Source organism: Elgaria multicarinata, chromosome 8 (assembly GCF_023053635.1).
Source record: "Elgaria multicarinata webbii isolate HBS135686 ecotype San Diego chromosome 8, rElgMul1.1.pri, whole genome shotgun sequence".
NCBI lineage: Eukaryota > Metazoa > Chordata > Lepidosauria > Squamata > Anguidae > Elgaria > Elgaria multicarinata.
In genome coordinates this window covers 52247409-52535766 of record NC_086178.1, presented here as the reverse complement: position 1 = coordinate 52535766, position 288358 = coordinate 52247409, and the positions used below count along the sequence as shown (strand labels likewise).

The 288358-nt window shown below is 43.3% G+C and overlaps 8 protein-coding genes across 28 annotated transcripts; 4 read left to right on the top strand and 4 right to left on the bottom strand.

Annotated features, from left to right (window-relative positions):
- Positions 1-2673: 2673 nt before the first annotated feature.
- AIRE (autoimmune regulator) lies at positions 2674-21591 on the bottom strand. Its single transcript, XM_063132378.1, has 13 exons — positions 21335-21591; positions 20067-20241; positions 18164-18316; positions 17705-17776; positions 15693-15826; positions 14199-14276; positions 9228-9343; positions 8230-8326; positions 7279-7434; positions 5381-5502; positions 4582-4678; positions 3983-4051; positions 2674-3250 (listed from the first exon to the last, which is right to left on the bottom strand). The coding sequence occupies exons 1-13, from the start codon at positions 21551-21553 to the stop codon at positions 3170-3172; spliced, it is 1569 nt and encodes a 522-aa protein (XP_062988448.1). The 5' UTR covers positions 21554-21591; the 3' UTR covers positions 2674-3169.
- A 6486-nt stretch (positions 21592-28077) lies between these two features.
- On the bottom strand, positions 28078-34997 carry LOC134402712 (uncharacterized). 5 transcript variants are annotated; one of them, XM_063132376.1, is made up of 2 exons: positions 34978-34997; positions 28078-32770 (listed from the first exon to the last, which is right to left on the bottom strand). In XM_063132376.1, the coding sequence occupies exon 2, from the start codon at positions 32739-32741 to the stop codon at positions 31863-31865; it is 879 nt and encodes a 292-aa protein (XP_062988446.1). In that variant the 5' UTR covers positions 32742-32770; positions 34978-34997; the 3' UTR covers positions 28078-31862. The 5 variants fall into 5 exon arrangements, with proteins under 5 accessions (XP_062988446.1, XP_062988442.1, XP_062988441.1 ...); XM_063132372.1 differs by lacking the exon at positions 34978-34997 and adding an exon at positions 34720-34773; XM_063132371.1 differs by lacking the exon at positions 34978-34997 and adding an exon at positions 34603-34681.
- SCLY (selenocysteine lyase) lies at positions 34924-71044 on the top strand. Of its 6 annotated transcripts, none has more exons than XM_063132369.1 (14): positions 34924-35012; positions 37094-37205; positions 37604-37716; positions 38800-38900; positions 39353-39536; positions 40482-40609; positions 41821-41985; positions 42931-43037; positions 43665-43701; positions 45048-45131; positions 45887-45989; positions 46790-46865; positions 51569-51713; positions 71021-71044. In XM_063132369.1, the coding sequence occupies exons 2-13, from the start codon at positions 37108-37110 to the stop codon at positions 51711-51713; spliced, it is 1341 nt and encodes a 446-aa protein (XP_062988439.1). In that variant the 5' UTR covers positions 34924-35012; positions 37094-37107; the 3' UTR covers positions 71021-71044. The 6 variants fall into 6 exon arrangements, with proteins under 6 accessions (XP_062988439.1, XP_062988438.1, XP_062988440.1 ...); XM_063132368.1 differs by lacking the exon at positions 71021-71044 and adding an exon at positions 60132-60217; XM_063132367.1 differs by lacking the exons at positions 34924-35012; positions 71021-71044 and adding an exon at positions 35258-35277 and having other exon boundaries at positions 51569-53820.
- On the top strand, positions 56801-99801 carry ESPNL (espin like). The gene is made up of 10 exons (XM_063132377.1): positions 56801-57138; positions 60132-60322; positions 71021-71207; positions 73800-73982; positions 75867-75998; positions 87902-88057; positions 88855-88945; positions 94475-94590; positions 94922-95119; positions 97487-99801. The coding sequence occupies exons 1-10, from the start codon at positions 56845-56847 to the stop codon at positions 99056-99058; spliced, it is 3120 nt and encodes a 1039-aa protein (XP_062988447.1). The 5' UTR covers positions 56801-56844; the 3' UTR covers positions 99059-99801.
- Positions 99802-106739: 6938 nt separating this feature from the next.
- Positions 106740-122828, top strand: KLHL30 (kelch like family member 30). Of its 2 annotated transcripts, none has more exons than XM_063132363.1 (8): positions 106740-106830; positions 108980-109775; positions 110241-110400; positions 113253-113339; positions 113748-113903; positions 114833-115021; positions 118312-118457; positions 122562-122828. In XM_063132363.1, exons 2-8 carry the CDS (start codon positions 109002-109004, stop codon positions 122808-122810), a joined length of 1761 nt encoding a protein of 586 aa, XP_062988433.1. In that variant the 5' UTR covers positions 106740-106830; positions 108980-109001; the 3' UTR covers positions 122811-122828. The 2 variants fall into 2 exon arrangements, with proteins under 2 accessions (XP_062988433.1, XP_062988434.1); XM_063132364.1 differs by having other exon boundaries at positions 118312-118461; positions 122562-122669.
- Positions 122829-126744: 3916 nt separating this feature from the next.
- On the top strand, positions 126745-144952 carry ERFE (erythroferrone). Its single transcript, XM_063133235.1, has 9 exons — positions 126745-126814; positions 133021-133226; positions 135361-135468; positions 137333-137453; positions 138358-138572; positions 140199-140307; positions 141029-141119; positions 141517-141595; positions 142025-144952. The coding sequence occupies exons 1-9, from the start codon at positions 126745-126747 to the stop codon at positions 142121-142123; spliced, it is 1098 nt and encodes a 365-aa protein (XP_062989305.1). The 3' UTR covers positions 142124-144952.
- A 1424-nt stretch (positions 144953-146376) lies between these two features.
- Positions 146377-158618, bottom strand: ILKAP (ILK associated serine/threonine phosphatase). Its single transcript, XM_063132362.1, has 12 exons — positions 158452-158618; positions 157625-157690; positions 156132-156188; positions 153783-153902; positions 152503-152629; positions 151330-151436; positions 150383-150476; positions 149857-149944; positions 149052-149173; positions 147648-147767; positions 147423-147504; positions 146377-146669 (listed from the first exon to the last, which is right to left on the bottom strand). The coding sequence occupies exons 1-12, from the start codon at positions 158504-158506 to the stop codon at positions 146529-146531; spliced, it is 1179 nt and encodes a 392-aa protein (XP_062988432.1). The 5' UTR covers positions 158507-158618; the 3' UTR covers positions 146377-146528.
- A 7612-nt stretch (positions 158619-166230) lies between these two features.
- KIF1A (kinesin family member 1A) lies at positions 166231-284181 on the bottom strand. 11 transcript variants are annotated; one of them, XM_063132379.1, is made up of 49 exons: positions 284025-284181; positions 258349-258425; positions 256101-256280; positions 254500-254565; positions 252991-253169; positions 251776-251887; positions 250370-250447; positions 249734-249799; positions 246514-246531; positions 245866-245941; positions 244699-244777; positions 242335-242477; positions 241051-241077; positions 236442-236653; positions 234573-234652; positions 233243-233318; positions 226076-226155; positions 224830-224936; positions 223745-223828; positions 223220-223400; positions 222454-222526; positions 221935-222028; positions 220085-220233; positions 218340-218518; positions 217291-217428; positions 215817-216041; positions 210939-211057; positions 207957-208042; positions 206143-206281; positions 204642-204810; positions 203645-203735; positions 202345-202463; positions 200791-200846; positions 199064-199172; positions 196364-196430; positions 195589-195673; positions 194301-194406; positions 188825-188851; positions 179998-180112; positions 179192-179325; positions 178745-178806; positions 178178-178323; positions 176689-176901; positions 175651-175728; positions 174253-174377; positions 174004-174150; positions 171890-172082; positions 170318-170436; positions 166231-170057 (listed from the first exon to the last, which is right to left on the bottom strand). In XM_063132379.1, exons 1-49 carry the CDS (start codon positions 284128-284130, stop codon positions 170015-170017), a joined length of 5433 nt encoding a protein of 1810 aa, XP_062988449.1. In that variant the 5' UTR covers positions 284131-284181; the 3' UTR covers positions 166231-170014. The 11 variants fall into 11 exon arrangements, with proteins under 11 accessions (XP_062988449.1, XP_062988451.1, XP_062988452.1 ...); XM_063132381.1 differs by lacking the exon at positions 215817-216041; XM_063132382.1 differs by lacking the exons at positions 188825-188851; positions 215817-216041 and adding an exon at positions 181899-181922.
- Positions 284182-288358: the final 4177 nt, after the last annotated feature.

The window sequence follows — 288358 nt, the reverse complement described above, 5'->3', positions numbered from 1 at the left end:
CTTCCCTCAAATATATTTTCTGACTATATCCTCACTTGTTGCAAGCTGCTGCTACTAATAGGGTTTGCTGCTGGCCGTCTGACTTTTTTATTTTTAAATGTCATTTTTTTAAAAAAAAACTAGTGTACAATTGTCACAAGTTTCTTTACTCTAACATTAGGATGGGTGTTGGTGGTGGACACTACTTTGCCCTTTCACACTTCTCACTTATATGTGTTAGCTTCTCAAGGCTTGTGCGTTGGCACCACTTTGCACATCCAGACTTTGAACTTCTACTTCCTGTACAACTCTGAGACCCTCTGAGGCCCACCATTGGGCTAAGTTACAACAGGTGTCTCTGTGTTGTCTGTGCAACCTCTTCTCTCTCTCTCTCTCTCTCTCTCTCTCTCTTAAGTCGTTGCCCCCAAACCAAAGCTTCCAGCCTCAAACAATCTCCCCCTCCCCCTTTCTCTCTGCCAAAGTCTCCCAATGGTCCAGCTGGGCTGTGCACTTGTGGCTGGGGATATTGCTTATTGCAGCTTATTGCTTGGTCATGTCATGACTCTTACTTAAAAAACCTCCACCATCAGCCACCTCCACATCCTCTCCTCCCGCACAACCGCTTGACTCTGATGCACTCTTAAACACTCTGTGTGGCAAGCCAGCCTCTCAGGGCCTGTCCGGGAAAGCTGCCAGTAGACCAGCTAATTAGACGGAGATACAGATGTGGGCAGCGTGCCTAGACAAACCCCAAGAATTCAGCCACAAACTCAGCAAACAAACAGTGGAGTTTGTCTTTATCTGTGCTATGAAATAACACAGTTAACTCTTTAATGTCAGAGTACAAGACATTTAAATAAGGCAGAGTCCAGTTCCGTTCCAAAAGTCAAAGGCTTATGAGAGGTAGAGAGAGTCCAAGAAACAGTCTAGAAGTCCAGGGATAGGACCAGGTCACGAATTCCAAGCCAGTCTGAAGTTCAACCAGGATACAAGGTCACCACAATCCGAAACAGGAATCAAGAGCTTTCGCCAGGATGCTCAGTTAATCTCTGGCAAAGTTCCTGTTGCTTCCCAGCTCTCTAAATACCCCTCCCTGGCAGCTACAGGTGTTCCCTATTGAGTTGGCGTCTAGCATAAATACACAGAGACCTGCGCTGGGCTTCCTTTTCCACCCTATGCTGCCTAAACAACTGTGCAGGTAAGTTTGTTGCTTCTCCCTCTGTGTCTTCTGAATTGGCCAAACTCCCTGCTGGTTTAATCACCGGCACGCTGGTACTTGGCTCAGCTTCCACTTCGTTCTCTGAGTTGGCCCCACTCCCAGCTGGCACCAGTTCAGCAGCCGTGACACTAGCCTCTGCCTGTAAAGGTTCTGCTTCCTCCTCCTCTGAGTCCATCCCCAGAAACTCTTCAGAGGGCCTAACAGGGCCAAGCTACAGGTGCATCTGGGTTGCCTTCAGCCTCTGTCTGCCTTATGCCAGCCAGCCAACATCTCCACCCTCAAACAATGAGTATATAAATTTATATACAAGATATTATGAGACTGCATGTTTTAATTTCAATCTCTTTCCTACTAAGCCCTACCATGGAATGTGCCATTTTCATTGCTGCCATTCTTTGAGTTAATGTTCCCATGATCCTAACAGCTCTTTCATGAGAGATAAGTGTATATGTGAAGCTAGAAAATTATGCCCCAGTATACAGTATTTTACATTTACTTACACTTGAATAGGCATGTCTAGGTTTCCTGACCAGAACAATGTTGGCTTGCCATGCCAATATTGACCACAAACTTCTCCAAAAACTAATTGTAATACTTTCTCTTCACTTATATTGTTTAATATGATCTTAGGGGAAAGCATTGTGGGTTTTTTTTACTGTAATTGTGCAGTTTCAGGCTGACGTACCATTGTTATTTGTGCAGAAATAAAATAAAAAATATAAAAAATTAATTGCAGGAGGAAGAACGTAGTGGGTGGGGCAGGAGATTTTGCCAGCATAGTAGTGATACAGGTGAAAAGATATACAAGCTGAAATAGTGCAACAACGCACAAACCTGGAAGTGCCCAGCACTCAACTCGCTAAGGAAACAGAGGGGGAAATTGTGGACTCAAATTGGGGGAAGGGGAAGTAAGTGTGATGGATTCCATTATAGTCCACCTTGAGCTGTGGAAAAGTGGCAGAATTTTTTTATTTATTTTTAAAAAAACCCTTTGCCAATTTGTTGCCCATTCATCAAGTTTGAAGAAAGCTTTTTGGAGTTCTTTGCAATCGTCATAGATTGTTGTACATACATTTCATTTTCTGCCTTCTCATCTTCAGATATATTTTAAGGCTATTCTCAGATATTATTTATTTATTTATTTATTTATTTATTTACATTTATATACCGCCCCACAGCTGAAACTCTCTGGGCTGTTCACAAAATCTAAAAAACAGTAAACATTAAAACGTATACAAGATACGTATAGATAGCTTTCCTAGAACTGAATAGATGTATCATAAAGTATTGTATCAGTCACTGGTCTGCTGATCCAAATTAGTAAACTGTTCTGGGGCAGTTACCAAGTTTGGTTTTTTGTGCACTTTTGCCATTTGAATTTGAGACGTGGTGTTCTCCAATCAATCTTAATGGCCACGAAGGAAAATAGAAGATAATCAGAATCAGTCAAGGGTTATTCACAAACACAGATAAGATCCCATGATATCAGCGACACTTTATTATCAATATATCAAATGTCACAAGAAGACTAAAAGGATCAGTACGGTGCAATTTCCCTATATAGTAATCCTAGATCTCAATAACTTCTCAGAATATCATACAGTCCTGACTACCGATATTTGGGTAGACTCATTTCTAGGGTGTACACAAAAGAGCAATATGGCTAAAAGAAACATTCAAGTCCCCATCAGACAATTCTGTGGAAATTCTTGATTGCTTTCCAATCAATTAATACTCCCATTGTGTAATTATTTGAGGGAGATTGGCCTGGTAAACTACTCAGGTGTAGACTGAAAAATAAATTAATTCTCTCAACTAGAAGTAAGAACAGAAGCATAAATTTAAGCAGAATTATCATAACAGTAATGCAGCAACTACATTAAGGCTAGTAATTTTGAGTGCCAGGGTTCCAGATGCAAAGAAATTAGAGCCTGTCTGATGTTGCAGCAAAACATTGTGAAATCCAGAGTCCTATGAGAAAAATCCTTGGGTTTCTGACAGTGGACGAGACATGCTCTGGAATGCCCAGTGCAAGATCCCATCAAAGGTATTCTGGAAGATAATAGAGAAAAGAAAGACAGTTAAGTTTGTTTACCTGGGGCTGTATATACACAGGGAAAGCCCCACGGTGGATGCAGACCTGAGCTGCGTCAGTTACGTGATGCAGGTACAGCTTTGCAGCCACCACGGGGCTTTCCTGTGAAGCTACGCATCGAAAAAGTTGGGGACTTACCCCAACTTTTTCAATCGGAGCAACGTTGTTCTGGGGCCAATCCAGGGGTAATGCCTGATGGAAGGTGATAGGCAATTGTTCACCTTCCACCAGGAAGAGGGTGGAACAGTGGCTCTGGTACCCAGATGGCTCCCCAGAAACCCTGTGCTCTTTCCTTGACGTCAGGGTTACCCAACACCACCCCAGGAGACAGAAACCACTGGGTTCCTGAGGGAGGTGGTGCCAACCCGGTGCTGTGAAGACAAGCCCCCTGGTTACAAGTATTTGAATACGAGTGGTGGCAATTCCAGCAAGCACAAATGCTGAACAGCACACAACTGCACAAAAACTGAATAACAGCCAGGACAGTGGGGTAAAAGGACTGATATCATGAGTGTGATACTAGATGCGTCGGAAGTGTACCAAGTTACAACTAGAGTGCCAAGTGTCAAAAATTATCAGGAGGGACTTGATTTCTGCTGAAGCCTGCAGTATTGTAATTCTGAATTCAAGAAACCACAGAACAGTCCAGTAATGCACATAAAAGTCACAATAATATTGGTTTCCATTACCTCCCCTAGGAGGGAATCCAGCTCATCTTTGTTCAGAACAGGTTCAGTCCCAGCAGATTCTTCCACCACCTAAGATTAAAAATAGTATCTTTCAATGCTGTCCTAGGCATAAATATTAACAACAACAATGAGAATCCCATGTGGTAGTGTGGTTAGAGTGTTAGACTAGCACTGGGGTGATCGGAGTTCAAATCTACACTCAGTCATAAAAACAAAACCTCGCTATTATTTCACAGGATCATTGTGAGGATAAAGTAAGCTAGAGGAAGAAGGGTGGTATCATCGTCATCATCATCATCATCATCATGGATGAGTTTATGCAAAAAGGGGGGAAGCCCAGATAGGAACTGCCAAGTTTCACCGGCTGTAAAATGGGGGATTGCACTAATGTGATGAGGCTTTTCAGACAAATTGCTAGTATCTGCCACAGAGGATCACATTGGCCATGCTGGCTGGGGATTATGGGAGCTGTAGTCTTCATACATATAGTAGGTATGTAGTTGGGAAATGCTGACAGATCATAATTGGACCTGCCAGAGTTCTCCATGTGTCTTTCAATTTTATCCAGTGGCTGAAAAAAAGATGATGGAAACCCTGACCTTCACTGCTCGTAGTGTTGGAGTATTTGGGTTTGCGGCTCCTTCCAAGCTGATGGTTGCAGGGCTGCCAGAGCAGGTCTTGCAGATCAAGATTCCACTGGAACACAACATAAGGAGGATCTCAAGTACACCATGAAGACATGAGCCTATCTTTCACATAAGGAGTTAAATTTGGACTGGACTGCTCAGACTACAGGTGGGAGACTCACACGGTTGAATGCTATTCAATACAAAAGCATTCTGTCCACAAGAAAACTAGATGTCAGGAAGCAGGCCAGGCTAGAACTCCTCTCTCTGACATAGTTTTTTTTTGTTTTTTTAATATGGAAGGCTTTTTTTAAAAAAAATAGAGGAAGAGCATTTAAGTGTGTGGGCTCCTACCTGCAGATTGAAGTGGTACAGTCCAGGCACAAGTTTAGATCCTCTGTTCTATGTCAGAAGTAGACCTAAGAGGGAATGGAGGCTAGGCCATAAAACTTAGGGCTGATTCATACAATTGACTGAGAAGTGGCTTTGGCTGCCTAGCTGTATGACGGAACCATCCAATGTTGCTGGCCATGACACCTTGTCTTGAGTAAAATACTAGAACACCTATATGGGAAGGATTTGTGGCAGCTCCAGACAGAGGTTTCAAGTTTTAGATGGACTGATTTAGCACATTTGGCACACCTGTGCAAAACCTGTGCCTGCCCCACGTTTCTGGCTTAGCACTATGACACTAAACTAACTGCATGAAGCCACCATCTGGGCAAGGCTTTTGGGAACTAGCGATGGCTTTATTCTTGGCTGTGATCGACACCTGATTTGATCTGCATGGGCAGGAAAATGGCAGGGCCAGTGGAAAGCCCTGAAGCATTTATTGCAGTAGATCATGTCTCCTCCTTTCCTGCACACACCGCACTTGTCGCCAATGGTCAGTTTCTGCAAACAAAATGAGACATGGAGTCAGTTTCTAGCAAGACTTGGTCCGCTCCCCACCCACCCCTCCAGAATTGTCCTGCAAGACCGAATTGCCATGTCTTTATTTCTACCTTATGCTTAAGTGCTCCAGTGAAATTCCTTAAGTTCTAACTTCCCCTATCCACAAGGCTTGGGGCACAAAGAACAATTTAAACTTAATTTAAAAAATTGTAAAGATTAAAAGCCCAATTTAAAATCACAAAAACTGAGTAGCAAGGGGTTCAGGGTGCTTTATCCACCCAAGTTGTAATCATGCAGGTAATGTTGGTGGCCTTAATGTGAGTTAATTAATACATGGGTGATGTTTTACAACTGACCTTCCATTCAAAAGTAGCAGCAAAAGATGCAGGGACTTCTGGCTTCAACCCCTAAACATCCTAGGGACAGGGTAATAGGGCACATACCATTTTCTCTGTCTCTACACTTCTGGCAAAATGTTCTCTTTCCTCTGCATCTCTTTGTATTTCCAATTTTGATCGGGAGCCAAAAAACCAAACCTGGCTCCAGGAGCTGCTTCACACATAATGCATTTCTTACATGGATAGCCAGTGTGGTGTAGTGGCTAGAGTGTCAGACTGGGAGTTGGGAGATCCGGGTTCTAGTCCCCACTCAGCCATGGAAACTCACTGGGTGACTTTGGGCCAGTCACAGACTCTCAGCCCAACCCACCTCACAAGGTGGTTGTTGTGAGGATAAAGTGGAGAAGAGGAGGATTATGTATGCTGCCATGGGTTCCTTGCAGGAAAAAAGCCGGGGTATAAATGCAATAAATAAAAATAAAATATGACTTCTATGTAGGAATCTGTATATTCTCTGTCCCTTCACTGACCTATCTGGACAACCATTCCTGTTATTACATGCATACCATCACGTGTAAACAAAACAGTTATTTTACTGTGTGCAAATGCTGCAGGAAGCCAGGGCTTCTCTTCCATGTGTACATAGTGAAATAGAGGCATGCACATTTGTCACATATGATGGAGAACATGCAGGGTATATGAAACTCCAATATGGAACTAAGGATGGTTATTCAGGGAGATAATTTAAAAGTTCTTTGCTGCTTTAGAGTCTTTTAGGGATGGGGTGGGAGGAATAATTGCCCTTGTGAGATTCTTCAGGGGACCAGGGAAAATGCAGAAAAGTGGTCTAAGCAGAGTATGGTTTTATTGCAACAACTTTAATCGCAAACAACTGCCAAAACCTTTCATGGCTGCCTGATCAGGTCCAGCTTCTGCAGAGGGAGAGCTTCTGTCCAAAATAAAACTGCTAGGAAAATATGAAGGGGACTTCAAGACATTATGTTTGGTATATGGAGGATCAGCATGAAATTGATGTACGGAGCATGTAGAGCAGAGGTAGAAAACATGTGGCCCTCCAGATGTTGATGTTAAGCTCAGAGAGCATAACCAAATGAGACAGATGATGGGAGTTGCGGCCCACCAACATCTGGAAGGCCCCATCTGTGATGTAGAGGATAAGAGTGAATGTCACCAACTGAGTCATCCATCTTTGTTATGCACCTGCGTAGTGTGCATAACAAGCAAACTACTTTTTCCTTCTTGTGATTCTGAGAATTCTGCTATATCCCTCTAAACATTTAATCTGCCATATACAGTCCCCCTGGCAGAAGGAGGAAAGTACCACCAAGGCAACAAAATCTCACGGTGACTTAAAGCATGTGAAATGGCGACATCCATTGAAACGTGTGAAAACCCCATAAGAAGGAGAGCTACCGACCAGCTGTTTCTCTGTTCCCACACTCTGTACTGTTGGTGGTACTGCCACGGGCACTGGGGGCAGGGAAGGCAGAGCCTGTCTGAAGGAGGCACACACAGGTTCTTTGATAAGAACTCTCCTGCCATCTTCTGTTGTCCTCTGGACATATACAGCACCCTAAGTAAGTATTAGAAATGAATATCACTCCAGTCTGTATTCAGTAGCAATCAAAACATCCACAAGGGGGCACTGTAGGACATTGCATATGTTTCCACAGTTTGACCATTGACAGCCATACAAAGATCTTTAAACGCCTTTCGAGAGACTATATGCCTCCCTCATTAAAGATGAATGCATTTCAAAGGTCTGGGTCATAGCTCTGAGCAAAATTCTGTTTCTTTACTCACAAAGGAAAATTGGACCGTCATACAGAGTCAGGGCTGGCCCCAGACAATTTGCTGCCTTAGACTAAGAACAAGATGGCAGCCTTCTTCCATTCCACATATAGAGGCTGACTGGACTTGGCCATTAAATCTTACATCAGCACTGGTGACAAAACAAGGTCCTCCACTGCAATTGAGGGCAGCAGGCTAGCTTAGGACAGGCCTCATGGTACGTACGGCTCTGCCTCCCAACATCTGGCTGTTGCTCCCTGCCACCAAGCATCTGCTGCCTCAGGCTGCCACCGCACTCTACCCAACGGCAGGGCCAGCCCTAAAGTGTTCCACCTCTGACCACAAAGAGCCATTTGAGGAGATCCATGAACAGAAAGGCAACCCTTTGGAGCTGCTACATGTTGGGACTTTTTCTGCATGGAGGAGAGAGGAGAACGAAGAGACAGGATGTTACTGGGCACTGGAAAATCAAGGATCCTAGTCCTATCGTATTTTATGGTTTTAATTGTTATGAACTGCCCAGAGAACTTCAGCTATTGGGTAATATAGAAATGTAATAAATAGATAGATGCAATACCTGAGCCTGAGAATGTGGCTCTCTGCTGTTTTCTTCTTCCTTACGCCTGTCTTGTTTCACCTTCCCGGGTGAGCAGGAATCACACCTCCATGTCCCACTTTCCAGTGTCCCAAATCGGAAAGGAAGGAGTGTGATCATGGAGAGTGGGAGCGGGAGGGAGAGAGAGAGAAGTAAACGAACAAGTCAGGCAAATGTAAAGAGAAACTGAAAAAGAGCATCTCAGCGTAATGACAAGCCTGACAAGCATCTCCTGCAGGGGGCCAATTTGGTGACAGGAAAGACCCTGTCGGACACTCTGCAGGATGCACATACTCTCCAGTGACGTGGGGCCACGCTATGGAGAAGGGGCTCCCATGCCACTGGGAGAGTGTGGGGGATGGGCAGCTGACGGACCTGAGCTGATCAATGTATATCAACAGGACAAAGGATGCAAATTATGTTCTGAGATTAACACCGTTCTACATTTCTACTTCGACTGAAATTAGTGGGGCTGTGAATATGTAAGTCGGGGCGGGGTGGTGGTGGGTTTGTCCGTTTTGAGCACAAGGGCTGAATTCCATTTCAGAGAAGCTGTCTGGGGCAGGACCAAAAGATCAGTATATTTTAGCTTAACGCTCTTACGGACTGTAACTATGTTACTAAGAAGGGGGAAAAACTGCACAAAAGCCAGAAAAGGGGGCAGGGCCAGGAAAAGGAGGCCCTCTGGGGAGTGGTCAGATTTGGCCCCTGGGCCTGAGATTCTACACTCCTGATGTAAGTATTTGCAGCAAGAGGGCCACTGGGTCACCAGATCTCACTTTTCTGACAGCCTTGGGCTTAGCAGAGATGTTAGTAGGACCATACTGTAAAACTACAAAAGCAAATTGAGGAAACGGTTGCAGTGACTACGGAGAATTGCAATCAATCAAGAAAAGAAGCCATCCTGCAGTTCAATACCTGGACCAAGGTGTGATCCCAGGTGGAAGACCCCTGTTCACTAGCAGAGCTGTCATTATTACCTGGGAATCTCTGTCAGCGGGGGTACAAGGCAGGCAAGATGAAAGGCCTTGGGGCATCCGTCACAGCAGATCAGCTCCCCACCATCCCTGCAGATGGCACATTCATCATCGTTCTTCTGGCCCGCCAAATTGTGGTTAGGATTAAAGCAGAAAGAAGACTCAGTTTTGAGCTAGCTTCTCTGGATATGGCTGGGGAGGGGTAGCATCAAAGCTGCCTTCACCCAGCTATCCAGGCCATCATCCCTTTCTGCTATTATTTATCATCATCATCATCATCATCATCATCATCATCATCATCATCATCATCATCATGCAGAGGCCACCAGTGAGGGAGGAAGCAGCAGCCAGGCACCTCTCCACCGTGCCTGGGTCCAGCTCCAGCTGAGAGCCCCCTCCTCCCTGCTGTCACCTGTAACAGCTGAACTTTGCAACTAAGATTGTAGCGCCTGAATTTGCTTTCCTTTCCCCCCTCCTCCTCCTCCCTCCCAATCCCCTTTCCTTTTGTGTCATGTCTTTTAGATTGTAAGCCTGTGGGCAGGGACTGTCAAGAAATACTTTTGTACGCCGCCGTGAGAGCCTTTTTTGGCTGAATGGCGGCATAAAAATCCTTAAATAAATAAATAAAATAAAAAATCATCATGTCAAGCACCTAAAATTCACTACATACTGTATGGAGATTAAAAAAAACAGGCCATCTCTGCGCACAGGCTCACACAATCTAATAGATATGACACAACGGGGAAGGGGAGGGAGGAGTGATGCGAGCAAGTCCAGGTAGCAGCTCCTCCAGATGATTTCAAGTACCCAGCAGCAGCCCTTAGAGTCTAAGGTCCAGCAGTGGCAGAGGCCAAAGGGGGCTTCCCCTCAGTTCTGCAGTCTCAGGGCAATTGCAGACAAGTTTCTTTCAGGCAGGGAAGAAGGAGGGAAGCAAACTCCCTGCAAGATGGGCAACTGAACTGAACCTCAGGGGCAACATGCAAGGAAGAGAAGATGGAGGCTTCCTTTGGCTTTCCCGTGGCTCTGTGCCATACACTGAGATGGAGAGTGCTCAAGAGGAGACAATTGACTCCAAGGTCTCCCCATAAAGTAGCCACCCAGGTAGCTTTCTTCCCAAGTTACCCATTTTCTGCTCAGAAAGCCAGCTGGGCAGACTGCCCAGCACTTGACAGGGCACAAGCATCTGGTTTCTGCCCCATGCACATATCAAGCATGGGCAGGCCAACTCTTCACATCAGAGGCAGGGAAGCTGTGGCCCTCCAGATGTTGTTGGAGTCTACCTTGCTCACTGGGACTGGTGGGAGTAAGAACAGCCTAAACACACACCCACACACCCCTTTCCTTGCTGGGCTCCAGCGTAAAGATGAGCTGAGAGAAAATTGCTTAAAGCAAAGGAGCATAGAAGGGCATGGGGAGAGGTCTCACTTCCCTTTCTCCTGCATTCCTTTTAGGGTTGGTGTGGGCAGCTTGTGGCTCTCCAGATGTTTTAGCCTAAAACTTCCATGATCCTCTATTGGCTATGCTGGCTAGCAATGATGGCAGTTGTAGGCCAAAACATCTGGAGGGCCACATGTGCCCCATCCGTTTTAGTGGGTAATACCAGCGCTAGTGATAATGATGTTGCACTAGCATAAATCAATACTTGCACAATGCATTTAGTACAACAGGATGCGTGGGTGATCTGCCACCAAATGTTGGTGACAAATTGTTGCTTTCCCCTGTTGTGCTAGTTAATGTCGTGCAGGAGTTGGTTTATGCTAGTGCAACATGATTAGTGCTAGTGATGGGACACTACTGGATACAACTCAGTGTGAAGAATAGAACCCCCACTTTTGCTTTATCCATGTATTGGACAAAAATGTGGATAAAATACTCATGGCTGTTCTATTTGGCCCAGAGGCTCCAGGCCCAGCAGTGAGGCAAACCAGCTGCCTGGCAGGTCAAGGAGAAGAAAAACCACAACAGTTCTAAGTCAAGCCTGCCAAAACAGCAGGGGAGCTGTCCAGCCGAGGTGCTGCACAAACAAGGCCTAAGCAGCTACTCATGGGATTTTATAGCTGGTCCTGCAGCTCCACCCTTCCTACAAGTGCACTAGTTATGCCTGATCCTGGTAATACTTAAGTCAATGATGCTTCCTCGGGAGCAGTGCTATGAAAAGGCTGCAAAGTGAGTATTGGCTTCCACATGGGCTCAGCAGAGCCTTTCTTCCTGGGGCATCCAGAGGGTGATCCTGAGGTATCTGGGACAATGAGAGAATAGCTGGTTCCCCAGATTCATCAGGTTCTAAGAGAGGGGAGTCCTCTGTGGCTGGTCCCCAGATGTTTCCACTCCTTCTGCCCTCTGCATAGACCTGGAGTCTACAATGGGGCTCTTCTCCACAGCTGAGACTCCGCAGTCCAAAACTGGATACAAAGTCATGGTGTATCCTCCTCCTCTTCCTCTAATGAAACCCACTCCTGGGAATGAGAATATTGCTGGTGAAGATGGGCAGAAGGGATAGAAAAAGTGGTAGAATGGCAACAGAACTTGTGATTCTTAAACACGTAAGACTTCAGAATGTTGACAATTCCAGCAACAGATTCTGCATGAGTGCTACATCCTGTATTGGGGTGGGCAACATGTGGCCTGCCTGCAGCACCCCCACCCCCCAGCCATTTTCTCAGGGGCCAAACTGTTGCTGCTGAATTTCTTGCCACCATGGTGGAGGTAGCAACAACCTCCCCACAACCCCCACAAAAATGTTCCTTGAAAACAAGGCACACAGGGAGCTTTTTTTTACAAGCAGAACTGTGCTACTGGAAGCCTAGAGTGTCTCAGTGGCAATGGCATTTTCTGTGACAGCAGGGGAGGGAGGCACCCCTGGAGTGTTCCGGAGTATGGGGGGATGCAGCCCTCTGACCTCTGGAAGTTATCTGACAGTAGGACTGATATGAAAACAAGGCATAAATTCTATACTTAGCGTGAGTCCTTTGTCCATGTAAATTTTTTACATACGTCTGGCAACCTTGATGGGATGTGCAGAAAGCACGCCATGGACATAATGACTGAGCTTTTGCAAGCTTTGCTAATTAGTTCCTATTCAGACATAAGGCCTGAAACCAAAACCCAATTGTGCAGGGGAAGGGGGCAATCAGAGACATCTTTGAGGTACATTGGAGTCAGGCTGTTAATTGTCGCGATTACTTTTAACTTTGAAATCTTTGGGGAATTCCATCTTGGCAGGAGCAGCGTAGGCTCCACCCAGGGGGAAAAACATTTCGCCTGGGCTAAAACATGCCCCAGTGGTGAATCTGGCACCAATTTAAGTAGCTGAGGAACCCTGGGACTTCCCAAGCAAAGCAACGCACAACTCTTGAAACACCAAACTATATGCTGCAGCTTGGTGGAGAGAAGAGAAAAGCTAATGAGCAGGACGGCAAGGCACCAGAAGCCCAACTCAAGGGGCAGCTCTCTGCAGGCCCCTTGGAGGCACACAGCCCTGGGGCTGCAAGAGTTGCAGTGATGCCTGGAACACATCTTCACTATGAGGAACCGGAGGTTTTCAGACCAAAACAGTGTCTGCCTAAGATGGATACTACAGTACCCATCTGCCTGCTCCCGCTGTTTTGGGCGTGATTAGTAACTGAATGCATTTTAAACAGCTTTGTGCAGTCCGTGTCTTTTCCCATGCCCAGTCTTAATCAGTGTCCAATGTCTGGAGTTTTTAAATGTGAAAAGGAGCATTTCACATTTTACCTGGCAGACACGTTTCCAGCTCCTACTGTAGGTCTCACAACAAACACCATCATGTTTGCCTGCAATCCCATGGAGCTGTGTGGCTGAAATCACAGGGGGGCAATGGGCTAGGGAGATGCTACTCGCCGTTCCCCCCTGCATGTTTTCAGATGTATTTTTCCCTTTCGAATGCTACGGTGCTCACCCTATCTACATGGGGTGGATACCTGGAAAATAAAGTCTGCAGCATTAAATGTGAATTGAAGTGGGGTACTACCCTCGTTGAAGTGGGTACTAACTTTTGCATAATCTCCCTTACACTTGATTCAATAGACAAACAGCCTGGCTGCTCGCCTTCCACAATGTCTGCTCCTTTTCTTTCTTTAAATTTTTAAAAACATAATACTGACTATACACATTCCCACCTCCTAACCTACCCCCCTTTCTCATCCCCAGTTCCTGACACTGCCCAGTCAGTGTGTTCTCAATCTGATGGAGATGTGCGAATTGAAACAATGTGATAGGAATTGAAAGAGTAGGGGATATAGTATGCTGGAGTTGGGCTGGGGAAACCCAGGTTAGGAACATAGGAGGCTGCCTTCTATTGAGTCAGACCAATGGGCCATCCAGCCCAGTACTCTTGACAGCATCTCTCCAGGGTTTGGTGCAAGATCCTTTCCTAGACCTGCCAGGTGATGCTGGGAATTGAACCTGGGCCCTTCTGCAGGCAAAGCAGGTGCCCTGCCCCTGAGCTCCATCCCGTCCCCCTTCAGCCATGCTGGATGACTCTGGGCCACTTGCTGCCTCTCGGCCTGCACAGGACTACTGTAAGGATAAAATGGGGCAAACCTATGTGTGCTATCTGAACTCCTTCCAGGAAGGCTGGAATACAAGCAAAATTCTTAAGGAAGTCAAATGTTATTGCCGAGTGTGAGAGTGAGCAACTTCCCATGCTATTAAGAATGAAACAAACTAACCAAAAATCCACAATAGGAGGAAATATATAAGCAATAGCCCAGGGACAACAGAAAAGAAAATACAAAGAGCACCAAGAGAGGGTTGCTGGCATATCCCTAAAGTAGGGGAAGAAGTAAGGGAGATAGAAAAACTAAGCATAAATTGGCTCCGTTCAGACAACATGTTAAACCATGCTGCCTAACCACAAAATGGTTAATGGAATGCATTAAGGTTAAGTGCTGAGATGATATATATATATATATATATATATATATATATATATATATATATATATATCATTACCTGATGGGGAGCTGGATCCGCAACGTGAGAGGGGATGGGGCAGCACCTCTCCTGCAAGTTTGCTTTTTGGTCTCTGTTCTGAAAGTGAAGAGAAAGATCAGGATGTACGTACATATGAATGTGCTGACTAAACCTGCAGTCCTAAAACACACTGAGCTGTAAGCTCCATTGAACGCGGTGGGACTAACTTCTGAGTAAATATCCATAGGGTTGCACTGAACTAGGTTTCCCCAATCTGGCGTCCTCTGGATGTGTTGGACCACAATTCCTAGCATTCCCTAGCCAGCCCTGTTGGGGGATGCTGGAAGCTGTAGTCCAACATACCTGGAGGGCACCAGGTTGGAGAAGGCTCCCCTGCCTAAGGGCCACCATGTGCTCGTTGCCCTTCAATATTTTTGCACCTTGAGTTAAAAGCCAAAATGACGCTCCTCTCCCACTCCTTTGGCCGCCATGGCATATGGGGACAGGAAAGCAGTGTCTCAAAGAGAACAGGCAGATATGGATCTCCCACTGCCTTGAAGCAAACTAGTCAATTAATGCCATATTCTCTGTCTAATGCTAGTTTTCTGCAGGAGCTCTGATTTTTTCTGTAAGCAGAGCTATCTGATGTGGATGCCTTGAGGCAATATCTTAAAGATCTGACCGTTGATAGCTGGTAACATCTCCACATTCTGGAGATGTGCTTCCCTGGGAGCTGGGATGATTCAAGAAGGGCGATGTGAATGGGCCGTGATGACTCATCTTTATTTCTCCCACTAGATAAAGGGAGGGGGCAAACGAGGAAGCCAGCCTCTGCTGGATCTGAAAAGGAGGCAGAAATCTAACTTTGCTCTCTACAGGAAATCCTAAGGCACAATGAGTACGAATCTGTTGGAGTGTTAATGCTGCAAACCCTCATCTTAAGCTATGTGTAAATAAACTTTATATCACAGAAACACAATAAGTCTCTGGGGAACTCTTTCTAAGGAAACGGAGTCCTGGAGGAATGCCACACAAAAGCCACTCAAGCTTCCCCAGAGGTGAAAGAACCAAGCTGAGCCATAAAGCAAGGAGGCCAAACTCATGTCTGAATGAAGTGTTCTGGCTTTTGGATGCAACAGCAGACTCCAGGCTGATTTACGCAGCTGCTTTTGCTGTTGTTCAGCCCCTGGAATTCCCTGAGCGTGGTGGCTGGGTCACGTGACTCATTTGCCACAGGCAACAGTTGCCAGGTTTGCATCTTATTATAGGCTGGCAGTTGCATGCAAAAGTATTGGTAAAGGACCTTGCTGCAGGTGCTATATATGTAATCACTGGCAGTGTCTACTCCTGGGAAATGAATCACACGACTCACCCAACTCTCACCAGGGACTGAGAAATTATGCAGCTACTACATGCTTGCCAGGAACTGGCCTTGCATGCAAACGGATAAGGCAGCCCAGCATGGGCTACTCTTCATTGTAAAAATTCGCCCTACAAAATGTGAAGAGGCTAGAAGCATAGTGTCTTACATACATATTCAGGGATCTGAGATTCTTTTGTTTTCACACTGGGTTTCACTTCACGAGCTTTATTCCTCTCTCCGAGCTCTTCCAATTTGCTTGATGCATAAAATTCACCACCAACTTTGATACATTTCTTCGCATCGCCTAGAAAAATGGAAGATTGCACTGGTTTTCTGTTTTCCAAACTGGGCCATAAAGTTGCCTATGTTCTAGCAGAGACTGATTCATTTTAACACCTTGAATAGCTCCTTTAGAGTTCTGACTGAAGCTCGGAGCGGATTCACTGGCCCACTGACGTCAGAGTCACTAGCCTGCACTGGTTGGCATGCAACTCCCATTATTCCTAATGGCCTCGTTGGCTGGAAATATTGAGAGTGAAACTCCAACACCCCTGGGGACAACCACGTTGGGGAAGGCTGGTGTGAATAGTTTCAAAAACTGTAATGTGACTATGAGGACACATCACATAAATTGGGCTTGAAGTCAAATTCATGGAGGATGCAAAGAATAGCGTGTAGCCCAGTATGAGACATCACTTTTGCCCTGGAAAGGAGGAGGAAGATTTGGCCCAGGGCCTTGTATTTCTCTGTCTACAGCGCAAAACCAGGAAATGTTACAAGATTCAATGCTTTTTGCCCACACCCTGAGGCCAGTACATTGCAGCTGATTTAGCCTGCAGCTGCTGTATAATGTCGATACTGCGAAAACAACAACACACACACACACAAAAGCAAACAAATGGGAATTAGCAAACAAATGGGAAAAAGCAAACAAATAATAATTAGACTAGGCAACTACTGGACATGACATCTGCACTGCTCCAGCTTCACCACTAATTTGCAAAGCAAACATTCTTCTCATGATCACAATTCAACCAGAAAGCATGAAGACCAAGTTAATGCGGACTTCAGGGGTGAGCAACTGGTGGCCCTCCAGAGTTGCTGGACTGCAACTTTCATCACCCCAAGCCAGCATAGCCAAATGGCAAGGGATAAATAATGGCGGCTGCAGTCCAAAAACATCTGACCAACCAGGCCCGCCGTACTTGATTATGACAAAAGCGATGTGTCAGCCAGATGTTTTGTTCTGACTTTTATACTGCTAGTTTTACCCTACCCTGTGCCTGTTTGGTGCATTCTCTTCCCCTCCTTATTGTTTTATTATGATTTTATTAGAATGTAAGCCTATGCGGCAGGGTCTTGCTATTTTATTGTTTTACTCTGTACAGCACCATGTACATTGATGGCGCTATATAAATAAATAAATAAATAAATAATAATCATAATAAATGGACATCTCTCTCTTTTCTTTTCTCCTCAGTGCCCATGTCCATTCTACCTGAAATGGAGTAACAAGCAAGTCAACTTTATCTTTCGTTAAGCAAGATGAAAATATATAACGGAATACAATTTCACAGAGTAAATCAGCTCATTCAAATACCTTAGGTATGGGTACCACTGCAATACAACAGAGAACCTACTGGGTTTGTATCTGGCAGAGCTGGATTTGCATCTCTACTCACTGACATAACTTGCTGGGTGTGGCCTTGGCAAGTTATTCTCTCCGAGCGCAATCTAAACCACACGGTCCACATTTGTACGCAGAAAGATGCTATAGTCCAGGGGTGGGCAACCTCAGGTCTGGGAGCAAAATCCACCCGCTTGGGGTTTTCATCTAGCCCCTTGGGGTTTCCCAGGCAGCCACACCCCTTTCCCCCAGCCACACCCCCTCACTTCCAACAGCCTATAGGCTTTTGTGCATTTTTTCCTCCATGCTAAAAGGTCAAGACGCCTCTCCCAAGGCTCAGTTACTGGCAGTTAGAGCTTAAAACTACTATGTTGGTATTTTTGGCCCCACCCACCACCAAAATGCAGCCCCTGAGAGCTTCTCTGACATTGAATTTGGCCCTCAGGTGGAAAGAGGTTCCCCACTCCTGCTAGACATTCTGGATAATAGGGAACAGATTCTGGTAATGTTTGAGTCAGGGGTCAGTCAAGGCAAAGTGTAAAGGGTAATGCTTACCATTTGGAAGTGGGTAATGCTGAATGTCAACATTCTCTGATTTCTTCACAGCTTTTGCCTTTGGAAGGGACCCTGTTGATTTATAGGACAGGTTACAACACTGAAAGCCAAAAGTATCTCCCCCTACCACACACACAAAATGACCAGCAGTTACATATCCCATGTGGATGACATGATGGGTCTGGTTCTGGGCTTTTGTCAGGTGCTCATATAATGTTGCACAGAAATGCTAATGAAAAGAAATGTTGAACTCCCACCCCGCGTTTCATTTAATGTATGAATACTGGTTAGAAAGAGAAAAATGCATTCCGTTAGCATTAAAAAGGAATTCTCTCTCTGGGGCTTTTAGTGCATGTGGGTATGTGCATGTGTGTGTCCTTTATTCTTTCCAGTTGTTCTTTTGCACATTTCGGATGAACTCTGGCATCTACAGCAAAGCCCCAGCAACTACTTCTGTACCAAGGTGCGAGTCGCCTTTTGCTGAAGGTTGAAGTAAGTGCGAAGAATCTTTTTCCTCTGCCGCCTTCCTCTTTCCTTGAGGCTTGTGCTGAGCCAGGATCTTAGGGCAGCTTGGGAGTTTCCTCGCCCTGCGGTGCCTGCCAAGATCCATCTCTGAAAAGATGGAAAATGTCGAGATTTGGTGGGATTCCTGCCCAAGTCTGTAGAAACCTTGCCTTCGAAATGGAAGACAATGCCTCCTTGTTGAGTAAGAAGACAGACAATATCACACAGAAAAACAGGCACGCTAACAGGTATGTCTTCTGTGAGCAAGGGTTACTTTAAAAACACACACACAATGCTGTTGGATATGGGCACTGCCATCATTACCCTCCTCCCCAGGAACCATTTTAAAGAAAAGGAAATACCCCCCTATCCCTGGTAGGTTCAGTGGGTTTTTTATGACTGCAGGCTTTAAAAAAAAGAAATGTGAAGATACATATATACATTGGGTCTAGACCAGTGGTTCCCAAACTTTTTCAGGTAACCGCCCCCTTGGTTCCACAAACTCATGCTCAGTGCTCCCTACTCTACCCTATAAAAATCATTATTCAGAATAGCGGTTTTCAACAACCCACTAAGGAAGATAACAACAATAAAATTCAAAACAGTAACAATTAATTGAATATTTATTCAAAATCCAATTACATTTTTTATAGTTTTTTCAATTAAACATAATTGATGAACTTGATCCAGTGATATCATCTTTTCAAAGTCCGATAGTCATTTAGCAAGAATATTCGATATCACATGGCCTTAGATGATGAGTGTAGTATATTTGGGTAGAGTCATGCCAGGAGAGGCGCTCCATTAGCCCGAGTTGTCCGGAGCCGTGTTGCCAACAAGACCCTCTTTAATCCACACATGTATTAATACTGTTTAAGAAGAGTCCTTTTAATGGTGAATTGAAATGTTTCAAAAGCACCAAAACACTAATAAAGAGACATACTCTGCTTGGTGTGCCCCGCCCCGCCAGCTGCAAACAGAGGCGTTCTCTCTCTTTTCCCTCCCTCCCTTGGCAAGCCTGGGACAGGTGCTTCTCATTTAAAGGGGCCATGCTCCTCTGAATCCTGCTGGTCTGGGTGCCCGGGCTGAGCAGCAGCGGTGGCGGCCGGGTGGAGGAGCTGAGCTGAGAATGAAAAAGGGGCTGTACTCCGTGCGGCCCCTTTAAATGGGAAGCACCCGCTGCAGGCTTGCCAAGGGAGGGAGGGAGGGAGGGAGGGAAAGAGAGCAAACGCAGCTTGACGGGGCAAACCAAGCAGGGTATGTCTCTTCATTACCGTTTTGGTGCTTTTGAAACATTTCAATTCACATTTAAAAGGACTCTTCTTAAACGGTATTAATACATGTGTGGATTCTTCCCCTATATATATGGTTTGGGATCAAACTACCTTCTCCCATAAAAATGTCCCTGGGTTTTAAGACCTTCTGGAGAGGCGCTTCTCGGAAAAGACCACCTCGAGCGCCCCCCTGCTGCTCCCTTGCCTCTTAACGACCCGCTATGCAATCCCACTGCCCCCAAGGGGGCAGTACCAACCACTTTCGGAACCACTGGTCTAGACTAAGGGCAAAATCCTATGCATGCTTAGACAGAAAAAGTTCTACAACTCCCAGGATTCCTATCTGGGGAATTTAAACATACATAAGATTATGCCCTAAGTTAGCTAAAACTTAGGTCCCACTGAAATCAAGGGGATGTTAATCATGATAAATCATGATTTTAATGGGAACTAAGTTAGTTTGGAACCAATCTATCATTCCCAGCTTCTAAAGCTGAGGGAGGTGTATCCCCCTGTCTCCACTTATAATTCACCCATGAGGGTAACTTCATTTTCTTCTGGGGTATGATGACCTCAGCTAATACCTTTAGGAAAGCTGCTTCGAATGGACTGGAGCTTAGAATACCTCTCCAGGTTATAATCCTTGAAGAGGACCCTCCAGAAGTCTTGGATGGAAGGTGAATCCTGACTCAGCAGCCATGTCAACATTGCATGAAAAGCCTTGTGGCAGCCGTCCTTCTCCATCCGATGGAGAGTGTCCTTCAAGGAAAAAGGCAAGGAAAAGTCAGTCTAATCCCCAAATAGATTTGAATAGTTAGCATAGACTTCAGTGTTGTTTAGCTTCTTCAGGAGAAGGGAGCTAACAGTCACAATGAGAGTTTCAACATTCTATGAAATGTGATAATGCTGAAAAAGGGGAAATCAAATAAAAAGAAAGGTACCATCACAGAAGTACTCAAAACTTCTAACCTTCTGATTTAAACACTTTTGAGTGTCTACAGGTGGTGGAATATTGGATTCTAATTCCCATCAGATCCAGCATGGACAATAGGCAGTGATGCCAACATCATCTAGAGGGCCTCATGTTCCCTGCCTAGTCTACAACATAATACAGTTTCACAGAACACATTTATGATTTCATAGCTATTTGCAAGGATTTTCAAAAGGCACCCATGAAATTTGTTATGTTAAATGTCTAGGGCATACTTTGAGATTCACCATGAAAAGCTGGTGCTACAGTATACCCAGCATCAACCTCTAATAAAAAGATTCCCTGCCCCCAAAACTGAACTCTGGTAAAGGCCTATGCAAGCAGAGTAAGAGAGATCCATAGCCCTGAAGAATGGTCACAATGACTCCAAAAACATGTCTGTTAAAATAGGTTGTAATCTGCTTTGTTGCTCTTTTTACCCTGAAAAGCAGGTTATAAAAATATCAAATAATAAATGATAATAAAAAGCAAAAATATCAAAACATAAAGACCCATAAATGCCAACAATATTTTTAAATTTCCTGTGTTCCCAGTGAGAATTAGTATCTACTTTTCAACCATACCTTGCCTGCTAGATGAATGTGAGCTTTAAAAAAAAAGCTATATGTTTATTCAAAGTTTTACACAGAATGAAAGAAAACACAGAAATGCAGAATAAATTCCCCCAACTGAAACTACAGAGATTAATCAAACAAAATTAATGCTGGACATGATTCATATGCTGTCTTGAATAACCTAAAAGCATAGGTATCTAACGTATCCCTGATTACACATTCTAGGCACATCATAAAATAATTTCAGAAATCCTAGTACTATAAACTGAAGAATAAGCAGGCTCAGAATTGTTCCTATTCCTCTCACCTTGAACATCTCTTCAGTGACAACTTCATGATCTGCAAGTCCATGAAGTAGTGGGAAGACATCATCCACTGCCATGGAAATCTCTGTGCGATAAAGCTTCAGTAATTTCCGCAGGTCCCCTTCTCCGAAGGGTCTATCAGAACTAAACATCCTGGGACAGAACAGCACGTATAGGTTAGGAGCATCCCTCCTCCAGGTCCATTTTTTGTCCCCTTGCATCCATTAACTCTTACTAAAAGACATCTTAACCTTTACATTGTTCTTGATGTACACTTCTTTTAGTAATGGCCAATGCAGGGAAAAACACACACGTGCATCTTTGGTGCAAGTGACCCTGAAAAATAATCTCAACTCCACTTCTGAAGTAAAACATGATCCTAGATCATTTTACAACTCTTACTGTCAACTCATCTGTCTCTAGAAATGCAGATTTGCAAGTATAACTTGCAAAAAGGTATTCATATTCCTGTTATTCTTTTTCTAGGATTCACTGTCTTTCATCTCCTCGACTCCTAAGCACCCAACTCTGATTTATTTTGCTTACTGTCCTTACTATCAAAGGAGGGAGACAGCACTATCGTCCTCACCTGTCATATGGCGGGCACAATATAGTATCTGTTTTCTGCAGTTGCTTGTGCCCTTTATACTGCTCAGTCTGTGGAGAGAGAATGAATGTGCCAGGAGGAGGGTATGTTTGTATGTGTGCGACATCAACATAAAAAAATACCTAATGAGGAAACCAGTAGTATTCTCCTAATAGTGACTCTCTGATGAATGTGGAAAATTAAAGCTATCTCCAATTAAACCCATTTGGCCTGCTTTATCTGAACATGTGTGAGAGCTTCACTCCACCCTGAACCATCTGCACCCTGTGCCTTACCTGATTGGAAAATGGAAGGGCTGTGCTGTGTCTAGGAAGTAGCATCTGCTGTTTCCACACTGGGTTGGATCCAACTGTTGCACAAGCAGAACTCCCCTTCTGCAATAGGAGCTCCACTCATGCAATGGGACTTCCCTGTCCTGCCCTCCCCTCCCCTCCGCAGCCTACCCCTCCCCTCAGTCTGCTCCAGAAGCTCCTACAACTCTCCTGAGCAGATTGAGGGGCTGCAGCAAAGAGGGAAAATCCATTCCGTTTGTGAATGGATACAGTTGGATCTAACCCAATGTATGCAGAGGTGGCTATAGTCAACCACATAATCATCTCAAGAAATAAGCCCATGTTATCCCAGAAGATATTATTACAGTTGATCACTTTTGATTTCAAAGTAGAGGCCCACCTGGGTGGGCCAGAAAGACAGAGCAAGGGCAGGCAAAGCCTAGGGAGAATCTCAGGTGATCAGGAACAGAGCTATGATATAATATACACCCTTTCCCAACCTGGTGCTCTCCAGATGTTTTGGTCTGCAACACCCAGCATCAGCCAGCCAGTTGTCAGAGTACAGGTGCAGTGCTGGCTCCAAGGTTTCTGAGGGCCTTCTGGCAAGGCGTCTACAATGGGCCCCCTCTCTCAGTGAGTCTACCTTCTCATCACCATTATCACCTGCTATTGTTCCTCATCCTCTTTCTCATCATTGCCATCTCTTGCTTGCTTGACAAATAGAGAATCACCACTACCATTGCCACCACCATCTGGGCCAGAGTGAGAGGCAGGTGAGCAAGCAGGCTGCAATGGTGATGAGCAGAGCGAGTCCAGGGAGCTCTTGTCAGTGGGCTCCTGCTGGGGGGAGTGGGTCCTCAGCAGGTGACCAACCATGCTGGCCCTGTTCAGGTGGATGTTGGCAAATTCTGGTGGGTTATTCGCAGAACGTGGAAGAATCTAGATTTTATTGTCTTTTTAGATCCTAAATCCTGGTTTGCTAATAGAACATGCTCTACTACACAGATAAGTTTATTATTGGCTAGTGGGCAAACCTAGATACTTTCTAACTTCAAGTCAAAAGGAATCCTTTAAGTTAGAATAGTGTGGAAAAAATTCTTATGTGCCCAAAGAACTCTTTTTCTATATCCTTTCTACACCATATCAAGTACCTCTAGGCTCCTAGTAAGATCTTCTAGTTGCCCCACCCTTCAAAACTTCAACAGACTTCCCAGAATTCTTTTAGAAACCCAACACTTTTCTCACTTGTTCTCCGATCTAATTCAAGGCGACTGTTGGCAGCTAATTAAAGGTTGTGGGTGGCTTTGCTGTTTACATGCTAATTCTGGCAGAACTAGTTCAGAGATTACAGCTCATGCAAAATAAATATACAAGTACACTAGTGGTTTCACAAGACCTCAAATTATTCTGATTGCGATGGGCAATCTCAGAATTTATGGGCTTTCCATGATACCCAGTCATTATCTCTAAATGCCTAGCTTACTTCCCACTGAAATGAAGCTAGCTAAAGACAAGGCTTATGGTCACCTAAACAGGGGCATAGAGCTCAAATAACTCTGAGGGCTACTTTTATGTTATTAAATTCAGTGAGGGCCGCATTGGTTTATTGAACAAATATTTTTTGTTTTATTTTCATTCTAACCCGTTCTCCAACTCCCCTTTTCTATTGATGTGCCATTCTTCTCTCTTTGCCTCACTACAGGTCTCTGTGAAACCTATTCCGTTAGGCCTCCCTCGTTTTCTCTCCATGTCAACATTAATTTGGACGCCTATTCTCCTCTCTGCACTGCATGTCACTCTCTCTTGTCTCTCTGCACCACTGAAAGTATTTTTGTACTCTTTGCTATTGCCCCTCCTCCACCCCATTTCTCCACTCCACAGGCAGCTTTCCGTACTCTCAGCTATCCCCCTTTCCTACCCGCCCTCTCATTTACCAATCCACAGGCCTCTGAAGTCACCAGCCTCCCACTCCCTTTTCTTTTCTTTCCACACACCAGGGGGGAATTATTATTATTATTATTATTTATTTATATAGCACCATCAATGTACATGGTGCTGTACAGAGTAAAACAGTAAATAGCAGCGCTTTAAAGCACTTCGAAAACGTTTTGAAAACTGTATATGCAGTGTGTCCTGGGCCCCAACAGTTGTCAAACCTGTTATAAAGCGCTTTAAAACAGTAGTGTAGATCCTGCCCAGTTCTCTCTGCACCCATCAGGCTCACCACCACGTCTTGCTGAATGCTGCTCGTTAGCTCTGCATCCATACAACACCTTTTCTCTTCATACCATCAGTTACTCCATTTTCTCTTCATGCACACGTCTCTTCTGCATTGTAGCCAACATTAGTCTTACTCAGAGTAGACCCATTGAAATAAATGGGTTTTACGTCAGACTAACGTTGACGAAAGCCCACTTCCCCCTTTAACCTGATCTTCCCCCCTTTCCATATCACCCAAGCCTGCACTCCGTCACCCCCATTTCTTCCTTTGTTCTTTCTGTACATATTCCTTCTTTCCTTCTTATCTCCACTTCTCATTTGAGCTCACTGACAAGTGCACATGGGGCTTTCATAATTCAAGCAATTCATGCACTGAGTGATGCGAGAGGATACACAGCATGGCTAGTTGGTTGCATATCCCAGCTATGGAAAATACGGTGCCGGCTCCAGCACATGGCCCTGCATCCAAGAACAATGCAGACATGGTGACATCAGCCCACACATGTGATTAGAGCACAAGTTTGCACACAGAAGGTCCCAGGTTCAATCCCTCACATCTGCAAAAAGGCCTGGGGAATTGTGGAAAATTCCTACCTAAAATCCTGGAGCTGCTGCCAGTCAGTGTGAAGACAATACCAATGTAGATGGACCAATAGCATGACTTGGTATAAAGCAGCCTCCTATAATGGGCTTGGGCAAAACTTAGATAAAGAGTGGGAACATGTGGCTCTCCAGATGCTGTTGGATTACAACCCGCATCAGACCTAGCCAGCAGTGAAGGATGATGGGAGTTGCAGTCCAACATCTGGAGGGCCACACATTACCCATCCCTGCCTGAAATGTTCCCACAAATGTGAGGAAAGGCTGCAAATGAATATCTGGATTTCAACCTGGAGGCTACAAATAGACAGGCACAGGGCCACAAACAGCTACAGGCTTCATCTAAATGCTTAACATTTCTAGTATACCCAGCTATTAATTTGTACACAGGAGGATGTTTCTGGCAAACCCCATTTAAAACACCTGTCCTTTAAATGTTTTGCCCATCCCTACCCATAAGGCTCATGGTGGCTAACAATAATCTAAAAAAATTTCTCCCCCCCCCTAAAAATGCTACCAAAACTAAACTAAATAACTGCAAACAAGTGCAATTTCGAGCACATTATGCTTAGCAAAAAACAGTTTTGCATTGTTTCTGGGAACTGCTTAGAGTCAGCATATGGTCAAAGAAGTAGCCCCCAATGAATATCTTTCTTGGCACCATTACCATAGTGCACAGATTATCAAGGTGGTATATTCAGAATTATAGGTAAACGGATGATGCACAGAGGAGGAAGTGTTCTCTCAGTTAGGTAGGGATCAAATTATTTAAATGTTTATTGGGTAATAGGAGTACACCACACCTGAAAGACTACAGGTAGCCTGCCACAGACATAGGTAAAACGTGTCTCCAGCTACCAGGGCGCATTTCGCAGATTCCGATTCATTGCTGCAGAGGAACAAGGACCTTAACATCATTACCTGGGCCTGGTGCAGCAACACATTTCTAGGGCGGGGGGGACGGACCGTGGGCCCCATGGCAGTACCACTACCAAAAGGGCTGGGGAAAGGACTCTGTAACCATTGGCCCAGCACTTCCAACAGCCTCATCCACCAAGAGTTTGAGGAGTGTGGAACTGCTGATACCATCTGGCCTCTGAGGCATAGAAGATGCAGGTGAAACTGTAGTGGAAGCTTAAGAGTAAGGCATTTTCGACTGTTTTAATAGTTGCCCTATTTTACTACACAAACCGCTCTGAGAGCTTCTTGTTGAAAAGTAGCGTGCATTCTAAATAAATAAAATTGCTGTTAGATGTGGATTTGAAAGAGATGCAGCTTCATCAACAGACTGATATGATGAAGTCTTGATGTTCAGGCAGAGCTAGGGGTTTGAAGCGGATATCCAGATACTACTGTCTATACAAGAACATCTGACAGACAATTCCAAGCAGAACACAAGGTGTAATTTTTTTTTGGTCAGCACTGACTTCAAGTGCTGTACATAAGAAGCATAAATAGCTCATGCTACCTCTTTTACTTCTAATTTATAAAATATGACTGGACCTTATACCTCAGTTGGAATGTTGTGTACAGTTCTGTTCACCACACTTAAATGATTAAGGGTCTGGAGCATCTCCCTTATGAGGGAACGTTACAACAGTGGGGATTATTTAGCTTGGAGAAAAGGTGACTAAGGGGAGACATGATAGAGGTGGATAGGGATAGGATAGAAGTGGATAGGGAGACATCTTTCTCGCTCTTTCATAATACCTAAACTGGGGTCATCTCATGAAGCTGATTGGTGGGAGATTCAGAAAAAATAAAAGGAATTACTTCACAGTGTATAGCTGGATTTAGTTACAAGATGTAGCGATGGCCACCAATTTGGATGGCTTTAAAAGGGTGTTAGTTAAATTCTTGGGAGGATAAGGCTATCAATGGGCCTGTTCAGACAACATGCTAGGCCATGGTTAAACTGCAGCAAATGGTTATAGTGAGCATGTTTAAACCATGGTTTTGTAGCCACAATGGTTTGGAATGGTTTACACGACATGCTAAGCCATGGTTAACTCAAAATACTTAACCACCGTGGCTTAGCATGTTGTCTGAACAGGGTCATTGGCTATTAGCCATGATGGCTATATGGCCCCTCCAGTATCAGAGGCAGTATACCTATGTTCACCTGTTGTTGGGGAACATGGGCTGGATGAGGATGCTGCACTCATTTCCTGCTTGTGGGTTTCCTGTAGGCCACTATGGTCTGGTTCAGACAACACTCTAAACCATGCTGCTTAACCACAAAGCGGTTAATGGACTGCATTAAGGTTAATGCGTTCCGTTAACCATTTTGTGGTTAAGCAGCCTGGTTTATCACCTATGTGAACAGAATGTTGATGGACATTTGGTCTGATCCAGCATGGCTCTTATGGACTGCAGAGAAAAGCAACTTTCCCCCCCAATTGCTATCAGCATAAGATTCCAAAAGCTTTTAACATTGGATCTGGTCATTCTTATTTTTATTTTCCTTTTAAGTATAACTAATTCAGCACTACGAGAAGGAAGTTGTGCCAATAACACAAAAGCTATCCACTTGCTACTCTTAAAAATGCACTTCCCCCCAATTAATTTTAGCATTAAATGAGCCTAACCAGTGGATGTAAACATGTCAAAAATAGTCCAAGCAGTGACTCCTTTTTTGCGATGTATTTACAGAGGAAGGCATTTGTATGTTATAAAACTGTTTCAAATTTGAGTCACTCTCCTTCTTAAAAGTAGAAGCATATTTGCTCCCTAAATGTACTGTGTGGTCTTGTGAATCCTAATTAAGCTCTGAGGTATTCATAGTAGCTGAACCTCGCTGTAGGAATGTACTTCATCCAGAGGTTCACCAAAATTGCAGACTGCAGCAAAGATCTTATGATCTGGGCAGGAACATTTAGTACTAGGAATAATGAGGGATAATGTTAGGCATATGGTTAGCTGATTCTGATTAGGAATATGAATAGAATTTCAAAATGACTATGACTGTTAAATGCAAACATTTGGAAGTATCCAAACAACTAGACAAATTCTAATGGAAGCATCAAGTACACACGATCATTGCCACTTTATAAAGTTTTGGTTCCACTTAATTTCCAGAGGAAACTGGGTATTTTTATTGCTTCAAAGATCAATGAATATTCTGCAAAGTAATAACTTCTTTAATACCTCGACAGCATTTTCTTCCTTGGACTGCCTGACAAATGATTTCCATAACATTAGAGCTGAAACAGTTGTCATGAAACAGCAGCAGAAGTAGGTGGATTAGACCCACATAAAGGAATCACAGCTAGAAATGCATGCAGAGCTGTTAGAAGTAATAGGAAGAGTAAGGAGTACATAGCCAAACATGGTCAAGTTTTGAGAAACATTGAGAGTAAATAACTTCCAGTTTCAGAGATACTACATACAACTTTCCAAAATAATTTGACTAATGCTTTTGAGCCATCTCCCCCTTAAATTTAGACAAGGCAAATGCTATTGATCCTGTTAATCTTTATGTGGCCTTCATGAATGTTTATCATGAAGTGTTTGTGATACAGCTGAAGTCCTGGCAAGCATTCAGAGAACTGATTTTGAGTGATTTATTTACATAACATGTTATTTCCAATACTTCAGCTCTGCCAGTGTCCTTTACTCCATATCTAATCTCCACATACTCAAGGCCTCCAAAATACAAAATGATCTCCCCCAAGTTCCCCTTCCTCGCCTCACTTACCTCTATTCCCCTTCTATTTTCTCCCTCTCTCATACTAGAACCTGTGGCCATCTAATAAAGTTGAATGGTGGGAGATACAGGACAGGCAAAAGTTAAATACTTCACACAGCACAAAGTTAAGTATGGGAATTTGCTTTCACAAGATAAGGTGATGACCTTCAACTTTAAAATAGGCTTAGACAAATTAATGGAGAATTAGGCTATCAATGACTATTAGTCATGATAGCTATATATTACTTCCAGTACCAGGAGCGTGCCAGTTGCTAGGGAACTATGGCAGGAGAGACACATTGCCCTCATGTCCTGCTTGTGGGCTTCTCAGAGGCACCTGGTTAGCTACAGTGGGAAGCAGGCCTTTGGTCTGATCTAGCAGAGCTCCTACGTTCCATTAAAATTTCCCTATTGAACTTGCCACTTTTCTTAGAATCCACAATATTCAGATTGAATAATAACATAAAAGCCATACTGGCTTAGCTTAATCATACTTTCTTGTAAATTTATGCCTGATATACAGCATACCCCTTATACCATATATTTGATTCCACCATATAAAGTAATAAATCTAGTATTTTGTATAGATCGTAAAATCCCTTGTGCACAAGTATAGAAGCAAATGCTTTGCCTTTAGAAGGTCCCAAATTTAATCTCCAGCATTTCCAGGTAGGGCTAGGAAAGAAGCTAGCCTGAAACCCTGGAGTGCTGCTGCCAGTCAGTGTTGGCAATACTGGGCTAAATGGACCAACGGTCTGACTCAGTATAAAGACAGCTTCCTATGTTCCTACTTATGTAAAAAGAGGTTGATGTTTTGCATTAAAGTGCCAATTATTTCTGAAGTAAAATGAACCTATGCCCAAACAATTTTGGTGGGGCCTACATGCTCACAACTGTCCCACTTGCAGCATTTTGTATCAGTATAACTTCCTGCACTACTGATGTAATTCGTTTTACAAATCTGTACATGTTTACCTATTTGTTTGACTCTCAGGAAGCTGGTATGGTCTGATATGGGCATGCTATTCCTAATCCAGCCAGATAATCTTAGTCAGATGAAAGAGTAGATAAAATAATTATTCCTTAGTTTAACATGAAATGCTAAATGCACAAAGTAAGATTTTTTGGTCCCCGTGTCTTTAAAGGCTATCGTCAAACTAAAGTATTTCTGGGGGAAGTATAACAAGACTAGTTAGTTTTGCTGTTAGGCTTTAGTGCTAACTTACTGTGTGAGAAAGCAAACTGTAGGAGGCAAAGAATTTGATGAAAGCTAAATTCAGCAGGCCAGTTCACATATCCACACTCAAAACTTGTTGCTTATAGCATCAAAGGAGGACACGTATGAAAAAACAATCACTGCAGATAAATTTTTATATCACTTAATGTTAACTCAAATACACTGCTTGTTAGAGTTCACATATTCAGCTAAGAACCACCAGGTGCATCTGTAAACCAGCCACAAGACTCCATGACCACCAACATGGAAGTACCATACACCCGATAGGGCAGTATACCCAGGAACATGCTTTCCACACACCGCAGCAGGAGGAGAAGGCTTATGGGCATGTATTCATTCCAGGTTTCTGGAACCTTTCCACCATTTTTTTGAGGTAGGATTACAGCAATTCCACGTATAGATGTCTGTATTTATGCCATGTGACCCAGAGGTCAAGTTGCTGGGGACTGTAAGTGCAGGCCATCAACACGAACAATATGGCTGAATTTGGACTATATGAAATAAACTAGAGTGTTGGGGGGGCACACAGGAATTTTGCTTAGCTTTGAACTGGAAAAAAAAAGTACTACGTATGACTCCTGTATGCAGACCTATAACTCCAAGGCTTTAAAAACCTGCTTCCAATCAGCTGATATTACTGCACTACTGCTAGGTCCTCCCACTGTTCCAAATATCATAACTTTCATAACTTTCTTAAACCCCTCTAAAATAACGCTTTATGTAGCTCCACCCCGTCATGTTCAGTGCATTATACATTTTTCAATTCTCAAATATTTTCAGTTACAAATTCTACTTTTCTACAGAATTTCTCACCACCAATGATATTTAATTGCTAAGAATGCAGAAAATATACAGATAGTTGTCACCACCACATTTACACCTAAAACCATTGCTTAAATTCCCTGACCTTTCTTTTCTTCACACACAAGCCAATGTTATATATCAAAGCTGGTTCTCAGATCTGTAGAGGTCTCTTAGCAACTTCACATCTGCTGGGCTTAGCCAAGCAATCCATTTTCCTTCCCTTGCAAACACCTAGTCTTGAAAGAAGCAGATTCCATTCCAAGTCTCAATGAATTAACTATAAGTTGCATATGCTCCACCTCTTAAGACCAGGAAAGTATTACTGAGGGGGTTTTGTTTTGTTTTATACAAGAAACTACAGCACTTTCTAAATCATTGCCATTGATGGGTGCTCTACTAGTAGTTAATAGTTAGTCAGCAGTCTGTTGTGAACCTCAAAAAAACCCTGCATTGGGACACATAACCTCAGGACCTCATTCTCCTTTTAGTAGCCAACTCATTAGTTGCTACTTTAAAAAAATTATACATGGTTTTCCGTGTCTTAGGAGATTGTGAGGTTGGAACGGGCAACAGGTTATTTAATGTGATTGTTTGCAGGAGAGACTGCATTTTCTCCTCATACTTCTGTCTCAGGCCTCTATAATATCTTTCAGCAAAAAAGGTTTATTTTTCATTTTTTTTAGGGGTGTCCAGCCCAATATGAAGGCTGTATGCGATGGAGAACGCACCTCCTTCCTAAGCAGTCTGTTTCAGAGTTTAAATTATTTTCATGTAATTTAACCTTCCATTTGCATATAGTTTGTTTTAAGTTCAAAACATTGGTTCCTTTGCCTGCCTTTGCTAAACTATAGCCTTTTAGTACCTAGTACATTCACCTTGTGAAGGTATCAATACAGGCCTAAGCAAATCACATCTTAACCCTTTCCAGTAAGCTAGAAGCCAGTTTCTACGGATGTCATTGCTTTGGTGTTGTTGCTGTACATTAATGGAGCCCAACATAATTATCTACATCAACTTCCAATTAATTCAGGGTATTTTAAGACCTCCCAAAACTCTGTAAACTTCAACAGAAACAATCTCCTCTAGAGATTTAAAAATTGGGCTAGCAATTTTCATATTTATCAAAAGTCTCATAGAAGCCTGGTCTGACTTTTCTGATACTCATACGTATATGCTGACATTCAGGAGCAACTGACTCGCTATAGCTAGTCGAAGTTGCTGTCCCAGTAATCCAACCAGAAGATAAGCGCTTTCTTTTTGCCTTATGTGAAAAGCCTCCAATTCCTTTGTTATGTTCAAGACAGGAGTCATCTTTATTCCTATTACTGACGTCTTCGACTGGCTGCTCATCTCGGTTGGGAGCCATTCCTTTACGCTTACAAGCTTCTCTCTCTTCTTCTGCAATCTTCCTGAAATGCTCCAGTGACTCTACCTTTCTTCGCCTTTCTATTGTTTCCATTTGTTTCTTGTCCATGAAGTCCTCAAAGTACATTTTTCTTTCACTCCTTTGATCTTCAAGAAATTTCCACTCAATGTCTGTCATCTTCACACCACTGTATTGTTCCAATTTCTCTCTTGTTACAGTGTCTGTACAAAATATATCAAAAAGCTGTTCTGAACTCCTGTTGAAGTCATCTGCTTTCTGTGTGAACAGTTCGTTTTTTCTTCGCTTCCTGGATTGATACAACTTTGAGAATTCCTCATACACTTTAAGAATATGCTTCTTTATGCTTTGCGTTGCTATAGTATACAAATTGCAAAACAACCAGTGTTCCTGCAAAAGTTCAGCAAGCAACTGGGCAGCATCTTCTTTGGATCGCTGGGCCTGCCCTGCCCTTTTGGGATGCAACAGATATAACATGTTTTGAATGACATCCTTCTTTGTAGGCAGAATTCCTTGCGCAAATTCTGATGACTCCACATAATCAACAGTTCCCAAAGTTTTTTTTGCTTTTACTTTAGTATCCAAAGCTGCCATCATTCCTTCTTAACGTCACTTTATATCAGAAGCTGAAATAAAGAGAGATGTTAGCTAAAACAGTAACAGGAACCAAAACAAAACTTGTAATTGAGAAGCTACCAAAATGATACGCCTGAGGGGGTGGGGAGAGAATTCAAGATTGTAAAAATGATCAGTAATGCAGCAACATAGATAATCAAATACTTTAGAGAAAGAAAGTTACTCAACCCCAGCTTTTGGACGAACTAAGCTCTTATCTCCAAAATAAATATTCCTATTGACCCTGAAATGTTAATAAGATATTTATTCTATTAGCTGTGTTTTGAATTTCCTCCACAATTTTTTTTGTTCACAGATAAGTATTTCATATCTTCCCAATACAATTCATATATCTTTACATTTATAAAGTAGTTTTTATACACTATAAATTGAAGAAGCGAATTTACAAAAAGCATTCTAGCAATAGTCTATGTCAGCCCTGCCCAAATCAACATCCCCACGAATGAACTAGACTACAATTTCCACCATCCATAATAACACATCAATGTTCATGTTACCTGGGGATGATGGGAGTTGTAATTTCACATATCTGGAGGGCACCAAATTAGGGAAAGCTGGTTTAGGTATTTCTCCATCCTATAACTGAACTGCAGTTCACCCTGACAAATAATCTAATGACATTCTATTGACTACAAACCAGAGTGTTGTACCTAGACCAATATTTCTTTTATTTATTATCATCATTTATATGCTTGTTTTGGCCTTCAACATACTGGACTGCAATAGTTTCAAGTAGCTGCCTTCTCTCAACATAGCTCTAAAAAGCAATCTGCTGCTAAAAGAATTCCAGCTCTGAGTATATTAATCTTGCTCTAAGCAACTAAATTTCAGTCATCCAAGTTCCTTATTATATGCAATGGAAATGCCTGACATCTTTGCAAAAGCTCAGGCTGCAAACTGAAATGTGTTAAAATATTATGGTAGCTGTAAGGTTCAGTGAAAATCTATTTTAAATCCCAGGAGCACTGCCAGGCATGCAGCAGAAATCTAAGTTGTATACTTATAACCAAGACCTACTGACTTCAACGGGATTTACTCCCAGATTAAGTGTGCATTGACTACTACTTAGATAGAATAAATTATTTTATAAAGTGAAAGAAAAACACTGATACTAGAATGGAAACAGACGGGTAAATACAAAGCACATCTGTCAGCATACACACAATAATGCTTCCAAGCTTTTGTATTCAGCTATACCTGAAAATTTTAAAATATGCAAAATTGAACATTCTCAAATGGGTGACAACTGCCCAACTGCCAACTCTGTCCGATGAATTGCCCAAAATTAACATTTTTAGGTATTTTAAGAAGCTGCACATTTGCAGAACAGGTGGCCAGAAAGGCAAAGAGGACAGAAGGCAGATGGGCCAGGAGAGAAGAGGATTCGCTCTCTACAAGATGTTTAGGCGAACCAACGCCTAAAACCTCGGGGGCTGTCAGGAAAACCCAGATGCACCTCAACATTCCTATGCACCTCCTGGCCCATCCGGCTGACGGGGATCGGGCACTGCGCTCCACAGAGGAGGGAAAGCAGCTCCTTGTTTGGCAGTTACCTGTCCCGATTCGCCGCCTTGGAAAGGGGCCGGGGGTGGGGAAATGGGACGCCAGGAATCCACCCAGGGAAGCGAAAACGGCCTCAGGCTCCGTGAGATGGATGGGGGAGGGGCGCAACCCTCCCTCTCAGCCCCAGCGGATTCCTCCCCACCTCCACAGGCCAGGCCGCCTGAGGCGCAGGCTGCACTTCCCCTGGTAGGCCGGCCCGAACGGATTAGCGCAGCCTAGCCAGCTCTAATCCCGCCTTCCCCTTCACCCCAAAACCTGCCTGAGATCAGAAGAAACAGGGAAAGCATCAGTTAAAAGCCCACGGCCCATCCGCCGCCATCTTGGCGAGTAAGGGAGAGAGGGCGCTACGCAGCGGGAAAAGGGAAAGCGACGCCACCTCCGCCATCTTGAAGAAGGGCACCGCTGGCTTCCCTTCCCGTGTCAGCTCCACTTATCACGGCGTCTCTATGGTCTGAACTGTCATTCACGAGCTGCTTTCAAAAATCAATCCATCAACAAGCTGGGCTTTGGAAACTACAGCCGAAACGACAGCTGGGCTTACTAAGGCTCCTCGTGGGAGAAAGGGCCGGACGGGTAACAACGACAACCAGGGGCAACAACGACAAAAAGCAACCACCACATAGCCACCAACTACCGTCTGGGGAGGAGCGCCAGTAAACGAAGCCGGAGGTAAACAGAAACAGGGGACTTGCTTCTCGCGGGGAGGGGAGGATCCTCAGGGGTGGGTAGTATCGCCCTTACGAAGGAACCAATTAGTTAGCTAACCCAACTGCCCAATAGGCGCTCGATGGAGGGGTACGCTGATTGGTCGTCGAGCGGGGGACCTCCTTGAGAGGCGATTAGTCTAACAGCGTCCCTTGAGAGGAAACTGAAGCTACATCAGTACCAGACTCGACCGTAGGCCAATCAGATCTTCCCGAATACTGTCGTCACGGTAACAACGAGGGTGGGAAGAGGGTACGCGCAGGGCCTTACCACTGCGCCTCTATTACACATCAAGCCGCCGTGCTAACCGCGCTACCTTGTGTTGTACGACTCTGATTTGTCCGCGGCGGTTGTATTAATTGGCAGAAGCAGCCAATAGCTACGGGGTGAGCTGTAGGGCGCGGATTGGTTCGCGTCTGAATTATTATGCCAAGGTAGCCAATGGCTGTGCCTGGATATTTGCATAAAGTGGTCTCTCCGAGGCTGCAGCGGGTCTCGTTCCGTAGTCTGTTTTTAGCAGAGGCCGGGGTAGGCGGGCCTGGAAATTCACCTGGGGGTGTGACAGCTGTCACTCCTATGAAGGGAGGTTCCATTTAGCTGCCCGAGGAAATCCCTGCTGGGATCGCTCTTCCATTTTGTTAGGCCCAAATTCAGCTGTAGTAATTACGGAGATAAATAAAATAAAATGGAAGGTGCCTATCTTTTCCCACTCATACGTGCATTCCAATTATTCATGTTGGCGCATGGCATTTGTATGAAAAATGGGGCGTCACGTCCCTTCCTCGACGGACTTTGGGAGATAACAGAAGGCGGGGAGAGAAATGGAGGCAGGGATAGACGGGGGAAAGGCACAATTGTTTTATTTACACCTACTTAGGCTTAATTATAGTAAGGTATTGGGGCTAGCCCAGCCTTCCCCAGTGTAGTGCCCTGCAAATGTGTTGGATTACAATTCTCATCACCACCAGCTGCTGGCTGGGGATGGTGGGAGCTGTAGTCCAACACATTGGGTTGGGGAAAGATGGACTAGGTGGTTGTGCCAAAAACTAAATGAAAAAGGTGGTATGTGAATCCAAATAATAATTTTGCACAAACCAGGGGATTAGCAAGTATGGGTGATGTAGGACTCTACACAAGACACTTGAGGCCCTTGTGTCCAGATTGCTAGGCTCCTGGGGATCTTTACTTCCACTGACTTTTGGCTTCACAGGTTGTGTAGCTACGTTCAATTTGGTAATGTATTGGAAATACGTCTGAAAGTTTACAGCAATGATATTTCAAGGTGTGGTTCAACTCCTTCCTGGCAACCGGATGCCCCTTTCCTTTATCCCACTGTGTTTGCAGAACTTTGGCCCTAAATTGTCTCTATGGCTTTGAGGAAATGAGAGAAGATGGGGCAGAAAGTGCAGTAGATAGACATCTCCTATCATCTTAGTTCAACCACCATCTTTGGTGTATCATAGTAAGAAATTGAGTTATGAACCAGGAAGTTCCAAGTTTGTATCTTGTCACTGCCATGAACTCACGCAAACCTCTTTCTCTCCACCTCAGTTCCCCTACTTTCAGTATGCAGAATAATAATACTGTCCTAACATACAGGTAATGCATTACCTAGTAGTATTCCTTACAACTCGGTAGTGCTTTGAATACCTGAAAACTATATAAAAATATTCAGTATTATCATCATCATCTCTGGGCAAAGGCCTAACAGTCCTCATCTATAGACACCAATGGCCATGCAAATTAGAAAAAACACTGGTGGCAGGAGATGGGAAAATAATCTTGCCTGGCAAGCCAACAATGCATGCTGATACGTTGTATGTAGGTGGGCACTGGCAGGCCTGATTTCAAGAAACCAGCCAGATCTTTGAATGTAGGCCTGTAGAATGATACATAAATATGGTGATACAATATTCTTGACGATTCAGTGATTAGCAATATCTTCATTCAGATTAATGGGCAAAGACAACTCAGGGTTACATAATATTTATTTGAAGTTTATTATATAATTGTACATACTGGTGTGTTGCTGTTTTTTTTAAAAGGGGGTTGATGGAGAATGGAAGAGATCCAACTGAAGAAAGTACTAGTAAATAAAGGAAAGGAGACCAGTGAGAAAATCAGCTGTGATGGAAAAGTGGCCATCGCCTCAGGAAGGTTTGTAGCTTGCCTAGACTTTAGAGATGGAGACCATTTATTCATAATCCAAGGTGCTGAGATTTTGCGATTTTGTCTAAGATTTACCTTGGGATAAGTCCTGTTGAACTCACTGGAACTTATTTCCAAGAAAATGTGTATAGGACTGGATTGCAAATGTCCTATAGCAAGTAAAATGTTCTAGGATTGAACTCTAGCAACAGTAAACCCCAAAAGTCCAATAGAAAGTTGTAACAGTGAAGAAAGCAAAAACACTTTAAAGATGAGCAGACCAAATATATAGTGGCATAAGCTTTCATGGGCTTGAGTCAAATGATGTAACCTTTGTGTGAAGAGTGATGGTGTTAATATATTTTATTCACCTTTCTATTGTAACAATTCTATTCCATTCCTTGCAGGAAGATTTACCTGGATTATAATGCAACCACCCCTCTGGCGCCAGAAGTGATTCAGACAGTTACAGAAGCCATGCATGAAGCATGGGGCAATCCCAGCAGCTCTTACACAGCAGGTCAGAGCAAGGTTGGACGGAAGTGTTTTGTGGAGACGTCCCTTTGTGTCTGCCGTTGAAGCACATTCCTATTCTTGAGCAGTTTGCAGGCAGCAAGGGTCTAGTGCTTATCTGAACAATCAGATTTTGGAGTAGCGAACGTGCACTAGAGCCCTCAATTCTCGCTAGTGTTGAGCTATGCAAGAACTGAGAATTATTTCAGGAGCTGATCTAGATCCAGATTTTCTCCCTCAAGCGAGAACAGGTACATTACGTCTGTACCCAAAACAATATTTGTGGGGAAATATTTTGTATGTTCTCCCTACCGCTTCCATTGCAGTGATGGATTGTGGCTGCATGAGTGACGTGATCATCAACTTCAGGGGTGGGGAGCCTCTTTCAGCCTGAGGGCTGAAATCAATTTCTGAGAAGTTGGGAGGGGAGGAACAAAGGGGAAAGGGGTGGGGCCAAAAACCACCTTCATATTTTAGCTTCAAACTATGACTGCCAGTAATTAAGCCTTAGGAGATGCATTTCAGCTTTTTATAATGGGGAAAATACTGTAGAAAAGCTGGGAAACCACCAAACGGGTGGTGGTTGGGGAAGGGGGCCCTGGGGAAAGGGGTCATGGCTTTCTGGGAGCCCCAGAGGCTGGAGGATCGCCATTCCTGACCTGCTGGATGTTGTCTGTTCCTTGAATCATTATGAACACACACACACATCCTTCCCCCACTCTGATCAATGCACACACTGTTTTATTTTTCAGGCGATATATTATTTATTAATTTCTCTGGAGAATTAGCATGCTCTGACTAAGACTGAAGAGTGGAATATTCACATAGACTTTTGCAAAACCATTAGCTTATGATAGTTAAGTGGAACATCACCTTCGTCTTTTGTTTATATACATGCTAGCTGAAACAGAATGCTACTGAAAGGACTCTGGGTCTGATCCAGCATAGCGTTTCTTCTGTTTTCAGCAAGACAATCTGCTTTTCCAGGCTATTCCCCACAACTCACCCTTTAATTAACCACACGACTTTTGGATTCCCCCCCCCCCCCCGCCTCAATAGTAAGGTAAATTGTTGTGCCTTGATCCCACAGGTCAAAGAGCTAAAGAGATAATAAATGAAGCTCGAGAAAGTTTGGCTAGAATGGTAGGAGGGCAGCTCCAAGACATCATCTTCACTTCTGGAGGGACAGAGGTGAGATATGGGATGCTGCTAACCCTGATCTGCTCTGGTTTTCATTTGAGAGAGCAGCTCATAACATGCTAACTGCCTTTTTCTCTATGCAGTTTGACTGAACTTGCATTTATGTTAGTGGCATCTCCTTCCTTAATTGTATCAGGTAAGTGTCAGCAAACACCAGTCAGATCAATAGTAGGTCTCTTTCTCTCTTCTGTAGAATGGCTTGGTCTTTGATTTAAAACATGTGAAGGACCATGCACTGCAATTTGATTACTTTACCTAGATGCAGTAGCTGCAAATCAGCCCCCTGCCTTTGATACCTCTGAGGCTGAAACACATGTCTCTTACTGAGTGAATTGTTAGGCAATTGCATTGCAGTTAGAAATTCAGAACCAGTCTTTCCAAACGACTGCATTGTCAAAACTGGATTTTCACGCATTCTGAACTTGCTCCCCTTTTTTCTGCAGGCGAACAACTTAGTGATCCACACTGCCGTGAGGGATTTTAGGGAAAGCCACAAGCAACGATCTTCTGGGGCAGGCGAAGACCGAAAGAAGACTTTGGGAACATGTCCGCATTTAATTACATCTTGCATTGAACATGACTCAGTCCGTCTCCCTGTGGAGTACCTAGTGGAAGAACGTGAGGCTGGTGAGCATGGGCCGCTGTAGAGGATGTTCAGAGATAGGCCCTACCCACATTCTCCCTGGACAACTTTACTTTTTCAGCAGTTTTAGTCTCTGAGTAACAGGTTTGAGTCATTTTTTTCCAGCATACCAGACTGAGTATGCATTTATTCTGAATGCAAGTTGGCAAAAGCTGGCTCAGCAGCACTTTCACTCAGATCATGCCAATGGTCCAGACTCAGTGGCAAGTCTGAAGCTTCTATTCCTGCTCACTTCTTTGAGCCCCTTTCCTCTTTTTTCCTATCCTTCTCACCTTTCAAAATGCCACAAAGGCAAGCTGCCTTTGAGAGTCAGCAAAGGCATTTCTAATCAAAGGGATAAATAGGCTCATCACTGCATTGGGAGGAATATGTGATTTGCATTCAGACAGTCCCTACTTTGATCTCTGATATCTCCAATTCTGAGGGTTTGTGGAAGATCTCAGTAGGAAGCTCAGGCTTTGGCAAAATGAAGGGAGTTAAACAGCATTCAGCTTCCTACCTCCATCCTCTCTGTTCAACTTCCAGGCACTCAGCTGAGTTCCAGGGGAAAACCTTTTGGCCCAGATTCTTCTACCTTCTGCCTCTAAGCCAGGGGTGAACTTGTGCCCCTCCCCCCACCTGGTGTTTTGGCCTCTAGCTCCCATCAGCCCTAGCTAGCATAGGGATGATGAAAGCTGTACGGCAAAACATCTGGAGGGCCACAAGTTGCCCACCCCTGCTCTAATCCAACCCCTGCTCCCTCTCAAATTCCCACAGGACTGCCATATCTTGCAAAAATAAGGAAGGTGTGTCTGTTGCTTAGTAATTGGGCTAGTGCCTCTCCAATAATCCCGGTAGCATCCTTCAGGTCTGCTGTGAGAAATACAGTCACTGCCGATAATTGCGCTGAGCTGTGGGATTCACTTTTTTTGTTGCATCCTGGTTTGCAGAAGCCACTTTTGTCCCAGTGTCCAAGGTGACTGGACGGGTGGAAGTGGATGATGTTATTGCAGCAATCCGTCCGACAACGTGCTTGGTTTCCATAATGCTGGCTAATAATGAGACTGGGGTTATCATGGTGAGTTATGCCATTGGTTCTTATTACTCATAGGTTTAGGGAAAGCGGGGTTCAGATCTGTAATGTATCCTTCGTAGGGATTTCTCCAAGGGATAGCAAAGAATAGCAGTTGTTCCCCCAAAATATTTCCCTCTTTACTAGCTTTTACTCAAAGTATTTTTATATTTAATTTGTATAGCAAAATCCTTGCTCCCCTAATAATGATTTTTGACACTTCATTGATCCTCCCCCTGCTAGTTTTTCTGTGCGTGGTATTTTAGTGGAAATTGTTATTTGCTGTTAAATATTTTGTATGTTTTAATCTTGTAATAAGTTGCCATGAGTCTTTTTTTTTAAAAAGGGGGAGATTATTAAGAAATCCAATAAATAGTAATAATTTCTGGAATTGCCCCAATCCTCTCTTTAATACTGTGGTCGAGCGTTTTGAGTTAAACATTATGGCTTAGTGTATATTGTGAGCCATGACTTAGTGTTGTGCGAACCATTCCTAGCCATGGTTGCTACATAACCACAGTTTAAACGTGCTCACTAATGATTTGCTGCTAAAGGGTTAGTGGTCTAACCATAGCTTAGCTTATTGCCTGAACAGGCCCTCTCTCTTCTTTTCATGTTATAGTTTTTGCTTTCCTCTCCTCTATTCCCATATTCTACAACAGTGGTTTTCTTTTTGTGTATTAGTTTTTTAGTTGTTAAAAATGTTTAATATGCATGCCAAATAAACCAAAATGGGGTGTAAAAATATAAAGTGGTAGTAAAAATACCAAGGGCAAAAATAAAAATTAAATTTCTAAGGGTGCAATCCTATGCATGTTTAGACAGAAAAAAGTCTATGATGTCTGGAAAATGCTGGGAGTCTTTTTTCTGCCTAAACATGCATAGGATTGCACCTTAAATACCTTCAGTTAATTCTAATCTTATTAGAGAGTGAAGCAAATGTTGCAATAGATTTTATGACCAGGAAGTGTTGGCGATGGTAGTGGTAGTAGTAGTAATAATTTATTACTCTGTTCTATTAAAATGATCCAGAATAACAAACAGCATAATAATAAACCATATAAAATCGTCAGTAAAAAATACACACATGACCACCTTTCTATTTAAGTAGTTCCACAAAGGCATCATATGCCAGCCTATAGGGCAGTAGCAGTAGAGAACTAGAGTCCCTGTTGAGAGAAGAACCCACAACCTCTGATAGTGCTCTTTTCTGCCAGCCCATCTCAGAACTCAGTCAGCAGATTCAAGCAGTCAATCAGAAGAGGATGGCATCTGGACTCCCACGGATTTTGGTACACACAGATGCAGCACAAATGATCGGGAAGGGGCGAGTGGACGTGCAGGATCTGGGAGTGGATTACCTCACTGTTGTGGGGCACAAGGTATCTGCTTTTGGTCTACATGCTGTGCATCTATATCAAGGATCCCCAACCTTTCTGAATCAGTGAGCACATTTGGCGTTTTTGAGAGAGTGTCATTGCTGTTCTCAAAAAAATGACTGCCAGAGTTCTTAATTTGGCTTTCATTTGCATCATGATCTCTTGGAGCATTTAATCAATAATCATACAGAGTGAACACAATTTCAGATGCATCCCTTAGGTTGACTATGAAGAATTCTCCACTAGATGGCACTCTGAGCATGTCCTGCTATTCTCAAGGTCATGTTTTGTTATAATACCCAGCTTTCCATTATTTTTTGGCAGTAGCCGCATAAGAATTCAGGTTAATCTCCACACGTAATTGGCTTAATAGTTGTGGCATGTGGGAATAGGTTTATCGTGGGTGTTTTCCCAAACAAAAAACTTTCAAATGTGCAGAAAAGATAGTCAACAGGTGAAAACACAGGAAGCTCTCTTCTGTTATGATATGTGTGAAGTAACTTATGCTTTCCTTTTACTGACAACCATGGTATATCCCAAGGATTAAGGTTTGCTTCTGTACTCCTACTGAAAACTATTTTGTGACCCATATCAGTTTCACTTCTATGTAGTCAAAATGCCTCAATTTCTGGTCAGATTCACCTTGTCTGGGGCACCAAGTTAGAATAATGGAATTGGAATTGACCTTGAAGGTTGTCTGGTTCTACCTCCTGTTCAATGCAGGATCTGCAGTGCAGAGTACAGCTACAGCATCCCTGACAGATGGTTGTCCTACATTTGCTTAAATAACTCTAGGGAAGTCCACCTCCTCCTGAGGCCATCTGTTCTATTGTCAAACAGTTCTTACTATGAGGAAGTTTCTCCTAATGTTTAGCCAAAATCTGCTTCCCTACAATTTCGCCCCATTGCTTAAAAAGTCCACTTTAGCTTTGTGATTTATCATTGCAGTTTTATGCCCCACGTATTGGAGCACTGTACGTGCGAGGGCCTGGGACCACCACTCCTCTCCATCCCATGCTGTTTGGAGGAGGGCAGGAACGGAACTTCCGCCCTGGGTAAGATGGCTGAGAGCACTGGGTGAGCCAATTGAGCTGTTGAGAGGCCAAGGAGACACATGGAGCTATGCTTGGGTCTGTGAGCAGCATGTGGGTTGCCATGCTCCCTTTTCTTCATGGGAGTGAGGACTTGAAGGAGAAGATACTAAACAGGGAAACATGATACTTTCCTGTGGACTAGAGATTTGTACCCTTAAAACAGAGGAAAGTAACAAAACTTAGGCTTTTAAAATCCCCCCCTTTGTCTTACTTTCCTCATTGGCCACCTTATACTAAGTTTGGCGAGTCTGAGGATATACTGTTGGGGAATCTGCTGATGGGTCTCAGTCAAATCACATTCAGAAAACAGTACCACCAGTTTAGTATGCATGTAGTCAAATTCTTTTGAGTTAGTGGCTGGGAGGAGGAGTTTGTGTCAGAGAGAGTTTCCATCTTATCTTGCTAGTGGCGGAGCGGTTTGGTTCAAGACAATCAGATCTTTGTTTTCCATTGAATACTTGGCAGCATCCTGCAGCATGCTCCCTTCAGTGTTTGCATTACGCTAGTTATCCAAATAGCTATAGCCCATTACATTAGTGCAGCCTTTGCTGTGGGACTAAACACACACTCTGTACTTCTCTGTTCTAGAACTGAAAATACACCAATGATTGCTGGCCTTGGCAAGGTAAGCTCTGATGTAATAAAAGTGTAAGTAAAACAGGTCTGGACTGGGATTGAACAGCTTGTGGGTTTTATTGTTTTCCTTAGCACAGATCAGTTCTGAGAGAGAGGCACATCTGCGATTAGCAAGGCTCAAATTGAAACTCAACATTGTTTTCACATGGATTTAAAGGCTGAAGTAACACAACAGAGTCCAGGTGATCTGGGTTGCTTAGCAGTGCCAATGCTCTTTCGTTTTCCAGATCTCATGCCAGACCTAGAGCAAACTTTGTTTGATATTATTTCCATGTTCACCTGTGGAGCCAGAGTTCTAAATCTGCCTTACTTTTAGAACTTAGTATGCAGAGTGGAACACCAATGGGAGATAATGATGCTAGCAAATGGTTTGTTGCAAACTTGGGAGGTTTCCCAGATTTTGAGGATGCAACGGTTGAAGGGGAAAAATAGAGGTTGGGATTTGAGCTGTTACTTCAGAACAAGTGGACAAACTTTATGGTATTTGCAGATGTGCACGTAGCTTGCCAGAACAAGATAAATAGATCACGTTGGCCTATAAATAGTTTTTTGGAGGGGCCAGGTGCTGTTTAGGGCCCCTTGCAGAATATGTTCAGATTTTTTTGCAGTATGTTTCTCTTTGGTTGCCACATGCATGAAACATATGGTTACTGGCTTTTGTTTTAGCTGATTTGGAGTTGGGTACATTGGGGGAAGCATGTAAGATTGTGCCATGTAGACTTTCCACAATCATCCACAGTCTTATGAATAGGCATAAAAGATCATTGCGGTGCTTCGTTCTGATTTGGCTGACAGTGTTTCCTTACCCATTTCAGTGCTAAATCTCATCTTTTGCTTTATTTTCATCTCTCTGGACTGGGGCATTTTCTAGGGAATTATGATTTGCCTCATGGTTCTGTTGGGTACTGTAACAGAGATTCTAGCAACAGAAGTCCAGCTCACAACCTCCCGCTCTGCACAGAGAGCCTTCCAGGAAAGAAAAATACTCACAGACACAAGAGTTCTTCAGCAAAGAGTTTTACTGAGGTTTTCAGCATAAATCATGTTCCAGTATAAAAATCTTCCAGCAATAAATTTCACGACAACGACAACCACATCCATCACCTCATCAAACATTTTATACAATTGTACAGCTTTATATACATTTTACACAGAGTATGATGACACAGTTCCATCACTCAATTATTCAAAACCTTGGCATTTACTGTCCAGCACTGATATGTAGCACCTGCCAAAGTCCAGTTTTTCTTTCTTCCAGGGCTTAACCCTCTGTGGTTAAATTTTCCAGCCGTGACAGGTTCTTGTTGGGGCCTACTGTTGTATCTTCTTTTGCAGGCAGCAGAGCTGGTGAACAAGCACTGTGAGGTTTACGAATCTCACATGAGGAAGGTTCGGGACTACCTGGAGGAGAGGCTTGAAGTGAGTTGACTAGCCTGCTGGTTTTCTGGGTGTGTCCTGCAACCTTTGTGTGGGGAGCATCTCTTCCATTTGCAGGAGCATCACCTTGGGAAAGCTACGTTTTACTGTGCCAGAAACACATGTTGACATCAGAAAGCATGGCTGTCCTGCCAGGGAGAAGTGAAGCACCTCAGATCAAATTGAGATAGGGAGACGGATCAAGTTTATAAGGTAGTGCAGAGAGGATAACAAGAGACCAAGGGAAAAGAAATGATTCAAAGAGTGGACAGCAGTTCCGCTGGGCCCATAGGTTCAAGGTTCTGGTGCATGTTAAATGTGCTGTGGCTGCGTTTGCCCCTTTGTCATTGAAATGGTGCAGCTCTGAGTGATGGGAAGCTACTGAGATAATCTCTTCAATATGTTGATTTCACCCTTTGGACTCCCCTCATCTGGGGCCTGTTGCTAAAGGTGAGTTGCTAGATAAACTGTCCGTACCTTGCTGTTGATCTTTTTTCACTGGTTGTTCTATTTTAGCCAGAGCAACTTGGCCATAATGCAGGATTATATTTTAGGCATTTTCCCCCACCTGCCAGAAAAGTGTCTGTATCTGAGCACCACTTCCTTAGACCCAATTCCTCAATATTTGTATCCCTGTTTGTATCTAGAGTTGTATGATGCTGCTTTCCCTTCTAGAATCCCTAAGCCTGGGGGACGGGGATGGGATGGGGAATTATGAATTGATATTTCTTGAAGGTGTTATTTTCACACTCTATTAGGCAGTGTTTGAAGAACAAGGAGTCCATTTTAACTGTCGGCTGAAAGGCTCTAAGCGACTGTGCAACACTTGTAATTTTTCCATAGTGGGCTCAAGACTACAAGGTAATCTCTCTGGGTTTGAACTTCCATAATTCTTACAGGGTTATTATCAGTCTGCAATAGATGTAGGTTTTTTTTACCCATGTCCCCTCAGTGACCAACGCAAAATCACATAGTAATTTTGCTTATAGAGCTCATGACTAGATTATTCTTAAGATTGGACTTTGTCTGTCTTGAAGCAGGTCACTGAGTTATTTAAAGTAGGCTTGGGCAGAAGGTAAATCTCCAGATGTTTGAACTCCCAGAAGCCCCTGCCAACATGGCCAATCATCAGGAACACTGGGAATTGGATATGTAGTTTCTGACCATCCTTGATCTAAAGAGTAGTGCAATGCAAAATAAATGCTGTTTGTGTGTTTAATGAAGTTGGCTCCGTAATTGCGTAAACCAACTACAGTGTATGAAATTGTGCAATAAGTAAAGAAAATGAGTTGCAAGCTTCAGACTGTTGATACCTTGGTATGAATTCCATGTTTTTGTCAGGAGGGATTCTAATTGTGAAACTCTGATTTTGTCTTAGAAATTTGGCATTTGCCTGTTGCAATCAACAATTTTATACATCTGACTCTGAATCTTCCCCTTGCTTTTGCTGTTGTTGTTAGTATTTATTAGTATTCATGAGAAACCAGTCCCCTAGCAAAGTATGAGAGTGGGACACTGTTGTTGTTGTTTTTAAAAAAGTTATATCTCGCTGATTAGCACAAAGGAGGAGGTTGAAAGCAAATTCTGTGGGTTTCTCCTACATCTGGGTCCTTATAAATGTCATCAGCTGAGATAAGGCCTTTGACTTGTCTTCCCTGCAGGTCGGCTGGTGCTGTCTCACTGCAGGTTTTTACTCGCCAGTGTTGGTGCTGCCTGCCACTCTGAGAAGGGTGATCGGTAAGGAGCCATGTTGTAGAACTCGGTGCTCTGTGGTTGCATTTCTCCATGAATTTTCAAAACGCTCCAAGAAACGTTTCCCATTTCCAGATCTGAAGCCCTCTTGCTCTCAGAATAGGCTACCAGAGTGCCACCTTCCATAATCCACCACTATATCCTAGACATGCATTTTGCCCTGGATCAGAATTCTGTGGGCCGACTAATCTTGCCTCTCCATTTAGCTACTACCACCTAAAGCATCTCTCTCTGCTCTCTCCTGGCTTTCGAGAGCCACTGGCCCTTTAAGGCGATATCAACCATCTTCAACTTGATGCCCACACAGATACGTTGGGCTACAACCAGCTGTGCTGACTGAAGGATGATGGGAGTTGTAGTCCAGTGCATCTGGAGGATGCTGAGCTGGGGAGGGCTGGACTAGGGGCAAAAAGGGGGACCATGCAGCTGCCTCAGTGCTGTTACTCCCCTCTTCCAGAGATGGGAAGAGCAGCTTGGGAAAGGATTGTTAGGAGTAGGGCAGGGGTCTCCAACAAGGTGCCCATGGACGCCTCTTTGGATACTCACCAAGCTCCCTGACCCTCCTGATTTTTATTTACTTAAGATTTTTAAAATTAATGTTTAAATTAGGAAGCTGGGATGCTGCAAAGTATTTCCCTCCAGCACCATATTTATTTGGATTCAAAAGAGTGGGTTTGTATTTTGGAGTTCATACCCCACTTTTGCCTTATACTTAGGTTCTTGGGCAAGTTACTTTTCTTTCAAGTTCACCAGTTTGCCTTCTGGAAAATGAGTATTCTGTGACTGGCCATGCTCACCATGAGAATTCCCATGGCAGCCATTTTGTGAAAGCACCCACAAGACTCTCACCAAATTCCCAATGGTGCCTATTGACCCCAAAAGGTAGAGGGTTATTGAGAGAGTGCTTCTGTTGCAGCTGTCCAGTTGCTGAGCCCATTGTGTGAAAGCTGATAAATCGACTAACTTTGTTTACCTCGTATTTCTGTGCAAACAGATGTTTTGTCCTCCCCACTCCCCTCCCAGAGCACATTCTTTTAGAATTCACAACTGATGTTTTGGCTGGACGGTGGCCTAGGTGATTAGCTAACTACCTAGGATCATACAGTGGTTTTGCTCTGAATAGACAGTGCAGTGTAGTGTGACAGATCAGGTGTCCAAGCAGCAACTTGCTCCCCTGCTGTTGTGTGCTGCATATTTCAGATAGTGCAGAGAGCAGTGGAAACATAAGCACCTTGCATTGTCCATTTTTCGTTTGAGTATTTCCCCAGAATGCTTAGAGTCTAATCTTGTGTTTGACTCAGAATTGTTTTTTGGAATGTTCCTAGGAACATATTGATATGGTGAGCTGGTAACCAAAGTAGTTAGCCCCATAACTCTGGAGCCCAATCTGTGAGCAGGACATGACTGGAATCTAGGCTTCTGCTCACATATCTGCTCCAGAAAAATTATGAGGATAATAAAATTCAACACATTTACCAGTCGCAACTGTAGGTCTTAGGCTGCATCTTACTCTGCAGAAACTTTTGTTTCATGTCTATTGGACACTCCCCAACTTAATAAGGGATTGTCTAATTCAGCTAATTGCTGGTGGTACAATATGGCTAATGCTTCTTTTAAGCATATCTTCTGGCTTCTTTTTGTAGGAAGGTTATTATAGAGATACATTTTGTACTGGAACAGTCCTCAATATTCATTGATATACACGCTCTATTAAATTATTTACCTTCTTCATGGAAATAGTCAGCATAAATGGATTGTCTGCACCCTTTTGGCAGCTAAAAGACTGATATTACAACATTGGAAGGATAAACACTCACCTCCAATAATGCAGTGGATTGAGGGCCTTACAATTCTTTCAGTATTTGAACAGGTAGCTTATAGGTGCCATCTTCAAATGGATACTTGTTTGGATATTTGGTCCACTTTTGTTGAAGCCCATGTATACTTGCTAGATAGTTGTATGCTTTCACTCAAATCCATGTACATATATTAAAAAGGGGGGAAATTAAAAAGAATTCTGGATGCCCTTGGGCACCACATTGTGGACACCTTACAGGCACCATTGGAGATGCCCAAGGGCGGCATGGCATTGGGACCCCTGGTTTAATTATTGACAGCTCACTTAGACCAAAGCGCCATCCAACTTGGTGTATTGGTCTACATGGTGCCTGCACTAGATGTTTCAGAGGCTGTACGATGGATAGAGCAATTGAAGGATGGTCAGTTGCCTGCCAGTCATAGAATAATAGTTCAAAGGATCAAAAAGGCCTCCTTCCCAAAACTCATCAGAAGATCCCTGCTGGATCACCCCAAAGGTCCATTTAGTCTAGCATCCTTCTTGCTACGATGGCCAACCAGGTGTCTCTAAGAAATTTACAAGAAGAGCCTGGAAGACAATAACCGGCATTCCATGGCATACTTCCTCTCAACAAGGAGGTTTCAGGTGCAACCTCTTATGGAAAGGAAGGACCTATCCATTCTCCACAGGCCAGCCACTGCAACTAGCAGAGGCCAGTTGACCACAGTGTGCCCTAACCCGTTTCTGGCAATCAGCAGTGAGGGCTATCTTGAAAAAGTGAGGATGCATGACCAGACATGCATAAGTGGGACCTGCAACAAAATGTTGCAGGATGGCGTGCCCAGGATTCCAGCCAGCCACGCTGTCTTCCAGCATACTCCATTCTGTCCTGTCTGGAGCCTCAGAGCTGATCAGAAGGGTGGGGGAAGGGTGCAGGAGAAGAGCCCCATTGCACTGGGAAAGTGGGTGGGAAGGAGGAATACGTTGAGGAAAGTTTTCCCCTCCTTTGCCCACCCTACTCTGGCAATCCAGTCTGACTAGGAATCTCAGTAGGGATATATTAGCTAGGATGGCTTTTAATGTTGATAACTGGGGAGGAAGATATGCTTTTGTCTGTGTAGGGAGAGGTTTGGGGCTGGGGAGTCTTATCATGAAAGCAAAGCATTACCATTTTTTTTTAAAAAAAAAAAACATTTAAAAGTTGGGAAAGCACTTGAGCCCCAAACAGTGTTCTTCTGTTTTGCCATGGCTAGGACATGTAGTTTTGTCAAGATATAGGATGTAGCCACTTGTTTTTTTACTACCTTGGGTTGGTTGTAGTTAAGTAAGATTCCCACCCCCTCCAGTGCTGAAAGCAAAGGGAAAGCTGTTCTGTCCTCTGCATCATTTCCATCTCATAGAAATAAAGCTTCCATCCACACTCTTTCTTTTGTAAAAGTCTGTAATCCAATGCTTGGGTGCAGGATCCTGCTCATTAAGAATGGAATACTTCTGTTGGTTTAGAACGCAATTCTAACGTTTTAGTGTTGGGCTAATAATGCATGCTTACTCAGAAGCAAGTCCTACCAATTTCAAAAAAACATAGTGTATCTAAGTGCCTCCCTCCTTCCCTGGCATGTGTGGAAAGGATGGGAGGGTACATCTGCTGTACTGTTTCCTTGCAGCCCCAGGAAAGCCAGGACTTACTCTGGGTAGACATAAGACCCTCAGCACACTTACTTGGGAGTAAGCCCCATTGACGACAGTGGGACTTACTTCTAAGATGCTCAGCACACTTACTTGGGAGTAAGGCCCACTGAAGACAATTTGACTTTTAAAGTTGTGATAATCAGCCCATTATATCCATCAGATCTGTTCATCCCTTGAACTTTAAGAAATTCCTAAAAATCAAGGCATGAACGGATCTGTTTCAAACTTATATCCCTGCTTACGAGCTACCATGGTGCCAAGTTTCATCCCTTTATTTTTAATTTCTAACCGGAGTAATTCCTGGCTTTTCCGGGGGCTGTTGTAGTTCAACACCTTTGGAGGGCACTAGGTTGGGGAAGGTCGGCTTTAAACAAAAGATAAGTAGGTGGCCCTAAGTTGTTCGTCATCAGTTTTCCACAACCCCACAGTCACCTCTGCATATCATATTCTCCACCCTGTCTTCATGGTTTATCTGCTTTGCGAGAATGACGATTTCACTGGCACTTTCTGCCTCCTTAGGGGGATGTGGGGTTAAGGCTTGTGAGCCAATTTCCCTGCTTTTTGGTGCTTGGTTGAAAACTGTAGAGCTTTAACGTTGTTTTGTAAACCATCTTTTTTTGTTTAATGATAGAATGATCCTCCACCAATTTGTCAATACCTTTAAAAACAACAACTCGTTGTCAGTTTCAATTTCAAACCTGTCATCTAGCCTGTAGGTCCTTGCTTTCAAGGAGCAGTAAATAACATACACACACACACACACACACACACACACACACACACACACTGCATTTTTAATTTATTTTATTCATTCATTTTATCCTAAGCAGTTCACATATAATTGAAGCAGTTTACATTCCCCCTTCCCCCCACACTTCTTGTCTTGTATATTCTTAACATTTGCTGCCTTAGGCTGCAATCCATGACACTGGAGGAAATCTGGAGTGGTCACCTGATTTTAATAGGAGGACTCGAGAACAATTGAATGGTGGGTTCACCTCCCTCTGAAGTTGTTGAAGGTTGTTGTCCTGAGCGTACATACTTGGTAAACTAATTTCTATTGGAATTAATGAAACTCAGAGATAAATGTCTTTAGTGTTAGAGTGACTCTTTATGTTTTTTGTTTCCTTCTCTGGCCATTTCTCAGAACCACTGTAGTAAAAAAGGCTTAAACTGTGCTTTCTCTGTGCTTGTTCTCCAGGCCATCCTCAATCCTGCTTAGATGCGGAATTCCTTACAGTGTGGCCCAGAATGCCTTGCGTCTTAGCGTGGGGCGCGACACCAGCAAGGAAGATGTGGACCTGATTGTAGAAGATTTGAAGCAGGCTGTGGCTCAGCTACAATAGGTCAGATTCTCACCGTCACCCAAAGAAACGTTTTTGCTCACCAGAATCCGGCAGTGAGCTTACTCCTGATTTCCCATTACATCTGGCAGGATGATAGCTAATTACAGCCCTATCTGTTCTTTGCCATTGGATACTTTCTGAACCACTAAAAATGATTCCCTAGCTCAGGGATGGGCAACTTCAGGCGGTCTGGGGCAAATCCCACCCTCCATGAGTTGTACTCTGCTGTGCCGGCAAAAAACAAGCTAAATTTATCCTTCGTAGTAGCAGTTTGCTGCCAAATCCCCCCCCCCCCCATTTTCTGGGTGTGATCGGCCTGCATCCAGCTCATGCATTGCCCACTTCTTTCCTAGTCTTTGAATGCAGCAGGTTGTCCTGTATAGTGATGGCAGCAGCTCTTGCTTTCAGAAATCAGAGCTCATGTGTGATATTTAGCAAGCGGGAACCTCCAGTTGGATGTTCAGGTCGGTGCTTTCAGTATTTAGGTGAATTCAGGGAACAGCTGTAAGCATCATGGTTTGAAAGTATACATATAGGAATGGACATTTGAATCCCAAAATATGGAACATTCAGTATTTGCCTTGGTAACTAGAAAAGGCCATTCTGTTTTTGATGGCACCCGTCTCATTTCCCACCAGTCTGAAGTGAAACAGAAGCAGTTGCTCCCCAGGTGGGCACTCGAGGAACAGGCAAAGAGCCTTTTGCAGCAGCAGACCATGTTTACATGGCTGAGTGGGTTTCGCATAGAGCTTTATAAGGGGGGGGGGCAAAATGTGCAATACGCTGTGTCTTAGAATGAAAGAGCAGAAGGGGTGGAGGGTGCAGCTTTCATTTCACATTGCTTTATTAGCACAGACATTAAGGGCACAATCCTATTCATGTTTAGATGGGGTGGGGGGAGTCTTCCAGCTCCCAGCATGCCCCAGCCACGCCTGGAGCATCAAAGCACTTGTCCACAAGCATTCCCTCAATGTTGTGCATTGGAAGCTATTAGTGGTAATCCCACAGGAAGAGGAGAGACATTACACAACCCAAGGAAATAGGAATTGTTGCATTTCCTTAGGCTGTCATCAAATAGAGGGAATTAGTATAAGGAACCTTGCTGCGCACCCTGTTTCCCTGTTGCTGGAGCCAAATGCTTCAGAGAATTTGTCACATCTATAGGAACAAATATTTTGTAGCTGGTCAGCTTCTTTCCTTGTGTTCGTTTCTTGGATTTGACATGCCAGTACCAGCTACCCACAGGCACCTGTGAATCAGCTGCCATAGGAAAATATCAGTCTTGTTATAGATGATGGTCTTCTGGCACTAATTAATGGACAAAGACTGAAAGAATGTTGCTGAACAGGGGCAGACTGTGTGGCATACATGCTGGGAAGGTGTGAATGCCACAAGATAGGAGATAATGTCCCTTTGGAATGTTATTTAAAATACATATTTTTTCTGGAAAGCTTTTGAGTTTCAGAACCATGGTTGAAGGGATCAGAAGAAGACAATGAAACAGGGCCTCAAGACGGCTGGCATTCATTTCAACTTCTTTACAGCTAGTCCTGTTGATGTTACTAAGAGTGCTGAGGTGATGGAATTGTGGTTGGTTTCCAGGTTCTGCTGTGCTGCTGTTTTAATGGAAAATTCTCCTTCATGAGGCACTTGCTAAAACTTTTTTGGGATGATAATATTTGTTTTAGTTCGCAGAGTGCCCTGTTCTAAAGGGTCATGGTGGGTACTATCGTAAAAGAGATACAAATTTAAAAATCTAAGACACAAAATTGGGCTAAGTTTTTTTCCTTTTCCTTTTATTGTGAATATTGTTAAAAAATAAGCCTGCATCAATGCCAACCCAAATTAAAACAAAACAAAAACCTTGCTTATGATATTAATTTATTATTCACAGAAATGCAGACTTTAGCAAGCAAAAGCAGCAGCCAACCAGTGGATCTGTACTTAAGTTTATCAACCAGTGGATCTATACTTAAGTTTATCATTCATTTGAAGAATTTATTCTCATGCACTACTCTGGATAACTTTCCCTTTGGGGGTTGACGATGGCCATTCTATTGTGGGTTCTTGAAGAAAGTCAGCTGAGGAGCTGACAGAAGTGCATTTGCGAGCGGTTCTAGGATCCGCTCGCAAATGCACTTCTAGGAGCTGCTTCTAGGATCTGACAGAAAGCTGATCTGTCAGAGATCCCTGAAATATTTCCTGTTCTCCTGGATTAATATGAAGCCATTCCCATTATTAGAAATGGCCACAGTTAGCGGGCAAGAGTTCAGTATTATAGCAAACCCTTCCTACACCCCTTATATAGACCTTTGAGCTTGATCCAGCCTCCAAAGCGATGTTATATGGCACCCTGATGAGCCCATCAAATTTCATTTGAATTGTGGTAAAGTTTCAAGTGAAAAGCCTGATCAATCATGACTGTGTGTCGAAATATACTTCTGGCCCCTGAAAAATAGAATAGCCCACAAAAAGATAGACCTTGGCTATTTAGTATGAATTCAAAGAGGGTGGAATTTTCCAGTTTCAGTCTGTTAGACTTCAAAATGTGTATCTGACATTGTGAAGTTTGCATTAAGTTTCGTGCAATTGCACATGTTCAGACACATACAGAATAAAAAAGAAGATGGCACCACTGCTACTTGCAATTATATAATTATGCTTTTGCCTGAGTTTGTTTTCAGTGGTAGAATCAATGCTTTACTTCAGGAGTAGGGAATATGTAGTCCTCCAGATGTTGGACTGCAACTCCCATTAAACCTAGCCAGCGTAATCAGTAGGTGAGGGATGATGGGAGTTTCAGTCCAACAGCACCTGGAGGGACATATGCCCCCTTCCCTGTTTTACATGGAGACAGCCCCTCATATAACCAGTGGCATCCCCACTAAACCAATTTGGAATGACAGGCCTAGAGCTGACATTGCCTGAGACCCTGGGAAGCTGCTGCTCTATAAGGTGGTTCCATGTGTTCATCACACATATTGGGTGGGGATCTATTTTGGGGGTGTTGTACACATTGCCCCCCGCCCCACATTGGCCAGATTATGTCAGCAGAAGGGAGCTTGCTCCCTGATGTCATATCCCCTGGTTCTGAGGGTCTGCATTACCCTGAGCCAGACACAGATTGAGACAGCTCACAGGTAACTCCATTTCATGGGGTGTCATCAGCACCTCCTTCTAGACCTGCTTGGCCAGAAAATATTGCTCTCCCATCTTCTGATTCTGAGGACCTCCCCTGCGGTTTCCCCTGTTCCTCAGCCATGCAGGAGCATGAGACTAAAGAAAGTGACATTGGGCTTTTAAGAACTTCAGTCAATATCTAGCACAGCTATAGACAGAAAGCAAATCAGCTTTCAATCAGTATTCTGTTCCCTCAAATAGTAATATATATTCTCCTTTACAAATAATAATATATATTCTCCTTTCGAAAAACTTGGGAGGTGATGGTTTCTCAGAACTCTTAGCGCTGATGCATTGACCCAGACTGGAAGACCCTGGGAAAATGTATCTGCGCTGTCCTGGCAGCAGCAAAAATATTCTATGTAATTATTTCTTAATGGGATTTACAGAGATTTATTATGAAAGATATTTATAGATGCTGTAAATCTTCCAGGGGTTGGGAACACAATATTTTAAATAGGTGGCTGATGATTGCACATTATCTGTGTTCATGCTTTGTAAGGAAAATGGGGTAAAATATAAGGTTGTCTTGACATCTTGGCTCTGTAACAGGCCTCTTCATAATTTCACAATGAGATGCAAGGATTTGCCTTCTTTGCCAGTGAAACACACTGGAATACCAATTACTTTGATGCTGGAGGATTGTTGCAATCCCAGTGTAGGGATGGATGAATCTGCCAGTTTTGCTTTCTCCCATTTTTTTTTTAAAAAAAATCTCAACTTCTTTCTGTCCTGTTTATGAAGGAACCAAACTAAACAAAATCATCAAATATTTGCCCTAGCCAAATTCAGTAGGTGCAGTTATTCCTAGAATGGAGTGGACTGTGTTGCACCTGCTTGCTGTGTAGATATTAAAGATGTGGAGCATGTCATAAAAAAAGGTGGCAATGCGAACTCAGCGCCACAAACATGGTTGTATCCACAAGGATTCAAACACAGACTTCTAGCAGACACTCAATGCGTGTTAGCTGGATGGACAAATCTGTTTCTTTTCCTTCCTCACACATTTGAACTTTTAAAATCTCATGTTCTTTCTGTCCCATTTATGAAGTCCTCAGGCAGTCTCCTATTACGCACTAGCACCAATGTAGATTATGTTGCACTAGTGTAAGCTTCTAGTGCAATGCCAACAGCATTTGGTTAAACCGGTCATGCCAGCAAATGCCATTGGTGTTGCATTAAAGGTAGCTTACGCTAGCACAACGTAATTTATGTTAGCACTGGTGCCAAATAGGATACTGTCCCTCATCCAAAAATAAACCAAATGATCACCCATCCCTATCCCAATGTGGCAAAAGTCTGAGGAACCAAGTTCTTTGATGTATCATCATCAGTATTTAACTACTGCATAGGAATTTTACTAGAAATCTATGTACCAGAAATATGTACATTAGTATTGGTGGTGGGGGAGTACCAGACCTTTTCTGTTCACAGCTGTTGTGGTTCTAAATGTTGCTCTTAAAATATAAGCTAAAATAAGTCATGAGGTGGTTGCTTGGGAAATACTTTAGACCAGGGGAGCACAATCTGTGGGCCACAGGTGATCCCCAAACCCTGTTGTGCAGCTCCCCAAGATCCCAGCCAAAAAAGCTGCCTCTTTTGATAGATGGTAATTGTGTCCTAAAGGTGTTGTATTGGAAAGTCTATCTTATATTTTATAAATTAGAGTGGAAAGTGTGCTTTAACTTTAATCACATGACCTTTTTAACAATTCAAGACTGGGTGCCACATAAGGAAGGAGAGCTCATAAAATCCACAACTCAGGAGCTTTTAGCTATTCTTTCTCGCCCGCCATGTGCCCCTTCTTTAACCCCCCCCCCTCCAGCAGAACATATGCTCCCTGCTGTACTTACCCGGTAACCAGAGACACACACCATCTGCCTGGTACATAAAACAAGAGACTCGGAGAAAGTAGGACCTTCCAGTAAAGACAACAGTAAGTCTCCCGGAGATGGGAGACCACAGGGCTATTTTAGCTGCCAAGGAAGGCGACTTGACCACCTTGGAGCAGCTTCATGTAGGTGGTAATCTGGGCCAGAACATCACTGACTGCTTAGGAGCAGGCTTGGTTCATCATGCGTCACGAGCAGGCAGGCTGGAGTGCCTCAAGTTTCTAGTCCTGCAAGCAAAGCTTCCCGGGAATCAGAGAGCAAACAATGGGGCAACTCCAGCACATGATGCGGCAGCCATGGGCAACTTGGCTGAATTGCAGTGGCTGATCAAAGATGGAGGGTACAGCATGCAGGTAAGGTGGCTGCCATAAACGTGGCTTCCTAGTCAGCAGCTAGAGGAAACAGGAGTGGGATGGAAGGTTGTTTACAGATAGACACTGTGTGGTTAGCAGAGAGAGTCAGCAACCCCCATGTACAAACAGCCCTTCAGGTTGGAGTGCCATCAGCATTTAACCTTCCTTGTCTAAGGATGCCTAGCAAGTTCCCCTCCATTAGGGTGGGTAATGTATTTAAAGGGGGACTTGTATTTTGCAAAGAGCTCAGGAGTGAATGCAGTGCTTGATCTCCATGGAGACATGCCATTGCATCTAATGCAGGCTCTCTGTCATCGAGGGCTGGGTTACTTGGTGTCAGCGGGGGGAGGACACATTTTGCCAGAACAGCATCTCCAAGTGCAGCCCTTTACTGATCCCCACAGGAGCGAATGGCAGCCCTTCACTCATAGGAGAGAAAATAAACAACTGTGCTTTGGACATGATCGGGGTGGGGCGTACGTTTGCTCCCTGCTCCGGGTGTCCCTGGCCATTGAGAATCAACCTCTGTTACTCCGTTCTCTGTTATTCTGGGATATGATGGGATTTTGAGAACTGGCTTTCAATTATGCAGCAAGAAACGGGCTTCATCTGCAGACTGCTGCATATGCTGGTTGAAGGAATAAGCATCTTCTAGAAATGCAATCTTGCAGAAAGCATCAGAGAATCTGATATTTGCCTTGCTACTAATACTGCTTCCAAATGTTGCCATATTGGAATGCTCTGTGAAATACCTTTTCACTCATTTGCAGTTGCATGGAGGGCCTTAGCAGGACTGTGCCCGCTCATTGCTTGCATCCATTCAACTGAATGCTCATAGGTCATGGGGGCAGCATCAGCTCTAGTTTTTGGGAGGGCCTTGAGCAAAGCCCGCATCCCTCAGCAAGTCTTACCTTCTTAGTGCCGTTGTCACCAGCTGCTAGTGCTCCTCACTCTCTTTTTCATCATTGCTACCTCTTGCTTGACAGACAAAGATCCAGTGAACAAACAGGCAGTGGCATCTGCTGCTGCTGCTGCTGCTCACCAGAGCGAGTGGCAGTTGAAGAAGCAGGTTGCAATGGTGAAAAGAGACGATGGGCCCCTCTTGACAATGGGCCCCTACTGGGGTGAGGGCCCTCAACAGGTGACCGACCATGCCCACCTTGGATGCTGGCCCTGGGACCGTAGCCTGTGGGCATGGTCCTGCTCCATCCCCATGGCTTAAAAATATTGGCTTGAATGGGTTAAGACTATTCTGGGTTCCTGGATCTTCTGATATGCCAGCGGAGACAGTTTTTGTTAGAATACAAAATTCCTGAGCATCTTCAGGAGGAGAATGCAACACAAGGATATAAAGACAAATCCCTAGTTGCTTTAATGGTTCTTGTTAGAGCTGGCTCATAAAAAGGCATTGCCCACATGTGGTCCCCTCTCTGCTTGTCATCTACCAAAGCTGGATCAAGAACAGAAGCCGATTGAAGTTGTGTTTCACTTTGCCCTACCTATGTGCTTATTTTAAAAACAAAACAGAAGCAGAAAACAAAAATAGAAGACTGCCATGTATTTGTACCATTGTCTCCCTCTTCCATAGGAACCCTTTATATCATCTAAGCCATGTTCACACAAACGCGTTTGTTAAACCCTCAGCACCCTTGAACTCCTATATTACAATGAAAGGCTGTTATTGTGTGCAGTAGTTCAGCATGTGGCTCATCCCATCATGTGGAGAAAAGACAAGCACCAGATCCCAATGCTGATGGACTCTGTACCCTTGTGCTACCAAGGCGCATCCCCCAGCACCAAAGCACAGCTCCCTGCCTGCTCAAGCCTCATGGCTACCCACTGCCAAGGCTCCCACCCAAGTCATCCATGCCCCTGAGACCATAGCTTTTTTTAAGCTTACGTTTGAGTAGTAGCTGTCTCGACCAATCAGATACTGCATTTGGTGGGGATAGCCAATATCTGATTGCTTCAGACTGCTGCTTCTCAAACATAAGGATATGGTTTACTTTGAAATGGAGCAGCATGCCCCCTCCCCCCTCAGATTGTCTGTCAGGCTGCCATGGCACTTCCTTTTGCCAGATGGGGCCAACTGCGTGATGATGAGGAGGACTGCAATATAAAGAAGAGAAGCCGTCCACAGCAGTCCAGCCCTGGGAGCAGTGTGGGCCTTTTTGAACCTCTGGGCCTTTGGTAGATGTCCGCCCATGCTGACCCTGACATTGGGCCTGCATGGAGAATTACTGTGCCCCTGTCAGAGATTGCTGGTGGGAGCGATGGCATTGAAAACTCTATGTGAAGGCTATTCCATGGAGCAAGCTCCTGTATATGTTATAGCTGCCACATGGAGCAGTCATCTAGGGGGAGTGTTCAATGACCTCCTTCCCACATTCATTGAACGCATGAAAAAGGGGTAGTGGAGGCCTAATTTGTAGGCCTAAACATCTGGAGGGCCACAACTCCCATCAGGTCTAGTCAGCATAGCCAATGGTGAGGGATCATGGGAGTTGTAGGCCAAAACATCTGGTGGGCCAGAAGGTGCCCACCCCTATTGTGCCTATAAGCCACGTGCTCCCACCTGACATGGGCCATGCATTTGGGCCCTGCGCCCTCCATGCACGTAGGCCTCCATTGTGAACTGGAATCATAGCCATTGAGCGTTCCTGTTCACATAGAGGAGGCATTTGCATGCATATCAGTATGCATGGAGCACCCTTTCTCACTCATGCCAAATGCACAGCTGACAAAGAACATGGCCAGTTGGCAAATTGGCAGTGGGAGGACATGGCTGGCAGATGCAATCCCGCTACCCTTCATGCATTTGGTAAATGGACCTGAAGACTTATTTGAATACATACTTCTCACTCCCCATCAGAAGTTGATTCATTAAGTGGCCTCTATGTCATAATTTTAGCTTGTAAACCAGTCCGGAGAGTGGAGCTAATGTGGGGACGAGTTGACCACCACTCCAGAATTGTGTTTCCTTCTCTTCATAGGAGCAAGATGCTTCAGGGGCTTCTCCCCTCCATTTGGCTGCTCGCTTTGGACAGCCAGAGGCTGTTGAGTGGCTGGTCCAGGCAGGCTTTAACACTGCCACGGAGACGCGGGAAGGAGCAGTGCCAGCTCATTACGCAGCAGCCAAGGGAGATCTGACATGCCTGAAAGTGCTGGTTGCTGCAGACCGCAGGTAGGCCGAAGCCCCGCATGTGGTTCTTCAGAGGACATCACAGTTGCAGCATGCCACAGAATGCACTGTTTCCCAATCCCCACCTGTACCTGACACTCAGGCAGTAGAAGCCGGCAGCTCTGATGTCAGTGGGGCAGTGAATCCCCTTGGGGTTTTCAGTGACAACCAAGCAGAACTCCAAAGGAGCTGAACCCAGAGCAGATTCAATGGCATACTGACATTGGCGCCACCAGTCTCTGTAGCCTATGATGCATGCAGCAAAATGAGGTGGAGTGTGCACTATATACCTCTTTACATTGCAGGTGGCAGTGGGTGGGAACACCCTTGACCATCTATACCCTGCTTTTGGACTGAAGTCCTTAAAGCAGTTCATAACATTAATAAACTGCAATGGATATATTACAAACTATACATTTTAAAACATAACTAGCCCAGCTGAGCAATGGCAGGCACAAACGTCTGGCCTTGTCTTTGCTTGTTTGCCTCTTCCCCAGATCATTTCCACAGGGCAGTTGGTGGTAGGTTGCCTCATGGGGTGGGGAACATCCAGCTTGGGCAGGAAGAGGCAAAACAAAATATCAGCAACTTTCTGTTGGGAGAACATTTCTAGCTCAACCTGCTTCCGATTTTTTTAATTACACAGTGAAACATTCAAACGTGTGATTGCCCCAGCAGCAGAAATGGGGTTGCCCCAATTACACGGGTGTATGTGCACCCCAAGACATACACCCAGTTTTTAAAATAATCTGTCATCAAAGTGTTGGACTGGGAGTCAGGAGATCCAGGTTCTAGTCCCAACTTGGCCATATATATATATATATATATATATATATATATATATATATATATATACACACACACACACACACACACACACACACACACACACACAGAGAGAGAGAGAGAGAGAAAGAGAGAGAATTGCATACCACTCAGAAATCCATCTGGAAGAAGGATGCTTTAGAAATGTTTAAAATAAAATAAATGCACTGAGGAAGTACTCTGTGAAGTGGGGGAATATGGGTACCCTTTTGCATGACTTCTGTAATCCCAACTGTACTTTCTGGTGCTTCTGTGATCTTGGGAGAGGCTACAAACGCTGTACTGTATTCATGCAATTACATACCTGTCCTGAGGTTAGTTTGTATGGAGAGAAAAAAGCAGCTGAAAATGACCGTATGTGAACATGCCCTCCGATCGCTGAAACCACATTGCAAAGTAGGCTAACAGAGTGGAGTTTTCCCTGGTGTTGTGTTTCCATGCCACAGCATTTCCAGATGCTTTGCATTTGTTTGTTGAGAGGACAGAAGGCAGGCGTGTGTGATCTTCACTGAAGAGGATTGTGTTTCCAACAACAATCACCACAACCATTTGCCCCAGTGCTCCTATCCTTTTCAGGGCTCCACTGTTGCCCAGGACCGCTCCATATCAGTTCCCCCCTACAAGGAATGCAAAAACTCTATACTATTTGGGGGCAGGATTGCCCCCTAACTGTGCAATCCTATTCTTATCCACTCAGCCAAAAATGTTATGGAGTTCAATGGGACTTAGTCCCAGCCAGGTAGGTAGGGGTGTGTGTGTGTGTGTGTGTAGGTGTAGGATTGCAACCAAAATCGGAGACATCGCTAGGACAATGTATATTCAGCAAAATGAGCTGTAAAACTGAGGAAGAGGTAGCTATGAGTTGGCCCAGGGTTAGGCTGGTTTGGAGGGTGAATGGCTTGGCTCGGCTCTAATTTTATCTGATTTTGCTATGCATAGAATAATAGAACAGTTGAGTTGGAAGGGGCCTATAAGGCCATTGAGTCCATCCCGAAAGCATAAGGATCTAAGCAGGACCAGATCCAGTGGGGCTCCTCTCACCTGAGTTGGCAGTCATGGCATACTGTATGCATGGGATGGACTAATCCAGCCACCTGGCCCCATGCTGCTGTTCCTCACCTCCATCCCTGTGAAGGTGTTGCAGCTGGGGCTGGCCGTTGTGGGGAAATCCAGCCCTCTTTTTGGGCTCACAGGATTTCCCTGGAGCCCTGGAGCCTGGCTTGAATTTGTGAGCTGAGCTGCGGGGCTTTTCCCCAAATTTGGGAACTTCTTGGGTTTATTTTTCTCTTAAAATTGCCATTTACAGAAATTTTGACCGTAATTTGCGCAAATTGTGCCCATAATGTACTTACTTTTGCCCAAACTGCAGTCACAATTGCGCAAATGAAGCATACTGTAGCTGTAACTTGCACAAAACACAGCCAAAATCTGCGTAAATTACACAAATTGCAGCTGAAATTTGCAGAAATTGTGATTTTAAGTGGGAAAAACACCCCCCAAAACTGTGAGCTGGTTCAATTCAATACAGAACAAGTTGGGCCAGTTTGCGGGTAAGCGAGCTGGAGTCGGGCGGGGGGGTGGGAGCATGAGCTGCTTAAAGCTCGGCAAACTCCCCCCCCCCCGACAGATTCCTCCAACATCCCTAGTTGCAGCAACATCTGTGTGGTGCACCTTTAGGTCCACCTCTTTGGTCCCTTCACCTCCCAGCCACACATATCTAGGTGATACTGTGCACACATTACACAGGTACCATCTGTCTTGGGCTCATCCCTCCTGACTAAACCCCTTGCTCACCAGTAGCACCCACCATCTTGGTGCACACTCACTGGTAGCCCCTTAAACTTGTTCACCTTTTCTTGTGTAAGGGAACTACCTGCTCACTGGGTCTCAGAAGCAGAACTAGCAGAAGTAGTAGGAAGGGTCAGCCAAGAACAGATGGGAAAGGTTGGCTACACAGGCCTTAGGAATGCAGGAAACTGCCCTGTACCATGTCAGACTATTTGTCTATCTAGTTTGGTACCATTTACTCTGTCTGACAATGGCTCTCCGGGCTCTCAAGCAGAGGTTTTTCCTATCACTGCGACCTGGTCCTTTTTCACTGGAGATGCCAGGGTTTGATCCTGGGGCCTTCTGCATCCAAAGCAGGTGCTCTACCATGAACCTCTCCACCTTGGCGGGCCTAAAAATGTCTGAAACTCAGAAACTGTGGGAGCTTTTTCCAATCTGCCTCAGGCAGCAAAATGTCTTGGGGGCAGACCTAGCATGAAATATTAGAGATGGTACAGAAGGAGGATCAAATAGAAGTACAGCTGAGAAGTGACAAATCACAGGCTAAGACCGTTATCATATGGAAGGCTTAAATCATTTTTTAGGGCCGGACCTATCATAGTAGCTACTGTACCTCAGGTGGCAGTTTTTGGGAGGGCCGGGGGAGTGGGAAGGTTTGGAGGATAGAGATGTATGTGTACCACACCCTGTCTGCCTACTAAGATATGATGCTGGCCTTCAAGGCAATAGAGGCAACCAGGATTGAGGTAAAATTCAAGTGCCAGTCTGGTCGGTTTCTATACAGAGAATGGGGGTGGGAGGCATCTTCTCCTTCATGTCAGGCAGCAAAATGTCTTCAGCTGGCCCTGCCTTTGAGTCCTTCTGTAGTATTTAGTAAATTAATACCTGATCGTTATTAGTGCGGAAGAGAAAGTGGTCGATGGGCATTTGGAATCTGATGGAACATGCTGCCAAGATAAGTTTTACTTTACATTGACAACTGTTGAAAGAAGAGCAGCTTTAACTTGTCATGTGTGAACATGTCCTAAGAATCAACAACGCACCTAGCTAGCACCTATTTTTGCCAGGCAGCAGAAGCTACAAGTGATAAGAGCCCTTCACCTGGAAGATGAGATTTTAAAAAAACACGTGTTTGCCCTCTGCTGGCAGTTAAAGTAACTGAACTTGAAGTCCGATACAAAAACACAGGGAATAGCTTTGTGCAATGGTTTCAGTTCTTTCACTCCATACATAAATATCTTCTAATTTTATGAGAAGAATTGTAAAAAAAGAGTACAATGGTATTATTATTATTTTTAAATGTTCATTTATATGAGCTCTATGCAAAACTTTATCCCACTTTTTCAACAAGGAGCTCCGAGCACCTTACACAGTACTCCCCCACCCCCGGATTTTATGCTCTGAATCCCTGCTAGAAATAGATGCTCTGATCATAAAGACAACACGCTAAGGCATAGTTAGGCTGCTAACCCTGTTGCAGCAAATGGTTAGTGAATGTGTTTAAACCATGGTTATGTAGCCACCATGGTTAGGAATGGTTCACACAACATGCTAAATTCACGATACGCTACTTAACCACTGTGGCTTAGCATGTCCGTCTGAACCGTGTCAAAGAGTCTTAGAGAGTGGCAGTAAAAAAAAAAAAGGCTTGAAGTATAGATCATAGAATCATAGAATAGTAGAGTTGGAAGGGGCCTATAAGGTCAAGATATGTTTGTGGCAGATTGGGATGGATGAAACTCCCAATTTTTGTTGTTCTCAGTTTCTCATTTTTCCTGTCTTAGGTACAGTTCATCCTGAACTTTGAGAGTTTTGCCAATCTTAAATTTGGTTCACCCCAAACTTTGAGGTTAAAAATAAAATAAAATTGACGAACATTCGTTCGCATTTCTTGTGCACAATTCTTCCAGTACAGGCACATTTTCTATGCAGATTGGCCCAAAGTTCACATTTTTTTCAGTTAGGTTTCCCAATATAATGCATTTAAAACATTATTTTCAGTAATATATGCATTTTTGTGAGCGCTTTCTCCTAATATATTCATTTCTGTAGGTGTGTATGAATGAATAGTTTATTTCAGCCACAGACCAGTATAACAAAACAATAAAAACATATCAATAAAATGCATAAAATCCTTGTATTAAACACAACAGTCCCAAAATCTAAAATGCTATTGTTCAATAATACCGTTCAAGCATTTTTTGTATGCATTGTTTGTAATAGAACCCCATTACAAAATCAGGAGAAATGTAAATTTCAAAGGTTAAGTGAGTTTCAGTTTGCATATTGGTTCGAAAGTGTGAAGAAAATTATAATAACAACAAGAATTTATATAGTGCTTTCTAATGCAGTGCTGTACGTAAGATAAAATCGGTCAGGACTTTACAAAAATGGAATAAGTACGATAATTCTAATAAAAGGCCTTAACTGAAATTAAAAGAATATAACATACATTTTTATTATGCGGTCACAGACCCAATAGAAACGATACCCACAATCATTAATTTAAAACCATAAAATCAGTCATTTGTTCCTTGTACGAACAGGCTAAAAGAGTTACTTAAAACATACACATATTTAAAATATATAGGCATAGTTAGAACACCTAGTACAAAAGATAAGCAACAGCAGCATGGGATAGAAGTTACAATTAAGATGAAATCGATTTGCGAGACCTTTGTATGGAGAAGAGGAACTTAGCCACTAACTCTGTTGTTAACTTGTTTGTACTTGCCAGAAAATATTCCAAATATTGTTTGGGTGTCCTTCCAGGGCATTTTCTCATAAGAGGGCCAAGAAATCTATTTCTCTCCTCCCTGTGGAAACTACATTGGAAAAAAACATGGTCTAGTGTTTCGACTGCTTTGTCACCACAGGGACACAAGCGATCATCATATGGGATGCCCTGATAACACCCTTCCAAGATTGCAGAAGTAAGACAGTTAAATCTAGCCCTTGTAAAAGCATGTTGGTACTTGGGGATGGTCAAATAATCCAGATATCTAGCATATCTGGGAAATTCAAAAATTAGACCAGAGTGTATTGGAGAGCAGGATCTACGTGCCTTTGTCATAGCATATTGAAAATCTATATCCTTAATCCGTTGTTCTACAATGGATTTTGCCACAGATTAATCTTGTGTATGTAGAAAATCCATTGATAGACCTAATATGCGCAATTTGACAGTAAAACCTTTAAACCTTTAAACCATGAACTGGTAAAAACATCCCTTTGCAAAAGATAAAGATAGCTTTGGGATGAATTGGCATATACAACCTTTAGCCAATATCGAACGGCAAGGGACCAAGCCCTGCCTTCTATAGATGCTAGGCCAGCCTCCAGGCGCAATACAGCAGATGGCACACACCTCGGCATTCCAAAAAGTGAGTGCAAGAAGTTTGACAGAACACTCTCGGCAGTTGTATTAAATCCCTGGATCCATATTGGGATAGCATACAACAACTGGGCCAGAATTTTAGCCTTCAATACTTGTAGGGCAGCTGGAATAAATTGTCCCCCCTTGATATAAAAAAACTGAAGGACTGCCTTACTGATATTCTGGGCAGCTTGAACTGCAGACTGCCTATGGGTAGCCCAGGAAAGTGTGGAGGAAAACACAATGCTCAGATATCTATACTTCTTAACTTGCTCTATGTGATGTCCCTCTATTAACCACTTGTTTGTTGTTCTACGCCTGGAAAATACCATAATTTTTGTTTTACTGAAGTTAACTGTGAGTAGATTATCCTTACAATAAGTCATAAAAACTCGAAGTAAGCGTTTAAGGCCTATTTTGGACAATGCCATTAAAACAGCGTCATCTGCATACAACAATAAAGGGACTTTGGTCTCTGCCAGTTTTGGTGTATGAAAGTCAGATGCTAAGCAGTTCCCCATCAAATCATTTAGATAAAGGTTGAACAATGTAGGGGCTAATATACAACGCTGGCGGACCCCCTTGTTGGCTAAAATGGGTTTTGTCAGGTTACCCTCCAAACCACACCTTACGCAGAGCGTCGTGCATTGATACAAACATTTAATAAGGTGCAACAATCTTTTGTGTATGCTAGAATGTTGTAACTTAGTCCATAGTCTTTCTCTTGATATTGTATCAAAGGCAGATTTAAGATCTATAAAAGCAACAAACAGACCATTTCCATAAGAATTCATATATTTTTCTGCCAGATGATTTAGGACTAAACAATGGTCAAGAGTTGATCTGCCCTTCCTAAAACCGGCTTGTTCTTCCACCAGGATATTTTCCTCTTCTATCCAAGTGGTGAGCCTCGTATTTAAGTAACTGGCATACAGCTTCCCCACAAATGACAGTAAACTAATAGGCCTATAATTGGATGGATCCTCCCTGTCACCTTTTTAAAATATTGGTATCACAACAGCATCCATCCATTCTGAGGGGAGCTGGCCAGAGTTGTTAATATGTGTAAAAAGCTTGGCTAGAAGGGGAGCCCACCAATCTAGCTTGGCCTTCAGGATTTCAGAGGTTATTAAATCTAATCCTGGGGCCTTTCCTGGTTTAAGACATTTAATTAAAGTCTTTATTTCAAATGGGGAAACCGGGTCCCATTTTGGTAGGTAATTTGGTTCCAGAGAAGAAAGCTTTTCAATTGACTGCTCCCTAGAGTCCATAAAATTTTTGGAGAAATGGCTCTCCCAAAAGTCAGCTGAAATATTACAGGTAATTGAGCCTGAAGCATCACCCGAGGCACCAGTGACCAGTGTCCAAAATAATTTGGGTTTGTTATTAATGAGGAATCTATCAGAGCCTTCCACCCTTGTTGCACTGCTTTCCTCTTCGTTTGAGCTAGCAGTGTCTTATAGTATTTTTTTGTCAAATAATATTGATGGGGTAGAACAGCCTGATTTTCCTTTCTGTATTGATTGTATACATCTCTTAGATTTTTTTTGCTACTGGCATTCCTTGCCAAACCACTTGGGAGGGCTCTTCTTCAAGACATTTCTCGGGGCAGGTTGTTTCCGGCTTAGGGCAGATCTCAAAATAGATACCAATGTGAAGTAATTGTTTAAGACAGATGTGATTTCAATGACCCCTAAGATTGAGTTTTTCAATTCTTCACCCACCGTAGAGTTTAGGAGGCCAGTGATTTTAATATTTACTGCTTCAGACCAATATACTCTCTGGTACCTAAGAATTAGATCTGAATCTCTGTACTGGTAATTGGAAGCAATGTGTACAGAAACAGATAATAATAGGGTGAGATCGAGAGGTAGATAATCACTTTCAATCCTATTTCCAACAGAAAACTCCTTAATCATGCTTGATACACAAGAGGAAAACAACACATAGTCAACAACACTACTACCACGTCCTGAGGCAAAAGTGTATTCTGCACAGTGGTCAAAGGAATGGTTTCCATTCAAAATTGTGAGGGCGAGGCGGCCCACCATTTCTGTCAGGCATATACCACCATAATTAACTTTGGGATCTTTTGAACTTCTGTTATAGCTAAAAACATAATTCTCATTATCATGTGTAACATAACAAGATGAAAAAAGTGCATTATTATTAGGACCAATTCTAGCATTAAAATCCCCCATTAAAATGAGGTAAGCCCTTGGAAATTTTGATTCTAGATCTGTTATATAGCTTCCCAAACCTTTTTTATACAGCTTCTACTCGGAAGTGGAGGAATATACACATTAATAAACAAACAAGTCTTAGTTCTAAACTCCAGGAGGCACACCCCCTTGGGGGCGGCTGTGTTGTCCTCCTTTTTGGTTTCCAAAATATGGTCACCCTATTAGGTTGAAAGGTAATGACTGGCCCCAAGTCAGCAGCTTTAGGGATTTGTACTATTTGGTCTTTGTGCTTCTACGCCTTTTGATGGAAAGATCTCCTGCTTTGCATAGCCTTCAGCTCTCTGGCCTCCATCAGATGCCCCCTTAGCTCTCACATTAAAGTCTGGGATACAGCTAACCAAGTGGGGGAGACACTTTTGTTTGTTTTTCATCTGAAAACTCAGATTTGATTCCATCTTGAAGTCTAAATTTCATGTCAGTTCTTGACTAAGAGCAGAGACAGGAATAATATTAAAACCAGAAAGTTGCAGCGGGACCCTCAGCCGTAGTATAAGCCCATCTTGTTCCTGGCTTCACAGTGTGAATGACAGACCAGCAAATGAAACGCTGGCTCAGCTATCCATCATAGAATAGAATAGTAGAGTTGGAAGGGGGGGTGGCTATAAGGCCATCGAAATCAGCCCCCTGTTCAATGCAGGAAACTTGCCCCTTCCCCTGTGCTTCAAACATGCTTCCTGCCATTTTTATATTTAAAAGCACTGCATGCACTTCTATCCATATATATGACAATTTGTCACCTTATTAATTATAAAAGAAAGAAAGGATTTCCCCCCTTTAGTAAAATACTCTCCCCAGAAATTACTTGGTGGCTACACGAGTGCCATCTGATCAGCAATACACAAGATCTGTTTGTTTTTTCATAGCTTAATCTTGGAGAGTAAATGGCATCTATGGAATTAAAGCAGTCCAAATATGCTCCATGGTTGAAAATATTTACATCCAACTTGCTGAATAAGGGATGCTGGGATTTGTAGTCCAACACGTCTAGCTGCTACCAGATTTGGGAAGGCTACCCTAAGTTCATCTCTAGATGACTTAGGAGCTCACGCTGTCAACAATATGACTTGTGGCGGCTAGAGAATGTGTCCTTCCATGGTGACAGCCTATTTAATGAATACTTCTCAGGCGCCTGCTTTGATACTGTTTGGACACCAGGCAAGAAACGTTTCATTTCCCCAGACATTTTTACTGTGTGTTTTATCTTCAAAGTTGTTTTTATGCTTTCTCTACATCTGTTATTTTACTTTTATTGTTGTTTTATCTGTGTGCATTTTGTATTATTGTATATTATATTTTATTGAAAGTCATACTGGGAACATTTTTTTGACGGGGATAATATAAGTACTCATTGGCGTGTGGACAACAGGTTCAAAGGGTTCAGTTGAACACCCTAATCCGCCGCAGCCATGTTGCAGTAGCAGGGCTGGTGCTAGCTGTAGAAAGAGCAACAAATTCAGCTGCTCCCCACCTCGCTCCTCCTCCGGAAGGATGGGAGGCAGGAGGCGGGCGGCAAAACGCCCCGGCAGGCAGGCTGGCCACCGGGTGAGGAGCGGGGGTGTTTTTGTAAGTAGTAAGGTTGCCCGGAGCTGTGGATTGGGGCCCTCCCACCTTTGGAGCTGCTGCTCTCCTCTCGTCATCAGTCCTGCAGATACTGTGATGTTTGGGAGAAAGAGAGAGAGAGAGAGAGAATCTGTATGTTTACGTGCCTTCTCTCCTCATCGTTGCCCCACCGCCCACCCCAGTCTGACCTCCAGCAAGAGAAAAGAAAGGGGGAAAGGGGGAGAACTGCAATGCCCCCCAGGACCTCCTGGCTAAGGAGGGTTCATTCAGCAGCACCTTTTTCAGAATGCTTGCTAAAACAATAAGCCCTTGCTTATTTTAGGGTGTCTAACCCCCTTTTTTCAAGCTGTTCTTTTGGTAAACATGGTATGTGTCACTTTAAAACAGAGCTGCAGCACAATCCTATGTACGTCTACTCAGAAGTAAGCCCCACTAAGATCAATCAAACTTACTCTGAGGTAAATGTGCATAGGATGCAGCCTGAAATGAAGAGAGGATGAAAAAAAGACAGGAGAAAAAGAACTGAAGAAATAGAATAGCAAGGTAACTGTGGGATATTTAACCATATTTAAAGGCAATAAGTACAGTAAAATTAGTGCTCCTCTACTTCAGTCCCAATCAAATAATTACAACACTGCAGTACAGATTATTTGTTAATTAAAAAAATACAGTTTACTTCAGTTTTCGTTTATTTCATTTGTTTGATGAATGAAAAAAAAAGTGCTTTATTACTGTATATTCAATCAATGTTTACCTTAAAAATATATATTCCTGGCCGAACCACCTAATGAAATGTGCTGCGCACGCCTATGTAAGTACTCTTCAAATAAGTAGATCCACAACCATCAACAGTAGTGAGGAGTCCCACCACCACTTCTAAAATCCATATTAATTCCTCTTGTCTAACAGTTGTGTGAACAAGCAAACTCGGAGTGGGGCGACCCCACTGTACCTGGCCTGCCAGGAGGGCCACCTCCACATCATCCAGTTCCTGGTGAAAGATTGTGAGGCTGATGTGCACCTGAGGGCACATGATGGCATGACGGTTCTGCACGCAGCTGCCTGTGGCGGCCATTATGCAGTTGTCATCTGGCTGGTAAGCATGTACTTTCCCCTGTTAGGTAGCAAGCGTGGTTCCTTGATGACTGCATGAATGTTTATTTATTTATTTATTTATATCCCGCCTTTTTTCCTCCACTGAACCCAAGGTGGCGTACATAATCCTCCTCGTCTCTATGTTATCCTCACAACAACAACCCTGTGAGGTAGGTTAGGCTGAGTGTCTGTGACTGGCCCAAAGTCACCCAGTGGGTTTCCATGGATGAGTGGGGACTTAGAACCCGGATCTTCCGACTCCCAGTCCAACACCTTAGCCCCTATGCCACACTGGCTCCTCTAAATGATTTTCCTATTGAATATAAAGTGGTAATCTTGTTTGTGCTCAGTTCTGGGAGACATTAAGCATTCTCTCCAAAGAACTTACATTTCTTTGTCATGTCAATGTAGAGGTTCTACGCAGGCTCATCAGATATTTCTCCTAGCATTGCCCAATCTCTCTTACTTTTTCCAAGCCTATGTTCCCTTTGCCATATAAATATTTCCTTTCCTATAACTAGCATTACTTTGGGCTTTTTTTGTTTATTTAAAAATATATTAAAAATGAAAATAGAATGATACACTCTAGGAGTCAGATGGATACAAATTCTTAAAGGCTAGTTTGAAAACTTGAAGCAGATTACCACAAAGTACTTTGAGTCTTTGGTTTTATATTAATTTCTTTACTGAATACAAACCGTACATTAAAGCATAAATATAAATACATATTATTATGCAAGAAATACATACCATAAAATAAAACAATTTCCTGAATGCAAACACTTCATTTTTTTATAATAGCAATGAGACTATGAGCATCATCACAGGAGGGAAATTTGTGTTTTCTTACCATCACTTCTCTGCCCCGCTTTTGTCCCTCGTTACTTCCCCTTTCTGGAGGGGAAAGGTGAAGTAAACAAAGACCATGTGGCCCATTTGGGCCATTTTTATTGCACCACTTTTCCTGCACACAGCAGGAGATTGCAGCACATTCCGTTTTATAAAAAAAGTCACATTAAAAGGGGTCTGCTTTGCGATGGAAAAACAAGCGGAAGGAGTGGGAGGCATGTGGGATGCAGATGTCGTTGTCTAAAGGATATCTGCACACCTGTAAGCAGACAGTAGTGAGTATGCGATAAAATGCTCGCCTGATGAACCTCTAAAACATGCCAATCCATGAGATCCTCTACATCGCCTATACAGATTATTCTGTAATGATACACCAAACCATGGGACTCCATGTTCTTTTTATCAACAGCATGTATGCTTCTGGAAATGCTGTGATTTAGCAAGTAATCCTACCTCCCTTAGACAGTGTCTGGGGTACATAGGATTTTTCCTTTTCCTGGCTCCAAGCTTGGATAAGGCTCGGAGCCAGGAAATCACATTCCCTGCCCCTTCATAGCCGGCATGGACAGAACTGCAGCAGCTGCATCTCTGTGTTCGTAAAACAGAGCGTAGAGATGGGGAGAAGGGGGCGTTCTCTGTGAAGGGGAGGTGAGGAGATCAGGGCTGCCATCCTGCAATCTTTCCTATGGCCACCAGCCTCCTTCCCTGCTCCTCCCCAAAGACTCAGCTAGAGGGGCAAAATCACCTGTCTAGCTAAAATACAGAGAGGCAGGTGTGAGGCAGTTCCCTCTTTACATAGGATACTCATAAGCCTCTGAGTTAATTAAGGGATTGTGCCCTTAATTAATTTGATTGTAACCCAAATAATTGCCCCTGTACATCCTTCTTTATACAACATAGAAGTCATACCAACATGTCACAGCTTAATTTTAACCTCTTTTTTTTCCAAGCTGGTCTTTCTGTGAGCCAGGATGCGTCCCTTGGTTCAGGCAGTGGACTCACAGAGACATAGTGAGGGGTGCTAATCTCACCTGCCTTCCCCATTCAGACTTCCCTGTTCCCTCTGAGCAGTACCAGAGTACCAGAGAGGAAATGGATTTTCCCAGGAAATATATATTGTTCCTTGTTGTTATGTAAAGTATTTGCGGGGGAGGGCTTGGTTTGGAATGGGCAATTAAGGCCCATTAGCTTTACACAAGACCTGCTCCTATCAGATGAAAGCTCCTAGAACTGGTTTGTTAATATGGATCAACACAGCTACCTGCAATTTTGGACTCGCCATGGAGGGTTGGCTATGGGACTCTCCGGATGAATGCCTGCACTTCAAAATGTACCATTACATTTTGTCTCTAAATACCAGTTGCTGGGGAGCATGGGCAGGACAATGCTATTGCTTTTGGGTTTCTCATAGACTGGCCAGTGTGGGAACAGAATGCTGGACTAGATAGGCCTTTGGTACGGCAAGTGCATATAGTAGAGCGTCCAGGGTGTGGAAAACAAATTTCAGAAACTGCGTGCTTCCAGACTGTTTGTTTGTTTTATTATATATACACTTTTGCCCAGCCTTACAGCAACTAAATGCCTAAGGGTGCAATCCTATGCGTGTTCAGACACAAAAAAGTCCTACAACTCCCAGCATTCCCCTGCGAGCACTTTATGATGGGGGGGGGAGGGAAATCCATCGCAGAAAGACAGCCCTGATTTCACTCCTATTTAAACTCCCCCACCCTTTCTTTTTGCGTAGGTGACCTTCACTGACCTCAGCCTCGCAGCCCAGGATGCGGAAGGAGCCACCACTCTCCACTTTGCTGCCCGAGAGGGACACACTGCCATCGTTGACAGACTCCTCCTTATGGGTGCTGAGATAGGGTTGGACCACTGGGGAGGAACCCCTCTCCACGATGCAGCAGAGAATGGGCACTTAGAGGTACTTGGCGATGCCATGTGGAGAATCTGAGATTTGGAAGGCTTAGTCAGAATGCAGGTTTGACATAATGTTTCCCCTGACATTGACTCTTTCCCCACAACCTGCCCACCAGGAGAACTCTCCTGTAGTCAGTTTGCAGACCCAGAGTGGGCCAAACGTTTAACTAATCTGCTCCTGAATGTTGACCTTGTATCAATCCAGGATTCAATAACATGTAAGAACATGAGCAGGGCCATGCTGGATCAGTCTAGTGTTTGGTTCACTCAGTGGCCAACCAGCTGACTGTGGGAAACCCACAAGCAGGGCATGAGTGCAATGGCACCCCCCTGCCCATGTTCCCAGCAACTGGTGCGCGTAGGCATACTGCCCCTGATATTGGAGGTAGCATATAGCTACAACTAGCCTTTGAAAGCCTCCTCCTCCATGAATTTGTCCAATCCCTTTTTAAAACGACCCACTACATCTTATGAAAGTAAATTCCATAGTTTAACAATGTGCTGTGCAAGGAAGTACTTCCTTTTATCTGTCCTGAATCTCTCATTACTACTGCAGTCGCAACGAACAATGCTGCTATGTGGTACTTCCTCACAGTACATCTGCTTAAAAACTCCTTGCACGAATCATGGAATTCCAACACTTCCTTGAAGCACAGACTGAGTCGCTATCATGCGTTATTAGCACATGTCACAATGCACTTATTAGTTAGCATGCAACCAAGGAGGAGCTGGTGCAACTTATAGAAATACAGGGACAGCAAATTCTTAGCAACGGAAGGGGCGTTGGTGCTATGAGAGCAGGGAGAAATTTTATGACACAGTTGAAAGTGAACACATGATGCTGTCCAGTAGAAACAGCTTTTTATGTGATGTCAACCTACCTTCCTGAGGATTCAGTGCACCACAAGTAATGTGGTGAGCTGGCGCTATTGAAAATCCAACCATGGAGCATGCTTATTGGTTGTTGCACATGCTGCACCTGGTCATACTGAAATTCCATCTATCAGCACAAGTTTAAGGAACTAAAACTGCAAGGCAGAATCCTGTGTGATGAATTTACCTGAACAGTAAAGATCTTCCTATATGGACACATTCAAGAGATGTGAAGACAATATAGCAGACTTCCCCAACCTGGTACCCTCCAGATGTGTTGAACTACAACTTCCATCTTCCCATTAGCTATGCTGGCTGGGAATGATGGGAATTGTAAAATGACAGTTTTGGAGTTGGGGAAATTGGCTATATCCCCACATGCCTTGTTTGAAAGTGAAATTGCACCTTTTTGCTGCTGTCGAATTGATGCTGAATTTCAGCAGGTGTCAGCGAATTTCAGGTCTTGGCAAATTTCAGGTCTCAGTGAATTTCAGGTCTCGGTGATGAAGTGGGGGTGCCCCCCGATGGGTTCCAGGGGTCAGCGATTGCCTCCTGAATCCTCTGAATTGCCCACCTCCAACCATATAGGTTTGTACTGTAGTCCTGTCATACTGGACATATTGTTTCAAGCTCATTTTGTCTGAGATGGCCTTAGGGTCAATTCATATGGCAATGGGATAATTGCAGCTAACACAAAGTAGCCGTATTGAATGAAACAGCTACTACAAATTTCCTGCCACAGCCATTTGTTTCCTGCAAACACTATGCTCTTCAACAGGAATAGAAGCTGCTATAATAACTTGACATGCAAAGCCTCTCTTGGATCATTATTATTATCAGTTCAGTTGATGATTTGATCTGTCCCTAAATCGTTGTCACTTATGACAACAACTGCCCAGGTGTGGGAGTGGCACTGGTAAACAAACCAGAGAGAAAGTCCCAACTGCATAAGTGATTCCCTGGCTTACACGTGCATGACTGAGTTGTATATGGATGTTTTTATTTGTATTTGCAGTGCTGTCAAACACTGATCTCTCACCAAATAGATCCAGACATCCGGGATGGGGATGGTTACACCGCACGGGACCTTGCTGAATACAATGGACACAGGCAGTGCGCGTGTTACCTGCAGGAAGCAGAGAAGCTGGTAATCGAAGCATTTTCTTTTGATATACAGATGTTGGCAGCCTTGTAAGTTACTGAAAATAGGGGCTTGCACATGACAGGCCCAGGCCATTTAGGTAGGATAGTCAGGACAAGGAAGAAGATGACCACACAATGAGGAAGGTAGTTATGCTGATTCCCAATTCCTTGTTTAAAATGAAAGCAGAAAACTTTTTAAAATGTTAACTTAAAAACACAGACAGAAAGACCGTATTTATATAGGGTGACCATATGGAAAGGAGAACAGGGCTCCTGTATCTTTAACAGTCATGTTAATGCTTGAGCACATTTCTCGATTGGAGGCCATTCAGAGGGAAAAGAAGGTAAAATGCCTCCCTACAATGAAGGGGGACAGACCAAGCTTAGAATCAATATCCTCTGTTGATTCAGAGCACACCATTGAGTTCAATTCAGCTTACTCCCAAGTAAGTGTGCCTAGGGTTGCAGAGTTACAGCACAGTCTTACATCTACTCAGAAATAAGTCGTAGCTTTCCTGGGGGCTGCGAAGAAACAGTACAGAACAAGTAAGGGATGAAAATAAGACTCTCTACCCCTGCTGCTTTGCACACATGCCAGGGAGTGAGAGGAGCGCTCCCTCAATTCAAACCAAGTGCCTGCCATATAAAGAAATCTCTCCTAATCTAGCAAAGAAACTGAAAGCAAAAAACCCTGATAAGGTGCGGGATTTTTGCTTAATGTAGAGACGCTGTAAGTGTAAGTTGGGGGAAGAAAGAAAACTGGGGAGGGGGGTGTAACAGAGTATTCTGGAAGATGGCATTGCTGGCTGGCTGGCTGGCACTCACAACAGGAGCATCCCACACTGCAATATTTTGTTGCAGATCTCACATGTCAGACAACAGATAAGTCATTAGGTGGCTCATGACCTGAGACTTATCCCATCTGAATCCTTAGATCTGTTCGTCCTACAGCTATTTGATCCTTGTTCTCCTGAACCCATCACCCTGCCTTTCCAAGCTCCACATGATCAAACAGAGCTTAGAAAGAGAGAGATGTGTCACTGAGTTCCCCCCAATCTTCTGAAGCAGTTAAATGCCAGAGTCAGCGGCTGATTCCCTCCTGCAGTCTAGAAGGAATCCAATCTGTGCCCCTTCTGTCTTCATGACTATTTTTGGTTTGCTGTTAAGCGGAGTGGAAAATTTTCACCTATCTTTGTCCCTGGCACAGAGTAACAACTGGGCCGGCATGTTGCTGGCCGCCTCCGCCGCTGTTAGGACACAGACACTAGAAAGCAATTAGCAGGCAACCGATGGCATGATAAGAAGCGCCCGGAGGAGTAGCTCAGACTGCTTTCTTGGATGAAAGTCTGAAGCTGGGAGCCTAGATTTCTACAAGTTTCCATGGCTGAGCCATGGGGAAAGCACAACGGGGCATCGGAATGGCGCTTTGGTTAACTTGAGAAGCTGGCTCTGAAATCCTAATCATGCGCTTCGGTTTCAGCAGACAAAGCATAGTAAATCCTTGCCACAGCCCGAGATTTGGAATAGGGCCTTCTGAAACCAGAGCCCTCTGCCATCACTCACTTTCTCAGTAAAATATTAATAGGGAAAAAAATCTCTCCAGAACACTCCTTGGCAATGACTAATTAAAACAGCGGCACTCACTTGTGGGCCTGGGCAAAAAGGACGCTGGATCGCTCATGTTCAAATCTTATAGGCTGGTACCGTTGGGGGTGGGGGAGGACCTAAACAGCAGGGGCTGATGGCTCCGATGACAATGGGGTGGTGAATATGCTCTGGGTTTCACTCGAAACCTGTCTGAACTCTAAAAAAACTATCCAATGTGTGAAGCAATTTTTGGTGGCAAATTGGTGTGTGTGTGTGTGTGTGTGTGTGTGTGTGTGTGTTTGTTGCTGCCAGTGTCCCACAGAACTCTGCCGAAGAGTCCATTGTTGACCATAGGAAGATCCAGGGAAACGGAAACGATCCTTGAACCTCCCAAAGTTGCCAACTCCTGCATTATATGACTGACACTCAGGCTTATCAGCTCCGCCCTCTCTTTTCCTCCTCGGGCACGGATATGAAGAGGAGCTTGAAAGCTACCCCCCCCCTTTTCAATGACTGTGGTTTAGCATTACGTCTAAACCCGGATACACTCTTAATTTTATTTTATTAAAATAACCCAAATTCAAACTGTGGTTTATGAAGCTGGCTTAACTACAGTTTACAGTTCAGATGTAACACTAAACAACGGTTAATTGAAAATAGAAGCAAATGCTTCTGATTTCTTCCTTGTGGCCGGGCTGGAGGAGGAGAGGGAATGGGGAGGGTACGAGAGGGAATGGGGAGGGTACACCAAAGCAGGCTTTAGCATTCCATCCCAACTAGGATATTTTGTCATCCCAGCTGACGACCTAACCTGCCTAATATAATTGAGCCGCCACTGATGCTGAACAAGATGGGCGGGTTGCTGCTGTTTGTGTGTCACCATAGGGCAGTCACAAGGTTCATGCATAATAAAAACAAGTTAATGCATAATAAAAACAAAGTAAGCCATGCTGGTCCTTTCTCCTTCTCCCTCCTCTCCCTCTCCCTCTCCCTCTGCCTCTGCCACCGCCTCCTTCTCCTCCTCCTCTTCTTCCTCTTCCTCCTCTTCCTCCTCCTCCTCCTCCTCCTCCTCCTCCTCCTCCTCCTCCTCCTCCTCCTCTTCTTCTTCTTCTTCTTCTTCTTCTTCTTCTTCTTCTTCTTCTTCTTCTTCTTCTTCTTCTTCCTCCTCCTCCTCCTCCTCCTCCTCCTCCTCCTCCTCCTCCTCCTCCTCCAAATCACTTGCCAGGTTGAAGGGGAGGGCAGGCATCCTCCCACATGCAGTTTAGTTTGGCCCATCTCTGGGCAGCAGATGCTGTGGAGCTGACAAGGAGCCAGACGTGTGTGACACTTGGACCACTACCTTGGCTGACAAGGAAGAGGGCTGCTTTCATTACATAGCTAGCAATGATCTCTCCATGCACAAGGACATATTGCCTTTTCCAGGGCCACTGTCAAGGGTCAGCATCATTGGGCAACTGGAGTCTACTGGCCCTGCTGATTCTCTATCTCCTTGCTGTCTCTGCTTGTTCACCTGCCTTCTCTGAGCATACAAGTAGTGACTGTGATAAAGATGAATGGCAGCCTCTGCTTCCTTTGCCAGCCCTTCCGCCCTCTGGGCAGAGGGACAGATCGGGTTTACAAGGAGAGGCCGCTGTCGGCAGGGTCAATGGTGAAAAGGAAATTAGCCCAGTAGTGAGTGGGTGGGGGGCAGTGAGAGCATCTTGACCAAGTGCCCCTAAAACCCAAAGGTGGCACTGGTTTCAGTCTGGCCACATTGGTCTTCTGTCCTCTGCAGGACAGGAGGACATCACTGCACTGTGGAAGCTCACCATGAACAAATGATGGAAAACAAAACTGGCTTACATGATAAACTTCAGTTACGTGTTCTCAGTTGCATGCAATAAAGGCTGGTGGCTCTGATGTCCGTGGGATGGTGAATCTGCTTTGGGTTTCAGTGAGAACCAGCCAGAACTCTAAAGGTGCTATCCAAGATTGCACCTTGGATAGCTCCTTCAGACTGGTTCTGACTGAAACCCAGAGCGGATTCACCGCCCCACTGACATCGGAGCCACTGAATGTATATATTGATGACTAGGAGTGAAATGAAGAACCCCTTTCTATCCTATTCTGAGCCAGAACAGTGGACAATTTAAGGAAAATGTGCATGTGGATGAGAGTGTTTGCAATAAGTAGAGTTGATTTTGTCACCAGGAAAATGACAGATTTCTACATCAGTTCGGTTAACCTGAGACAAGCAGATACTCTTCACGTTTCTCGTCTGATACTACATCTTTCATCAATATTCAATTAAGCAGCATTGACTTTATCCCACCTGACATGACACAGCTTGCCCTGACACTTTACGAAGTGGGACCCAGTGACTGCATGAATACTGGGTACAGCTTGATTATTTCTACTGAAGGTAGTATGGATAGAAATCAGCTAGAAAGAATGGAGCACGGGGATTCCTATGAAAGAGTTGCATCCCTTAACGTGATGCTTCTAAAAGCACCCATGGCTGTTTTAAATACAATCAAATGAGCCAGGCCATTTCCTCAGTTCCATCTCTGCTCAAACTACAATGGACCAGGCATGTCCCCCATATCATAACTGAAACTCTGCATATATAAACAATATATGTATTGTTTAAGTGCTTTTCTACACACGGCTGTTAATCCGCTGCATCTACTTTCAGTTTTGCACACAATTGAGATCCAAGCACTACACAAGGAACATTTCCTTTCCTGCTTTCTACTACTTAACCTCTAGGTGGCACTGTTGAATAGTCTAATAACCCAAATACACAAGAGGAAATTATGCTTTTTCCCACCATTAGAAATAATACCCCATTTTCCAGGGAGGGCCATGACATCATTTAAAGAACCCATAAACAACCATAAATAGGGAATGACAACAAATGTTTTGTGTAGAAAGACTCTAAGTGGCTGTACTCATGTTCATAAGTACTCTGACTTCCAGCTGCTTGCCGTCTGCCTTTCCTCTTGGAGTACCATTGAGCCTGCACTCCCAAACATCATTTTTCTTATCACAGAGATGTAGGGTTGAATATGATAAATGAAAATGTATGCATTACATTTGGATTGAGGCAGGACCAGCAAAATTGGTCCATTTCTAACCTCATATTTTCCAACAGCTTCTTCAATTTTTTTCTTACTACAAAAATATTTTAAGGAAGGAAAGACAAGATAGCTGCAAAATGCACTATGAGTCGTATCCCTGGAAGCACCCTAGGTATCACACAAGATCAACATGTCTTATTATTGGGTAGGATTAAGCCATTGATTGTGAATGCTGCTCCCATGAGGACCTGAGATGTTGAATGTGTGTGTGTGCGCGTGTGTGTGTGTAAAAATGCACCTTCCATGATTGCATGGGCAGCTTTCCCTGGAATCAGTGTAAGAGAAGGAAGAATTCATATTCCCATGGACCACAAATCCAAGAGAAACCACTGGTGCCAATTATCCGATATGTGCATTCAATCCCTTTTTCCATAGCAAGCAATAACTGAATTGGACATCACTAGGTTCCATATGATTCAGGAACTGGAATAGCTAGTCCTTTGTTTCCGATCCTAAACTGGGATTAATCTTTCCTTTGTTCGTCACTCATTTTAATTTGTTCTTCTTTCCTTGGTGGTTAGAAAAACACCAAAATGTGCCCCAACCTTACTATGTGCTTTGTGCCATCCATCCATAATGGTGGGCTCATAAAATGAGCCGCATTCCCCAACCAACTGTGAACATAAGGTAGTGCCTGGCTCAGATGCCCTTTGATCTTCTTGGTAGGCATGTGGTGGTGTTCTGCTCTCTGCCTTTTCTGTAATTAGCTCCACTGTACACCATTGTCTGTGCTAAGCCAGGCTTTGTTCACTAACATCCTCAGCTAGAATTACATGTTCTTCTCAGCGCCTTTGACATACGAGGTTTGATCCTGTTTCCTCTTCACAAGTACAGTCTTTGTTCCATCATAGATCATTTACTTCTTATATTTGTGTGATGTCTTCACAGCCAGTGTTGGGCAACATTTTTGCATCAGGAGTCAGCCACCAAAGGAGAGATGTTTGCCAGCTCTTATGCAGCATTTTTAACAATGCCTGTTGCTCCTTCTAGGAGAAGCATTTTTTCTCATTGGTGCTTGGAACTGGAACTAGTTCAAAGGTAATCTGGCTTAACTCCATATGCAAGATACCCGATATCTAAAGCATCTTGCTTGCTCAGTCATATCTGGAAAACCTTCTATGATGTTTCACTAGGAGTTGATCTTATAGTTAGAGATCTTTCCCAAGTGTTCCATTGCATTGGAGGAGGGGTGGCACCAAGTACTTCCCTTGGTTGGCTTGGATCCTTGGAATGAAACTTCTGTTGTGACAATAGCATCAAGATAGGTGCCTGTGTTAGGCTTTGGCAGCAAAAACAACAGAGAGGCTTGTGGCGGCAAAGGCTAGCAATTTTATTATGGCATAAGCTTGTGTAAGAGTTCACTTCATGAATCTGATGAAGCAGACTCTATCCCATAAAAGCCTAGGGCGTAATAATTGTGATAGCCTTTAATGGGCCACAAATAGGGTCACTTGAGGAATTTGATCTATGCAAATTCCAGAATGAACTGTCACATTCCGTACTTCATGAATGAACGTGCAGATCAGAATGTCAGTCTTCAATTCTCCCCTTTCTCTGAATTTTATTCAGTTCTCAGTTGAAAGAGTGCATTAAAGTGCATTCTAGTGCAAAATAATTTGCAAATGTATACATGTTGAGAAGATGTGTAGAAATGCATATTTTGTGGCAAGTATATAACTGCTTTTAAATATGCATTCAGATATGACTTTTTGTGAAGGGTTTAAGAATGAAAACTTGCAAGAAGTGACACCGACCAGAAACAGATTGAAGTGTCCATTCCTAGCTATAAGCCTCTTTGTTGTATTTGTTGTGTGAATAAATATCCCTGGGCTTGTCTTGACGAAGGGTTTGCCCTGGGGTGGATTCGGAGTCGTAGCAGGTCATCTATATGACACAGTTTGCATTGCAAAGCCATCCGGGGCAAACCCCCGAAGCTCCGCTGTGGTCCGCCTCATCTTATAGCAGGATTTCTTCTCTTTATGCTGAAATGGAAAACAGGTCTTTTTGTTACTAGTTTATTTCTGTTTCAAATTAAGCTGCAGAAATCCTTGGAAAGTACAAGAGAGGCCCTGGAGATTGATGGAATCATGGAAAGGACCTGCAAACTTCCAAGGCTGGCCAGTCGCAAGTGTGCAATAAATTGTTCATGTAGAGATACTTGTAATGTAAATGCACATGTTGCGTTGGCTTTTTATGGACTGCAAGAGCTTTGGATGGGTTTGTACTGGCAATAAAATGAAATAAATAGATAGCAATTACATGCTGAGGGATGTTGCTGTGCCTTCTCCTGGAATAACCCTTGAAAACCTCATATTTGAAAATTGCTAGCAAGTGTGGTGTAGTAGTGATTATCTCCCTGAACTCTGTTAATTGTTCCGAGTTCATTTATCTCACTGTCCATTATTTTATTCTAACCCTTTAGTTAAATTACACTTTTGTAATCTAACCCTGCTAATTGATTATATCCATATATAATGTATGGAGGCTTCTCTGATGAGAGAAGTTATTCATGTCCGGGCCGTACCACACATGACACAGACAGCATACTTTTGAAAACAAGAACAACAACATTTAACGCCACTGCAGGGTCTCCGATTTTATTCCAGAGAGTGACCTGAAGAAGCAGGGTTTCATTCTTTCTCTCGATGCTGCTTTCTGAAATCACCACTCTGAAACTGCTAATAGTTTGGGAGTGTTTAAAAATATAAGAACGATCCAAGTAACCTGGGCCACACCCACACCAAGCAGGATATAACACCATGAAAGTTGTTGGAAAACGGTATATGGACTGTGTCTTGGGCCCCAACAGTTGTCAGTGCACTTCAATACCGTTAGAAAGCAGTGGTGTAGAACCTGCCCTGTATTTTTGCCATGGTGCAGTTAATAGCAGCTTCAAGGTGGGGCAACTCAGGGGCTGCCTTGATGGCACTATGTTGCCCCTGCTTTTTTTTTTTTAAAGCAACGTGCTTATTTTTTATTTAAAGTCTTTTTTTTATAGCGCCACCTCGCCATTTCTGGCATCAGGGCGCTTTACAATAACATGCAACAATTTTCATTAAAAACCCTTAACCCATATTCAAAATTAAACCACCCCTCCCCCAAACGCTTGTGAAAGTAAAAAATGCCTTACAGGGGCATTTTTAAAAATTGACAGTAGGAGCCTGTCTAATCTCCAGTGGCAAATTGTTCCACAACTGGGGACCAACCACTGAAAAAGCCCTGGTCCCCGCACGTTCCAAATTAAGAGTGAGTCTGCCAATGGTGGAGCCCAGGAGTGAGGCAAGCACTCAAGTAACCAGGGCCCAGGCAGTGCAGGGCTTTATACATAGTTAACAAAACCTCGTAGCGCATCCTAGCAGCCATCAGCAGCCAGTGAAAGCTCTTGAAGCACCGAAGTGATGGAAGACCACTTCGGAAGCCCCTTGGCCAACCTGGCTGCCGCATTTTGAACAGCCTGTAGGTGCTGGATTTGCTTCAAGGGAAGCCCTATATACAACAAGTTGCAATAGTCAATTCTGGAGATGACCAGGGCATGAACTGCAGTGGTAAGATCAGCCTCTGACAAAAAGGGGCGAACTTGGCGGAGCATATGCAATTGATAAAAGCAGCTCCAGAAAACAGCCCTCACCTGTGATGACATAGTTAGGGATTGGTCAAGAATGACACCCAGGTCTCGTGGCTCAGTCACAATCCTCGGACGGATTCCTGATAATGAAACATCTGTGAGCTCCTGCATCTAATCTGCCAGTTACTGACTGTGACTAACCACCATCAACTCAGTGTTCTCCAGATTAAATTTATAATCCTGATGCAGGAGGCAGTGCAGGCTTTCCAGCAGCCATTCAGCTTGCCTGGCCTGTACCCTCCCTCTCGCCTGGCTACTAGCGACCAATGGGAAGTCACCTTCCACCCAGGAATGCCCCCAGCATGGTGCCGGAATGAAGACAGATGGCGGAACAGCCATGCTGACCTCGCTCTGGCAGGAAAACTCGGGGTAAATTCCCGAGTTTTCTGCTGTGCATCTTCATCTCTTTGCCGCACAGTGGCAGCGAATCAGCAGCTGCATCATATAATCAATGCAGCACCAATTCACAGCCACTGTGGGTGCAAAGACGTTTACAGCCCTTCAGATTTGGAAAATGACATAGGTGGAGAGCATGGAAAGAAAGATTAAGCGCCCCCTCTCCGGTGCTGCTGCTTGAGCCCCCAGTAGCTGCTTAAAAAAGAAAACTAATCACATGTGGCTTGGTTTTAAGACTTTACAGAGGAATCTAGAAAGTTTCCATGATTTATTTTGTACTGGGTATGCCTTGGAAGATGGGAAGCAACTCAGGCAGTATCTGAGATATACTGTGTGCTTGGCCCTGCTGACCTCTAGTGCTGGCCATGAGGCTGGATCCAAATACACTTCCACTCTCAGAGAAGTATTCTTTGTGTTTGGCCTCTGCTAAATACAACCGAACTCTCGCTTTCTGCCTAAAGCTCATTCATTTTAGGAAATGAATGGAAAAGGAAGAAGCAGGTCAGGGAGCCAGGGCAGCCGGCCACGTCCGTCTCATACAGCCAAAAGTCCCAGCCTCCTTACGCTCTCCTGCTACCTGACGCCCAGCCTTCAAATATTAATGCAATGCTAATTGTGACTCCTTGACCTTCCCCCCTCTCTCCTGCTGGCATTTACCACACAATGCAGTCCCTGGCTGCCTCTAGGCAGAAGAAGTTCTCCCGTGTCTGTTCCTTTTGAGACTAGTTAGTCATATTCACTGGTTCATTCTGGAATTCTGATCTGCCAAAGGACTGGGTCTAATCTGAGTGGTCTATGTTCATCTGATTTCTTCTGTTCCAAATGGACTCCAACAGGGACCGAACGTTCATGACTGGTAGGTATCTCTCTGAGCATAATTTGTGCTGCCATTTCTGCCCAGTGGAGCCTATGAGGCCCCCTAGTGGAAGTGGTCAGGGTGAGCACTTTTTTTTGGAGTTAGATTTCTGCTAGTGGGATTGAAATTTCTAGTCCAGAGATGCCCTCCGGATGTTTTGTACCATGACTTCCAGAAACCCCAGCCACAGCCAGCATGGTCAATGGTCAGGGCTTATGGGAGCTGTAGTCCAAAACTTCGGAAGTCCAGGTTGACAATCCTTGCTCTAGCCTGCCAGTTCAAGAAATGCAGCGCACCCCCAAAATATCTAAATGTCTTGAACGTCGACTATGCTGAGTAATTTTGTTTTAGATTTCTTTTCTGAAATGCAGTCTCATTGATGGGATTTCCCAGTGTTGTGTATTTCCATAGGTTGCTCTTAAATACTGCAGGTTTTAATAGATTAACTGGTGGCGCTTAGAATTAAAGTCACACATGTTGATATTTTGGGTTTATTTTGATTCTAGTATTTTACAGTAGTAAGTGAAAAAGAAAATGTTAAAGGTGGTCCTTTTAACAATGAAAGATAGGTCTGAATCACTAAATTGTACATTATCTCACACTTCTTTCAATACATCACCTATATAGCGTAGGTTTTAGTAACACACATTTCCAATCTAAACTGGTCAATCAGTTCGTTATATGTTTGATCAACTAAATACTTACAAATTGTTTGACAAGTCCTAGTATTAACGAGGACTAATGTAATACCAAGTGTTATAGGGCAAACAGCACACAGACACAGCAACTGCAGACATTCCTCTAAAACAGACCCCCACAAATGCTCTCTCCGTGCCTGGTCATGGAGCAGATCTTACACACACCAGAGACCGGAGAACAAACAGACAGGTAGAGGGGCTGAGGCAAAGTATCAGGATTCCCGCTAGTTTGCACAGATAAAGTAGGAAGTGCACCTTATTTATTTTCTATCGACTATCATTAACTGTAAAGTTAAACAAGTTATTTAGTCCTCTACCCCTATATATTTGAAGTTTCTTCTTTGAGTGCTATTGCATTCTCAGTGATAAGCTACACATTCCACATTGGTTCCCCCCCCCCCCGTGTTTTTCATATTATCATGCGGAAGTATAAAGGAATACTACATGCTGAATTGCTCTGATATCTTCTCCATTCCTTGAAGCTTTGATCACTTAGGAGGAAAGAATTGTAATACAACATTTGTGTTTGAAACATCCAGAATGGCTTTAATTCTGGTGAATTCCTGCTGTTAATTCCTCTATATTGGCCTTCCCCTAACCTGGTGCCCTCCAGATGTTATGGACTTTTTACAGACCTGGTGTCTTCCAGATGTTATGGACTTTTTACCATCAAGCTCAGCCAGCATGGCCAATGGCCAGGAATTCTGGAAGTTGTAGTCCAAAACACCTGGAGGGCACCAGGTTAAGAAAAACTGCTTTATATCATCTATAGTCCACAATGATTAACCTCACTACACAGATGTGCATTTAAATGTAGGGTTCTGAATTAGGTCTTCACATAAACCTGCTCATTCATGGTATTCAGCATTTGAGGTCCTTCTCCAGGTTCCTCCACCTTTGGAGGTGCCCTTGGTGGGGACACAAGTGCAAGCTTCTTGGAAATGACAGTTGTAGAACTCCCTCCCAAAAGAGGTTTGGTTGGTCTCCACTCTCTTGAGGTTTAGAAGGATATTCAATTTTTTTAAAAAAATGGTGGTGCCTTTAAGAATTAAAATCTAGTTTAATGACTCCTATGGAAATGCATTTCTAAACTGATCCAGTGGTTTCATGCCTCTCTCCTGCTATATTAAAGCCTGAATTTATGTACTGTGTTTGTTTTTACTCCATCATTTTTAACAATGTATATTATGTTTTAAGTATTTTATCGTTTATTGTTGTTCCCCGCCTCGATCAAAATGGAGAGGCGGGTAAGAAATTATTATTATTATTGTTGTTGTTGTTGTTGTTGTTGTTGTTGTACTTTTTGTGTGGAGGCCAAAAGGCAGAGTAGGGATTTTCTTAATATGGCTGGGGAATGCTGGGAATTGTAGGACTTTTGATCTCTAAGCATGGATAGGATTGCAGCTTAACTAAATAAAATATACAGCTCCTTGGGTTTTCATGATTCAGGTGCCCTGGTTCCATCCACAACGTTTGCTCAGTTAGTCCTTCTGTTTGTTCCTGTGGGAATTTCATGAGAGACCATGGCTTCAACTCCCTTCCACAGTAAATCAAGTCACATTTTCCTGCACTCAACCTAAAAACTGAAAGTGAATTGTATTTTCATATATGTCTGTGTCCCAATAGGCTGCCCAGGAATGTGTTTCTAGCAGTCAGGAGGCTCAAATAGCCAAGACCAAAGCAAGAAGCCCAGATAGAACCAATAAGCATCACAAAGCAACAATCAGACAAGAGCCTCTGCAGATACTGAGCGATGACACCACAAGCATAGAAAATGGCCAGGTAACGGTTGTGCTTGTCTTTCTTTTTTAAATCTCATCAGCTTATAATGTGAAGCTCTCACACAATTCACCCTCACTACCGTATTACAGGTTTTTGGCTTCGATTTTGGCCTCATCCTTCTGTGCAGCAAGACAGTTTCACATTCATTTTAGAGATGAAAATGCACAAAGGTTTTCCATCATACAGAGTGGTCCATGGTACAGTGGGAAGTAAAGGCTTGCTTTCTTATATTTCAGACCAGCTTCTAACTCTGGGGTCTTCAACACCATGCCCAGAGGCACCAAAGTGACCATGGATGTCTCACTGCACGCCAGACTCCATGCCTCTTTTTATTTTCTTTCATTTCTAAAGATTAAAAACAAAAAAGGTGTTTGTTTGTTTTTACTGGAAGGCTGGCTTCCAGCATCTTCTATATTTGGGTTCAAAAGAATGCTTTTGTGTTTTGGAACTCATTTACCACCTCTGCCTTGTCCTTAGGTTTTAGGACAAGTTGGGCAAATTACTCTCACCAGTTTGATTTGTGGTAAATGAGTGTTTTATGACTGACAATGCCCACCATGGCAGCCATTTTGTGAGAGCACCCATGACAATGACTCAAAATCCAAATGTGCCCACTGATGCAAAACATTGGGGATCTCTGCTTTAGAAATGCCCCTGCTGCTCTTCAAACATGAGCACATGCCTCTGTGGTTTGGCATTTAATGGAAAAGACAAGAAAACCTTCAGCAGACCCAGGGCAAAAAGCTGTTTTAATTTTTCAATGGTGAGTCTTCTCAACTTCCTGTGTGTATTTTTAGACTCAGCAGCCAATGAGACCTCTTCAGTCCAAGATTAACCCTACATCAAGCATGCAGAAAGAAGTTAAGAGCAGTCTTCAGAAAACATCCAGTGAGTAAAGTCACCAGTTAGTTTTCCTACTAAACCAAAGTGTTGGATAAATACAAACAATGAACACCCCTGCAAAACAGTAGATCCTTTCAGATGTTCAGTGAATGTGTAGAAGGGGGGGTGAGAACTGGAATCACACTCAGGCTCCTTCTCTTGATCTCCAAGCATTCACTGAAATTTCTGAACAGGGCCTATATGATAAAGGACCGGGTCTTTTACAGAGTTCCCAAATGTGCAGAAAGAGCCGATTGGCATGCAGGGCTTACTTAGACTTTTGAATAATTAGTTGGTAGTTGGGAGTGGAGAGAGAGAGTACAAGAGCTTCTCTACACAAGTGATTTATTGCAGGCTCGTGATTGGCCACTCATGGAAGTTTATGGGTCCTTTACATGATGTCATCAATCTCCAGGGCATCTCCCACACTTTTCCCTGATAATCTTGCTTTAAAAAAATTGGAGATAATGCAGTATTTAAATTTTTTGTGGGATGGCACCAGTATGTAAAGCTGGTATAGTGTTAAAATTCCACCGGTAGATGGTGCTGTTTCATTGAACATAATAGCATTGGCAAGAGGGGAAGTTCTCCATTCAAAACCACATGGTTGCTGTCTAAAGGAACCAGTCATAAATGTGGAAATATTCCAGAAGAAGAAACCCTGGTAAGGGTGCGGTTTCCCCCCCCCCCCCTTAATGTAGAGATACCCAAATCCTGATTCTCTCCCTCCCCACATGTTCACTGAACATAGACTCTCTAAAAGGCTAATATGGAGAGAATGTTGTGAGGAGGTAGTACATAGGGTGACCATATTTTGGAAACCAAAAAGGAGGACAACATGGCCGCCCCATGGGAGGGTGCCCACCAGCATATCCAGCCATCAAGGGGGCTTGCCCACCAACATGTCCAGCCCCCAAGGGGGCGTGCTCACCAACATGTCCAGCCCCCAAAGGGGTGTGCCCACCCAAACATGGCCTTGGTCACAGGTCTGATTTCACAGCACACAATTAAGACAAACCTGTTCTACATAACATCTTAATGTTAAAATCACTGGAATAAAGTATAAGTGAGACATTCAATGTATCTGAAATTAACTTCACTCATTACTACTTCTGTAGCTTTTGCTGTACTTGAAGCTTTTGCTATACTGTGTGCTCAGCTACACCAAGCAGGGTATTCCACTATGAAAGCGGTATATAAAAGGCAGGAGCCACACTATTACTTTATAAAGGTATTGAACTGCATTGCAGGAGCTACACTACTGCTTTATAGTGGTACTGAAGTGCACTGACAACTGTTGGGGCCCATGACACATCTACACCAAGCAGGATATAACACTATGAAAGTGGTATATGGTATGTGTCATGGGCCCCAACAGTTGTCAGTACACTTCAATACTGCTATAAAGCAGTAGTGTGGCTCCTGGCTTTTCAATACCGCTTTCAAAGTGGAATATCCTGCTTGGTGTAGATGAGCCCTGTGTGTGATACAGTCTTCCCTTCCCTCAAATATCTTTTCTGACTGCAAATCCTTCACTGGATGACCATAGTCTAACCTTTCCTAACATTTAACACTGTTTCCCCATCACCTTACTGCATACTGCTCAGAAAGAGTATAAGCTACTATTAGACTGCAAACGTTAGCCATGGAACAAAATGGACTAAAGGCTACCACCTCTTAGCTTGTTTCAACTTCAACCAGACATAACAGTCAAAAACAACCGGGAAAAACACACCTACATTGAAATTGCAATACCTAATGACAAAAATGTTGCAGAAAAGGAAGCGGAAAAGAAAGAAAAATATACACCACTGGCTTTGGAAGTTAAAGAACTATGGCAACAGGAAAAACTTACAATTATTTGTTAGTCACATCAGTCACCAGCATGACATCGTTGTTGTTTTTACAGAAAACCTTCAAAAATTAGGCCTACCAAAATACGTGCACGCCAACATCCAGAAAGCAGTCATACTTAAAACATGTTCAATAGTCAGGACATTTCTGAATCAGTAAAAGACAGCATGACTTGGCAAAGCCCATCATGTTCATCTAGAAAAACCACCACAAGCAAGAAAAGAGAGATAGATGATGATGATGATGATGATGATGATGATGATGATGATGATAGCAACCCTGTTAATTTTTTAAAAGTTTCTTTAAGAAGAATGAACAATTGTCAGCCACTGTTACAAAATATACATCATGCCAATTATAGCAAACAAATTGGAAAGGAAGGTCTATGGGTCTAAAATGCATTATTTAATAGGAACATCACCTCCAAATCATCCCCCCAACTCACAGAAAACTACAGCCACCCCCACTACAAACATGCACATGCATTCATTCAGTCAAACAACCAGGCATCCCATTCAGACATTAATACACTCACACTGCCAAAACACGTGTGCATGCGCACACACACACACACTCAGCATCACTCACTCCAAAAACACGCATGCACACATGCATGCACACGTGCATTCACTCAAAGACCCCATGCACCCCATTCACCCATACATTCTCTCTCTCTCTCTCTCTCTCTCTCTCTCTCTCTCTCTCTCTCTCTCTCTCTCACACACACACACACACACACACACACACACACCTCAGTCTTACCTCCTACTCGCTTCTTCTCTTTCTTCTTCTCCTCCTCCTGCTGCTTGCTTCTTTTTGCTTCTTGCTGCTTCTTCTTGCTGCTGCTGCCTCCTCCACCTCCTCCTCCTCCTTCTTCTTCTTCTTCAGCGCTGGGGGGGTGGGGTGCTGGAGGCTGCATTGCTGGAAGTTCCTGCACGCAGCCCCCAACCACTCACCTCGCTCTCGCCGCCCACCCCTCATGGCGGCCATCTTGAATCTCGGCCGAACTCACACGAGATCTTGGTTGTTGGCTGGGTCTCGCAAGAGTTCCCAGCCAGCTGCCGAGATCTCACGTGAGTTCGGGTGAGATTCAAGATGGCCGCCGCCACTCGCAGGGGAAACCTAGGCCCGGTAACCACAACCCCGGTATTTTGGGCCCTAACTCCAGTTCCTCCAGACCCCCAGATCTCCCCGGAGGTTTCCAGAATTTTACGGAGGGTCTGGGCAGCCTAGTAGTACAACTGAGAGATTGTGGGATCAGCCCATTTTCAGCCTGTGCCAGTTTAATATGTGTTCAATCATAAGTTTATTCCATCCTGTTTTCTGTAAAAAAAAAAAACTGTATGAAAATTCACATTTTAATTGTATGCCTTTCCCCCTAAAATACACATTTTTGTTCATGGTATACCCTAAAACATTTTTATATGCTCCCCCCCAATGTGTGTTTGTAGTACATATTTGAAGCAAGAACTGCTTTGCAAAATTTGGAGAGATATACAGTAGAAGGGGAAACTGCATTCCAATCTATGCATTAGTCTAGGAAGTGTAAGTTAGATCAATTTGCTTGAAAATACTGATTGAACAAAGTTTTCCAGCATCCTTAGTACAGCTGGATATTTATAGCAGAGGGCAGGCTCTTTTCCTGATCATCAGGATGATACCTGCATATCATGTGGGAGAAGAAAGGAGAAGCAGGAAACCACCAATTCGGGAAAAGGAAGAGAGCAAACTTCTAGGTCTGTGTAAGTGCTCTCTTTACATTACAACAGAATCACTAAAGACTAAAGTTGGTTCTTCTTGAAAATTCCCCTGAAAAATACCTTAGTTTGAAATACATTGGACCTAATGAACAAGGCTTCCCAACACATGTTCTAGACTACAGCTTCCAGGATTTCTGACCATTGGCCATGCTTCCCGGGGCTGATGGGAATTGACGTTGAAAACATATGGAGAACACCATGCTGGGGAAGGGGAAGTATTCTTCTGTGCACCAAGATAAATTCTCTTCTCCTCATTCTGCTTATCATGTGGGCCAGACCTGATGTCAACTCATATATGACCATATGATGTGGAGAAACACTATCAGTTCCCACTTGCTGTATCTTTTGCTCAATCAATCTGTTTGTGTTGTATGGTACCTGTGTGTTTTACTCCATTGAGCAAAGAGCAGATTTTGGTGGGAGCAGGGATGTCTATCTCTGGGAAATCCAGTTGTTTCTTGGTTTGATGGAGTACCACGGCCCTGGTTAGGCCTCATCTAGAGTATTGTGTCCAGTTCTGGGTTCCACACTTCAAGAAGGACGCAGACAAGCTAGAGTGTGTTCAGAGGAGGGCAACCAGGATGATCAGGAGTCTGGAAACAAAGCCCTATGAAGAGAGACTGAAAGAACTGGGCATGTTTAGCCTGGAAAAGAGAAGATTGTGGGGAGGCATGATAGCACTCTTCAAATACTTAAAAGGTTGTCACACAGAGGAGGGCCAGGATCTCTTCTTGATCCTCCCAGAGTGCAGGACACGGAATAACGGGCTCAAGTTAAAGGAAGCCAGATTCCAGCTGGACATCAGGAAAAACTTCCTGACTGTTAGAGCAATATGACAATGGAACCAGTTGCCTGGTGAGGTTGTGGGCTCTCCCACACTAGAGGCCTTCAAGAGGCAGCTGGACAACCATCTGTCAGGTATGCTTTAGGGTGGATTCCTGCATTGAGCAGGGGGTTGGACTCGATGGCCTTGTAGGCCCCTTCCAACTCTGCTATTCTATGATTCTATGACTCTATGATTTGCTTTTCATCTGCAAACTGAGCTGCAGGATGTTCCCCAAACTCCAGGAACATTTTTGTGTGTGTTTTTAAGGTTCAGTAATTTGCACAAATTTCTGAGCAATTTGCACAAATTACGGCTGAATTTGCACAAATTACGGCTGAACTTGCTCAAATTAAGCAAATTCGGCTGCATTTTGTGCAAGCTATTCAGAAATTTGTATAAAACCTAGAGCCTCCTCCGTCCTCCACAAAATGCACAAATTTCCTGGAAAATCAGTGGTCAGACTTGCTGCAGATTAAATTGGGAACTGAAACGAAGTCGGGGGAGCTACCCTAGCAAAACCCTACCCTCAAATGGATTTCTCTGACATCCCTAGGTGGCAGGCCATATCAACTGAGAAAATGCCATAAAAGGGAAGTATTATTCCACCCCAGCAACTGCTTTCCTCTTTAAAAAGTGACTGCATAGGAGATCTTATTAACAAATCTCCCACACCATGTCTACTTGGGTTCATATTGACCCTCTTCAGGTTACAGGCTAAGCCGCGATAGTAAATCACTTATGGCTTAGCATGTTGTGTGAACCATTCCTAACCATGGTGGCTATAGAACCACGATTTACACATGCTCACTAACAATTTACTGCAAAAGGGTTAGTGGCCATGCATAAGCATGTTGTCTGAATAGTCCCACTGTGTTTTTTCAGTTTTTCATGTACTTATGTGTACAATGTTCTTTTGTTAGCATGACAAATAGCGTGGATGTTTTCATTATTTATCATTAAGGAAAAATTAACCTGTACTCAACTATGTAGAACAGAAATGCTTAGGATGATCAATGGACAACTGCATCTTCTAGCTCTCAGCATAAATTTTTGGGGCAGCACTGTAGGATAGCACTGTATTTCTCTTTCTTCCAGCTTCAAAGACCTTCAACATGGTGAAACCCACGGAGTCCAACAAATCGTTGATAGCTGAGCTGAAGATCAATAAATCTCTGCAGAAGGCGAAGATGACTGCATTGTTTTCAAACTCTGTATGTTGTATGATGATCTCCATTGTGTCATCTAATCTCTTTTCTATTCCTCTGCCATTCCTATGATCTCTCCTGGGGTTCTTTTCCACCCAAGTCTTTTTCTGTGTTGTGTTTTGCTTATGACAGGCCCAGACAGCTACCCGACCTGCCTCCAATCACCTCTCCTCCCTTCTCAAAAGGGATCAATCTAACCCACACAAGGGGACTTCACTGCTTTCTACTTGAGATAGTCCCTCTGAAGACATATAGCATAATGGTTTGAAGATCCGTTGTGGCATGTTCTTTAAATTGTTGGAAAAGTCATTTACAGACACAGCTGTCCTCTATTCAGGGTGAGAAAACTACGCAATCAAGTGCCACAGTACCAAGCAACCTCCTCTCAATGCTGGATGAGCTGGGAACATCAGACATTGATGCCCTGGTGCCTACCCATGATGAACGAGGTCATTCTATCCCAGAGTGGAAGCGTCAGGTGATGGTGAGGAAACTGCAGGCCCAACTTGCGTCTGAAGATGGGATGGGCAGAAAGGTACTGTATAGAGCGAAGGGAAGGGAAGGTGTCACGGACTGCCTTCCCAAGTTCACATGCTGACTTCCTTTAACAGATCCAATACTTTCACTCTGAGGGCTTCGTTCTGTGCTCCTGTGTCAGGAGTGGATGACTTGCGGCCCTTTAGATGTTTTGGCTTACAACTCCCATGATGCCTCTCCATTGGCTATGCCACAAAGGGCTGATGGAAGTTGTAGGCCAAAACATCTAGAAGACCACATACTACCGTGTGGAATGGAAATGCCTTTGATTTTGATACAATGTCATCCCCACCTCATTGCCATAAGAAGAACAGTTTGATAAATCATGTCTACAGTGGCTATGTTTGGTAAATGTGTTCTGCAGGGTAACAGTCCTAGGAAATGAGTTGCTCAGTGTAATTAGAAGCCCTTGCTTTTGTCTTTATATCACTTATTTGAGTTACTACCCTTTGTCATACATAAATGAATAACTCTTGACAAATATTAACCTTTCCCATATCTCTGTCTTCCCCAACCTGGTGCCCTCCAGTTGTGTTGGACTACAGATCCCATTACCCCCAGCCAAACATGGCCATTCTTAGCTGGGGTGATGGGAGTTGTAGTTCAACACATCTGGAGGTCACCAGGTTGGGGAAGGCTGCCTTATCTTAATGGGCCATCCTTCTAGCTATATTTTTAAATCTTATAAGGGACCTTTATGCCCACCCTTAATATATTGTGAATTCTAGCTTCAAAGGAAGTACAGTTACTGCCCACCTGTTCACAGAAGTCTTGTGAGCCTTGGCTGGTCCTAAATTAGCTTCTTAAATTACTTCAGCACTCTTCAACCCAGAACCTAAATTTATACATTCATTTAAAATTTATTTCTACTCTGCCTTTTTATTAATGGACTGTAGGATATTTATATATACAATTTAAATAATGCAAGAATAAAATACTTAGAAAAAGTCTAAAATTGGTTATAACAGGTAAAAAACATGGAAAAAATATTTATTTCTGTTTATATTTATATTATGCTTTTTCTCCAAGATGCTCAATGCAGCATACACAATCTTCCCTTTCTCTAGGTTATCCTCACAACAACCCTGTGAGGTAGGTTAGACTGAGAGTTAGTGATTGGCCCAAAGATACCCAATGTGCTTGTTGACAGAGTGGGGGCTAAAACCTGGGGCTTCTTGGTCTTATCCCAGCACTCTAACCACTACACCACACTGGTTCTCTGATGAATCAGTTCCATGAATATATCCTACCAGAACAGGGCTGGGGCACGGCTTTCAGCCCAAGGGCAGAATTCAATTTCAAAGAAGCTCCAGTGGTAGACAGGGCCAAAGGCAAAGGGAGTGGGCCCAAAAATACAAAAAATACCAGTGTATTGTAGCTTAAAGCTCTAATTGCCAGTAACTAAGCCTTAGGAGAGGCGTTTCAACCTTTTACAATGGTGGGGGGAGGGGGACACCAAGAAACCCAAACAATCAGTGGTTGGGGGGGGAAGGCATGGCTATCTGGGCTACCCCAGATGAGCTAGCTTGGGATATCAGAATGACCATATTTGGCCCCAGGGCATGAGGTTCCAACCCTGCACTAGAAGCTGGTGAAGGTCTTTCAACACCTCTCAGTTATGAGGCCAGTTTATCCATGTAATTAGTGAAATAGTTCGGGCACCTATTTGAGCACAACTCCATGTGGTAAGCTGCTTACGTAAAGCACTTTCTCACTTGGTTGGGGTAATTTCAACCATATTTGTTGCAACCTCTTCCAACGTCTGGCTCATTAGTTTGGTATGGCTGCAACAGTGTTGGGAACCACTGGACATAATGCCCAGTCATGTGGAGGTGGAGGTGTGTCGATGTGGTTATTTTTCAAGTGGAAACCATGCCACTGACTGCATGTATGAACTGGTTTTAGTATAGATTAGACAAACATTTGGTTGGTCTAGTTTAGATAGATTCAGCCCTAGTTCAGATAAATCCATTGTGCATCTCTTGTCTTTTTGTTCTTAATTAATTTTCTGCAGTAAGAAAGAAGTATAGAAGAAGTAGTGGGAAAATATGTGAGGGCTATAAGTGGAACACACAACATCATCTGGATCCCCTGAAAAATTCTGTGAATGAGTCAGGGCCATGGTGTGATAAAACACTCATCTGGAAGCACCCTGTAGATTCTAGGTGAACAATAGGTTTAGAGGTTATAGTCCTATGATGAAGACAATAATATCTCTTCCACTTCTATGTTTCTGTGATTCCCTGACTGCATTGACTTCTAATTTATGGCAGGCTGAGGAGAGGGTGCTGAAGTGCTGTCTTCAAATTTAGCTGATGACTTCATTCGGTGCGGCTTCTCACTTTTTATTTCTCCTCCAATCTAGGACGAGGGAAGCTGCCCACTGGAGGTGGACAACTGGCAGTACTCCCAGGCTCACAATGCCATCTTGGGCCCCTATGGGGAGCTACTCACCGAGGATGACCTGCTGTACTTAGAGAAGCAGATTGAGAAGCTGCAGGTGAGGAAGAAATGCCAGGAGTATGAGAATGAGTTAGGACGCCTGACCGAGGAGCTGCAGACGGTGCTTCCTGCTCCCATCGTCAATATCACAGTCAACCATCAGTTTTTACAGCAGGACTCTGAGGATGATGGCCAGGAGCTCCCTGCCTGGTGTAGCCATGTGTCTGGAGTGGTGAAAAGCATGTCCTTGTTGCTGACCAACATCAATGGCATGAAGAAGGAGGAGGAGAATGAGAAGGCGCTCCCTAAGCCGAGCAAAGCCAGAGGTTTTTCTGGAGGCACTGCCAAGAGGGAGATCCTGGAGTGTGGTGTCTCTGTAAGGAATCTGAGGGGCAATTTTGAAAAACAAGATCTTTTGGGACAATGCAAACCTTTTGAGCTCCAAGTGCTGAAGCCCATGACCTTGGAACAGAGGACAGGGGAGGAGTCAACTCCTCCAATGTTATCAAGTATTTTTAAGGGCAAGAGGCCATGGGTCTGTGAGGAACGTGAGTTTGGAGACCTGGAGAGCGCCAGTGACTCTGGCATCAGCTGTGGGGAAGCCTCCTCTGAAATGGGTGGGCTTCATGTCTCAAGAGCAGAATCTAGCAACCTCCGAAAAGAACGCATTGTGTTGCTTTTTCTGAGTCACTGGAAGAAATCTGCCTATACACCTTCCTTGAAACTTGTGGCCAGGAAGACACTAGACACCCAAGAGCCTGGAAAAGTGGGGCTAGTTGAGATCATGGCCAAAGTCAAGAAGCAGCAGGCTCCTCTGGAGAAGCCTTTGGCGGAAATGAGCAGGCTGGGCCATTTTGTTCAGCAGAGATACACCATCAAGAATCTGATCATTCACTGGAAAGACATCATCTCTCTTGTGCCGTCTCGGCAGATCAGGCGTCTCAATCACCAGCACACCATCTATTCTCCAGAACAGTTCCTGCCCTATGTCAATGGTGAGCCTGCTGATTACAATAGCTTAACTCTTGACCTGTTTATGCTTGGCTATTTCCACATCCTGGATCTGGACCTCTCCCCAGAAGAACGCAAGGCCAGGCATCTCCTTTGCTTTGAAGTTTTTGACCACTTGGGGCGGCATCAGTGGGAAACCGTACGCGCCTTTCATAAAGCCGTGATTGATGAGATTGCTGCAGGCAAAAGAAGCTGGAAAGATAGTTTGGATGATATGAAGACACAATTTTTTGGTAACGACAAGGACTCCGCTAAGAGCACAGAACTAAAGAGATCACCTGTGGAAACAAACCTGAAACCAATATCCAAAACAAAGGCTCCAAATATGGCTCTTGAGCGGGAAGGCCACGTCTCAGGAAAATACTTTGAACTAGGCAGCTTTACCAATGACGATATATGCAAGTACATTGACAGGAGTTTTGCTTTCTGGAAAGAAAAAGAAGCTGAGATCTTTCATTTTGAGGGGTCAGGACCTATACATTAGCTGTCTTGATTTGAGAATAAGAGCAAGATCCAAAGTGCACAGAGAGGTACATTGCTGGCCTAGTGATGTATTATTTCAATAGGCAGACATAAGCTGTTCTTTTCGAGAATTGCTAGAAATGCTGGCAAGATTCATGAGCTAAGGGGCAAACTACAAAGTGACACTGCAGCTCTGTGTGACCAAAGCGCAGTAGCTACTTCTCTGTTGCCCTCAGGAGCAGAGGCAGGAGGGAAGGAGTGCTTAACTCCTTCTGTGCCAGTTCTTCCTTCACCCAGATGCTTTTACCCTCACTAGCGTTCTGATCCTGTGTTTACTTTGCAAACTGTTCCCAGACATTTGACAATATACGTTGGGCTTCTTAATGCACCAGTTGAATTGTTTATGGTTGGCATTGGACCTGTTCAGATAGCACTCTAATGAGCATGTTTAAGCTGTGGTTATGTAGCCAGCATGGTTAGGAATGGTTCACATGACACTCTAAGCCATAATGTTCAGCTCAAAATTCTTAACCATCGTGGCTTAGCATGTCATCCGAACAGGATCATTGAGGGTTTTGTTGTTTTATGGTAGGGTGCAGGAGCTCAGACCTGGTGGCCAAATTTGGCCCAACCAGGCACCAAATCCAGCCCTCCAGGGTTCCTCAAATGGCTTCTTGGCTTTTGTGATCCCCCCCCCCTGCATTCTAAAAGTTAGAAATGCCTCTGCTAAGGCTTAGTTACTGACAGGAAGAGCTTTAAGCTAAATTTGTGACCCCTGAGAGCTTCTCTGAAATTTGGTCCTGTTTTAAATTTCTGTAAGTCACCATGCAGCTGCTCCTCCTCCTCCTCCTCCTCCTCCTTAATCTTCTGAAATGTCTTCAGTAATTTTAACAACAATGACAACAGGGTCTGGAACGCTGAGGAGGGTGGTGTTCAGGGGGAAATGGGCTGGCATATGAAGGGCTAAGTATGTCCCTCCTTCTGATTCTCCTCCACTTTAATAAAGAAGAAAGAACTGTCAATGTTTCATTACACATGGCTGCAGTCCAGTGCAACAGGTACTTTGCCTCTCAGTGGGAGATTAGCTGGGCACCTATTGCATTAAATACTCTTTCCATATTAGTTTTTCTGACACTTGCTCTTTAACTATTATGTTCTGACATGACCTGAAGATCTGTATCTTTGTAGGTTATGAAGTGTCAGGTGTGTGTACCTGTTCATCTCCCAAATATATATTTGGAAGAGGTTAATTTAAAGAAGTGTCTGGAATTAAAATAGTTATGAATCCACTCATAAAGGTGTCCATTTTCCAGGTATTTCCCAACATGTAGCTTAGGATGATTTATATGAGGGTTTCATCTGTGGAATAGCCCTCATGCAAAGGCTGTACCATCTTAATTACACATAGAAAAATCTGTATCTGAAATTATCCCCATGAAAAATCGGAGAACTTACATAGGAGAAAAGACTATTACACTGAGACTTAATTAATTTCAAGCCTTATGACCACTGGATTTAGCATTCCATTTATCTTTTGAAATTCTCATAAAGGGGTAACAAAAAGTATTTTCCAGCTCTTTCTGTTTTTGATATATTTATCAAGTGTACCAACAAAGTGATCCAACCAAAAAAGGCTACTAAGTCTGTTTTGTTCGCTGTTTCTCTCCACATGTCTTCAAAGGACGAAAGGTCTCTATCCCCTTTGACATCATCTTTTTGCATCTACTGAGACTCTCTGGCCAGTGCAGTGGGTTTGGTGGCCAGGTGTAAAAGAGGACAGGGCTCCTGCACCTTTAATAGTTGTGTAGAAGCATGACAAGCTAAACCTGCTAAAATTCCCTATTCTACACAACTGTTAAAACTGCAGCAGCCCTGCCCTCATCTGCGTTTCAATACCTTAACAGAGAGTCTTGTACTTCTGAATCGGAAATGAACAAATGTCGTGTTCTGCTACATTGTAGATTTCATGGACTGAACATACTTCATTTGGTAATGGTGTGTATTCTTTTTTAAAAAAAGTCATGCTTTTTTTCTTTCTGTTTTAAATGATGTTCATGTAGACGATGTTTAATAAATCATTTCTCTCAGTAAAAACAAGAAGTATTCCGATGAAATTATTACTATTATCTCCCCACCCTCCCAATGATCAGACAAAATCAAGTAGGGCTGTATCCAGTGTTGAAATGAATGGGATTTTAGTTAGACCAATAACCTGGGCTAGATCTACACTAATGCATTTTATCGCTGTTGAAGTGCACTGATAACTGATGGGGCACAATACATATTCCATATATTGCTTTGCTAGTGTTATTTCCTGCTTTTTATTCCAGATTATCCAAAATGCTGCAATAGATGTCATTGTGTATACTAAGAAGTATACATGTGCAAGAGGGATACAGTGTCACTGTAATGGGATGGTATAGATATGAGATGAAGTGTAGATCTGGGCCGAATCTACACTACTGCTTTAAAGTGCTTGATAACAGTTTTGACAACTGTTGGGGCCCAGGACACACTCCATAGACAGTTGTCAAAACTGTTATAAAGCGCTTTAAAGCAGTAGTGTAGATCCGGCCCTGGCCCCAGTGTTCTAACATGAGAACTTTTGCCCAGAAACATACACACAAACACACACACACACACAAAAGAAGTTGTCTGTTAGTCACAGCATTATTTCAGACGGAAGTATCATGGGTTCTCACTGAAGAAATCCTCCCCACCACACATTAGTATTATTTTTAGAACACAAAAAGCACTCAAATTATATCCTTAACACAACTTTATACCAACTTACAATATTATTTCTCTAGTCCTGTCTTATCCATAGGTGCTAGAAGCTGTGGGCTTTCTAGGGGGAGTCTACACACCGTTCCGAAGGCGCCCTGAAGCCACCAAAACGCTCGTGTACTATGTACCTTAATCGTCCCCAGAAGAGGCGGAGGAGGAGGCGTGCTTCGGCATTCCAAAGGGCGAAGAAAGGGGCGGCGGCGGTGGCTTCTTCCGTAGTTTGCCTCTCCAAGGAGTTTGCCTCTCCAAGGAGCGAGCACGGGGAAGATCCCCAGCCACAGCAAGTGGCTGCGTGGAAGGGGGTGGCGGAGGAAGCAGGCTGGAGACACACGCATGCACGCACGCACACACACATGGACACACGAGGCAAACTGTTGCTGGCAGCGGAGGGCGAAGGGGAGGAAGAGGCGGCGGCGCGCGCACTGCATCCCAGCCTTTCCCGCGGGGAGGGATTCTCTCTCTCTCTCTCTCTCTCTCTCTCTCTCTCTCTCTCTCTCTCCTGTCTTCCTTTGAATTCCGCGATCCATTGTCCTCATCGCTCTCGCTCAGGGCTGCTCAGGCGACACACACACACACACGCCTCCTCCTCCGACTCTTCTGGGGACGATTAAGGTACATACTACACAAGCGTTTTCGGGGCGCCCTCAAGTGGCTTTGGGGCGCCTTCGGAACGGTGTGTAGACTCCCCCCTAGTGAAGGAAACAGAGAATATAAACTTTAACAACAAATAAACAGGAGTCTGTTTTGCTTTCTTATGACAATGGCCAGAACTACACCAAGCAGGATATAGCACTATGAAAGCGGTATAAAAGGCAGGAGCCACACTACTGCTGTATATTGAAGCGCACTGACAACTGTTGGGGCCCATAAGATACATACCATATACCACCTTCATACTGCTTTCATAGTGCTATATCCTGCTTGGTGTAGATCTGGCCAATGTCTGCTGAAGCCACAGGTTATATTGCAAATTTCTTATACATTGTTGTAAACTGGATTTCTTATTTTGAAAAGGCGAGTGATAAATGATCTAAATAAACAAACAAGTTTTAAAATTTCATTGAAGCTTGCAAAGGCACTGAGCTCACAAACCTTAACATAACAAAATGAGGGGAAATTCCCTAAAGTCACCTTTTCAGGAAGGCCAGAGATATGTTGTTTGTAGTTGCACAATTCAGAAAAGTTTGCATATATGATTGAACTGCATACACTCAATATGGTAATCAATCACGGCATTCATTGTATGAAACATAACATCTAAAGTCATCACTGAGACACCACTGCTAAGCTATGTGAGGCCTATCCTGTGTCCGGAACAGGCTGAGTCACCATGCAACCTGCATATAATTATTTTTGCCTGAGCAATGCCACATTCAACAGCCTATTTTCCGCTAGAGAGGGAAATGCTACCCTCTGACCCTACTGTGAATGCCGCCTACCCTGGTTTATTTGTGGACATTCCTGGGGAAGGAGTGAGGCGCTACGCAGAGATCCCAGTGCCAAACTCTGATATAAGTAGCTCATTGGACTATATTTAGCAAACAAGAGTGGCAACTACAGACAGATTTACAGGGAAGGAGAAGAGTGAGTGCCTTGAATCACCATTATTGAATGAATGGGATGAGGTATCTTTCCTTGTTATCCTTTTGATCAATTCCCAAATAAAGAACTTGAGGTCCCATGCTGAATCCATTTCTGGCAGTCCATGGCTCATTAGTCACCCTCTCTTCTCGCCTTGGAACCCACTCTTTGGATTGCCCAAAAGCATATCTGTATCTCATTTGTTGTGCACCATCCAAGCACATTTCCTCAAAACTGCACTTTTCTGCAATTCTACCTACCCCCCCCCCCCCGATAATTGGCCAGCTCAGCTAAATGTCAATCACATGGCACAGTCTGGGTCTACTACCTCTGCATTCTACTAACATAGAGCTTTTCTACATGCAGCATTTATTTTGTGCTCATAGTTCCCAACTCATGGTTGTTTATGGGTTCTTTAGACAACATCATGAACCTCCAGTTTCACTTCTGTTTTTTCAGGCTTTCATATATTTTTTAAAGAACAGGGAAAATGGGGTATTATTTCTGAAAGCAGGGTTCCTACTTGTGTATTTGTCCTTTTCTGCTATAACACACCTCCACCTAGAGGTTATGTAACAAACAAACAGGAAAGAAAAAACTGTGAAGAGCTCAGATCTCAATTCTGCAACAAAACCAAAAGTAGATACAGGAAATTAACAGCCTTGTGTAGAAAAGCTCATTATCACTTCATTCCAGTGCATTTGAAGACCCAGCCTCAGAGACAGAGGGTCATTATTATATAAAGCAGCAGAAGCAAGGGATATCTATTTGATAATGAGATAGTAATGAGGGTATTGCCAGCCTGCCTTTAGTAGAAAAGAAGGGGGAATCCTCATGTGGCAACTGCAAAGACTGAGCGGCCAAAAGTGTGTGGTGATGTGATTTGTTGGAAGAGGATGGCATCTGAATCTTTTGCATCCTCACAAACATGGGTCCTTTGATGAATGTCATGGTGGAGGTGAAGGGTCTCATCTTTCAGAGAGTTTTATTCATTGGATTATATTATCCAACATTAGCCTAAGGCCGTTTCTACACCAACCCAAAAATCCAGGCTGGTCATAGCCCAGTCCCTGTGCTTCCAAATGATGCACAGGGACTCCTGGGGGCAAGGGGGGATTGAACATGGGTTTTCCCAGGGATAAATAATCCCTAGGAAAACCCAATACTTCCTGTGGTCTCGGGATTGTTCCAAGACTGTGGGAGGTATGTGGGCACCTATCCCGGTTCCGTCCTGCCTCCTCATGAGTAAACGTGAGGAGGTGGGAAACAGGCATGGGGGACGGAGCTCTTCAGGTGCTCTGTGCTCATTGTGGGGGAGCGGTATCATTTTTGTGTTTTTTTACTCACATTTTTGTTGGCGTGCAAGTGCGCTCATCTTCTGTTAAAAAAAAGAAAATGGTGGACACGACATCCCTCCTTCCTCCCAGGATGTTGTGCGTGTGTGTGAGCAAAGGGAGGATCTTGTGAGCAGAATATTGCGAGATCCTCCCCCCTCCTTTCCGGAATGTCGGGAGGTGTAAAAAGGCCCTAACATGAAGGGTCTCGCCTTCCAGAGAACCATAGGGATGTACCCAATGGGTTGCATTAGCCGATGTTAGTTTAACTTAAATCACATTCATTTCAGTGGGTCTACACTAAGTAGGACTAACTTTGGATACAACACATAAGACTTCACAAATCTTTGCACTTTGCTCTCATACCCACCCTAACTTGAGTGTGTGCATGACCTCAATGCTGGAGGGTATTGTGTGCCCCATGCATGTATAAAAGAAGGAGATGGAGGGATTTAACATCAAAGGGGGTATGTGGATGAGGGGAAATGAATCTTTCTTCCCCACTCCATCACTCCTGGCTGGCTAACTTCCAGTACTGGAGCCAGCTGGAGAAAAGGGGTAAGGTGGTTGGTTTAGACAATGGATCCCATAGGAATCTAAAGTAGGGGAGGAAGAAGGGCTCAGCTCCCCTCACTTGCATGTCTCTTTTGATGTTAAAATTAGGCCCACACCCTGATTTTATATGTGAATGGAGCCTGGCAGTATCCATCCCATCTAGTGTTGACCTTGGCAGCTGGGAGGGCAGTGAGGCTACAGTTCCACTGTGTCTGCCATTGTGCTTGGGCTTTGCAGTAGCTGATAGGACAGCCCCAGTATGTACAGCTGGGCTCTTTTGCTCAGCAAGTTTGCCTAAGCAATCCAAAACTCTTTATATTGCCTGTATGTTGGAAGCCTGTAGCCAAATCCATGTGTTCTGAAAGGGAGGCAATTCAGTTAAAAAGACAGTGTTAAGGTGCCCTGGAACTGGCAGTGTGTCTCTTTGTCTATTTAATCCAAGACCTTGATGCTCAGACCAAAAATAAAAGCAGAATATATGGACGCACATTACATTGTAAGATGGCTTTGGAAGGTAAGATGGCAAAGTGAGTCAGAGCAGACCAAAGTCTTCTCTTGCCTGACATTCGGTTCCCACAGTGGCCAGCCAGATGCCAATAGGAGGCCCACAAGCTAGTCAGGAGCGCAATCCCACCCTGCCACTCGACTTCCTCAGCAATTGGCATAGAGAAGCAGGCTGCCTCTGAAACTGAAGACTAGTAGCCATGATAGCCTTATCTTCCATAATATATGGAAACATGACAAATCAAGGAAGGAGAGCAGAGAAAGGGACTCTTCCCCTTACGTTGGCTGATTGCACACTCTCCCTCAAGGCCCTGGGTCAGCATCTCACATCCTTGAGCAGCTTCCAGGACCAAATACGGATTAGGATGGGCACTTTTGGGGATGATGACCAAGACAATGAATCACCCCAAAAGAGGACAAAAGATTTGCACTGTGAATTTATATATATATAGATGCAAATTTAGAAATTATTATTATTATAATATAAATAGAAACACAGCAAATTTCACCACAGGTCATATAGCTGACCTGTATGTTGGCCTGTTGTGCTAACTGTTGATGGTGAACGGTTCTTATGGTTCTTAATCTTTAAATGGGAATTGGACTGGACAACCCTTTAAGTAGAGGACACCTTCAAATAGAGAGGTGTCGTCTGTGAAGTAGGACCCCTGGACACCCTACGCTCAGCCTCTTGGGACCCCATCAAAACCTAGCTCGAACCACCTGCTCTCTGCTGCCAATGAGTACATACCTTCCCAACTCTCTCTTCCTATCTGCTCCTGGTGTGTTGCTTTAAGAGCAGGTGGCCTGGAGAGAATAACTGTCAAAGCATTTCCCAACCCAGCCACCCCCGCCTCGAGTCTGGCTGTAAGCTCCAGTCTAAATATATATCTATATACACACACGTTGGTTGCCTCCAGCTTACAACTGCCTCATAAAACCCTACTCAGGGTAACTGCCTCCTCCCAGGGTCAAGGCAATCTTTCCCCAAGCATTCTGCCAGATCTAACTGGATGTAAAAGCTGTTAACAAGGTAAGAGCTCGGGGCTGGCCAGTTGTGATTTCTGGCAGGGCAGAGGGCACAGCATGAGATGAGAGGAAAGAGCCAAACTGGATTTCGGGAGGGGGCTGTCACGGCAGGACCAATGTATGAGCTACTAATAAATAATAATGAAAATAAAATAATATGAGATATGAGGAGGAGCCACAATTTACGAAGCTAAATATAAAAATGTCTCCAGCAGACCATAATACTGGGAAGGTCTGTCAGTGTAGCAAGAGCTTCTTAGGAGGAAAAGTTCCTGGACTTCATCAAGGAAGGGGGTTTATTAAAAACGACTAACTACAGAGAAAAATGAGCCACTAACATTCTTGTTGGGATTTTTATGATTATCAATTGTGTTTTGCTACTTAACATGGCATAGATATCCTATCTACAAATGCCCTTTCGGGTTAGAGCTGAGAATTTGGCAGAGCAGGTATGAGCAGGCGAGGATCGCAAGACACTTTCCCTGCTGATTTGAAAGCTTGTGGACTAGAAACAGCAGCCATTATAAGAAAGACAACTGAAGCAAGGCTGAGCAAGTTTCTAGAGAGCTGTGACTTCTCACAATTCTCTGCCTTATTTTGAATTTATTTATTTATTACATTTCTACGCCACCCAATAACTGAAACTCTCTGGGTGGTCCACAACCATTAAAACCATAAAATATAACATATGCTACAATGTAAAAGTTTAAAAGTTTATAACTACAGTATAAAACAAAATAAAAAATCAAAATAAAACCTAGCAGCAATGCAAAGATTTGAAGTACAACTGAAACTAGACAACATTGTCTTATACTTGCAACACTCCCATGTTTTCCCAATGCTTCTTCCATACTTTTCTCTCTACAATTTTTGTTCTTGACAAGGGCCCAATCCTATGAATATTAGGATTTCCCCCCCTGTCTAAACATGCCTGGGATTGTGCCTTAATGCAGGAAAAGATGGAATAGCAGCATAATGCCTTTTTTTATTGCTGGTGCGAGTAGTGGTCCATCTGGAAGAACCCCGGTTCTAAGGCTGTTCTACACAATGTATTAATTTCTGTTACTATTCAGAGAAATCCAGATGCCAGATGGAAAAATGCCAACACAACTTAATTATTAATTATTATTATTAACTTAATTATCTTAATTATTTAAGGTCTCTTAATTATCAAAAGGCATTGCCCTTCTGAGTTTTGATTAAGAATGGACAAATCTGTTCATTTCAGTTTCTCTTGTTTTCTCATTTTTCCAACCTTAATTTCGGTTCACCCCTTGTAATTTTCCTAATATAATGCATTTTAATATTATCACAGTTACACACATTTATGTGTGCCCTTTCCCCTAATATAAGCATTTATTTATTTATTTATTTATTTATTTATTTATTTTATTACATTTATATACCGCCCCCCAGCCGAAGCTCTCTGGGCAGTTTACAACATTAAAAATAGTAAACATTAAAAGTATACAATTTTTTTAAAAACAACAACATAAAAACAGTATAACAATGAATTTAATAGGTATTCATTTATTTATTATCGGAAAACTACATTGCAAAATCCAGAGAAGTGCGAATTTTTTAAGATACTTCGGTTTCAGTTCTTGTGTTTGTTCAAACATGCAAAATTAAGTAGCCACCAAATGAATTTCGCCTATCCGTAGTGTGTGCAGACCCTTTAAGGAAATAAAGTTTCTAATCAGTGAGATACAGCTGAATATGCAGCAGTTTGTCATTTTATAAAGGGTAACACACAGAGATCCTGACAATTTCGAGGGGAATCACCACAGGTTTTGCCTTCTTCATCCCTGCATATTCCTTCCTGTGGTAAGAAGTTCAGGACATGCACAGTTGGCACTGATTATATTTACTTGTTTTGGGGAAATGGGGTATACACACTTAGCATGGTAGACAATATTTTGACATGTATGCCACCCAGAGAACCCTGATTAGCAGCATTACAGAAATAAAGTAATCCAATCAATAAAATGAAATAAATGTTAGGTTCCAAGAGCACACACTTCTTTTGAGATTTCACTTTAAAGTTTAGTTGAGTAGGAACCACTCCTACCTCTTCTCTGCTTTCTGACTAGGATTGCAGGAGGGGAGGGATGTTTTCCATTGGAGGCACCTAAGACTGTCTTTCCCTACAGGAACATTCAGCAGAGCACCACCATGGTGAGGAACATCGATGACTTTGATTTTTGCCTTCCATCGCATCCTCAGTCCATTCTGGAAGGGCTGCAGGCCTTACGTACCAACCCAAAACTCTCAGATGTCACCTTGATTGTTGGGGGGCAAGAATTCCCCTGCCACCGCAGTATCCTGGCTCTCTGCAGTCACTACTTCAATGCAATGTTTGCTGGTGACTTCATGGAAAGCTTCTCAGCCCGTGTAGAGATCAAAGAGGTGGACCCTGTCATTATGGAGTCCTTGATTGACTTTGCTTACACAGGGAAGGTGACCATAAACCAGGGGAATGTGGAGGCTTTAATTCGGACATCCAACCAACTCCACTTTCCCATCATCCGTAAAGTCTGCATTCGGTACCTGAGACAGCAGATGGATGCAACCAACTGCTTGGGCATTTGTGAGTTTGGGGAGATGCACGGTTGTCCAGAGGTGTCATCCAAGGCTTGGTCATTTCTGCAGGAGAATTTTGAGCTTGTGTCTCAACAGGAGGAGTTCCTCCAATTATCCAAAGAGAGGTTGGTTATCTACTTGTCCAACAATCTGCTCCAAGTGCAAGAAGAGCAGAGCCTAGTTGAGGCTGTGCTCAGGTGGGTGAAGTATGAAAAATCTGCTAGAGCCATGGACCTGCCAGAGCTCCTTGACCTAGTGCATCTGGTCTCATTGCCAGATCAGTATCTGCAGGACCTCTTGTCATCAGAACCACTCATTCAGGAATCGGAAGCTTGCAAGACCATCATCACCAGACATCGGAGCACGGTCAGTTCATGGAAGCACTGCAGTTCCCTAATCTAGCTCCAGTTTCAGTTTCAAGGCTAGAAAAGGGACTATGTGGCTCAATAGCAATGGAAGTACCTAGCTGCAGTTTTAGGAGCCAGTGACTTTTCTTGATATGCACATGGTGAAATCTCCTCTTCATCACAACAGTTAAAGCTGCAGGAGCCCTGCCCTCTTTTGTATCTGGTCACTCAACTGTTGTGATGAAGAGGGAATTTCACCAGGGGCTGCATACATACGAATGACACCTGCTGAAATTCCCTTTGCTATGCAAGATACAGGAGCCCTATCCTCCTTTCCATATAGCTACCCTAGCTTTACTGAATTCGGTCATACAATGTCAATACATGACATATAAAGTGTTGGAGGAGGGGGCAGAAGAGGAGGAGGAGGACACAATTATAGGCCCTCTATATTGAGCCATTGTTCTTTTTTCCTCTCTCTAAGGTGGAGAACAGGCCATTTGTCCAGCAGAGACTGAAGGCCCTTCCCCAAAAGCTTGAGGAGGTGCTGGTGGTGGTGGGAGGCAGAGCTCTGGAAGAGAATGAAGAAGAGGGGCAGCCCCCACCTATCTCCAGGAATTTTGCCTTTTATAACACTAAGACGAGTAAGTTGCCTTCTGGACCCAGCCAATGCCAGATCAGCTCCTTCCAATTCAGCACGCCTTTAAATTAGGGGAGTCATCAGGATTGGGTGGCCACTAACACATCGCCAAAAAGAAAGAAATGCAGCACCTCACCCCTGCCCCCAAAAGACAAAATCCAGATTGCATACATTTTGCATAAGCTAATTTACATGTATAGATGCAAATAGTGATTATAATTTAAATACAAATACAATACATTTTCCTGTAGTGGGGTACAGGCTTGCCAGACTGCCCTCTGGGTGCTACCTACTCATGGGCAACTTCAAGGCCCCCTGTTGCTCTTCCTCCCTCCTCCTGGTTCTTTATCCTTTAAACCAGACTTGGACAGCCTTTCAAATGGAGGGTGCCTTCAAATAGAGGACAGTCCCCTGACAACCCTTCAAATAGAGGACTGTCCTCTGTAAAGTAGGACACCTGGCCACCCTACAGTGTGATGGCAATTGCACTGCTGTAGGATTTGCAAATAGGAGAAAATAAAATAGTCTCCAGAGGTTCAGAAGTGCCATCTTTATAAATTGGCCCTCACAGGGCAGATTAATAATAATAATAATAATAATAATAATAATAATAATAATAATAATAATAATAATAATAATAATTTTATTTCTTACCCACCTCTCCCTTTGGATCAATACTTATGCCTCAGATAGCACCACTTTCTAAGGTACTTGGGGGGAAATGTTTCTAGAGCATGTTGTGATGCAGAGAAAAGGTAAGATCAGAATTCCTCAGAAACAAGAGAGAAGTAAAAGAATTAATGTTCTTTATAAGAATCTGATTATTGTTAAGTGTCTTTTACTGCATTCGAACATGGGATTGACATTGATAGCTGTGTCTATGGGACACTTAGGGTGTAATCCAACTAAAGTCCTACTTAGAGTAGACCCATTGAAATGAATGGGACTTAAATTAGTCAATGCGTCTATCTAAGCAGGACTTTAGTTGGATTTTACCCGCAGGAACAGAGGGCTAACCAGAAACATTTATGTGAGTGGTATCTTTGGGGACAGGGAATCATGCAGAATAGCCAGATATTCAATGCATATATTTAATTCTATCTAAAATTAATTGTATTAAACATAAATGCAGATATTTAATTGTATTAAACATTTTAAATAACTTTTAAAAGTAAGGGACCAGCCTTCCCCAGTCTGGTGCCCTCCAGATGTTTTGCATTTTTAACTCCCATCAGCATTAACCATCCTGGCCAGTGGTCAGGAATGCTGGGAGTTGTAGTCCAAAACATCTGGAGAGCTTCCCTTCCCTGAAGCTCTCCAGATGTATTGGGGACTAGGAAGGCACCAGGTTGGGGAAGACTGATTTAAATTAAGAAAATAAACTTTCAGAGTGGGTCCTGGGATCTCCTCAGCAAGCCACTCAGCCCCACCTAGGCCTCCCTGGTTACAGCCCTGCTGCAGAATTTTACTGATGTGCTTTTCATGGCTCTTTGCTTTCTCTTCCTCTATGGAATTTGTGTGGAACCAACACTAAAATCTCTCTCACTCTCCACAGAGTTAGTGCAGTGTTGCTAGCAAATTTTATTACATGTGTTGATTTCCCAGTTATTAGATCTTCACTTATCATGTGCCATATTGTAAGTGAAAAGGCATGAAAGATAGGTATATACACCGTTACCATTTAGACCTGTCATATCAAAACACATTATATCATCCAAGCCCACGTTACATAATAAAAACATTAATATGGGCAGAAGCAGCCATGCCTAGGACTTCAACCTAGAATTATGCAGCCACTGGCAAACAAGAGATTTCCAGATGATGTAATGTTTGGGTTCCTTTGGCGTTTGTCACTGCTGAGCAGCTGCATTCATCTCAGGCTGACACTGATAGCGGAAGCTGTCAGGCTGGCCTGCAAACACTGTATGGGGTTGGTGGTGGTAGAGACGGTGATGGGAAACTAATTTAAAGGAGGGGACAGAAACACAAGAGAGACTTTTTCACCTCTGGCATCATCTAGGCAAGATGATGCAATTGGAGTGCGTTTTTACAACAATGTGGACATGGAAACAGATAACGACCATAGATAATTACCTCCAAACACGTGCGGGTATAGATGTGACTGTCCAATACAGAAATGCTCAATTTTTCCTTCCAAACAAGTGTGGTCCCTTCCATCCCCCACCAATGGGCACTGCAGGGGAAGAGCTTCATCAGCCATGAACAAAGTAGGCTAAGAGGAAGAAATGGCATCTATATTCCTGAGGGCACATGTTCAGGCAGCATAGATGCCTAGGAGTCTTAGAAGCCATGTTTGCAAGGGCATGGGAAGGGCAGACAGGGGCAGTTCTTACTAGCTGGACTTACTAACTTAGTGATCCCTGAACCAACAAGAAGAGACTGCTATGAGAACTTGCTTCAATATGTAAAATGTGCAGTAGAGTGGCATTCTCTCATACGTTGGATGTTGCTTGTGGCATGCATACTAAGAAGGTTGGCCACCACTAAGCTAGGGATCAAAAGTCAGGTTAAAGGGACTTATGAGCCTTGTGGTTCCTGGGGCCATATCTTCTAGATCTTCTCCACAGCTCAGAGTGTGCACAGAGGCCTTGTTTCCTGATCAGTCATGGGAAATGGGCCAGCAGCAATAAGAATGAATAGCAGAAAAACATTACAGAATTCTGGCAAAACATGTAATCCATATTCACATTGCTGTTATGTCAGGAATAAAAGCATCTGTGCAGATACAGTACACTCTTATCATCTTGTGCAAGGCTAGAACCCCAGGAAAATTAGAGCATTTGACTGCTTTGGACTGTTTGAGGGGTACTTACACACTTGGTTTTCCCATTTCAGAAGGCTGGATTGCTCTGCCCGATTTTCCAGATTACAATAAATGGGGCTTTTCTATGATAGCTCTAAACAATGATGTTTACGTCACAGGTAAGGATGGTGCTCTTTCCGAACCTATGTTGTTACCAATCCTCTGAAACTTTTTGTGCCTGTTCCTATACTTTCTGGTGGATCCTTGGTTTTGTTTGTTTTCTGATTTCGAACAGAGAAATTAAATTATGGCACCCAAATCTCATAGTCAGCTGATAAAGGTAAATTTAACTGAATTTCACCATTTAATCAGATATATTTTGCCCAGAAATTCTGCAAATTTTGAAAGGCTTGCAAGAAGATCAGAAGCAAAATAAATTAGGGTAAAAAGAAGCTGTATTTATTTATTGCATTTTTATATCGCCCAATAGCCAAAGCTCCCTGGGCAGTTCACAAAATTCTGAAACTGGCACAAAAAGAATGGCTCCAAGCCCTCCATGTGACTCTGTTGGCTATTTCTGTTTCCAGGTGGCTCCAGAGGATCACAGAATGATACATGGTCCACAACCCAGGCCTGGTGCTTCTGCCTCAAGAAGGGTGCCTGGAAGCCCATTGCTCCAATGCTGAAGCCCCGAACAAACCATGCCAGTGCTGTTCTCAATGGAGAGATCTATGCCATTGGTGGTAGGGAATGAGATTCCAGTAGTGGATACGGCTGAAGGCAAAAAAGGCCGGGACAAAATTACTGACATATTTTATCGTAAAGCTCCTACTGTCAGTAGCTAAGCCTTAGGAGAGGGGTTCCAACCTTTAAGAATGTGCTAAACACTGCACAAAAGCTGGGGGAGCACCAAGCAATCAGTAATTAAGGGAAAGGGGTTGGGGCATTCTGGGGAAACTCAAGAGGCCTGCATTGGCAGCCCAGGCAGGGTAGATTAGGTCCCTGAGCCTGAGGTTCTACACCTCTGCTCTACAGGCTTGGGAACATCAGGGGTCCTTGAGAGAAACCTGACTGAGCAGTTTCCATCTGCATACAAAAATGCACCAGCTGTGCTTCCAGAAGTGACTTCTCCATAAGCTGGAAGTGGCTGGAGATACCTGGAAATGTGTGGCGCATCACTGGGGAAAGGCAGAGCAGCATTCTACTAGATGCATAAATGGGGAAGGTTGGTGATTAATCTAAGGTGATTATGAAGGCTGCTGAAGGTGCCTTCTAAGGCCTTCTCTACAAGGGGTGTGAATGAGGGGTGGGGGGAAACATTTCTGGCTGGATGGCTATCCAAGCTGAAGACATGTCAGCTATGATAGAAGACCATTCTCTGGGAAGTATGGAGTACAATGCTTGGGGCTCCCACAGAATCTCTAACCAGGAACTAATAAGTACGAGTCTTGCTTAGCTTGAACAATATAGCAGCATCATGTGCCCTCCAGCCATTTTAGGTCTAGCTTGAATATAAAAGGCAGCCTTTGTAGGGCTGGAATAAACACAGACTCCCTACATGCCAGGCTCACAGGGAAACACATTACTTAGGGCACCCATACTGCTCAATGCATATCTCTGTAGGCCTCTGCTCCACTTAAACCTTCTTTTATATATCTCACATGCTGTGTAGGCACAACGCTGGATGTTGTAGAGGTGGAGTGCTATGATCCTTATAATGACAGCTGGTGCTTTGTCAGCCCTGCCCTGAAGTACGTCAGCAACTTTGCCATAGCCGGGTGCCTTGGGAAGTTGTACCTCATCGGCTCTTGTGCTATCAAATACAACGCGTTAACCTTGCAGTGTTACAACCCCGCTATTGGTAAGAATGATCAGAGAAGTCCTTGCGGGAAATCAGCTTTCCTAGACTGAGCAGGCCATAGGCACATTGACCAGCAAGATCCTTTCTGTTTTGCAGCCTTTGAAACAGGCAGCTTGAGAGATTTCTAAACTCCTTACAAACATGGGATTTGTGGTCATCATTGGTATTCAAACTGAAGCCCATTACCTCCTCCCTTGTATATTGGAAGAATATACAAGACTTGAAAAATTATAGCCATGATGATAGGTTGTGTGTGTCAAGGGAGGAATACATTGTTTATTATTTATTTATTTAAAACATTTCTTGGCTGCCTTTCAGGGCAGAAACCCTCACAAGGCGGCGTACAACAATAAAATACACAAAATATTAACAGCAATAAAATATTAAAAATATTAAAAGCAATAAAACAGCAATTAAAACAATAAAACCAACAATAAAACCTGCAGGAACAAGAAAAACAGCAATAATAACAATAACAATACTCATCCTGGGAAGGCCATGGTAAAATAAAATGTTTTTAAGGCCTTCTTGAAAGCTTGCAAGGAAGGTGCATGGCGGACCTCTGATGGAAGGTTCCTTTTACATTCCTTTTCCCCTCCCTCCCTTCCTCCTTCCCATAATATTTGTTGTCAGTGAGGGTTGGGCCTCCTAGTGTCGATAGCAGGATTTTGCTCTCATTGATACAGTTGCTCCTAAGTGCAGTACTTTACTTTTCCCCTTAGGAGTAAATTAGGGTGACCAACTGTCAGGATTTCCCCGGATTTGTCCTGGTTTTTGTTCTTTCCATGGTGTCAGGGGGGATTTTCTATAATTTTCAATAATGTCCTGGAATGACACACCTTCCCCTTTAAGGCTGCCATTAGCATGGCAGGAGGGAGTGACATGCTTTCTTGAGGCACATCATTCCCCCACCCCGAGCTCCAATTGAGGTCTTAAAGGGGAAAGTGGGTCATTCGTGGACATTATAGAAAAGGCCCCAATTGGAGTGGATGGTGGTGGTGCAGAATGAAATCCTTTCCCCTCCTCCACTCCAATCGGGTTCTTTAAGGTGGCGGGGGAATAACGTACTTTCTGCAGGACTCAGAAAGCTGCTTCCCCACACACACACACTAGGTGTCCTCTTTTTTGGTTTCCCAAATATGGTCACCCTACCATATTTGGGAAACCAAAAAAGAGGACGCCCAGTGGGGAGGGGCTGGAAAGTAGATTTCCAGAGTTCCCGGAAAGCACATCATTACCCCCCCTGCCACCTTAAAGGCTCCAATTGGGGTGGAGGAAGGAAAAGCATGTCGTCCCCCCCCACTGCTCCAATCGGGGCATTTTCTATAATGTGCTGGAATGACATGCTTTCCCCTTTAAGGCCCCCATTGGAGCAGTGAGGGGGAATGATTCACCTCCAGAAAGCACAATATCCACCCCCCCCACCGCCATGCTAATGGCGGCCTCAAAGGGGAAAGGGTGTCATTCCAGGACATTATAGAAAATTACAGAAAATCCCCTCTGACACCCAGGATAGAACAAAAACCAGGACAAATCCGGGGAAATCCTGACAGTTGGTCACCCTAGAGTAAATGCCAACCATACTTTCTCCCATTTCAGTAAAAAGGGAAGGATCTACACTACTGCTTTAAAACGGTTTATAACGATGGGTGAAAAAAAAAGATTAAAAAAAAACAAACGGTTTATAACAGTAGTGACAACTGTTGGGGCGCAGGACACCCTCCACATACGGTTTTCAAACCGATTTCAAACTGTCATATCCTGCTTGGTGTAGATCTAGTCAAGGTGTGTATTCATGTACACCAGTGAAGGGGGGTGGCCAGTGGTGGTGGGAGCTAAAGTTCAGCTCCCAATCCTTGGTGATGCCAGCCATTGAGAATGATGCCTAATCCTATCCACAGAATAGCCCCATGTTCAGTTCTGGGTTTTGGCCATGCTAAAGGGCTGTGGAATGTGGGAACTTTCACTTTGTAGATATGAATAATGGACTTGCTCTTGATTGCCTGTGACGTGCTTGGTATGTTAGGGTCTTACTGCATTTATATGGCTTCTTATTTATTGATTTTGATGTGCAAGAAGCAAAAAAAGGGGGGCTGGAGGGAGAAGGGGTTTATGGCATGGGACTTCCTGCAGTGGAACACAGCCCAGGGTGCATTGTCTATTACATACCTTATTTCAGCTCAATTCCTGGGGTTGCGCATAATGCTTGTTTATCCAGTTGACAACAGCATGGGCATTTGCGATGATCATTTGCTAGACCTCCAAGCTATTTGTTTCTCATATCTTTTAGAAGCTTTCAGCAAGCATCCACTTGCTCCTTGTAAACAGTTGAGGCTATTAGGTGCAATGTGACTCAGCTGTAGTCTGCCTGGAGGACCTTGGATAACAGTCATGGGATATGCATGTGTCATATGATAAACAGCTGCAGCAGCACCTTCCATTTTCATTTCATGAGATGCTATATAGAAAGGACGGTGTTGATGAACATGCCATGTTGGCTGGTTCTGTTCCTCCCCATCTCACTATGTTATATACTAAACGTTGACCATGCTTTGGGACTTTCTGCTTTTTTTTTTTGCCTATTTAAATGTGTCTTTTATTTACTGCCTTACCTGCCCATACGCTTTTCTCTCGTTATCAACGGCCCACCCTGAGTGATTGTTAGGGATGAGTAAGCTGTTTTTCCTAGCCTGACAAGGGTGATTGGGAATGACGTGAATAAATTTTCTCCCAGCCCCTGGTGACACCAATCATTGAGAATGATGCCTGCTCCTATCCACAGGATAGCCCCATCTTCAGTTCTATTTCTTGGCCATGCTAAAAGGTTGAGGAATGTTAGGAAACCATGCCAAAGAGTTGGGAATGCTGGACTAGATAGACCTGTGGTCTCTTCTAATGTACTTAACTTGGACAGCTCTCTCGCTGACACTGATTTTATACACAAAAAACTCTATTGACATTTGAAGGCTTGATCTGAATTATGTAAATGATAACAAGAAGACTCAAACTGCTGTGCTTGAACGACCTCCGCAGCTCACACCTCTGTCCTGCTCCAGTTCTAGCCCATCTTCTTTGAGCTTAATCTGTCATTCTAATAAGGCTTCTTTTTAATCTATAAAAAAGTGGTCTTTATTCAAGTGTGTTGAAACTTTTCATGAAAGGATTAAAAAGACTTCTTTTTAATCTATAAATAAGTAATCTTTGTTCAAGGATGTTGAAACTTTTCATGAAAATGATGGGTTATTATATTGTTGTTCTTGTTCTTGTTCTTGTTGTTGTGGTGGTGGTAGATGTCTGGAGTGCAATTGCATCCCCCTTCATCCCAAAGTACCTATCTGCTCCCCGCTGTGCCTCCATGCATGGAGCCATCTACCTTATTGGTGACAACACAAAGAAGGTCTATGTGTACAATCCAGATGCTAACATATGGCAGAAGGTGGGTAAGTGGAGAATCATATCAGTCTAATCTACCTCACAGGATTGTTAGGAGGAACAAATTTATTTATTTTTATCCTACCTTTTCCCAGGTTGAATTTGCTTAGATAAAAATAAAAGCTGCAAGCCGGAAGCTTTAGTATACTAAGGGCACAATCCTATTCCAGATGCCCATCAGTCTCTGAACTCGGAGGCTGACATGCACCCCATGCAAAGCAGGAGGAGCGTGGAGGTGATCTTTGCCTCCATGTTTCTCCTACTCTGCACTTTTACTAGATGGGTGTTTTTGCCCTTCTAGCTAGGACTCTGCAGAGGGCAAGGAAGAGCTGGGGAGAGCTCATATCTCTGCTTCTCCTCTCCTCTCCTCTTTCTCTCCTCTCCAAGGGAAGGAGGGGGCGGGAAGCTTGGACTCCTGGGTCCAAGGTTGGAGAGCTGTCTCTGACCTCAGATCCAGGAATCAGAATTATTGAATGCCAGCCCCCACCCCACCCCTAGGTGTGGTCAAGGGGGCGTAGGACTGCTCTCTAAAAGAACAAAGATTAAAAAAGAAACTAATGTGGAGCACATAACATTGAAAACAGTGGTAAAATAGGAAACAGAAACTGTGAGCATCATCAGATGGGGAGGGGACCACGTTTCCCTACCGTTGCTATGGCCTCCTGCTGCTGTCCCACAATAGAGACAATTTCTTTACACACAGAAAGAAAGAGGAAGCAGCAACAACCATGTGGCCCATTCAGAGGGCATTTTTATTGCACTGCTTTCCCTGCACACAGCAGGAAATGGTGGCAAGTTTCACTTTTAAAAAATAAGTTGGATTTAACTGAGATACGCAGGAGGCAGACAGCATCATGAAAAGGACACGCAAAAAACCACGAGTGGGGAGTAATGAGCATGTGATAAAACGCTTGTCTGATGATGCTCCATATCCATGGCCTTGTTCTTTGAAAGGACAGAATAAAAATATAATAACAAACCAAAGTACCCCACTAGCTTCATTTTTTTTTTAAAAAAAAAAGACAATTAAAGGGAAGCCATGTGGGTTTGTTGTTGCTTTTTTGTAGATGTGAATAATCACATCTTTCTAGTGCACATTTGATTAGAAAATAGGCTACTTTGCAAAGAAGAAAAAAGAAGAAGACGCCCCATAGACATTTCTTCATTATATTTCCAAGGAGAATGTGTACATGAGAGTGGCTACACATTTCTATGGCCCATAGGTTAGTTGAGAAGGGGTTAAAGACATAAACACACACACACACACACTTCTTTTTTTTACACTGCCTTAGTAGAATGGTGTCTTGTCACCAAAACAGACTCTGTGGTCTTTGATGTACAGGCGAGCGCCCGCGTTCCAGCATGGCAAGAAGCCTATTCCTTGAGTGAGGGTATCCCAGACAGCAGGACAGCATGGCCTTGTTCCCCTGGCCTGCTGGCTTTGGTGAAGATATGTGTAATGTTGTTGGAGGCTTGGTTTACGCAGCGTCATTCTGAAATCCTGCTGCAGCTGTTCGCATGGCGTCAGTGCTCAGCTGACCGTGTAGCGCCCACACCAATCCTCAGGACAGGTGCAGAGAACACCCTGCCAGCCTCTTCATCTCTGTAGATTTATGAATAATGCTTAGCGCTGTCAGTTTCCAGTCATCCATTGGTTATGCTCTTGCCAGTGGCCTCTTTAAAACTTTCATTGTAACATCTTTTCAGCGAGCAGTTTCTCTGCAAGCACGTCTTTTGCCTGGCTGTACCCAAGAGCTATAGATTAGCTGCTTCTTTAGCACCTTGCTTTGTCAAGATCTACACACACACACAATTTTCCTCTCCATTTCATCTTTCCTTTCAGTGTGGAATAGCTTGGCTTGTACCCAAGAGCAATTCATGCACAAATTCATTCATCCATTGCTATTTTAATTGTGTTCACGGCTATCCACGGTGCATGGTGGCAGCAAGTAGTATAAATGAGGGGAGGCAGTGGGGGCTTTCCGTTGGCCATTAGGCTCACTGGGCCCGCCCCCTCCCGCAGCTTCTGGTGACCAATAGGAGGTTGAAGTGTTACTTCATTGGCATCCTTCCTATTTCCTTTCGCCTCACAGCGGTGTTGCACTAGGGAATTTTTCAGAGTAGGAGGGGCCTGTTTGTCTACCACTGTTGGTAATAATGGCATCCTATGTGTTGTTCTGTGGCAGTAAAACTGATTCATAGGCTATGGCTGCCAACATGTCATGCTAACCTGTGACTCACCATCTTATTGTTTGCTTTCTCCTAGATTCAGGCATCAACTCAGCTGAGGTGAAGGCAAATACTGGAATGGATCCAGACTTACTCATACTAGTAGACTAAATTAGTGACTCACTTAAGTCCCACTGATATCAAAGAGGACCTAACTAAATGTTCTCCTAATCACACATAGTGGAGTTGTGTGATAGTTTTCCTTACTTTTGTGTAACTGCATATGGCTCCAATTCAGGACCACAGTGTTCCAGGAGGACTTTTTAAAATCTTCCCTCCATTTTAACCCTAAAATTCCACTCCCATCCTGTGGCAGGCTGAGGGGGCTTTAAAAAAAAGAGGGGGGAAAGCCTCCATTGACTACACTATGCATGATTATTAGAATGTTTAGTTTGACCCTGAGTCTCACTAAGTCTGGATACAATTCAATGTTAATGTTGGTTAGAATAGAAAAGGTCTCCAACAGTTTTGGGATGATGGGCACATTTGGAGTTTTGAAAAAGTGTTATGGGCAGCATCACAAAATGACTACTATGTGAGGGGGATGTCTGTTTACAAAACGGCTGTTGTAATGGGGGCAGCCAGTCACAAAACACCCATTTCACAGAAGGGCAAAGCGGAGAGGCATAAAGACAAATAACTTGCCCTGGAGATATGGGGACTGAGACACAAAGCCACTCCTTTGAGTCCCCCACCGTTCTCTCCCTCCCTCCCTCTCTCTCTCTGGCTCTTTCTACACCTAAGGGTGTAGAAACCCTTAGGTGTAGAACCGCCCAGAGAGCTCCGGCTATTGGGCGGTACAGAAATGTAATAAATAAATAAATAAATAAATAAATAAGGATGCAGAGGGACACAGGGGAGACAAACCCGAGATTTCCAGCTTCTGGGATTGTCGCCCTGCGTCCAGACAGCCATGCAACATCCCGGAAGTGAAGAGGGACATCATGCCTGTTAGAGCCGCCATTTTTTTTAAAAAAACACACACATAGGACCTGGGAGCACAATTGTGCTCCAGCAACATGTAAGTTCAAAAAACAAATAAAAAAAGGCGTAAACCTGCTCTCCCCCCTGGATGTCCCTGGACACCCCCCAGCCCGGCTCCTTCACTCTGCTGACCCCTGCTACTCATGGGGAGAAGGGAAGAAGCCAGGATGGGCGCCCACACTGCCCGTGGTCCTCAGGATTGTCCTGGGACTGCGGGTAAAACCGGCATAACCAAGGTCTCAGTTATCCCGGGGAAATGGAGGGATTGTCCCTGCCTGCTCCCGGGATCCTGTGCATCATTTGGACACATAGGGACGATACCGGGAAAAATCAACGGTGTAGAAAGCCCCCCCCCGGACCACCCCTCAAACTCTCTCACACACCCCACTCTCCCAGTACATGAGCTCCACTCACCCCAGTCAGTTCATTTCCCTCTCTCCTTCAGGATCATCCACCAAACATACACTCACAAACACATTCACACTCAAAGCACTGCCAAACTTTTATACTACCCTCAAAACTTCTCGATGAAGGGTGGTTAACATAAATTGCAAATAATAAAATAAATAAAATATAACCAGTGTGTACCAAATCCATTTTTGCATGTCTTGTGGAACTATCCTGACAACTTAATGTTAATGATAGGCCAAGCGGGGGGGGGGGGGGGGAGGTATGATATTAACTTGCAGTATATTTTCAGCCAGCAGATGCCACCATCTGTTTTTTCCAACTAGCATATGGTCCCATCCATCAACTATGTACAGGTTGTATGTTGATCAACTGTTTCCTCATCTATAACTATTGTTGCTGTATGAATAAAATCCGCTGTGATTTGATATGACCTACCATGTAATACATATCCCAGATGTGAATTATATCAATTCTATGTTTGCAGATGCAACAGCTTCACACCCTGCATGAAAATGGAGGGATGGTACCTCTTGGAGGTAAACTCTTTGTCACTGGTGGCTACTGGAAAGGTATGGATGGCGACTATCAGGTGGAGATGGAAATTTATGACTGTGCCAAGGATGTCTGGACAAGGGAAGGACCCCTCCCGTGCTTATGGCTCTATCATAGCTCCTCTTCTATCTTCATGGACACGTCACAGTGGAGGGAACCTTTCCTGAGAAATGGTTTGTAACAGGAGAAGATGGAATAAGGCCTCCACCATGGATTTAGAAAAGGAATGGATTTCTTTTCAGGATCTGATTTTTACACTTCTCTTTGCATCCATCACCTTGTTCTGACTTTACAATCATTATTGTTTCCCCACTACACCCCTTATTGGGCTTAACCAGCTTGTACCCAGAGTAGGATGAATAACTGGTCACATCAGTAGCATTTAAAGCACCATTGGTAAAAATTGAAGGATAGGATTATACAACTGACAAGGAGCAGAGGTGTAAATTAAGACCCTGTGATGGTTGGCTGGGCTTGAGGGGAGTAATAGTCCATCACATCTGCAGGGAACCAGGTTGGGGAAGGCTGCCCTATAATGAGCATTTCCTCAAAACAAATCACAGTGTTGACACTAACTACATTGCTAAACATGAAGCACTAGAACAAACAATGCCAATGAGGCTTAAGGATTAGGTCACACATGTTACTTCCGTCTTCTGCCTTCACTCATGAGAGTACCTACCAAGATAAGGTGTGAGCCAGGAGTGTACAGAACTCAGCTGTGGAAAGGCCTGCCATTTCTAAAATAGCTCAATTTTACTTCTAGAAAGTTGCCACAGCTGATCTGTGAGATTCCAGTGCAGAACACATAATAAATATGATGCTTGTATTATACTCAAATAGATGACTTCCAAGAGATAAGGGAGCCAATTCTGCACAGTGCTAAGTGAGCATATGTCTATTGATTTCATCAATTGCTTAAATTTGATGGATTATGATCAGTGTCTGAAGGGGGCAAAGTAGCATGAGCCAGCTCTAAACCAGAATTTAGTGTTAATTTGAGATCATAGTGGCTAATGTTGACAGGTGACATAAGTGACTCATTTATGTGGGAGAGGTGTTTCCCTGGGTAATCTGGGATTCTTATTTATATATCTATTTTTATTGCGCTAGGATTATTTCTGCATTTAATGAAGCACATTCCTGCTCTTTTTATTTATCTTGCGTATTGTTTGTATTCATTTTAGTTTGAAATAGAAATTGGACATATTAATATACTTCTTCCTATTGGTCACTGCAATCTGGTTACTATGATCAAGCCCTCTGAGAATAACTCCATCTTGTTATAATAAATTACGTAGTCCTTTTTTATTTTTACTGACATTGGTATTTGCTCAGGTAACTATATTTTATTTTAGGTAAGTTTTAAATGCTGGACAGTTCTCTTCCATCCACATGAGAATCTTTTAAATCTAGAGAAGAGGGGTAGAAACCTGTGATGTTTATTGAATTCTCTCATCTTCCCTAGCCAGCATGTCCAGTGGACATGGATGATGGGAGTTGTAGTCCAACAAATATTTGGAGAGCCCTATTTTATATGAATGACATGTCTGTAGCTGATTAGTGACCACAAAACTCATATAGTGTTAGATCCAAATTTAGGTGCATGTAACTGGGCTGGCAGAAGCTGATTTCCTCACCCACTCCTTTCCACAGCAGTCTCTTCAGCCCCCTGAAATTACTACACAGAGAGCTGAGGAAGTCTGCTGGATGGGGTGAGCTATAGGGTGGTTAGAGGGGGGATCCTCAAAAATAAGGGAGTGGGGCCTTCCTGGAGTGGAGGCCTTCCATTCACAGAAGGCAGATAATGGATCCAACCCACAGACATTTTTTTTCTTGGCATAATTTCTATTATGTGTTTAGGGACAGCAAAACAGTAGCTTATGGGTTCACACAACATCAGTCAAAACTAGTCTACATAATCTCTTCTTCTCAAGTTATTTGTGAATCTTTTAACTATTCATACTATAGTAGTATTGAGAATCCTGGAAAGATCATTTTTAAAATTAATATATCAGAAAGTACAATGTTGTGCTCTCATGATCTAAACTTGGTTCGTGTTATTCATAGACCTACCTTCTCCAACCTGGTGCCCTCCAGATGTGTTCAACTACAAGTCCCATAATTCCTTGTGGCCAGTGTCTGAAGGAGGCCAAAAGTAGCATGAAACAGCTCTAAATCAAGAATGAATTGTTAATTTGAGATCATAGTGGCTAATGTTGACAGGTGACATAAGTGACTCATTTTTATGGGAGAGAAGTTGGAGAAGCGTGCTCTAGGACAGTGTTCTTCAACTGGTCCAGACCTGAGACCCACCTTGGACTCCCAACCTTCAACATGGGACCCAATTTCACAATTTTCTCCATGCCCAACATGGTGGCAAGACCCATCTGGACTGATCTCACGATGACGCACCAGTTGAAGACCACTGCTGTAGAAGATCAGAACCTAACCAAATTGCTACAGCAAGCCAGAACAGACACAACAAGCCTAGAGACAAGATTATGGGACTATAGTGTGATGTAGTGAGGTTATGGTGATCAAACCTGGATTGATAATAGGGGACTTCCATTCAGTAACAAACTAGGAGAATCCTAGTAAATTCTATAGATCAGAAAATTCTTCATATCTGACTATAATTAAGATTATTATAACTGCTTATTACCATGCAGCCTGATACATAGCACTAAATCTCTCAATGGAATTTGCTGCCAGGCAAGTATGTGTAGGATAAGATTGCAGCCTTAGAGACATGAGAGTTCATTACAGTGATCAGAGTTTATCGGTGTGTTGGTTTTAAGCATAGAGGGCACAATGCAGCAAAGGACCTAATGAAATGAGGAGATAGTTGTGACTAAGCTAAGCCCTATTAATTTCAGAGCATATAAATTTTATTAGATTGTGCCTTGTGAGACTTTCCCTGTAAGCATCGATTCATAAGTAGGTTCATGTAAGCTGCAATTCATGAGTAGTGATTTCAATGAGGTGAATGTGTAAATATAGTTAGAATCACACTCACAACCTTATTTTCTATTATCTTTTCTGTGATTATAATTAGCATACATTTCTTTGAAAAATGATGTTGCTTTAGTATATGTAGCTGAGTTTATTTTCATTGTTTTATGTCTACGTTAAATATCACTTTCACTAACAATCATGAAGGAAATGGACAGGTCACGTAGCATTCTGAACATTATTAATCACGGTTAAATCCAGAACACTTACTATTGAACTTTTGCAAGGGGCTGCTATAAGCCTGGTGCTACTCATATTTTTTTTTTACTAATGACATGGATAGAAACGTTCAAGGTGAACATGCACATTGGATTTTATAGATGACACATGGAGGAGTTGCAAACCAGGCAAAGAAGGAGATTAGAATTCAGAACGAGTTTGATAAACTTGAGAATGGGGATGAGAACAGCAGAATGAAATGGAGCGTTTCTGTTTATGGCCACAAATGTCCATTTGGAGCAGGCCAGATAGCAAAAAAAGGAGCATTTCTGTTTCTCCAACCTGGAAGAAAATCTAGAAGTTGCTTCTATGAAAGTCTGCACTAAAAATGCACTTGCAGAGCTCTTTGTAAATTCTTGTATTGTGTGAAATGTAACAAGTGCTTCAGAGTGCTACTAAGCATCACAAAATCCTTTCAAAAATAAATTTTTAAAAAAACCTACATCAATGTGACTGTTTTTCTTAGACTTGGGGCTTGTCTACACCAGCCCTATATCCCAGAGCAGTCCTTGGATTGTCCCTGTGCGTCCACATGATGAGGCCCAGTATTGGGCAAAAGGCGGGATACAAATAATAATAATAATAATAATAATAATAATAATAATAATAATAATAATAATAATCCGGGATGAGCAAGGACTTTCCCCAGGATATAGGGAACTGCAGAAAACCCAACTTTTCCGTGGTCCCAGGACCATCCCAAGGAATACAGGCCATGTGGCTGCTGCTCCCGGGTTGTCCCATCCTCCTTGAAATGGGCACAAAGCTGCATGGCAGCAGTCCGTGCCCATTGGGGGTGGGAGTGGGGGTGGGAAGGTTTTTGGGTTTTTTTACCTTTTTGCAGAGGAGCACAACTGTGCTCCTTCTCCCTTGTTGGAAAAATGGCGGCCGCAACATCCTTCCGGAATGTTGCGCAGCCATCTAAATGCTGGGGGAGGATCGTGGAAGCTGGTAAGTTCACAATCCTCTCCCCTCCATCCTTCTACACCCTATGGTGTAGACATGCCCTAAGTTACAACATTACTTTACATAGGGTGCAATCCTATGCATGTTCAAACAGAAAGAAGTCCTACAACTCTCAACATTCTCCAGTTGGCCATGATTTTATAACAAGCCACATTTACCACAAGCCTCTGTCATTGTCATTACCATTACCCAGTCCAATTAAAGTTCTAGCTCTCAAACAGTATATATACTGCCTTATAGAAGTAGTACCATGGATTTATGGACTTTTCACTTTGGTTTTATGAAGGACCTCAGCAAAGAACTACATCGTTCAGTTATGCCTGTCTGCTATATGACCACTGGATAAATAACTTAGGGCACAATCCTATACACGTTTAGACAGAAAAAAGTCTTACAATAATTTGAGAAAAGCAAAGCATGGATTCCTGAATAATTTCTATACCCAAATTCTTTACATAAACATTCAAGTTCCATTTCATAACATTTCTTAAACATTAAAACTTTAAACTTGCCAATAACATAATAAATACATTAGAATCTGGGCCAGATCTACAGTTTATGTCAAATCATTATGATCCCATGATGGCAATGCTATACCCCTTCTTGCGTATTTATACCTCGTAGGACACACAATGACATTGCTGTGGTATTTTGGATAATGTGGAATAAAAAGCAAGAAATAACACTATGAAAGCATGTTTAATGTGCCCCAACAGTTCAATGTGCCCCCAAAAGTTATCAGTGAAAGCAATAGTGTAGATCTATTTATTTTTATTTTATTTATTTATTTATTTATTTATTACATTTTTATACCGCCCAATAGCCGAAGCTCTCTGGGCGGTTCACAGATCATTTTACAAAACAAGTCATCACAATCATTAAGACATTACTAATGTTTAAATATTTAATACATCAAAGCCTTTTGGACTGTTAGACAATGAGACACTACAGTAAAGGAAAAGGAATGCTACCTATCATACTTCACTTATCATTCCAAAACCTCCTAAATGGCTCCCATTCTATTAATTCTGTATCTTTTTCCTGCTATACCTACACATCCCATGTCATTTTGCTTAAAGTTGCCAAATTCTATAATTTAATATAATTGAAATACTTCCTTTCTTTTTCAGTACTTAACATAAAAAGATGTGCTGCTAATATAATATAAAAGAGTGGTCTTCCTTTTGTACTGCATCTTTCAGATATGCCAATAAGCAAATTGTGGGATCTAAAGTAATAGCATATTGTTAAATCTTACTAATATTAAAAATAATTTCTTGCCAAAACCACTTTGCCTCAAAACAATTCCACCAGTGATGTATGTTCTTTCCTTCCTACACTTCTGACAAACATCCTTATCATTTTCATAGACAAGGGATGAGCAACCTGATGCCCTCCATGTGCCTTGCACTACAGCTCCAATAAGCCTCAGCCAGCATGGCCCATGTCCAATGGTTATGAGAGTTGTAGTCTAAAACATTTGTAGGGCACCAGATTGCATACCCCTGACTTAGACAATCTTAATGAACTCATATACCATTGAGTCAGGAGCTTAACTGAATTTTCTATTAAAGATGAGGATGTATGTTTATTTAAATTATTCAACATATTGGCTATGTTCTTACTGAAGGTGCACAGCAGTTGAAACCTCTGGCAGGCAGAAAGTCTGGACTATCTTTCTCTCTGCTCCTGGAGTCAAAGAATATCTGGATGGATAAGAGCTCCTGCTCTGCTTCATTCCACCTCACCCCCTTGTTTTGAAGCTCAAAATACTGAACAAAACACTAGAGAGATCGACACCCTGACCACAGTAGATAGCACATAAAAGCTGGCCAGCCATAAAGATGTCATCCAGTTAAAGGTTTTCTACTGTGCTGTGCTTTCCTACTGATGACTCAACAATCACAATCCACTGCAACTGAAATGCATCTCTTTGCTCCATATCTTAGGGTGAACTCACACATGTTTGCACATTACTTGTTAATATTGACTCATTGAGTTGGAATAGCTGCAGCAGCAAGATCAAAGGCCTGGGAAGTGGATATTTTACATTATCTTTACAGAGCCTTCATCAGGTCCCCTTGCCACCAGAACGAGCCAGGGGCTCAGCTGCCTGAGTGAGGAGGTGCCCAGACCCCTAGGGGCAAAAACATCTGGTGCTACTTGGCTCTGGTTGCTTGGTAGCACACTGCCGGTGGGAGGAGATTTCCTCCAATGTTTATCATTTATTTATTTATTTATTTATTACATTTTTATACTGCCCAATAGCCGAAGCTCTCTGGAAAAGTGACAGTTGCAGCAGCAGTAACATCTAAGTCTTGAGGATTGGGCATTTTCCATCATTGTCCCCACAGAAACTTCAACAGTTATCACTGCCTTATTAAGAATTTTTTTAAATGACTATTATGTCTATTAACTTTTGATATTGCCAGCTACATTGGAGGCCTGCTGTCAGGCAGGAAGGTGGAATATAAATATTTTAAACCGAATAATAAATAAATTGATATTCCAGTTATTGTGACCAACATGCGAGTATGGACTTCGTCATACCTTAGGGGTGGGGAACATGTGGCCCTACAGATGTTGTTGGACTGCAACTCCCATAAGCCCTGGCCAGGACAGCCAATGGTGAAGAGTGAGGGCAGTTGAAGTCAAACAACATCTGGGACAGACACTTTCCACCACATAATGAAGAAGTAATGTAAAATGATTAGATAGGGCTGACGTAGCCTGGGTTTATAGTTTTCAGGCAACGGAAGACGCAAGCTCTTGTTACCATGGAAACCATAAGCATTGACTTCCCTTTTGCATTACATTGTTTTTGAGAACAGATAGAGTTTTCATTCCCATGACTTCATCTGCATAGTCCTCTTGAAGGAAAAGAGAATGAGAGAGAGAAAGAGAGAACAGCTTGGCTGCATCACTCTACTGGGAACAGTGGGCCAAGGCAATGACATGAGAGCTCAAGAATGAAGCTTAGATTTCACTCAAGCATGAAGGGGTGGAGGAGAGGGAGAGACAATTCCTCTTCCCCCTCCTTTCCATTATAGTTCTACGTGTATATTCAGTCATAGAATTCCCAACGTGTCTCTAAAGCTCACCCTAAAAGAAAGAAAGGCAATAGCTCAGCCAGAACAGAGGGTTATTGTGAGTGCCTATGCAGGGAAATCATCACAGTGTATGAACGATATGAACACTCCTTAAGAAACTCTTGGCTGCTGGCAGACCTTGACGGTACACCAACGTAGTCCATCTATGCTGGCATAGTGACACCCTTGAACTAGCAGAATGTTTGTATTTTATCTTCTTTTGTAAACTGCCCTTGAAGCTCTGTTGAAGAGTGGTATGGCAATCTTTTAAACAGTATAAATAAACAAAGGCCTTATGCTTGCTGGAACCCTCACTAGCACATTGCAGGGACAGTAATAGAGTGGGGTGTGGCAGGCAGGACAGAAGCAAAGATCAAGAGAAATATTATATTCTCCTAGCATTGTTCTCAATGGCCAAGCATCAGTAGTCCAGCTAGGTAATTTTAGACCTTTCTTACATGAGGCATATATTATGCATTCATCATTCCCTACTCACAGTTGTTTATGGGTTCTTTAGCTGACATTGAGCATTTTCAGACGAGGGGTGTGTGTGGTGGAATCGCATTTCCCAACCATTGCTTTGCCACTTGCTTCTCTCCCACAACAGGGACGAGCAGCTTCCTCTTCTTCACATGGGTTTTTATAGCACAGATTCTCCTGCACAAAGCAGGAAATGGCACCAATTATTGTCAGAGACAAGAAGAAATGGATTTTCTGGGTCTTATTTTGTAGCATAAAAACAACAAAAGAAGTGGGAGGATCGCTGCATCGTCAAAATGACCTGCAAAGATCCGTGAGTGGCCAATTCATGAGCGTGCAAGAAAATGCTCATCTGAAGATGCTCATTGTGATCCTTCAGTTTTGCTTCTGTTTGTAAATAGCACTTTTGGTGAGTTTATTTTTAGAGCAGAAAAAACGGTATATTATTTATGACAGCGAAAGAAAATGCTGTTTCCACTTGTGTAATTGTGCTATTCTGCTGTACCACAATGCAGGAAAATAACAGCAGGAATGAACAAACTCTGGGACTAGTAGTTCCTAGAGTTGTCAATTACACATCACCAAAAATGACAAAAGAGGCCAGCAATATGTACAAAATTTCTATGTGCTAATTTATACATCTATCTGCAAATTTAGAAATAATGACCATAATTGCAATAGACATCCATTACATCTCACCCTAGTGGAGAAGACTGACCTGTGTGCCTGCTCAATCTGCTGTCCAGGTGGGTACCTGTTGATGGGCAATTTTGAGGCCCCTGCTGCTGTTCCTTCTGATGATTCTTTACCTTTAAACTGGACTTGGATGAGATAGCCCTTCAAATAGAGGGCATCTTTAAACAGAGGGTTGTCCTCTGATTCAAATAGAGGACTGTCCTTTGCAAAGTAGGACACATTGCCACTCTGCAAGAGCATGTTCATATAGGTTTGCACGAAGCAAGGAGGAAGACCCTCAACATGAAACACCAAACAAACAAATCAATGGAGCCACAGCTGGTGTATATTACAAAAGGCAAAGGGGACTTCTGTTAAATTCCTTAAAGTCACAATCCTATGCACATTTAGACAGGAAAAAAAGTCCTACAACTCCCAGCATTCCAGAGCCAGCCATGGATGGGACACACTAGGTGAGAAATATTAGGAATTGTAGCACCTTTTGCTGTCTAAACATGCATAAGAGTGTGCCCTAAATGAACTTAGCTTATCTTAGTTTGAGATCCAAGCCATTTGTAATCTGGGTGCTGCAAATTTTTAAATTTTGTTTTAAATTTGGGTGCTTTTTAAATTTTGTTTTAACTGTTTTATTCTGTTTTTATTTTCATTTTACCTTGTACACCGCTCCGAAATTTTTCAATGGGGAGCAGTATATAAATATTCTAAATAAATAAATAAATAAATAACTGTTTTATGTGTCTGATGTATGCTGCTTTTCCTGGTATTCTTTTTCTTTTTTTCTTTTTGCTGCTGGTGGCAGTGGGATGGCTGTTTTTATTGCTCTCTTTTCTCTCTTTTAACAGTTGCTTGGCTTTGTTGTATGGATTTTTAAATGCCGTATGCTGCCTCGGGAATTAATCCAGATCTCTCCCATCACCCACCTGGCCACACTCTCAACATGGAAGAAATACAGCACTACAGGTTCTAACGATACTTTGCTTTTTCCTCCTCCAGCCTGCCCCTTTCAATTTAAACTCAACAGAGCGACCATCTCTGTGCTCACCTGTCTCTTTGTATCCTCTCAATTGTAACGCAGGGTCAGCAGGCCTGAGGTTATTGTAGTTTGTAGCTGATGCCAACAGGTGGCTCTCTAAATAAACTCTCTGAAGTGACCATGAGAATGGGAGGAACTCCTGTGAGGCGGGGAATTCAAGCTTATTAAAGGGAGGGAAGCCAGCAAAGAGATTCAGTCAGGAGCAGGGTATTCAGCCAAGAGTTTTCTGAAAGGGTGCAAGTCCTTAGCCTAAAAATAAATAAATAGAGGGGACATTGCAAAGAGGATGGGCCAGGTGTCCCCCAGGCAAACGAAGCTGTGAACAGAAGAGTTGTGGGATTTCTAGAATCTGGAGACATCGTTTTAGTTAAGCTGTAACAGAGGATCCAGAAACAAGAGGGCAAATCGCCCCCTCATCATCTGGCTGCGGTGTTTTGCTCTAAGGACAAGCATCCTGAAGTCCTGCCTTTAGAATTCCCCAACTGATAGGGGGCTGCTGGTGAGGCCATCTCCTCAAAAATAATCTCTCCCTCACCCTTGCCTCTGATCCAGTGAAAGCACCCTGGCCTTGATTTTGTGTGCTTGTGTGTGCTCCACTGAGGTTCCCCTTCCCCCTTTTGTGCTTTTAAAATTTATTATTATTATTATTATTATTATTATTATTATTATTATTATTATTATTCAAAGAAGAGGTCTCTGGATGCGTCTGCTGTGGAAAAAACACTAATAAAGTGTTGCTGAGGATATGCTGGATAATTTCTTCCTGCAGTTAATATTCCTTTGTGGAATCCCCCCAGGAATATCAACCCATTTGAAGGACCACAGCTGAAATGCTTCTTTCTGCTCTTGTGAAGTTCCTGGCAATGTCTAACACCGCGCATTTATCTCTATAGAAACAAACTGCGTGACAGTGTGCCAAAGGATGGCTGGGCCCCTCCTTTCCAGCTGTCCACTTCGATTATTGGCCATGGGACTGCTAGCAGTGACTTTTTGTACTGGCTCTACGGAAAGTGAGAAACATGGAAGCAGAAGGAGCCAGCAGAAGAAATCCCAGTGGAATGAAACAGGCAGCCTGCCCTTGTTTTCATCCAATGACCTGGTAAGTACATATGCTACTCTGATATGACTAAGTCATCCCTTAATAAGAAATGAAACTTCCCTTTTGAATTTAGCTCTACAGCAAACATGGCACAGAGCTAAAATGGTGGTAGACAGTTGTGGTGCTCAATGCAAGGAGTGAATTTAGCTTCGGGATGTGTGGAAGAACATTTGCACTTGGTAGTGTGAGTATGTTTCAGTCTACCTTTTCAATAGTCACAGAGTGCCTCCAGACAAAACTTTTATTGTGCAACTACACTGCCTTATTAATGGAATTTTATGGGGAGTCCAGACAATATTGTCTGCTCCCCGTAATCTTCTCGTGCTTATTCCATTTTCTTTTCTTACCAGAAAAAATCCATTAAGGAAGAAAAAACTGAATACATGCACAGTGGCTTCTGATTGTTAGCACTAGAAGCCCTCTATCTGGAAATCCTATGTATAAGTACTTATGTCTGATTGAACATGCATAGGGTTGTGCTGTACATTGTAGCAATAATCTATGTTACTTCTCTGCTTTGAGCATCATCACATGGGGGGAATCGCGTTTTCTTACCATCACTTCTCCGCCCCCAGTTTTGTCCTTCATTACTTCCTCTTTCTACCTGGAGAGGAAAGGAAAGAGGAAGTAATCAAAGACCATATGGCCCATTTAGGAGCTGTTTTTATCATACCGCTTTTCCTGCACACAGCAGGCAATCATGTACATCCCATTATTAATTTTTAAGTCAGATTAAAAGGAGTCTATTTTGCGATGGAAAAAGGAGTGGAAGGAGTGGGAGGTGCGCGAGAGATGGACATTGTCGTTTAAAGGATGCAACACCTCCATAAGTGGGCAATAGCGAACATGTGATAAAATGCTTATCTGATGATGCCCTTTGTGTACTGCCATTTCAAAGTGGATTAAATTATTGCTATTTGGAACCTTGGGTGCTTCCAGACAGAGGTCTCTTAGTGCTACCAATGAGAAGGTATTTCACAGTTATTCTGACTTTTATTTCTTAATGGATTATCTGCAATAAGTGACAAGGCAGAAGACACAGTGGGAAACACGGGAGGTTACGAGTGGAAGAGAACAACATCAAGACACCCCCACAAAAAAATCTCTTAAAGAGGCAGGGTGATGGCACCATAAAAGCCTTGTCTGGAAACACCACTGGTGGCTATAATATGTCCATCTGCTTACCTTTTATTGAGTAAGGAAATATGGAGAATATTGCAATTTGGTAAGAACACTATCTAATTATTTCTGGTTAGGTGACCTTTGAATTACCACTCTTCCCTCTAGGACATTCAGAACTATAGATCAGGTCATCTGAACATATGTGCTTGGGCAGAATGGACGGAGAGAGAGTATCTTCTGCCAGTACTTCTTATAACATGGAGGTACTCCAGCTTGACCTGTCCTTATTTGTAGCAATTGTGATAGACTGGTTCTGGAAGAGAGGAAGAAAGATTGGAACCACACCTAATCCTATTTAGTTTTATTTATTTATTTATTTATTTACAACATTTTTATACCATCCATTAACAATACATCTCTGGACACTATACAGAAAACATTTTAAACTATAAAATATACAAAACGAACCTAACATTTTAAAATAAGCCAAAACCACATCAAAATAAATCCAGCAACAGTATTGCCCAAAGTCTAAAAAGCCTCCAAATGTGATCTTAACACTGAAAAGCCTGGGAAAATGTTAAAGTCTTCAATGCTGCCGATAAGACCTCAATATAGGCACCAGGTGAGCCTCTCTGATTGAGGTGCTGGAAACAAGGAAGCCACTTACCAAACCCGTGTCACAAATTATTAAAATATGTTAAGCATAATTCTGCAGTGGAAGTGCTTTCTCAGGTATGGGAGAAACACCAGAACATCAGCACTGTTTTATATGGAAATAGTATAGTCAAATATGACATCTGTATGTCTCTCTATACCACTTTCATACTACTTTCATAGTGGAATATCCTGCTTGGTGTAGATGAGCCCTTGGTGAGAGAAAAACAAACAAAACCCAACTCAGGGTGTCATGCTTATGAGATGCCTCTTCTGAATGATGGTATGGTGCAAGCTAGGCAAATGGTATAGAGACTGATTTTTTATCTTTGTCTTTTCTTCTCGTTACATAAAGGAAACTCCTACAGGAAAGATAAGCAGCAACGATTCCCTGCTTGCCTGGATGCTCCTTAATGGGGTGAACAGCAAAAACAAGAGCAAATTCAAACCCACAAAGTTAAAGGTAAGCAATATTAATGATTCTCTTGTATAAACGCAGTCTTTCTTCAGAGTCAGTAGATTTGATTCTCAGTCTTTTGTAAGTCTTGACGAAATTTGAGGATTTAAATTTAAGCAAGATCTAAAGTGTATTGTTCGCTTACAAGTGGTTAGAAGCTACATGTGCGTCGAGAAGCATGGAGGAATTACAGCAAGGAAATGAAAACCTTTCGAAGAAGAAGAAGAAAAGGAAACACACACACACCAGTACAAGAGAGGGATGAAGCTTGTTGTATGGTATAAATTGAAGGGAAGATGGTTAGCATTCTATATGTCCTTGCCAAATTAAGACATACAATGGAGAAAGGGCATTATTATTTCTATATCACCCAATACCATTAACTACTTTAAGAAAGCCCACTTCATACCTGGACTGTGGCCACAGGGGGGCCTGTAGGGTCTGGTCCTGTTGAGGCTGGTGGCTCCAATGGTAGCGGGGCAGTGAATCCGCTCTAGGTTTCAGTCAGAACTCTGAAAGAGCTATCCAAGGTGCACTTAGAGTTCTGACTGAAACCCAGATTCGTCACCCCACTGGCATCAGAGTCAACAGCCTCCAGTGGTCTGGTCCCCTTGGGGATAATCCCGGCTGCCTTGCTGAATTTTCTATTGGTTTTTGTTTTAAAAAGCAAATCTCTCTAGCCTTTTTATTTGTGGAAGTATATGGGAAAACAGGCAAGCAGTGTTCTTCCTAAATCCTCACTAAGAAGTAATATAATTTAAATTAGCTTTGAACATGTTGGGCTACCTGTATTTATTAAGGAAACTCTTCTGCTATGATTCCATGCCCCTAAAGACCACATCAGCACAAAATTTATAGTTTTCAGGCCTTTCTCATAGTTTGAAAAAAAACTGACCTGGATTATGCTTTCCCCCGCTCTTCTGTAGTATTTTGGTACTTTGGAGCCTGATTTTGCCTCTTTTCACGTTAGGGGCTAACTACATTACACTCAAATGCACATGCACTTTTGCTACCCAGGGAGGGAGTCACTGGAGTGTCTGTGACCTAGAGCAAAGAAATGACAGGCAGGCAAAGGGTTAAGCATCCACTCCCTGTCATTCCCCAGTTCTCTGCTCTAAATTCCTCCCCTCATAAAGCGACTTTTTAAATAATGTCATTAGGGCTCAGTTACGTACGTTTGCACAAAACATATAGTTTAGTTAGGCCTTACCATGGGGTTTACATTATTAGTTTCGCAAAAAGATCATCTGCAAAAGGACTAACACCTGTCTCCCCTATTCTTTTAGATGCATTATTTAGATGCATCCATTTCTGAGATTCTCAGCATACTAATTAACTCATGACTGGTTGAGGTGGGGAGCAGAGTCATTTTGACATTACAATTCATACTGTATAACTTGCAAACTTGTGTCCTTTTGCAATCTAAAAAGGACACACTGGAAATGGGCCTTTTTGCTTTCTGCCAGGCCCAGCCTTACCATTGGACAGAGTGTGGCAGCTGTCTCAGGCAGCAGATGCTGAAGGGCACAGAATGGATAGAACTGTATTTGCCATGTGACCTGCCCTGGAGGTTCCTAAGCTACACCCAGGTCCTGTGGAGAATGCTGTCCTGTCACCAGTGAACCAGTCCACTCAGCTTTTGTTCAAGGAATTGGCAGGGCGGGGTGTTACCTTGTCTTTTGCCTCAGGCAGCCAAATGTTTTGGGCCTGTGCAGGAGTGATTGCAGTAGCTTTTCAAGCTGTCTAATTAAATGAGTGGCAAACAAACAGACAAAGAGAAGCAGACATGGGTAGTTGACACAGCTAGGCAGATAATAGGCTTGGTATCAGCTACACATATCTAAAATGGTGTTCTATATTTGGGTTCTAGTTTGGCATTCCAGGCCCACGAGGGCCTGCTGGTCCACCAGGGCCTGCTGGCCCACCAGGACTTCCTGGAACCATAATCACTCAGGAGAAGCTGCTGAGGGAATTCCGATTGCTGCTTAAAGGTATGGAATGGAAGTCATTGCACAGCAAGCAGACACACTATGTTACAACTAAGCCCATAATGCATGGAATAACGGATCAGGACCAAAATAATAAGTGGCTTTATTGATATTATGGTTATCACAACATGCATTTTGGGTTCTGATACTATAGCTTTAGAGTTCTTCAGTTGTACTGTCAGGATTAAGAAGTTCTTAAAACAACATACGAAATTATTATTATTATTATTATTTATTTATTTATATAGCACCATCAATGTACATGGTGCTGTAAAGACCCGCCACCGCCTTTTTGGGGGGGGGTCTGTAAGTCACGTGGTTTTCGATTTCTATAAAGCCCAAACATAATTAATGATGCAATCTTATGCATGTTTAGACAGAAAAAAATGTCCCACACCTCCCAGCATGCCCCAGCAAGCCGTTAGATTTTTTTCTGTCTAAACAAGCACTTTAAACTTGCAGCCAAATTGTGAATGGTGGAGAATATGGCCATTTCTACACTTTCCCCAGGATCATCCCTGTGCATCCAAATGACACACGGGATCCCGGGAGCAGGCAGGGACGATCCCTCCATTTTCCTGGGATAATCCTTAGGTATAGAAAGGGCCTATATCTCCAAGTGTGTGTGATCTTCCACTCTGTCTCTTACTGCTCCAGAAAAAGGTGAACACATTCCATTGAGCCTTGACTGTTCAAAAGAATCCAGTTGGACATTTTGGAAAGGGCTTGGGACTTCCTGTGTTAAGACGACAGTGGTGCAATTGTCACATCTTGGTTACAGTCTATCATGTTGAGTTTGTTTTTTGTCTCACTATGGTTGAAGACAAGTGGGTGAGGTTTTGACCTTCCACAGACAAGCATGATTGGGCCTATCACACTCATGCAGTTTTGTGTTTCTGTCACTCAGGAATAATCGGGCAGCGGGAACAGAATAATCTGAAAGCCTGTGAAAACTGCCAGGAAGAAGATAGGGCTCAAGAAGATAACTTCCTTGTCCAGATTAGGGGGCCATTGCTAGAAAGCAGGGAGCAAGGTAGAGTGGAGGCAGCATTCCACTGCCAGACCCAGAAGAACATTTCGGTTGGACGACGATCAATGCAAGAGATTCAATTCTATTACATAGTGAGTACAAGAGGGAAAAGGAATTATCTACTTGGTTTGGGGTTATATATTTGCAGTGGCCTGTGTCTACAAATGTCAGGAAAGGGGAAGATGGCTTCTGTCTGAGAGCATGTAAAGCAGAGGTGGGGAACCTCAAGCTCGTGGGCCAAATCAGACCCTCAGGTTTCCCCAAATGGCCCTTCCTCTTTCCCCTCCCCTTTTTCCCAATTGCCAATTGGCTTCCTTGTGTTTGTAGTTTATTCCCCATCTAAAAGGCTGACATGCAAGAGCTTTAAGCTAAAATATACTCTTTTTAGTATTTTGGCCCCCATTCCTTTTGCCTTTGGACCTGACCCTTTTGTCTTTGACCGCACCCACCATTGAAATGTCCTCCCCCCCCCCCGAGAGCTTTTCTGGAACTGAGTTTGGCCCTTGGGTTGGGAGAGGTTCCCCACCCCTGTCCTAGCAAGACAATTAACTTCATAAAACCAGAGTCAGGGCCCTTACAGAAATCACACACAATTTGCTTTCTGCTTTCTAGGCTATTAAAGCATATTCTCCAACTGGAGATTGAAGATCTGTTTTACGTTAAAAACAGGCAGAAATGTGGAAGGAAAGGCACCATAGACCGATGGCAAAGGAGGCGGCAACAAAAGAATACTACATTTTCTTAGACAACTTTAAAAAGAATTTAATTTTTTTTAAATCATCATCATGAGTTCCCACTTTTTATACATTGTTCCCATGGTTTTTCTCCTATCAAATTTCTTAACAGTAGTGAAAACATTTCCTTTTGTTTCACTTTTGTGTATTCTTTTGTTGAAAAGCCCCTTAAAACTTTTTTTAAAAGAATGAGGGTGTTGTCCACAAAATACTACTCTTATGGTTAATTTGTTTGTTTTATACCTCCTGAAGAAGGAGGTAATCCCTCTGAAATACGTAAAGCATAATAAATTTATTTCTGTCCTGAGCACTGGAGTTTGCCTCCTCCTTTGCCATCATTACATTAAAAACCGCAAACAATCCAAACCTACTTCTCTACAATTTAAGACGCCTCTGACAAAATGTCAAGAATGTCTAATACAAATTCTGAGAGCTCATGTCACTGATGGAGAGACTTCTGCCCTTTAAGCTCTAGGTTCATTCCTATCGGGTAAAGCTAGTCATTCACACCCACACCCACACCCCATTGTAAAGCATTGATGTGTTGTGTTATTCATTTTGTTGGATCTAGACTTCGTCAAACTTAAAGTAGACCCACTGAAATCAACCATGACTAACTTAATTCCTGTTGATTTCAATGTGTCTACAAAAGCATGATTAAATCTGGATCTGGCCCACTATCTCCAGCCATGGATTGCACTAAGTGTACATTAACAAGTGATTCACATTTGGTTGTGCTTCTCTTAGGGTGCAGTCCTATGCATGTATAGACAAAAAAAGTCCTACAATTCCCAGCATGCTCAAGCTAGGCATGTGATTAGTTGTAGGACCTTTTTTTCTGTCTGAACATGCATAGGATTGTTCCCTCAGCTGAACCGTGTTATCTGAAGAGCCTACTTTAGACCTCCTCCCCCATGCATAATAGTGAAAGCTGAAATTATTTTCTCCCACACATCATGATTGTTTTTGTCTGTTTGATATTAGCCTAAAAAAGAGGAGATGTTCCACCGTGGCTTAGGGCTAAACCTTAGCAATGGTCAATACAAAGCACCACTCAGCGGATACTACATCTTCACTGCAACACTGCACATTGGTAAGTACCGTAAGTACCATTTGTGAACCACCCAGAGAACTCCCAACTATTTGGCGGTATAGAAATGTAATAAATAAGTACCCAACTCAAACAGCATGCTGAGTTGGGCTCTTTGACATAGGAATGTTAGGCAATCAAAGGGCTGGCAGGTCGTTTCTACTTTATCAAACAAATGTGATATGGAAAAATAAATTCTGTATACCCTGGAAATATGGATCTAGAAGAACTGCAGTCTGACAGCATCAATCTCCTCTGGAAACATTTTGAGTAATAAGGAACCCAAAATTTATGGAGAAATTTGGCAGGAGAGGATTATGAAAGGATAACTGGAAATTTCATAAAATATATGTCATTCATCAGTCCTATATTTGGGTTGGAATGTGCCTATCAGTGTATTAAATGGACCTTTCATTTCTGCTGAGAGTTTTTGGCAGCAACAAAATAGTCACAGGAGGGCCAAGAGGCTAGTTTGTATGTTGTATAGTGCAGTAGAACTCAGCTTTGAAACTTAGATGGGGCTTTTAGGCACTGGAGTAATAAGTAGGTTAAGGGCTGGCTGTGGAATTCTGGGAGTTGTAGGACTTATTTCTGTCTAAACATGCATAGAACGGCACCCTAAAGCAATGAGATCAGGTGGCATCTAACTGCTGGAGCCAAAGATTTCTTCCCAGCCGCAGAACCTTATCTGTGTTTCAGCCTGATTAGCTCTTGCCTGTTACAGTTCTTAAGGACCATCCAAAGAAGAAGCAGTCCCGTGCCAGAGATCGTCTGCGTTTGCTGATCTGTGTCCAGTCACTCTGCCGCCGCAACACGTGAGTATGTTTGGCAGTAGTCTGGCTTGGGAAAGCAGATAGCTACAACACTCTCACCCAATTCTGCTGTGCATTGGCCCCAATATGTCCTAAAAAGTTATATAGTCATGTGATGTCCCCATACCTAATCATTAGCTGCTAGTGATTAGGTATGATAGGGATATCACTTTTAATCTTAAGTGATGTCTTCAAGCATAGCTAATCAGTAACTGCCTCATATGAAAGGGTTGTGCCCAAGACAATATGCAGCTAAACAGACTTATAAAGGAAAGACAGCAAATGAACACTGATGCAGCTATCAGGAACAAAAGAACAAGGGTTGCTTTAATAGATTAAAGAGGGGATAACTTTTTTCTGGTATCCATTTGTTGAAATACTGGAATTCTCTTGCTTTCAGTTCTCTGGAAACAGTAAGCGGTTTGGACAGAAACAGTGAACGTTTCACTATTTCAGTCAATGGAATTCTCTTCCTACAGGTGAGTATCTGCAAAAAAACAAAAATGCCATTATTCAACCATAATGGAAAGCAAATAATATTTAGTCTTGAGTGTAGTGGAGAGAACTTAAGAAAAGCTTCCTGTTTGGGCAGATGCAGGACCAGTTTTAAGACATATTGACAGCAGAGATCAACTTAATGGCATGAATCTTGTGAACCCAAGTTTTTCTGTCTCCTGAAGCTAAATGACAGATATTAAGGGCAGGCAATGTCTTTTAGCCATCAGACAATTGTAGGCCTTGAAGGTAATCAAATGATCAGTTTACTAAGAACAAAGCATGCAACGTTTTTAAAGGTGGTGTAGGGACTAGGTGAATCCAATCCATTCCAAAGTTGATGTTTGAAGCAATACAACAGTTTACCTTACCTTGTTTAGCTTGCTGACTCACCTTTTGCTTCCCTGTTCTAGGCTGGCCAGTATGCCTCGGTATTTGTAGACAATGCAACAGGATCCTCCTTCACTGTCCGAAGAGGGTCAGACTTCAGAGCTGTCCACTTGGGCAACTGACTGACCTACAGCTGCCTATTGTTATGCAGAAACCCTGCCTTTCATCAGCTCTAAGCTAAGCTTGTCCCATTAATGAAATGCATGGAATTGGAAACACTAGTAGGAGGCACAATTCCTGTTTGTGCAATGCAAGCAAACCCATGTTGCTGCTCACTGGGGATCGGATTCAGGAAAACTGACACAGCAAATGGTAACGCTGAGCAAAAGAATACTGAACAGAATTATAAAAGGCAGTGATACAGGGTTGATGTGGTTAACCTAGAAATCCCTCCACTACTAAGTATTTGCAGTTTGATGCTTCAGCTTCACAATCTATTTTCAATGGTGGTTCTCAAACCTAGTTTATTTTTAGAAGTATAGCTGCAGCATAGGCTTTTCAAAAGATTATACTTTTAGAAGACATTTTACTATCTTACTGATCCACAGTATTCTGCTAAGGACAATACACACAGAGAGATTTCCCTATTGCATGGGATTCTCCACCTATCTGGTCACTTCCTAACCCAGAAATGGAATTCCCTTGTTCTGTGCTGTATGGTACCAGCCATCTTTAACTTCCAAATAACACTGGAAAAGTTATTTGTGATTTGCCTGTTGCCATGTCTGGATCAGCTTTTATTGGGTTGCTTATAAAGTCCACTGCTAGCCCACTCATCTCTGTTACCTTAAAGTCCATCAGACTATGTTGTTTTGGTGGCAGAAAGTCCCATAAAGAGAGGCAGAATGTACTTTGTCATTCATTTTGAACCTGATTAAGAGTTTCAGTGCTTGCTAATAAAATTATGTGCTCAAACATCCACTGGTGACATGACAGAGGAAGAGAAGGATACTTCCCTTTCTTAGTAATGGGTTATATTTTCTCTGTGGCTGCTGTAACTGCAGCACGATATCCAAGAAATCTAACACAGCACAGCACCACCCTCTACTACTACAGCCAGCCTGGCACGTAGGCAGGCATTTGACCTGTTCTTGTATTTTGTACTTTTTAAAATTTCCAACGAGATGGAGGGGAACACCCCCTTATCTCTTTTAGCCTGTGAAGATACTTAAGTAACAGGTCTCCCCAGCTGCTCTATTATACATAATCACTCTCTACAAGCCATCGTTAAAAAACTTTCAGTAAAATACCCTGTGGAACGTTGATACAAGTGGGAATTCCAGTACAGCACCAGCACCAAATCAGCATGAACAATATTTGTTTCTAGAGCCTTGGTGCTTGTTACACATGCAGTTTATCATATACTGTAGAGCCAACTCAAGATATTCAGAAAATTCATGTAACATTGCAGTCCAGGGACTGAGCCACTACAGAATGCACAGAGGGGACTTACATGTTTAAATCCTCCCTGCTGTGGAAAAACCACCTGCATATGGTAAGTCTATTTACACCAGTTGCTGGAGAACATGGGCAGGAAGGTGCTGCTGTATCTGTATCCTACTTCTGGGTTCCTGGTTGCCCACTGTATGAACAAAATGCTGGACGAGATGGACCTTTTGTCTGATCCAGCATGGCTCTTAGGTGCAGATAAAAAGCTATCATGCCACAAAAACAAAAGGCTATATGCCAGGATTTCTTTTTAATATAGAGGAACGTTCTTGTGGCATCAGTTTCTGCAGCTGAAACTCTCCCCATGGCCTGAGTTCGATCCCAGCAGAAGCTGGTTTCAGGCAGCTGGCTCGGGTCGACTCGGCCTTCCATCCTCCCGAGGTCGGTAAAATGAGTACTAGTTAGCTGGGAGAAAGGTAATAACGGTCGGGGAAGGCAACGGCAAACCACCCCGCTATAAGGCCTGCCAAGAAAACGTTAGCGAAAGCTGGTGGCCCTCCAAGAGTCAGTAATGACTCAGTGCTTGCACGAGAGGTTCCTTTCCTTCTAATGTTCAAGCTTTTCTCCATTATTCTTTGCAACATAAGGAACAAGGTAAGACAGCTTTTCCAAAAGCCAGAATTCATGCATTTAAGGACAGAAGCAACTATAGAAAACGCCTAAAGTAGAGTTGGGGAACCTATGGCAGTCCAGATGTTTTTAGTTCCCATCAACTCCAGCTAGCAGGCCCAATGATCAGGTACAGTGGGAGTTTTAGCCCAACATCTGGAGATCCAGTTTCCCTACCCTTGGTCTAAAGCAGGAGTGGGCAGAACATAATCTCCAGATGTTTGGGACATCAACTCCCAACATGCCTGACCATTGGGTAATACTACCAGAGGCTTCTGGGACTTTCTGCCCAGCCCTGCTCTACAGGGTTCTCGGCAGCCAACGATATCAAGCTATTAGATGTAGCTATAGGTTTTAGAAGCTGCAAATTCTGAGTAAGCTGTGCACCACCCTTCTCGCTCTGGAAATGCCATTGAGCCTGATAAGGCCAAGGTGGTGCCCTGCCCTGCAGCTTGATCAGCATTAGCTTTCATAGTGCAGCTATTTTGTAATCCTTATACACAAATGTGTAATATATACATGCTATGAAGTATTTTATAAGCAGTTCTATTTATTGTAGTATATTAAGGAAAATATATTTATGCAATTGCTGTTAAATGTATTATTTACTTGGAGATATAATATGCAAAATAGAGAGGCTATAACATGAGAAAAAGTGTCTTTTTAGTGGACTTGCAATACAAAATAAAACAAGGGGAAAAGGTCAGGCTACAACATATCTTTAGTAGAAATAAAGGTGGTATTGCTTTTTAGAGTTATTCATTCTTCCCACATTCTCTTCGTGTATCATTCGATTAGCTTTTATAGCTCTGAAGTCTACTTAATGTAATTATAATGGACGAAGGATCATTTTGAAAATACTTTCTAATAAATAAGATGATTTCCCCAGTTCATTGACTTCTAGGCCAAGACCATCTATTGTGAATTATTGAAGAAAATGGCAGGTCTACTATCACGGAGGATATTCAGCAACTAAACTCAGAATCCAAGGGCTGATTATCACTTGCATGTTTGTCACTTGACTAAGAACATCTAGTGACAACATGCACATGTCAGCCAATACTGGTCCAGTAACACACATCACCTCATCCATAATGGCTTTCCACACAGTCAGTTCATATTCAGGTACCAATGATGTAGCACAGATCTCACGCCATGCACATGTAAACCAGCCCTAAGAACCTCCCAAACTTCACATTTCATAATATTTGCAGCTTTCTCTAGCCAGTTATTTCAAAGTGCATTGCATTTTGAACTCTGATGCAATCTTACAAGGTGCAAGTCTCCTTACATCAGTTCCTTCCTCTCTACATAAATTAGTATAACTTTTGCATTCTCCCCACAATCTTTATTAAGCCATTATGGGCATGACTGGCCAAAGGTAGCCCAGGACTCTTTGTTGCTTTGTCCAGTCTTTTCATGACAGACAGGATAGAAATTTACTGCTAGTACAATTCAGATTAGGGGATTCTGGCATTCTACGGAGGAGAGAAAGTGTGTATTTGCTTATTCAGACTGAGCCACATTAAAGTAGACCTATTGAAATTTTTAAGTTTACTCAGAAGTCAGTCTGATTAACTTCAATAGAATTTATTTTCAAATAAATACACTGCAACCTTAAAACTCCATCAATGGCAAGTTTGATTGCCTAGTCTATGCTTCTAGAATCTAATCCTTTCCACAATCCAATGAACTTTGTCAGCTTTGCATGTTCAAACAGTTGCATCCATTCAGACTGAACACAAACCTCATGAATTGGTTCAGAATAGGTGGCCAGATTTCTTCAGTACTGAGTCAGATCAAACTGTTCTTTACTCACGTTATCACAAAAAAACCCAACCCTCTCAGTTGAGTTCTCTGCTATCATTTCCCACCAAGCCTGTTTCCCCCCCTCCCCTTTTAACACCGTATCAGAGAAGTTGAAGAATCTCATTTGCTGGGGATTCCACACAGCTGTTCTTCCCAGGTCATTTTATACTTGGGTACCTATAACAGAAAACAATATGTATACCCCCATAAACCCACACATGGCATTGATGAAAGGTGGACATGCTTAAATTGCTGCTATTCATCAAAATACACTTGTTTGGGAAGGGATCTTGCCCATATGTGTTTTAAAACAAGCTGCAATTTAAGTGTATCTGTCCCCTTGGGTAACCAAGATAAAATGCATTTATTTTGTACTGGGACGTGAACGAGAGAACACGATGAGAATCAATGAAGGATGATTTTAGTCTAGCCTAATAAGCCTGTCTAGTAAGGATGTTAGATGGCCTTATCCAGCTCTGATTATATGAAACAATGAATTGATCAACAGTTAGAAAAAAAAACCTTTATTTACAAATAAGAGCAATTCAGGGGAAAACACACACCAAAACCTTACATACATACACACTCACAAACACACCAACTTGCTCTATTAAATCCACTGCATGCTGCTAAGGACCTCCCTTGCACATATTCTTCCCATCACTGTTCGATCCGGACCACCACCACGGTGACGTTATCTGCTGAGCCTCGCTGCACTGCTTTGTTGGCCAGCCTGTTACAGGCTGCTTCATACCTAGCATCAACAGAAGATTTGGCATCTCTTGGAGGAGTAGTTTTGTCCTGTTGAGAAGTGGAACACAGACAAGACAGGGTAGTTTCCCCCCACTGACTTTAATGATAATACATGCCTCCCCAACCCCACAACAACTTGAATCTTTAGAATTCCCAGAGTAATTAATCCAAGCTTGCCTGAAGGCTTTTTTTTTTAAAAAAAATGGACACAAGTATTACCACCATCACCTGCCCCTAGCCGCTACTCCTATGATGATGACAGAGCAATGTACTCTCTTGTGCCCTTTTCTAGCCTGAAAGCACAACTGCCCCTCTACATTTAGAAGGGAGGTAAAATAGCCAACTGTGCAGCCTGATCACTAATGCCTTGTTTAACACAGGGATGTGTGCTGTGGAGGTTGTACGTCCTGCCATTTTGCGCTTCTAGTCTCAGAGCCCTCGGGGAGGGAAAAAGATTGACCACTGTTCAATCTCCATGTGAAATGGAGGCTAAGACCAGGATTGGCTCCAAGGCTTTGAATCTGCAAGTGTAGATGCCGTAAGCCTGGCAGCAAGTGGAGAAAAAGCAACCTCTCAATAATTATTTGCTGTACTGAATACACTTAAGTGTAAACCTTTCACAAATAGCAAAGAAAAGTTGTTCTTGGTAAGTGACAAAGCAGATAAAGTAGGAAGAATGGACATGTTATCCCCTCAAGAGCAGTGAATGTAGATTCGAGTATGGTTCCTCTCGCACATCCCTTTTCTAAGAAATAGTGACATCTCCCAATCAAGTTACTGAACAGACCTAGTTCCTCTCACCTCTAAACAAGACATGATGAAGTTCACAGCTTCTTCTGGTGAGAAGACTTTGAAGAGACCATCACAAGCCAACAGGATAAACCTAGAAGAGTAATTGGTGCTACATTTTAACCAAAAATCTTAAGACAAAAGAAGTTGCTAGAGTCTGGTGTTTGCTCTTTTGAAGCCACTAATAGAGAGAAACCACACATATTCTCCTCATTTCCAGGTTTGGTTCAGTTTTACCTGTCATTAGGTGTAAGTTGGCAGCGCTTGACATCTGGCACAGAGATGACCCCAAAGCGCTTGTACTGTCCATCACCGATGGAGCGGGAGACCTCCAGGACACCCAGAACACGCCCTTCCCTAAAGAAGGGAGAGGGAGCGATTCACTATGTCAAAAAGTTAAACCCCTAACTTGTGCAGTGGTTCTCAAACTTGGGTACCCAGATGTTGTTGAGCTACAACACTAGGGACAATTCATTGCTAAGTTGAGGCAGGTTTTGCAAAAACCTTCCCTACAGACCCAGCCCAAGCTATATGATTCACAGGTGGCTTCCATAATTCTTTTTAACCCACTACACTGTAGTTCTAAGAGTCAAGTAAAATTAATACACCTTGATCTGAAAGATGTAGTTTGCCACATTTAAGAAAACAAATTAATGCCTGCTCTTCTTATCTAGTAGCTTAAGGTTGGCTTATGAATCGCCTGGCATTACAGTCATCTCCTAATTCACTGGCATGTAACTCGGGGGGCAGGGGTGCCCTTGCTCTACTGGAGTGGCCAAGATGAGGCTTGGATGGGGGGTGGGGAGCAATAACACAACAGTCTTCTGTAAGTGGCATTTTCTTCCTTGAGAGAAATATATAGGGTTGAATCATGTTTATTGAGAAGCTCTCACAAATTCATGGAAAAATATTTTGTATGAGACCAAGTAAGGTGCTACGTTCGATCCTGCATTCTCCCCCATCCCTGCATTTTTTAAAAATGGAATTGCTCACAGTAAGTTTGGGCAAACTTCTGCTCAATACCCTGGAGAGCTATTTCCTTTGACAAAGCAACAACATTTGGCTATATATGTACCACTGTCCTCACTGATTAGGAGGCAGTACCTTAGAGTGTACGGCAGCACTACTGTTGAAGGCACAGCAGTACCTTCCGTCTTGTCTGCCATGGAATGAACTCAATAGCAGCATGGCTTTCACCAGCCTTCCTCACTGTGTGCTTGCCAGATATGTTGGACTACAGCTCCCATAATCGCCAGCACATGCTCAGAGTATTTCTCACTTTTTTAAATCAGGGTTGGTTTGTGGCTCTGACATATCACAAGTTGTGAAGAGTGGTGGGACAGAAAAGAGAGATGCTGCGTGCTTTACAACTGAAGTAATAAACCTGGCTGTCTAAAAGGGGCCCTTGTAAGACCATTCAAACCAAGGCCTAAAATTATCTAGCTGCCCCACTACATAGAATACAATTTACAGGTATTTCCTACCTGACAGATGAATGTATTCATTGTGAGGAACACCCCACCTCCCAAGTCTCAACTGTTGTTCAAAATCCTGGATACTGTTGAGCAGCTATTGGAGCATTCAACACCTCCAAAAATGGGACCCACAACTCAATCCCAACCCTTCCTTTCCCTCCATTACCTGACATTGCCTCCAGCCTTTTGGATTCTCATTCGCTCATCGTACTGTGTTGGGTTATGTTCCTTGCTGAGACTTAAGGCTGTATGTTTCCGACTCTCTTCATTGTAACGACATAGAATCGCCTGCACTGACAGAAGAGCCCACGTGAGCAAATATTGCAAGCTCAAAGTCTCTTGCTGGGGGTACAAAGGAGACAGCTCTCCCTTAAAGCAAACCGCAAAGCATGTTCTAAGCAGCATGGTGTATTGCATCCATCCAAGTTCAATACAGATGGATACTGTGGCCACCAGGCATTTCCAGAAGTTAGCTTGAGTTGAGAAAATCTTAAAGAACTGAATGAAAGATACCTCCGCTGGGCCTACAGCACCACCTAGAGTCCATCAAGAAAATCTGAAGAAGCACAGAGCTGCTCTAAGGTACATTTTCACACAAGAACAAAGCATTTGAGGGAGCTATTTTGGGGATCTACTGCAAGATTAATAATAATAATAATGATAATAATAATAATAATAATAATAATAATAATAATAATAATAATAATAATAATTTATTTATTACCCGCCTCTCCCTCTGGATAGAGGCAGGGAACACCACCAAACACAATATAATACATAGAATTAGTTCAAAGAACATATAAAACCAATACAATATTAAAATAACAATCACAGCATCTTAAAATTCTTAGGTTTAAAATTCATCTAATAATAATATATTTATTTGGCTATGGATTCAATATAGTTGCTGTAGCACCTCACAGCAGAACTAAAAGAGTTGCCCTCATCAACTGCAAATCCAAGCTGCTTACCCTGCTGTCTCCAAGATTGGCAATAAACAGAGTATTATCGACTACCAGCACACAGGTTGCTGTGGAGCCATCCTTCCAGGCAGGTTTCCTGCAGGCATTGGAAATTGGGGGCAAAAACATGAGCCCAAACCTTCTTCGAATTAGGTTTCAAACTATTCAAGATTGCAGCTGCACAATTATGGGGTCGGAAAGCACCACATGGAATTGGGGTTTAAGGATCACCCACATGTTCATAGAACATAAGTGGCACAGCCTTCCCCGCATTTTGAAGCGGCAGAGTCCACAAGGAGAATTGCATGTTGGACTACCTTCTCCTCCCAACGCACATACTAAAGGATGCCTGCCAATAGAAAGCTAGTTGGAAATTTAGGTAAAAAGCTAGGTTAGAACCCTTTTTGACATGCTACCTTTCTATGTGCAGGAAATGTGTGATATAGCATTCAAAGATGCACCCTTCCCACCACCACCGTCTGAAGTTATACCGCCCCAAATTTCCCTAACAAAAGCAGGACACCCATGTACTTACTGGCTTGAAGCCTGCTTAAGAAATTCCTCATCTGTGTGTTTGAAAGTGTCAAGAAGGCATCTCCTTATTGCTTTCTCCACACTGGGCACCTCTCCTGTTATACAAACGCCAAAAGAGTAATCAGTCATTTTTTTCACTTGCCTGACAGCAGGCCATGCATATTCGGCACTAAACAAAGCCAAATTACTGCCAAGTTTTGCTAACAGCACGTATTATGACTATGGAATTAATGAGCTCTAGAATTCAGATTAACGGCTCAGTCTCAGTTTTTACCAATCTGTCCTTCAGGCAACACTTACTACAGCTTCATTACCTCCAACTTCACTTCTATTCAAATTCAAGGCACTTGTGCTGACAAAATAAAAGCACTGTAGAGCTTAGGACCTACATACCTGATGGAGCAACTTCTCCCTCATGTAGCTGCTCCGTTATTTAGATCTAGTGGGGATGCCCTCTTGATGGTGCTGCATTTGCCTGGGATTCGATACATGACAACCCAAGAAAGAGTGTGTGTTCTCAATACAGGCCCCTGATGGTGGAAATCCATTGTCAGCACCAAGTCTTACCAGATTTTGGAGCCAACTGAACACCTTATTTGTTCACCAAGGGTTTCAAATGAATCTGTCTTGCTGCATCTTGTACACTGTTATTTATCTGTGTTTCTGTTCTCCTCTTTTTACTAGTTGATATTTATATGATTTGACTGTGTTTTATTGCTTTGATACCTCACTTTGGGATTATTTTACAATGAAAAGCAGGTAAACTGATAAAATAATATCCATAGGACCAATTTTGCTCAATCAAAAAAGCCAACATGATGACTGACAGGCACCTGTCAACGTACAGCACCAGCACTGCTTTATATCAGAATATGTTCTCAGTGACCATGCAGCAGGGGAGACCTCAAGGAATAATACTATGCACCACTGCCCTCCCCCATCTCTTACCCTTTGGAAATTTCCTGATCAGATTTTGATGCAGATTCTGTGCTGCATAGGTTGAAGCTCGAACTCCTCCATGGCCATCAAAGACAGCAAAGTATGAGACACGCGTTCTGTAAGGGAAGATACACATTGACAGACTATCCCCCACTCTGGAACTGGCCAAAGATGTGCTGAAACTGGCAAAGGTGCAGAAAGCACAACGTCTGCTCCTCTGTGTAGAGTCTCTAATGCATCTTTCCCATTGGTCTTGCAAACAGTTAATCTTTTCTGCAGCCCACAACTACAAACAAGAGAGACTCCCAGCCAGAAGACACACATCTCACATTTCTAAGCCCCAGCTTGCTTTGATAGATCAGCTATGAAAAGGCTTCAGCATCTGTACAAAGGTAGCACAGCTCTATGCTTCAGGATGTTTTTCAACAGGGCCAGTTCTCCAAACCAAGCCCCACCCCAAAGATGGCAAAATCAAAGCAACCTCACACGAGTGGAGTGTCAAGTACATCGAGCCCGCACAAGGAATTTGAAGAAAACACACATGTTGTTTGTAAATGCAAAATACAGGTTCACATTTATCTTCCATGTAGGAAGCACTTGCCGTTTCAGAATCTGAGGTGAAAACAGCCCTCAGAGTCAACATCAGAAGACCCAGCTAATGACAATAATGGGTGATTGAAAGGATAAGTTAGTCTGAATCCAGCTGATGATTCTAGGATTAAAGAAGTCCTTCTCAAATAAACTACATCCCAAGTCATTAACGGAATATTTAAAAACAGAAGATTCCTCCATTCCTAGGCTTAGTCTAGTGTCACTAGAAGTCTGAAGAAGTATGGAATTCCAGATCTTGTCCATCAAGAAAGATCCAGAGTGAAAAGTCAATCAAGAAAGATCCAGAGTGAAAAGCATATTGCTGATGTGCTTTTTGGGGGGGATGCCTTAGACCCAATTTTCTGTTGTGCTTACCAAAATCAGCAATATCTGAGAGGAACAATATGTTGGAATGTCAGTGGAATGCAAAAGAAACAAATCCAAGCTGAACCCACAAGTGCCAAGATTGGCAATATGACTATAGCATTACAAGGGAAAAACACAAACCCCAACCATTTCCACACACCAAATCAACTGGGAAGTAACATGCACACGCACAAGTCAAGGCAAGTATGAAAGTGTAGAACTCACATCTGAGAGGGCAAGGGACTGCACTCTTCTGTGATATCGTTCAGAATAACATGAGCATCCTGCATTTCTTCACGCTCACCCTTCCTCTCAGCCACATAACCCTTCAGGCCAAGAATACCTTCAGAGTCTAGAAAGAAACAAAGCAAAGATACATGCAGGATTCAATCCCCATCCCTGTCTTTGAACAAAAGCAAAATAGTTACCTATTGAAATTAAGGAAGCAGTATTCTGAAAACCTCTTGGCCTCAAAATGTATTTAAACTTTAACCAGTATACCTATGGCACCTGTAGCTGGAGATGTATCCTGCAACAGCAGCATCAGAAGTGTTGCTGTGGTTCTAAAAAGCTATGTAACAGAACGCACCAACTGGAGTACTATAGCAATACCAACAAAATAAAAGACTGACAGCTCTGAGGAAGGGACACTCCCAAGAAGCATTTGCAAAGAGGTAGGCAGAATGCAACGTTATAAAAAAAGCTTTTCAACTGAGTTAGAAGCCACCCACTAAATATGCTTAACCCATGAAGCTTGTGACAGTACTATGTTTGCCACCACGCTGCAACACTGCACAGGTTCGCTAGAGAGCACATGCACTCGAGGGATTGCTATGAATGCAGCCAATGCGATTAAGACAGGCCACTGTCAACACATCACAATCCTGGTGGGAAACTCAGATATCATGTTTTGGCTTCCACACTCTAGTTTGGTTCAAATCAGCTAAGAAACTTCCCACGTGTGGATGACATGCTTTAGACAAAGAGTCAGATGGAAAACGTACAACCTGGTGGCAGCTAGGCTATATAACAAGAAACACCAATATATATTTGGCATCATAAAGAGTTTGTGTGGCAGAGAAGAGGGGAAAAACAGGCTTGGGCATTGTGCATGTTAGTTTGTTAGTGCAAGCTAATGAGGACCAAGCTGGTTGAAAGGCAACCTATATGTTGAACTTTAAAAAATAAACAGTAACGCCGCTAACCTACCTCACTGTGAGGAGAAAAGGGGATGACTCACGCGTAGACCGCCCTGAGCTCTTTGGAGGACGTGTAGTTTACAAATATGGCAGAGGCACCACAGTAATGGAGGAGTAAAAAGGACTTGCAATAGCACCCTGAAGGAGGGGGAAACCCAAACTTTTACAGAGGTGGGTCATTAAAAATGGGCTCTACCCATGGACCCTCCCATTTCTAAGGAAGACCACAAGCAGGACTGTCCTGAGGAAACAATTTCACCTTTGACCTAAAATAGAAAAATATTTGGCTTCAGACTGTCTGAAAACCTTTACAAACTTTCTTTTCCACAAGTTCTTCACTCCCATTCTTCTCTCCCTCAGTGGACTTCCTCTTCTCTCCCTTCCCATGGCTCACAGGAAGGGAAACCTGTTCTGTGGGATGTGGAGCTGGAAAACAAAATTTCCGTTAGGGATCCCATTCTGCTCTCACATACTTACAATGACTAGTTCCTTTTCAATTCCAATTCTACAAAATTACACTATAACTCTTACTACTACTACAGTCTACTGACTATTTTAGACTAAAGTCATTTTCTCTGTTGAACTATTATTATGATTAAGTTGAAGTCAATGTTGAGGCCATTGAGCTTTCTGTAACTTAAGGCTGCAGTCCTACAGACATGGAAGGGCTAGTTACTCATTATATGAAAATAGATGCCAACAAAATGAGAATGAGAGTTATGATCTTTTTTTCTAAATTAAGAAAAAGATGAATTTGGAATGGACAAGCTGTTGGAACATGTGCTTAACCCATTCCCTTCCCACAGTGACTCCACTAAGCCTAAGTGACTCTATTCAAGCTAATTTTCCAAAGAAAAAAGGACATTATAGAGTTCTCTGTCTGCACATAATGTAGGGTGACCATACAGAAAAGAGGACAGGGCTCCTGTATCTTTAACAGTTACACAGAGAAGGGAATTTCAGCAGATGTCATTTGTATGCATGCAGCACCTGGTGAAATTCCCTCTTCATCACAACAGTTAAAGCTGCAGGAGTATAGCTAGAGTGACCAGATACAAGAAGGCAGGGCTCCTGTGGCTTTAACTGTTGTGATGAAGAGGGAATTTCACCAGGTGCTGCATGCCTACAAATGACACCTGCTGAAATTCTCTTTTCAATACAACTCTTAAAGATACAGAAGCCCTGTCCTCTTTTCCATATGAACACCCTAAATAATGTCTAGTTCAGCTTTTGCTTGGGAATACGCCCCATTCAAATCACTGGGCCTTACTTCTCAGTGAAAATGTATAAGAACAAGGCATAAGCATAGTTTTGTTTCAAAGTCATAATTAAAGACATATCTTATCAATTCTGTCCAAGGTATTATTGATGTAGGGATTCACAGTGAAAATAGATTCAAACACATTACCTATCCTCTGGCAGAAGTAGAACTCCCAAAGTACATTTTTCCTTTCGTTATCAACACACAGATAATGAAGTTCCCAAAACCCTATATATTTCACATGCATGTTTGAGTATGTACGAGAAGCAAGAAGCAAATCTCAGCCAGGTCTGAATTCAATCAGCAACGCTTCTCAAGCAATGCCCCCAAATGCTCATCCAGAATCTTAACTATTATGGCTCAAAATGATAAGCATGACTCCATAAAAGCCCTGTTATTTGCAGCATTTTAAAATTGAAGGGACATACATTAACTTCTGGAAGCACATTTGATGCAATGCTACATACAGTATAGTGACCCAAGAGACAAAGAAAGGCCATAGTTAGCCTAAGCAGGATGGAGAGCTCTTGTGAATCTCAAGATTACAGCATAACATAGAAGATGCCCAACAGGCTTAAACCCAACTGATTTCAATAGGGTTTAAGTGTCCAGTTAATCTGGGCAAAGTGATGAGGTCACACTGATTATATCAGGGTAGGCAACCTGATGCCCTCCATGTTTTGGCCTACAACATCCATAAACCCCAGCCAGCATGGCCAATGGTCAGGGATTATGGGAGTTGTATAGGGTGACCATATGAAAAGGAGGACAGGGCTCCTGTATCTTTAACAGTTGTATTGAAAAGGGAATTTCAGCAGGTGTCATTTGTATATATGGGGAACCTGGTGAAATCTCCGCTTCATCACAACTGTTAAAGCTGCAGGTGCCCTGCCTTCTTTTAAATCTGGTCACTCTAGTATAGCTCCTGCAGCTTTAACTGCTGTGATGAAGAGGGAATTTCACCAGGTTCTCCGTATGTACAAATGACACCTGCTAAAATTCCCTTTTCTATGCAACTGTTAAAGATACAGGAGCCCTGTCCGCCTTTTCATATGGTCACCCTAGAGTTTCACTGTTTCACTGGGATTATGTTGTGAGGAAGAGGCAGTTCTGGTCGCAACCAAAAAAATGGTGCTAAAGCAGCAGCCACCTGAGAAGTGAACTGTCAAATGAATTAAACTAAAGAAACAAGTAAAGGGGATGTGGTTTTCAAGGGCCATTTTACCCTCCCTCAAAGCATTACTTTGATCTCTGAAAATGTAAACCTGTGAGCATCTGGTGCAGTTCTATGGTTAATCAGCACTTGTGGGATTCAAACATGCTTAACTCCCAAGTGTAGCTCTATTATGGTAATGCAACCAACAATAAATAGAAATCTGGAGACAGCTACTCACTTGAGTATCCACTGCTGGCAGGTGGGAGATCATCAAAAAGCAAAGAACCCCCTGCCCCTAAAACACAAGAGAACACATGTCCAGAATCCACAACTCACAGCAAACAGATTTCTGAGACAGTTTCATAGAAAAGATGACATTTACAAAATACCACTCTGTCAAGATAAAATACTGCCTAAAGTTTGGCCTCTTCCAGTCATTCCAATGCATCTAGCACACAAAACAGGGGGAAAAGTCACCTTGGGAACAATCGTGTGCCCTTAGACATTGGCCTAATCCACACCAAGCAGGATATTGCGATATGAAAGCAGTATATAAGAGGCAGGAGCCACACTACAGAGGTACTGAAGTGCACTGACAACTGTTGGGCCCCGTTTAAACATACCTAGGGTGTCCATATGAAAAGGACAGGGCTCCTGTATCTTTAAAAGTTGCATAGAAAAGGGAATTTCAGCAGGTGTCATTTGTATGCATGCAGCACCTGGTGAAATTCCCTCATCACAAAAGCTGCAGAAGTATAGCTAGAGTGACCAGATACAAAAGAGGGCAGGGCTCCTGCAGCTTTAACTGTTGTGATGAAGAGATTTCACCAGGTGCTGTATGTCTACAAATGACACCTGCTGAAATTCCCTTTTCAATACAACTCTTGAAGATACAGAAGCCCTGTCACCCTAAACATACCATATACCACATTCATAGTGCTATATCCTGCTTGGTGTGGCTCCTGCCTTTTATATACCACTTTCATAGTGCTATATCCTGCTTGTTGTGGATTAGGCCATTGTCTGAGAGGCCATAGGATAGTGGGGACTCCCCCCTCCAAGGTCAAAGACAGCGCTCTGACCTTAGAAGGGAAAGTCAGAGATTCGACCCCCTTGCAACTGGCATGCTGCTATTCACTCCATGCCCAAAGCTTGAGGTAGGTAAAAATAGCTTTAAAAGATATAAAATATTAGCAATTCATAATAACAGATTAAAATGTAGCGTTGTAATATTGTGAACCACTGAGAGATTTTATCATATTCAACAGTATATGAATGCCACAAATAATTAACTCCCTCTGTCCTCATGATCAACCCTCACAAAAAGCTGTGAGGGCTGATCATGGGCTACAGGAAGGGACATGATATTGATACCTCAGGCCAAAATACTTCATCAGCCAAGAACAGGATTTATAAACTGCTCAGGAGCAAAGGCCTACTCCTATTAGAAGGAAGATGGGACTGGAAGAGAAAAATAAGTGTCGTTTAGAGAAATGCCATAAAAAAAGGAGAAGAGCTCAAGGAGGGAGGCTCTTCTGTTCTTTTCTTAAAACAAATAAAAGAGGCAGAGTATTGGCCATAGGCAAGTAGTTGGGATAGACCAAAAATACAGGCAAACCAGAAGGATGCAATTCACACACACCCCTATACGCATGGGGAAACCTTGGCAAAGGACCTGGTCACCCCCTTCTCCTAAGCTGATAGAGAGAAGAATGCAGACAAGTATCCTACCCAAATCAGTGCTGCTGACTGGTGGAAGATCCTCAAAACGCAATGGTCCTTTCTGCCCTTCTTTCTCTTAAAAACAAACAAACATCAGAACATAAGGTTAAGAGGGCAGATGGGATTTTTTTGGGGGGAGGGGTAAGGAATCCTAACTCAGATTCTAGGGCATCTGAGGGCACAATGCTACGCATGTTTAGTCAGAACAACGCCCTACAGCTCCCAGGGGGATCCTAGCTGGCAAGTTGTAGGATTTCTTTCTGCCTTAAACATGCATGGGACTGCACCCCGAATCAGTTGCGGGCCCCACCCCAATCCTCCTTGTCTTCCGGCCCCTAGCAGCCGTCACAGCACTGGCAGGAGTCATTATTGTTCAGAGCTCGGGTGGGTGTTCGCTGCAACCGCAGCAGCGACCTGTGTGCGTGTTTCCCTGCACACCAAGCAAAGGACGAGGCTCGTGCGCTGCATGCACCAGAGTGTCAATACGCGACGCGTGCATCTGTGCGTGTAGCTGGGTACACACGCGCATGCGTGTTGCATCGTGTTTGTCAAAGCGGGGCCAATACGGGGCATTATTTAATAACAATAATAATGAATTTTAAAAAAACGAAACAGCCACACATAGAACGCCCCCGCAGTCAGCTGGAACCCGGGGGAGGCATGGTCGTGCGAATGCCCTGAGCGCACGCGTGTCCTCTTGTAAAGCACAGAGGAACTTCAGGCTGCCAGGCTGGAGCCGGCTCTTCCATCTAGCGGAGCTGGAGGCCGACAAACCAAAGCTCCTTCCCCACAGGCGGACGGTGGAGACCGGGCTTTAGAAGACACCGCACGCTCACCTACTGCTGTAGCTGCCGGAGGTGCCGGCTCCGGAAGGTCCCCGAACAGGTCCATCCACCCTTAAACTCGGCGGCGGCGGCGGCCGGCCCGAGCCGCTTCCTCCTCCTCCTCTCGCAAAGGCTGACCTAGCTGCCAATCATCCTTGTAAGGCGGAACCGAGCCCCCCTCTCATTGGCTGCTCTTCGCCCTCGAGGCTGTGTCACCTTGGTCCTCCGTTCGATTAGCACTCCTTAAGGGGCGTGGCCAGAGCAGCCTTCTATCTCTAGGGCAAGATGGAGGGAAAATGTAAGCCTTTGATAGGTTAGATGCCCAGGAGGGCGGGACTGAAAAGCTCTAACTATAGACTCGTACGAGCCTTCTTCCGTGCCCATAATTCTTATCTCTATGGCTCCAACCAAGGAGGTGGAGTTGTCTTCTGTCAATCACGGGCAGGCCCTCCTAGTCTGGTCTGGTCTGGCCTGTTCGTTCATCGCTCGAACCCGCTGATGACGCCCGATGCGTTCTGTTCCACCACCACCACCACCGCTGCTTCCTGAGGGCGGTGCTTAAGGCTCGCGCGCGTCAGGGAAAGGGGCGGGGCCAGGTACAGGATGTGGACAAAATAAGTGTCTGAGTGAAAGGCGCGAGCTTTCTCCCACGATACATTTATGAAAGACAACTAGCGGTATTTTCCCCCTTAATGCTCCCAGTCCCACTCTAAGCGAATTTGCTTTGAAATTATTCCTGTTGTTTCGATGGAGGCCCCTTTTAAATAAGCACGTTTCGAGTCGCAGCCCGTTTTTAAGATTTTGATTGTGTATACTTCAGTTATTGTATATATTACGTTATTATATTAGGATGTGATGAATGATATATGCTACGATATATATTCATTATGCTTTGATATATTCATATTTATATATTAGATATGAATGATACGATATAAATGATATGATAGGATATATGCTACTACAGTGAAAATCATTATATTATTCAAATTATAGCAGTTACAATTTGAACATGAAAAAGTGCCTTTCCTTCAGAGTGGGAAAAAACAACAAAGAACCTTGTGGGACCTTAAATACTAAGAAAATGAAACTTATGCCCCCATAAATTTGTTAGTCTTTACACTGCCACTAGACTCTTCATTGCTTTTACCTCCTGAAAATCTACTTATTTAAGCAAGCTTTCCTGGCTTGTAACTGTTTATCATGCTGCTGCTGTTTTATCGTTTCATTTCAAAGTTTCTATGTATTTGTTTTTGTTGTAGTTATAATTGTTTATTAACAGTGTATCTTAGCAGTAATTTTTAGTACTTTTGTATGTAAACCACTGAGAGTTTTTATTATATTAAGCGGTATACAAGAATTAATAACATAATAAAACCTAAGCTGGACCACTCTGTCAGGTCTGTGAGGGATTCCCCAGAGGGGATTGGCCACTCACCCCCCTCAGCTGCCAATGGCAGGCTCACCATGAGTCATGTGACAGCCCCAATCCACCCTTCTTTCTTCTCTCAATGACAGCAGCAGCACTGGGCAGGCCTGTCTGTGTTGTGTCGCACTCAAACGCTAGGCATACCTTACATCATTGTGTTTCTTGGTTTTAAGATGGATTTGGTCATGGGAAGGTTAATGGACCCAGAACTGCTAGAGATAATCTACTCTGGGCAGAGTGGTTAAATTCCCTACATTTGATAAGCAGATCTATCTAAAAAAGATGGGCTCTTCTGGAAGGGGAGAGCCATTTGAAAATCAGGGTTAGCTCTCTCCCACCCACCCCAGTGTTACGTAGTTTTTTTGTGAAGGAAGAAACACTTTCAAACAGGAGAGGAAAATATCCATTAGGCAATTTTGCTGCACAAGCTGGACTATGAGAACAGCTTCTTTACAGTTCTTTTAATTAAAGAGAGTTGATTGAGTTCTTTGAGGAAGTGTCATCTGAGGAGAGAGATGATCCTGGGGCAAAAGAAAATGAATATGCATGAAACATGCAGAGGTTTGCTTCGTACTTTATGCTACAGTTATCTCTGCTTATTTACGTTTGGCTGTTTGGACAGACTAAATACAGCTCTTCAGCAAAGTAAATTACAGGCCCATCAGACAGAACAATTTTTTGCTTCTGCAAAGGATTGTATAAAGCCACTGCAGGACAACTTTGAATAGTTCTGGTCAAAGACCACCATGATAGCAAAAGATTTGGATTTATAGAGTCCCTCTCTTCTTGTATGCAGAAAGTCTCAGCGGCACATAGAAACTAGGTGTGATCATCACCAGTTTGAATCTTCTAAATAATTGTACAATAAAATCTTCCTGAAATTATTGAAATCAGCAGCAGTTTACAAAATTGCTTTTCCTCAAATGTGTGCTGGTGCATGAGCAAACTTGAAAAGTTTGCCATAGGAGAGGATGATGGCACATTTTAGGCTTTCACAAAACTGACTTGTATGGCACTCATGCACAGCTTCATGATACATAGTTGGAAATCGCAAGGGAGCGGAAAGTGACACTTTCCATTTGTTGGGATGTAGTTGATCTGCTGAGTGGGAAACACCTTTGACAGCTAGCACCAGAACTGACCAAATTGATTAAAATAGGCCTTACTATACCTGTTTCATCCTGTACATGATCCTGTAGAACAAGGACCTTTGTACACTCAAACATGGGACGAGCAATGGCTCTTCTACATGGATATAAACAGATATCTTGGGAGATGGATATTAATGTTACAGTGAATGACTTCGTCCAGAGAGCACCAACTAGAAGTAATATGTTCAGTGTGGAAGAATTTGATCAATGTGCGGAAGTTCACGTAGCATTGCAGCTTTAAAGTAAGAGCTTTGCACTGGCCTATTACTTTTCTTATCCTATTTGAATGTATTTTCCCCTATTGATGATTCTATGGTTTCTCCTGCATGGACTACCGTATTTCTTCAATTCTAAGACACACTTTTCCCCCCATATAAACATCTCTAAAAATGGAGTGCATCTTAGAATCGTGGGTGCATTTATTATTTCTTAGAATTGAAGCTTTTTTTCTGTTGGTGGTACTGAAATTAGTGTGCGTTTTACAATTGATGGCGTCTTAGAATCAAAGAAATGTGTTATTAACTTGCCTGAATGCCTTAAAAAGACTGCCTCACACCCACCTTCTCCCAGGTTTAGCTCCCCCCAAAATTGAAACATGAACCTCCCTGACTAAGGCTTCTTCTTCCAGACTTAAGAATAGTTAGGCAGATCATGGTTATCAGAGTACATGCTGGTAAGACCTTTAATCATTTGCCGCAGTCCAGTGAAAACAATCCGGGATTGCAATCTGCAATTTCCAAATCCAGCACCATGCATGTGCACTGCTAAAAAGATGGCCAGTGTTGTCAGTTCAGGCCCCCGTCTTGACAGCGGCACTTTGGCGCTGTGAGGTGCCTGGCTCCCGCAAATGTGTCCCTTCCCAGCATCTGCACTGGAAAGAACACAAGTGCGAACTTCCCTGCAGCGCTGATGGGGCAGGAACAAGGCAGCCAGAGGAGGACAAGGAAAGGGATGCCGGGTTCCTGAACCACCTCTTCTCCCTCTGGCTGCCCATTGCTTCCCCCTTTTTATTATCTGTAGCTGTGTAGATACAGATAATAAAATGTAAAAAGGGGGAAGGAACGGGCCCCGTTCCTCTCCTCCCTTACTCCCGTTTTTTATCTTTACAGAGGCGCGTTCCTCTCCCTCCATTTTTTAAAATTACTATTTACCACAGGGCACAGGGCTCTCTTGGAGGTCCGCCCTCTTCCCCATCCAGCCCATGGCGACCGACTTTTTTTCAGCAGAGTTCCTGGGGTTTGCCACCAGTTGGCTTCGCAATGGCGACTGCATCATGTAGATGACCTGCTGCTACTGCCAATCCACCCGGGGGCAAAGAGTTTGTGTAGATAGGTGGGCTGATCAAGAGTATATGTGTTGGTATGTTAAGTCCAGATGCACCTTCATCCCCCATTCTCAACAGTATAAGACAGGAATGGCCAATTTCTGTATTTGTGTGTGTGTGGTGGGTCCTCTGTTCCCTAGTAAGCAGTGCAAAAGTATATTGTGCTACACAAAGCAGTCATTTCATAAGCTGTATATCAGCTTTTAGTATAAAATTAGCTTCCTCTAGTTGTAAGGACTTCACAATTATAGAGCACATGCACTCTGTCGTAGCTGCGGCATTACATAGAAAAACAGATTAACATTAAACTGTTTGGGAGTAGTTAGTGCCTTTTCCCTTCTGCCCATATATAAGATTGCCCACTAAGATTCTTCTCTGGGTGCTCCCACCTTCAGGACTTTCAGTGTATCCGATGTCCAAGAAGGTATAGGGCCTCTTCTGTCATGGCACCTCAAATATGGAACACCCTCTTCAAACATGTTTGCCTGGTGATCACATTACTTTCTTATAGGTTCCAAGGAAAAGTTTTGTTCAACTTCTTAACAGACTAGAATTGTGATGCTTGTTATAGGAATAATGACCTGTGGTCTTTGTTGCTTTATAATTTACTCTTGAATTATGTTAATCCTTTGTAAGCCACGATGAAGATCAGTGGACATCTTTAAAATAAATAACATTGAAGTGTGGAATGTTGCACTTACAACTTTTGAAAAAAAATGTGGTTAAAAATGTGCACACCTGTTAAATTTTGTAGAGTAGCCTGAGGCATAGTAAAATTTCTGGGTGTGTGTTTTGTAGGCTGTAGACATTAGTTGGTGATCTCTGATATAAAATGGTAAACAAAATATTATGTACAGATAACTCTTTTTAAAAAGCTGCCTCATATGGGTTGAGAAAAATGCTTTCCGGGCTTGTTTATTTCTGGATTTAAAAGATACTTTGAAATACTGCATTGTTTTAATTAGCAAGACAACATTCGATTAAGAGAACAAACAAAAAAATTCAAGGATACAACTGTCCACTATTTGCATAAATGCCACATTTATTTCTTTAACTGAACAATGCCTTAAGTGTACACAAACAGTTTTTAAGACCCTAATTTCCAACACTCATAATTTAAGACATCAAGAAAACTAGACTCATTACTTCAGTATTGTTATTTATACAGTGGTAAAGGGTGTGCCCACAGCAATCACATATATACAAAGCAAGAGAAATGGTCTCCCAGCACTTGGGGATGATGTCACAGGAAGAACTGATGTGGACAAACTAGATCATGGAAGCACAGGCAAAATAAGATTAATAAAAATTATAAAAGTAACCACAATCTCTGTTATTATACGGTAAGATCTTGATAGCTCATGAATGATAGTGATCCTTCATACAGATCATTCAATACACTACAGAGAGACAGTAAGAGCATATTAAACAGTTAAACGTCTTGTGTTGTTGTCGCAGTTGCGTGTTCCCATAGAGGTAAGCCATCTCCTCCTAGTTCCACAGTTCTTATCTAATTGTGCTTCTTTCACTTGTTTCTCTGCTTGCCTGTTGCTTTGTGATCATTTTCAAGACTACTTCATGCTGGGATAAGATTTGACATCCTTCTAATGGAGGGTGATATAGAGAGCATCTGTTCTGTTGGGTAAATTCCCTGTTATTCCCTATCAATTTAATGGAAGGGGAACGAATTTTATATAAACAAAAGAACTGTGCCACTCGTGGTAACTAAAAATCATTCTCCAACCAATATATTTTATCAACACATATAAGCATGACATACTATGAAATTGTATTTTATTCTATATCTCACTAGCTTCCATCTGGGAGATTGGTATAATGTTGAGCAGAGTTAGAAGTTTCCCCTGTTGGTATTTAATGCTCAATTTAATAGGGACCCTTATGTACTGGACTTCCCAAAATATGAATTGAGAAAAAAGTGAGTGTTTTCTCCCTGATAAAGGCTCCAATATTAATGAAATGGAATGATTTATAAAGCATATTTAAAAATATTTACATCTCAATAGAAAGAATGGCAATAAATCAGTGGAGACTCTTCTCAGGTGGTTTGAAGTTTGATTGGTAAATTTATGTGTAACTTGATATTTTGGCAATGAATGAAGTAGTAATGTCAGTAGTACAAATGCCAATGATATGCAGGGTTATTAAAATAACATTGCAATAGTTTAGATCTCTAACACTTCTATCCCACCATAATTAAAGAAATCTTGTAAAGTTATCCACACTAACAGGAGACTGCAGCTTCTTGCATATATGTTAGACAAGCTACTGTCAATTTATTGAGTTCACTTTTCACCATCTACTTTTCAGTTCTAATGTTTTAAGTCCTGATTCAAAAATTCCCCATTGATTTTTCAGGGCCTTTGGGTTAAGGCCTTTGATCCCTAACTCGAGACTCATGTTTTCTGCAGGTTTGCTGGCCCCAGAAACATGGAAGAGAGAGAGAGAGATCAGGTTCTAACCCAAAATTCACGCTATCTCAGACATGCTCTTCAGGTTGGCTGACCTAAGCCATGTCCCGTGTCAATCCCTCCCTCCCCATTATACATTCCTTCCAAGAAAGTGAGCCTCATTTGCAATGCAAGTAATAGTCACATTTTTTGTCTCCCTTGATTGTTTGATCCCAAACAAATGGACAAGGAAGGATACTGACATGATGTCTTCATTAATTACCACAGACATAATGCAATCTTTTTACAATTTCAGATGTAAAATATTTTTAAAGTCCTGATGCGGTGATTCTACAATATTTATTTTTTACATTTCTCAACCACCAAATAGTCAAAGTTCTCTACTGCAATAAGTTTTAAAGAGGCACAAATGGTTCTATTGAGTGAATGCCATCAGCCTCTGAAAGCCTTCTCATACTTGGGAGTGAAGAGAAGAGTCTTCTGGACAAGAATGGTAATATTAAGCCTGCAGTCTTGTGCACAGTTCTCTGGTAGTAAGACCCGTTAAACACAGTGAGACTTGCCTCCAAGTAAACATGTATAGGATTCCATTGTAACCTTTGTTTTTGTTAGAAAGAGGAGCTTTCATAGAATCATAGAATAGCAGAGTTGGAAGGGGCCTACAAGGCCATCGAGTCCAACCCCCTGCTCAATGCAGGAATCCACCCTAAAGCATCCCTGACAGATGGCTGTCCAGCTGCCTCTTGAACGCCTCTAGTGTGGGAGAGCCCACAACCTCCCTAGGTAACTGATTCCATTGTTGTACTACTCTAACAGTCAGGAAGTTTTCCCTGATGTCCAGCTGGAATCTGGCTTCCTTCAACTTGAGCCCATTATTCCATGTCCTGCACTCTGGGAGGATCAAGAAGAGATCCTGGCCCTCCTCTGTGTGACAACCTTTTAAGTATTTGAAGAGTGCTATCATGTCTCCCCTCAATTAAAATGTTTTCTTCAAATGGGCTCCAGGCAGCGGTGGATTTATACAACCCTTTACTATAAGAGCCACTCAGGACTTTTCAGAGAATTGAAGATTCAGTGCAGCCAAATTATATTCATGAAAATGTTCTGCTAAAACCCATCTAGCCTGCTGATGTCAATGGAATTCTTCTGATGGGTGATAGATCAGACACTGATAAGAGAGCAAGAATCACCACTGATTAGAAATTGAGAACCATAGATGGATTTTCATGAGGAGATTTCTAGATCTTCAGACTTAGGGTACTTCCAAACTTAGGATGCTTCCTGGAGGTAGAGCGCTTTTTCTGTATCTACATCCTACTATGTTCTATCCATACCAGTGCAGTGTACCATAGCTGTGTAGGCAGGGAGGAAGGGCAATTCCTCATCTTCCTCCTATCTTCTGTAATACAATTACAGGTTTTTGATCAGAGTAGCACTGCTGGTTCTTGTTAAAAACAAAACAAAACACTGTCTATAAAGAGATAATGGGAGACCTAATTTTTAAGGCAGCCCCCTTTAAAATTGTACCTTTCTGTGCTTTCGCAGCTATGACACCGAAAATGAGCCATGCAGGGAGAAAACGGCATTTCAAATGAGCAATTACTTTGTTGTTTTATACACTGGGACTTCCTGCTGCACTCAGTCCTAGAAGTATGAATGAGGCTCAGAACTGAGTATTTCCCCTTTCTCCAGAACCCTCTAGGCCTGTAGACCTTGACAGTTGCAAGATGATGTGCTGTTTTTCAGAGGGAGATTTCCCCCCTCTCAGCAGTTGCTGCTTTCTAATCACAATGGTGAGTTAGAGAAGGCTCTGGAGTATTTGCATTCTTGCTATTAGAAAGTCTAGATACCTCCCAGCCGCCCAAGCACTAAGCAGTTTCAAACATTATTTTTTAAAAATAGTACTTGCACAAATGTTTCATCAGAACTGAATTCGCATACAACTATAAAAAAAATCAAAGGGCATAGTTGAACCTCAGTTAAATAGCTACTTTGCATGTTGGGAATATTGAGGACAACTAGTTCTGGGAGGGAACAAATTCAGGAAGCAATTAATTAAGGGGCTGCTCATAGGGGTGCGAGAGCTGCTTTAGAGCATCCAAATGCATTCCTTTGCATTCTTTTAAAAAAGAAATATATATAAAGAACAAGCAGTTAATTTGCAAGGATTACTGAAGGTAAAAGGCAAACTCTAGGGGCAAGGGCTTGTGTTGCAGGACACAAAATGGAAATTCATAGCAAGCAATAGAGAAAGGAAGGGCATCTCCAGCATCTCCTCCCCATTCCTCAGGGATGCCAGCTCCCACCCTTCTCAATTGCACATTTTTCTCTCCGCACCTGCACAAGAGAATGAGCTGCTATTCCACTCCTCCTCTTCCCCCCCCCACCCTGTGGACTTTCTGATGTAAGAAAAAGGATGGAAGCAGCACTGTGGAAACATGGGAGGGTTACAGAAGGAGGTCTGTGTTGTGTAGACCCCCTGTTAAAGGTGAGTGAATGGAGCATAGCAATTTCACTGTAAACTCCTTGTCTGGAAGCAGCCTTGGGCTGGAAAATTAACGTGAATCAAAGTTATCCACCAAGGCTGGTTTTTTTAAAAAAACAAAACAAAACATTAGCTTCTTTTTGGGCAGACAGGGAAAGTAAACCCATGGGGGTTAAGATAAATAAATACAACTATCACATGACAGTTTCCTCCATATTCATCTTGAGTGAGCTGCAAAATAGTGTTCTTTATGCATATAAAGTTGGACAGCACAGCTTGCAAAAGTGTATCCGGATAGGCAAGCCCTTAGTGTTTAATTTATTAAAAATGATTTAAGAATGATTCTTGAAGGAGCATCTAACACCACAAACACCTGTGTATAAAGACCAGTAAAACATGAGGCCATGGGGAGAATTATCCCTTCTGACTTTTTGTTGTCCTGTAGAACTAAAACAGAATGGGAGTGAATCAAAAAGTACTAGGCAGCAAAGAATGGAATAAAATACTAGTGAGTTACATTATGTCTTCTAGTCAAATGAACAGACTGCGGAGCTGGGTTGGGGAGTGGATTCAGAACCTTTCTTGCAGAGTCTCTCACGGTTATTCTGGCCACTGTTCTTGCTGGGCTATCTGAAGGCTACATACACCTGGGGCATTGTATCTATGGAGAAGGAATTCTGAGGTTCTCACCTTCTTTTTGCCCACATCCCCACATCACAAGAAAAGTGAAATTCCACAGAAAAATCACTGCATAGACAATCTCATCTGGGCATCACACAGGAAACCAAACAGACACAACAATGGGGAAGTAAATAAAATAAATAAAAGTGAGAAACAACCAAACCAGGGTGCAACCATGCTGTGCAAACTAAATTCCATTGTCAATGGGAGATGATATAAACCCAAGAACACATGTGGAAAGGGTTGGAGATCCTCACGGGTTTGTCGAACATCTGAAAAGGGGAGTTCTGAGCTAAAGCCCAGCCCTGATGGAAGGATCATCTTTAACTACTTAATGCTAGGGACTTCTTAGTTTTATGATGTCTCTGACTCTTGCCATTCTACTTAGAATTCAAATAGTCCTGAAAAAAGAAAGGAGTGAGGTACACATGTGGAAGAAGACTTTTAAAAGCATCCTCTGATACAACAGTGAAAAACGGTCCATTTTATATCCCACCATTTTCATTCCTATGCTATGGTCCTATCCTTCTTGCTACTATCCCCTATCATTGATTCCAAACCTACTTTCCTCACTCATAAAAGAAAATAACAAAGGGTCTTTCCAGACAGTCAGTTTTGAGTACAACAAACTTTCAGTAGTTTCTCATTTGCTGTGGGAAGTCCAGACATCTTCCCTTGAGTTTACACTTCTGTTGTGCAGATATTATATTTTCCTAAGCATTGGGAGTATTCATACTGTGTACCTTGGAAAATGCAATGCTCCCCTCAGATAGTGCAACCATTACTGTTCCAATCGCTGTGTGGAATATGGTTCTGTGTCACAGGAACCAACTGAATACTGCCTGTGACACGACTGGCAAAAAGCAACCCAGTTTCTTCCTTCCCTGCCATGGCAGGGAAAGGGATTAAGCAATCTGCCACCCCAACATTCCTTTACTGGGAACATCATGTGCTCACCTCCAATATCACATCCCTATTGACACAGGACTGAATCTCAATGGCTGAGTTCAAACGATCGGGGGGGGGGGGAAATAAGCTGGCCGCAGCTTGTTGTGATGTCTGAACCCAGCTATGGGTTCTGGGGTGATTTGTAAACCACCCCCACCAACCGCCCTTGCCAGGTTCAGACATCACAGCAAGCCACACCTGGGGAGGGTAATTAGGCAGTGTGCGATCAACACGCATTGTGCAGGAAAATAAGCCACAGTGGCTTATTTTCCTGCCCTGACTGTGCGAACCCACCCAACGTTACATGCAGATGAATGTTACATTCCCCTATTGGGAATTTTTTAACATGAAAAGCAGCCTTGGGAGGCTGATCCTGGAGGCAAAGGAATGTTTGGCAGAGGGGGGCATCCCTTAACCCTTTCCACACCAACCATTATCCTTCTCAAAGTGAACATCCCCAACTGCAGCCAGACAGCAAGGGTAGTGCTGTCACAAAATGAGATACCCTCACAAAATGGTTGATGAGGCTCTCTCCAGTCACCACACTGTCTCAATTCCACATCTTTTCCTTTACCAGAAATGAGATGCAGCAGCATGAATGTGCGTAGGTGTGCAGGAAAAAAAAGAACACCACATGATAAACAGAATGTACATTTTTCAGTGAAGTAAATAGAAATAAATACTTTATAAATATAATCTCAAACTACTCTTTCTTGCTCTATCAAGTAATTTTTAAAATGTCAATAAGTTATGAATTATCAGCACACAATCCTATCGCTTCTATCTCCTTTTTAAGTAACATGATTTCTAACTTCCACTCCTTTGCAAATTCCTCTCTTAATGAAACAATTGCTTTAAAAATCAAATTAAAAAAAAAAGCTCTTGCTTTGTTAGTGGCCATATATCACCCAATAAAGAGATGGGTGGAAGATCACATTTGCACAAGAATTCCAGGTTTCTAAAGTTACAATAGAAATGAGTTTGGCCAATGAAGCTGTAACTTGAGATGGATCCACTCTGTGGCGCAGGCATCTGGAGAGATGAATGACAGGAGAGATCCAAATTTAAGATGGGACCCTCAAACAGCACCCATGAATTCACTTTGATGAGGCAGGCTGTTCTTCTAGGCTAAATTCTTGTCTGGGCTGTTCTCCGTCTAGATAGTTTGGATCTGTTGGAGAAGCCAAGAAAGAAGAAAAGTGAAAGCATGGAGAAAAGATATAAAGTTGAGGAGGAACTACTCTTCAGATTCCTAGCCCATCTTCAGAGAGAGAGAGAGAGAGAGAGAGAGAGAGAGAGAAGGCTTCTGAACTGAGTGGGAAGCCTTAACTGTGTGCCATTTGGACCATGGAAGTCAGAAGCTGTTTCCAATATAGAAACATTGAACGTTGCTCTCACTCCAGAGGGTTGGCTATAAAGATATTCAATTACCTTATTGATCCAGCGAGGAGAGGGTTAAACGCATACAGCCAGTCATGCATATCTTTGTCGTTGCTTGCCTGCAGCAGGATCCCACGGTGCTCAGTGCACACAGCAAATGTGTTGGGGGTCTGAAACAGAAAAAAGCGCATGTGATACCCAGTAATAGAGGAAAGAGGATACAGAGGAGCACACAGTAGAATGTAATGAGTGCAAATGTCAAAAGCTAAATCAGATAACCTCAGAATCTCTGTTTGGCAATGTGGTAACGCCCCCTTAGCCAGTCACACTGTTAACGGCTTAACGCTTTGTTTCCAGACATGTAAATATTTGTGCACATATAGAGCACACACTAGTTTGCAAAGGTCAGAGTCTTTTCCCACCATAACTAGAATAGGACTGGCCCTCTGTCTTCATCTTGAAATGGCCATGCCTCAAGGTGTTGACCTCTATCACTTCTAGAGTATGCACATACCATCTAGAGTATGCATATACCATCTTGGTCACCCAGTCTCTGCCTCACACCGTGTTCCTCTTTACACTGAAAATACTCTTGGGGCAGGAGAGGGAGGATCTGGAAGCTCTTACATCCCTCCTTCTTAAGGGTCTTGCTCAGGATTGCATGACCACAGTTGCCATTCAGTGCCACGGGCAAAGGGAGGTGGGTCTGTTGATGCTATGCCAAAGCTATGTCTGAGGGCCAAAAGTGGAAAGGGAGTCTTGTGAACCACACTTAAGATTATGAAGAGCAAGTCAAGCCTGTTTCAGGTTCATTGGATAATCCAAATTGTGGGCTTTTACTCAAATTGCAATTGCTGCAAAACTTAGCACTTCGCAAGTGTCAACCATGGCTTCCAAGCATAGTTCGCAAGAAGAGTCTATGCTTTTTAGTTGCAGCATTGTGCGCTCAAGAAAGTGGCGTCTGAAACCATCAGGCACAGGACCTTCTTGAGCAAAGCAGCGGGGAACCAATGGGCAGGCTGGCTGTAGCCTGTTCAGAAATAGCTCTGGTCAAGCCACTAAGACTAGCCCGCTCCATTGTCATTCCTTTCTCTGTACTTCACACCGGGCCTGTTCAGATGGCACTTCAGGCTCGGTGGTTAGTGAAACTGTGGTCCCCAGGGGTTAGCAATAACCACAAGCCGTGCTATTGCACACAACACTATTTTCTCCCTCTTCTCTCCCCATCCACTTTTCCTTGTGTGTCATGTCTTTTTTTAGAATGTAAGCCTGAGGGTAGGGACTGTCTTCTTTATTGATACATTGTAAGCCGCTCCGAGAGCCTTTTGGCTGAGGTGCGGGATAAAAATACTCTAAATAAATAAATAAATAAATAAACACTAAGCCAGGGTTAGAGCCGCCAACCCTGCTGTGGCTAGTGAGTGAGCAGGGTTTAGTAAAACGCATCACACAAGACACGTTAAACCCTGCTGCTTAACCAAAAGCCTTAACCACGCCCACTCTGTCTGGCTTATAGACACTGCTCTGCTCTCTTCTTCCTTACAGCACAGTCTCCAACAAACTAACCATCAGCTCTGGCAGGGGGCTCTCTCATTGTGCCCAACCCAAGAACGTGTCTCTTACTTTCAGCATCGCCTGCTGGTCCTCACTATATTCCACCTGAGCTGATGAAAGATTGAGCACAGCCCTCTCTACGGAGTCCTTGTCACTGTTGTAGATGTACACGTAGGGGCGTCTCACCACCACATAGCGCTTCACCCAGCCATTGGTGTGGGGCTCCAGGAAGTGTAGGTAGCCTTTCCTAGAGACAATGGGGCTGTAGAGAAAACACATTGGCATCATTCTTCGGTCACTGTACAAAACTGCACAGCGTAACAATTTTAAGACCATCAGAAGTTTGCCCATTTTTAGGACTGGCATATCTTTTCCAACCACTGCCACAGAAGTGACTTAGTTTGTGGACTCACTTCCTCTCTCTCTCTCTCTCTCTCTCTCTCTCTGCAGGATGCTCCCTACTGTGCGGAGAGGTGCACATGTAAAGTGGGATAGTACATCTATTTTTAGCTACATACTGTATTTCCACATACTACACCATAATAAAGTGGCCCTCTTTGCTTTTCACCATTGCTTTGAATGGATGAAAGTTAAGAAAATTAGACAGGGCATTCCCTTTCCCACAAATATGTTTCCACAATAGGGAACCTCAGACAGAGAGAAAATAAGCCAAACACACAAAGAAGTCTTTCTTGACCTCAGCAACCATTTACTGGTGATCCTGAGAAACAGGGAGTTAACATTCCAGCTGCATAGAACTGCACAGTTCTGCAAACCCTTCCCTTCTTCCCTGGACTTTCTCCTCATTCACATATACTGCTAGCAGAACTACTGCTCCCCATAGTTTCCACCATCACTGTGGTCTCCATCATTAATGCCAGAGCCGCATTGGGCAGGATTCCTTGTTTGGGTCCATCCCATCTGATCACTGCCCAGTTGGGAGGAAGAATAACAGATGGGTAGGAATGGAAAGTTCTATCCTGTGCATTTATTTTCTTCTTGGAGACAATAGCTCATTCTACTTGGGGTGCAGGAAGCCAGATTCCGGCTGGACATCAGGAAAAACTTCCTGACTGTTAGAGCAGTACGACAATAGAACCAGTTACTGAGGGAGGTTGTGGGCTCTCCCACACTAAAGGCATTCAAGAGGCAGCTGGACAACCATCTGTCAGGGATGCTTTAGGGTGGATTCCTGCATTGAGCAGGGGGTTGGACTCGATGGCCTTGGAGGCCCCTTCCAACTCTGCTATTCTATGATTCTATGATAAAAGCGCATTATCAAAATCAGTGCTCAGATTATGAGAGGGTGGGGGAAAGAGGGTGCTCTCAATGAAACTCTCCCCCTGCCCAGTCCTTCCAATTTTAGCCAAATCATGTCCCTCAACGATCAGGGGTTCTGGGGTCTGACCCCCATGTAATTCGAGCACTACTCTAAATTAAATTCCAAAGGACACAGAGTTGTTCAGGGTCAGCTCCTGGTTTTGTGTTCTCCAGATGTGAGAATGCCTGGGAGGATAAGGGGCTGTCCCATTAGATCTTCTGAAAGTTGGCTGAGAGAGAGAAATGGCCTCCTTGAAAAAACATTCCCTGAGCTTACTAAGAGACTGACCTGGTTTGCATGTAACAACCCAGAATATGGGTTGACTATGGGTTGTTGTTGAATCATAGGTTGTTGTTACATGCAAACCTTGCAGTATGGTTTAATTATGGGCTGTTAAAAACAAACAACCCAGAGTTTACAACCCAACAAAATACCATGGGTTCTCTTCCTGGGTTGTTCGTGGTTAACAACCCACACTTTAAACACAGTGCTGGGTTCACATGTGATGATAATCCATACTCTGGGTTTTCATTATGTGCAGTACATGCCACTGCCTACTCACTCATTGGCTCTCTACCTGTCAAGTAAGGAAGTACTAGTAATTATGAGATAGAGGATGAGAAGCAACAGTAGATAGTGACTATGGTGGTAAGAAGGTAGGTTCATTGAGGGTGCCTTGTCCAAGGACTCTCAAAAAACTAGAACCACTGGCTGCATCCCTCATCATGGGGTTGCTTCCCTTCAAAGGGAAGGTGTAGTCAAGGATAGAAATGTATTATCAGGCCAGTGGAATGAAGCTAGAACAACAAGCTCTTAGCTTTAGCCAAGCACCAAACCCTTCCCACAAATCCATGACTCATACCTGACCCGAATCTCTTGAATATCAGGGACCAACAGCCGCTGGGTCTCCTTTTCCTCTTCAGGTCCACAGGTGGGAGATTTCTTCTGTTCCCCTTCCATGGAGGGCTCAGATTCGGGGCTTTCCACCCTGGAAGAGAGCTGGAGAGGTCTGCAGGCAGAAAAAAGATATGTAACTTCAATTAAATCTGAAACTGTACATATAACTGTGATTGTAAACTAGTCTAAAATTTAGTTTTGCCACCTCTCTTACCTGGCCTCTGTGGCATTGTATCGTCCTTCAACCAGCGATGGGCAGGTGGAGGATGGGGTCAAGGTAGTGCCACCAAGAGCTGGCATGGAAGGGTCTCTCATCAGAGTCACTGACATTTCAGAGAGCTGCATAAAGAGAATACATCACGGGAGTGGCTTACTTTGAAACAACAAACTTCTCCAAGCTACTGCAGACAGTAATTTATAGTAGATATTTATAGAAATTAAATAGTAGACACAATAGTAGACACACATGGGACACAAAGGAACATAGAAAATTACCTTATACTGAGTCTGACCCTTGGTCTGCCTAGACCAGTATTGTCAGCACTGGCTGGCAAAAGCAGCTCTCCAGAGTTTCAAGCAGGAGATTTTACAGCCCTACCTGGAGATGTTGGGGATTGGACTTGGGACCTTCTACATGCAAAGCAAGTGCTCCACCATTTAGCCATGGCCTATCCTCATCCTGTTCTCAGGACAAAGACCATCCTCAGATCTGGCAGAACTCCATTGTTGTCAGGGATGTCCGAGTTTGGTGCCTGGCTGTGTCTAGGTTACTCTCTTCATTTGCACAAAATTGGATTTCATACATAATCGTAAGTTACCTTGGCATCCTCATCTGGGCATAAAAGCAATTTATAAATTTGAAAAAATAAAATCCCAAAGTATCTGGTAGCTCAATGACAGAGCACACACTTTGTATGCAGAAGGCCTACAGTTCAATCCCTGGAATCTCTAAATAAAAGAATCAGGTAGCGAGTGATGCAGTACACCTTGGCCTGAGCCCCTGGATAACTGCTACCAGTCAAAGTAATTAATACTGGGCTACATGGACCAATGGATTGTGCTGGCACGGGAACAGAAGTTTCTAGTACAGATCCCACACTCCAGAGGGATGGGACAGAGAATCCTAAAACTGGACTGCAATCCTATGTACACTTACCTGAGTGTAAGACTCGCTGAATGCACTGGGGCTTACTTCTGAGTAAACATGTATAGGATTGGGCTGTTAAATATGCTGGGGATCATAAAAGCTGAGAAAAGGTAAGAGGTCAATACATAAAGCAGCCTCCAGGAAAGGGGATAGCAAGCAATGGGGTGCTTTTTCACCCTGCACAACTGAGACAGAGTAATACTAATTTGATTAAGACCTGATCTTGGAAAGCTGCTCCACATGTCCTTCATCATAAAAGAGGCAGCATCTCAGGGTTCCAGCCAAAATAGTGATGAGCATGGAGAGATTCCACCCTTTGCACCTATCTTTTTCCAAAAGAAACGTGCTACCTGCCTGACCTCCAATTAGCCATTGTGGGTGCAGTTTCACAACATCCTTACAGACAGAAGGCTCACTCTTTGCCAAGTAACAGGGCCCAAGATAGAAGCGTGGAGTCCCTCTTACCTTGCTCTCACTTGCACTGACACAGACATGGCTATGGCTGTACTCTCTGTTGAATGTGTGTGTAAGGAGACGCAAGCACTGTAGAAAAGAGGGAGATGAAATAAAATAAAGGATACACTTCGTAAAACAGAGGTTTGACCCTGATCAGGGCCGAACCTTTGCTGCCATGATGCTAAGAACGCTATAGAATAAGGTCCCAGACAGAATTTGTGTCCCTGCTTCTTTCAGAACACTTCTGCGTGGAGAGAACACCGGACTCTTTCAATATTCCCCACACAATTGCAATTTTATGATCCTGTTTAAGGAAAGCTAGAGCCACACTTGTACACAAGAGGAAATGTTAAATACTAATAGCCTGAGCTGTATGAAGACAAATATAATAATATTCTCCAAACTCCGTAGGGATCAACTTTGCAACTGGAAAAACACAGTGCCTTCTCTCTCCATAATAGCATCTTCTCTGTGCAAGGAAACATTACCAGAGTGTCTGTATCCTCCAGCCTCTCTCTCCATACCACCCATATTTTGACTTTTGGGTTTAAAATCCATCTATAGATGCTCCAGTTTCAGAAGAGCTGGACAGTTGCAGTTCTGCCTTGTCTGATGGTATGCGGATAATGGCATTATATTTTTAGTCACTAGGTGGCACTAGACTTAGTTGTATCTGGGTGGCGTCAGGACTTTCCTGCTGCTGTTTGCTTTTTGTTGAAGAGAGACAATAAAGTTCTTGTCCAGATACCTGACCAGTGTTTCTTCTAACCCCCCCCTCCCATGACAGATGGCATTATTCATGTCAAATATCTAAACTGACAAAGAGAAAACTATGGCAAGACCACCATCTTTTCTGCTAAGAATTTTTTTATCCAGCTCCTGGATGACCAAAACAAATGATCATGCTGGGGCTCTCAGCAACTATCAAGCTTCCCCCAGTTTGGGCCCTTTGAGTATGCAGGTATAGCAATGTCCATTGCATCACATGCCTCAGGCAACGACAAAGCCAAATGCAGAGACCAGCATGGTGTTGCCCATATCTCATACCTTGACTGCAAGTTCTTTCTGTCTCTCACTGGGGGTGTCCAGTGGTAAAGCTCTCCCTTCTGGGGTACCATCTGCTGAGACAGGAGATGAGACACACGATGTGCTTCGAGAATCAGAGTCTTCGCTGGAACTTGAAGACAGGGAATCCAGACCTAAGCGCTGAGTTGTTTCTAGCTTCTCACGCAGGAGCAGGTAATGTCTTGTTTTTTCAACCTGTAGAAATAAACCCCTGTCAGGGTTAGGTCACAGACACCCATTGAGTCGTCTCTGTGTGGGAAATATCAGGTATACCACTGCATAACAAACAGGCGTAGGTATTTTTCCTAATGAACATGAAGTGAGAGAACAGAAAAGTCTATTACGAAAATGCAGATAATCATATATCCCAATAGCTCTCTACCCCTACACACACCTCATGAAGTGATGGCAATGATGCAATGAGAAACTTTGCCCATTCAGGGTGTGGGCAAAGCTTCCATTGTTACTTTGGATGGGGGAAGGGAGCATACCGTCACTGCCCAGAAGAGTTTACAGGAGGAGGAGAGCATGGCTGCTCCAAGGGCAACATTTCCAAGGGCATTCAATAAATAGCTCCCCAAAGGTTCCCAAGGGAGATCTACACTACTGCTTTAAAGCACTTTATAACAGTTTTGACAACTGTTGGGGCCCAGGACACACTCTATATACAGTTTTCAAAACGTTTTCAAAGTGCTTTAAAAGTAATAGTGTAGATTCCCCCCCCCCGCCCCTAGTTAAGCCACTGAAGCTCCATAATGGGAAATTATTGGTTGTCACCACAGGTGCAACTGGAGAAAGTGTGTGTGTCAGGGAGAGACATTCCCTCCTCAATTTGGGTTAAGGGGGTTCATTTATGCGACTCTGTGTGCAGGTCCCAACATCTTGAAATTATGTATGTTCAACATCTTGCAACTATACATCCTATTAAACTCAATGGGACTTTTTTCCAAGTAAACATGCATGAGATTGAATTGCATGGCCCCAGAGAAAATTGTGATTGAATCCTATTGAAATTAATGTGACAAGTTAGGCACATCTAATTTTATATATATTCATTTCAATGAGACTTCAGCATAAACAATCAAGACCTAAATATGGATGCTGTTTTTAGAGCATTTAATGTTGTTTTGAACATCTGTAGAGGTCAAGTCTTGCAAGTCTCCAAGGTAAAAGACCCGTGTGTTTCCTAGATAGTGTCTCTGTTCCAGTTTTATAAAATGTACACATAGCAGCTTAGGTATGACCAATTTATCTTAATTGGTTTATTCCAGGGATGGGAAACTTGTGGCAACTCCTATGATCCCTCCCATTAGACCTGCTGGCTAGGACTCATGGGAGTTGTTGGCCTAAATATCGCGAGGGCCATAAGTTGGCTGCCCCTGGCTATTCTAAATTCATGCACCCTCTTGTTTTCACACACTGTCCCACCCATATGGGTGTGGATACATTGATGGGAAGTGATGGATCTTACTTCCTGCAGGAGGCTCAGTTTCTCCAGCTCCCACTGATGGTCCAAGATTAGACTGTCGCTACGGGGCCGCCAGCCTGCCAGGTTCTCCTCACCTCGCACATAGGCCACAGATGTGTCAAGCACACGTCGTCGTCTCCTTTGCATGCCTAGAAGGAGAAATGTTTCAGGCTTTATTCAGTATTGCTCATGCCATGCAGCTGCCTGACTATGCCTATCCCGTGTAGCTGCCTCTCTTATTCTTATTACACAACCAGAGAAATGGTACATTGCTGACTTATGCGTAGAGCAACATCAAAAAGGCAAGATGTTTTGGCAGTTTTCAAGTGATTTTGCGCCAACCGTGTGAGCAGATATGCCACTGCAGATGCCGATGATTAAATTTCTGAGATGCAAAGGGCCATCAATAGTGAAATCAACACCGTTAAAGCAACAGGCAGTCTGTCCCTTCTCCTGTTACATTCTTTCCCTCTATAAAGCACAAGCCCACCATGCCCTACAGACCTGTCATGATGCCAAATCCTATTAGAATCGTTAAAGTGAAACCAAAAGTAAAGGTGAGCATCTCACCTGGACTGCCAGCATCAGCCACCCGACAAAGGCTGAGCTCATAGACCCCAGTCACTCGGTTACTGCAAGGGAATGGAGTGAAAAGTCAGAGCAAGGTGATAGAAAGAATGGCTTTCACATGCATGTGGCACATTCAAGGAATTATTTTCCCTCCTGATGAGGCAATCCCTCTTAGCCGAAGTGAGCTGAACACTGTTCTAACACACCTTAATGCAAATTCCAAATTTTCATATGGAGGTCGGGCAACCCTAAGCTAATGCACATTAGTTGGCAATCCCTATTAATATCTACACAACCATGCACCCATTCTAGTAGCTCAAAAATGCCATTGTCCAACCTTTCCTGCTGCCTGTCCTGCCACACACACACACACACACACACGGGTCGCCACATGCTTAACTCTGCCCTTCTTCTGCCAGCAGAAAACGAAAGGAGATGCATCTTTACCTCTCCAACGCTCGTAGGCTTCCACTTCCAAAAAGATTGCGGATGGATCGAGAAGCAGGGAGCTTGGCGTCTCTGGAGTAGAAGACCATGCAGAAATCTTTGGTGATCACAGCTGGCTGGGTGCAGTTCTCCATCTGAAATGGGAGGACACTTTTTTGTTTCAAAAGCATGCGCCTCCAAGATGCAGCAGGTTTCTGAACGGTGTCACGAGTGTATTCTCAGTAACTGCTGAATATTTACAGTACATTATTGCTCACTGGAGCAGCTCTCTTAATCTGGGATATGCCACGAGGACGATCTATGGGTACCAGGCATCTGTGCTAAGACTCTACTTCTGGAGCCTCCAGTGTGATGCCCAGGGGTATCAATTCACCAGCGGATACCTCTCTCGGCACCCACCAGGTCCCCTGCCCGTTTTCAAGTTTTATTTCTTAAGACATCTTTTTTCATTTTTTTTAAACAAAAATTTAAACGGGGAGGCTTGCATGCTACAACGTGAAGTGCTGTCCTCCAGCATCATCTGTATTTGGGTCCATAAGAGTGCTTTTATGTTTTGGTGCCTTGTACTTAGGTACTTGGGCAAGTTACTTTTCTATTAGTCCCTCCAATTTGCCTTCTGGGAAATGGATGTTTTGTAACTGCCCACACCCACCATGGCAGCCATTTTATAAATGGATCTAAAATCTCATGGCAGTCATTTTGTTAGAGTGCTCACAACACTCTGAAATTCAAATATGCCCACCATCCCCCAAAAAGTTGGGGACCCGTGCTCCAGGAAGTGCTATAAAGACACTTATGGGTCTTGCCTCAATGTATGCCGAGAGGGTCATGTAGATTTTCTCTCTGTATGGGGTAACACGATTCAGCAGCAGAGAGTTGTGCATGGAGCTGTCCCACGCTGCTTCAAATTGGAAAAATGTCCTGCAAAGAAAGAGCAAGATATCTGGTAACAAAATCCACACACACACCACGCCCACAGGAGACATGGAAAGAACGATATCAGCAGCAATATGCAATCATGCACACACACAAACAACTTTGTGCTGAATGGATGCAGCTATCCTGGAGTGCTCCAGCCCAAAACCGCTCCCTCGTTTTGGAAAGCAATAGCGAAGGCACCAATGGGAATTCTCAAGGAAGGTTTTTGTGCTATGAATTCTGTTATTTTAAAATGGATTGCATATGGACAGGGATGATTTGGGATACACTTTTAAGCCGTGGGAAAGAATGGGGTGCCAGAAAGGCATGACAGCAATAGAAAGGACAGTTGTATATAGACAGATGGCATTGTGCCATCTACATCCTGCAGTAAACGGGGGACAAGCTTCTAGTCATCTGTAAATAGCGTAGCATGCTAGAAATGTAGGAAGCCTCTGCCCATTTCTGCCTGAATAGTCCCAAGAAGCAAAGGGTAGTCACAGATCTATTGCCCCATCCTCATCTTAGGATGTAATTTAAAGATGCCCTCTGGGCAACAGGTGATGGAGGAAGAGTGGGTGGAGGAGCAAGAATAGACTAAAAAAGAAACAGATCCTCCCTTAATCCAGACTTAATTGGTTATTTTGAAATTCTGCAAAAAGCACTCCAGGGCCATATCTCTTCAGTCAAACATAGCGTAACAGACAATCTATCTTCCTTCCATTGGAAGGAGGTACTATTTTTTGGCAAGCATGTTCAGAAAAGGGAAAAGAAAAAAAGTGAGGATGCTCAGTGCTGCAGGCAGTTCCATCTCTCCAGAAGCATTTGGCATTTCCCATCTAGAATATTACTGGAAGTTTGACTTGCCCATAAAAGTGTTTTCAGTTAATTCTCTCTGTGGTTGATTTTCCACATACAGCCACAGTTGCCAAAACTCTGGAAAAATCAATGGGCCTGCTTGACCCTTATGAAATTTGACTATTTTCCAATCCTGCCTGACCTAAAATGACAGGGGAATATCATTACCCCCAAGCCTATCTTTCTGACCATATATCCCATCATCCCCAGCCAGCAAGGCCATCAGTCATGCTGACTGGGGATGACAGGAGTTTTTGTCCAGCACATCTAAAGCGCACTCAGTTGGGGAAGGCTAATATTATACAGACACCTCTCCTCTTTCAATAGCATTTTCCACAGTGATGGCAGTCCTTTTATGGAGTCTGTTTGGCTCAGTTTTAATGTTTCTGATCTACTAAATGAAGGACATTTTCAGAAACTGCATTTATATGGTGACCACAATATCAGGACATCCTCTAATTTCTGTCTGAGCATCCTCATGTTTCAAAAAGATTTCCACATGGATGTTCCACTAGCACAGCTTACCAACACTCAGTATCCACATAGCCAGAAGCTTCTTTAAAAAAAGATCCAGGTTTCCCCTTGAGTGGTTATGCCTTATATTATGTCCACCTCTCAGAAACAGATCCTGGCTCTTGTTAAAGAGGATCTGACTATTTGTTGATGCACGATTACCATCCCGTTCTAAATGACACACTTTCACAGCAAGAGAATTGGAACATCTTGCAAAAATAAATAAATAAAAGAGCTGAGACTATAAGGTCACTGAGACTTAAGCCACTGGAGGACAGGTTAACTCTGACAGGAAGGAAGCAAGTTCAGGATAGGATGGTTTCAAAAGTGGGGCGGGGAGTAGGGGTAGAGGAAACAAATCAAAGAGAGAAGAGAACAGATCAAGCAAGTGTGTGACAGAAAAGTGAGATAGAAATACCTAGTGTCATTTCCAAGTGAAATGCTATAAGTGGAAGGCAACCCAAGACAAACACATGTACACATACACACATATACACAGAAATTAAAATGTCAGAAAGCTTCAGTTACATGGTGCCCTGTGAAAAGCTACCCAGAGAGGCAGCTACGTGGCAGATGCATGGGGACTTAAGCATGGGCCAGCCACAGTTAGTGGTAAATGTGGTACTGGTGAGTAACCCGAAGAAAAACAAAAAAATATAGCTCTCCCTTCTCTCTCTGGGTAGAAGGGCATCGTCACAGAATGAAACCCAAAATGCATTTTCACATATTAGCTCTCCCCTCTTATTTATTAGTAGAAAATCTGATATCCATACCCATCCTGTTAAACTTCATTACCCTGTGTTATCAATAGGATGTCAAGTATTTGTCTTCAGTAGAGCATGATTCTTCTCAAAATTCTGATTTTTCAATGTGGAAAATATACTAACTGTGCAAGGTGAGATTTACACAAACAGTAGCTTTCACCCCACTTCCCAAGAAAAGATTCCAAATAGAAAGGAATCACTGAAAACCAACATTGTTAGGAAGTGATATTGGGTGGGGCAGGGGTGTGTGTGTGTGTGTTTTAAGTCCAACATCTAGGATTCTGCAGTCAAGACCAGCCTTCTGCAACCTGGTGCCCTCCCATGATATTGGACTGCTATTCCCATCATTCCCAGCCAGCATGGCCATGGAGGGCACCAGGTTGTGGAAAGCTGGCCAAGAACTTAATAGGGAACGCCATCCTGCGAGGGTTTCAAATCTAGAAGCAAGGACTATGGAGTACTGGCTTTGGTTGCTCATGGCTGTGAGAATCACAGTTATGGCACTGTATTATGGCCTGATATTGAGGGTCTTTGCAGAGAGAACCTTTGGCAGCCATCCATGCCCAGGCTCTGTCACATTCAGCCAACAAGATCTAACCCTTCTACACTGCATGGCATGAGCAATACTGAATAAACCCTTCTACACTTTCATGGATAACAGAAGAAGGCATCTGTGTGTGCATGTACATTTGCACGCACCCTTCCACAACAGCAGAAATATATATTGATACAATCACTTTTCTGAGCAGCTAATATTATTTACGATATAAAAATGTGTGACCAAGGAATTCCATAAGGAGCAGTAGCATGAGTTTCAACAGACCATTTTGCTAATACACCATTTGGCCGATCAGCGATCAGAATTAGGCTTTATATTCCGGGACCAAGTCCAGCATTGGCACTCAGGTATCCAGGCTAGTGCCTAATGGAAATACATGGCTGAAAGACTCTCCAGTTGGTCATTTACATGTCAGTCACAACCAGCTATTCAATCAACGCCAGTTTGAGATATTAGTGCAAAGCTGTAATGGTGCATTCCCAGATACCTCATCTTTTCAATAAAATACATTGGTTTGGTGGGTTAAGGCATGTGAGGTACTTCTACATATTATTCACTAATAAGTCATCACAGGGCAGGGCCAGGCCAACACATTTTGCTGCTTGAAGCAAAGGAGAAGATGGCAGCCTCATCCAGTTCCACATACGGAAGCCAACCAGACTGATAGTTGAATCTTATCACAATCCCAGTGATGGGACAGCATCCTCCACAGCACCTGAAGCAGCAGGCTAGCTTAGGGGGCACAGGGCAAGCTGTGACCTCAAGTACCTTGCTGTTTCTCCATGCCTTCAGCATCTGCCTCCTGAGGCAGCTGCCTCACTCTGCCCAATGGCAGGACTGGCCCTGCGAGGGAGGCTTCATAATCCCAGGTGTACAAAGCAACCAACCTATGGCATGCAATGCCAATAAGCAAATCCCACTGAAGTTCAATGGGACTTAAAAGTCCTAGTGAATGTATTTACGACTGCCATTCCTGGAGCTAATTATGATGGTACCTGTGCAGCAGGGTTGCTGTCTCGGCATGGCCGGCCCCATGCTGGCTACCAATAATATTTTAAAGAGAAAGACCACACTGCACATGCCCAAAGAAGCGCAGCACTGAGATGGGAAATAACCACATCATCTGCCCATCACAATGCAGCATATGGAAGTGGGAACTTCACTGCACATACTGCACAGAGTCACCAAAGTAAGACTCGGCAAGTAGTCACCAAAGTAAATTGTAAATTGCGCTGTAAATTCAAAACAGATCAGCTCTCTGACCCAGATTACAGTATGCCCTTATCAACAAGGAGCAGCAGGAAAGGTATGCCATGCAAATGAGCTACAGCAAGGGGAGGAAGGAAGGTAACGATAAATACATCCAAATGGCTCAGGAAAAAGAGCTGCTCCAACAAACCACATAGAAATATTAAAAGTCAATCTGACCTGGGGGAAATTCTTTCCTAACACCAAAAATGCCCCAAGGAGAACATTACTCAAACTTGCACCATATAGTAAACCACCAATGGAACATAGTTCCACTATGGTACTTGGAATAAGCAACAGAAACTTAGCTGAAAGATTAGGCAGAAAACCACTGAAGGAGGAACTGAATTTTTGCATGCTGGCACCAAGGCAGAAAAGTAGAATCTAAGCATTATATCTATCGGTGTGTATTGATATCTATCGATAAGTATAGTCATCTGCCTTAAGTATGCACAGCGTAACTATACATATGAGCACTCCCTGATTGCAGCCACTGAAATATATCTGATACTCACATGCCAAAAGGCTTGCGAAGAATGTAATTGAGGGTCATGAAAGAAAGAGCCTGAAGGATAATTGGATTTGGACACTACTATTTGTTAGCTTTCTGAGTCCTGGAACTACTATGGATCTCTGGCTCTAATGGGTGTTCTGGCTGCATAATTAACATTCTGGATTACCAGAGACAGCTTTCCCCCAACCAGTGCTCTCGAAATGCACTGAACTACAATTCTCATTGGCCATCTGGCTGGGAAGGTCGGAAGTTGTAGTCTGACACATCTGCAGGGCACCAAATGGGAGAAGGCTGCCTTGGCGCTACGCAATGTATCTGCAAAAAGCTGGTCCAGCTGCTAAAACGCTTCCATGCCACTCTCTGTTGTGACACCATCTAGCATTAGGAATTGTGAAAGTTATTACAGATACAAGTTCCTCCACTGCAGCCTCCTTCTCCCAGACACCATTAAAAACATTTGGAGGGGCTTTGGGCAGTGCGTATTGTAAGCGCGTGCACACACATGCACACACACACATTTGGGACTGTGGTGTCATTGGTGGAAGACAGCAGCTTGCGTACACGACTCCCAAAAGCTTTGGATTGTTTTTCAAAAAAATGTTTGCAGTAAATAATGGAAAGTAGGAGAGAAGAATAAACAAGGAAAGGAAAGCAGATAGTTTTACAGAATTTAGCATAGAATAACTCTGAATTATGTTATAACTAGAAACAGTAAAGAGAGCTACAGATGACCAGACTATCGAAGTTAGAAGGATGCTTGCATTGAAGATTAAGAGCCAAAATAGATGTGGTGGCAGCAGATCCATATGTGTAAAACTGGATTTTCCCCAATCACATATAGAAAATAGTGACAGAGTCTGGTATAAGGATCAAAGGTATGAGACAGGTGCATAACACCTTCCCTTAACTGAAGCTTACCTGTCCACAGTCTGTTCCCCAAAGTGATTTTCTTCCAGCCAGGTTCCCTTCCAGGATCAGAGCCTAACAAGGGAGGGCTCTGCATTCCTCAGCAATGTGCCCTTTTTTGCTTTTTAAGGGGTTTATCAGACAAACGTTTTATTGCACGCTCACTACTGTCCACTCATGGTTTTTCGCATGTCGTTTAGACGACGTCCACCTCCCATACACTTCCCACTTCTTGCCTATTTCCCATCATAAGATGGACGCCTTTTAATCCAACTTTTTTTTTTAATGGAATGTGCCATTTCCTGCTGTGTGCAGGAAAATATGGTGCAATAAAAATAGCCTGAATGGCACACATGGTCTTTGTTTACTTCCTTACTTCTCTGGGAAGAAAGAGAAAGTAATGTGGGGAAGGAGTGGGGGTGAAGTGACAGTAGGGAACCGCGATATCCCCCATCTGATGACATTCTAAATTGCTCCCCAAACCTGTTGCAGTCACATCTATTGTAGCCCTCATGTGTTTCTGAAACTGTTTCTGGATTCCAGAAGTGCTACCATTCTCTGGAACTAAAGGGGAGGCTAGTCCCCTAAAAAACCTGGTGTAGTCATCTTATGATGCCCCACACCAATCAAAGATCTCATGAAAGATCACATGCAAGCAGTAACCCACATATTGTTTCATTATTGTGGCGTCATGTAGCATTTCCAGCATAAAATTCCTACTGACTTTGGGGTACCTTTTCCTATTTGACTTGTTCTCAGCTAGGATGGCCACGTGTCCTTCTTTGTAGAGGACAGCCCTCTATCTGAAGGGCTGTTAGTCCTCTGACAGTCCACTGTTTAAAGTTGTCCTCTATATGAAGGGGTGTCCCATTCAAGTTTGCAGATAAAGGGAGCAGCAGGGGCCTCAGTGTTGCCCATCAACAGGTACCCACCTGGACAGCAGACTGAGCAGGCACAGATGGATTGTATTTCTATTTAAATTATAGGAATTATTTCTACATTTGCAGGTAGATATATAAATTAGCATATGCACATTTTACACAAAGCTGTGTCCTCTTTTTTGGTGATGTGCAAGTGGCCATCCTATTTTCTGCTGTTGAAATCTTATGCTGCATTTCTCAGATAACCTTAAAGTCTAACTAGACGACATGATGCAGCTCTTTGACGGGCTCTCTCATCTCCCTAAATTTTAGCAAGTAGTAGCTGTGGTGTGAAGGGGGGTTTGGAATGGATCTGTGATGCTGAGGGGACGTGTGTTAAACCTTCTTTCCACTGCTGTTTCCCTCGAGCACCATTTTTGCACACACACATGGCAAATAGCAACTTTGGGGGTGTGATTTTCACACACCCACAGGGTTTGCTATCACTCCTCCATGGTGCCACTATCCCGATCATGGATCTTGTCTTCTCTAGCTTTGCCCTTAGGTTTTTTGCAGAGTCAAGGACAGCTTGAAAGGGGGACATTGCTTACAATGATCATATTCATTGCTGATAAAACAGAAATTTGTATAGTTCCAAAATCCTGCAAAATCTCTATACTTAAAGGTGACAGTGGGAGAAACGTAGGCAGCATAGAAATTGATGCTTCTCTCAAACTAACTCCCTCCAAAATGACTATTACTGAGTGGAATCAAAAGTCATTCTAGACTCATATCCTCAATGGCAGGCAGAATGGTTGCTCCAGAGGAAGCACAGTCCACAAAGTACAATCCAGTTCATTTCATTTACATGAAATTTCACAGCCTATTTCCCTGAATGGCAGCTTGTGCACCAAACTTTCAGATCTGGAAGCTTAATTAGCATGCGCTAATATGCAACATAACCACAATCCAGTGGAGGCTGGTGGCTCTGATTGCGGTGGGGCTATAAATCCATTCTGGGTTTCAGCCAGAACCCTAATGGAGCTATATCAGGTTCTGGACCTAGTTTGGGGTTATGGTTCAGCACCTTGGATAGCACCTTTAGTGTTCTGGCTAGCTCTAATTGAAACCCAGCGTAGATTCACAGCCCCACCCAAATCAGAGCCGCCAGCCTCCACTCTCACGATCCCTAGAGTTGTCTCAGGTCACTCAAAATCTGCAATTATTTGCATGCTGACTTGCAATCAGAATGAGTGAAAAAGTATGTTTTATTCCCATTCTCCCTGTCCTATATTATTGACGCTCCAGATGCCCAAGGGAATTAATGGACTTCAATCAAATATCAGTATACTATAATCTAGAAATTTACCATCCCAGTTTTTTTTTAGTTTTCTCTTCCTTGGTTCTAAATATTTAGGGAAATCCCAAACTAGAGGGGATTATATGCAATTAGAGAGGATGAATGGATAGAGTTGTTTAAATGTCACTTACTGAAACATAGGTATTCAACAATTAACTGGCACTTGGGCTGCTGGTCTCCAGTCTTCCCCAACCTGTTACCCACTAAATGTATTGGACTACAGTGCCAATCATCCCCAGCTAGCACAGCCAATGGCCACACCGGCTGGGAGTGATGGGAACTGTAGTCTAACACATTTGGAGCACAACCAGCTGGGGAGGGCTACTCTAGCATCATCTCCTAAGTGACGTAAGCCAAAGAATTCCAGCCAGTCAAAGCTCCCCCTTTCTTGTTAAATATAGCATGCAGGTAATGTGTAAAGATTTCGGATCGTTGTCTCCCTTGGACGTTGTTCTAGCAGGCTCATTGTTCTCAGATCTTGCAATCCGTTGACTGGATCGTGACTAGCCTTTGCCAGCCAGTTTGAAGAAGCTGTTATTCCAAGATGCCTCTTTCCCACAAAGCCGGTTGAACTAGACCCTTTCCCTGTTGTCCTTCAAGCAGTAGTGCCTTTCCCGTCCTCCCCCCATGCCTCCCACAATCACGCTCAGCCCAGCTTCTCATGCAGCCTGCATCAGCTCACAGCTATCCAAACTGCCCTTATGCCAGAGCTGGGAGCAGCGGATGGGGGTTCAGCATGGGGAAGAAGGGCCAGCATGTATTTGGCAGATGTCCGAAAAAAATCACAACAGCAGCAAAACAGAAAGAAAACCAGCCAGAAAAGAATAAACGTTTATGAGAGAGAGAGAGAGAGAGAGAGAGAGAGAGAGAGAGAGAGAGAGAGAGAGGAGACAACGCTGTTTTAAAAAAGAAAGGAAAGAAAACCAAACAGAAAAAAAACCCAAGGACCAAAATGGAGCAAAGAGGAAGCCCAATGATACAGAAGAAAGAGAGAAAGATGCTGGTGTATTTAGGTAGGTGGAGGGAAGTTCCGTCTCTGTAGCATTGGTATCCGCAATGCTGACTTGGGTGGGGGTGAGGGTGTACCGGGGAGAAGGTAAAAGAAAAGAAATGGGGAGGGGAACAAATAATACCTAGGCATATCCGAATCAAGAAACTGCCTGCAAAAACACAAACAATCACATGGTTAGTGTGGGTTCAAATGGGTGGCAACAGCAGCAGCAGTGGCAGCAGTGGCGGCAGCAGTTTCATAGTGCAGCTCTTCCAAAGCCCAAGCCTACAAACAGCTCCTTTCTGCTCACTGGCCTGCCACACAAAGCTGCAGGAGAAAATAGCAAAGCTTGCAAGACACTAAGATAAGGGCACAACCATATGAGTGAGTGAATGATCTAACTCCAAGAGCCAGCATGAGTATAGGGCCTGGATTGGGGAGACCCGAGTTCAAATCCCCACTCAGTCATGATGTTCACAGGATAGGAATATCACAACCTATCTCACAAGGATTTTCTGAAGATGAAATCAGCTAAGCCAAGGTATGCCATCTTGATCGCATGTATAAGAAAAGGACTGTCCTCGTACTGAGATCTGAAGCTTGTGATGCCAGCCTTATTTATTGGTCTAGATTTTGCCTCAGATTCTTGGAACAGTTCAATAATTGCCCAGCAGACTTAGGAAGGCCTGACTGAGACCGTCTGTACATTAATGAAAAAACATGCACCCTTACCAGGCTTTCTTCTTCTGGGGTCTTTCTGCATTTACTATGGGCTCTTTTTGACGGCAACCATGTGATTTGTAATTGAACACTTTCTCTCTTAGCAATGCTCCATAAAGTTTAATGTTACACTGCCATCTAGTGGCAGTATTATAGCGCACCGCTGACTTTATATGCTGGGGATATCCTGCGATATCCCGCAATAATTTTAAATAGTGCATTATCTCTGAACTTTTTAAAAGTGAGATTAACGGGGAAAGGCATGGAAGACATCCTGGAGATTGACGTAAAGGACCCACAAATTACTGTGAGTGGTCAATCAGGAATATACAATAAATCATTCATGTAGAGAACTCTGAGACACATCCTGTCCAATATGATACATTCACAACACCCAGGCAATACCTATGTGCTGCCACTACTGGACCACGAGGGCTTAATTCCACTGCAATAAAGTGTTCCTGCTTTTCGTTGAGCAGAACGAAGCCAATTTGACCTTCTCTTATGCTGGAGATTTTCATTGATCTGGGGATAATGGGAAGGAGGCCAAAAGAGGTGGCTGCCTAGTCTTTGGGAAGGCAGCTTGATGACACACAAGAGCAAAGCGGGGAGCCGAAGCAATAGGTTCGCATGGTGGGTTAGGCATTTCCCCACATCTAAGCTCTTCTCATTCCAGCAACAACAAGACCCAAAGCAAGCCTCCAAAGCCCATGCAAAATAGTGAGGAAGGGGAATCTGGAAAATGGAGGGTTTTCCATTGTCTTCCTCAGCTGCTTTAGCAGACTTTCCCCTCCTCCTCCTCTTGCTGCCAAAACTAAACATCCTTTCTGACAGCTCTGAAGTGTCAGCCAACACCTCAGTTTCCATCCGTGCAGGTAACTGAGAATAATGCTAATAGACATAGGCACAGACATGTAGAGGATGAACCAGGCACAAGCCTTCTTGCATAGGTTATTTCTAGCCATCCCAACCGCTTCCCTGGCAGATAGTTCATGGCCCAGGATAGACCTTTTTCATTGTTGCTGATGCTTTATGGGTTTTAAATTTTGAGTGTAACGGTGTATGCTGCTTTGGGTGACAAATTTGGCAGAGAATTGCAGCTAATAAACATAATGACCTGGTTCAGACAACACTGTGGTTAGCTTAACCATGTTCGGCAGTGGTTAATGCTAACCACATGCAGAATCTCTCCAAGCTGGGAGAGTGGGCATCCAAATGGAAGATACGGTTCAATGTAAGCAAGTGTAAGGTGATGCACGTTGGGGCAAAAAAACCCAACTTCAACTATAACCTAATGGGATCTGAGCTGGTGGTGACAAACAAGAAAGAGATCTTGGGATTGTGGTGGACAGCTCAATGAAAATGTCCACCCAGTGTGCGGCCGCTGTAAAGAAGGCAAACTCCATGTTAGGCATTATAAGAAAGGGAAATGAGAATAAAACAGCCAGTATCATACTGCCCTTATACAAATCTATAGTGCGACCACACTTAGAATACTGTGTACAGTTCTGGTCACCGCACCTAAAAAAGGATATTATAGACCTGGAAAAAGTGCAGAAAAGGACAACTAAAATGATTAAGGGGCTGGAGCATCTCCCCTATGAGGGAAGGTTACATCAACTGGGATTGTTTAGCTTGGAAGAAAGGAGACTAAGGGGAGACATGATAGAGGTGTACAAAATTATGCATGGTATGGAGAATGTGGTTAAGGAGACATTTTTCTCCCTCTCTCCAAATACTAGAACCCGGGGTCATCCCATGAAGCTGATTGGTGGGAGATCCAGGGCAAATAAAAGGAAGTACTTCTTCACACTGTGCAGAGAGCTTCAGCTGTGGGGTGGTATATAAATGTAATAAAATAAATAAATAGTTAAATTATGGAATTCACTACCACAAGATGTAGTGATGGCCACCAATCTGGATGGCTTTAAAAGGGGGTTGGATAAATTCCTGGAGGCAAAGGCCATCAATGGCTACTAGTTCTGATGGTTGTGTGCTATCTCCAGTATTTGAGGCAGTAAGCCTGTGTGCACCAGTTGCTGGGGAACACGGGTGGGAGGGTGCTGTTGCACCATGTCCTGCTTGTTCATCCCTGGCTGATGGCTGGTTGGCCACTGTGTGAACAGAGTGCTGGACTAGATGGACCCTTGGTCTGATCCAGCAGGGCTCTTCTTATGTTCTTAATGCTTGCAAACAACACTTTTAACCCGTTTGTGGTTAAGTTTTCCTTAGTGAGCCTAACCACAATGTGGTTAGGCAGCATGGTTTAGCGTGTTGTCTGAACGGGGTCTATATATACATAAATAAAACATGTGCTAAACCAGAACTGAAATCTTCTACTTGTTCTCTTGAAAAGTCATGTTCATATCTCCTACTCAGAGCTGGAGTGAGAAAGAAGCAGGAAGACCATTCCCAGAATATGCAGTTACCAATCTAATAACCAGGGCTGGAATGAGCATTACTTAATCGGCCTGTACACCCAGGACACTTGCTTTTTTATTTTACTGGGCAAAGTTCACTATACAGCTACAAGTTCTTCCAAATGTCCACTTTATTCAGTGAGCATAGAGCTCTTGGAGCTGATTGGCATAGTGCTAAGCCAGATACCTGCAAATTAGATGTTTGTTGTCCTTAACCCTGTTAGCAAATACCCCGTTAGCAAGACTATCACAAGAGGGAATAGCAAACTGTTGCACAAAACTAGGAAAAATACCTTCAAACGTCTGATGGCAGGTACTTTTCCTATGAGGTTCTCCCTGTTATGCTTCTCAGTCTGCTATTACTGTTACTAAAGAAGCTGCCGTTTGGAAGCACTTTTGTATACATGACATCTTCTGCATCTTAATCAACAGGACAAGCCTTTAGCTGACACTAGTGAATGTGGTGACACTCCTGTACACTGGTTGGTCCCGTTTTCACAGCTTCCTCGTTTTGATTTAATTTTGTTCTTCATTAATGTATGGCTTGCTCATTTGGAAGAGAACAATACATTTTGAACAGTAAATAGCCCAATGGAACAGAGTCCTTGCTCCTTTTTGACACTGCCACCCAACCATTTTTAACTCTTGCTTTCACGAGACTCACCTTAGACAACCCGCCTTTTCCTTTCAGCATTTCTTCATCAGATTCTGCTCTTCACATGACAAACACACTATGCCTTGTCTACAGACTCACTTTCATGACTCCCTGTCTCCTCATTTCCAAGCTCACCCACAGAAGCTTGTGATAAACAGTTTTTGCCAGAGGCTTGGATACATGAAGTATGCTAAATATCTGAATGGAAATGAAGGCTGAGGGGCCCATCTGGGTTGATTCACTATTGACAAAGTGGCCTTGCATCTACAGGAGACACTGGAAGGAGAATCACCTTCCAAACAAGAGGTAAAGGGAAACTTGGACTGGAACTCATGCTCTCCTACCGTAGAGGCATTATTATCCCGTCCACAGTTCCAAACTCAAGTCTTCCTTTTTATGAATGACAAGGGTCATCATGTGTCACCATTTCTTGGATTCACCCCCAGTGAGACGGTGTTCCATGCAAGCATTGCTTCCCAAGCCCCATGGAGCCTAGAAAAATCTCCAGGCTGCTGGGTCCAATGCTCAGCTGCCCTGTGCTACCCATTCCTCAGAAAACCAGCTCTTTCCTGCACAAAAAGGAAGGAGCAGTGACAGCCACTACTGAGCTACCCAGGGTGGGAGTATCTAGTCACACTGCAGTTTTAGACCTGGGAGCTCTGACGTTTGTTATCACCCTAGGAAGGAGAACTTCTCCACAGCAGAATAGTTTGTCAGATATTGTTAGGCTGCTGTAACATGACTTTGGGCCCACCCCTGAAAGTTGTGTGAGAGACGAATGCCCCTTAATAGCAGGGAATGCACCAGCACCTCCTTTCGCTTACTCTGTGGCTTAGAATTACCTTTATAGCAGGGCTGAGGAGCCTGTGGCCCAAGGGCCATATTCACCCCTTGGCTAAATTCATAAGGCCCTCCCCCTAATTTCAAAAGCCCTCTGCATGCAATTAATTCAGATCACTGGCAAGAGTGATCTGTCCCTTCTCTAGCAGCCCTTTGGGCAGGAAGGAAGAGGGAGAGAGGAAAAAACAGGGTGGCAGAAAGAGAAAAGGGGACACACACATCTACTTTTGGCTTTGGCCCTGGCCGGCACTGATACGCGGCCCCCAGTGGTTGACCTGCAAGGGGCTACGGCCCTCAACAGAAACAAAAAGTCACCTACTCCTGCTTTACCGTGTATGGCAGAGAGATGCTTGCAGAGGTAGTGGCACCCCACAGGCAAATCTGAGAATCCCACACCTATGGCGAGAGGCCGCCCATCAGCGGCTGAGCAGCTGCCGTCCATGCAGAAGGCACCGGGTTCAATCACTGGCACCCCAGATAAAAGGACCAGGGAGCAGGTGGCATGAAAGGCAGACAAAGTTGCTGGTGCCAGTCAGAGTGGTGTGTAGCCACTACCGGCCTGATGGATAAAGTGGTGTGACCTGTTCTAACGCAACGTCCTATGTTTTGATAGGATTCTAATATTCTGGACATTCTGTGCCAAGGTGACAGAGTTCATGGCCAAGCCCAAATAGGTATAAGGAAAACCAGGCTTCTTGCTCTAGAATGGCAGCAACTGGACTGGTAAAACCCTTGTCAGTGAGAGAGACACCTGGGGAAAGAATTTTCTCTCATTGCTACTTGGGCTTTGTTGTCTGGACACTCAGCTAGCCTCAGAGTGGCTTTAGCCCATTAGCTATGTTGCACTAAGGGGTGGGGAGCTTTGGGAGAAGTGCTTCCCCACACACTTAGGCACATACACTCCTTGAAGACCTACATGGAGACCATGTTTGCCCCAGGTTAAATAATCAGAGCATGCTGGGAGGACGTCTGGCCAAACCCACCGATCGTCCTGGGAAGGGCGGATGTATCCTGAAGACAGGATGTTCAGAGAGAGGATGTTGGGGTCAATGAGGGATTCATCTCCTTCTGGGGTGTTCCGGATCCGACCTGCAAGCAAAAGATGGAACATGCAGTTTATTTTGCCCTTGCCTGAAGGAAATCAGAGCAGGTTTATTTCTGGGCCTCTAAGCCAGGGTTTGGTAAAACTTTGACCCCAGGGCCACGTGTGGCAATGGGCAGTAAGTCAGGGGCTGTACACACAGACACACACTCTGTTTCCATGGGGAGGGTGGCATACAGGGTTGACTCTCTCCACTTGCCGTCTTTTCCATTGAAATCCATCACCTCCAATCAAGGTGATGCTGCAAAGAACATGCCACACCTCAGACATTTCTGCACTCCCACCATATAGGGAAGGGTCCCCAATCTTTTTGGGGTTGGTGGGCACATTTGGAATTTTGCGGAGCGCTATAAGCGCTCTCACAATATGACTGCCATGGGTGGGGGGTGTTGCCCATTCATAGAATGGCTGCCAGGATTCCAAAACATAAAACCACTCTTGTGAACCCAAATAAAGATGGTGCTGGAGGGCAGCATTTCACTTTGCAGCATGCCAGGCTCCCAGTATATATAGAAATAAAACAAAACCCAGAAGAAGCAGAGAGCCTGGTGAATGCTAAAGGAGGTGTCTGTGGGTACAAAGGCGCTGTGTTGGAGTTCCCAGATATAGAACCATGCTATTCATGGAACGAAAAAAGAGCCAGCAACGCCTAGTACGGCACTATAACTTGATCACCTCTCAAAATTTGCCTTCAAAAGCAAAAGGGACCACTTTAGTGTAGCCTTCCAACCCCTGAAGTTGTAGGGGTAGAGCAGCCTTCACAACAGATGTAATTCGGCATGGCTTTCCCTGGACTTCTGCAGGCCCTGTGTACCTGAACAGGCAACCAGCAGGATCTTGCTGCATCAGTCAACAAGTATCCTCAGAGGCTTATATGACTTAGGACCCTCAGGGAATAGCATCTGTATCCAAAAGCCTCTCTGAAATCAATGGCACTGTTTAGGAGTGGGGTGGAGGGCTGCTCCATTCAGGCAGCTGTTTGGCCTCAGCATTGGCTAGGCCAGCCTTCCCCAATCCGGTGCCCTCCAGATGTGTTGGACTGCAGCTCCCATCATTCCCAGCCAGCATGGGAATGATGGAAGTTGCAGTCCAACACATCTGGAGAGCACTAGGTTGGGGAAGGCTGCGCTAATGAGATACATGCAAGGGGAGAGACAAGCTTTGCTTACCCACAACCAGCTCCCGCACTTCCTTCCAGCGGATGTGGCTACCTGTCTCGTGCACCAAGGTGACCGTGATCCTCCTCTGGATACCCTGCCATCAATCATGCACAAAGAGAAAGGAGCACAGCAGTTACAAGAACTGAGCAAAAAGTGAGCAGGAGCAAAAATGCTGGCCAAGAGAGGGGGAAGCAGGCGGACCCCACTGCAGAACGTCTCCTTCAAGTTGGCTCTTGAAGGAGCTGATACGCAGGGCGATCCACTCTGCTGCCTCTCCCTCTCTTTCGGCGAGTGATTTGACAAGATGAGGGGAGACACGTAGTTGTGCTGTGGAGAGGCTCTTTTAAAAGCACCCCTTTAAAGCAAGCAATCTAGTAGAAAAGCCTCTGGTGAGATCTCAAGCTATCTATGCTGGATTACGGCCAAACATTCTCGAAGTCATTGGACTATGGCCAGGATAGAGGGTGGGATTACTACAAACATAATAGTATCAATTAATCCCTGAGACACTCCCAGGGTGAGGATCTTGATGCAGGTTGATTTGGAAAGGTGCTGTGTTTCAGGCCGTTATGGGAGTCACATCCATTGCCATATTTTGATGACATTCCCAGTGACAGTAGGGCCTTAAGCTTATAATATTGCTCTGTAGTGTTTTGCTTTTCTGCTTTGTGTGTTTATTATTGCTTAATAAAATCTTTAGCCTTCACCCATTAATGTGTTCATAGCATACTGAATCCTAAAAAGAACCACTGCCTCTCAGCAACACTAGGGAGGCAGAACATACCTGATGTAATAGGAATGTTCCATGGCATGGCATTCCTCCACGGTGATCCACAACCGCAGGGATATAGCTGGAAAAGAGAATGCAAGTGAGACAGGACATAGCAGCAGTCACCAACCTTTTTGGATCTGTGGGCACAGTTGGGAATTTGAAAAAAAAAATGCTGTGGGTACCACCACAAAATGGAGCCCATAAAGAATGTGGCTACTCACATAATGGCTGCCGTGGGGGGGCCTGGCTAGTCAAAAATGGTGGGCAGGAGAGAAATAGAGAGGGTAGAGACTGGGAGGGATGGGGAAATAGCAAGGCAAAGTGGTAGAGGGGAGAGAAAGAGCAAGTCAAGAGGCCAGAAGAGGAGAGAAACAACAAGATAAAGAGGTGTGGGGGAGAAATAGTGAGCCTAGAGGCTGGGAATGGAGAGAAACAGCAAGATAAAGGCACAAGTGGAAGAAAAAAGAAAGGGTATAGAAAGGGAGATAAAGTAGAAGGCTAGCGATGGGGAAGTGAGAGAAACAGTGAGGAAAGGGGGAGGGTGGAGAGATAGAGACCAAAGAGAAAAGGTCTGTGTGGATCAAAGAAGATTTTGTGGGCCCAGGAAGCAACACTTTCCTTCTCTTTCTGCTTGCTGAGCAGCTGATCAATAGCAGGCAGGAAAGAGAACCTGGCGCACTAACATTTTTCAAGTGGTTTTTTTTAAAAACTGAAAATAAATTTTCAAAGTGGGCAGGGAGCTTTGTGGATGCCCTTGGGGAATCCAGGATACAGAATGGTCAGCCCACACCATAGAGCCCCAGAAACAATATAGGTGAAATCATCCACTATTACTGACCTCTACCTGTATTACCCACATTAAATCCTGGAGGCATGTCCTTGCCAGTGTTATTTTGCACAGGTTGGTTGAGCATTGTCTATGCACCAAAAATGCAGCCATCCTGTGTTAGTCCCACCACTCTGACTCTGAGCCAGCATTCCCCAAACGGGTGCCTTCCAGATGTGTTGGGCTACAACTCCCATCATCCCTGCTGACTGGGGATTCTGGGGATTGTAACCGAACCCTTCTAGAGAGGACCAGATTGGGGAAGGCTGGCTCAGAGACATAGTCCTATCAAAGAACCCACATTGCAGACAATTCCCGCTGCACACGCTACAGCACTCTCCATAACTTTGGGAATGGTGTTTGGCTTCTTTGCACCGCCCCATCCTTTGCTTTCAAGACACAGAGGACCTCACAATTCTCTTTATATTTCATGGCAGACGGGAAGGTGCTGATATGTAGAAGGAGCAAGGAAAGATGGCGGGATCAAGCCTACTAAGAAAACAGAGAATATTCTTCACAGTCTCTTAGCTGGAGAGTATGCAGAATTCTTGACTCTGCAGTCACTACGGCATATTAAGGGTCTGTGTGGTGGCACACAGATAGCCGGCTGATTGATTCATAATCTATTACGGAAGCACATGTAGGCTCTTTTCTCAACAGGCAGTAATTTTCCCCAGCTTGACTTTTGCACACATTCCCTGATTATTTTATTATTGATTTATTATTTATATTCCTTATTGCCAAATTCTCTGTACAGCACTATGTTGCTTGTTTCCAAAGGCGCATCCAAGACAGACAGCTCCTAGCACTTCCAATTGAAAAGCATTGTGCAGCTTTTCCACCTTTTTCTCTTTAATGGATTCGTTGCAGAAAAGAAGAAGTTGAAAGAAGTGGTGGGAAAAGGCAGGAGGGTTACAAGTGGAAGGTGGTGATTGGTGTTGCCATCTGGACCCTGCTAAAATTCCACAAATGAGGCCAGATGATAGTACAACAAAAGCCTCTTCTGGGAGCACCCCGACATGTAGTTATGAATGCTCACGATTAGGCAAAAGACACAATGGGAGAGCAAAATATGCATGTGCCCAAGAAGTTTCCAGAGTCATTCCTTTCCACAGGTTTCCTACAGTGCAGAACTGGACAACTTCAAGGTTGGGTGATTAGATGGAAATTTGGAAGGCACTCCTGTTCCTTTAACCGTCACGTAGAAAAGTGGCATTTGGTGGATCCAGATTCTCAGAACTCGGCAGCACTGTCCTATGACAATGCACATCCTGGTCCACATGACTGTTAATGGCACAGGAGCCTTGTCCTCCTTTGGATAGAGTCACCCAACATCCTGAGGGAAATAATACAGTGTCGCATGCCGAGTTTTGCTTTGTTTTACTTTTGCATTGGCCCTTCCCATCCCCTGAACAGACTCTGCAGTTGGTGTACATCACACAATTTAGTGCACCTGCTGCATGGATACATAAAACCGGGATGAGTTGGGGATGCTCAGTGGTAGAGCACATGCTCTCCAGGCAAAGGGTCCTAAGTGCAATCCTCGGCATCTCCAGGTAGCTGGGAAGGAGTCCTGCCTGAAACCCTGGAGGGTTGCTGCCACCCAGTGTTGACAATACTGAACTAGATGGGCCAATGGTATAAAGCAGCATCCAATGTTCATAGGCAATAGGTGGCTTGCCAATGCATTGAATGAATCCAGTTCAGACTTCAGTGAGGCTGAATCTGCCCCATAAGGTCTCATAAGATTGCCCTCCCCTTTAGATGCTGGCAGAGGTTCCTCCAGCAGCTTTGCTAAACATATTCTGGCTGTCTGAACCTGGTAATCATGGCTCCTAGGGGAGAAGCCCACCCCCACCCCTCCATAGGCAAAGAGAGGCACTTACTCGCCATTGGCTTCCAGCTCACAGATCTCAAAGAAGACCATCAGGTCATATTTGCACTGGCAGGGGCCGATGCTGGGCCTTGTCATGGCACTCAGCTTCGTTGCAGGCACTGCAAGAAGAGAAACTGGAATTAGGGGCCAAAGGTGCTATCTCAGATTGGAGACTGGTTTCACCGCACCACACAGAAAAGGGAAGAATGGCGAGATCCACCAGCAGTGACTGTCTAAAAGAAGAGTCAGTGCTCAGATATAGTACACACAACACTCAAAGAAGTGTGTGTGTGTGCGGGGTGGGGGGACTATTGGAGCTCATGGTGCCAAGGATCATGCCTTGCGCTTGCTGTTTGGCTATATGAATACATAAGCAATTTACTGAGAGCTCGGGGCAGCCTTCCCCAGCCTGGCGCCTTCTGGATATGTTGGACTACAGGTCAAATAACTTCTGCCAGCATCGGCAGATGATGGGAATTGTAACCCAACACATTTGGAGGGCACTGAGTTGGAGATGGCCAGCTTAGGGCATTGTTTCTGGAGTGGATGTTGTCGAGGAAATCAAGCTGGGTGGTTCTTTTACCTAATGCCAATCTTTCCAATCTTGGAAAAGATTGTGGCCGGCTAGTTTGCAAGCAGAGAGCAATTCTGCATGCTTAGGCACCGAAGCCCCCTAAGGAGACCTGTTGCACCATGCCCTTGGACTCTAGGAATCAATCCCATTGAGGGACATGTCTCAAGTGGGACATTCCCCCTCCTCCTTCTCTTTATCTTGCTCACTGGTGAAATTCATATTGCAAGCACCTCAGAGCAGGAACTTTTCATTGTTTTGCTTAGGTTATTCTGAACACTGCAGCATACGATGATGGAGCTGTATGTATCTATATCCCTATCCCTAGAAACTTCCAAAGCTATAGAGAAAAAGTGGCCAAGGATTTCAAGAACAACTGGATGGCCCAACACCTTCACTGCATCTCCTGAGCTGAAGGCCGGCCAGACACACACACACACACTCAGGGATCAAAATCATCCCGGGAGGGACTTGTGTTTGTTGGATTCATTCACGCTTTCATACAGACTAGATTTGAGAACAGCAAGCAAAGCAATGCTGTTCTAGATGGTGTCCCATTTCTCTCTCCTCAAACCTCCAAGACAAGAACCCTGAGTCAGGGTCTTCCACAGCTTTGTCCAGGGACCAACCAGGCTTCTGGGCCTTTCTCACAACACAGTTCACAACTGACAGGGACGTTACAGGGCTAGATTCCTCCCTGTCTCTTATTGGGAAGGAGGAGTCTGTGCTGGCAGCAGACAACAGGAGCCCAGAAAAGGCTTCCAGGATTTCACCAGCAAGTGTATTGGGTACCAGGCCTTTAATCAACTGGGGGGATTTCTCATATTCTTCATAGGTGACACAGAGAGCACAAGACAAAATGAAGCAATTATGCTTTGATACCTACAGCCTGAGCAGGGTATGTGAGAGACACAGGCACATCAGGCTACCAAGGCAGCGACTAGCACAATGCCAGAAAAGGGGTAGAAGCGACTCCTCCCTGCATTCTGGGCATTGTTCATTTAGGCAACGAGTCACACTGGTGTTTCTCTCTAAGCTCTTTTGCCTCAATTTCATCTTCTCCCAGACAAACAAAACAGGTTTGTGGGGGGTGACCTCTTCCCCACAACCTCCTGCCCTTCTTGTTCCTAACAAACATGCCATATGAGGAGTAATCTTTCTCCTACCTGGTTTGGATAATGGCATGACACGGGGGAAATGGCGCCGAGATGGTCTTAGGGGGCTGCAGAGAGAAGGAACACAAATTATGTGAAAATATATGATAATCCATCCCTGTAGGCCCAAAGGACAGATCTTTCTGTGTTACTTCAACAAGAGTTTGTGTTGGTCAAATAGTGGGGAAATGAGCCCATGGGGACTGAGAAGTTGCCCCAATCTTTGCCAGTGGAGCCTGGTGGTTCCTATGTCAGTGGGGCAGTGAATCCACGGAGAGGGTTCAGCACCTTAAATGGCTCCTTTAGAGTTCTGACTGAAACCCAGAGTGGATTCATTGCCCCACTGACATAGGAATCACCAGCTTCCACTGCTCCTCACCACCCAAGAATATGAAATTGCAACCACATTTTTAGCATTGATGTTGAGTGATTGACTTTTCTTGCCCATCTGACTGACTGTTCACATGATGCTCCAAGAGACTTGTCATGTCAAGACCTGTTTAGCTTTAACAAAGTTAATGAAACAGCATCATGTGACTTTGTACCATTCCCTGGTTTGGAATAATATACCTGGACATGTTTAAGTTGTTTTACTACAAAGCACAAATCCTTGTCACTGAATACCGGAACCTGCTCATGATCAGGGGCACAGCTAGGCTTGGACCTTCTGACCCAAGTCCAGGGTCCTGCAGCCCAGGGTGGGCCCTAATGACCACCCACAGAGTAGCAAGTAACGGCAGCATGCTCAGGCCCACTGGGACTGACAGTGTTTGTCACAGCATGCTTTCTTTTTCTTTAGAAACAACACGGTTTTATAGTCAGGGGGGAACTGGCTGGGAATGTACATGGAAACAGAAGTTTATTGTATTAGTTTTTCTTTAAAATAGATATTATACTTTTCTACCACAAAAGTCATCAGGACAACAGGAGCAAATTCCATTTTATCCCATTAATCATGACAGGGTCATGATTTAAATGAATTTAAAATGTGCAGCTGCACATGCACAGAGTATTTCTTTTTAAAAATAGGATTGGCACAGTTTTTATTCTTTCTTTTTTCTTTTATTGCTGTAACATACTAGGAATGTAGAAACAGTTGTAAACCATAGAATGGCATGGTGGGGGGGTGGGGCATGGCAGTGAAAAGACAAATGTTAGTTGTGTGCTTCACAACTGAAAGAATACACACAGCTGTCTAAAATGGGAGCTATAAAGCCATTAAATCCAGGGGCTAAAATTACCTAGCTGCACCACTGCTCAAGATAAGGTCAACGGACTGAGACCCAATGACTTCTTTTGCAGTAGCAACAGGATCCACGAATCACAAAATGGACATAACCTGTATCATGATACCATTTTGTGCGTACCTGTGGGTAGTTTTTGTTTGGTATTTTTTATTATTCTTTTGTAAACCACTTTGGGATATGTTTCAAATAAGAAACAGAATAAAAATGTTGCTAATACAATCAATCAATCAATCAATCAATCAATCAATCAAAGCTACACTTTGACAAGCCAAGAACAATTCCATGGCAATGGCAATTGTTATGGAAATGACACACTTACCTGAGGACATCCTTGCACAGAGGGGGGAAAGGATGCTGCTGATAGTGTCCAAAAACCTCAAAGACAATTGGCTGGCTCTTAATGTACTCAATGAAAGATTTGGTGACCTCCACTGCAATCTGAAAGACAGGACAGTAGGGGATGAGAAAACTCAACTTACATAGCAGGACAGATATCTTGAAATGCTAACTAAATGGGTAGGATAGATAACGCTTGCTAGAGTATCTACAACTCCCCATTCACTTACAGCGCATTCCTATGGGTGAGGAGGCTCCATTCTGGCCAAAGCCTTGTCTAGTCATATAGAATACAAGCTCCCCATCTGTATCCATATTATCAAAAATTACGTCTGGTTTCTCCCTTTCTCATATGTGCAGAAAGGAATCGTTTGTACTGCTGTGTTGGTGTGACATCCTGAATTGGTGCATAACAGCAGCACAATGATGTGGGGCATGACAGGCAATGGCAGTGGTTACGCCCCATCTTAAACATTTACTTGCTGGGGTAGCACATCGAATAATATAATATGGATTATATTAGATCATTCCTAATATGCGTAGACCTTACCATATACCTTTCAGCTTGAGTGGCAACTGTTGCTATGAGTGGTTCTTCCTCACACAGAAAGAGGTGACCAATTGTTCCTAACATGAGAAGATTGCTACATTCATAGTATAAAAAAGGCACGCTGAATCAAAGACGGTACTTTTTCATTTAAAAACGTATGAAGAGCCATGCTGGATTAGACCAAGGTTCATCTGGTCCAGTAATCCCCTTTTAAAGCCATCTAAATTGGTGGCCGTCACTACATCTTGCGGTAGCAAATCCCATAGTTTAACCATGCGCTGCGTGAAGAAGTATTTCCTTTTATCTGTCCTGAATCTCTCACCCATCAGCTTCATGGGATGACTCCGCAGCTCTAGTATTTTGAGAGAGGAAGAAAAATTCTCCCTTTCTACATTCTCCACACTATGCATAATTTTGTACACCTCTATCATCTCTCTCCTTACTGGCCTTTTTTTTAAGCTAAACAGTCTCAGATTTTATAGCCTTTCCTCGTACATGAGTTGCTCCAGCTGCCTGATCATTTTAGTTGCCTTTTTCTGCACCTTTTCCAACTCTACAATGTCCTTTTTTTTAGGTGCAGTGACCAGAACTGTACATAGTATTCCAAGTCTATCCTTGTTCTTAATCAGGCAGTTGCACACTCTGTTGCCTGGCATAAGAGGTGCTGCCATTAATACCATCTCCATGACATGTGAAGTTGTCAAAAGGAAGCAGTGTTACAAGTTATACTAACGTTTTGAACATGATAGAAGCCAAGAGGTGGGCCTCGTCCTGTGTTCTTCAAGGGCTCTGTCGAGAAGGCCTCATCGTGGCGATGGATAAAGCTGCGAACAAATAGCTTTTATTATTGTTATTAAATATATTTATCTCAGGATGATCTATTTACATATTATGTATCATTTTATTTATTAGTTTACATATTATTTATATTCAGTATATAAACATTCATACAGTTGGGGTGTGTTGATCACAACTAGGTTCCCTAAGCAAAGTGCACGATTTATTTTATTTATTATATCTTTAATTTGACCGATAACAAATGTTTTCTGGGCAGATTAGTTTCTTGTAAGGGACACCCATACACTGGAAGACCAGTAAGACAAGAATCTGGGGAGGGGGGGCAGTGTGGAAGATAATACTCTGTGGGGTTCCTCACTCTCATCGTGCAGGGTCTCTCAAAGTTTTCACCTGGTTCTCTTTCTCCCATAATAATAGTTGGCTCAGCAACAAACCATTGACCTTCCTCCCACTATGAAATACAAGTCAGGGGCTTTCAAAATATAGAAATATCCCTCCACCCTTCATGCTAAAACCACTTGGAAATTCTAGACAGGAATTCTCATCTGGAAAGGGCAGAATATTTATTTTTATTATGTATATATCATGCCTTCTTCCCCAAAAGAGGATTTCTGATACACTAAAACAACCTAAACTTAAACTCTGAACATAGATTAGAAGAGCCTTCCCCAACCTAGTGGCCTCCAGATATTTTGGACCTCAATTCCTATCAGCTCCAGCAAGCATAGCCAAGGGTCCGGAATCCTGGGAATTGTAGTTCAAGACACCTGGAGGGCACTGGGTTGGGAAAGGCTGAATTAGAATATAGATCTAAACATATATTTGAATAGATTGAATAGCCAGTGAACTGCAAAGGAAGGAGTGGTCACAATCCCCGAAATTTGTCTGAATTAGGTAAAGGGCAAATGAGAAAATGGTGGACTGTATCTCACTTAAACTGGCAGAAGATGTCGGCATATTCTGCTGAGATGCTGGAGGCCTGCAGAACAGTCACTCGGAAAGTGAAGATGCTGCCTAGCTTCAAGTGCTCCAGGGCTGCTTCTAAAGGCCCGTCCACTGCTGACTTCTCTGAACTGTCCAGGAGAAGATCTTCCGGGGTAGCTGGAGAAACAGAATTTAAAAATGGTAAACAACATTTCCTCACTGGTATAAAGACCGCGTTTCACGTCCTGTGGGGCACACATAACAAAGTAAAACATATAAGAGGTCCTGGGCACGGGAGGAAAAAACGTCACCAGGGCTTCCGGGATAAAACGGCAAGGAGTGGTGATGGTCACAACAGCCTCATATGGCTGAATCTTCCAGTGGAAATATGGCTCTTCACAAAGAATTCAAGCAACAGATGTTAAAACCGTCATGAGTACCAGCTATCATAAAGATAAACAGAAACGGGGAAGCAGACTTTCACAGTGTTATGACGAGCACCTCACGTTACTTTTATTGAATAGTTAATCTGGACTCGTTTACACATGATTTCGTCATTTCCCGTTTAGACTACGGCAACTTGCTATACATGGAGCTGCCCTGGAAGAATGCTCAGAAATCGCAACACGTGCAAAATGCTGCAGCCAAATAGCTATCTGGACTGCAGTTTATAGGCCTTATTACACTGGTCTTTTCCTAACTGCACTGGCTCCCAATTTGTTCTGGGATCCAATCAAAGGACTCAGTTGTACCTATGAAGTCTTAAACAACTTGGGGCCATGATATCTGAAAGACCATTTCCTCTCATATGAACCTGCCCACACATTGCAATTTTCTTTTGTATTACCCAAAGAGGCTAAGTTGGTAGTAGGAGGAACAGGATTTTTTTTTGTGGCAGCACCCCAACTTTGATGTATTGTCACCTGTTCAGGGTTCCTTCCAAAAGGCCACCCCCCTCCAGCTGAGTATAAAGGGCTCAAACAGGGCATTCTACTACCACTACCCCAATTTCTGGTTGTTGTTTTTCAACTGTGAAATTCAGCATTTTTGGCTATTGAGCTTGCTCAGTCCTCATTGGGCTGTTTGAGTTTTCGTTTTGCTCCCTTAGGGTATTTTTTTTTAAAAAAAAAATCCTTCACTTCTGCATGTTGTTTCCTTCCTCTTTTTTTTCAGTGGCACCATTTTGGGTCCATTCCTGTTGGCACTCACCACATGTGTTTGCTTTTAGAGGGAGTGATGTCAAGGGTGGGAGGAGCACAGAATATAATGTAGACATGACCACACAACTGCTGTTTCTTTCCCAGTATGTTTTATCATTTCAGTAAGAACTACTTTGTTTATCACCCTTGATCCACTGCCTTCAGTCACACCATACAGGTAAAAAGCAACTGATAAATGCATCCTTTCCTATTTTCCATATGCAGAGATCCAGTAAGAGGCTCAAAGCCTTTCCTTTCACTGCTATGCACTAAGTTCACCAACCCCTCTCTGACATAAAAAGATGTATACCTGCACAGGTGTTGTTGTTGACTTCATCTGCCGATGGTCCTATGTCAGTTATTTGCCCCTGTCCCTCTACAATGCGCAGCTCCTCCTGTGAAGTTCCAGAACGGGACATTCCCACTACAGGACAGGACTCAGACTGGAACTATGAGGCAAAGCATAAGAAAGGGATGGAATACAAGGGATAAGTATGAAGGCTATGGGCTCCATCACACCAGTGTTTTATCGCACTCTCGTCAGGCCTGGTTTGCGGTTTTGCAGCACAGAACTCAGATGATGTCGTGCCTGTCCTGCAGACACCCCGCCTCTTCCCCTCCCTTTTTTTTCTAGAGCAGGGAAAGTCTGGATTATTTCCCCCAAACAGAATTAAAGTGCCCTTCAGCCCCCGTGTAACGCCATCCTCTCGCTATTTCCTTTGTTGGGGGTGTGTGCTTTGAAGGGAGAGCTTGCTGACGAAAGGGGAGGGCAGGGCAGTTCTCCTCCTCCAGCAACGTGTTGAACCAGCAGGCTTGTGCTGAGTCATTTGAATGGACTTTTACTGTTCCAACCCCACTCTCATGGCCCGCAGAAATGGAGCCCAGCCAATGAAACCTTAAATCTGCAAATCGCTAGACAACAAAGCCAGAGTGAGTTGGGGAAGGAGCCCACACCCATCACAACGTTACAACCAATGAACTGCAGGCAGAAAGAGAAGGGGTGGGGCGGGGAAGAGTGGAAGAGCAAACAAGTGAAAAGAATGTTTCATTGGTATAGCATGATACCACAAACCCATGTGAAAGCGGCCATTAGCTTGACGCACTAATGAAACAGAACTAGAAATCGCGGAGACAAACCAGGGGGAAAAAGTAGGTGTGATGGAGTCCTAGGAATGGTGTTATTCATTTTCTCTTATAGCAGTTTAATTTGCTCTCCTTTTTAACCATTAAGTCAAGGAGATTCACAGCCAAGCTCAAGCAGAAAATGGACACAAGAACAGAGGAACCAGTATAGACCTATGCTGTCAATAATAGTGTAATAATCTGTTAAGTACATTGGTATTGAATAGTATGCATTAAATGAGATATCAGTCAGCATCCCCCTAACCACCCCAAATTGCTAGACCACTGAAGTCCGTGTGCATATTCAGATGATCACTGCAGGAGAAGAAGCCATTTTGTCATCCCCCCCAAATGCTGCATGTGTCACTGTCATTTACATTATTCCTCACACTGCAGCATGGGTTGCTGTGTTGTCTGAACCCAGTGCATGGTGAAGGGGCTTTATACCCACCCTACAAACTCTGCTGCACTTCGTGGGTTGTGGGGTGGGCATGAAGCACACACACACACACACACCCCACCGTGCCTGGCACTAAGATCAGACAACACACCGATCTATGGGGAGAAGCCAGGATGACTTCTTCCCCCACCACGATTGTCCCAACCCAGTCCATGACTTCAGGTATTGTTAATGATGATTTCCATTTCACTCTGAGAAAACAAACCAGCCTACTCTTTATTCCTTATGTAAATACTTGTAAACATAAGTAAATTTAAGGCATCCATTGCTAGGCTTTGTGGATGAACTACAAACAAGTGGACATATGCCAAATAAATAGTCAGGAAGCTAGAAAAGTGAAGATTCACCTGCCTTCATTTTAACTCAGGATCAACAACTAATCTGCTCCCCCTTCCTTACTTTGTGCACAGTACTGAACTCTGATAGTTCTGAATCTGCACAACAAAATAGTTAATTAATAACTGATTAGATATGGGCCAATGCATTCCATGTAATCCACTTCCTGGGGTGATGCTCAGACTGTGCTGGTTTTCATAGCATACCTTCTCAAAGTGCTGATCATCAAAGGAAATTTTGGCTGTTCCTGACTGCCGCACTCCTGAGCCATAATCTGGTGCTTCTTCATCCGCTGGAAATAGGAATGTAGCCAGAGGTTATAGTAAGGAAAGAAACACTCACACCTCTCAAAAGATTGAGAGTCATGGACAGGGACTCATAGATACTGATCTTTTCACATGCAGCAATTTTCACAAGGCATTGCCCAGCCATGCAGGGCAAATACAGTCAACATTTAGACTGACATCAATCAAATATTGTTTTTGCATATTGCAAACTGCTTCTCTAGATAGTTCCCATGTGTCCAACCAAACTAAGATGAAGGCAGAGTAAAAAGTGGGGTGGGCAGGCGGGCTAGTTATCTGGATGCACCTTGAATCATCCAAATAAATGGGAATCAGTGAAGTTACCACTTAGGAATTCATACATCAGATGGTTTAAGTTGAGTGGGGCATAACACTTGCATGAGTTTGCCATGGGAATTGCTCTTTGTGTCACCACCCTCCAAGAAGTTCTGGCTATTTTGTATGTTATTGGGCCAGTCCAGATGGTAGGCTACTTAAATGGTGCCCGCCCACCCCACCATAGGAATACTCAGCCACACGAAAGTAGTTTTGGATAACAGTCAATACATATGAAACAGACCCAGTCCTAGTACTGTCACATATGTACTGTCCTAGTACTGTCACACAAATCACTTATATGAATCCTCTGCTTTCACTGTACTTCTGCACCAGCTGGGCCCAGCCTAATCTAAAGGAACAAAGGAATGAATGAATATATATTGCTCCAATGGATGCCATCTTAAAGTGCTTCAAGTAAGCATCATACTATCCCATTGTTAATTTTGTATCTACATTCCAACTTAAATCTACAGTTTATCTAATCTGAAAAGTTTCCGCCTGCATCTTCAGGGATCTGTACCAAGCATGATATGTGTTAGGCTAAGTTCTTATAGCTGCCATTGTTTCTGAATGGATGAGAACTGAGTCAACTACACAACCCATCTTTCAAGGATTATTAGAGTTATAGCTCATACTTGCATGTCTTTATACATACAACTTTTACTGAATTTGTAAATGACCATTTGTGCTAGGGTCAGCAACTCATGGACCTCACTGCCCTACTTTAAAAAAATATTACTCCTCCAAATAGTTTCCATAGTGGCTAGGGAGCACCCAAAGGGCCAAATTTAGCTTGTTTGCAAGCTAAATTTGGCCCTTTGGGTATGCCATAGTTGATACTGCACACCCAAATTGGAAAGAAGCGAATTTCATAGCATCATAGAATAGTTGAGCTGGACAAGGCCTATAAGGCTGAGTCCGACCAACCCCCTGTTCATGCAAGAATCCACATTAAAGCATACCTGACAGATGGCTATTCAGCTGCATCTTGAATGTCTCTAGGGTGGGAGAGCTCACAACCTCTCTAGGTAATTGGTTCCACTGTCGTACTGCTCTAACAGTCAAGAATTTTAAAATCCTTGTAACGCTACAGATTGGTTTGCTACTGAAAAGTTGATGATTTTCTCTTTTTGAAAAACTTTATTTCTTTTGGGAGTTGCACTGAAGTTGCCAGCTCCTGATTTATGCCATTGTTACTGTATCAAAACTGAACCTCTTTTTAAATTGTTGCCCTATGCCCAAGAGAATGTTCCTGATCTTTTCAGGTGTGCCTTCTCTGGATCCTGCCCTCGCAAATGTATAGGCTGGGAATTTTAAATTTTCCTTTTGAAAACCTTTTAAATTAAATAATCATATTTGGAAGTATCTGTAGAATTTAACAAAGAACAACCAACAAAATAAAACCCCACTTAAGCTATCTACCCTTCTGGGAGGCACAATCGCCTTTTTAAGCCAGGCTCAACGGCGGAAAAATAAATGGGAACTATGATTGCAGAGTATTGGAATTTCAGGTTCATGCTAAGCCTTAGCAGAGGCATCTGTCCTGCCTCAAACTAGTGCATTTCTCATGCCCACATGAATCCCCACCATGCAGAAGCATTTTTTGATGGCAACTGCACTGCTTGCCTGCACTATGCATGGAAGAACTGAGAGCGTTCCAGCTTGGGTTAGCAATCACTGCCCTAAAGCAGTAACCAGAATAAAGGTTCAAGGAAAAGATGGGCAACTGGCAACTCCAGGACTCAAGTTTATCTCCAGGAGCTTCCTAATTGGCTCAAACTCCCCCAAGTTATTATGCATCTTAACTGCTTTCTCCCCCACATGCTGAAATGCAAGGTTGGGCAACATACATGTATCCATCACTTCATGGATGCAGCAGCAGCAAGTGGAGAGCTGTATGTGTGAACAAGCCACCACAGATCATCGCAAACACAATGTTTTTCATCTGAGTCAGGTCACAGGTTCAGCTGTGACCCATCAAGTGCTGGGTAATCAAATGATGTACCTGTATGTGTGAACTCAAAGGACTCTTTAACTCCTCTTCCTCAGGGTGAACTCTGTTGCCATCAAAAAATGCTTCTGCATGGTGGGGATTCATGTGGGCATGAGAAATGCACTAGTTTGAGGCAGGACACAGATATTTGGGCAAAACCCTCCTCCCCTTATTAAGCACCTTAGGACACAATCCTATGCAGGTTTAGACAGAAATACATCCTACAGCTTGGCTGGCTAGGGAAAGCTGAGAGTTGCAGGAGTTATTTCTGTCTAAGTATGTATAGGATTGTGCCCTTAGTTGTTCATTCCAACATAAAGGCAAAGGGCTTTTCTTCCCCCTCCCCACTTAAAAGAAAAGAGTTACTCAAAAGGAACTGAGGGAATGCTATAAACAAGAACACCTAGGACAGCTTTCACCCACCTGGTGTCCTCCAGATGTGTCGGACTGCCATTGGCCATGCTGGCTGAGAAAGATGGGAATTGCAGTCTGGCACAGTGAGAGGGCACCAGGTAGGGGAAGGCTAGTCTGCAATTCCCCCCGCCCAACCCCCAGCTCCACCCACCTCTTACCTGAGATCGCCTGAACTGCCACACGCAGAAATCCTTTCACTTCCCCCTTCTCGCTGACAATGGCAACACGGTGGACCAGAGGCACAGGATACAACAAGTTGCTGAGATACACAAAGGCTCTAGAAGTAAAAGTAACATAAGGAGAGTGGTCACTGAGTCTCACGTATGAACTTCTCCAAACATACTCCATAGCCGATGGTAGCTGGGACCACAGTTCACCGCTCACATCACAACATGGTGCTGCAAAGCAAAACTAAAGAAAGGCAGCCATGGCCAGCCGGATAGAGAGGGGGATTCAGCGTGCTTAGAACAGAGTTCCTGTACTGAGCCATGAAGCGAAAGTGTAGTGAGTTAGTGAGCGCTAGCATAGCGTACCTCTCGTTCTGTCATCTCCCGTGTCCGACAGGAAGGGAGGGGGGCCTGTGCTGGTGCGAGAAGGAAACTAGAAAAAGGACCTGTGGCAGGAGAGACTAGACAGCTAGTACCCTGGGTGCTGTAATTTGTCCAAGGTCTTGCTGTTGAGTAATGGCAGGGCAAAAGGGACAGAAAAGAGAGGGAAGGTGGGAATTAGAGTAGGGAAATAAAGGCAGAAGGAATGAAGTATGAAGAGCAGAGAAGTAGGAAAGAAAAAGGGAGGACGTAGAGAGTCAGGCCCCTTCTAGAGAGAAACACCCTCCGGAATTTCAGAGAAACAGATTGAGCTGAATTACAAGCCTGCTTCAAATGAGCTCTTAATCTAATCAAACTCACTCGTGAGAATAAAACAGGCCTATATAGACCACACTATGCTGCACCCAGCTTCATTCAAACCACTAAGCTGGGGGCATGGGACTGTTCCTCAAATACTTGGGTTCCTTGTTATAAATCCATGAGCACAAATAGCACAAATACCTCTGGTCAGAAAGAATCTGTCATGGAAGGATTACAGGATACACCAGTCAGGCAGCTGGAAAAGAACTTTATTGTCTTTCTTAAACAAGAACAGAACAGCGGCAGATACAATCATCCACCCAGATACAACTAAGTCTAGTGCGACCTAGTGACTAAGCAGTATAATGACATTATCCACACAGTAGCCAATATCCTTGATATAAATAGAATCTATGGTGAATTTACACAATCAATATATACGTCTTTTAAAATCTTTGAGTGGTTATCTGAATTTGGGAACAGACATTTATGGATTCTGTTTCCAGCCCTACTCTGTTTGGTTGATATTTCATAATACTGTTTAATGTCTGCATGGTATTATTTGGTGCTATTATAGTTCAGTAACTAGTGATAGAAAACAGTCCTTAGCCCTTACAGCACAAAGAGACACCCATTAAGTCCTAACTGAGCTGTTTTTTTCCTGTTATACAGTAATGACCTGCTGCTTCTTTTAAGCCGCATAGCAAGATAGGACAAACCGTTACAGCTCTGTGGGAGAACAAACATACTATACAGAAATAAGAACTATAAGAAAGAAGCCAGAGAAGCCTAACTTTGCTCAAGAAACTTCAGAAAATTAGGAGTACTCCAAACTGGGTTAAGGAGAAATTCCCATGTTGGTTTTTATAAAATTGATCAAAACTCAGGTTGTCCAGGAAAGGTAAGAATATGTATGTGGGTTTATGTAAGCTTGTCCTAAGAGTATTATTACATATGAGGCTTTAAGTGTCTCTTTCTCAATGTTTGTACCATCTTTGGATTTTGTTACATGAAAACATGCAAGATAATCAAATGAACATCGGTCATAGCAACCTTCTCCAACCTGATGCCCTCTAGATGTTAGATTACAATTCCCATTACTCCTAGCAAACTTGGTCACCATCTTGAGACATTCTTGTTCTAGGAGGCATTTGCTCTATCGGGTGGATGGAATATTCATGCATTGCTCCCTGTTTTTAAGTTGCTTTTATCTGTTTCATTGTCCACTGAATTTTTAAAAATGTCTACGTTCAATTTTGTAATGTTTTGTGGTTGGATCCAGAACGTGCCTTCCATAAGAGGGACTTCCATCAGGTCCCTCTGACCAATTTTTTGGTATTCCACCCCATCCATACCACAGTCACCCCATTCAGCAGGGTCTCCTGACTCTGTGTAGCATTTTAGGAATCTGGAAGGGCTGCTGTGAGAAGGATGGAGCAGGGAAGTCCACTTTTTCCAGCACAGTTGATCCAGCATATGTTGTATGCTATCCAGAGTGCTACAAGGCAGTCTTCACTACTAAATAATGACATCAAAGTGGGTTGCTTTTACACCTCTTCTTGGGAACTGACATTCATTCATTTTTTATGCAGAATTTAGATGACATTTATTGCAATGTAGAGGTTTCAGTTTGTCCTGCCATTTTTTAAAAAGATTAGTTTATGATGACTCTTAACATTTTATGAAAATGCATCAGCCCAGTGTGGCAAAATACAATTGTGGCTTCTCTGTGCATTTAATTAATTAATTTCTGCTTGTGCCAAGTCCTTCAAACCATTATCTGTTTTAGCTTCTTCTTTTTCTAAATGTAGGACTCCTACATAACATTTCCTCATAAGAGAACAACAAAGGCTAACCCGGGCTTAGAAAAAGCTCATATTCAGGTATTAAGAAGACATTATGTATTTCCATTAATTTCTCAGACCTGCAAATCACCTTGATGCTCAGAGCCTGTGGGCAGATGTTCTGAAAGGGCACAGGTAATATCACCTCATCAAATCATCGCTCATTCTTCCAGCATGACCTTCAACATCTATTTCAATATTGGATGACTAAGAGGAAGCTTGAGATGTACTTCTACTGTGTACTTCTATTATGATCACAACCAACAATGGCACATTATGAAACAGGCCTGAAATCCAGAAGATTGAAGAGGGAAAAAGTTGGGGACTAGAGAGATTGAGAGACAGAAGCAGGAAGAAGAGGAAAGGCGGGGGGGGGGGAGTCAGGGAGGGTGGGAACTGACAAAGTGGTAGAGGGTTGAATAAAGGACAGCATAAAGAGCCTGTGTGTCATTAAAGGAATAGAGTAGGACAGAGGCGCTAACCACAAGATTGGTGAGGTGCAAAGATGGCATGCTCAGACCAAAGAAAAGCCTTTCAAAAGGAAGACAAAAGTGAAATAACCCCCCAATTTTGCTAAAGCTTTGGAGATAGAGCCAGCAGCTAAAAATAAATAAATAAGGAAAAAGGAAAAAAAATCAAAGACAAAAATCCAATCAAAGCACACTTCACGAGAAATGTGAACGGCACAGCTGCTGCATGGGGGGAGTCAATTTTGTCTGACTCAAAGGACCCCCAAGAACAGTTCACATGATTGGGGGAGAGGGTGTTCCCTCGTTGAGGTATTTGGTAGTTTGGCCTGTTTGTTGATTTAAAATCTCAAATCCCCCAAGAGGAGAAAAAAAAAAGAAGGAAGAAGCCAGCTCTTTCGGTCGGAGACTGCAGGACTCTTCCCCCATCTCCCTCTCTGCTTTTTCTAGGCCCTTTTGCTCCCTTGCTTGCTGCCATTTACCTAAACCCTACTTAAAAGTCAAGGCTTCTTGCTGGAGCCAGGGTGGCCAGATGCAACAGTGCACAGGGTTCCTGCTCCTTTCATAGTTGTATAGAATAGGGAATTTCAGCTACACCTACAGAGATCCCCTGTTCTACACAACTATTAAAAGTGCAAGAGCCCTGTCCTTTTTTTTTTTTTTTTTTTTGCATCCAGCCTCCCTAGCCTGAACTCCAAGGAAAGAATTACCTGCATTATAATCCAAGGTTAGAATTGAGTGCAGTATCCTGAGCCACAAGCTTATGAATGCGGTCCAATGAAGGACAGGATTTGGAGGATAAGAAGATAAATATTTGGTTCTGTCTGAGCAAAATGGGTAAGGATATTGCAAGGACCCAGGCAAGTCTTTGGCAGAGACTAAAGTCACCCAGTAAGGTTGTGCCTCCTCATTTGTACAGGATATGCAACCATTGCCAGAATAGGCCAATAGCAAAGATGATGGTGTGGTGGGGAATCTACATTTATTATCAGCACACTCAATGTGCAGTCCCAAGACAGAAAGGTTGAAGCCTTTCACAGCCGTACTTGGAAATGAGAACTGCCCAGGTTTGCTTTGCAAGGATAATTCCACTCTAGGACTCGTCTCTGCTAAACTGCAATGTGGCAGAAATATCTCCACAAGACAACTATAGCAAGTAGCGTTGACCCTATGAAGTGACATTGGGTGGCCATGTAAACAGCAAGGGTTCTTTCAAACACATCCTGGAGCTCATCCTCAAAAATTAACCTGCTCCCCACTGCAGCTGTTGGCTGAAATCCTAACTTATCTGCTTTGCCAAAGTTAAATGCCCCAAATTCCAGTCTTGTGCTATTGACCACTCCATGCTTGCCCAGTATTTTCATGCATGTTTTCAGGGCTTACTTCTTGCTTCTAAATTCCAGTTATACCATCAACTACCCTTCTCTCTGGAAAGACATCCCAGTGTTCCTTTATTTCAGAGATACATCTTAGTGCCCTCTCTACCTCCTGTACCAGAGTCATCAGGGAACGGAATTAAATCCGTGATACTAACGCACAATGCAGGTCCCAAATGCAACTACTAACTTTGGTGGCCAGCCAGGTTCTGTGATATCCACTGAGGACTTTTAGCCTTTCTAGAAAATGCCCTCTTCTATTTTTCTTACTGCCACTTGTCTCACGGTGAGGTTGATTCCTCCTTTTACATATCTATCTATCTATCTATCTATCTATCTATCTATCTATCTATCTATCTGCTCAGGCTTGTTATTTTTGCCCCATTCTCTCTGGACCTTCTTAGAGCTCACCTGTCCCTGAGTGCCTTAACATGGGAAAGCAGGTCTCTTATGCGAAAGAGCTAGTTCCTTCCCAGCATGCTCTCCTAAGACCTCACCAACCTTCCTACTAAACTGAACAGGGGGGAGCGGTCGTAAAATGGATCCTGGCCATCATACAGCGGGTACTCCGGAAAGATGTCTTCCTCCAGGTCCTCCTCCTCCTCCTCCTTCCCCACGTGCTGCTCGTCAGCAGGCTCGGTGATGTCGGAGTCAGGGTTCGAGAAGGTGGGGGAGGGGGTGAGATCAGCCATGCGCTCGCTCATGCATGTGTTGAAAATAGGAGAGCTGTTGCAGCCAGAGATATCTGAACTAAGGTTAGTACAACAAGATAGGAGACAGGTTAACACCAGCTATTCCAAACACACACACACACAGAGAGACTAGGCTCGCTTTGCCTTTTCTTTTAAACCAAGCAGCAGTGTTAATAAGGAGGGGAAGAGATGAAAAATCTCCCAGACCAAACACATCTAACAGAGGAGCCACCAACACCATCAGCTGAGAACTGTGAAGATCCAATGCATTGGATGGGAATCCCCCAACAACCTTCACTGGAGCAAACATCTTGCTTTCTAAAATAAGGCTCTTATTTTAGAGAGAAATTCCACTGTGAATCCTTGCAATAAAACTGATCATAACTTAGATGCACCCAAATTTCTTAGAATTCAATGGCAGACACTTTCAACCAGTCTCCAATAATTCCCAGCTGATGGCATCACGTTTGTTGTCTAATAGTTGCATGGGAAGCACATGAGAACACACAGTATATACTAGGCAGTATATAGGCAGATATTCACACTGCACACAACACGCACGCCACACACACACACAAATGTACACATCCTACAGCAGGGTTTCTTAGCTGCATCTCGAACTGCAAGCTCTCTTTTTTCCGATCGAAGAGCACAGTACTCCCAGCCAGCCAGGAGGATCTTCTACATAGCAATATGGTACAGATAGATGGTGACGGTCCTATGATAGTCCTATGTTTGTGATGGTTCCTACCAACCCAAAGATCACAGCCTACAAGCAGGCAGTCCTGATTGAAGGGCTACAACTTAAATTTGTACAAGCCTCTACAATGTGGAGTAAGGTGGTCATCCTGTATCACGGAGAGGAGAGGCTATAAAAAAATTCTGTTGACCTTGCTGTAGGAAATTGGAGCCATCAGTTGTGGTGTTAAGAAGGGGAGCATACTCTGGAAACTGCATTTGGATGTCAGGCATAGCTTTGTGAAAGGGCTGTGTTGGATGTGTGTGTATGTATCTATGTGCAGCTCACATTAAAAAAAAACCTCCCCACACTGATATAAATGGAAGACTACCCACTCCAGTATATAAACCTGGAAGGCAGAGAAAGATCCCTCCAAAGAGTGAGATGCTATACAATTGTCTTGATGTATGATCAAATCTCCAGATGCTTGGCAATCCCTGCACCACTGTAGAAGGAGAGCTGGTACTGCACAACACCCACTTCCTTCCTTTGGATCTTTTTGGTTTGGCATGAAACGTCAACAAAGGCAGATCAAAGCTCTCACCTGCCAACCAGCCTGAACCAAGGGAAGCGGTCATAAAAGGGGTCTCCGCCTGTCACCACATTATCACAGTCTTCTATAACACTAGAGGGCACTTCAGCCGCCCGGTCATACATCTCCCGCATCAGGTCCAACCTCTGCCTGCAATGGTACAGAAAACAAATTTGTTCTCATAATGGTGGCTGAGTAATTCCCCACTGGCCTACTTGCACCCACACCACTGGCTTACCTGCATGCCCTTAGAAGCTGATGAAGAATCCTATTCTACTCACTAGACACACTAATACATGGGGGAAATTCTACATCCTTGTTAAGGCAAGTAATTTAAAGAAAGCCCCTCAAAAGCCCCAGGAGAGGAAGCCCTATTTGCACAGAGTTTATAGTAAGGACTTCTTTTTGCAGAATTTGGGCCTGTTTGCTCATGCACTAGAAGCTGTCATTCAACATGCTGAGAGTTGATGGATGCATTACTGCTCTGACATGTGCAGAATTCAGATTTCAGCCCATGTGATGAACTAGTCAACATGTAGATTGATCAGTGGCATGCCAGGCTCAACCTAGCTTTAGCATAACTAAAAAAGATCGTATGAGATCCCTGCATGGAATCAAATAGCAATGTGAGCCATTGTGGTCATCCTGGATTACAGAAACTACAAGGAAAAACATTTCCTTTGACTTTACGGTAGAGAATTCCTGCCATAAGTGGTAGTATTGGGAAGGAGTATACTTTGGACACCATGCACAGAAGACTGGTTGTGCTGGCTGATGTGTGCATGATGAAACAAACCTCCATTCCCAAATTCAACCCACTTTGCCCAATGGTGATGCACTGAAGTGGTCGTGTCAGCCAGCCCTGAAATAATCCAGTAAGGCAAGATAAACACATGCTTACAGGTAAATGCCCTTTAACTGTTGCACCGTTGGCCTATAAGAGGGCTAGCTATGATGCCAGATGATAACCCCATGCCCTGTGTCGCCTTTCTTCCAAAGCTCCCCTGCCTCTTGGTCAGCCAGACAGCTCTCTGTGGTGCAACTAAGGTGTTTCTGCATACCTGAGTTTCTCCAGAGTCCAGTAATGGGTTGCTCCATTCTTCTGGTCCTGCACCTCCACTGCCACAATGGTCCTTGGGAAAGGACGTTTCTCACGGTCTTTGGCAGCATCCGGAGGAAGCAGGTCCGGAGGAAGAGGTGAGTATAGGGTGTCTGTGAGAAGTACGAACTGAAACTGAACCTGGAAGTGAATGATCAGTGTTGCTGGTTAGCATTGCTTCATGCAAAGAGCACAGTACTTGAGGCAACCTATTCCATCCTATTGCATGTAAGGTATGTTACTAGGATCTTCACAAATACGAGACCCTGAAAATACACTCTTCCTTAGCTAGATTACTAGCAGTTGCATTCAGTAGCCCCACCATTTCATTATATGGGCCCTTTCTGAAATAAATAAATCTATCAATATTTCTCCAAAGACACTTTTAACAAATGCATCTGGGAGGGAAATCATATTTTCCTTACTGTAACTTCAAGACCCTATGTCCCTTCCCTCATTTATACTCATTTATATGCCAGTTTGACCCACCTAGTATTATGTTACTTCAGAACTTTTTGGGGTCAGTGGGATATTTGGATTTTGAGAGAATGTCATGGGTGTGCTTACAACATGGCTGCCATGGGAGGGGCTTGCCATTCATTAATGGATGCTATGGTGGTTATGGCCAGTCACAAAACACTCATTTCCCAGAAGGCAAACTGGCAAGACTAAAAGAAAGGTAACTTGCCCAAGAATCTAAGTATAAGACAGAGATTGGTTTGAACTCCAAATACAAAACTACTCTTTAACATCCTAATAAAAATGTGGCTGGTAGGCAGCACTTCACTTTGCAGAATGCCACTTAAAAATATCAGCCATTTCATAAGAACATGAGAATTCCCTGGCTAGCTAGCATTCTGTTTCCAGTCACAGTGAGGTAGATGCTTCTGGTTGCATAAGCATAACATAAAGGTGACGCTTTTTCCTGTTGTTTCTCCTGAGCATCAAATGTATTCTAGTTTTATACATACAATTTCTACTTAGCTAAGATAGCGAATGACCATTGATAGGCCTATCCTCCAAGAATTCACCTAATCCTTTTAAAAAGCCATGTGAGCTAGCAGTGATTGGTACACATTATGTGGTAGCAAGTGGCAGACGTTCGATATGTATTGTGTGAGGAAGCGCATCTTTTTGTTTGCCCTAAGCCTACTGCCAATGATGTTTATAGGCTGACCTACTATTATGAGTTGGGGAGCAAAAAATTTCCCATATCCCAGGGGTGCAGAACCTCTGGCCTGCCTGGGAGCCAAATCCAGCCCTGTGGGGGTCCCCAGATGCCCACACCTCCTCCCTGACACCACTCCCTTTTCCCTGACTGCCAATCATTTCCCAGCTTTTGCACATTTCCCCCCTCATTCTAAAAGATTAAAATGCCTCTCCTAAAGCTTAGTTACCAGCAGTAAGGGATTTAAGCTAAAATATGCTGATATTTTTGGTATTTTGGCCCCACACTATTTTGCCCTCAGCTCCACCCACCACTGGAATGTGGCCTACAAGGGCTTCTCTGATATTGAATTCAGCTGTCAGGCTCAAGGAAGTTCAATACCCCTGCTACACCCATTTCCTTCTTCACCACACACACACACACTGCTGGATCTCTCTTACACCTACAGGTTGGTTTGATCCATCCAGCAGCCTTTTTCATTCCAAGAAAAAAGTTTTAAAAACCCATAATCCTCAGTGGCCCTAAAAGAAACTGCTCACCTTCTTCTTCAGCTCCACACTGATGGCATTGGCCTCCTTCAAGAAAATGGCATTGCCCCACAGTTGGTCCCGGAGAGAAGTAAACTGGTACCATTTCCACTTCCTGAAGGCCCAGAGTGCCAGCTCAAACTCTCGCTCCGTCCACTGAACTGTTGAGATAAAAGACTCCACAAGATCACTCCCTTCAAAGAGCAACTTTTTGTCTGTGCTTCCTGATTATAGCTCATGCTATTCTCCTCCTTAAACAAATGCTCTTAACAACAGGATGTTAGAACAAAATTTGGTCCTGGGTCCAATGGCTTTCAGGCAAATATCTTGAATTCTTTTAATACCATGGACTTCATTAAGAGCATAAGAAATGCCCTGCTGGATCTGAACAAAGGCTGGTTTAGTCTAACGCGTATGCGAAGCTGCTTATTCTAAGCCTGCAAACAGGACTCTAGAAAAAATATGCTCCAAGGAGTGCTCTGAGTAACCCACTTTCCCCAACTAGCTAACCTCCCAACAGTCACCCTATGAAGGCTCCAAAGAAAGCAAGAATATATTATTACAATATGATAATATTGTATGCAAGAGCTTTGACTGATTATAGTCTTTTGTTCCTGCACCTGTCTAAGCCTGTAGTTGATATTTGATCTCCTGGCTCTGCTCTGACTTAACCTTGCTTCTGAATAATACTACTTAGCGTACCACTCACACTCCAGTGCTTATCCAAATATACATGCATACCTCATTGTATAACCACAATCATTCCATAATATGAATAACTAGCCTAACAAAAGCAGCCCATCAAGCAATGCAATATGTTTATTTTGTTCATATAGCTGATTTAGGTGCAGCAAGTCTGTAGCACAGTGCCACAGGATTCTTCCTGCTGAGCAATCCTTCCCCTCATAAATTGTGACATAAAACATATACATGCTTGATGCTTGAGGGGAGCTTCTTCTCCTCTTGGCGAAGTATACAGAAACAGAAGACTGCTTCTCACACAAGACCATAGGTTCCACATAGACCTATGGTCCGATTGGAGTCCACTAGGAGAAGAGCCTTCAGTGTGGTCGCCCCCTTCATATGGAACTCCCTGCTTCTGGTCAGGCGGGCACCAACTTTATATTCCTTCCAGCGCTTCCTGAAAATGTTGTTCCAGGAAGCCTTCAATGACCAGCTGCAGTTTTATTTGCACTTATAAAAATGTATTTTAAGGTGTTTTTATTCTGGTTTTATTCTTTTATTCTATTTGTTCACGACTCCGAAATTCTTGAATGGGGAGCAGTATATAAATATTGTAACAAATAAATAAATAAATAGTCACCTCACCACAAAATACAATATGCAATTCTTGGGTATCATTCAGTGCTCAGTCTGCTTTAAAATACTGCTTCCAAGCATTTTAAGAGCATCATCACATGGAGGAAAATTGCGTTTCCTACCGTCACTTCTCCGCACTTCCTCCTTCTTCCCAGACAGGAAAGAGGAAGTAAACAAAGACCATGTGGCCCATTCAGAGGCTGTTTTTATTGTGCCGCTTTTCCTGCACACAGCAGAAGATCGCAGCACATTCTGTTTTGTGTGTGTGTGTGTGTTTTTAAAAAAAGACGGATTAAAAGTGGTCTATTTTGCTATGGAATAATGAGCGGAAGGAGTGAGAGTAGCGCAGGAGGTGGATAATATCATCTAAAGGAGTAGGCACATCCATAAGTGGGCATAGCGAGTGCACGATAGAATGCTTGTCTGATGAACCTCTAAGTGTACAATTCACAATCACCATAGCTTGTATGTACTTTGTATTTGGGTATTTGTAGCAAAAAACAAATCACTGCAGGTAAAGTTGCCTTTTGCTGAGTTCTTACCTTCGTCCTCGGGTTCCTCCTCTTCCTCATTAGCCTCTGGGTAGTATCTTGAGTCCATCTGCTTCTGTAAAGCCTCCAATTTACTTTCATAATCCTAAAAGGACAGGCAGAGTCAGTGCCTTCTTTGGGCCTGCTGTATTTCCCTTCTATGTAAAGCTGAGAAATGATCCCATTCTTGTAGTCAACCAATCCTTCCCTTTCCTTAGCAGTCACCATTTTTGTTTAGCCAACTATAGAGTTTCATGAGACACAGCTATATATAACCAAAGAGAATGCTTCCAACCAAAGATGGAGACAATTATGTGGCATCTTTGACCTTTGACAAAGGTGATTTATGAAACTGTGTAAGAATTTGGCCTGCAGGGGATGCAATATCAACAAATCCTAGTTACTATTGCTCTTGCAAACTAGGTGCACAAGGTGTCTGGAAGGCTGACCCTGTTTTGAAAATAATGATCTCCACTGTCAACCACACTGTAGCCTGTCAAGTGTGCAAAAAGCAACCTATTTATTACTTACAAGTCTTTGCTGCTCCAGAAGGTAATTTGCCTCTTCCCTTTCCTTCCGGTATTGGTCCTCCAGTTCCTGAAGCCTACATAGAAATTGAAATGACAAAATGACAAGGCAGGATAAAATGACAAAGCAGTATGGATAGTATGGAGCAGTGCTTGGAAGGTTATCACACAGAGGAGGGCCAAGATCTCTTCTCAATTATCCCAGAGTACAGAACACGGAATAATGGGCTCAAGTTACATGAAGCCAGATTCCGGCTGGACATCAGGAAAAACTTCCTGACTTTTAGAGCAGTATGACAATGGAACCAATTACCTAGGGAGGTGGTGGACTCTCCCACACTAGAGGCATTCAAAATACAGCTGGACAGACACCTGCCAGGTATGCTTTAAGGTAGATTCCTGCATTGAGCAGGGGGTTGGACTCAATGGCCTTATAAGCCCCTTCCAGCTCAACTGTTCTATGATTCTATGATTTCCTATTCACTGCCACTTCGCCTTCTCCACATCCAACCTTCCTCTCAACATATACATGGACAAATGCAGCCATTCTCCATCTAGTCCACTCTTGTGTCTCCTGAGAAACAGTGGCTCTCAAAGAATCTCTGGTACAGGCCTTTCCCATCATCTGCTACCCAATCCTGTTAATTGGAGGTGGAAAGAATTAAGTCTGGGACTTTCTACATGTAAAGGACACACCCAACACTTTGCTGTGGGCCTCTGAATACTCCATCCCCGCTCCCGAGGTCTTCTGCACTCTTCCTTCCACTCACCTCTGTTCCATTTCCTGCTTCATGTCAATGCCTTGTTTCTCCAACAGTTCCCTCTGGGCAAAAGCCCAGTCTACCGGTTCAGCAGGGGTCTCTGCACAAGGGGTCCGCTCCCGCTCTTGCCGGGCCTGCTCAGGATGGTTAAATCGAAACACATGGCTCTTCCCCATGATTATGCGATTTCCTGGGGGGGGAGAGGGGGCATATTTAGTAGAGGGATGGAAATGGGATGGGATTCCGGTACCTGTTCGGTCCATTGCTAAGCAGATGTCATGATGATCCACTGCACAGGCACCAAAGATGGCCCACATACGTAGAAGCATACAAGTCACCTGACCCAAATGACTTGAGTGCAAACCATGCTCAACCACTGCTCTATCCAGGACAATGAAACCCTCTTGTCAAATAATGATTTCCATGAGTTTATCCCTGTGTGGCAGGCAGCTGAATCATTTGCAAGGCTCTTGTTAAAACTCCTGCCTCCTACAGCCCCATTGCCCAATCTTTTCTCCTGGAGAGTGAACCTACCTGATCTTAAGATGCTGGGTTCTGTTACTTTCTTGCCATTGACATAGGTGTCTGCCCCCTCACAAGGTTCCAGGGTCACCACTGCTGCGGAAAAGGCACAAGTGGAATTGGGAGAGGGTGGGGGATGAAATGGCATGTGAAAGATATTATCAGTGTACAAGGAACAATTGTCTCCCAAGTGTTAAAAATATTGGATGAACAGTCTACTTGCTCAACAGGGAACTGAGCTCTCTGTGTGGGGAGGCACGGTATTCTTATACATATAAGATTAAACCTTGATGGGCAGTAACATACATACAACAAGGTAATGCTTTTGTTCCAAATATCCGTTTTCATTCATTACGATTGCTTGGAAAGTCATTGCATCTTGGATTGTAAAGAACGAGTTTGATCCAAAAGCTCAAAGGGGTACATACATTCCATATGTATGGTGGGCACATCTGGAATGTTGTGAGTGTGTTGTAGGTGCTTTCACAAAATGGCTGCCATGGGGGGGGGGCATGGCTGGTCACAAAATACTCATTTTAGTAATGCTAGTTTAACCACATGGTCATGAGCTACCCAGTACAGGGTTGTATACAGCAAAGACACCCCCACCTATCACATACTGTTCAGCTTTCAACTCCACAAAGCATTAGTCACAAATATGTAATGTATAGGTCCACTTAGAGTGAATTCCCATGGTCCCTCAGAGCACTTCCCAGGGGCCACAGGATACTGCAGACCCCTCCCCCCCTCCAGGAGGTGGATAGAGAAGTCTGCTATGGAGATCGTTTCTTGACTAGAGTCAGAAAACTTTGGGCAAAATGGGAGTGTCAGGAGCAGGTCGAGGGAGGCTTTAGAAGGAACATTACACCAACATATGCAAATTAGCATATGTAATTTTTATGCAAATCTCTGTCAACTGTTGAACTTTTGCTGTTGTTGATGCATTTCCTCTTTCTGACAATGTGTAAATGGCCATCCTATTTGAAAGGCAGGTAGGCCCCGCTGGCAGGAATGGAGGGCCATGACTTAGAGAGACTCAGTTCTACTAACTAGATAGGGAAGGAGGCCTAACTGTCAGGCACTCCGTATGGGGATACCTTCACTGCCAGCCTTTGTGTCACTTCGGAATATGCAATGCTCTTCTTTGATGAAGTGCCCACTGAGGACAATGTCCTGCCTCCTCTCAGCATCTTCTCGACCAACCCTGTTGGGGAAAGAAGCAAAGTTATCCAGAGGTCAGATTTTCAAACCTGCAAAGCATTCTCAGTGTTCTTCTGAAACAGAGTCCCCTGAACCAAATGTAAGGAGAGCTGGAGAGTGGGGTGTTGCTGTAGGGAGCAGCCCAGCACACCCTTTCTTGCTTAGCTGAACTAGCTGCCAGTTTGCTTCTGCCATAATTCAGGTGCTGGTTATTCTGTAGAAAGCCCTGATAGGTTGAGCCCATCCTGTCTTAGTGAACACCTCCCATATGAGCTTCCCTGTCCACTGTGATCAATGGATCAGCAGATGAGGCTGTTTGGGATCTCACTAATGTTCCATATGTATAAGTCTAGGAAGCAGGGCCTTTTTTGTGGTAGTGCCACAGCTTTAGAAATTATTCCAGGGAAGTCCAGCAGACCACAACGCAGGCCCCAGTCCCAATCCAGTTGCACATAGAAAACGATACTGAAGCACAAGTAGTTCTGCAAAATCTTTGAGTGTTGCAGCTTTCTGGCTTCTCAATAGCTTGTAGATTTCAGACCACTTGTCTTCTGTTATATATTTATACTACTGTTTTTGCTCTTCACTTCCAGTTATACAAGCACAGATTTCAGGAGTTAATAAGTATGTTCTATAGTTCTTTTAGTATGTTTCAATATATTTTACAATAAACTACCTTGAACAATATTTTTAGATGGAAAAGGCAGTATAGATTTTAAAATAAATAAATAAGCAAGCAAGCAAACAAACAAACGCATGCTGGGAGAGATTCGCCAACTTAACAGTCTTTCCGAATTTAAGAAAGCTATAAAGACTGATCTCTTCCGGCAGGCCTACCCAGTCGAATTTTAAGATGTCTGTCTGTTATTTTAATAATGTATTAGTTTTATATTAGTTTTCAATCAGTTTTATGTATTTTTGTATTCAGTGTTGTTTCCCGCCTTGATCCAGAGGGAGAGGCAGGTAAGAATTATTATTATTATTATTATTATTATTATTATTATTATTATTTCAGGTAGTTTTCAGGAAGTCATGCCAACCCTACAGGGAGGCATTTGAATGCAAATAGCTAGTGTAAACCATACCAACGCCAATCCTCTGAGTTCGTCCTGACAAAGTTACTATTGTTACCATCTTACTTACCTGGTTATTCCATCTTTAATGTAGTAGAGAAGGCACTCAGACATCAACGGGTCCTCATTTAGGTTGACTAGATGTGGTGTCTGAGGGAGACAAAAGGGGGGAAAGCAGCTAAGGGTGCAATCCTATGCCTATTTGGATAGAGCAAAGTCCTACAACTCCAAGCGTTCCCCAGCCGGCACTTCTTCTCTTCCCAGGCAAGGCTATGCCCTTCTGACCACTCTGCCCTCTTTGAGAGTAACCTGACTGTGCCATAGCACTGGATCTACTGCCTGTTTTATCAGAACATTTGGATAGCTTTGGACCTGCGATAACCAGTTATTTAGGCTGCCATCCTATGTACCCTTATCTGAAAGTAAGTCTCACCGAACCATATGGGGCTTATTACCAAGTAAACATGCATAGAGTTGCACTGCACAAGCCTAATCCTGTCCCTGTTTACCCAGAAATAATCCCCCTTGTGTTTGGTGGGATTAATCTGAGCTACGGATCTGCAAGATTGTAACCTGTATTGTTTGTTCTGGTTTTAAATTGGTTTTGAAATTGTGTTTTATTTTTTAAATTGCAAACTTACATGGCCCCTTTTGCTATAACATGATGGCTGTGCTACTGACCATGACGGGCTGGTTAAAGTCCAGCAACAAAACAGCTTCAAGGAAATATTTCTGGTGAAAAGTGCCCAGCAAGCTAACACCCAAGGGCTATGTCGCTGCTACCTTGGCTGTAAAATTCCTTAGGGAGGAGGGGGCCCTATGCAAGGAATTCCTGTATTCATTCCACGTTTTAGAGCATTTCTACATGAGCAATTTATTGGATGCTCATGATTCGCTGCTCACAGAAGTTTGTGAGTCCTTTAGATGATGTTGTCAACCTCTAGGACATCTGATACGCTTCCCCACCTTATCCTGCTTTCAAAAAGCACAGAGACAATTAGCTATGTTTTTAAAAGCGCAAAATTGGCCCTGTGTAAAGTTGCAGTTGTGCTATAATTCCACCACTAGGTGATGCTGTTTTGTGAAGGTGAATGGAGCATGCAGAAAGAGGAAGTATTCAATTCAAACCACATGTCTGCCCATGTAATTGAGCTGATTGTATTCCCAGAAAAAAAGTGGAAGCAAAAAGCCCCGGTAAGGCAGCAGGATTTTTTTTTTTTAATGTAGAGAAGCTCTGACATGTGGATACTCTTAACTGGGAGCACCAAAAGCAGAAATGACTCTCTTGACCAATAAGGGGCAAGATGTGAGCTGGCACAATGGAAGAGCACATGCTTTGCATACAGAAGGTCCCAAGTTTGATCCCTGGCTTCTCCACATAGGGCTCGGAGAGAATCCTGCCTGAAACTCTGGAGAGCTGCTGCCAGTTAATGTCAACAATATTGGGCTAGGTGGACCAATGGTTTGACTCAGTATAAGGCAGCTTCCTGTGTTCCTATGTGTGTCATAGTGTGATTCAAACACAAGAAAATGTCTCGTGATACCTTAAAGATCAACCAATTTATTATAACTTCAGTTTTGTGGACTGGAGTCCACTTCCTTGTAGTTCAGTGGTTTATGGAACCAGCCTGGAACATGGAATGACCCTATGATCTTAGGATGTCTCTATGTCTCAATCCATCTCCAAAATGGAAATAACACAGTGGAGGTTGGTTGCTCCAATTTCAGGGGGCTGTGAATCCATTCTGGGTTTCAGCCAGAACTCTAAAGGAGTTATGTAAGGCACTGAACCTATTTTGGGGATCTGGTTCAGCACCTTGGATAGCTCCTTTAGAGTTCTGGCTGGTTCAAATTGAAACCTGGAGTGGATTCACAGCTCCACCAAATTCAGAGCCACCAGCCTCCACTGAAATAACGATGACCTATGCTATATTTTGCACTTAATACAAATTCGGATACAAATTATAAATCCATGTATGCTACTGAATCAAATTCTCTTGAGGAAACATCATGCACACAAAGACCTTTATATGAGGCTTCAGTGAATAAGCATTGTCTAATTGCAAAGATCTCATACTGCCCTAGGAGTGATCCTTAGTTCTGGAGTTCAACACATCAGTACGATGCTAGAGGAAATGGATAAAGAACTCTACAGTCATTACCATGGTTGAATCTCTTTCAGAAAAGTTATTAGCATTGCAACTATCCTATCAATTGGAACACCATGCAAAGAGGATCGGAGACCATTTACACAGGCGAGCGCTGGTAATTCACACTTACCAAATAAGCACCCTTCCGTGAAAATGAGCCTGGTGGGGCTTCCGGATTTGGGTCAGTGGGACTGTAGAATCCCTGCCCTTCTCTTACATGATACAGAAAGGCTACTCAGCAAACCTGCATTCCCAGCTGACGTACTGTGTCTCTGTGCTGTGGGGTACCCAGCACATGGAGTCAGGGGCTGGCGTTGTCAGGCAGCTCCCAAGGTGCCTGCCCCCTAGCTTGCCAGTACTGCGGAGGAAAAGCAGCTGCCCTCTCTCTTTAGGTTGGCGGAAAGAAGTTGACCTCTTCCAGTGCTCATCCCCCCCTTGCAACACTCTTCTGTCTGTGACTGTGGCTCCTCTTCCTGCCTATTCACCACACAAAGAAGGTGAGCAGGCCACAGTAGCTGCTGCAGCTCCCCTTCCCCTTCTGCCAATCACTCACCTGCTCAGCCAGGTGGACAATCAAGGGGGTGATGGTAGCTTGGAGCAACAGCCGCAGCTCCCTTGCCTACCATTTGTTGGGCAGTGGGGGCTTCTGCCCGCTCTACTCGCTGGTCCATTGCAAAGATCAGTAAGGTTGGTGGATACTAGAGAAAAGGTCTTCTTAGTAGTGGCCCCTACCATAGGGGATTCCCTCTTGAGAGATCAGGGAGGGAACTTGTGTGCCTCCAGATGTTTTGGCCTACACTTCCCATGATCCCTCACCCTTGCTATGTTGGCTAGGGATGATGTGAGTTGTAGGCTAAAACAGCTGGAGGGCCACAAGTTGCCCACCCCGATGGGAAAATATACAGCCGACTACATCTGTGGCTGCTTTCAAAAAGGTTCTGAAAAACATGTTTGTTCTATCTGACATTTAATTGAAAAGGTTTCATGGTATTTGCTGCCCTTGGATATTTGACATGGCATTTTATTTTATCTGGCTTATTTTAAAATAGTTTAAATTAATAGTGCTTTTATAATTTGATTCATATTAAACTTTTTATATTGCCAGGCACATTGGGAAGGCCATAATCTTGAAAGGAGGCTAATAAATCTATTAAGTAAGTAAACAGAAATAGTCATCTTTGGTGCTTGTTCGCTCACCCACTCCGGTGGGTGGGAGGGCCAGGAATCTGCTGCCCCTCAGAAGCGAGCAGGAACCGCTGCTCCTTCTGATGCTGCCAGGAGGGCAAGCAAGCAAGCGTGAGCGGCAGGAGCAGCTGCTGCCACCAGCATCAGCCATCAACATGATGGGTGAGGAGGAGAGGGCGCCACAGCCCATGGAGGCTGCTGGAGAGCATCTTGCCTTCATGGAAAGGCCCTGCTCAGTGGGTAGAGCTCACGCTTTCCATGTAGAAGGTCCCAGGTTCAATCGCTGGCATCTCCAGGTAGGGCTAGAAAAGTCTCCAACAAGAAAACCTGGAGAGCTGCTGCCAGTCAGTGTGGACAACACTGAGCTAGATGGACCAATGGTATAAGGCAGCTTCCTGAGTCCACACACTCCTCCAAAACTGGAGCTGGCCCTGGAACTCAGAATTTATGGACCATCAGAGACTTCATTAGGTGCTTAAATAAGAACAGAGTACAAGTTCTGGTCTTGGGTTTTAAAATCTCTCTCTCTCTCTCTCTCTCTCTCTCTCTGTGTGTGTGTGTGTGTGTGTGTGTGTGTGTGTGTAATTTCTCGGTCAATGGTATTTATTTCATTTTTAATTTCAAAATATTCGTTTTATTATTTTTATTTAGAGAATGATCTACTGCATTTCAACAGCTCTTCTCAAAGCGGGGAAATTATCATCTGGACTGAGAGGCTGTAACGACGTACTCTGAAGACTAATCCATCAGTCAGAAGCAAGGCAGTGAATGGATTAAAATCAATTGATTGACAGCCCTGCTTATCACTGTGAGCACTGACAGGAGCAGGCGCCCAGCAGCAACTGCCGTGGCTGAGCTCGGCCGTCCTGCCTCTGAGCAATCAGCACCTCAGGCCTCCCTGCGGAGAGGAGAAAGTCTGACGCAGAACCCCCTTCGTGACTGAGTGCTGGACCGAGAGGGACCACGCAATTTACTTTGCTTGTGACATCGGGCAGAAGGCACAGAGCCATACGGCTGAATAAGCAAGCCCATTACATCACCCTTTGGAAGGACCTGGATTATGTAATTCAAAGAAGGCAGGCTGAACGGTGCAGTGTCCTCCCTCTACCTGTATTAGTTGCTGTAAAAGAGCTCGTAAGTCAGCTCTTCAAGCCACCCCAGACAGAATGCAGAAAGTTTCCTATGCCTAAGACAGCGTAAGGATGGTTTTCAAAAGAATCACACAGATCACTCCAAATACAACCCCTCCAGACCAACCTTCTTGGGGGAATACACCCCTACACACTCCAGAAAAACCATCCTGAGTGGCTATGTGGCAAAACGGGGGGGGGGGGAGAGAACAGCTCAAATGCATAATAATCATTACCACAATCTTAGTGAACTTATAAAGCTACTTAAGGAAGTAACATGTGTTGAATTTTTAGAGGGGTTCATGTGTTGGATCTCCCCTCCCCACTTTTCTGAACGATTTCATGCAATTAAATCAGTTGCAGACCATTAGGTTAATGGATTGGACCAACACACTCCCCTAGCGTGCCCAACTACATTGTCCAGTAGAAGAAGAACTACCAAATAGTTCTGTCCTTATATTCTTACATTGCATTGAGGAAATGCACATAGCATATGTCCATTGGCTTTAAAATATCAAAGACTAAAGAGAGAACATACATTCGTAGAGCTCTTGGTTATCTGGCAACTAGACTATTTGGGGATGAGATACATTCATGGAGGTTCAGTCTATTTATTATTCCTATTATTATTGCATTTATATCCCGCCTTTTTTCTTCCAAGGAACCCAAGGCGGAATACATAATCATCATCCTCTCCATTTTATCCTCACAACAACAACCCTGTGAGGTAGGTTGGGCTGAGAGTCTGTGACTGGCCCAGAGGACCTTCTCTTCTGCTGCTCCCAGACTGTGGAATAGCCTCCTGGAGGAGACTTGTCAGCTTGACAGTCTTTTAGCATTCAAGAAAGCTATCAAGACCGATCTCTTCCGGCAGACCTATCCAGTAGAATTTTAGGATATTTTTAGTATGTTTTTAGGATGCTTTTAGGATGTTTTTAAACAGTATATACCATGTTTTTAATCAGTATTTTATGCTTGTTTTTGTTCCCCATCTTGATCCAATCAGAGAGGCGGGTAAGAAATATATTATTATTATTATTATTATTATTATTATTATTATTATTATTATTATTATTATGTCTCCCAGTGGGTGTCTATGGCCAAGTGGGGACTAGAACCCGGATCTCCCGCCTCCTAGTCCAACACTTTAGCCACTACACCACACTGGCTCAATGGCCATTAACTGTGAAGGCTAAATGAAACCTCCACGTTGAGAGGCAATATGCCCAGTGTTCTAGGGGCGCCAGGGTTCGCAGGATGCTGAGACCTTTCGATTAGCAGGGATGATGTCATCTGCCCCCCACCCCGACTTCTCTGTTCTCTCTGAGCTGCAATCCTCACAGTACCGCGGGGCGGTGGGGGATGATTATCAATTGCTTGGGACCTACAATGGGAGAGGGTTATTGTCCTCATGTGGGCTTCCCAGAGGTATCCGGTTGGCTACTACGAGAAACAAAAAAGTTGTTCTTATGTTCTAATGAATAAGAGAATATTGATGATGATGCTTAAAAAAAAAAGACTCTACCAGGAGGACCGAAGTTATACTGTTTCTTTCAAGCAGCTCAGTGAAAATGGCACTCAGTTGTATAACAGTAATGCAATAATGCGCTACTGCTGGGTGAGTGCAAACTATACAACAATAGAACACCCAGAACTACTTCCAGTAGTAAACCAGCAATAAAATATCAACACAGTGTCATTGCAAGTCTGGAACTCATTCATTCAAATGGTAACCAGAAATTCTCCACATCAACAGACTAACAGTGGAAACAATTTTTAAATTAAGGACTTAAGAAGAGCCCTGCTGGATCAAGCCAAGGCTCCATCTAGTCCAGCACTTTCTTCACACAGTGGCCAACCAGCTGTTGATCAGCAACCCACGAGCAGGACATGGGTACAACAACACCCTACCGCCCATGTTCCGGTGTATATTGGCTTACTGCCTCAGATGCTGGAGGTAGCACATAGCCATCAGGACTAGTAGCCTATGATAGTCTTCTCCTCCAGGAATTTATCCAATCCAGGGGGGTGTCTTTACGATGATGCATCGGCACCATGATCCCCAAACCCCCACACACACTTGTGCTCCTGTGGGGTTGTCCCCACAGCTAGGAGCTAGCGCAGGGTTAGCAAGGAGCTGCTGCTGCCCCATGCACTGCCACTCCATGCTCTGCTGCATTGCCGCGTGAGGGCTGCTGTGCACTTCCGCATCCCCATACCCCCCCCCATTTCCCCCCACCTGGGGCTTTCTTTCTTTCTCCTGATGATGCCAGGCAGAGACGTTTCTTTCTCCCAACGCTGCTGGAGGAAATGCACAGAGACATTTCAGCAGCCATGTGGTTTGCTGGCCCACCCCCTCCCCCATATCCGGGCCAATGGCGACCAATCAGGGGTCGCCATGCCTCCACTGCAACTTTGGAGCAAGGCGACAGATGCAGATGCATTGTCGCCATCTAGCTCCACAGAAAAAAGTTGGAGCTTCAGGGGAAAGCCCTGGGACGGCTCCACAATGGCTCCTGCATCATATAAATGACACAGCACCACTCCAGAGCCACCCTGGGGCTTCCCCCCCCTTTTAAAGCCACATCCTATGATAGTGAATCCCATAGTTTGCTGTGTGAACTACTTCCTGAATTATCTGTCCTGAATCTCCCACCAACGAGCTTCATGAGATGACCCTGGGGAGAGGGAGAAAAATGTCTTCCTATCTAAATTGATACACGCCGCACAGTTGGAGCACTGAGCACTGTGGAGGCAGAAAAAGAATCCTACCTTTTTAGGAGAGAACACCCCCAGGGTACCACCATCTTCTCTCATAGCCACACCCATTTCTGCCAGCAAAGCTTCCCTGGAAAATATCAAAAGAAAGAACGGAAACTCTGCAAACTCTGCTGAAAACTTGGCTTCATGGTAAGAGATGCAGAGGTACTCAGAAAAGGGAAGCCTCCGACTGTTTGAACACAATCAATGGAAACACATGTACATCATTAAAATGCTGGGAAAGAATGGAAAGGGGTGAGTGTGATAGAGGCAAAGATTAGTCTTGACAGCAGCTTCAAACACAGAAAGAGCCAAAGTTATGTGCAGCAAAGTAAGAGATGAACACTCTTGCTTTGTTTTCCTGCTGAACATGTTGGGGGTGGGGAGTGGAGAAGAGGCATTCTAACAATGGACATAACATTTTTGAACCATATCAGGAAAAGTACAGTATTAAGTGGCTCTTATCGGCACAACAATTCCCATCCTCTTGGACCCTCTAGTTGTCCCAAATGGCTAAAACAACCTCCATGGGGAGACTGTTCTGCACGATGACATTATCATGCAATAGATCTTTGGTCACCACCACTTTGTGGACGTTCCCTGCCACTGACACCAGCAAAGCCTGGCAATGGAATGGACATCCTTCGTGAGATGATGTTGAACCACATGTGAAAACACTCTACTGGCTGAAGACTGTTTCCTGTAGCTTTTGCATAAGGCATGTCTAGGGGTGGGCTAACTCACCTACACCCACCTTGGCAGGCGCTCACCCTGTTGCTGCCACTGTCCTCCCCCACTCACCAGGCCTCACAAGCCTCTTCTGATGCTCAGCTTGGCCCAGCAAGGGCTCGGGAGCTACCCGCCTTCACACCGAAATGGCGTACTTGCCCCCCCTGCATAAATGGCAGTCATAAAGGCCCCATTTACGCAAGGGTAAAAGCACAAATTCCACCTTTACCCTGGTGTAAATGGGACCTTTACGACTGAGGAAATTGCACAATTCCCCCCCCCCCCCCGCTGTGTGCAATTTCGCTGTGAGGGTGAGTGGCTGCCAAGTGCTCTAGGGGCCTTGTGGACACTTGAGCTGGGACCGTGCTCACGCGAGGAGCACTCAACTGGGTCCAGGGAGGCCAATGGGGCGGGGGGTCTGCCATGCTGCCAGACCCCATCAGGTGCTCGCAACATTCCTAGGCATGTTATGTGCAGAGCAACTCTAAGAGTAATCAGTCTCTGGGAAAAGAATGAAGATGTTGTAGTGAAATAACACATTGAACCACTTGGGACTCAGATGCAGGTTTTTTATTATGTATATACCAGGTGAGATTCACAACTCATTTCCTACCTCTCCATACGAATTGCTTCTGTTCTGCGCAACTTTTCTTCCCACGTTTCATTCAGCTCGGCGATGATCTTCTCTGTTTCCTGAAGAAGACAAGTTAAATGTCAGTATTTCACAACTGCCTCCTGATTAGACTAGATGATGAATCATGTAGAGCTCACCACCACTTCTCTAGGACAGGGGTGGGCAACACATGCCCCATGGCTGCATGCGGCTTTCCTGGTAGCTTTTGCACCCCCTGCTTGGTTCAGCCACCACTGATGCCATGGAGACCACCCCTGCACCACTGAAATACCAGAAATACTGCTTGGAAACAAGGCACGTTCTCCCCAGCAGAACTGTGGCTTCTGCAGAGAAACAGAGCCTGCGAGGATCACATACTCTGATTCTCTGCAGAATCATGCTTTCCCCAGCCCCCAAGTTGCAGTTTGACAGGTTGGGAGGAGCACAATTGGGATTTCACCATGCAGCCATATGTGGTGAGGGAGGAGGGGTGCGCCCCCTAGGGGGCTCTGGGGGGCACACAATGTGGCCTCCCAACTCTACAAAGTTACCCAAATGTGGTAACAGTCGGAACAATCTTATTGTCACTCCTAGCACTTGCATAATACACAAATGTCAAGCACAGGTTTGCCTTTGGAGGATGCCAGTTGCGCAGCAAAATGCAGGGATGTTAGCAGGTGGCTTCAGAACGGTGCCGAGCCAAAATCCCACCTACCCTTTCCTAACCTCTTTGTTTCCCTTCGGAAGAGGCAATCATTTTTCTGCCTCTTTCACAGGGATGTTTATTTATTTATTCATTCATTTCAAGGTGTGCCAGAGGAATTGCACATTTTCCGAAGGCCCCAGAAAATGAGATTGGCCGAGTGCTCGGCTGGGCTGGCTCCCAGAACAGGGCTCAGCATTCACCATATCCCCTACCTAGAGGACTTAACTAGGTCTTCCTCCCTTGGGGCTTTCTACTTCAGCTGCTTGCTGAGCGCTTGAAAGCTAAGTGCAGCATTTTTGGTTTAGTTTTGTTGTTGTCAAAAGTTCCATTAACAACAACAACAAGATGAAGATGAACAACAACAACAATGGCAGCAACAAATCCTCACTCATCTTTCAGGCACTCAGCAGGGCAGCAGCACTGGAAAGCCCTAAGAGAGAAAGTCCTGGTTATGTCATCTAGGGGGCTTTTCAGAAAGCACAAGCAAGCTAGAGAGGCTGCAAAGATAGAATGGGATGGAAAATGGTAAAATAAGGACCAGTCACACCACTAGCAGCAGCAGCAGCTACCTCCTTATAGAAAGGTAAGCACTAAAGCCCTGCAAATCGAGAAATTTCTCCAAAATTTCTCTAAAATTCTCAACCTTTTCCACAATTTCCAGGTGCAATTTCTTTTGGTCCATTCCCCAAATGAATGGTTGAAAATAAATAGATCGAAAAATTCAGCATAGTGCTACTTCAGATTCTTTCTTGTCAGGATTATAATAGTTAAAGGCACCAGTTGCTGAGGATCATGGGCGGGAGGGTGCTGTTGCACCTTGTCCTGTTTGTGGGTTCCTGGTCAACAGCTGGTTGGCCACTGTGTGAACGGAGTGCTGGACTAGATGGACCCTAGATGTTCTGATGTTCTTATCGGGGACTATTAATATGTGTTTGTGCTGTGGTTTCTTCCCACCGAGTTTCTTCCCATATCCAGTGGAGGTTGTTGGCTCCGTTGTCACCACTCTGGGTTTCAGCCAGAACCCTAAAGGGGCTATCCAAGGTGTGAAGTGAGTTCTGACTGAAACCCAGAGTGGATGTACCATCCCACTGGCATCAGAGCCGACAGCCTCCACTGTCCATATCTCTGCCGTATAACATGGGATCCACGATGCTGGTTCTTACCTTCAGTCTCTCAATGGCTTCTTCACTACCTGGAACAAACATGATGCGTTCGTGGAGACTGGAGACAGAAGCTGCACGGCTGGACAAGGCTGACAGTGAGGAGGACGGGCTCATTCCTACCAAGGCATTGGTCACTGTGGAGAGATTGTCATGGCGTTGACTCATATCTGCCACTCTACGATTATCATTATTGTTCTCAAAGTCGGACATGTCTATGGGGTTCAGGAGGGGAGAAAGAAGAGGGGAAAACACAAGACAGGAAGAAGGAAGGAAAAGATAGAGAAAAGAATTGCAGTTGGGAAATAGCAACATGATGCAATGAGGAGAAAGGTAGAAATTCAACAGAGAGATACGCAGACAGTAATGCAGCTATAGATGCCAGGGCAGGATCCCTACATGAGCTGGAGCATTCACTCTACGCACTGTACAGCTTCTCTTGAGCACTGATACAACAGTGCCTTGGAGGGAACGGACAGCATAGTGAAGATCGAGGCTAGGCAATCACTGTGCCCCCCTCCATTTTAGGCAAGGGACAGAGAAGTTACCAGAGACCCATGTCCATTAAGGCCATGCAGAAGGCAAGGAGGTTTCAGGGGTTAGCACCATTCATTCACAGGGCTGGGTATTCAGAAGCTGAGAATGTCTTTACATTTTGGATCCACCCTAGGAACTACATTGATGGATGAAGAATAGATCCCTAAAATAACCAAACAAATAAGATACTGGGGTCTAAGACAATTGTGAATATGGTTATGACGTTTTGCTTCCACTGCTACCGTTATTGTTCATTTCCATATCTGGGCAAGTGTCTTGAAAATGCCCAATTCAGAAATTAATGACAAATGAGGATGCTGAATCAGCTAGAAGTGGCCATCCTGCTTTTGCTAATTGAGTGTCAAGAATAGGGAGCAGGGATCTGGGGGGAAACAGGAGACTGACTTGCAACCAAATAATCACAAGAACCTCCAGTGAGAAGGAAAGGGGCCGTCCAAATTAGGAAAATGTTCCTCTGCCTGAAGATACTGTGTGCATATTCCAGGGTCAGGCAGGCTGTGAATCCATACAACTGAAGACCAACTAGGTCATGATGAACAGAACATGCCGGTCCCCTGTAACAAGTTATGAATCTATTACTTGTATAAAACTGCAGTTTTGCAGCTTATTGTGGCTCCAGAGAGATGGGAGTAGACCTGGCATTATTAGGTGTGACTAGAACAAAGGGCAACTATGGCAGGCTGTGCCTCTTAGGAGGAGGCCAGCATAACTTGTTTAGAACATCCAATGTTCAAATGGCTCCACAGAGATGTCTCCATTGACTCCGTGCTCTTTATATATTAGTCTATGAGATAATTACTGTTCAACTGGTACCATGTTTACTCCACCCTATTAGTTTCAACATGACTTATTTTCTGGTGAAATGTTAAAATGGCTCAACCGTGCACATTTCTCTAGAGTCCAGCCCCTTTCCCACAGAACTCATTCCTCAAGATTATTTCATCCATTTCTTTCATGGATATTACTATGATAAAGACGCAGGTATCCTGCCATTTTCTTACACACGTTTTAAGTATGTAAAATAGAAACCAGGTGCCAAATAATGGCTGAATCATCAAAGCAGGGAACAGGTATCACAGTCTGTGATTAATCCTCTTATGTTCCCATTATTAGGAATGAAAGGATTGACTGGTGTTTAATACCCCAAAGATTTCCGTTATGCCACAATATGTATCTATCGCATCATTGCTTCTAATAACTACATTTAAAATCTGGACAGATTCATGGACAGTGCAAAAACCATGAAAGGGGCCCAAATATTAACAGTGTGAAATAGACTATCATTGTGGGTCTAATAGGAGGATTCAAATACAGCCAAATCAATAAGTATTAGCATCAGCATTTGTTGTCACTCATGGATACTGCATATTAACAACAGATTAGTTTTATGAGGTTCACGTACAAAATAAACACTCTTTCAAACAAAAGTTTAATGTTTTAGGATTGTGTTAGTATACGATTAATAAGCATAACAGCTTGAATTTAGAAACTGTGTTCAACTTCCAGGCTGTTGGCAAAATGGCCTATTTGAAAGTGTTATTTGAAAAATCAGAATTACAGGCACACCGTCTTTCCAATGTGGACCATTAGATGTTTGCCATTCGGTCAAAATACACAGAAAAAAGGGAAAGGTAGAAGGTTGGCTATTAGGAATTTTCCAAGGTATTTTCTATTTTGATTTGTATAGATTCGGTTAAGATGGCTGCTGTTGTAGTCTGGTGGTATAATAAACCTGTGCCTTGAAGATTCTGAGCTCTGAGACGTTAGCAAAAGCTGTGGAATTTCAGAGTCTCTGAAACCCAAACTCTGAGTGATCTTCCTCCCTGATGAAGGTCCCCTTCTAAATGTTACCTTTCCCTTCTTGCTTGGGCCAGCCAATGAAGTTTTTCTGCCTGACGTGAAGGACAAGATATTTCTTTCTCTTCCCACATTCTAAAATACAGAATCAATTTGATTGGCAATTGAATAGTGCTTCAACCCTAGCCCTGCTACTTCTTTCTTTCTTTGGAAGAAGAAGAAGAAGAAGAAGAAGAAGAAGAAGAAGAAGAAGAAGAAGAAGAAGAAGAAGAAGAAGAAGAAGAAGAGAAACAGACAGATAATGTCCAAGAAATGAATCTTTATAATGTCAACAAGGTCCAACATATATGAGATGCGTGAATTCAAGGTGAAGATCCTCAGAGTTTTAGAAGACATACATCTCCTTTTCTGGCTGCCTTCCTACACATTTTTTTTTAAAAAAATTGTAACAATGAATCCATTCCTCAGGTGCTCTTAGTAAGCCTTTTTGCAGCAACGGATAAGCCTTGACCTTGCAACACAGCTGTAAGGCCAGAAATTAGGGGCTCGGATGCTGTTCTTTCCTCTGCAGCTAAATTATTCAGCCTCTCTCCCTAGGCTTGGCTAGATGTCAGCACAACCTGACAACTAGGCATCTCTCGCCATTACAAAACCTTCCATTTCAAGACAGTCTTCTGAGAATCCCTTGAAGACCAAGAAGAGCTTTGTCTCTGCTTCCAGCATCACTCAAGCTCCAAACCTCTTGGAGCGTGGAAGGGCAGGACTTTAGCCCCAGAGTAAACTGAAGAATAAATATCAAATCACTGTTTCCTGGTATAGAGGGGTTTTTTTTGCGGGGCGGGGGAATATCAACTGTAGAAAGCCAGTGCTATGACAGGGGCTAAACTGTTAAATTAACAATGATGTTAGAAACCCAGGCAAGCATAAGGTGAATCATACTGATAACCACCCTGAGTCATGTGAAACTGGGCGAGATTTCAGTTCAATGCATCATATATCTAAAATATATTTAAAATATCTTTGATAAAGTAATGAAGTGTCTCCAGCAAATTAGAGGGGCAGGGGGAGAACTTCTGCAATCCAGAGGGGGTAAGGCAGGCCCAGTTGGGCTTTTGGTACATGGATGATGGCAACCTCCAAGCACTGGATCCATGAAAGCAAAGTATCCACGTCCTGGAAGACTCTGTTTGCCTGACTGTGCTTTAAATGGGTGCTTTAATCAGAGCGTAGGCTGAACTGCTCACAAACAAGGCACAGGCTGCAGGGCCTTCTAGCATGCCAGCAAAAGCCAGATCCTTTTGTCAATCCCCATCAGCAAATGGACGTTTCCAGCAGCAATCCTAACAGGTACAACCATCCAACCAACAGAAGGGTCAAACGGGTTGACTGGTAAAGTTTGCACCACCTGTGGCCTGAAGCAGATATTTTAGTGCTTCTGGGCAGGCTGTTTCCTCCTCCCCTCCCCAGCAGAATACATTAATTACACCCAGTCCCAGCACGAAGCAGCAACAGCATCAGCGAAAGCAGCAGGAAACACAGTTACAGCATAAGGAAAGGAAATCTCAAGAAGAAAACCCAGACAGAGTATTTTCAAGGAGAGAGAAATGTGGCAAGTTCCCCTGGATAATCAGATAATGAAAAACAAAGTCCAACTAAGATGAAGAGCTGTAGGGCCTCCAACAAAGGCAAAATGCTGGAACAATTCCAGATTACGTTTTTGTTTTTTGTTTTGGTCTGTGGGTGCATGTATCAATTAAGGCTCAGAAAACATCTCTTTATAGCATCCTCAGAAAGTGTAGGTGGTGTTGGGATGGATCCTCTCCATCGATGAAGAAGAAGGGAAGGGGCAGCCCTGGCAGTCTCACACCAGGGCATCTTCATGGGTGAAAGGCCATTTCTGTGAAAGGTTTTCTTCTTCTTCTAATATGAGTGCAAGACTCAACAAACCAACCTCTCATCACTGCTCTGTGCACCTTGACAGCAGCAGATGCAGCTGCAGTTCCTGTTTAACAATATGGTTGGATTAACTTTAATGCCCCTGCTTTGGTCCTCTTTGCATTTTTATGGAGATACAGGGGTTCAGCTCAGTATCTGGCCTGGGCAGCTATGAATGCAATAGTGTTCCCAACAGCCTAGCTGAACTGTCCATGGGCTACTGAGTCCATTTCTTATGCTGTACTTATGTTCCTTTGCTATGACTGACTCTGTCAGAAGAAGCAGTGAAGCACACAAAATACCAGCAATGGGGAATACACACATTTAGGTCCTCCTGGAACAGCATTGGCTAAGAGAGATAGGAGAAGGGTGGGGGGAAAAGACAAAGAAAACAAGAGTAGGTTCATCTTATAGGAATAAAGAAACAACATCTGAGGGCCTTTCCATGCATCCAGAAACCCTGGATATGATACCTAGTGCTTTCCTAGTACAAGTATATACCCGGTCTTCTCATAGTGCAGAACGGGAGTTGGACACTGTGAGGGGACACCCTTTCTGTCACTTTAAATGGAGGGATATGTTCACCTGCACTTCAAAAGATGCTCACACAACCATCTAGGAAATGTGGGAGGGGGGGAGGATTTATTTTTTTCTTTAAAAGTACTAACAAAATGATGGGACAGTGGGGAGGGAGCAGCTATGCTAGTTTCCAGGCAAGACACTGCCATTTTGATGTAAGGAACTATGGCATGATCCAAAAAGTACCACTTTCCCCATAGCACCCACGTTCACCATAGTGGCTCTGGGTGGGGTGGAACACGTCTCCCTAGCAGCAAAATATTGCTCTTTGAGTGCTGTGGGCAAATAAATCCCACCACCCAGGAGAAAGATGTTTGGATCCCCTGCAACAATTGCTCACTTTGTTTATCCAGTTCTATAACTGTCTGGAAAGGCCCTGAGATGCATGTCCTTCCATTCAAACAATTCCTCCCTTCTTCAGAGCTGGGGAAGGCCCACAGGAGCAAAATGTGGGGAGACCATTCTCCATGGCGAATGTTGGGAGAATTAAGATATTCATGTGATCCTATGACTGGGCCAATGAACAGTTCAATATTGACATGGAGATGTAGACAGAAATGCCTAGAAATGGACGTGTAAAAAGGGAAACAACAGGGAAAGAAAGGGTGGGGCAATGAGAGGGTTGAGGAACAGGGCTGCCTTAGGGTCATTTTCCGTATTACAGAGGCTCTTGCAGCTAACAACACAGTGAGCTCTTCATGTGAAGCAGCTCAACAGTTAGATCAGGTAATGATCACTGTGGGACTGCGAACCTTTTGTTTAAAAGTATGTGGTGGTGCGATAGAAAAATACATGGAGAACTAGTGTACATCCAGCAAATTTACCACATGAAACGACTTAAAGTACCCTTCATATGGTGGCTATGAAATATGAACTGGCCCTTAGTATGCCCTCCTTATGGTCAGTTTGTAGCAGACTAGGAGGGCAGTGAGACTATCAAGCAGAAAGGCGAACGATTCAAGGGAGTTGAGGAGGACAAAGTGCTGGCAAATCCAGCCCCTGTCCAATGTAGAGTAAATCAACATACTGTCAATGATGTCTCCCAGGCCCTGGGCATAGAGCAGGTCTCTCAGGCGAGCCACTTCATCCTTCAGTTCTCTGATCAGCTTGTTGTTAGGATCCTCATTAATGACAGCATTGCACCTGATCTGCTTAGCACGGTCAGCATACCTGTAGGAACGAGACGTGTTCTGGCTAAAGTGAAGGGTGCTGAAAATGCCATACAACAGGGGTCCCCAACTTTTTTGGGTTGCTGGGCACATTTGGAATGTTGAAAGAGTGTGGTGAGCACTCTCACAAAATAGCCGCTGCCACGAGGGGAGTTGTTCAATCCTAAAATGGGTGCCATGGTGGGTGTGGCTAGTCACAAAATTCTAATTTCCCCAATTGGTGAGACTAAAAGAAAAGTAACTAAACAGCAGTGGGTTGATACAAGTTGGGAGACTATGCATGTATAAACTTACACAGTGTTGCAAGCAAGGAATTCTAACTTTAAGAAAGATATTATGGCACCCTGGTTTCCAATTTATTTCCTATGTTGAAGCTCTTAAACCTTGATCAAACTCTAACCAAGTACAGTTGCCTATGTTTTTTCTGACTAATACACACACACACACACACACACAATAATACACACATTCCTTTTATATGTTGTATAAATTGTATTTTTACTTTTTCATTCAGTATTGAGCTCCTACTTAAGCTGTTTTACTGTAGATGTTCCACAAGCATATCGATTATAGACTAATAATTATAATTCATGAGTACCTTTGTTTCTTTAGTGATTTTGATTTACTATTATGTATGTTATTCTTTTTGTTGTCTTTATTTTATTTTTATTTTGAAAGATATAAAATTCCATGGAAAAACATAACTTGCCCAAGAACCTAAGTACAAGGGCACAAGTGGGATCTGAGCTCCAAAACATAAAGCCCCTCTTATGAACCTAAATGATGTTGGCACTGGAAGGCAGCACTTCACTTTGCAGCATGCCAGCTTCCCAGCTGAAACATTTTCTTTTTCAATTAAAAAAAATCTTAAGGAATAAAATCAAAATCAAAAGGGGCAGAGAACCTGGTGACGAGATGTCCACAGGCATCACATTAGGGACCTCAGCCATACAGAGTGACATGTAAAAGTAGAGATAGTGTGAGCCACCCTGGTCAGGCTTGATAAACTAAGCTTTCCCCCAAAACTCAGAAAATATTTCATCTCTGGTCCCGTTCCAAGCAAAATCAGAACCCATGGCACACCCAATCAATGATAACATCAAGGAGTATTATGAGATCCACTCTTTTTCACAACTTCTTCTCAAAACCCTCTCTTCCACCCATGACCTGCCTCTTTCTCCCCCTCCATTTAAAAGCGGAGCAGGAGAAGAACATTCAGGGATGTAATGCCTGCCACATATTTGAGGTGAGCATTATTAGTTGCCAATATTTGTATTCCCAAGCCAGGAAATACAAAACTTGATTACATTGCTAATATAGAAGAGAGATTTTGGAGGCCACTTGGATAGGGCAACATACTGGGACCTCTCCTGTTCACCTACTTTTAGACTAGATCTGGCCTCCTCAGAAATATCAATAAAATCTCAGAATCCAGCAGCCTGGATGGGGGAATGCTCACAAGTGACAGAGATCGTGACTCTCTGATGAAGTACGAAGCTGATGACAGCACAATGAAATCCCTCGAGAACAATACCACATACAGAGAAGTTGTGGGACCTCAAACTGTTCCACATCAGTTAACTGAAAGCAAACTGAGTGTTGTTCATAGGAAGGAGCTCAGAAACACCATCTTTAAAGAACTATGGGTGTAAGCTAGGCTTCAAGGAGGGCTGCATGGATAATTTCATAGAGTGGTATCCAATGTCAATTATGACTAACTTAAGTCTCATTAATTTCAATGGGTCTAATCAAAGCAGAACTAACATTGACTAATACCCATTGAGTTTAATTTACATTGCACCTGCAATGTGATTTTGGTCATGTGACAGTTTTTCCTACTTATTATATCTGTTCAATATATATAGGTATACCAGCATACTTTTCCAGACTGCTATTATTGTAAAACTATTGTAGATTAATCAAGTGATCAAATTGTTAATATAAGCCCAGGGCCTTATGCAGAAAACCCTTGAAATCGTTGCTGTATGAAACATGCAGTGGAATCCACATTTCCAAATGTAAATTATCTGGACTTCTAAAAATTCACTTTGTATTTCCTAAGTAACTCCATTGCTAAGAGAGCTCCAATTTATTCAGTATCCAAACATTCCCCCACTCACCCCAGAATATTTCTATAAATAAAGAATCATAGAAGGGAGACAAACTCAGTCTTTTCTCCCAGGTCTCATTTCAGAGTGTGAGAAATCTTGCATATCTCTTACCTTAAAGTGCTGAGGGTCTCATCATAGTTGATATCAGCAGGGCTGAGAGCAGCAACCATAGCTGTCCGAGAATTGCCACCTGCCCAGAGAACACATAATAACACTGGCTGGTAGAAAGATAAAGCTATAGACCACCTTCCTAGGCTGCCTCCATCTTCTTTTTAACATTGTTCCCAAGGCTGGCTCTCCCATGAAACAAGGTGAGGGTTTGCCTCAGGAAGCAGATGGGAGGGGCAGATCACACGCTCCTCATCCACCACCCAGAGGGCTGACCGGCACTGCCCCAACAAGCTGTGTTTCCATGGCTGGTTGTGGTTGCTGCTCGCCAGTAACACCCTCTGGGACACATGCCAGACCTAATGTCTAGCTCTGAGGAAAGACCCCTCAGAGTAAGGCATTGGGCAGCCACTCTGGAGAGCCAGTCACTTTCCTGCTGCAGCCAGCATGTCTCTCTTGGCCCAATGCCTTGCTCTGAGGATGGAACCCTCAGAGTGAGGTACTCATGGGTGAAATCACTCATTCTACCACCACTAAGGCAGTGGGAAAACATATACATACACACAACATGGAGATAGGGGGAGAATGAGGATTGTCCTACTTCAAATGGCACAACAACTTGCACCAGCTGTAACTCTTTCTATTATCTGTTCTTTCATTCTAGAGTTTACCGGATCATTTTGTTCATAAAATATAGGCAGCCAGTGAAAAACTCAATCCCACACCATCATCATAGTCCTATCGCTCACACAAACACCAGGAACATAGGAAGCTGCCTTATACTGAGTTAAACCATTGGTCCATCTAACCTAATATTGTTAACACTGACTGGCAGCAGATCTCCAAGGTTTGAGGCAGGAGTTTTTCCAGCCCTATCTGGAGATGCCAGGGATTGAACCTGGAGCCTTCTCGAGAAAGGTAGGGTTCAAGCATGCTCTATTAGTGGCTTGAACATATTGTTGCAATTAGATTTCAGACAACTCTGCTGTTTATAAGCGTGCTACCCACCCCTTCAATCAGAGGAGGAGTTTAAAATGGACACCATGAATGGCAGGGAGGCAGAAGAGTCGAAAGGGCCACTGGCTAGAAATTTGGTGAGAGTAAGGATAGAACATGGAGGATGACAACCAAAGTTGATTTTTATCCTTGACAACATGAAGACTTAAGTACCTAGATTTTCTCGAAGGAGCCAAGTAAGTACAGAGTCCCGGTATGGAATAAAGTCCGTCTTTTTCTTTTTCTTATTCTATGGGAAGGAGGGAACACAACAGTGGAACAGAAACTATTGATTCTGGAAATATATAGGTTCATGAAGGACAATTAACACATTAAATCAAGCCCCATCATACCCAGCATGACAAAAAACCTAGAGGTGATCTCTTTAATGACAAGTACCTCACTAAGAAACAGATATTTCATAATGTTGTAATTAACTTTCACACAATGAATACAGATCCATATAAAGGACCTTTGGAGAAAATACGACAACATGCTACCCATGGTGATGGCATGAGATTCCTGCTCTAAACTAGGCTGCTGGTGTAACAAGTGTAGTCAGTGTAGCCACTTTCCAGAGACAGGATGTGCCAAGTGACCTAAGATAAATATAGAACAGCCAGGAAACAAGCAAGTGTTTTCAGAATTGAGGGAAAGCTTGGCTTCTATTCAGTATGATTTCAATAGCAATAGAACCAGCTTGCCCGTATGACCTAGCTCATATGTATATTACATTTATAACTACATTTCCCCAAAAAACATCTTTCCAAATTAAACAACTATATCCAGCCCTATCACCACATCCTAAGCACAGGTATTTACCTTATTTGGTCCTGAATCCTGAAAATAAATCAGAGATATTAATTAGAATTTCATGATCATATATGACCAAAACAGATTTAAAGAAAAGAATGATTGGGTCTATGTACTGTCTTCCCACAACCCAGATATAAATCCACATCCCTAAACGAAGAGCATTTAGTCACAGTCCAGAGGCAATGTTTGGTTTGGCATATAGAGTGCCGAGGAGGGGTCTGATCTGATCTCCAGCCCTTCCTGGAGTAGATTTCAGACACCCAACAAGGAGGAAAGCATTTCCTAACTCAGTTGCCACAATTTCAAACCTCACCCCATAGAAGAAGCCAATGATGGCATAAAAATGCCCTTTCGCATGGCCAGATGCAGTCCTTGGTGGGTGTGGGTGGGCAGAACTTCAGCGTCTCTCTTGGGCAAACCATAAAACCTACAGGCCAGTGCTAAAGTAACTTGTCTCCTTATCTTAGCTGCAGGATTGCTAGCTGTGGTCCTGAAACATAGGCACTAGGATCAACTTCTCCAGTCTTGTCCAGGAATGTGAAGGTCCCCGGGTAGGGGGGGGAAGGGGAGACAGAAAAAAACAAGGGGGAAATGTTTCCCCCCTTTTTTTTTTCCTAAAAGCATTTTTTCCTGGAAAATTTGGAAAACTGAACAGTTGTGGATAATGAAATATTTTATTTTATAATGATGGATAAAATAGTTAAGACACAGTGTTTATATATTACTACCTAGACTTTACCAATGATTTCTTAAGACTATGTAATACAAAGACTTTTACAGAAAGTCTGGAGATGTAACATTTCTGGAAATAATGAAACTACAGGGATTTTTTTTAATCCTCTCTGTAAGATTGCCAGCAGTTATTTCTTCTGTCCCTTATTAAAATTAATGCTCTGATGTATCTCTTACTGATAGACATTTAGGGATGCTCGAAGTCATGATCAGTTTCCCAGCAGGACTAGACTCATCCTGTCATAATATAGATGAAAATGTACATTCGTGACAGTTTGGGTTTTATTCTATAGAGTTCTGGACTTGTTGTAGTTAGATGCTGTAGACAAATTAATGTAGTTCTATTCTAAAATCCACATGTGAAATAAATATTGCAGATTTTCCCAACACTACCACAAGATGCAACAGAATAGCATGTTGCCTATCCCACCTAGTTCCTTTTTTTAAAAAAAAAAATAACTTTTGGGTCTGTGGAACTCACAGTTATTAATAAAGTCCCCAAATTAAACCTCACTGCCAGGGAATGGTGCCTCAATAAAAAAACCTTTAACCGCTGCCACCAGAATAAACCTTCTCTACCAAAAAGAAAGCCAGTAGCCTGGTTCCTATGGCACAGTCATGGAACTGACACCACTAGAGACAACGTTTCAAAAAATAAGATGGAAGTTAATGGAAATTGTTCACAAAAGAGAATAAAATGTAATTCTTCAAATAATAATAAACATTCAGTAGCTTTTCCTTTAGACCAGATTTCCCTAAACTCCATCCCACAAACAGGAAAAGGTTTAGGAAGTTCCCTAAACTTCCTCACAAACAGGAACAGATGCTATACACCTGTCATCCTCTATCTCCAGTTCTTCCTGCTTCTTCTGGCTTCTAGGGTGATTTAGATATTTCAGGGACTGCATGCTGAAGTTCCCTCTGGGCAGACATAAAATAGGAACCTAAATATATATTATGTATGGTTTGCTCATAAAATTATCATGTTTGGTACATTACATTTAAAAGTATAGTTTATTCAGAAAATAATTACCAATTTACTGAGTTTACTTTTAAATGTTTTTATTTTTAAAGATAACTTTATGAGCAAGCCAAGTTATACATAAACTATTTTATTAACCTAGAGCAGCCTTCCCCAACTTGGTGCCCACCTCATGTTTTGGATTACAATTCCCAGCATTCTGAACCAGTAACCATGTGGCTGGGGTTGATGGGAACTGAAGTCCCAAACATGTGGAGAGTACCAGATTGGGGAAGGCTGTCCTAAAGCAGATCTGTAAAAAATGCTAAATATATCTGTAAAAAATGCTAAATATATTTTTCAATTTTCCCCAAAATTTCTGATGGCTTCAAAATTTCCAGAAATTTTACATCTCTATTCCTGACCATGCTCCTGATTTGGGTTGCACCAACTTACAGCCTTGCCTGTTGCCATGTTATCTGAGCTGTCACTTCCCTGTGGTGATGGAGGAAGCTGAAACCCTTTCCCTTGACATCTAGTCTTCCACAAAGGTACATCAATTTGTGTGAGTCTAAAGTGGCCTAGACTCTAAAGTGGTGCAACCCACGTACAGGTTTACTGCCTCATCAAGAACTAGGGCAATGTTTTGACTGGGCTAGAAGGCAAGTGGGGTGTGAGAAGAGAGAACTGGCCATTCATATTACATAACCAATCATATTTGCCTCTCCATTAGCTGTGTTCACTGGTGCTAGTATTATTCAACTTTCCCCAACATGGAGCCCTCCAGATATTTTGGGCTTCAACTCAGATCACCGCCAACCTGTTTGTTCAATGGTCTAGGAATCCTGGGAGTTGCAATCCAAACATCTGGAGGTCACCAGGTTGGTGAAGGCCACTTCATGTCAATGAAACAGCTATTTGGGGTATGATCTCATTATAGTGCCATCTTAAGAACCCATTCCTCCGCTGTGCTCTTAGGGAATGTGGCAGTGAATGGCAGCCAGACAAAGATCCAGTCCTGAAGTGTTCAGACCTTGCAGAGCTTAAGACATTTACATTTATTATGATTAAGAGAGGACCTGTTTTCAAAAAAAAATAACTTTTTATTAAGCGCAAAAATTAAATAAAGTTATCTGGCACTTTAAATGTTTTTGTCCTGTCTTTGTTTTGCTTTTTATAAAACATATTGGGTCATTAGACCTCATTTTAGGATTTCTCAAATGTTTTGGAAATCTCCTGTTTGAAATTAATAAAAAGTGAACTGCAAGAGCAATTTTCTGTTCCGCTGGCTGAAACACAGGGCATCCACCACACTGCATATTTGATTCACAGCACCCCCAAGATGTTTGAATGCTGGTTAGAAAGCAAATGCTTATCTGACATTTTTTCCAGAGTCCAAATGGTTCAGCAATCATTGTAGTGAGCACTTCAGAGGCTATATTGGAAGAAGGAAATTCTACACGGATCAGCTGTGGACAAACATTCCCATCCCATCCAACTCCCAATAAACCCCCATATCAATTGAAGCCTTACCATCTCAGCCAGAGCAGAAATCACCTTCCCCAGTGTGGTTAATGATTTATTGATGTTTGCTCCCTCCTGTGAGAAAGAAACAATTCCAGTTTGGAGCAACCAATTCCGACACAGATTTTGCACAAAATAATTTTAACTCAGCACAACAAACAGGGTTCAGAACTACTTTCTTGAGCAGCTGACATTTCTGTTAACTTCTAACACACACACACACACACACACAGAGTGATGGACAGCTTTGCCTATACTTTCTCAACACAGAATGAATGAGAGGAGCCAATATGGAGTGGCATTAAATAACTAACCAATATTTATTCATTATTAACATTTATATTCCACCTCATCTGCTAAAAAACCCATCAAGGCTGTGTACAATAATTGAAAACAATAAAAGGAAACAGCAAAATGAATACAACTGAAAAGGATAGAACAGCAGAGTTATTATGGACAGCAGAAAAAGACTTATTGAATAGTGATCATTACAGGGATACATTTGCACACTGATGTTGGTTGGCATGTATAGCTTTCTAAGAGATAATACTAGGCTATAGTGTCAGGGCTTGGAGTGCCCAATCCTGCATACAACAAAGACTCATGCATTAAGGTCTAATGCATTAATTTGATCCGTTCTCTTACCTTAAGTCTTGTGCCTTTTGCTCCAGTGGAATCAGCCCGTTCACTCCCTGCAAGATCCACCAAACTGATTTTGCTGACCTGAAATCAGAAAACAAATAAGAAACATATTACCCATTATATCAGTCCCCACATCTGGGGATTTATTTATTTTCTCTGCCTCTCAGACCTTATGAGATACATATTATCTCCAAGCACAGTTTTTCCCATTGTGAAAAGTGAGTGGGTGTTGACTATCTCAGCAATAACAGCCATATCTGGGATGGTTCCAGAATATAGTCTGAAGATACAGGATGCAGCCATCTTGCTGAACCTAAGCAGGTTTGGGTTTGATCAGTGCTTGATGATGATTGACTTAAGATGTATAGCAATGCACATTTTGGCAGCAGATACTTTGTTCAAGTAAACTTGTTGGGCTCATCCCCACTCTTGCAAAGAGGCACCTGGTTGGTCACTGTAGGAAGCAGGATGTTGAATTAACATCCTGTTCCCTACAGGGACCAGTCAGATTCCTGGCCGATGGCTGGTTGGCCACTGTGTGAACAGAGTGCTGGATTAGATGGACCTTTGGTCTGATCCAGTATTGCACTTCTTCTGCTCTTATGTTCTTAAGCCCACAAGCAGGGCTGGAAGGCAATAGCCCTCTCTTGCTGTTGTTCCCTAGCAACTGGTACCCAGTGCCACACTGCCTCTGAACATGGACTTTTTATATGAGCCAGCAGGGGTCTGCTTACGTTCTCGCACCTTCAGTGGATGTTCTTAGTATTGTCTGTAATAATCAATTTGTTATGGCAAAGGTGCTGACCGCACCAGATTGCACAAAGTTCTTCCTACCCATATTGTGCAGATTTCACTCCTGCACGAAACTCTCCTCAATGTAAGTCAAAGCCAAAACAAACAATCAAAAAGTTGCAAGGGCTAGTTTAGCTAATTAAAGAAGATGAAATAATATCAGGCTCATCTTCTAACCCTTGCCATCAAGCTGTCTTTCCCTCATTTCCTGTACAATGATGCCTTTTGCTCCTCATTCCATTGAGTCAGCCCATTTAGATAAAAAGACAGCTGAGGTCAGAAGCTTAGTCATGGATAAGCAGTAATAACAAGTGAGATGGTACCAGCCTATGCCCAGTGGAGGCTGGTGGCTCCGGTATCGGTGAGGCTGTGAATCCATTCTGAGTTTCAGTCAGAACCAGCCAGAACTCTAGCTATTCAAGGTGCCGAACCCTATCCTCAAAATAGATTCAGTATCTTGGACACTTCTTTAGAGTTCTGGCTTGGCTTCACTGAAACCCAGAATGGATTCACAGCTTCACTAGAATAGGAGCCACCAGCCTCCACTGGATATACCCCCTGCTCCTTCCTAGTGCTGCTGACAGGACTACTAGCTTTTGCTCCTCTTTCCTACTTACCTTCTCTGTGGTGATGTCAGTCTCTGCATCATGCCGTTTCTGGGTGAAGATAATATTGAAGACTGCATGTGAGCGGCTGCTGGTTTCATTCATATTGGTGGCAGCCACTGTCCTGTTGAGCAAGACCAGCAGTGAAGTGTTAATTCATTTCTATTTCTGCTCAGGCCTAGCAAAATTGCCCCAATGCTATCAGACAGCTTATCTGTAGGAACTCAAAACCCCTTACTCAAGAAGAAGCAAAGCTGAAAAGACAAGATTCCAGGCTGGCAACTGATGATCTAGATCAAACTTCTGCAATCTGGTGCCCTCCGGATGTGTTGGACTTTTAACTCCCAGCATTCTCAGCCAGCATGGGGATGGGAGGTTTAGTCCAACATGTCTGGAGGGCAGCAGGTTGGGGAAGGCTGATCGAGAGTTAACCATACCCTGCTGCTTACGCAATCCTTTAAAATCACCCAACACAAGAGGTCAGCAGCAGTAACTATTCATTGGCAGAGTGTATAAAACATTGGCAGACATTTTTAAATTCTCAAAATCCAAAATTTTAATTTTATGTTTTCCCTTGCAGAAGAATAAAGACAATGCCTAAGAGCTATCTGTGCTGTATCGCCAGTTCCACTGCTAGCAGAGAGCATTAGGCAATGCAGCTTTTGACGGAAAAACATCCTCCCCAAATATACTTTCAGTGTCACTCTGCCTGGGCAGCTAAGGAAAGGAGATGGCATACTCCATAGGGGAGTTCCTGTTGGCTTCTCAGACTAAAAACTAGAATGGAGGTCTAGATGGCAGCAATGGCAGGCAGGAATGGGAAAATACAGAAGTAGCAGAGGATGGGAGAAGTATTTGGACTCAAGCCCGATAGGCTCAGCATAGAGGGCTGAGTCCCTTAAGGTATCTAGTTATGGGGATTCTACTTGACCATTCCTTTAAGCCTGCCTCACACCCTGCCCTAGCCACACCCACTTTCTTGTCCCTTCTTGAAGCCACTCATTGCTATATACAACATAGCTGTTCCTGTCTTGAGAGTGTTGGGTTCTCTATCTGCTAGGGGTTTCCTTAGGCTAGCTGAATACCATCAAACTGCCCTCACGGGCAACCTCAGTTCCCCCATAAGTCCCCTTATCATGAAGAGGCTTTTTAGTGGGAGAGCTCTGAATAACAATGAGATCCAAAACTCCACAGAAATACTGGATAGTCCCTCTTGCAGTTTTTTACCTGGCTTTGTTCCCAGAGTCCATTAGATCCTGAATGTCATTATAGGATGTGACAGCTAGTTTCGAGAGATCTTCAACATACGGCCCAAGAAGTGGGTGCTCTCTCACCCTCAAGTTCCCTTTGTTCTTGGGATTGAGAAGGTCACGCACACGCTCACAGTATATTTCCATGTAGCTCACCTGTGAGACGTAACGCAGACTATTAGAATTCTGCATTTTTAAAAATGTGTTTGGACATCAGCAGCAGCACAGGATCTTGCTGCGAACCATCATTTCAAAATAAAACAAAAAAAACCTACTGACTTCAGATGAGATGCCTACAACATAGTATTTCCTAAGAGGGAGTTACCCCCACAAAGAAAGTCTGCAAACAAATCAAAGGACTTTAGCTACACAGTTAAGCATTTCCAGTTGCAATCCTATGCACATTTACCTGGCCATAAAGCCCACTGAACACAATGGGACTTATTTCCAAGTAAAAATGGGCAGGATAGCTCTCCCTGTCTTCTACTGATTGCCTAATTTTCCTCTAGATTACAGTTTCTGTGTCTATGACCCAATCCTTTAGTAGATAAATGTGCAATCCTTAAATGGGTTGGTTTTTTAAAACAACAACAACATGAAGACACCTGTGCACAGATTTAAAAAAAGAAATATCCATAGTAGCTGGCATTAAGAGAAACGTTGGGCTGGTTTCCACGATCAAAATAAGCCACTATGGCTTATTTTGTGTAGTCCAAGTTCATGATAAGCCCCACCTGGGCAGTGATTATGGAAGTTATGCACCTTATTAAAGCCATTGCGCCTTGTTTAAATTGTGGTGTATGCTGGATGCATGCTGAGCATGATTTCCATAATCATCACCTGGAAGTGGCTTTTTGCTTCACCTGAACCCAAGAAGCATGGCTTGTTGGAGGGGATAACAATCCTAGAAGAGCCTATGGGTTATTTAAGCCATGCTGGCTTATTTAAATCATGGTGCACACCAGGTGCATGCCAGGCACAATTTCCATAATCACCACCATAATTGGCTTGTCATGTCATCAGATCCCAGGTGGTTTGCATGATCCAGGCGGTTTGCATGATCTGGACATGATTGGAACAATTAAAAAAAGCCATTGCTGCTTAAATATACCACCATGGCTTATTTTGATTGTATGAACTAGATCCCTGTTCAAAAGTGAGGTGTTTTGTGAGCAGAGAGCACAAGGTAAGTAAAGTGAACATGCAGGAATTCTAAAAGGTTGTTAATGAAAGCTGACCGGGGCAGCTGCAACTCATTAAACTCTTATCTAAGTATTTAAGAAATATAGCCATCCTCTAAGGCAAATCTGAGGCCCGTACATGCTAGAAATTAGTAACACACTATTCCAGAGCTTCTTTTGGCTAACACGTTTTCCACTGGCTTTGCATTTCCAGAAGTAGATAATACTTCCATGCACGCTCAATGAGATCATCATAAAATTTCCAGGAAACTATGTAGACGATATGGCTAAGTATCAGTTTGTACCTCCACTGAATACGACATGTTGTCATTCGTTGTGTCATTGATTCGGGAGAAGAGATCCTCGCACAGCTACATAGCATGAGAAGGAAAGAGAAAGAGTTACATATATTTGTGACAATAGTACCATTGAGTTAGAATCCAGCCCAACAATCTGGCAGCTGCACAGATTTCTAAGGGTTGTTGAATGAGAGGATCTGTGTTTCCCTAATGGAGAAGATGGTGACTTGTGTGCCTGCTCACTTTGCTGTCCAGGCACTTGCTATGAATGAGCAACTTCAAAGCCCCTGCTGTATCTTCTTGTGGGCCATTATCTTTAAACTGGATGCTGTCAAATAGAAGACTGTCCTCTAATAGCCCTTCAAATAGAGGAATGTTCTTTGTAAAGAAGGACACATGGCAATCCTGCAAGTAATCCTTACAACAGCCCTACAAGATGAGTGCCACATACCATGCCAATGTGTGACAATAGTTGACAAGAGGAAGATGTTAATACTTTGTAACAGGCAATTAGAGCTACCGTTGCTGTTTTGGTACAGCCCTAGTTTTGTGTTCTGTGCTGACTGGTAGTACACATGGATTAGCAGTGACAGGAATGAGAGGTGCTTCTCTGAACATGTTGGCCACAGTTGACTGGCGCTGTGACAAAGAATTCCATGACATACAGAAGCACCTTAAGAGTACTCCAAGCCTGTAGATTCTCTAAGGGAGTAGCACATGACAGATGCCCTTAATTGTATTTAGTACTGCTGAACATATTTAAAAACATCTCTAAGTGGTTCACAAAAATACAATTTGGTAGAATCCAATGTTAGTCCTACTTAGAGTAGACCCACCAAAACCAAATGGACAATTTAGTCAGGACTAATTTATGTCCCATTCATTTCATTTCCATTACGGCACTTTCTGTTAGGAGCTAGCCACAATCTTCACTACACCCCTGCTCTTTCTGGGTATTTGGATCACTTTGAATAAATTCTCTATGCCTTTCTATCTTCTGGTGTTCATTCTATCTCACCTTTCACTAGGTGATGCTGCATCCCTTCTTTCGGCCCAGTAGCCATGATGGACTTCCTATGCTCACTCTCAGCTCCATCAGACAAGCGTTTTATTGCACACTCGTTACTGGGCACTCACAGATTTTCACGAGTCCCTCTCATGATGTTGTCCGCCTCCCACTGCTCCTAGCCATTTTTGTGCATGCCACAAAAAAACACCCCAGTAATTCCAACTTATTTTTAAAGATGGAAGTTGCCGCTATGTCCTGCTGTGTTCAGGAAAAGCAGCGTGACCAAAACAGCCCACTGAATGCTAGTTGCTTACTTCCTCATTACTTCCTCTTTCAAAAGAGGAAGTAATGAGAGAAAAATGCACGGGTGGATAAACGATGGTAAGCAAATGTGATTTTCCGCCATGTAATAATATTCATTCTCTCTCTCTCTTATTGTGTCTGTTTATCTCTCTCTGTTTGTTTCTTTGTTTGTCTATCTGTCTGTCTCTCTCTCTCCTTGTAACTCATCCCCAACTTTCACCCTCTCTTCCATCTCAAATATGCCTTTCCTGGGCCTGCTTGTTTCCTGCCAGCTGCATACCCTTGTCATGATTACCTGGGGGATTATGCCTTGCTGGTCCTTCTCCTGTCTGCCCATCATAGTGTATGACTTGCCCGCTCCAGTCTGGCCATAGGCAAAGATGCAGACGTTATAACCTTCAAAAGCGTGCTGCAGCATCTCCTCTCCGATGTCCCGGTACACTTGCTTCTGAGAGGCATAGTTGATGTCTTCAGGCTATCAAGAAAAAGAAAACAGGGATCAAGGTGAGGGAGACTGGAAATGAGTCAGAAGACAAGATACACCATTTCCCTTTTCCATAGTACTTCGTTTTATTGCAAGTTCACATCAGAGCATAGACTGATCAGAATAGTTTTTCCTCAGCTGCTACTTCTGTGTAACTTTTGGAGCAAAACACAGGGCTAAATCCAACATTGCGTCAGCAGACCTCACTTGCGCAATAGCTCTGGCCCTTGCTCTCCTGCCCCTGCAACTTCCCACCCACACCTATCCCAGATCTGCTCCAGAGAGTCCTCCAATCTTCTGGAGCAGATCTGGAGGGCATGCAGAGAGCTGCAGGGGAAAACCAGTGGTTTCTGTTCTGTTGTTGGGTAGGTGGATGGCATTGGATACAACAAACACTGTCCGTGTTTATATTGTTTGTAATCCACCCCAGAACATTTGTTTTGGGGCGGAATAAAATATAATTAATAAAGACAAAAATAAAGCAACTAATAGAGTATATTTCCATTCTGTGGCCTTGTGTAATTGATAGAGTCCTGGGCTTAACCACAGACTTAGTAATAGAGGAATGCTGTGATGCACTTAGGGGACCTCATGCTCAAGGCCCAATCCTTTATTGTATAACCCTAAGGGCTATTTGTGTTGGCAGCCACCTTCTAACAGGCTCCAAGGTACTGCCTTCCAAGGCTGGGGAGAAATGATTTGAGTAGATCATCCTCTACTAAAAGTCTCCAAATTGTCAAAAGATCTGCATACCTACACTGGTGTTCAAGGAATTAATGCATACAAACCACAAGGGGATTCTGTGAATATTGCTGGAACCGCATGGTTTACATAAATGGCATATCTGCAGGGAATAGCCTCCAGGCAGTTACATTGTAAGTGACCCATACCAACCATTTGCATGTATGGATCAGGCCTGTGAAATACACCATGAAATGTACTCTTAAGACCACAGCAGCTTTTTAGGAGAGAATTTCATCAGTTTTTCTCTACCTTGTAAATCTATATCAACATGGGAATGGCTGGGAGATGCCAGCCTAAAGACAGCAAATGCAGCTAAGAGGAGGAGAGCTATCTCTAAGCTATCATCCAGGACAGCAGTTCCTTAATACTTAGCTTCCCTCCCCTGTTATGAAAAAGTCTGGCTGTATCCATTATCAGTGCCAAGCTGAGTTGTAGGAGATGGTTAGAGCTGGCTGGCCAATCAAAATGTATTGGGTATCGAAAAAGGAAGGCTTCGTTTTACATCCTTAGATCAACCTTCTCCAGCCTGGTGCCCTCCAGATGTTTTGGACTACATCTCCCAGGCTTCATGATCATTATCCATGTTGGCTTGGACTAATGGTAGTTAAAGACCAAAACATCTGGAGGGCATAGGCTAGGGAAGGATGCCCTAGATCCTTAGATGTGAAGAAAGGCTATAGGTTTATATCAGACTTTTCCAATCTGGTGCCCTCCAGATGTGTAGGACTACAACTTCCAGCATCCCCTATCATAGAATAGTAGCGCTGAAAGGCCCCTATAAGGCCCCTAGCCAGCCATGCCTTGATTAATTATTCACCAGTTGTAGTCCAGATTGGGGAAGCCTGGTCTATATTCAGTTGGACCAATGTTACATGACGACCCTCAGGAAGATCTTTCATCTATCATGACTGAAATGAATAATTAAGGCATTTGAATCTTACTGAAGTGGCTTTGATACTTTTGAAGGTATCTTAATTAATACTTCCAATACTGTGCTCAAGAACCCTTCACAGTCTTTGAGAGTATATTAGCGGTGAGGAGCTAGTACAAGGGCCCACAAACCCATCTGGACAAATACATCAGAGCAGCTGAGTCACAGTATCTCAGCTATTTGCCCATGAATTGCTTGTGGTTACTTCTCAAAATTATTTCCTGTTTCAAATCATGTACTAAATAATTGCTTTGATTTATTTTTAGCCAAATATTCATTTGGGAGCATCTCACTATAGATTCAGAATTCAAGCCCAGTACTAAGCCAAAAACAAGAGACCACCAAAGCAAATGCATCTCCATTTGTGACCTTGTGCTTACTTACTGTTGTGTGAGACCAATAGGAATAGTCAAAGTTGAAACTTTTTGGTGTCTCCTTGGGCTGCTTTGGATTAATGATAGCTAGGAGAAACAGGAAGAAAAAAACATGATGTGACATGAACATTTCCATGTTGCAATTGTGAGATCATTTCCTTGAAGCATGCAAATGCATGAAGCCATTCAGCCCACAGATTCGGAACACACATTCTGCCAGTGATCATTACTGGGACGCTCACACTCCATGTAAACCCACCATAGGGAGTCCTTTGTAACATGTGAACCAGCCAACTGTTTCTCCGATTTAGGGTGGCCTCTCATCCATTGCCCCAATAGAAGAAATGTGTTACCAAAAAAGAGGAGAGAAGAGGATACCAATATGCAGGGCCAGCTCTACCTTTAGGCAGGATGAGGCAGCTACCTCAGGCGGCAGATGCTAGGAGACAGCAGAAAGGTTCAAGGAGAGAACTGTGTGCCTTGCAACCTACTCTGCACCCCTTAAGTTAACCTGCTGCCTTCAAGTTCAGTGGAGAACATTGTCCCATCAGTAGTGTGGGACAATGTCCCATCAGTAGTGTTGAACAGTACTGTTCAATTAATAGATTCATCTGCCAATCCAATCAGCTTTTGTACATGGAACAGGAGGGGGCGCCATCTTCTCCTTTGCCTCAGGCAAGCAAAATGTCTTGGGCCGGCCCCTACCAATATGCATAACATTTACCTATGCTAATTTATATATAGATATGCCAACTTAGAAATAATTACTATAGGCTAAACAGAAATACAATACATCCCACCATAGTGGGGAAAACTGACTAAGTAACCTGTCTGCCTATTGCTGTCCAGGTGCTAAGTGTTCACGAACAACTTCAAGGCCACTGCTGCTCTCCCTGCTTATATAAAAGCATTTCATATTTGATTATTTGATTAATTTTTCAGTCCAACAAAGCCTGCAAGATAGTTTAAAACCATCCATCATAAAATAACTAAAATCAATTTAAGCAGACCTATTTGGGAATAACCCCCACTGAAGACAGTAGGACTTACTTCTAAATAAGCATGCACAACATCAGACAGTTAAACATGCTATAGCTGCTGAATTATGTTTAATTGTTCAGCTAAAGCTTCAAAACTCAAAACAGGCATCTTAAGCTTTCATGTAACATTTCAATTAAAAATATTGTTTTTAATCAGAATATCAACACTACCAACTGACTTGATTTGCACGTAACATAAGATACCAGCAATTGGCTTGTATCATGGAAAACATGTTATTGTAATATAGGTACTGTGGGAGCATATATACATTATATTTTTATGTATGTATGTATTATTTATTTCATTTTTATACCACCCAATAGCAGAAGCTCTCTGGGCAGTTAACAAAATAAAAATAATTCACAAAAATGCTTTCTGTACATATATATAAAAAGAGAAAGAAGTCTATCACTTTAAAGGCAGCAATGTAAATCCTAAGGTAGCCAATACAGGTACTTTCAGCATGCACACCCAGCACCATGGGAGCAACTTTAGCACAGTGCAATCCCACACTGCAGGGATGTGGGTGAGAATCATGAGATGACACAGATGAGGCTGATGGCACAGGCCTTTAAGGTGCCAATTATGTGGGGAAATCCCACATTTTCCCATGTGTACACGCACTCACACCCATGTAGTACGAGATCAAACTATGCTGCAGATGCTCCTCCAAATACATGACATTGGGATCATGTATTTATTTTTATTTAAATGATTTAGATGCTGTTTTTTCCCACGCTCAAAACGCCTTACATAAAATCAAAACATAACAAGCCTAAAATAACAATTTTTAAAAAATTAAAACAGTATCCACCACTGAGCTAAATCATAGCCGACAAATTATTCAGCAGCCAAATGCTTTCCAGAATAGAAAGATTTTACAGTCATTATGAAAAGCAGCAGCTCCTGACCTTATATGAGGTTATTCCACAACCTTGGGGCATAGTGTAAACTATGATCTTTTAGATTATAAGCCAGAGGGCAGCACTTCAATGTAGGCACTATATTATTATTATTATTATTATTATTATTATTATTATTATTATTATTCATGCACATTAGAGTTAGCTTGTTTCTGTGCACTGCTCCCTATCTCACAGAGAGGTGTATTTATGGAGAAGAGTAGATTTATCCATCTGTAATTAACATGTCCATTTACAGAATTAGTGAAAAATAGCTAAAGGTCTTGTTTTTGCTGGTGCGCTATGCAGAGGGGAAATGGGCCCAAAGCATTCATGCAGTGCTGCCCTAGTAGAAAGATGTGGAATGAATGTGCAGCAGAGCTTTGCCTTTTCTAGCAGGAAATCCTAACCAGTGTTAAAATGAGGCCACTCCACTCACTTAGCCCACAGAAGGACCATTAACACTGAGCTTTGATGTAAGGGACTCAGAGGTGATTGCTAAACGTAGCTGACAACAGACACAGGGAGGTCAGTGGATATGTGCATCAATTACTTCGGTTAGCTACAGACAGAGCTATGACGAGTCTCCCAAACACGTCAGAAGCAGGAAATGGCAGAGTGTCCTTAATGTAAGCCACTCACCCTTAATCTTCTGCTGGAATGCTATCATCATGTACAAGCCCACACCAACTGGCTAACTGTCCGCCTTTAACACTTCCTCATAGAAGAAGTTATGAGGGGACTCTGTTCCCCTCACCGATAATTCTTTCCATTCGCTCTCCAAAATACCTGTATTTTCAGCTGCAGTCCTCTCTCTCTCTGTCTCTCTCTGTCTGGGTTCACACAATCGGATAAGGAAAATAATCCACCGTAGTTTATTTTCCCACCCCACCTGTGACAGTTGTGCACTGCATCATCACCCTCATTGGGTGTGGTTTGTTGTGTCGTCTAAACCCAGTAAAGATACATGGTGGGGGTGGGTTACAAACCACCCCACAAACCTAGAGCAAGCCATGGGTTGTGGTGTAATTTGTAATCCGACCCACCACACACCCTCACTGGGTTTTGGTGACACAACAAAATGTACCTGGCAAGGGTAATTATGGTAATGACGCAACATTGATTGTGCGATCTCTCTCTCTCTCCTCTTTCTATGGAGTTTTAACTATTTATTATTGTTCCAAATAAATAGTTGTAGTTGTTCCTTTTTCCTGGTTTTATGGCTTGTGGGGGGAAGAAGAGTGTGTGTGTTTTTTGTTTGTTTTTTACTATCTGATAACAAATTGATAGGTTTCTGCAGTGTGTGTGTGTGTGTGTGTGTGTGTGTGTGTAATATTAATGACAGAAAGAAATTACTTCCATTTGCTAGAACAGTAGGTATGTTGCTCTCTTGTATTAAAAGGGCTAAGCAAAATAGGGATCTTGGCTTGTTTCTAGGATGAGATAGTTAATACAAAATAACTAGCTATTGCAGATCAGTGGTTTTGAAGTTCTGTATCTTTGTGAATAACAGATAGGGGTTTGGGGGGAAAGGGTAGGAAATATTGTGTATTCTGTGTGCATATGGTCCTAGGTTCAATCCACAGTATCTCCAGTTAAAGGGTCTTAAATAGAAAACCTGGGGAAGCCAGTTAGGAATAGGTTAATTACTGTGAAACATCTCCGTGTAGGAGTCTGGATAACGTTCTATCTATGGCTTGTAATTTTTGTACATTGCTGGAGATTCAGCTATTGGGCATTATAGAAATGAAATGAAATGAAATAATAACCTGCCCAGCCCTTTGATTCTAGAAGCAATTATAAGGATCAACAAAGCCAATAACTGGATTTTGGTTGAGAGTCATTGAAGCACTTGAAATTTGCCTAGAAACGCAACATATACCCTCTTTGAAATTCTGTACCATATTTTTCCTCTGATTTTGAGAATGTTACCATGGCAATCCAAGAACCGAGACTGGCTTGCTCTGTTATTCCTCTTTTAATTGTTTACTGCATTTTAAAATAAGAGAGGCACAGCAAACAGAGGCACACGCACAGAATAATGGCAAGGCTAAAAATAACAATTCCATAATTTTAAGCGTCATTCAAATGACCTTTCAGAAAAAGAAGACAGTGCTGAGTAAAGAATTACATTCTTAACAGGCAGCTGATGTACTATTCAAATTAGAAGAGTTTTAATCAAGCAGGCTCAGCTGTGCCAAGAGGAGGTTAATTCTTAGGCAAGGGAAGCCAAAAAACAAAAAAAAACACTCTAAATGATGCAGAGGGTGGCATGCAAGGGTGGCAACAACTGAGAGCAAAAGACGGTTGTGTTATTGTCCCATTCGAGACAACAGGAAGGGTTTGTGACATGCTAGAACTGCACTCCGCAGGAATTATTATGGACAGGCTAGCAGCTAAAACATTGGTAGCACTACCTCTTCACAGTTCAAGCTCCCATTTCCCCAGACAAATCTCCAACACCTGGGCCAGATACAGCCTTTCCTCCTCTTTATCTTGTCCATCCCTAGGAGATAGCATCCTCAAAGCCAACAGAGCAAAAATGGTCCTCTTGTTTTATATATACACCCCTAGCAGCTAAATCAATACCAATCTGATATATAGAAACTAGGGAGATAACGATAGCCCTCAACTCCCCGCTAACACCATTCGGATAGGCACAAACAAGCCAGTAACTAGTTGCCTCATATAAGTTAACACAAGCCAGCTTTCTCCTGACTTGGAATGATATACATCAGAAATGCAGAACCTCTGTATTTCCAGTGGTGGACGGGGCTGGAAGCCAAGGAAGTGGGGCCAAAATACCAAAAATACCAGCATATTTTAGCTTAAAGCTCTTACTGCCAGTAACTGGACTCTAGGGGAGGCCATTCAACATTTTTGAATGGGGGAAAACAGCAATGCCAGGACACCACCAAATGATTAGTGGTTGGGGGGAAAACAGGGTTTTGGGAACCTTTGCAGAGCTGGATTGGGTCCCTGGGCCTGAGGCTCTGGACCCATGATGTACATGCTTCTGAAGAGGCCACGTTACCCACAAGAAAGCTGCATAGGAATTTATGTTGTATGAAGTGTTAATGAAGGTTCTGTTTCCATACCTTGGCCAAGATCTGAGAGCAACTAAATTATAACTTGAAATAATAGAGAAGTCTTTCACAGGTTGTGTAGTGGTTTGGAGTCAAAAAGATATGGGAACTCCAGGAAGATGGATTTAGGACTTGAGTGGCTGTATCTAGACTGTCGTTTGAGACAAATGTTGGGGCATATGGCTGCTATTTCAAATTAACTCCGGCAGCGGGTTTCCCCCATGTTTGTGCAAAGGGTTACCATTTGCTGAACCTGACAACACGTCACCACATAAGCTTGATGGATATGTGGCAGCAAGCACCCACTCCATAAGAGAGGAGCCAATGGCACAAGTGAATTTTAAATGACTGTTGTTTACAGGGCTGGCATCAAGGGTAGGTATGGTCAGACCTCTGCCAAGGGCTCACATCTCAGCAGGGGTCCACTACCAAATCCTTGGACTCACTCTGCCTCTTCACCATTGCCACCTACTTGTTCACCTGCCTCCTGCTCTGGCCCAGGTAAATGTGGTGATGAGAAGAACAGCAGATGCTCCTGCCTACGTGCTCACTGGCTCTGTGCCTGTCAAACAAGCAAGTTGTAGGTATGATGATAAAAGGGATGAGGAGCACCTGATGACAATGGTGGTGAGAAGGTAGACTTACTGGGGAGGGAGCACTAACGTTGTCTTGCCCAAGGGCCCTGAAAAATTTAGAGCTGACAGTGGCTGCTTGCCCCAGAGTTTGTCTCTATTGGCCATCATTGTCTCGGATTTCAGAGGTGCCCAGTACACAACATTATTGACAATGACAAAATTCTCACAAGTGATATTCAATTTTTTAAAAATCAGTCAGCGCAGTGTGTGCCTTTTTTTGGCATGTGTCATTGAGAATAAGGCTATTAACATCCTGATGATTATATGAGAACTCCAGTATCCTGCTTGTGGGTTTCCCGTGGGCAGCTGGTTGGCCATTGTGTGAACAGAATGCTGGACTAGATGGAACCTCGATCTGATCCAGCATGGCTTTTCTTATATTCTTAACGCAGTGAGTCTTTATGCAATAGTGCTCGGGGAAGACAAAAGTAATTAAGATGCCATTCCAAATTTTACTCTGATGGGAGAGAGGAGTGCTTTTAAGAACCCACTTCCAATGTCTCTTACAGCTCAATAAATAATATGCATATAAAAACCTGCATTATTTGCAAGTTGTTTGCATCACACAATGATAACTCATGGTATACAGAATATATGGGACACACCAAAGAGGTTGGCCATATACAAAAGTTCGTATGTAATGAGTCACTTAATTTCTTGCACATCTGCCCTGGATAAAGTGGTCTCCTTCATGCATGCAGCAGTTCTAGAGAATTAACTATACCTATAACAATATGTTCTGTAAAGGCCAGAGGGAATGAACCAAACAAAACTCTTTTCTGACAAAACTCTTGTCATTGTTCATCCCTGGGTCCTAAATTAATGATAAGCTTTCCCATAATGAGTGGCAGTTGCTACGGAAACTGCCTAGGGGTATCATGTTGGTGAATGTACCCATCACAGCAAAAGCAGTGCAAACCAAGTAATAACTGGATAGCATACAAGCCAATGCAGAAAGAAAAACACAGTGACGTCTTTACCAGATCAAATAACATTCAAAATGCTAGATGTGAACTTTTGAGTTACACTCCTTTCTAGCTTGAAAAACAAACTCATGACTTTACATTTCTTCTGACTAGTGTTTTTCCCCCTATGTATCTGACAGTCAGTGCTATAAACAGTTTCCTAGTGTTACTATCGTTCTCTCAGGCTTTTAAATGTATTATTAAAACATCATGTTATTACATTTTCTATATGATATCTTGTTTCTTATAAACTGCCCTGGAAACTTTGTGGATTAGCAGTATGTATCTCTTAGAAACAAACAAAGTAAACTACTGAGGATCAAGGACATGTTACATCAAGACATCACATAGGGATGCACACAAATTTTATTTCAGTTCATTAAGTGACAGGACTTGCCCTGTTCGCAACCCCAAATGCCAAGGGGAGCGCATTTCTCAGCCAAAGCGTGTATATTCCCGAGCTTGCGGTCATGTTTGAACAATGCACTTGCTAGAAAAATATGCACTTTTTAAAACATGCATTTGGGTGCTTGCTTCAAAAAAAGCATGAGCACTGCTGATTCTCCCATCCCTAATCACACTCACACATACATACATACATACATACATACACACACACACACACACACACACACACACACACGGCAGCCCGGCTCCTCAACAAACTAGATAGCTATTTTAAGCTGGAAGATAGCTCATATCTAAGGTCTTGCAAGCAGACCTGTCAAGATGTCAGATTTGAACTATATCTAGCTGCTGAAGTTAGTGAATTTCTTTAGCTTTCTTTCACTATCTGTGCCACAATCATCTAAGATAGGGGAGGCTAAGAAGCAGATCTCCGCCCAAAGCCATACATTAGCATCATGTTTTACAGGGAACTGAACCTACATTTGCTACATCCATAGCCATTAACAAAGCTATTATGCCATATTACGCGAACAGGGGATGCATTGATTAGACTGTACAGAACTATAAGTTTCAATCACTATTCAACTTTCAAGCAAGTCAATATGAAACATCTTAAATGTTTTTGATTTTTGAACGCTAAGAATATTATTTGAATGAATTTTGACAAATATCTTTAAAAATCCACTCTGGTCTTAGGGCTTCTCCACATTTAGCAAGAATCCTACAGCCTTACTGGGGCTCTGCCTTCCAGAGTGTTTGGCGGGTTTAAGGATTAGCACAATACATAGAACCATAGAATCATAGAATAGCAGAGTTGGAAGGGGCCTACAAGGCCATCGAGTCCAACCCCCTGCTCAATGCAGGAATCCACCCTAAAGCATCACTGACAGATGGTTGTCCAGCTGCCTCTTGAATGCCTCTAGTGTGGGAGAGCCCACAACCTCCCTAGGTGCTTTCCCCCGCCCTTGTTTTTGCCATTTCCTTCCCACATGTTTCAATTATACCACCAGTAGATGGCACTGTTTTATCTCGATATATTACAGCATTTTCAGGGTTTTATATAATGGCAGAATCCCTCTTGAAAACAGCGGGAGACAACATCATGAAAAGGACTCTCAAATTTCTGTGAGTGACCAATCACGAGCGTGCAATAAATCACTTGTGTGGAGAACCTCTCAGTCTTTTTTCATTCCTTATGGCACTGAAAGCAAGAAGGGCAAGGACTTCCAGATTTGGGGAGAAGCTTATGTCTATCTTGTTTGGATTCCCAAAAGTTACCATATACAGAGGGAGGTTAGGCTGAAAGACAGTAAAAGATTGGTCAATATCTTTAGAGCTCCTCACATGCTTCTCTGTGTCACAGCTCATTCTACTGGTGCCATAGCAGATGCAGTTCTCAGTTTGGCACAGATTTATCTTAGCTGGAGGTCCCTTGGTGACAGATCACACTGGACTTTTGCCTATCAAATACATGAACCCAGAAAAATGCACACTTTCCTTCTCCTGTACTTTGGAGAAATTAACAGGATTCCCATCAAGAGCTAACAGGTATTTTATTTTTAAGAGCAAATCTAAAAATGACCAGAAGTGGATGATGCCACCGTTTCTTTATCAGAGATGTTACAATTAATGTCTCTGTTCTCATCTTTCTTTGTCTATTGCCACAGTCCCTTGAGATTCCATCCAGCCTTGCTCCTCTTTTGCAGTTCTATGGCAAAAGTGCAAGCTGAAATACAGCTATCAAATACTGGCATCTCCTGTGAATTTGCTCAACCTTCTTTAAAAGCCCTCACAACACCTTGTGCCACTGAATTGCATACATCTGTTGTTTTTACTTGTCCTGAATCTGCTGTTCCCTTTTATTTGATGACACCCTTCCCCAAAGAATATTCTAGTGTTGAAAGAATGAGTGTGCTCATAATTTCTTACACTTCTATAATTATCTCATTTAGTTATATTTTCTTCCTAACCTTAAAAAGAGAAGCTCCAGCTGTTTAAGCCTTTCTTCTATAACAAAGATCTTAACAGTTTTTTTGAGGAAAGAAAAACAGGCAGAAATGGTGAGAAAGTATGGGAGGGTTACCCTACCCTGTGCCTGCTTACCCTACCCTGTGCCTGTTTGCATTCTCTTCCCCTCCTTATTGTTTTACTAGGATTTTATTAGATTGTAAGCCTATGCGGCAGAGTCTTGCTATTTACTGTTTTACTCTGTACAGCACCATGTACATTGATGGTGCTATATAAATAAATAAATAATAATAATAATAATAATAATAATAATAATAATAAACTGAACACAACAACATCTGAACTCCCAATAAAATTCCATGAATAAGTCATGGCATTTGCACAATGTAAGCACCCTCAATCTTTCTCATTGCTTGAGTTGCCCTCTGTCACTTCTTCTTCAGCTCTACTACATCCTTTTGAAGATAGGGTAAAAAAAAACTTACTTGCTGGGATCCTGAGAATACTACAACTATTTCCAATGAGCCAAAGGGGGGTTCAGGCTTGTGTTTCTCAAACACCAGTTCCTGATTCTGCAGCGCAAGGTCTGACAAAAGTTTCAAAAGAAGCTTGAGATGTGGCAAGTGGGTCTACAGTTCAAAGAAAAAAAAACCCACAAGGAATGCCCAATCCCATGGATAAACCTGAAGTCGCTCACTAGGCCTCTGCCGCTGTTCTAAATGTGAATTATATAATGATGTCATGATCTTTGCTATTTTATTTTCAGTGCCTTTCATAATCATTCCCAACATTTAATTTTCCCCCTTTTCCAAAGTATATGAGCTCACATAGTGAGTTTTCGACTATCTGATTGCAAGGTCTCTTTCCTGGCTGATTGTAGCCAATCAGACTGAATCAATGTAGATGATGATGATGATGTTTATATCCCACCTTTTTTCCTCAAATGAACCTAAGGTGGCATACAACCTCCTCCTCCTCTCCATTTTATCCTCACAACAACAACCCTGTGAGGTAGGTTAGGCTGAGAGTTTGTGACTGGCCCAAGTGGTTTCCATGGCCGAGTGGGGACTAGAACCCAGATCTCCCAACTCCCAGTGCAACACCTTATCCACTACGCCACACCGGCTCTCACCAGCACTTGTACACTAAATCTTGGATGGAAAATCAATGACGTATTTGGAGAATGGGATTCTGAGCACCACTCTTGATAGCACTGGTTCAGCAAACACTGTTGCCTGTGGTGTAGATCGTTTAGGACAAGCAAGTGGCCAGCATGGGAAGAGATCGCAGAGTGAGAGTGCAATGGGGAAATTAGGGATGGACTGGATGCATGACCGTAAAACAAGGATGGGAACTTGAGGTCCTCCAGATGGCTTGGCCTATGACTTGCATCAGCCATTGTCAGCATAGCCTATTTATTTATTTATTTATTTATTTATTTATTTATTTATTTATTAAATTTATATACTGCCCCATAGCCGAAGCTCTCTGGGCAGTTTACAAAAGTTAAAACAGTGAACATTTAAAAGTATACAAATTTAAAACCATCAAAGATATAAAAAGAACAGTGTAAAACAGTATTCATTTTAAACAACGACAGTTCTGGGGTCCATTAAAAAACAAACAAACTTAGCATATGTTGTTAAATGCTGTTAAATGCCAAGAGAAAGGTCTTGACCTGACCAATGGCGGGGGATGATGAGAGTTGTTGGCCAAAACATCTGGAGGGTTGCATGTTGCCCATCCTTGCCATATTCCTTCAATCTATCATATGCATGATGCCCTAATAAAGGCTAGATGATAGCTGGTACTTTCCGAGGCTTTGTCTGAACATCAGACTTTCTGCACAGTTATCTTAAAGATCATTTTCAAAAATAGCAACGGTGATGTGTACAGACAAATACACAAAGAGGAATATATGCAGAGGACATCAGGATGGAGAAACCAAGAGAGCCAGGAAAGGAAAGTCAGAAACAGCCTCTGATTATTGCAGTCCCAGAATTAGCATGAAGGGGCTCAGCTGTTTCCACAAAGCAGCCGCCAGCTCTCTTTGATTGAAGCAGTGGGAAACAGTACATGCATACAACAAATCTGGTAATTACCAAAATGTCAGCAATTGTGCACTTTATGCAGATGGACTCCAGAAGAGCCTCCCAGAGAGATATTTCAAGATAGCCCATCATTTTGAGCTAACATAAAGGAACCGATCCACCCACAACACACACACACACACACACACACACACACACACACACACACACACACAGAGGTAAGCCACAACAACGTCACTCCCTCCAGTAGTGAACTCAGATGTTGAGCAGCAACAGGATTGAAGCCAAAATGGAGCCAAAGATGGAACCATCAACATCTTCCAGGGAACTGTGAGGTTTGCAGAAATACACTCTTTAAAACAACTAAGGGGGCAACACACACAACCCAAAGTCCAGTGAGAATTGAACATGCTTAGCAGCCAAAAAAAGGTAAAACGGCAGTTGGAAACCAAAAAGAGAAAAATTGGGGCTAGGGAGTGAAATGCCTTGCTTAAAAGAAATGTCTGACTGGCCCTTGGTTTCCATAAACTGGAAATATCCCTAGTTTTATAGAAAGCCCCACTATCTCTGGATAAATGGTATAGAATCTTGTAACTCCCAAGCTATGAAAATGATATCAGGATTCAGAGAGGGTGGTGTTTTTTGTTAACTGTACTTCTAAAGAAGGAAACGCAGCAAGTGCTGTTTTCCTCACCTCTGTTCTCAGGCTCACCCCTTCTATATGCCTATGAAAAGTCCAGGGGCCCCTGTCTTCCTTTGCGTCTATTCACCCTACACATATGGGGAATCTCTGTATGTCTTTGGAAGTATGCTGCCTCTTGGCCATGGACGGTCCTAACAGGGTCTAATAGGTTGCTACATAAATTCCTGGAGAAGGCTATCAATGGCTACTAGTCCTGAGGGCTCTATCCTATCTCCAGTATCAGAGGTAAACCAGTTGTTGAGGAACATGGGCCAGAGGGTGCCATTGCACTCATGTCCTGCTTGAAGGTTTCCCGAGGGCAGCTGGTTGGCTACTGTGTGAACAGGATGCTCAACTAGATGGACCCTTGCTCTGATCCAGCATGGCTCTTCTTATGTTCTTACTTCAAACCTGTCTTAGGTTTTGAAACAAACCTAGCCGGGAACTGCTTTTCTCCCCCTCCCTCTCCCTGATAATTGCTGTAAACTGCACTCACACAATCCCATTGAAACAGAGCAGTTTTTAGCACCTCCTTAAAAGCTAAATTAGCAAACCATGGGGAGGGGGAGTGTCAGCATGTTTAGTATTTGATACATTGAAGGACTTTGTTGAGTCAGAGCTTACATTAATTTGGATTAACTTCAGCGTGGTGGGGACGATAAACATTTGTTCTTTGCCTGGGTATTCCTGAATCCTTAAATATCTCAAATTCATCAACGTTTATTAATTTGGACCATCCCACACTATTTTGTTATTTTTAAAAAATACATGTTGAAAGGCTTCTGCCAAGAGCTGCATTTTTAATACAGCAGCGCATATATTTTGGAAGCTAACTATATTCATCCCACTTACCATATACTCTACCCAAAGCAGTGGTGATGTGAACCGTCCAGAGAGCTTCGGCTATTGGGCGGTATAGAAATGCAATAAATAAATAAACCTGCATGCATTCAACTCGGTGTGTAGTTCACCAGAAATTAAGCCACAGTGACAGTGTAGCATGTAATAGGGCTGGAACTGTTGGACATGTATAGAGTGGAACATGGGAAGCTACTGTATACTGAGTCAGACCATTGGTCCATCTAGCCCAGTATTGTTGACACTGACCGGCAGTGGCTCTCCAGCGTTTCAGGCAGAGAAACCTGAACCACTGAGCTACAGCCCCTCCTGACTGATTGATTGATCGAAAGAAATGGGCCTGGACTACTTAAAGCCAGTTTTACAGCAACTATTGTTCAGAGGCATGCTGCCTTTGATCCTGGAAAAAATCTATAGCCATTGATAGCCTTATCCTAACATGGAGTTTGCCAGCCCAGCTGCTGACCTGTTTGTTGCTCTAGGCATCAATTGCAACTCTTGGGATGGTCATTTGGGGGGTTCAGGCACCTTCTATGCTGCAAGGCCTGGACTCTGGCCCTGAGGTCCAGATGTCAAAACCTGACTTCCCAAAGCTGAGGCACAAGTCTCAGGAAAAACTTTTATTGCAGTAATTCACTATAAGATTTAAAAGATTCACAGATAACAGATTGCAATATAGTTCCTTGACCAAAAACAGTTCATGACCATCACAACAAAAGTCCCAATCAGCCCTAGAATCAGCACACAGAATAAATCCATATTCTTTGGGTGTGGGGAAAATACTAACAGCAAATCTGTAGTCCTCATGATACAGAAATAAGGCCAGTCAGTGGCCCGGTATGCACATGACTACAACCCATAGTATGAAGCTGTTCACACAACAGAACAACCTAGATTAAGATCATCTTCTTGGCTCGCCGCTCTGATCATGTTACTCCACTTCTGAAATCTCTTCATTGGCTTCCAATTTACTTCAGAATCCAATATAAACTTCTTCTGTTGACCTTCAAAGCTTTTCATGGTCTAGCTCCTTCCTATCTCTCCTCTCTCATCTCACACTATTGCCCCGCTCGTGCTCTTCGTTCCTCTGATGCCATGTTTCTCACCTGCCCAAGGGTCTCTACTTCCCTTGCTCGGCTTTGTCCATTTTCTTCTGCTGCCCCTTACGCCTGGAACGCTCTTCCAGAACATCTGAGATCCACAAGTTCAATCGCAGCTTTTAAAGCTCAGCTGAAAACTTTTCTTTTTCCTAAAGCTTTTAAAACGTGATGTTGTTTGGACTCTATACTGTTAGTTTTACCCTACCCTGTGCCTGTTTACCCTACCCAGTGCCTGTTTGCATTCTCTTCCCCTCCTTATTGCTTTACTATGATTTTATTAGAATGTAAGCCTATGCGGCAGGGTCTTGCTATTTACTGTTTTACTCTGTACAGCACCATGTACATTGATGGTGCTATATAAATAAATAAATAAATAAATAAATATAATAATAATAATAATAATAATAATAATAATAATAATATGGGTTATTGTTGAATCGCGGCTTGTTCATGGTTAACAAACCATAATTTGTTAGTGTGGCTGGGTTCACACAACACAACATACAATTCAATGATAACCCACAATTCAACCCATATTCTGGGTTGTTATATGTGAACCAGGTTATATTCACATAAATACTTATACTGGGAAGAAGTATTGTGATATATTCTTCACTTATAATAAAATAATTAGATTTTCACTAGGGCAGCCTTCCTCAACCTGGTATCCTCCAGATATGTTGAATTACAACCCTTAGCGTCCCTCACTACTGGCCATGCTGATGGGGGCTTACGGGAGCTGAAGTCCAAATCTGGCAGGCACCACATTGGGGAAAGTTGTCCTGAGGTGCAACTCTTGTGCAGATGCCCCACTATCTCACAAAGCTTGGCGTAGAGGGCTGGGGGGAATTTGTATTAAATTGACTTGCATTAACATGGTGGAATGGCAAGAGTTAAGGTGTTACCAGTGGGTTGCCTGTTTTCTCTCTTTCCTATGGCCTAAAACTCTCTCTCTGATTTAATTAGTTCTCATTTGAGCATAGTTAGCAATGGCTGACTTGGTGGGGGCGAAAGTGTAAATTAGATGTTCTTTACTGCCTGATAGCAGAAGTACAAATTGTATCTCATACAAACCTCTACAACTGGCCTAGCTCTGTACATGTTGCTATAAGTGTGCTGTCTGATTACTGCCAATGGGTCTACTGGTATAGTTTTCCTTAAAGGGCTTACAACAGCCTTCTCCAATTGGGCAGCCACCAAATGTGACTACAATTCCCATCATCCCCAGCCAGCATGACCATTGGGGATTATGGGTGATGGTGGAAGTTGCTGCCCAACACATCTGGAAGGCAACACACTGGGAAAGGCTGGATTATTGTACAGAATTTGAAATAAGAATGTTATTGTTTCTTATTAAAAATTCAATCTATGCTTCAGCTACATTTTGGAAGTTATGAGATAGGAGGGAATGTTAAGTCCCCCATTTTTTCTGATGCATCCTCAAAAGGAAAGTCACAGATAAGATTTACAGGAGCCAATGCTTGGTCCAAATGGAATTATTGAGTTAATTAAAATCTCTTGTATCTGAGGCTAGAATGTTGTAAAAAAAATTCCCACTGATGAAGACCATGTGGGTCAAAACGTGTTTGGGATAATTGTATGTTTTATGTTTGTGGAGTATTTAGTTTGTATTTTAATTGTATGTATTTCTTAAAGGATTAAATGTTTATTTATTTATTTATTACATTTCTATACCGCCCAATAGCCGGAGCTCTCTGGGCAGTTCACAAAAATTAAAACCATTCAAAGTATAAAACAACAGTATAAAACCATAATATAAAATACAATATAAAAACTCAACCAGATAAAAACAGCAGCAATGCAAAATTACAAATTTAAAACACCATGTTAAAATGTATTTATAGATTGTTAAAATGTTGGGAGACTAAAAAGGTCTTCACCTGGTATTTACTTTACCAAGTGTTAATTAATATTTTTTATGGATAAATTATTTTATTTTAGTATGTATAGCTCCATTTGAACTTTGAACATTGTTTCATATCAGTTTTCTTAAACCCTTTTTGTTTTCTGGATTGATTTTGGTTTAAGACACCACTTTTTATAATATTGGCATTCCATCCACTTTTCTCCATTCCTGGCAACTTCCTGCTTCACTGCCAGAACTGAGAGAACTCCTCCCCTACGTGATCCTTTGGCTATTCAACTGAAACTGTCCACCAGCACTACCATCCACCCCTGGGCATGTAAATGATCATGTTTGGTTCTACCCAGTGGCTTTATAATTACCAACTCTTCTTTCCCACATGCAGTCTGCCAAGCCAGTGTGGTGTAGTGGCTAGAGTGTTGGGCTGGGAGTCAGGAGATCCGGGTTCTAGTCCCCACTCAACCATGAAGCTCACTGGCTTACTTTGGGCCAGTCACAGTCCAACCTACCTCACAGGATTATTGTTGTGAGGATAAAATGGAGAGGAGGCTGATTATGTAAACCGCCTTGGGTTCCTTGGAGGAAAAAAGGTGGGATATAAATGCAATAATAAGCAATCATCTCCAAATCCACTCTTGTTCATTTAGGGGACCATCTACAGCTATTAAGAAACATTAATTTTTTCCTATCAAATTGTGCATAATCTAATCAGGCATCACTTTTATAGCAAAACCATGCTAATAAAGTAAGACACTCCCACCCCATTTCTTTGCTACCCTTTACATTTTAAGGGTAGCTCTCATTGGCAACAGTGGAGGCTTCCCTTCAAATGCAAATGGAAACAATAGAGAGGGGATTTTTGTCTATGGTGGGGAGCGCCCACCCACCCCAGAGGTCCAGAGGCTGCTCAGGCTTTCCTGCAGCAAGGTTAGATTAATACCTGAAGAGGTGATGGAGTATGTGGGCAGAAGAAGCCCTCTAAAGCAGACTAGTTGGACCTCTTTTAGCCAGAGGGACAGGTTCCATTTTGGAGATGCTTGGGGTGGGGGCACATTCCAGTAGTGGGGATAGACAAAAGGCAAAAGAGGCAAGGCTAGAAATACCAGAATACTTTAGCGTAAAGCTCTTCCTGCCAGTAATTACACCTTAAGAGAGGCATTCCAATGTTTTAGAATGGGGGGAGTGTGCAAAAGCCAAGAAACAACCGAATTATCAGTGGTTAGGGCCAGGGAAAGGGAGTATGGTCATCTGGGGAACCCCGGAGGGCCAGATTTCGACCCCTGGCAGGCCTCATTGGGCCCGTTAGGCTGAGGTTCCCCACCACTGCTCCAAATCATTTAAACAGAATAAATACAATAAAACTTATTAAAAGTCACAAAATGGTACGGGCACAGAGGTGATGGTGGAGGAGTTGTGAGGCTCACAGCAGTCCCATCACTGGCCACATCGAAGAGCAGCAGAAACCGCTGCATTCTGCGAGAAGAATCACATTTTCCCAGGTACAAAATATTCTGCATGGAGGACTTGATACTCCCTCAGTACCTTGAGGGAAAGCATCTGGATCTTGCAGATCAACAGAATAAGCAACAGCACAATTATTGTGAGAAAAAACAATTATGTGGAAAGGGCTTCTGGCAACCAGAAGGAGCTCCTGACATTACAAGGTCTGGATCAGGGAAATCTGGAGAGAAAGGCGCAGAGGAAAGATTTCTGGGGAAGCTGCATGACATTCTATTCAACCACACACTTGCCCTAGTGAAGACCTTACTCTGGGGAGAGAATGTTAATGTTCCTCTGGAAGCAATACAAGGCTCCTTTTTCTCTCAGAGAACGCATAGCGTGCCCCATATTTGGCTCTCAAAAGAAAATGAAAAAATAACAAAGGCAGGATTGGACGATGAAGGAATTTCAGGCTAATTCCGGAAGCTGATTGGAAAGGCTGAATTATAGTGCCTGACCCAGAAATAAAAGAGAGGAGTTGCAAGGACACAGAGCAGGGCCAGGAGTCCTAGGGAGAGGGATCATTCAATGGAAACAAAAGTGCAATACTGGGAACCAACATTCTGTAGCAGAAGCCAAGAGGCCCAGAAACAGGAATGCAGAAATATTTATCCTTTCTTTCCTATCTCTCTTTTTCCTCCCTTTTTGAGCCCAGCAGTGTTTAATGAATTACTTCCAGGAAGAAGGGTAAAAACCCTCCCCTGTAGAGATGATATTTATTTATTTATTTATTTATTTATTTATTACATTTTTATACTGCCCAATAGCCGACGCTCTCTGGGTGGTGCATTCAGACTGTGTGAGTAATCAAGAAAATGGGTATCTTCTCCTCTCAGCAGAGTTTTTCTAACCTCTACAGAGATTTAATGGCAGCCAAAATCAAATAGTTATGATTTTCTTCTAAGAAATCATGTAGCATCACCAACATGTCTGTGGTAGGACATCGCTCTGGTCCTAGAATCATAGAATCATAGAATAGCAGAGTTGGAAGGGGCCTATAAGGCCATCAAGTCCAACTCCCTGCTCAATGCAGGAATCTACCCTAAAGCATCCCTGACAGATGGTTGTCCAGCTGCCTCTTGAATGCCTCTAGTGTGGGAGAGCCCACAACCTCCATAGGTAACTGATTCCATTGTCATACTGCTCTAACAGTCATGAAGTTTTTCCAGATGTCCAGCCGGAATCTGGCTTACTTTAACTTGAGCCCGTTATTCTGTGTCCTGCACTCTGGGAGGATCGAGAAGAGATCCTGGCCCTCCTCTGTGTGACAACCTTTTAAGTATTTGAAGAGTGCTATCATGTCTCCCCTCAATCTTCTCTTCCCCAGGCTAAACATGCCTAGTTCTTTCAGTCTCTCTTCATAGGGCTTTGTTTCCAGACCCCTGATCATCTTGGTTGCCCTCCTCTGAACACGCTCCAGCTTGTCTGCATCCTTCTTGAATTGTGGAGCCCAGAACTGGACACAATACTCTAGATGAGGCCTAACCAGGGCCGAATAGAGAGGAACTAGTACCTCACGTGATTTGGAAGCTATACTTCTATTAAGGAAGCCCAAAATAGCATTTGCCTTTATTGCAGCCATATTGCAGTGTTGGCTCATATTCAGCTTGTGATCTACAACAATTCCAAGATCCTTCTCATTTGTAGTATTGCTGAGCCAAGTATCCCCCATCTTGTAACTGTGCATTTGGTTTCTATTTCCTAAATGTAGAACTTGGCATTTATCCTTATTGAATTTCATTCTGTTGTTTTCAGCCCAGCACTCCAGCCTATCAAGATCACTTTGAAGTTTGTTTCTGTCTTCCAGGGTATTAGTTATCCCACCCAATTTTGTGTCATCTGCAAATCTGATAAGCGTTCCCTGAACCTCCTCATCCAAATCATTAATAAAAATGTTGAAGAGCACTGGGCCTAGGACTGAGCCTTGCGGTACCCCACTCGTTGTCTCTCCCCAGTTTGAGAAGGTTCCATTGATAAATACTCTTTGAGTCCGATTCTGTAGCCAACTGTGAATCCACCTAATAGCCCACTTTTAGCTAGTTTGTTCATCAGAATGTGGTACTTTGTCAAAAGCTTTGCTGAAGTCAAGTTATATGATGTCCATATTATTCCCACAGTCCACAAGGGAAGATTACCTTCTCCGCTGTGGCACCCCGGTTGTAGAATGAGCTCCCCAGAGAGGTCTGCCTGGTGCCTACACTGTACTCCTTTCATCGCCAGCTGAAGACCTTTTTATTCTCTCAGTATTTTAACACTTAATTTTAACTTAAATTTAAATTTTACTGTTTTAACTCTGTATTTTAATTTTATATCAATTTTGCTGCATGGTTTTTATCCTGGTTGTGCTTTTTATACTGTATTTTGTATTTGTGCTTTTAACCTGTTGGTTGTTTTATTATGGTTTTAATTTTTGTGAACCACCCAGAGAGCTTCGGCTATTGGGCGGTATAAAAATGTAATAAATAAAATAATAAATAAATAAATAAATAAATACCCGATCAAAAAATGAGATCAAATTAGTCTGACAGGATTTGTTCCTGACAAATCTATGTTGGCTTCTAGTAATCACTGCATTGATTTCAAGGTGTTTACAGATTGACTTCTGTAAACTTCAACCATCTATGCAGATTTGTCCTACCTGACAGCAGGTAGGAGAAATGAAAAGAAGCTTAAGAATTTCCATAGCAGCCTTCCCCAACCTGGTGCCTTCCTGACATTTTGGACTACAAGTCTCAAGATTCCTGACGATTGGCCATGTTGACTGAGCCTGATGGGCATTGAAGGCCACAACATCAGAAAGGCATTGGATTGGGGAAGGGTGCTCTACAGAAATGAGTATGGAAAGAGAAATTCTGTGTATGGAAAAATGAGGACAAAAATAGCAGATATTAGATTTCACTTTTGGATGTCAGTATGTAACCAGATGTTTGGGATGACAACTCCCATAATCTCTATTGGCCATACTGGCTGGGGCTTGTGGGAATTGTAGTCAAAACTATGGGGAGAGCACCAGGTTGCTTACTCCTAGTTCGTTATATAGAAATGGCTAAGAAAGATGCACACTTCCCACTGTCACCATCACTGCTAATTGTTGGCCCTACCGGCTACCTCTGTACAGCACCAGGATTTTGACGGCCCTTTGGCAATGTCACCAGCTGCTACTGTTCCTCATCCTGATCATCGGTACCAATTTCTGATTTGATAGGCAGAAAGCCAGGGGACACTGACTGCTCCTCCTTCTCACCACCACTATTGTCTGGGCTGTAGGGAGAGGCAGGTGAACAAGAAGGTTTCAATGGTGAAGAGAGGGAACAAGTCCAGGGGCTCTTCTCAGCAAGTCCCTCTTGGGTGTGAGCCGTGTGCAGGTGTCCCATCGTGCTTACCTTGACGCCAGCCTTGCCTCTGTATCTCCCCTGCGCAGCCAGCATACTTATTTATGTAGGATTTTTTTTAAAATGCACATGTGAACACATTTAAGTTAAATTAAAATGACATCAGCCAAAAGTAATGGTGGCAGTTACCATGGCAAAAACACTTCTGCACAGATTCTTTTGCCAATATTTTATTTGGCTCATGAAACACAGATCAATGAAATTTCTTTGTCACTATCTGCATAGAGTTGCCAAGTCACAATCCAGGAAATTGCACTAAAACCCACAAAATAAGTGTGATATACAACAACTAGGGTTTCTTCCAACTGCTTGTTTCCCCTGATCTTATGTCAGTTCCCACAGCTGCCTGCTATGTGGCACACCCAGCATTCAGCTCATGGCAGCATTTGTAGAAGGGGGCAAATAGAAGGACCAGGGATGGAGAAGGCAAGAGAAGCCACCGCTGGCCACCTGCACTGCTTCATCAGAAGTTTTAAAATGGCATAGCAAATCTATGGGTTGTAACCTAGCAACCAGGACAATCGGCTCAGTGAAAGGAAATGGCCTCTGCCTGTAAAAAAAACCCCATGATGTCACTCTTGTGAACACCACCATATTTCAGTACATTAATCAGCACTTTTTGTCACAGCGCAGGTACAGGTAGCGTTGCAACCAGTTATAGCAAAGAGGCCTGGAGCGCCAGGAAGGCAGAAGAAAACGAGCAATGGCAGTGGGATGGGGAGAGGCAAGAGGCTCAGCAGATCTAATATAAAAGCTCACAATCAAAGGAGAACGCAGAAAGCTGCTCACTGGGGTCTTCGCCCTCGGATTAACTCTGCTGTGCTTCTCACGCAGGAGGTGCTGACTCTCTTTCAGCCTAAGGGCCGAATTCAATTTCAGAGAAGTCTCAGGGGCCACGTGCCAGTGGGTATGGTGAAAGCAGGCCCCAAAGAAAAAAAGAGGTGGGGCCAAAAATACCAAAAAAAACCACCAGCATATCATAGTTTAAAGCTGTTACTGCCAGTTAACTAAGGCCATAGCTAGACCTAAGGTTTATCCCAGGATCATCCTGGGTTCGTCCCTGCCTGAGTGCTGGATGCCCTGTGTGTCACCTAGGTGAACAGGTTTGACCCCTGGATGATCCAGGGATAAACCTTAGGTCTAGCTATGGCCTAAGCCTTAGGAGAGGCATTTCCAGCTTTTACACTGGGGAAAAATGACACAAAGCCATCAAACAGTCAGTGGTTGGGGGAAATGGGCATGGCCACCTTGAGAACCCAGGAGGGGCGGATTTGACCACCAGGCATGAAGTCTCACATCTCTGCTCTAAGGACACTGAATAAGAGCTGTGTTCAGTGAGGCAGATTTGCTGGGTGGTTAACAGTGGAGCCTGGTGATTCCAGTGTCAGCTGGGCAGTAAATCTGCTCTGGGTTTCAGACGGAACCAGTCAAAACTCTAAAGGAACTATCCAAGGTGTGAAACAGTGAAGGCAGAGGGAATCTCAGGCAGTCCTATTCACATGTGGGGCTTTTGACTGGTTGCTGACATCAGCGGAGGCTGTTAGCCAATCAGCAATCACATGCTAATTCAGTGCTGACTCAGACACACCCTGCCTTCACTGGTAAGAGTGCACTACTCACACACACACACACACACACACACACACACACAATTGTCCCACAGCAGCGGTAGGTGCCATGCTAAGGAATCCAAGAGTACAAGAAGAAGGGCCATTTCTACACCTGCCATTTTTCCAGGGATCATTCCAGGATCATCCCTGTGCATCCAAATGACACACAGGGGATCCCAGGAGCAGGCAGGGACGATCCCTCCATTTTCCTGGGATAATCCTTAGGTGTAGAAAGGGCCAAGATGTGACAGGTTTGTATAAAGAACATGAGGGTTCCTCAAGCTGAGTCAGGAAGATTACAGGATCAAGCTGGTAGATGTTTCATTGGGGTGATACAAAAGGTACCCCGAAGTTTACAGAGGTGCGAGAAAATAGCACCAGGTCCTCCAGTGGGCTTCACTTGAAACTCATCAAAATACAGGACAAGAGTCACCTCAGTTTCCAATAATATGTTCTGAATAACACTACCAAAATCATTCTTTTTTACTGTCCACGTAGGGTTATAACCAGACTTATATATTCTCCAAAGAACTATTCAGAGGAGGCCAGCCAAAGAGCCCCCCTTGCCTATAGATATGCACCCCATATCACCTCTATAAGTGTCCCCTTAGGCCAGCAGTGAACAAAGTCCCATCTCTCCAAACACGGTTTCTGTCCACAGATATCCCTGGCCAGGATTTCTTTGCTTGCCTCCCACTACTTCACACTTGATCGTACTGAACTGCTGAGCTGTTATGGGCTGTGCAATCCAGTGAGACTCTAAAAAGAACTAGCTTTCATGTCCAGCTGAGGGGATTAGCTACTCATTTTGCTGCTTGTTGTCGCTGCCTTTGTCCTCTGAGCAATAAAAACCTCACTGTCAGCAGGTCTCTGGGGTCGTTGGCTTCCATTAGCATGCAAACAGCCAACAGCAGCAGCACTGTTCAGAAAGAAGATGTGCCCTTAAGCAGCACGGGGGAAGGGCAAGAGCCTCTCATTTCATCAGTCCTTTCCTACTTGCCTGTTATATGTCCCTAGATTCTAATTCATATCACGATGCTGCTGCACTTGATTAATTTGTTGTACCTGTAACTGTTTATTAATTGAGTATTTTAATAACAATCTTAACAGCTTGGCATATAAACTACTTAGAACAGGGGCAGCCAACCTTTTTGGGTGCCGTGGGCACATCTGGCAGTATGAGAAACTTTTGTGGGCACCACCACAAAATGGCTGCCATGGGATGCATGGGAAAGGACAAACAAGCTGCCCGAAAGCCTGAGTACAGGGCAGGAGTGGGGCCTGAGCTCCAACACACTAAACAACTCCTTTGAACCCATAGTTTTCAGCATCAACAGGAACCTATTCCATAACAATTCCATCTACTGGTAAAATAATATGTTGGGGTGTTGTTTTTTAAATGAGAGAGTTAGGGCAGCTTGGGCTTCCCTGTTTACCTCATGAGGCAAATATAAGGGCAAAGGCCACTTACAGGGGGTAGGCGGACTAGGGTGCATAAACCATTTTCCTCCTGAACTTCTCCACCACCAAGCCACTTTTTGGCTGTGGAGTTCCAGATCTATGTTCACAATAGACACACATGTCCAGAACCATGGTGGAGATAAAGTGGATTAGTATATGTATGTGGGGATTTTTTAGGGGGAAGTTGGCTAGTGGGACTGAGGACAATACCTCTCCAATTCCCTTCCTCACACCCACATTGATTCCCCAAGTCTCTTCCCCACTTCCCTTTAAGTCCCACTTACATGGCTCATGGCTCTGAGAGCAGCACCACAGGGGTGGGGGGGGGATTTCCTCCTTGGCTGCTTATAGCAGCTTCAAGGGGGGTGCAATTTATATCAGGCCATAGCAATGAATGAAAGGATTAGACCCCTCACACACACACATGCGCCAAGGCCCTGATCCAAATCCCACCCACCATGGCTGCTTTTTCAGAAAGAAAAAGAAGTTGGAGGCTCCACACATAAGATCCCCACATCATATCTGGCTTGCGCTTTACTTAGCTCAGTAAAGTATGGAGCATCTAGATGCATTTTGAGCAGCAGTTTAACACCAGCCAAGAGCCGTCAAGTGCAATTGAGCAAAAATAAAACAAAAAAGGGATTTTCATTTCTAGAAAGAATAGGTGTCAACAAAACCAGCCGTTTCAGAAACGGAAAGATAAACATCAATTCTATGTACTAATTGGTACATTGCCAAGCTGTATCTAATTCTTAATATGTTACCGGGTGATCATTCAGATGCTCACATAACGATATCAGATATTATGAGGGAAAACAAATCCTCAGGATGGGCATTGTCTGACATCCTCAGAGGCAAAAGCCTTTGCTCTTCAAAACACTTCTAGGAAGCAAAGCTTTCTGCTGGAGCTCTTGCCTCAATTGGGCATGAGGATCAGAGCTTAGCAACATTTGCAGATCCAGGCCAGCCAACAGACAAGTGGCTTGAAGTAGATATTGGCGCCCACTTGTCCTCTGTGAGAATTAATTCTTAATGGCTGGGGCAGGTCAAACCAGGAAATGGCATAACATCTACCAGGGTGGTGATTTTCCTGAAATAAGTCTAGTTGCTGGGTATTTTAATCAATGGAGCTTGAGGAAGAAGCATATAGGCAGGCAATAAGGGGGTTGAGACAGAAGTTTTATTCTCACTTTGTGGTCCAAGCTTTGGCCAAATGTGTGAAAGGGAAGAAGGATCGCACCAGTTAACCCCACCATCCCCTGACCTTAGTCTGCACACTTGACTTCCATGCATTTGGCTAAAGGTGAAAACAAACTCTATGGACATAGCATTCATATCTACATAGGGCCTGTTCTCAGAATCAAGCACCCTGGTCAGACCAGTGCTCCTGATTACGGGTACAAATCATAGAATCATAGAATAGCAGAGTTGGAAGGGGCCTACAAGGCCATCGAGTCCAACCCCCAAAACCCAAAACCAATACACATACAACTTGACATGCCTAAATCCCATTCTCACCTTTGCCTGCATATTCGGAGGTCAGGGGCATGACAAGCACTATGATCCTGCTCCCCCTCTATGCATTTAGTCTATGTGTTGACAACAAAGTGGAAATAGGGCCAGAATGACTGGGACACCTTTTGCTGTTTTCTGGAATGTGAATCCATCAGCCTGCTCTCATCAAGATCTTAGGGTCAGTTTGTATTTTAGAGATAGCTGGGTGACCGGTAGCGATAATGGCTTCCCCATCAAAGGGGGTAACTGTTCCCATCTCCCAACTCCAAGAGTTGGAGACTGCTGAAAGCCTCCAACTCTTGTTGAGCTATTGCAAAATTTTCTGCTATTATTAGGAAATGGCACAAGGAAAATGAACAGATCACAATACAGTGATTATACACCCTCTCCCTCCTTTGCACCCCAAATCAGCACCTCTCGGGGGCTTGAAGTTAGGGCAGTTTTGTACATGATAAGGCTTAAGTGTTGCTATCTTCTGTAATGCAACAGTAAAACCTCAACGGCTGGAGCATACAACTGCCTGGTTTCTTCCGCACTTTCTCCTGGATTGATAGCAATCGCAAATGACAGAAGAAAAGTGCAAATGCGCTCCGAAGAACCTTGTGCAAAAAAGATATAACTACTCACTTGTGGTGTTTCCTGTCATCTGTATGATACATTTGGAATCCCTGCTCATTTCCCGGGAGTTGAAAGGACGCACCCGCACTGCCACCTTGACAGAGGCTCCTGCCATCTTGGTAATCTGAAGGTTTTTCTCCTCTTGCTAGGATTGTACTCCTGAAAATGCCCTGGAAGAAATAGGAAAGTGGGTTAGGAAAGTCTCTTCTAAGGCTCTGCATGCTCCAGGCAATGATAGTTGGAGAAATATTTATTTATTTTATTAAAACATTTGTATCCCACCCTACATCATTGAGATCTCAGGGTGGCATACAGATAAAATCAATTCAACAGTATAAAACAATAAATAATGTACACAGCTAAAAACATATTAAACTATTAATCAAGCTAAAACCAGTAAAAATAAAATAAAAGCAAGTAAAACAAATAAAAGTAGCTTTAGGCAAATTTAGCCCTCAAGGCTTTGATAAAAAGCCACATTTTAACTTGGCACCGAAACAAACCCAGCATCAGTGCCAGTCAGGCCTGCAAAGGGAGGGCATTCCACAACCAGGGTGCCATAACAGAGAAAGCCCTCTCCTAGGTCCCACCATAATGTATGTCTCACGTTGGTGGGACGCAGAGGAGGGCTCCTCCGACAGAATGCAATTGTGGCTGGGTCCCCAGGTATTTATGCACATTGGTCACACACTAGCTGTACTACTATGAAACAAAACTGCACTTTCATCACCTCTGAACATGGATGCCAGATGCCTTTTATTTTAAAGGGGGGTTCCTATAGGTTAAGAGAGAGAGAAAGTTCAATGGCACCTTAGAAGCTAACTTTTTTGAGGCATAGGTTTTTGTAGGTAACCATGGTGCGTACACTAAAGGCTCAGAAATGTTGGGCTACAAGAACCTCCAATTATTACAGAGAAAATTCTCTGTTTTTTCCCCCTGTAATGCCCAATCAGTGCCCTCCCCCTACAGACTTACGCGTGCCCACCCCCAGCTCCAGCTCCCCACCCAGTATCAAAACACCATCATTTTCTAGAACAAATTGTTAATGTAACACTGTACTTCTATGTCCAGGATACACTCCTTGTTCTCTCTCTCTCTCTCTCTCTCTCTCTCTCTCTCTCTCTCTCTCTCTCTCACACACACACACACACACACACACACTCCTCTCTTGTTGGTCCCCATCAACATGTAAGATCTCCAATTCTATTCTTCCCCCACCAGTAGTTTTTAATGATTGTCATTAAATGAATGTTATTAATGAATGTCAAAGGTGAATAACTGTGCCGGTGAATTTCAGCATCCTTGCATACATACATATCGTTAATACAATCTTTAATCATAGTCAATTTGTCAATCATGAATCCTACCTTCTGATCCATTTCTACTCTGAATTTTCTCAACTTCGTCTGCATTTCAGTTGCAGATGTAATATGAAATACTTCTGCATGCAAGATCAGACTGAATGATACCTTTCATTTCTGGACTACTTGCTATTTGAAGGTAAATTAAGTCCAGTAAGTTTGACATAGGGCAATTTGTTTTTGCTATTTGATAAACAGTTTGAAACACAAGACCTAAAGGTCCACTTGTCTCCATACTGCTTGGCCATACATGAGGATCTTTTGCAGAGGCCCAATGAGTGGCCTTTTTGTCTATGCTGCCCTTTTAAATAGTTTGATTTTCATGTTTTCAAATGTGTTTTATTGTAATTTTATTTCTTTGCAAGCCAACCTAGGAATTACTTCAGGGATGGGATGAAATCCCACAAATAAATAAATAAATGCCACTTAATAGCATTTCCATTGTGCTTTCACCATCAGTGTTCCAATTGTCACTCTTCTTAGCTAGAGCTTTTATCTCACTTATCAGTGAGTATCCAAAATGGATGTCGGATTGACAGTAGTAGAGATGAGTGGATGAGGACCCAGTGTGGTGACTGGGAGCCAGTGTGGTGTAGTGGTTAGAGAATTGGACTGAGAGTCGGGAGATCTGGGTTCTAGCCCCATTTGGCCATGGAGGCTTAGTGGATGACTTTGGGGCAGTCACAGACTGTCAGCCCAACCTATCTCACAGGGCGATTGTTGTGAGGATAAAATGGAGAGGAGGAGGATTATGTATGTTGCCTTGAGTTCCTTGGAGGAAAAAAGGTGGGATAGAAATGCAATAAATAAATAAAGGAATATTAGGGTGACCATATGGAAAGGAGGACCAGGCTCCTGCATGCATAAATATGACAGGACCAGGTGCTGCATCCTCCTTTCCATATGGCAACCCTAAGGAATATATACATAGTAAAATACTGATAGCGAAGTCTAGCAAGTTGAATGTTTAACCTTGGGCACTAGCAGGATGACATTAGAAAATAAATGGCTAAACCATGATCAAACAGAATATCAGAATATACAGTACAACAGTACTCTAAAGCACAAAAAGACATGGCAGAAATAAGAGAGAAATTGTATGGCTACAACACAAATAGGCCTAGGTCTTTCCAGCATCACTGTGAACTGGTTCCATTTTATGGCAAGTGTAATCACCACACCACCTGCAAAACCACCAGCAGCACATGGTTTTTCTTCTTGGCAAGATTTCTCACCCATTAAATCAATTAAGCATTCCCTTTGCTTCCTACAGCACAAGAACAGGTAAGAACCATGTCCAAAGATACCAATGCATCTTTGTAATGTATGGGTGGTAACTTTGGGTAGTCACAGAGAAGCAAAAGGCCCATCAGAAAACACTGATTAATCCTGGTGGATCAAATTAATTTAGCAGGGATTACCTAACAAGATCTTCCTTTAATCTGTAGCACTGTCTACTTTGCAAATGCCCACGTGACCCAGTTTTCTGGGGAGAACCTGAGCACCAGCTCGCTGGCCATTAGCCAGCTAATCGGAAGGGTGAAGAAGGAACAAATGACAAGTAGAATACTTCTAGAAGCCTCCAAAACTGGTATTCTGCTAGCCGCTTGCCTACAGTTTACAAAAGCAATTGACAAAGATGTCACTGAAGAACAGCAGCCTTCACTTTGCCGCCTCCTCCTCCTCCCACGCTGCGCATTTTGACACTAAACTTTGAGGAAGACAGAATATGTGGGAATTACTGTCACGCCACAAGACATCAGAACCACCAATTCCCATTATGTGATTTTCGTAGTAAAGATGCATATGGTGCAAGGATCTCTCTCCAAACATTGCCTGGACCAGGATGATACCACAGCGATCAACAATGAGCTAGACCTGCTCAAAAAGGAGAAGGAAATTTTGGAAGATCCAAAGTCAATTGAGGCGGGGGGGTGGGGATGAAGGAGAGAAATCTCTCCCGAAACGTTTTCTGTCTCTGCAAGCTCCTCTTTCCCAAGCTGGTATAAAATCGCATCAGCCTGGCTTCCCTGCACATCTGAGTAACAGAGCCAGGCCTCCAGGGCCCACCCCCGGGTTTGTTTTCAGTATAAATAATTCAGTGAGCTAAGTGCAGTGCTCTGCTCAGCCACAGCCCTGCTCAGCCATATCCAGGATTCTCTGCTTGCTGGTGGAATAGCAGAAGTACCAGAGAAGCCAAAGGGAGATCAAAAGGGAATGCCACAGGAAAGCAATTTTTTTTATTGCTTTCCTTCAATGTGATTGAGCAACGGAGATATTTGTCCTGAATTTAGGGCAGCCATGTGGGCTGCATTACAGAGGACAGGGCTCTATTTGAAGGGCTGTCCTGCCCAAACCCAATTTAAAGATACAAAGCCATAAGGAGGGAGAGGCAGCGGCCTTGTTGCCCATCAACAGCATAGTCTTCCCCACTATGGTGAGATGTGTGGTATTTCTATTTAAATTATAGCAATGATTACTAAATTTGCATCTATATGTATAAATTAACTACATGCAAATTTTGTGCAAATATTCGTCCCAATTGTTCTGGGGTGTGTGTGTGTTTGTGTGTGTGATACAGTTCCTCTTTTTGGTGATGGGTAAGAGGGCGCCCTAGTTCTGCTACAAACTCGCTACTTCCTTATTCCACAAAGCCACAGCCCTGAGCGGTACGAACCATCCGAAATTTAGGTGGAGCCCAACAGGTTGGTAACTCCATAGCGCACTCCAGTGCAACACTGAGGTCTTGTTCCTAAAAACAGAAGCTACAAAGGCTTGGCAGTAATACCCTCCAATCTTATTTATTTATTTATTACATTTTTATACTGCCCAATAGCCGAAGCTCTCTGGGCGGTTCACAAAAATTAAAACCATAATAAAACAACCAACAGGTTAAAAACACAAATACAAAATACAGTATAAAAAGCACAACCAGGATAAAACCACGCAGCAAAATTGATATAAGATTAAAATACAGAGTTA

What these genes read in the sequence shown, in the direction of transcription:
- KLHL30 (XM_063132363.1), top strand. Translation starts at nt 109,002, where the DNA reads ATGGTGAGGAACATCGATGACTTTGATTTTTGCCTTCCATCGCATCCT. An exon ending in TCACCAGACATCGGAGCACG is followed by an intron (nt 109,776 to 110,240) that starts GTCAGTTCATGG and finishes CCTCTCTCTAAG; the next exon opens with GTGGAGAACAGGCCATTTGT. An exon ending in CTTTTATAACACTAAGACGA is followed by an intron (nt 110,401 to 113,252) that starts GTAAGTTGCCTT and finishes TTCCCATTTCAG; the next exon opens with AAGGCTGGATTGCTCTGCCC.
- SCLY (XM_063132369.1), top strand. Translation starts at nt 37,108, where the DNA reads ATGGAAGAGATCCAACTGAAGAAAGTACTAGTAAATAAAGGAAAGGAG. An exon ending in AGTGGGCTCAAGACTACAAG is followed by an intron (nt 45,990 to 46,789) that starts GTAATCTCTCTG and finishes TCTTCCCTGCAG; the next exon opens with GTCGGCTGGTGCTGTCTCAC. An exon ending in CACTCTGAGAAGGGTGATCG is followed by an intron (nt 46,866 to 51,568) that starts GTAAGGAGCCAT and finishes CTTGTTCTCCAG; the next exon opens with GCCATCCTCAATCCTGCTTA.
- ESPNL (XM_063132377.1), top strand. Translation starts at nt 56,845, where the DNA reads ATGGGAGACCACAGGGCTATTTTAGCTGCCAAGGAAGGCGACTTGACC. An exon ending in CAAGCATAGAAAATGGCCAG is followed by an intron (nt 88,058 to 88,854) that starts GTAACGGTTGTG and finishes GTGTATTTTTAG; the next exon opens with ACTCAGCAGCCAATGAGACC. An exon ending in CAGTCTTCAGAAAACATCCA is followed by an intron (nt 88,946 to 94,474) that starts GTGAGTAAAGTC and finishes TCTTTCTTCCAG; the next exon opens with CTTCAAAGACCTTCAACATG.
- ILKAP (XM_063132362.1), bottom strand. Translation starts at nt 158,506, where the DNA reads ATGGACCTGTTCGGGGACCTTCCGGAGCCGGCACCTCCGGCAGCTACA. An exon ending in TCCGGCAGCTACAGCAGTAG is followed by an intron (nt 157,691 to 158,451) that starts GTGAGCGTGCGG and finishes TTTGTTTTTAAG; the next exon opens with AGAAAGAAGGGCAGAAAGGA. An exon ending in CCAATCTTGGAGACAGCAGG is followed by an intron (nt 149,174 to 149,856) that starts GTAAGCAGCTTG and finishes CTGTCAGTGCAG; the next exon opens with GCGATTCTATGTCGTTACAA.
- KIF1A (XM_063132379.1), bottom strand. Translation starts at nt 284,130, where the DNA reads ATGGCAGGAGCCTCTGTCAAGGTGGCAGTGCGGGTGCGTCCTTTCAAC. An exon ending in GCTCCTTCGAGAAAATCTAG is followed by an intron (nt 244,778 to 245,865) that starts GTACTTAAGTCT and finishes TTCTCTGGGCAG; the next exon opens with GTGGCAATTCTCGGACAGCT. An exon ending in TCAGTGCAAGTGAGAGCAAG is followed by an intron (nt 174,378 to 175,650) that starts GTAAGAGGGACT and finishes CTCTTTATGCAG; the next exon opens with CTCTCTGAAATGTCAGTGAC.
- AIRE (XM_063132378.1), bottom strand. Translation starts at nt 21,553, where the DNA reads ATGCAAGGGGACAAAAAATGGACCTGGAGGAGGGATGCTCCTAACCTA. An exon ending in AGCCACATTCTCAGGCTCAG is followed by an intron (nt 7,435 to 8,229) that starts GTATTGCATCTA and finishes ATACTTACTTAG; the next exon opens with GGTGCTGTATATGTCCAGAG. An exon ending in TGGATTCCCTCCTAGGGGAG is followed by an intron (nt 3,251 to 3,982) that starts GTAATGGAAACC and finishes ATTATCTTCCAG; the next exon opens with AATACCTTTGATGGGATCTT.
- ERFE (XM_063133235.1), top strand. Translation starts at nt 126,745, where the DNA reads ATGGCGGCCGCAACATCCTTCCGGAATGTTGCGCAGCCATCTAAATGC. An exon ending in TGTTTTCATCCAATGACCTG is followed by an intron (nt 133,227 to 135,360) that starts GTAAGTACATAT and finishes CGTTACATAAAG; the next exon opens with GAAACTCCTACAGGAAAGAT. An exon ending in ATTCCGATTGCTGCTTAAAG is followed by an intron (nt 137,454 to 138,357) that starts GTATGGAATGGA and finishes TCTGTCACTCAG; the next exon opens with GAATAATCGGGCAGCGGGAA.
- LOC134402712 (XM_063132376.1), bottom strand. Translation starts at nt 32,741, where the DNA reads ATGATGGCAGCTTTGGATACTAAAGTAAAAGCAAAAAAAACTTTGGGA.